Source organism: Fringilla coelebs (genome assembly GCF_963513975.1).
Source record: "Fringilla coelebs genome assembly, chromosome: 8".
NCBI lineage: Eukaryota > Metazoa > Chordata > Aves > Passeriformes > Fringillidae > Fringilla > Fringilla coelebs.
In genome coordinates, this window is record NC_140066.1 from 4,450,660 (window position 1) to 4,673,010 (window position 222,351).

A 222,351-nucleotide genomic window follows, 5' to 3' on the forward strand; every position below is an offset into this window, starting at 1 on the left:
ACTAAAATCATATTCGAATAAAACATAACCGAACTAACAATCAATATCCTTAAAAGTTCTGGGTACTACAAAATGTAACTTATTCTGCTGCTATTAATACCAAAAGGCACTGAAAATGTGAACAAAGCGTGGTTGAAAAACGGCATGATGGATTTACTGGAGGGATTAGAAAAGTGTGACAAATACATTGACCCTATGTAATTTAACATTGAGACAAACTCATGGTAGACGCAAATTTTATGGAACCATAAATTTACTCAGACCTTTTAAAGAACAATTGTAACAAAAGAAACAACAATGTAGAATATGGCAAAGTGTCCAACGAACCGGGAGCTTTTCGAGATTGTATTTAGTGTAATACCATATGGGAAATGTTATCAGCATTTCTCTTAAAGAAATTAGATTGTGTTATGCTAATAATAATAATAATAGCGAGGCACTGGATTTACCGCTTTGAATCTCTCCAGTAACAATTGCCAGAGAAATCAGAGTTCAAGAAAAACACAAGATGAACTTTAAAGAACCATTTCAACACATTTCTAAGGCATTCTAGCGCACGGTGCGTGAGGCTTCAGTAATCAGGGGCACTCAGAGCCCTTCCGGCAAATGCCGGGGGTTCGCCCCGCCGGACGCGGGGAGCCACGGGGGCGGGTGGGGCCCGGGGCCAACCGGAGCCGCCGTGCCCACCGGGCGGCAGGAAGAGGCTCGGCGGGGAAAGCCGAGCTGCGACCCCGCCCGGGGCTCGGGGTGAGGCGGGGCAGCCCCGCGCCTGCCGACACCGCCGGGGTTTGCATTGCGCTCGGCCGAGCCGAAGGCACTCGGGTTCTGATCCCCAGTACGGGCCGGCAGCGCCGGGAGGCGGCAGAACGGCGAAGGAACCGATCCGGCAGAAGGCAGCGGGGAGCGCCGGGGAGAGGGGACGGAGCGGAGGCGGCAGAACGAAACGACGGCACTACGATTGCCTGCGCTCCCGCCCGCTGACAGATCGATTCGGCAGGAAGCCGCGATGTATCCCAAGGATGAAAAACTCCAGCAGTAGCAGCAGCAACAGCAGTAGCAGTCCGTATGTGACTGGCCGGGACCGGACGGCGGTTGCGAGCGGCGCGTTTGTCCCATTCTGCAGCGGCGGCGGCATCCGGGGCCCGGCGAGGTGGCGGCGGAGCTCGGAGGCGGCTCCAGCCCAGGTGCGACCCGCGGTCGGTGCTGCCCCACCTCGGGGCTCGCTGCGGGCGGAGGGGGCCGCGGTGAGGGGCGGGGGGCTCTGGCGAGTTCCTTGTGCCGGTTTCCCCCGTGTCCCCCCTGCGCTGAGATCGCGGAGGGAGCGGCTGCCCGCGGTCTCCTCCTTGCCCGGATGGCCGGGGACGAGCCGGTGCCGCGGCAGCGATGGCTCATCCCGGCGGCTCTCGGTAGGACGGAGGCGGCTGCTCCGTGCCCGGGACAGTTCCCGGCAGTGCGGCACCGGGCTCGGGGCCGCTGCCCGGGCGGGAGGTGTCCGTGCCCGGCTAGGGGCTGGTACGGGATGAACTTGAAGGTGTCTCAGTGCCCGAAGTGCTGCAGACGCCGCGTGCGGGCAGAAAGCGCCGCATCCTGCCTGCTCCGGGGCCGAGGCTTCTCGGCGCTGCCCTGTGTGCCAGGAGCCGCTCCGTGTTCACGGGCAGGGAGCCACAGCGGCCGTGCCGGCGCTCGGTGTCCCCGGGCTCCGAGGCGCCGGGGCAGGGAATGCGGGGCACAGTGGTGAGCAGCCCGGCGCTGCTGGTTCTTGTCCCTCGGCAGGCGGACTCCGAGCCGCAGCTGCCCCGGGCCGGCAGCATCCGGCAGCTCGCAGGCGCTGTCAGCGCCCGTCCCGGCACGGAGCTGGGCTGCAGCGGCTGCAGAGCCACAGGGGCCGGGGCTGCGGGCACCGCAGAGCTCCCGGAGGCTGCGCTTGTCTCCGCAGCTGCCGCCGCACCTCTGGGCAGCGGGGACAGCGCAGCCAAAGCTGGCACCGCCCGCCTGAGCCGCGGGGTCCCGCAGGGCCGGCACCAGCAGTGACCTCTCATCGTGTCCCTTTCAGGGTGCCATCAGCGCCGGTGTAAAGCTGCTCCCGAGACCGAACTCCCAAAGGCTTTGCCGGCACTCCTGATGTCTCCGGGGCAAGGAGCTGTTTGTTTCAGGCAGAGAGATGCCGGGTGTGAACTGGAGGAGAGTGAATCCTGCTCCATTCATGGTCTTCAGGAGGATGCCCTGGAGAACAGATCAGCAACAGGGAATAGACACAGAAGATTCCTGGGTGAGTGCAGGGTCACCACACCCATGTCCTCTAGGGTGGGGACAGTGTCACCTCCTGTTTCGGTTTGACAAGGAATTGAGGTTTTTGGGAATTTTTGGTTCAATTAATTAGTGCTCAGATTTGAACATTGGTACCTGGTGTAGCTACTGAAGACATGGATGTGCTTTTGAGAATACAGGGGGTTAAAAGGAGAGAATTGTCAGGGGAACTTTGTTTTTATTTTAATCTGTAAAAGCTCAGCTGCGGGCTGGGCGGGGAGAGGAAGCCATGTCGCTTGGGTGGAGGTGGGCTGGAGCTTTTTTGAACAGAGAAGGGAGGGTGAAGGCTCCTGTAGGATGGAAGGGTCGAGGAGCACCGAGAAGTATCAGGCATCCCCTCCCTTCTTTCTTGGCAGAGAGAGAGATAGAAAGAGGGAGCCTGTGCCATCTTGAAATTTACTATCTTCTGCTAGCAACCAAGCTGAGAAGGGGAAGCGGGGTTGGGTGTGGCAAGAAGGTGCCCCGCTGCTGTGGGAGTTCTGGGCAGGCAGAGCCCAAGATTTTAACCCTTTTCTTAAACAATAAAAACTTTGTAGAACAGTAATCCTCCTTGATTTGAATGAGAAGAGGGACAAACATAAAATAGAAGGAAATGAGCAAGTGTGATGAAAGCCTGACCAAGGGAAAGGTGTCAGAAGAAGGTGAGAAAGAATCCTAAGTGGAAGAAGATGATGGAGTAACCTTTGGCTAGACTTTTCTTTCATGGACATAAATTGAACCAATTTTTCCTATAACACAGAGACTGTGTTTAGGGGGAGGCAATGGCTTGAGCCAAGAGAGTGACCTGCTGCAGTAACGCTGAGTGCAAGAGTAAAAAGAACAGGAAAAAATGAAGAGTGTAGTGGTACCCTCTGTCTTCAGGGAAGAAGAATATCTCGGTTCTTGAGATCTTTAGCCCCAGGAGGAGTGGAAATGGGAGAGACCTTTGTCCCAAAAGTGAGGAACAGTTGCTTTTTGAGTACTTAGCAAAGCATCCTTAAAAGAGAACCCTATAAGCAGCTTTAGTCCATAAACAGTGGTGGAAGCACTGTATATAAAAGGGAAAAAAATGTCCCAATAGCAAATGTTCTCCAGGAGGTGCCACGTGTGACATGGAAACACAAGTTTCAACTGTGTTTCCTGAAAAAGCCTATAGTACAAGACGGACTCCTCTCTCCTCGATGAACTAAGAGCTGATTATCTAAAAAGTAGTGATGAACTGAGAGTTGATTATCTGAGAAGTAGTAACTCGATTGAGACTCGAAGATTCTATTTCACATAGTGGTAGAAATCAGGGAGAAGAAGAGGAATGTTTTAAAAAACTCTTCCTTCTAAGTTCTGTGTGTTCCTTTTTCACATTGTAAGTTAATAAAATTCTTTCCTTTATTCCTAAGCTGGAGCCTGTTTTGCCCTATTTCTAGTCACTTCTCACAAAAGCCACCAGAGAAAATATACTTTCATAAAACCACTAGCATTGCGCCAGGGTCAAACCATAACACCTCCCAAGGTGGAGCCAGGACAGGGCTGGCAGGTGTGTGGCTGTTTCCCGATGTCTGGAAGAGGCCTCGTGCTCTGCTGGGTCCCATCAGGGGCTGGAAGCAAGAGCCCCAGCTGCCCCCAAGGCTGTGCAGTTCTCCTGCTGCAGCCTGTCCCCACAGCTGTGTCCCTGGCTGTGTCCAGGCTCTTGGCTCTCTGGCTGCCAGCTGAGTGAGGGCCACACTGGCTCAGGGCTCCCTGCTCTGCTCCCTGGCCATGGGCTGAGCAGATTGCAGGGCCGGCTCTGCTCCTGGCAGCCAGCAGCTCTTTCCTGCTCCAGGTGAATGGTTCAGGTCCCATCCCGTGGGCACGGCGGTGCTGATTCTGCTGCTCCTGGTGCTGGTGCTGGCTTTGGGGGTGGCCTTGGCTGTGCAGTCAGGTAAGGGAGGGGCAGCAGCCTGGGCCCAGCCCCTCGGGGCAGAGCGGGCTCCCTGCTCCCTGCACAGGGGAATCCTCACACCTTCTCCTCTTCCCCCTCCAGCAGCACCACAGGTTCCAGTGACACCTGCGACTCCACTGTTGGTTCTGGGCTGTCCCCATGGCTGGGTGGGCTACAATGGGGTCTGCTACTACTTCTCACGGGCTTACGGCACCTGGGAGCAGGGTCAGGAATGGTGCTCCGAGCTCGGGGCCTCCCTGGCCATTGCCAAGGATGAGGAGGCCATGGTGAGTGAGGGGCTGCGGGCGGTGTGGGGTGGCTGAGGGCAGCCTGGGGGTGCTCCTGGGCCGGGCTCGGTGCTCGTAGGGCCGGGGCTGCAGCCCTGGGCCGGGGCCTTGCAGGGAAGGAGCCCCGGCGTGCGGGGGCAGCCCCGGGCACGTGTCCCCCCGAGGGGCTGGGGCAGCTCCCACTCCTCTCTCCTGGGCAGGATTTGCTCTCCCGACTGTGTGGGAGCGGCGATTTCTGGCTCGGGCTGCGCAGACGGGGCGAGCGCCTGCAGTGGGAGGACGGCAGCAACTACAGCTCCCGGTGAGTGCCGGGGAGCCGGGCAGGGCCTGGGGGGACAGGGACACAAGGTGTTCCCCTGGCAACCGGCGCTGGCTCTGCTCCTCCCTGCAGGGTTCCTGTCCTCGGCAATTCCCAGTGTGTGTTCCTGGCTGACAGGAATAGATTGAGGAGTGACAACTGCTCAAATCGGCGGCCGTATGTCTGCAGCAAGGCCCAAGCTCCCCTGTAGCAGGGGCTGCAGAAAGGACCTTCTCCAAGCTGGGCAGTGCCAGCTTCACCTCTGAGCCCAGCACAGGGCTGTCCTTGCTCAGCTGCACCCTGTGCCTTGCACTTCCTCCCAGGGTCACCTCAGTGCCTCTTCATCCCAAGTGCCAACGCTGGGCTGGGGCTGCAAAGGAAAAGTCTCTGCAATCCATCCTGCCAGCGATGCTGCCTGGAGTGAGTGCATTGCCCTCATTATATGTGAGAAACATGGCTCACTATTTAAAATATTCATAGAAATTAGTCAAGGGATAAATTTCCACCCTGGGATGCTTGTCTGTTTGCATGTGGCGCACTTAAACTATGTTCTCTATATACTGTTACATTATAGGCCTATATGCATATTCATAATTTTATGCATATTCAAATATTCCTTTGAGTAGCATGTTCTTTGGTTTTAGCCTTTGACTTGTTTTCTCTGGGAACTCAGCACATTGCTCCTGATGTCCAGAGCCACCGAGAGAATCCTTGGGGCGCTCGGGAGTCTTGGAATGTTGCCAAAAGTGCCTGGTGGCTTGATTTTGACCCTTTGAGAAATGTTCCACCTGTATATGGGGATATGAGAATCACTGGGGTTTAAAGGGTACAGAAATAGTATAATTACAGGGCAAAACACAGATTTTAAGATTTTGGTACAGGGAGGTTGTGGAGACAAGATGGAGGGAATTGGGGCCTGCCTCGTGGCTCTTCTTCCTTCTTCATGTCTTCCATTTTTTTGTGTGACACAGATATTTTTGATAGGTTCTTAGTGAAGGTACACTTGGTAATAAAAATGATAAGATAAATAATACATAAATACGATAAATAAGATAAATGATAAGATAAATGTGGTTTACATAGTCCTTGTTATAAAAAGATGCGACCACCCTGTGGGCAGTCAGAGTGCCTTTGGCTGCCTTGCTGGTCAGACCCCGGCTGGGCAAAAGAAAACTTTGTAGATAAGAAATAATAAACAACCTTGAAGACCAAAAACCTGAGAGTCCAGCCTCGTCCTTTGAAGCTCGATAGGAGCGAACCCATCTCATCTGTGTCTGGGCAGAGACAGACAACAGCTGGCCCGGACAGTTTTGCTGTGCCATCTTCATGATTAAACTGTATAATTTGTTTTTTCTTGTGGCTCTATCATGTTGTATTTTCACTCCCTGATGAAGGCAAAGAAATTCCTTTTTTTTTCTTCAGTGCTCTGGTTTCTGTTTCCATTATCTTGTCTTTCAGAAAAGATAATCCCTGACACTGGGAAATCACTTAATTATTTTACACCATTTTTTGAGTTAATTACATGAAATTGTCACTTCAACATTTCACAGTCTCTATTATGCTACAGTCTAAGGTAGTATCTATTACACCACTATTTATAAGAGCTATAGGTTGCATAAATAAACTGACAGGTTATACTATATCAAAAGCAGTAATTGCACTATATCAGGACTTTTGTGATTAATAGTAATTTTCAAAAGAGAAGAGTAGTACATAAAAATGAAAGCCCATAACTATATTTTTTATTTATAACATTCTACAACAACTTTGATTGGGAAATTCAAATCACCCTGGGCTCTTGGAAATCATCACAAACTGGCCTGAAGGTGAGAATTTTGGACTGTCCTTGGAAGATGTGAGAAACAACCCTCACTTTTAAAATTGTACAGGTTAATTAAACCTTAACAAAAAATTACAACAATGGACTGAACAAGGAAAAATTACAGCACTGGGGGTCTCTGGGACTGTCAGCCCTGTGCTCATTTACAAAATGGATGCTCTGCCTTTTATAACCTCAGCCCCTCCCAAAGTTTTGTCACTCAGCTCCTTCTCTGCCCTCCACTGCTGGAGATCACTTCCTCACACCGTGACTGGAGCTCAGGTGTTGTCCTGTGGCCCCTCCTGGTAACGAGCCAGCCCTCCCCAAATGCCCTGGCTGCTACAGGGAGAGGGAAAGGGGACTGTGGGGGGACATATTACAGTAACAGCACTCTCCATCTACAAACCTTCTCCTAACATAGACGTAATATCTATCCCATCACATCATTCATCTATAACAAACCACATTTTTTCTTATGAGTCATTTGGTTTGAACAATTAACTCTCATTTTCAATTTGGATAATCAACTCTTACCTCTAAAAAGAAAGAGTCATAAAGGCATTTGTTGATGTGGGCAAGGACAGTGGGAAGAGAAGGAAAAATCTCAGGTTTTCTTTAGCCACACTTATTTGGAGTGGACAAAATGAGATCACTGAGGTCTGGTGTGGCTTTTTGACCCCCCCTCTAACCGTGCCCATGGGGTAGCTGCTCATAGCAGGTGGATCTTAGTGGTGAGTACAGGCTGAGGCCAACTCAGTCTTGCCTTCTAGTCCTTGTTGCATTAACAGACAGCTGAGCAATGACAGAGGTCTGGGGTGCCTTTCTTGCCCCCACCTTACCATGCCTACGGGCTTGCTGCCTGCAGCAGGGCTGTGGAATCTCCTCAGTGGTGAACACAGGGGCCAACCTGGTCTCGTCCTCAATTTTCTGTTTCAGTCTGCTTGTTGGTCCTTAAGGAAATTGCCCCAATACCTCTGATGGTTCCCTGTGTACTTCCCCTCAAGAGATGCTTGTGATTCTCATCTATTAAAACAGGGCAATTACATCAATAAACGATACAGTTCAAACTCCCTGCCCAAAGTGTTAGTTGAACAATCTTCAAGCTGGCTGGAAGTCCGACTCCGCTTTCTGGACATCTTTAATCTTTGGTTCTCTCTCACCTGGTCTGAATGTCACAGTCTATATTTTGGCTTCTCTCACCAACTTTCAATACTGTTGCCATGAGTCTGCTCTGGCTCTGCAGTGGCCACAGCCCATTCAGGGGTGAGCAGCACCTGAAAGGGACCTCCCCACTGAGGGGTTAACACTGAAGGCAATGTGCATAGCACAGCCTCATCTGTTTCATTATTTGAAAGGGTAATTGAGTGTTGAAGTAGTTACCCACCACTGCTGGCACAAGGGAACTGCATGGCCCAGGAAGCCCTACAGTCCCAGAGAGGTTTGTCACTTGGCCCAGCACCCCGTTCTGATGGCAGCAGTTTCCAGGGAATGTGGGTTAGAACTGCAGTGGGTCACAGCCATGGCAGATACCCCTGTTTATGGGGATTTAATGGAAACATAAACACAATAAATTGGATGGAAATCACTGTACACGACTTTATATCAACCTTTTGGCAAACTTACATGTAGAGGCAAATTCTTCTCCTTAGAAAAGCAGAGTGTAAACCAAGAGCCAGGGGCCACTCCAGCCAGCAGAGCTAGGTAGTGACATATACACAAACACACATGTATATGTATATATATATATATGTATGTATATCTGTTTCTCTAGGTGTGACAGCAGCTGGATGCACGGAGCCGTGTATCCAGAGCCATGTCCCTGGCTGTGCCCAGCCTGTGACTGCACACAGGGACATGTGCAGAGCCAGTGCTCACACACACAGGTACCTGCTCACCTGCACAGAGCTCCAGTGCACCACGGCACCTGCCAGCAGCACACACCTGTGTGAACCCAGCCTGCCACAGCAGCACACCTGTGCTGCACAGACACTCACCTGTGCACAGTCCCCACCAATGCACACGTGCCCCAAGCACGAGAGCTGCTGGCACATAGAGCCTGAGCACAGAAACGTGTGCAGTGTCACACACACCAACACACACCTGTCCCACACAGAGCCGTGCTCACGCCTGCAGAACCTGTGCACACTCCCAAGCACAGAGCTGTGCACAGCCCCACTCAGGGCAGAGAGTGCAGTGCAGCCCCCGTGCCCACAGCAGGCACATAGCACGTGCCCACGGCAGCACATTCCTGGGCACACACCTGGGCACGGCAGCACACTCGTGCCCTGTGCAGAGCAGGACGTGTGCCCCACACCTGGGCACAGCAGCACACACGGGCACACAGGGCTGGGCATACAGGGCTGGGCACACTTGGGCACAGCTGTCTGGCACAGCTGTCTGGCACAGCTGTCTGGCACAGCTCTCCTGGCCCCGACGCCCCCGGCCTCTCTCCTGGTGGCATCGTGACACGGTGGGCACGGGGACATTGTGGCACCGTTTAAAGAGCCCCCTCTGTGCCTTTGGGGAGGGGCCACACAGGCCTGTCCTAAAGGAAAGCTCAGAGAGAGACCACGCTGGATTCTTGCCTCTCACCCTCCAAGGGCCACACTGAGCCTGTTTTGCTGTCCTGTGTTCCCCAGAGCCTGACCAGCTCGAGGGAGAGGATTGCAAAGGTTGACTGAGGGTCACTGCTGGTGCACAGCACACGGGGCATTTTTCACCCCTGACATTCCCATGGGGTGTTGGAAAGGAACTCACAACAGCCTGAGCCCACTGCCTGAGGAGCTTGTGCTCTGTCAGGGGGCACCTTTCACTTCTTACCTGAGCAGGGGAACGTGTGGCTCTGCTGCTGTGGAGGACAGCTCACAGTTGGGGATAGGGTGAGGAAAGCTCCAGGCCTCTCTGCAGAGGGGACAGTGGCTGTCAAGCAAAGGTTTTCATCAAGATTTCATCTTGGACTGAAAGGGGGAAAGGTGTCTGTGCTATGCATGGAAATTTGAGTGGAAAACAACTGCAATTTCTAATAAAGAATTGCAATTTCTAATAAAGAATTCTCATCAGTGGAAGGTCTCCTGGTTTCTAAAGAAGTTTTGCTTCAGTCAGACAGAAAATCACTTTCTGATGTACAGCTGTCAGTGCTGACTTAAGGTACACTTTGACAAGGTATATATTCAGTTTTCTGCAGCAGTGCTAAAGATTCTGTGAGCATCTGAATCCCTGCAGTGTGACAAAGCCCTGGAGGCCCCAAGTCAGAGGGCAGCCACAGGCAGAAAGGCAGCTGCACCTGGTTGGCAGGAGACTAAATTGGAACCACAAAAGCAAGTTCATCTTTCAGGAAGATAATCTCAAATCCTGTGGTCAATTGGTTTTCTGCTGGGTAAACATCCTGACAGGAGCCATTGCCAGTAACACAGGAAGAGCTGGGAACTCCTGCCCAAGAACTGGATTTGCTGTTTCTGACACTGCTAAACTATTCCATGCCTCTCCAGGAGTCCAGAAACTTCCACTAGAAACTTTGTTATAAAAACAACTGCAGTCTTTTCTAGGGATCTTTTTCTTTGGGATCCTACCAACAGTTCTGAGTTTGCTCCCTGGCCTCACTGCACCTGTCTGTTTCTAAATTCAGCTCTTAGCTAGAAGGGACACTTCCAAGCCAAAAGGATTTCTGAAGCAGGACTAACCTGCAGCACCTGGGTGCCTTCAGGCCATCCATCAAAAAGGAAAAGGGACCTCTGGACCCTGGGAGAGCTAAGTGATCTGTTGGCAGGAGAAATCAGGAATGGAGAAGGTAATTCCAGCTCTGCTGCTTGCTGCTCCTCCCCATCAGACAGGAGAGGATCAAGCACATTCCATCAGCCTTTGCTTCCTTAGGGCAGGAAATCCCTGAGGAGACAAGGCCACCTCAGGCCATCAGATCCCACCTGAGAGAAGGAAATGCTAAAAACCTCACCATGCTCTCAGCCACTCAAATGAGCAACTTTTCTTATGGGTCCCCAATACCATTTCCAACAAAGCCCAGCTGGTGCTGAAAATTGCATTCACATTCAGGGGGCAAAACCAATAGGGAGTCACAGACACCCGAGGTAAAATGAGGGTTCCATGAAAGGAAAATTTCTCTTTGTTTTCAACAGAGGCAGATTTTCATCTTTTAAGCCCAAATCTTCTCTGACACACAAAAGAACATTAAATACAGAAACACTTTAGTTCCGACTTGAAACATTTGGTTTTTGGCAACTCTATTTTTACATGAAGTGTGGCTGGATGAACACTCCTGAAGCACACAAATACTGAGAATACTACTGCAAACTGCAGAAATTACTAAAAATTCTCTTCTACTGGCAGTAAGAGTAAACATGTCCAATGGTTTCTTTGTGTGGAGAGCAGCTACAATGAATGGTTTCAACACCAAAATCAACTGGAAAAACAATTTCAGGTAAAGTGTTAAAAAAATTAACACTGTATTTCAGATATTTTTTCAGATGTATTTTCAAGATGAGGCACACAAACCAAACTGCCCGAGGCAGAGAGCATTGCAGCGCACTGTGAGATGCTTTTTCAGGGAGAGGAGGGAGGAACAGAAGCTTCACAAAGCTTTTCCAACTTTGTGTCTTCTCAAAGAGAATAAAACAAAAGTGACAACAGTAAAGACTTCCTAGTGCTACTGATAGTATGCTACAAGAGTAGATTGAAAATTAGTGTGAGAAACGACCCTCTCTTTTAAAAATTCAAAAAGGTTTATTAAACCTTCACAAAAATTACAAGAAAGGACCAAATAAGGAAAAAGCACAGCGCTGGAAGGAAGGAAGGAAATAGCCCAGCCCTGCCATGCTCTCCTGTGGTTTTTCAGCCTGGCAGCTGGGTGACAAAAGTGCTGCTCTCCATTTCCTGCCCTCGGTGTGGCACAGGTAACCCTGGCTCTCCCAAAGTCTGTCAGCAGCTGACAGAGGTGCTCGCTGTCCATCGGTGAAGATGCTTTCGTGTCCCTTGGCGGGAGGGCAGGCGGTGCCAGCCGAGCCTCTCAGTGCCCAGCCTGCCCTTCCCCAGGGCCCCGACTGCTGGGGCTGCTGCAAGGGCAAGGGAAGGGGCAGCGTGGGGTCATATTGGAATAACATCCCTATCTTAGTGATGTTATTCAGCTTAACATCCACATAACAGCTACCTCTTAATTCTGAGAGCCAACATGGTTCCTGCATAACACTGGCATTCACAGAGAAAGGGACAGGAAGGCAGGTAATGGTAAAAGGGATGAGAAAAACAAACATAAACACATTTTATAGGTGGGGGACTTCCTATTCTCTCTCAGCCTTAAACACCCTAAGCAAAGACTTTGTAAACAGAGCAGCCTTCAGAGCTCGCCCATGAAAGGCAACTTGCAATTCCTTGAAAGGACAAAGAAAGAAAGAAAAGAGAGAAAAGAAAAAGAAAAAGAAAAAGAAAAAGAAAAAGAAAAAGAAAAAGAAAAAGAAAAAGAAAAAGAAAAAGAAAAAAGGAGAAAGAAAGGAGCTTTGCCGCCTTCTCGGAGAACAGAAGCAGATGAACAGCTTGCACCCTTGGCACTTCAGCCCAGCAGCTCCCGAGCTCCCTGCGGGCTCCCCGCGACCATGCGGCTCCAGCCCGGCACTGCAGAGAGATCCAGTTGAAGGAAAACACAACTTTAGCATCATTTTGGGTGCCTCCCTTGGTGGCACCTCCGTTTTCCATGATTTTCATGTTTAAATGAAAGGAGAAACCCTTTATTGTAGTGTTTGAATTGAGGGAAAGAGCCCCATTCTCATCATCTTCAGGTTCAAACTGAGAGCAAACACCGCTGTCCCTGCTCTGAAAGGGCTTCCCTTGAGAGGAACCTCTCGATGTGCCACTGTAAGAGTTCCATCGAGGGGGACCCTCCATTTGAAGGGACCTTCACAGATGAAAAAGATGTGCAAAAGCACCCAGAATGGTCTTTCATGGGGAAAATTGAAGAGGAAAACTGCATTTCCCCTCATCTTAGGAGGCTAAATTGAGGGGGGAAACCCTGGGTTTTGTTTATTTACTTATTTGTTTGTTTGTTTGTTTGTTTGTTTAAAATAATTCACTGTAAATTATATAATGTGTTCTGTTGCCTGCCCAGGGGCAGCAGGAGAGGCACAGAGCGCTTTTGCCGGCACCGGGCACCTGGCCCCGCCCAGCCCAACCCAAGAATCCCTGCATTCATTCTCTGCTAACACCCCCAGAAACAGCTTCCCCGGGCTGGGGTTCTTCAGCAGCTTCTCCGGCGTGCGGACTGTTGCTTTTCTTTTCTTTTTTCTTTCCTCTTAGCACAGGTTTTACAGAAGGGGAGCGTCGCCGTCCTCGCGGCGCCTCCCCGCTCCCGAATGCACCTTCTCGCCGCGACGTGCTTTCCTCCAGGCATAGAATCGAAAACGATAAAAATCCCTCCCACACCCACATCGGCTCTAAAAGCGGTGCCAGCGGCTGGGCCCGCTGTGTATGGCCGGGACCGGGGCGGCGGCGGCACCCGGGGCTCGGCGAGGCGGCGGCGGAGCTCGGAGGCGGCTCCAGCCCAGCCGCGACCCGCGGTCGGTGCTGCCACAGCTCGGGGCTCGCTGCGGGCGGAGGGGCCGCGGTGAGGGGCGGGGGGCTCTGGCGAGCAAGGACCTTCTCCACGCTGGGCACTGCCAGCCTCACCTCTGAGCCCAGCACAGGGCTGTCCTTCCTCAGCTGCACCCTGTGTCTTGCACTCCCTCCCAGGGTCACCTCAGTGCCTCTTCATCCCCAGTGCCAACGCTGGGCTGGGGCTGCAAAGGAAAAGTCTCTGCAATCCATCCTGCCACCGATGCTGCCTGGAGTGAGTGCATTTTCCTCATGATATAACAAGCTCTGATGGGAAGTCCAAATCTCACTGGCGTCTTGGAAATCATCACGAATTGCCTGAACATGTCACTTTTGGACTGTCTTTGGAAAAGGAAGAATAGCTGACAAGTGCTGGGAAGGATTCCCGCTTTTGGCAACAGGCACCTGACTGTGAAGCTGCTGGCGTTCTCTCTCTCTCTCTCTCTCTCTCTCTCTCTCTCTCTCTGTCTCTCTCTCGGCTTCGGAGGAGGATGGTCAGACCTGTTGCTTTGGGGAGGGAATTCGCTGGCACTGCCATAACTCAGCCCAGAGCTGTTTCTCCTGCTGTGGGCTGAGCCTGTGCTTGTGAGACCAGCCCCTGCACGGGGACCTCACTGTCACCCCTCAGTGCCAGAGGGCCCTGTCCCCCTGCTCGGTGCCCAGGACCCTGAGCTGGGCTCCCCCTGCCCTGCTCACACCCGGCTGCCGCTGCCGCCCCTTGGGCGCTGCTCTGAGCTTTTGCTTCTCTGCAGCTGCCAGAAATGGATTTGTAATGAGTTTCTAAAATTTGATAGAAAGTTCACACAGTCTTGTGTATCTGTATGCAAATACTGAGATCAGGTGTGCTGACTTAGGAAAGCTATGGAATAGAGATGATATCGTTGAGAATATGTTTAATAAGATTTAAAATATGGCTTCATAAAAAGTAGATATTTTAGAGAATTAGAACTATGAAAGACGCATTGCAGTAGGACTACAGAAGGTACAAGTAGAGGGGATTGGTGTTAGAAGTAAAAATAGTATTGTGTAGTAACAGCTAATAGTTTGAAAAATATTTACATGGTATTGTAATTAGGAAGGAAGACAGCTCTTAATAGAGTAACGTTGAGTTTTATATTTCTTATGCTTCATTTTTTATTGAGACTGAAAACAAAATAAAATCTCTGAAAATGCTTCTCAGTTATCCGATCTTTATAGAAATGAAAAAAACAACAAAACAATACTTCCATTATAAAAAAAACAATAATTCAGCTATCTATCAAGCACTTTAAAAACACCAAAATACTTTTTGTTCAGTGCAACTACAAAAAAAACGAGACTTGAAAGAATTAGTTTACAAAACAAAACCACTCAAGACTTCTACTTACGTCGCTAGCTCAACTCAATCAGCAACCAATATTATCTCCTATTACACAACATCAAGCAAGCTTTAAAAAACATAATCCAGCACAAAATATCCAAGCAACCCAAAGATGTTTATAAAAGCCTTAAAGCTCTAATCAAATCGTATTCCTATAATATTTCAAAATAAAACTTAAGATAGTAAATTTTTTAAGTCCAAAAGCAGTTTCCAACTATAAATAATACTTCTGTGTTCACCTTCCGAGACCCAGTTAAACGGTACAATTCCTTTACCATAAACCAAAACCATACAACCATAAAATTATTACCTCCGTATCAGACACTTCAATGAACTTATTTATTTGAACAACCTGAAAAGCTTTCCACTTCCCCATTCTTGTCTGCACACCCTCCGCGTCGCCAGCCGTGTCTCCGAGCCCTCCCTGCCCTTCGGTCCTGCCCGGAGGCACCGAGAGCCCGAGCGGAGCCGCGGTGCCCCCGGCGCTGCCCCGCAGCCCCCGCCGCTCTCCCGGCTGCAGCCCCCGCTGCCATCCCCATCCCTGCCCGGCGATCTTCCATCCCTGCCCGGCCAGGAGCGAGGCTGCCCTGCTAACGCTGCAAAAACCCGAGCTCCGACTGCCGGGAAAGAGAGGAATGAGAGAAAAACCCGGGATTTGCAAACGCGCCGTGCCCGGCCCGCGGCCGCGCTGAGCCGGGAGCCCCCTCTTCCGCCGGCGGGGCCGGGGCTCGGGCCCCGGGACAGCGAACGCTTTTCCAGCCGGGTTTTCTCTCCTCACAGCTCAAGTCTTGCCTCTTCAAGAGCGCACCACGCAGTGCCCCCCGTGTTTTGCTGCTGGGAGCACTGGGAGAGATCCTGGAACACTGGGAGGGAACTGGGAGCACAGGGAATGCCAGGAGGGAGCTGGGAGGGAGAGTGGGAGCAGCGGGAGTGACCAAGAAGGAGCACTGGGAGGGATATCAGGAGCCCTGGGAAGGAATAGTGCTCCCAGCTCCTGCCCAGTGCTCTCCCCATCCCTGCTGGGGCTTGCCAGGAACAGGGATACTGGCAGGGAACTCCTCAGCACTCTGCAGGGTGCAGCAGACCCAGGGGTGACCAGTCAGGAGGGGGAAGTGCCCCCAAAAATGAGGGGTTGAGAGGAGAAAAGGGATTGAAATGGAGGGGGGAAAGCTTTTCTGTAATTGTGTTTGAACTGGGGAGGATCCCCATTCACCTGTGATTTGAAGGGTCTCAGTTGAAGGAAAACACAACTTTGGCATCATTTTGGGTGCCTCACTAGGCAGGCAATCACTGCTTGCCATGATTTTCATGTTTAAATGGAAGGAGAATACATTAATGGTGCTGTTTGAATCGAGGGAAAGAGCCCCATTCTCATCATCTTCAGGTTCAAACTGAGAGCAAACACCGCTGTCCCTGCTCTGAAAGGGCTTCCCTTGAGAGGAACCTCTCGATGTGCCACTGTAAGAGTTCCATCGAGGGGGACCCTCCATTTGAAGGGACCTTCACAGATGAAAAAGATGTGCAAAAGCACCCAGAATGGTCTTTCATGGGGAAAATTGAAGAGGAAAACTGCATTTCCCCTCATCTTAGGAGGCTAAATTGAGGGGGGAAACCCTGGGTTTTGTTTATTTACTTATTTGTTTGTTTGTTTGTTTGTTTGTTTAAAATAATTCACTGTAAATTATATAATGTGTTCTGTTGCCTGCCCAGGGGCAGCAGGAGAGGCACAGAGCGCTTTTGCCGGCACCGGGCACCTGGCCCCGCCCAGCCCAACCCAAGAATCCCTGCATTCATTCTCTGCTAACACCCCCAGAAACAGCTTCCCCGGGCTGGGGTTCTTCAGCAGCTTCTCCGGCGTGCGGACTGTTGCTTTTCTTTTCTTTTTTCTTTCCTCTTAGCACAGGTTTTACAGAAGGGGAGCGTCGCCGTCCTCGCGGCGCCTCCCCGCTCCCGAATGCACCTTCTCGCCGCGACGTGCTTTCCTCCAGGCATAGAATCGAAAACGATAAAAATCCCTCCCACACCCACATCGGCTCTAAAAGCGGTGCCAGCGGCTGGGCCCGCTGTGTATGGCCGGGACCGGGGCGGCGGCGGCACCCGGGGCTCGGCGAGGCGGCGGCGGAGCTCGGAGGCGGCTCCAGCCCAGCCGCGACCCGCGGTCGGTGCTGCCACAGCTCGGGGCTCGCTGCGGGCGGAGGGGCCGCGGTGAGGGGCGGGGGGCTCTGGCGAGCAAGGACCTTCTCCACGCTGGGCACTGCCAGCCTCACCTCTGAGCCCAGCACAGGGCTGTCCTTCCTCAGCTGCACCCTGTGTCTTGCACTCCCTCCCAGGGTCACCTCAGTGCCTCTTCATCCCCAGTGCCAACGCTGGGCTGGGGCTGCAAAGGAAAAGTCTCTGCAATCCATCCTGCCACCGATGCTGCCTGGAGTGAGTGCATTTTCCTCATGATATAACAAGCTCTGATGGGAAGTCCAAATCTCACTGGCGTCTTGGAAATCATCACGAATTGCCTGAACATGTCACTTTTGGACTGTCTTTGGAAAAGGAAGAATAGCTGACAAGTGCTGGGAAGGATTCCCGCTTTTGGCAACAGGCACCTGACTGTGAAGCTGCTGGCGTTCTCTCTCTCTCTCTCTCTCTCTCTCTCTCTCTCTCTCTGTCTCTCTCTCGGCTTCGGAGGAGGATGGTCAGACCTGTTGCTTTGGGGAGGGAATTCGCTGGCACTGCCATAACTCAGCCCAGAGCTGTTTCTCCTGCTGTGGGCTGAGCCTGTGCTTGTGAGAGCAGCCCCTGCACGGGGACCTCACTGTCACCCCTCAGTGCCAGAGGGCCCTGTCCCCCTGCTCGGTGCCCAGGACCCTGAGCTGGGCTCCCCCTGCCCTGCTCACACCCGGCTGCCGCTGCCGCCCCTTGGGCGCTGCTCTGAGCTTTTGCTTCTCTGCAGCTGCCAGAAATGGATTTGTAATGAGTTTCTAAAATTTGATAGAAAGTTCACACAGTCTTGTGTATCTGTATGCAAATACTGAGATCAGGTGTGCTGACTTAGGAAAGCTATGGAATAGAGATGATATCGTTGAGAATATGTTTAATAAGATTTAAAATATGGCTTCATAAAAAGTAGATATTTTAGAGAATTAGAACTATGAAAGACGCATTGCAGTAGGACTACAGAAGGTACAAGTAGAGGGGATTGGTGTTAGAAGTAAAAATAGTATTGTGTAGTAACAGCTAATAGTTTGAAAAATATTTACATGGTATTGTAATTAGGAAGGAAGACAGCTCTTAATAGAGTAACGTTGAGTTTTATATTTCTTATGCTTCATTTTTTATTGAGACTGAAAACAAAATAAAATCTCTGAAAATGCTTCTCAGTTATCCGATCTTTATAGAAATGAAAAAAACAACAAAACAATACTTCCATTATAAAAAAAACAATAATTCAGCTATCTATCAAGCACTTTAAAAACACCAAAATACTTTTTGTTCAGTGCAACTACAAAAAAAACGAGACTTGAAAGAATTAGTTTACAAAACAAAACCACTCAAGACTTCTACTTACGTCGCTAGCTCAACTCAATCAGCAACCAATATTATCTCCTATTACACAACATCAAGCAAGCTTTAAAAAACATAATCCAGCACAAAATATCCAAGCAACCCAAAGATGTTTATAAAAGCCTTAAAGCTCTAATCAAATCGTATTCCTATAATATTTCAAAATAAAACTTAAGATAGTAAATTTTTTAAGTCCAAAAGCAGTTTCCAACTATAAATAATACTTCTGTGTTCACCTTCCGAGACCCAGTTAAACGGTACAATTCCTTTACCATAAACCAAAACCATACAACCATAAAATTATTACCTCCGTATCAGACACTTCAATGAACTTATTTATTTGAACAACCTGAAAAGCTTTCCACTTCCCCATTCTTGTCTGCACACCCTCCGCGTCGCCAGCCGTGTCTCCGAGCCCTCCCTGCCCTTCGGTCCTGCCCGGAGGCACCGAGAGCCCGAGCGGAGCCGCGGTGCCCCCGGCGCTGCCCCGCAGCCCCCGCCGCTCTCCCGGCTGCAGCCCCCGCTGCCATCCCCATCCCTGCCCGGCGATCTTCCATCCCTGCCCGGCCAGGAGCGAGGCTGCCCTGCTAACGCTGCAAAAACCCGAGCTCCGACTGCCGGGAAAGAGAGGAATGAGAGAAAAACCCGGGATTTGCAAACGCGCCGTGCCCGGCCCGCGGCCGCGCTGAGCCGGGAGCCCCCTCTTCCGCCGGCGGGGCCGGGGCTCGGGCCCCGGGACAGCGAACGCTTTTCCAGCCGGGTTTTCTCTCCTCACAGCTCAAGTCTTGCCTCTTCAAGAGCGCACCACGCAGTGCCCCCCGTGTTTTGCTGCTGGGAGCACTGGGAGAGATCCTGGAACACTGGGAGGGAACTGGGAGCACAGGGAATGCCAGGAGGGAGCTGGGAGGGAGAGTGGGAGCAGCGGGAGTGACCAAGAAGGAGCACTGGGAGGGATATCAGGAGCCCTGGGAAGGAATAGTGCTCCCAGCTCCTGCCCAGTGCTCTCCCCATCCCTGCTGGGGCTTGCCAGGAACAGGGATACTGGCAGGGAACTCCTCAGCACTCTGCAGGGTGCAGCAGACCCAGGGGTGACCAGTCAGGAGGGGGAAGTGCCCCCAAAAATGAGGGGTTGAGAGGAGAAAAGGGATTGAAATGGAGGGGGGAAAGCTTTTCTGTAATTGTGTTTGAACTGGGGAGGATCCCCATTCACCTGTGATTTGAAGGGTCTCAGTTGAAGGAAAACACAACTTTGGCATCATTTTGGGTGCCTCACTAGGCAGGCAATCACTGCTTGCCATGATTTTCATGTTTAAATGGAAGGAGAATACATTAATGGTGCTGTTTGAATCGAGGGAAAGAGCCCCATTCTCATCATCTTCAGGTTCAAACTGAGAGCAAACACCGCTGTCCCTGCTCTGAAAGGGCTTCCCTTGAGAGGAACCTCTCGATGTGCCACTGTAAGAGTTCCATCGAGGGGGACCCTCCATTTGAAGGGACCTTCACAGATGAAAAAGATGTGCAAAAGCCCCCAGAATGGTCATTGTTGAGGGAAATTGAAAAGAGAAACTGTATTTCCCCTCATTTTAGGGGGCTAAATTGAGGAAAAGTCCCCCTTGATTTGTCACGGTACAAAGAGCCGAGACTCTGTTTCTTCATTCAGAAAAGGCTCTTCTTTACTGCACAGCTCATACTTTATAGGATTATCAGCTGGCACCGTGTTGGATCTTTTTGGCTCACAACACTCTGACACTCAGTTCATTGGTCAGTAAATGGCATTTTGCATCTCTATTAAACCTCTCTGGTTTTGGCTAGTTTACATAGATTCTTCACTGATTCACATGGGACAGATTTCTTGTTTTCGAGAGTGTGAACCTGTTTCTCTTTACAACAATGGATTGTTCTGCAGACTGATTCTCATTCCTCTGATTCTCTCTCATGGGAATGAACAATCGAGCGGTGAGCTGCACCCAGCCCAATCAGCAGGTCTAAACCATGGTATTGTAAGGCATTTCTAACTATATGCAAGGATAGGATTTCTACCTCTATGCAATTATTCCCCTTTCTTTTTGTTCAAAGAAAAAAAAAGCTTATGTATTCTGATCTTAAAAAACAGTTTGTTCCTGTGAGATTACAATCTTTATAAGGTTATTACTGTTTATCTACTGTATATAGGATAAGACACATGAAAGACAGGTTACAATCAACAAAATACCCCAATTTTGTATTCTCAAGCACAATCATGTGGCTGACAAAGAGTCCTGCAGCATGGGAGAACACAAAGAAAATGTCCAATGTCTCTTAGGGAATGGAAGCAAATGACCATAGTTCTAAAGTCCCTATGGCTGGAACTCAGGGCTCCTGCTGCCCAGGTAGGAGGAAGCCCAGCAGCTGGGAATGTTGACCTTGGCACCACTGAATGCCTTTCTGGAAGCCTGGAGCAGGGAATAGCCAAAGAGGGTTGGCAGAACACAATATCAGGGTGGGAAATACTGTAGGACAGAAGGCCTTTGTTGACAATTTCCTCTCCCAGTCTCCAGGCACAGCCATGTGCTGGCAGTCCTGCCTCTGTCCCTGTCCTGGCCACCAAGGCTGAATGGTGACAAGGTCACCTCTCCTCTCCCTGGGCCTCCCTTTCTCGGAGGCCATCGATGTCTGATCAGGTGAGCAGGTGACCCCTTTACCCTGCTGATGATAAAACACATGCACTCCTTCTCCCTCAGTCCATCATCCAGCCAGGCCTTGCCCTTGCACACTCAGCTGGAGATCCTCATATGAGGGACTTGGCCCAGCTGTGACTCAGACTCAGCAGGATTTTACCCAAAAAGAGCCAGGCACTGGTTTCAAGCCCTGGGAATCATTTGTTTAATTCAGGGCCAGCCTGAGAGCTCCCCCATCACCTTTGGTGCTTTTATGTTAAGCTGCCCAAGTTCTGCTCCCCTAGTGCTCACTTGTTTCCCCTCTCTGGTTACACTTCTAGAATGTTCCACCCCTGAGTGTATATATTGTTCCTTCCCCTTTGTTTGGGGTCTCTGGATCCTGCCCCTCGTACTGTGCACGGCTTCTCCCCGTTTGCTGTTTCTCACCCTTTATTAAAGTTCTTTCTGGGCAGCTCCATCGAACCCGCTCCTTTTCATTTTCACCACCCTCGCCTGAAGTCAGGGAACCTGAGAGGTTTGTCACAGCCACCCTCACTGTGACACTGACAGAAAAGCATTTAAAAATACTTCTAGTAAAAATATTGCTTTGTTTGCATATTCTTTAGGAGCCAATTCCCCTTTCTTTTTGTTTTAAAAATAAAATGCATTAATCTTGCTATGAGCATGAAGGGAACATCAAAACAAAACAATACATGGAGTGAAAATGACAGTAACCAAGAATCAGTCAGGTAATACATGTAATTAATAACACATGTGAGATTGGATGATTATCAATGTCCGAAATACTGCACCATCACCCAGAGGCTGCAGCAGCTGACAAACCTCATTTCAGTGAGGACCTGGAGAGCCATTCCCAGGAAAGGTGTCCAAGCTCACTTTAAAAATAGATCCAGCTGTCCTATTGTTGGAGGGTCAAATTGCCAAGTCCAAGAGACTTGGATACAGTTCTGAGGCAGAAAACATCTGGGTTTGTTGGCAATTTTCCAACCAGGTAGAGCCAGGGCCTGGCCAGAGCCCAGACCCTCACTGGGAGGGTCTCCCTCACATTCCTTAAAAACAAATCCCTCAATAACAGCAGCTGTGAGATGCCCCAAACACAGCAAACTGCTGGAGTGCTCCTGTGAGAATAACTGGGGCTGTGTCTGATTGCCACAGGGCAGAAGCTGCCTTGCCCTCAGCAGGGCACAGCCCTGGCCCATCAGGATGGGTCACAAAAGGGTCAGCAAAGACCACAGGAGCTCAGCTCAGATGGGGCTTTTGACAGAGCCCAGACATCTTATCCTGGAGCTCTGAAAACACAGGAAAATGATGAGACAGCCCTGGGTCAAGGCACAGCAACCCTGCTGGAACAAGAGGAGGGACCAAAGGCTGAGAAGGCAGTGCAGGGAAGGGCTGCAGGCAGCCTGGGCACAGAGATGCACCTGCAGCTGGGGAACAAACCAGAGAGATCCCAAAGTGACACCAGTCTGTAGACAGTCACACAAAGAGATGGCACAGCTCATGAAAAGCCAGCTATCAATAAGGTAATGATCCCTTATGAATAATGCCTGTTCTAAAAATGAGTGAATTGACATGATGGAACCAATAGATCAGCAGTGACTGTCTCAGGAATTGCAGACAATATTCTTCCAGCATTCCTGTATCCATACCAGTGAAACACTGAACAGCTGACAATGGATAACAGCCATAATGTAGAACAGCCCCCCACTCTGCTGTGTTATCTATGGAAGATAAACCAGAAGAGATCACAGTCAATGATCCTGTCAGGCAGTGCAGCACTGACACCTGTGCAACCTGTGAGAGGATCAAGGGCCCAACAAACTGTATCTGCTTCTACCCAAAAGCAGGTGTTTATCAGTGCTTCACCACAGCTGTTTCAGTTGGATCTGTCTTATCTCTAGAAGAAAATAACTCCATCTTGCAATTTTGTTTAAACAAACATATTTACACAAAAATAACTTAGGACTTAAAATCAATTGCAGTGTAATTCAATGTCACCTCAGTGGAATTAGAGGTACATTTAAGAGAACTTAAAGTTAACATCTTTAATACTGAATAAAAACTGTTCTTAATGAAACTGGAATTGAAGATGTAAAGGCCTAAGGTGAAGAAGACTGAAACTTGACCTCCTTCAAACTCAGCAATGCTCAAACTTGACAGAAGCACATCTCGACATAAATTACTCTTTACAAAATTAACTCAATAGAGTAATAAAACATAACTTAACATTACTCAGATCTAACTTTGCTTAATCTTACCAACACTAAAATCATATTCAAACAAAACATAGCCAAACAACAATCAGTATCCCTAAAAGTTCTGGGTACTACAAAATGTAACTTATTCTGATGCTATTAATACCAAAAGGCACTGAAAATGTGAACCAAGCGTGGCTGAAATAACGGCATGATGGATTTCGTGGAGGGATTAGAAAAGTGTGACAAATACTTTGACCCTATGTAATTTAACACGGAGAGAAAGTCATGGTAGCTGCAAATTATCAGGAACCATAAATTTACTCAGACCTTTTAAAGTGGAATTGTACCGAAAGAACAACAATGTAGAATTTAGCAAACTGTCCAACAAAGCTGGAGCTTCTCGAGATTGTATTTAGTGTAATTCCATATGACAAATGTTATCAGCATTTCTGTTGAAGAAATTCAATTGTGTTCTGCTGCACATAAGAATGATAATACAATGCATTTACCGCTTTAAATCTCTCCAGTAACAATTCTCAGAGAAATCAGAGTTCAAGAAAAACACAAGATGAACTTTAAAGAACCATTCCAACACATTTCTAAGGCATTCTAACACACGAAGCGTGAGGCTTCGGTAATCAGGGGCAATCAGAGCCCTTCCGGCAAATGCCGGGGGTTCGCCCCGCCGGACGGGGGGAGCCACGGGGGGCAGTGAGGTCGCCCGGGGCCAAGCGGAGCCGCCGTGCCTGCCGGGCAAAGCCGAGCACCGGCAGTGGGGAAGCCCCGGCGGCAGCGAGGGGCTCGGCGGGGAAAGCCGAGCTGCGACCCCGCCCGGGGCTCGGGGTGAGGCGGGGCAGCCCCGCGCCTGCCGACACCGCCGGGGTTTGCATTGCGCTCGGCCGAGCCGAAGGCACTCGGGTTCTGATCCCCAGTGCGGGCCGGCAGCGCCGCGAGGCGGCAGAACGGTGAAGGAACCGATCCGGGAGAAGGCAGCGGGGAGCCCTGCGGAGACCGGCCCGCGGCCGCGCCGCCAGGTGGCCGCACCTCCGAACAGCGCTCCCGGGTCGCGCCCCCGAGCCGCGCTTGGCTGCGTTCCCGCACGCTGAATAATCAAAAGGGCAAAATCCTTCCCACACTGCCGTCAGCTTTAAAATAGCGGCGGCAGCGACCGGGCCCGCTGTGTCTGGCCGGGACCAGCGGGGCGGCGGCCGAGCTCGGCGGCGGCTCCAGCCCAGGTGCTACCCGCGGTCGGTGCTGCCCCAGCTCGGGGCTCGCTGCGGGTGGAGGGGGCTCTGGCGAGTTCCCCCCGTGCCCCCCCTGCGCCCCCCCTGCGCTGAGATCGCCGATGGAGCGGCTGCCCGCGGTCACAGAATCACAGAATCTCTGGGTTGGCTTGCAGGAGACCTCCAAGAGATCATCGAATCCAACCCAGCCCCAACACCTCAACTAAACCCTGGCACCCAGTGCCACATCCAGTCTCTTTTAAACACATCCAGGGATGGGGACTCCACCAGCTCCCTGAGCAGACCATTCCAGTTCTTTATCACCCTTTCTGTAAAAAAAACTTATTCCTAATATCCAACCTATATTTCCCTTGGTGCAGGTTAAGGCTGTGTCCTCTGGTTCTGTCAGTGCAGCCTGGAGAAAGAGCCCAGCCCCAGCTGAGCACAACCACCTTTCAGGAGCTGTACAGAGTGATAAGGGCACCCCTGAGTCTCCTTTTCTCCAGGCTGAGCACCCCCAGCTCCCTCAGTGCTTCCTCACAGGGTTTGTGTTCCCAGCCCCTCTCCAGCCCCGTTGCCTCCTCTGGATGCGCTCCAGCCTCTCAAGGTCCTTCCCACCCTGAGGGGCCAGAGCTGGACACAGCACTCCAGGTGTGGCCTCACCAGGGCCAGGTACAGGGGCAGAGTGACCTCCCTGCTCCTGCTGGCCCCACCATCCCTGATCCAGGCCAGGAGCCATTGCCCTTCTTGCCCACCTGGGCACTCTGCTGGCTCATGTTCAGCCGGCTGTGCACCAGCACCCCCAGGTCCCTTTCTGCCTGGGCACTGCCCGGCCATACCGTCCCCAGCCCAGAGCATTGCAGGGGTTATTGTGGCCAAAATGCAGGACTGGGCACTTGGAATTATTGAACTTCATCTCCTTGGACTCTGCCCATCCATCCAACAGTTCCAGGTCTCTCTGCAGAGCCCTCCCACCTTCCCACAGACGGACACAGCTCCCAGCTCAGAGTCCTCTGCAGATTCACTCATGAAAGCCTCAATCCCCTCATCCATGTGGTCAATGCAAACACTGGGCAGAGCTGGCCCCAGCACAGAGCCCTGAGGGACACCCCTGGTGCCTGGCACCAGCTGCATGCAGCACCCTCACCAGCCCTCTCTGGGCCATCCAGCCAGGTCTGAGCCCAGCACAGAGTGCTCCTGTCCCAGCCCTGGGCTGCAGCTTTGCCAGGAGGGAGCTGTGGGAGACACTGCCAAAGGCCTTGCTGGAGCCCAGACAGACACATCCACAGCCTCTCCTGTGCCCAGCAGGAGGGTCACCTGGTCATGGAAGGAGACCAGGTTGGGCAAACATGGCCTAGCCCTCCTAAACCCCTGCTGGCTGGCTCTGACACCCTGGCCATCCTGGAAGTGCTGCCTGATGAAATCAATATCAACTGCTCCACGGCCTCACTGGGCACTGAGGTCAGGCCAACTGGCCTGTAATTGCCAGGATCCTCCTTCCCAGCCTTGTTGTGAGTGGGTGTCACACTGCCCACCTTCCAGCCATCTGGAACCTCCCCAGTGAGCCAGGGCTGTTGGTAAATGATGGAGAGCAGCTTCCCAAGCTCATCTGCCAGCTCCCTCATCCCCCTGGGGTGGATCCCCTCTGGGTCCAAGGATTTATGAACATCCAAGCAGCTCAGCAGTTCTCTGAATGCCTCCTCCTGGATAACAGGGGGCCCATTCTGCTCCCTGACACCATCCACCAGCCCAGGAGGACACTTGTCCTGAGGACAAGCTGTGCTCCCACTAAAGGCTGAGGCAAAGAAGGCGTTAAGCACCTCTGCCTTCTCCTCATCTGCAGTTACTGAGCTCCCTCCTGCATCCAAAAGAGAACAAAAGCTGGTCTTACCTTTCCTTTTACCATTTATATATTTCTAAAAACAATTTTTAGTATCATCTACAAAATTGCCAAATTAAGTTCAAACTGAGCTTTGGCCTCCCTAATTTTTTCCCTACATACCCTGACAACCCCCTTAAATACTTCCTGAGAAACCTGACCCTCCTTCCAAAGAGGATACATGCTCCTTTTATTCCTAAGTTCCTTCAAAACCTTGTTGCCCTTTCAGGCTGGACGTTTGCCTTGCTGACTCATCTTTGGGCACACAGGGACAGTCTGTTCCTGTGCCTTCAAGGTCTCTGTTTTGAAGCATGCCCACCCTTCCTGAACTCCTTAGCTTTCAAGGGCTGCTTCCCAGGGAACTCTGTAAAAGTCTCCTCAATAGGCCAAAGTCTGCCCTCAGGAAGTCCAGTATAAAAGTCTTATTGATGTTCCTCCTGATATCACCAAATATCGAGAGCACTGTAATTTCATGTTCAACATTCCCCAGGAGGCTTGCAACAAGCAGTGCTCTCGCCAGCCCATCTCTACTCACAAACAACAATCACAATCAATCTATTCACAAACAATCTACTCACAAACCAAGTCCCTCTACTGGAAAGCTCACTCACCAGCTGCAGCTCATGAGACACGGCAACATGCCCTGAGGGCCCTGGCTCTCGATCTGGCTTTTTTCCAATTCACAGTTCGCTCGGGCAACAGTCATCGACATTGATGACACTGTTCTCCTTCGCTTTCGACTCTGCAGTGTTCAGGCAACCCGCCTCACACCGCCCCGCCCCCCCCCCCCCCCCCCCCGCCCGCATCCGCCCTTCGCCACCGCGCTGCCACTGGCTGCATGCCCGTCCGCTGGTTGATCAAAACGGCCAAAAGCCACAACCCTCCTCAAATGGACAGGTGATAAATTGGGTGGTGGGGAGGGGGTGCCGCTCCCGGAGAGTCAGCGCGGAGCGGCGGCGGCATCCGGGGCCCGGCGAGGCGGTGGCGGAGCTCGGAGGCGGCTCCAGCCCAGCCGCGACCCGCGGTCGGCTTCCCCCTGCGCTTAGATCGCCGAGGGATCGGCTGCCCGCGGTCTCCTCGGTGCCCGGATCGCTGGGGACGAGCCGGTGCCGCGGCAGCGATGGCTCATCCCGGCTGCTCTCGGTAGGACGGAGGCGGCTGCTCCGTGCCCGGGACAGTTCCCGGCCGTGCGGCACCGGGCTCGGGGCCGCTGCTCGGGCGGGAGGTGTCCGTGCCACCCGTGTCTGGGCTGGCACGGGATGAACTTGAACGTGCCTCAGAGCCCAAAGCGCTGCAGGCGCCGAGTGCGGGCAGAAAGCGCCGCATCCTGCCTGCTCCGGGGCCGAGGCTTCTCGGTGCTGCCCTGTGTGCCAGGAGCCGCTCCGTGTTCACGGGCAGGGAGCCACAGCGGCCGTGCCGGCTGAGTTAGAATTTAGTGCCCAGTCTTTCCTTGCCTACTCTCTTCTCCTCTCTTCTCCTTTCGAATCTGAATAGGCCTCAGCTGCCTCCCGTTTTCCTTCCTCTCTCGCCTTCCAGGTCCTGTTTCCCAGACCTTGTTCTTCCCTTATAAAACCCTCGATAACCCGTTCCCCACTTAAGGCTTTGTTGGATCCTTGTTTTTCTACCTTCTGGCTGCTGTGGGTGCAGGTCTGGCTTTGAGGAGCACACCCTGCTCCCTCTGCTCCAGAAACCAGCCTTGCAGTTATCCCAATCTCCTACTGAAGGCTTCCTTAGGCTCTTGCGGAAATGAAAAATACCCAGGAAGCTTTTCCCTTCTTGAGATTAGAATGTTTTCTGCAAGTCCTTGAGGTGTGACCATGATGGTTAAAACCCCACTGTGCAAATGAAGGCTTTCCCCTTCTTCCCTCTGTCCATGCTCTCCCTTATGCTGTCATCTCAACAACTGCTAAGGAAACCTTTCTCATCTTGTCAATTGGCAATGCAACTGCTCTTTAATTCAGGTTTAAAATAGGTTTTAAAGTCAGGCTCTGCCCAGGCTATTGATTTGCATTTTGGATGAAGTTGTTGGTGCTTCCCAAGCTCTGTGCTGCTTTAAAGCCTTTCTGCAAGGCTCAAAGAATGACCCTGGCAGGGAGTGCAGGAGCCTTGTGCACTCCTTGTTTAGAAATGGAGTGCATTACACCAGGTTCCTTTGAATGCCATCTGGAGTCAGTGAAATTAAGGCCCTGGAATTCCTTTGGGAAATGCTCCATTTAGGACAGACCCACCCTGCCAGAAGCTGTTTGTCTGATGGTCAGTTCATGCTCTGGTCAGTGCAGGGCCAGCCCCTCAAGGAATGCATGAGCCAAAGCCAGCAAGGAGAGGAAAAGACTCGAGCTGAGCTCAGAGAGCTGGACAGAGGAAATGCCACAGATGTGCCTGGAGCATGGCCCTCCCCAGCAGCTTTTCTTACAGTTCAGTGGTCAAAAAGCCAAAGCTGATGCTCAGGACTTTGGGATCTGCTTGTAACTGCAGAGGGGACGAGATCCCTTACTGGAACTCAGGCACTGGAGTGCCACAAACCTGCAGCCAGATTGCTTCTCCTTCAGCTTGGAAGCTTGGATTCAATGGGGTTGTGGTTGTTGATTTTATTTTTGTTTCGTTGGTTGGTTTTGGTTGTTTTTTGTTTTTTTTTTTTTTTAAGTATCCTTAGAGATGGTACAAGTGCAAGAATAGAACAGAAATAGGCTGGAGCACTGTTATGAACTGGTTCACAAGTTAATACAATTGGACTTGTCAGTGTTAATCTGAAACTGTAACAAGTTAGTTGTGTTATTTAAATTGTTTTTAAACGTTAAACCTTGAAGTTACCCCCACTGTTAATTCCTTTTCCCTACCAGTAAGTTCGCATTGGTCAGTTACTGCCTCAGCTGCTCCCCAATATGGTGTCGGGTGACATCCTCAGGAAAATTTGCCAACTAAGAGACAATAAAGAAAAATCCAATTAAAAACCCTAAAAACAACGAGCTGGCTGAAGATTTAAGGAACTAAGTGATGGGTCCTACTAGCAAAAAGTTCTCCTACTCCACCACCAATGCTTTAGATGTCACCATGACCTGACTAGAACTGGGTCAGAATGAGTACGGAATAATATTCCAATATTACCTGATGGAACGTGTGTGGGCTCGTCTGGCCCTCGCTGCTTGACCAGAGGCAGCAGCTGTGGTGTTTCACCACAGAGATCCCTCTGGCTAGCTAGGAGTTGCAGCTAGACACTGAGAACAAGTCCAGGCTGGTAGGAACTCAGGTTTACCTCTGGTGAAAGTCCTTAGGCTAGGTAAAGAAGAAAGGAGAGGATTCTACCGCAGGGTTTAATCCAGAGCTTTATTCCAGGGTCACAGATCTCTGAATCTTGGTAACAGCTACAATAGAATCCCAGCCACATCGTCTCTAGGTCCTTTTAAGCCCAGGGGGAGGGGGAAGGCAGAGGATAGGTGAGCTACCAACCAGGTGGGAGGTGGGAGAGGGCGAGTCTCAGGGGACAATGACACTTAGACAGGCCAATGGCCCAGGGCTGAGAAGCATCTTTTGAACTTCTGCCAATCACATGACACCCTTACTGGAAAGTTAAGCTTGATGGACATCACTTAGGAAGAGAAAGGGGGAGGGGAACAAAGAAGGTATTTCTACCTGGGAAGGGACTAGGAAGTCTAAAACAGGAAATTGCAACCCACTACAACAAATGAGGACCCTAGACGATGAGCCAGAAACTGTCTTCCTAAGCACACCTATGAGGACGGAAGCCCCAGGACTGCTGTGGAGCAAAACTGTCTACCTCCTCCTCTGCATCACAGAAGAGAGCAGCAGCAGTGTGCACAACCTCTCAGGCCTCCACCCAGAGCTGATAACTTAATAAAGGCATCCAAAAGGAGCTGGTCTCCTTGCCCTATTTATTACAAGTAACAGATTGTAATTGGTTGTATGAGAAACTGTTTTGTGTTTATTGAGGGGGAGTGGAACTGGGGAAAATATAAAGTGGCAATCATTGTAAAATGACAGGGAACATTCTAGAAATATTACCTCATGGAGCACAACCACAGCTTGAGCCAAGATTGGAGGAGAGATCAACCAATGAAAAGGGAAAATACCAAAATGATTGTTTCAGAACAATCCAAGCTATAAACCAATCAAAGACAGAAAGAACACACCTATCACAGCACAAATCCTGAGCGCCCCCAACTCAGATGAGATGAGAGACTTTAAAAAGCCTGAGGTGCTGGACACCCGGGTCTTTCCTTGGAGCCACTTTCCCTGGAAACTGTATTACAATACAGTTACTAAATTGTTGATACAAGTCTCTGGCTTATCCAGGGGCTTTGCTTCCAGTTGTTCTGTTTTACAATAAACAAGCCTACCTTTTTATTATGCAACAAGACTCTTCTTTGTTCTTTAAGAAATTAAATTTTTTAAAGGCTATTCACAACAAGACGGCAGCCACAGGCAGAAAGGCATCTGTCTGTGGGTAGCCGCAGTTTCTGCAGATAATGTCACATCTTGTGATCTTACTTACACATTTTGCTTTTCTGCTGGGTAGACAACCTGACCGGAGCCACAGCAAGAGTTTTAGAGTTAGCAGCTAACCCTAACCCTAACTCCTGCCCAAGTGTATTTGTTGTTTCTGACACTGTTAAACTATTCCATGCCTCCCTGGGAGTCCAGAAACTCCTGCTAGAAACTTTGTTATAAAAACAACTGCAGTCTTTTCTAGGGATCTTTTTCTTTGGGATCCTACCAACAGTTCTGAGTTTGCTCCCTGGCCTCACTGCACCTGTCTGTTTCTAAATTCAGCTCTTAGCTAGAAGGGACACTTCCAAGCCAAAAGGATTTCTGAAGCAGGACTAACCTGCAGCACCTGGGTGCCTTCAGGCCATCCATCAAAAAGGAAAAGTGACCTCTGGACCCTGGGAGAGCCAAGTGATCTGTTGGCAGGAGAAATCAGGAATGGAGAAGGTAATTCCAGCTCTGCTGCTTGCTGCTCCTCCCCATCAGACAGGAGAGGATCAAGCACATTCCATCAGCCTTTGCTTCCTTAGGGCAGGAAATCCCTGAGGAGACAAGGCCACCTCAGGCCATCAGATCCCACCTGAGAGAAGGAAATGCTAAAAACCTCACCATGCTCTCAGCCACTCAAATGAGCATCTTTTCTTATGGGTCCCCAATACCATTTCCAACAAAGCCCAGCTGGTGCTGAAAATTGCATTCACATTCAGGGGGCAAAACCAATAGGGAGTCACAGACACCCGAGGTAAAATGAGGGTTCCATGAAAGGAAAATTTCTCTTTGTTTTCAACAGAGGCAGATTTTCATCTTTTAAGCCCAAATCTTCTCTGACACACAAAAGAACATTAAATACAGAAACACTTTAGTTCCGACTTGAAACATTTGGTTTTTGGCAACTCTATTTTTACATGAAGTGTGGCTGGATGAACACTCCTGAAGCACACAAATACTGAGAATACTACTGCAAACTGCAGAAATTACTGAAAATTCTCTTCTACTGGCAGTAAGAGTAAACATGTCCAATGGTTTCTTTGTGTGGAGAGCAGCTACAATGAATGGTTTCAACACCAAAATCAACTGGAAAACAACAATTTCAGGTAAAGTGTTAAAAAAATTAACACTGTATTTCAGATCTTTTCTCAGTCACATTTTCAAGATGAGTCAAACAAACCAAACTGCCTAAGTGAAGCAGAGCATTACAGCGCACTGTGGGACTCAGCTTTTTCTGGGGGAGGGAGGAGGAGCAGAAGCTTCACAAAGCTTTGCAATTTTTTTAGCAAAGCTTTGCAACTTTCTTAGCAAAGCTTTGCCAACTCTGTCCTCTCACAGTAATGCCCTTCTAGTACTAGTGACAGTATGCTGCTACAAGAGTAGATTGAAAATCAGTGTGAGAAACGACCCTCTCTTTTAAAAATTCAAAAAGGTTTATTAAACCTTGACAAAAATTACCACAAAAGACAGAATAAGGGAAAACCACAGCGCTGGGACCCCAGCCCTGCTCTCCTGTGGTTTGCAGCCTGTCAGCTCGGTGACAAAAGTGCTGCTCTCCATTTCCTGCCCTCGGTGTGACACAGGTAACCCTGGCTCTCCCAAAGTCTGTCAGCAGCTGACAGAGGTGCTCGCTGTCCATCGGTGAAGATGCTTTCGTGTCCCTTGGCGGGAGGGCAGGCGGTGCCAGCCGAGCCTCTCAGTGCCCAGCCTGCCCTTCCCCAGGGCCCCGACTGCTGGGGCTGCTGCAAGGGCAGGGGAAGGGGCAGCGTGGGGTCATATTGGAATAACATCGCTATACAGCTGAACATCCACATGACAGCTACCTCCAAATTCTGAGAGAGAACTGTTACATGGCTCCTCCATAACATTGGCATTCACAGAGAAAGGGACAGGAAGGCAGGTAATGGTAAAAGGGATGAGAAAAACAAAACACACACTAAGCAAGTGTTTGATATTTTTGTAGATCCATCCTTTAGCTCTGAGGACATCCTACATGCTCTCAGCCTTAATAACTCTAACCACAGACTCTGTAGCCACCTTGACTGGCTAACGTCAAGCTTTCCTGACAGAACCCACCTCCTCGATTCTTTCTGCTAGAAGCAGAAAGAAAAAAAGGGGTGGGGGGGAGAAAGAAAGAAGAAGCTTTGCCATCTTCTTGGAAAACAAAGGTAAATAAAAAACTTGCACACTTGGCTCACCACACCAGCCCAGCAGCTGCCAAGCTCCCTGCGGGCTCCCCCCGCTGTGATAGTCTGTCCGAAATTTCTCTCATTTGTCTCATGATTTTCCTCATGGAAAAGGACAGAAACGGAGACCACCGAAAGATCCTGTTTGGTATCCGGGTTAGATGAAAGTCTGCTAAGCTTACAAGGCCGATACGTAACTCCCAGCCTGCCAAGTGATTGTGCAAAGGAGCACCTTGACCCGTTTTGCAACAACAAGCCTTGGAATTTCCCTGCCTCTCAGCTTGGATGGGCTCTTTTCTGGAATAACCTTTAGGTGGTCCCCACAGAAGACCCTTCAATTGTTCTGCAACCACTGTGACTGACTGACTGAGATGGGAGAAGCCTCTTCTCCAAGGACTGAGGCGTGAAACCATCACATAAAGAGACTGAAACCTGGGGGGAACTGGCAGGGGGAACAGAACCGACCGTGATGCTTGCTTGTGGGTACAGACTGTGATGTTTGCTTGTGGGTAGTGATTATTGGGACTATTAGACCAAGAAGGAAACTACTGCATTATTTTCCCCCCCTCTTTCACAATCCTGCATAGGATAAAAACCCCCAGGTTAGCTAGTCCAATTTGAAGATCTTCCCCGCACTTGGAACGACTCCTCGACTGGCGGAACCTCAGCTGGACCCCGAAGGACCCCGTTGCTTCCACAGGCGGTAGCTACAGCCTCCTCTTTTCTCTTTACTCCCCTACTTTTCCATATGCTTTCCCTGCTTTCCCTCTTTTCCCTCACACGCATTCTGCTGTAATCATTCAATAAAGTACACTGTTTTGATTGTTACTGCAAACCCCCTTTGCCGTGTTGGTATTTTGTACTGAGAAATCCCTTGGAAACGAATCATCACGAAATCCGTCAATAAGGACGGTTCGTGACATTAAATTGGCGTCACGGACAAGATCCTGGTTGGCAGACTCCATCTGGGACTCTGCCTCTGGGATTTCACAAAAGACCTCTCAGTGCAAAAGGGGGGAAACTGTTTTTGTTGTATTTGTATGTATTTGGGACTGTTTGGGAGAGAAGGGGCTCCTGAAGAAACTAAGCAGTGCCTCCCAAACAGATCAGCTCCTTCGACTACCCAGGGAAAGTGAGGGGAAACACGACAAGAGGCCATGCGCTTGATTTCCCTGCAGTAGTTTTGATCCCCTCACAAGAAACTGTTTTGTTGTTGTTGTTGTTGTTGTTGTTGTGTTTGTGTGTATCTGTACTGTCTGGGAAGGAAGGGGCAACTTGATGTAACCAAACAGGGCTGCCCAGGCAGAACTGTCCCTTTACCTACCCAGGGAAGTGAGGGAAGCACAGCAAGGGCTGTGTGGTTGTTTCCCTGTCCTAGTTCTGGTTTCCCTCACAAAGAAATCGTTCTCTGTGTGTGAGCGTACACTGTCTAGGAAGGAAGAGACACTCCTGAAGTAACCAAATAGGGCCTCCTAGACAGATTTTGTCTCTTCAACTACCCAGGAAAGTGAAGGGAAACACAGGAAAGGCTGTGTGTTTGTATAACTTGAGTTTGCAATTAATTCCCTGTCGTAGACTTGGTCCCTTCACAAAATGACTGAAAATCTCAGTGCAAAAGGTAAAGCTGAATTTTATGCTCTGCTTGCTAAATACAATGCCATACCTTCTCCAGAAGGAGAAGAATGGGAAAACTGCAATTGGTTTAATTTAGAAAATGTTACTGATAGAATATGTTCTCTGCAACATGAATCAAAACTCAAACTGGGCAAAAATAAGACAATCCTCTGCTCAGTTTTGGGAGCTTGCCTCACAGCAGCCATAGAAACTCTCTTTAAGTGAAGAAGTGAAGAAAATGCTATCAAAGACTCCCTCCAAAACCTAGTTGAAATCTTGCAAAAACAATTAGATGAAGAAAGAAATGAAAATAAGTTATTACAGGCTGCCTTGAGAGAGGAGCATGTTAAAAATTCACATAATGCTGATTCCTCAAAAGAGGCAGAGGAAAAGGAAACTCCTCACGTTAATCAAGATTGCCCTCAAACAGAATTAGCTCTGATGAAAAATTGCGGGAAACACTATTGTTACAATAGCATAAAACCTGTAATTGAAACAGAATGCAACTATATCAATAATGAAGATCTTGACCCACACATAACCACTAAAGAAATCCTGTACACTGCTACTGAATTAAAACTTGCAAAGCAGTACGGGCTTCTCCCCCACAAACCCGAAACAGAATACGTATGTCAAGTGTCTCTCAGTGGGGGAGATCAGATTCTTTTGTCAGAACAAGAAGCCGGTAGGTGCTGGGGACATGGGGTGTTCTTAGCAACAGGAGACAGACTATCCCATGGTCCCTAACTCAGCACACAGCTTACTGGGCAGAGGGGCTCAACCCCTGGGAAAGGGGAGACCCTTTGGTTGGTACCCCCGACCAACTCTGGGAAAACATTCACAAAGCCGGCTGCCTGCAAATGATCCATGAAAAGAAATTAATTCCTAGTTTTGAGTCACCAATACAGTCACCTGTAAAGCCTGAAATTATGACCTCTTTAATTCAAGGGCTTCCAGGAAGACTTAAACCTGCAGAAATTCTCCCTCAAAAGACCATAGTAGCTATGTCTCCTATAGAAAGACCAGATAAACTTCTTGGTAACCAGAATGACCCATTTGTTCCCTTTTATGAATTGCTAAGAAAAGAGATAAAATGGGATTGGACTCCTTTTCAGAAGGAAGTATTGCAATTGTTGATTTTTGAAGTAACAGCTCACCAAGCACTGCACCCTATACATGCTACAGATCCCTTTCAGGTGGAGTGGAAGTTTGCCTTCTCACAGCTATCTGTTCATATATGGCAGCGGGGTCCTGAGGGTCTGACAAAGCCTGTTGGTTTTTATTGCCGTGGTTTCAAAGATACTGAGAAAAGGTGCACTACCTGGGAAGGGGGGTTGTTTGTGGTTGGCTTGGCTCTCAGGGAGGTGGAGGAGAACCTGGTGATCCAAGAAACTGAGAGCTTGGGTAGCAGCCAAAATAAGCCTGCCTCTGCGATTAAAGCAACCCCTCCTCTCTCCCCCACTTCTGCTAACAGAGAGGGAGAAAGCAGTGCTCAGGTTGAGGAACTGTTAACTGTCTGGAGTATTTTCCAACATGAGGGACAGAATTATTTTCTTGTTTGTATTAACACTGAGTCCTGTGCTATCTTTATATTTGGGTTGGTCCAGGCTGATGCATTTAAAAGAGCTACCAGAGATAATACTGTTAAAGCAATGAAGGGATGGTTTGGAATTTTCCTAAAACCACAGGAAATTCAATCTGATAATGTTTCTGACTTTACTGTCAAAGGTGCGCAGGATTGGGCAAAAAGTGAAAAGATTAAATGGACTTCTCACACCTCTTACTATAGATGGGAGGTAAATGGCTGTTCCAAAATCACTGTTTTTTGTCTGACAGCTACAAGCACAATTCCTTCACTACAGGGACCAGATGATTTCAAGAACCCAGCACATTACCCTGGACAACCTGGTTTTGGTGGACCCCCCCGACTGGAGGGGAAGTACCACTGGTGTTCAAAACCTCTCTGACAATTCCATCATTCTAACATTTTGTGACTCTTCGTGGCAGAGTCTGTTGTGTTTACTTTTACAGAAGAACTAGGAGGGACATGAAGACCTGATAAACCATGATAACACTAGCTCTGGACAACAAAAATAAAGTTTTCCATTCCCTTTATGGTAACACCAAGTGATGATACTACACATAACATGTAAATTAATTGAACTTAAATAAATTTGCTGTCACAACTAGAGATTTGAACAAATTATAGCAACCACTGAAGTAGTTTTTATTTGCTTTAGGAATCAGTGGTTGCAATCAAACATTTTGCCAAATTAAGAGAAAGTAAATGTAAATTATTACAAAGTAATTGATGCACTTGGTGCTACACAAAACAACATTTCATTGGCTCTCAGTTGTATCCAAGCACAATTGTAGATGCAGTCAGTTGCTGCCTCAATTATAAGAGAAGGTGAAGAAGGCACTTTTCCCGCTGAAATTCAAAAAATAATCTGGGACAGTGCCACTGACTTTGAAAGACAATTCCAATCCTGGTGGAATTTGGTGAATTTTACCTATGACCCCATTTCAAACACAGCCCTTGCTTTTGTGTTAACCATACACAATGCCTCAGTGCATTTCATTTTTCCTGTCATTTCATTAGGGCTGAACACTGTTTTGACTGTTACTGCAAACCCTGTTTGCCGTGTTGGTATTTTGTACTGAGAAGACCTTTGGAAACGAATCATCATGAAATTCGTCAATAAGGACGGTTTGTGACACCCGCCCGTGCGGCTCCAGGCCAGCACTGCAGAGAGATCTCCGCAGCCCCCGGGTGCTCCCGGGCACCGCTCCGTGCACCTGCCAGCCGGGTTTTCTCTCCTCACAGCTCAAGTCTTGCCTCTTCAAGAGCACACCACGCAGTGCCCCCCGTGCTTTGCCACTGGGAGAGATCCTGGAACACTGGGAGGGAACTGGGAGGGAGAGTGGGAGCAGCGGGAGTGACCAAGAAGGAGCACTGGGAGGGATATCAGGAGCCCTGGGAAGGAATAGTGCTCCCAGCTCCTGCCCAGTGCTCTCCCCATCCCTGCTGGGGCTTGCCAGGAACAGGGATACTGGCAGGGAACTGGCAGGGAACTCCTCAGCACTCTGCAGGGTGCAGCAGACCCAGGGGTGACCAGTCAGGAGGGGGAAGTGCCCCCAAAAATGAGGGGTTGAGAGGAGAAAAGGGATTGAAATGGAGGGGGGAAAGCTTTTCTGTAATTGTGTTTGAACTGGGGAGGATCCCCATTGACCTGTGATTTGAAGGGTCTTAGTTGAAGGAAAACACAACTTTGGCATCATTTTGGGTGCCTCACTAGGCAGGCAATCACTGCTTGCCATGATTTTCATGTTTAAATGGAAGGAGAATACATTAATGGTGCTGTTTGAATAGAGGGAAAAAGCCCCATTCTCATCATCTTCAGGTTCAAACTGAGAGCAAACACCGCTGTCCCTGCTCTGAAAGGGCTTCCCTTGAGAGGAACCTCTCGATGTGCCACTGTAAGAGTTCCATCGAGGGGGACCCTCCATTTGAAGGGACCTTCACAGATGAAAAAGATGTGCAAAAGCCCCCAGAATGGTCATTGTTGAGGGAAATTGAAAAGAGAAACTGTATTTCCCCTCATTTTAGGGGGCTAAATTGAGGAAAAGTCCCCCTTGATTTGTCACGGTACAAAGAGCCGAGACTCTGTTTCTTCATTCAGAAAAGGCTCTTCTTTACTGCACAGCTCATACTTTATAGGATTATCAGCTGGCACCGTGTTGGATCTTTTTGGCTCACAACACTCTGACACTCAGTTATTGGTCAGTAAATGGCATTTTGCATCTCTATTAAACCTCTCTGGTTTTGGCTAGTTTACATAGATTCTTCACTGATTCACATGGGACAGATTTCTTGTTTTCGAGAGTGTGAACCTGTTTTTCTTTACAACATTTTGTTGTTGTTCTGCAGACTGATTCTCATTCCTCTGATTCTCTCTCATGGGAATGAACAATCGAGCGGTGAGCTGCACCCAGCCCAATCAGCAGGTCTAAACCATGGTATTGTAAGGCATTTCTTTTATAGCTATTCTACTTATAAGCAACAATTCCCCTTTCTTTTTGTTTTTTTAAAAGAGCTTATGTATTCTGATCTTAAAAAACAGTTCGCTCCTGTGAGATTACTATCTTTTCAAGGTTATTACTGTTTATCTATTAGGTATAGGATAAAACACATGAAAGACAGGTTACATTCAATCAATGCCCCAATTTTGTATTCTCAAGCACAATCATGTCGCTGACAAAGAGTCCTGCAGCATGGGAGAACACAAAGATAATGTCCAATGTCTCTTAGGGAATGGAAACAAATGACCATAGTTCTAAAGTCCCTGTGGCTGGAACTCAGGGCTCCTGCTGCCCAGGTAAGAGGAAGCCCAGCAGCTGGGAATGTTGACCTTGGCACCACTGAATGCCTTTCTGGAAGCCTGGAGCAGGGAATAGCCAAAGAGGGTTGGCAGAACACAATATCAGGGTGGGAAATACTGTAGGACAGAAGGCCTTTGTTGACAATTTCCTCTCCCAGTCTCCAGGCACAGCCATGTGCTGGCAGTCCTGCCTCTGTCCCTGTCCGGGCCACCAAGGCTGAATGGTGACAAGGTCACCTCTCCTCTCCCTGGGCCTCCCTTTCTCAGAGGCCATCGATGTCTGATCAGGTGAGCAGGTGACCCCTTTAACCCTGCTGGTGATAAAACACATGCACTCCTTCTCCCTCAGTCCATCATCCAGCCAGGCCTTGCCCTTGCACACTCAGCTGGAGATCCTCATATGAGGGACTTGGCCCAGCTGTGACTCAGACTCAGCTGGATTTTACCCAAAAAGAGCCAGGCACTGGTTTCAAGCCCTGGGAATCATTTGTTTAATTCAGGGCCAGCCTGAGAGCTCCCCCATCACCTTTGGTGCTTTTATGTTAAGCTGCCCAAGTTCTGCTCCCCTAGTGCTCACTTGTTTCCCCTCTCTGGTTACACTTCTAGAATGTTCCACCCCTGAGTGTATATATTGTTGCTTCCCCTTTGTTTGGGGTCTCTGGATCCTGCCCCTCGTACTGTGCACGGCTCCTCCCCGTTTGCTGTTTCTCACCCTTTATTAAAGTTCTTCTGGGCAGCTCCATCGAACCCGCTCCTTTTCATTTTCACCACCCTCGCCTGAAGTCAGGGAACCTGAGAGGTTTGTCACAGCCACCCTCACTGTGACACTGACAGAAAAGCATTTAAGAATACTTTTAGTACAAATATTTCTACATTCAGACATTCTTTAGGAGCCAATTCCCCTTTCTTTTTGTTTTAGAAATAACATGCATGTGTTTTGCTATGAGCATGAAGGGAACATCAAAACAAAACAATATATGCAATGAAACAAGAAATTGACAGTAATCAAGAATAAGTCAGGTAATACAAGTAATTAATAACAAATGTTAAATTGGATGATTATCAATATCTGCACCATCACCCAGAGGCTGCAGCAGCTGACAAACCTCATTTCAGTGAGGACCTGGAGAGCCATTCCCAGGAAAGGTGTCCAAGCTCACTTTAAAAATAGATCCAGCTGTCCTATTGTTGGAGGGTCAAATTGCCAAGTCCAAGAGACTTGGATACAGTTCTGAGGCAGAAAACATCTGGGTTTGTTGGCAATTTTCCAACCAGGTAGAGCCAGGGCCTGGCCAGAGCCCAGACCCTCATTAGGAGGGTCTCCCTCACATTCCTTAAAAACAAATCCCTCAATAACAGCAGCTGTGAGATGCCCCAAACACAGCAAACTGCTGGAGTGCTCCTGTGAGAATAGCTGGGGCTGTGTCTGATTGCCACAGGGCAGAAGCTGCCTTGCCCTCAGCAGGGCACAGCCCTGGCCCATCAGGATGGGTCACAAAAGGGTCGGGAAAGACCACAGGAGCTCAGCTCAGATGGGGCTTTTGACAGAGCCCAGACATCTTATCCTGGAGCTCTGAAAACACAGGAAAATGATGAGACAGCCCTGGCTCAAGGCACAGCAACCCTGCTGGAACAAGAGGAGGGCCCAAAGGCTGAGAAGGCAGTGCAGGGAAGGGCTGCAGGCAGCCTGGGCACAGAGATGCACCTGCAGCTGGGGAACAAACCAGAGAGATCCCAAAGTGACACCAGTCTGTAGACAGTCACACAAAGAGATGGCACAGCTCATGAAAAGCCAGGTATCAATAAGGTAATGATCCCTTATGAATAATGCCTGTTCTAAAAATGAGTGAATTGACATGATGGAACCAATAGATCAGCAGTGCCTGTCTCAGGAATTGCAGACAATATTCTTCCAGCATTCCTGTATCCATACCAGTGAAACACTGAACAGCTGACAATGGATAACAGCCATAATGTAGAACAACCCCCCACTCTGCTGTGTTATCTATGGAAGATAAACCAGAAGAGATCACAATGAATGATCCTGTCAGGCAGTGCAGCACTGACACCTGTGCAACCTGTGAGAGGATCAAGGGCCCAACAAACTGTATCTGCTTCTATCCAAAAGCAGGGGTTTATCAGTGCTTCATCACAGCTGTTTCAGTCAGATGTGTCTTATCTCTAGAAGAAAATAACTCCATCTTGCAATTTTGTTTAAACAAACATATTTACACAAAAATAACTTAGGACTTAAAATCAATTGCAGTGTAATTCAATGCCACCTCAGTAGAATTAGAGGTACATTTAAGAGAACTTAAAGTTAACATCTTTAATACTGAATAAAAACTGATCTTAATGAAACTGGAATAGAAAATGTAATGGCCTAAAGTGAAGACTGAAACTTGACCTTGTCCAAACTCAGCAGCACTCAAACCTGACAGAAATCCACCTCAACATAAATGCCTCTTTACAAAATTAACTCAATAGAGTAATAAAACATAACTTAACATTACTCAGATCTAACTTTGCTTAATCTTACCAACAGTAAATCATATTCAAACAAAACATAGCCAAACAACAATCAGTATCCTTAAAAGTTCTGGGTACTACAAAATGTAACTTATTCTGCTGCTATTAATAGCAAAATGCACTGAAAATGTGAACCAAGCATGGCTGAAATAACGGCATGATGGATTTACTGGAGGGATTAGAGAAGTGTGACAAAAACGTTGACCTATGGAATTTAACATTGAGAAAAACTCATGGCCCCGCAAATTTTATGGAACCATAACTTTACTCAGACCTTTTAAAGTGCAATTGCACCGAAAGAAACAATGCAGAATCTGGCAAACTGTCCAACAAACCGGGAGCTTCTCGAGATTGTATTTAGTGTAATAGCATATGGAAAATGTTGAGGAAAAATCATGTTATCAGCATTTCTGTTGAAGAAATGAGAATGTGTTATGCTGCACATAAAAATAAAAATAATAGACTGGATTTACCGCTTTGAACCTGTCCAGTAACAATTCTCAGAGAAATCAGAATTCAAGAAAAACACAAAATGAACTTTAGAAAAGCATTCCAACACATTTTTACCGCATCCTAGCACACGGTGCGTGAGGCTTCAGTAATCAGGGGCACTCAGAGCCCTTCCGACAGATGCCGGGGTTCGCCCCGCCGGACGCGGGGAGCCACGGGGGGCAGTGAGGTCGCCCGGGGCCAAGCGGAGCCGCCGTGCCCGCCGGGCAAAGCCGAGCCCCGGCAGCGGGGAAGCCCCGGCGGCAGCGAGGGGCTCGGCGGGGAAAGCCGAGCTGCGACTCCGCCCGGGGCTCGGGGTGAGGCGGGGCAGCCCCGCGCCTGCCGACACCGCCGGGGTTTGCATTGCGCTCGGCCGAGCCGAAGGCACTCGGGTTCTGATCCCCGGTGCGGGCCGGCAGCGCCGGGAGGCGGCAAAACGGTGAAGGAACCGACCCGGGAGAAGGCAGCGGGGAGCGCCGGGGAGAGGGGACCGGACGGAGGCGGGAGCAAAACAACCGCAGCACGGGGCCGAGCCGCGATTGGCTGCGTCCCCGGATCCTGATTGACCGAAACGTCCAAAATCCCTCCCACAGCCGCCGCTCAAATTTTGGCGCCAGCGGCCATTCCGTGTTTACCTGGCCAGCGCTGCAGCAGTGGCTGCGGGCGGCGCGATCGCGGCACCCGCAGCCCGGTGAGGGGATGGCGGAGCTTGGAGGCGGCTCCAGCCCAGGTGCGACACGCGGTCGGTGCTGACCCCGCTCGGGGCTCGCTGCGGGGAGGGGGCCGTGTTGAGGGGGTTGGGGGATTCTGGCGACTTCCTTGTGCTAGGCTCCCCCGTTCACAAGTGTGAAAAACAGAATTCAATGCTTAGAGTTTTTAAAGGTTTCGTATAATAATAATTGTAATAGTAACCGGATAAAAAACCGACAATATTTCCAGTGCTGGGTACGCCCGACAAAAGCCAAAGAAGAGCCGTAAGTGATACAGAGCTGTTATGTTCTTATACTACTGTTTCTGTGAGCAATGCAATCCATGCTAAAGCCGATAAATTATGTTATACTAACTTACAACTAAAACGAGTTATAATTGAGACAATTTCGAAATAGTTATAATCACAAACAACATGCATACGCTAATACATAAATGCGAAAGCCAAAATTACCTGGTCATTTTTCACACAGGCAAGGAGCCACAGCGGCCGTGCCGGCGCTCGGTGTCCCCCGGCTCCGAGGCGCCGGGGCAGGGAATGCGGGGCACGGTGGTGAGCAGCCCGGCGCTGCTGGCTCTTGCCCCTCGGCAGGCGGACTCCGAGCCGCAGCTGCCCCGGGTCAGCAGCACCCGGCAGCTCGCAGGCGCTGTCAGCGCCCGTCCCGGCACGGAGCTGGGCTGCAGCGGCTGCAGAGCCACAGGGGCCGGGGCTGCGGGCACCGCAGAGCTCCCGGAGGCTGCGCTTGTCTCCGCAGCTGCCGCCGCACCTCTGGGCAGCGGGGACAGCGCAGCCGGAGCTGGCACCGCCCGCCTGAGCCGCGGGGTCCCGCAGGGCCGGCACCAGCAGTGACCTCTCATCGTGTCCCTTTCAGGGTGCCATCAGCGCCGGTGTAAAGCTGCTCCCGAGGCCGAACTCCCAAAGGCTTTGCCAGCACTCCTGATGTCTCAGGAGCAAAGTGCTGTTTGTTCCAGGCAGAGAGATGGCGCCTGTGAGCAGGAGGAGAGTCAATTGTGCTCAATTCCTGGAGCTGGAAATAAGCCCCTGCAGGCCCGATCAGCAGCATAGAATGGACACAGAAGATTCCTGAGTAAGTGCAGGGCCACCCTTGTGGCCTCTAGGGAGGAGACAGTGTCCCCTCCCACGGACAGGGCTGGCAGGTGTGTGGCTGTTTCCCGATGTCTGGAAGAGGCCCCATGCTCTGCTGGGCCCCATCAGGGGCTGGAAGCAAAAGCCCCAGCTGCCCCCAAGGCTGTGCAGTTCTCCTGCTGCAGCCTGTCCCCACAGCTGTGTCCCTGGCTGTGTCCAGGCTCTTGGCTCTCTGGCTGCCAGCTGAGTGAGGGCCACACTGGCTCAGGGCTCCCTGCTCTGCTCCCTGGCCATGGGCTGAGCAGATTGCAGGGCCAGCTCTGCTCCTGGCAGCCAGCAGCTCTTTCCTGCTCCAGGTGAATGGTTCAGGTTCCATCCCGTGGGCACGGCGGTGCTGATTCTGCTGCTCCTGGTGCTGGTGCTGGCTTTGGGGGTGGCCTTGGCTGTGCTGGCAGGTAAGGGAGGGGCAGCAGCCTGGGCCCAGCCCCTCGGAGCAGAGCGGGCTCCCTGCTCCCTGCACAGGGCAATCCTCAGACCTTATCCTTTTCCCCTTCCACCAGCACCACAGGTTCCAGTTCCACCTGCGACTCTGCAGTGCTGTCCCCGTGGCTGGCTTGGCTACAATGGTGTCTGCTACAACTTCTCACGGGATTACAGCACCTGGGAGCAGGGTCAGGAACGGTGCTCCAAGCTCGGGGCCTCCCTGGCCATTGCCAAGGATGAGGAGGCCATGGTGAGTGAGGGGCTGCGGGCGGTGTGGGGTGGCTGAGGGCAGCCTGGGGGTGCTCCTGGGCCGGGCTCGGTGCTCGTAGGGCCGGGGCTGCAGCCCTGGGCCGGGGCCTTGCAGGGAAGGAGCCCCGGCGTGCGGGGGCAGCCCCGGGCACGTGTCCCCCCGAGGGGCCGGGGCAGCTCCCACTCCTCTCTCCTGGGCAGGATTTGCTCTCCCGACTCCGCGGGAACGTTCCTTACTGGCTCGGGCTGCGCAGACGGGGCGAGCGCCTGCAGTGGGAGGACGGCAGCAGCTACAGCTCCCAGTGAGTGCCGGGGAGCCAGGCAGGGCCTGGGGGGACAGGGGCACAAGGTGTTCCCCTGGCAACCGGCACTGGCTCTGCTCCTCCCTGCAGGGTTCCTGTCCTCGGCAATTCCCAGTGTGTGTTCCTTGCTGAGGATGGATTGAGGAGTGACAACTGCTCAAATCGGCGGCCGTATGTCTGCAGCAAGGCCCAAGCTCCCCTGTAGCAGGGGCTGCAGAAAGGACCTTCTCCACGCTGGGCAGCACAGGGCTGTCCTTCTTTAGCTGCACCCTGTGCCTTGCACTTCCTCCCAGGGTCACCTCAGTGCCTCTTCCTCTCAAGTGCCAACGCTGGGCTGGGGCTGCAAATGAAGAGTATCTGCAATCCATCCTGCCACCGATGCTGCCTGGAGTTGTAGCAGACATTGAGTTAGCTTTAGCTCCGTGGAGAATAGAAGCCTAGAGATAAGAAAATGCCAAGTCATAGTAACTAAGCCAGGAGTCTTCACTTAGGTCCTCCAGGCTTAGCTTATCTCTGTGACCCCATAGGCCATTCTCCCAAACCCTTACAACTGGTCAGTTCCTGAGCCCCCCTAACCCTACATAAGGGGCTACCTGAGCCCGTTCTGGCAGAAGCGCTGTCGTCAGAACCCTTCACGGACCCCTCATTATAACCACCGTGGAACCACCAGGCTGCCTTCTCATCTCCCTCGCCATCTGCTTTCCCAAAAGCCACTGCTGGCCAGAGCACCTTAGCAAGCTAAAGAGCTGAAAGTATAAAAGAGCTGAAAATCACTAAGAGCTGATAATCACTAAGGTTGCTAAAGGCAGCCTCAGCTATAGAGCAGTTTGGGTTTGGACACCCGGCCTCTGGAAGGCTGCGCTATCCGGCCCAAGACTGCTCGCCTGGGGCACCCTGATCCTGCATGGATCCCGCTATCCGGCTAGAAGCAGCCCTGTGGCTTTCACATGGAGTGAGTGCATTGCCCTCATTGTATGTGAGAAACACGGCTCACTGTTTATAATTTTTAGACAAGTTTATTATGGGATAAAATCCCGCCTTTGGTTTCTTGTATATTTGCACAGGGGTGGTCTAAGCTATGTTCTCAATGTACTGTTACACTGTAGGCCTCTGCATATTCAGTAATGCTGTATTGCACTCAGTAGTTGCTGTTTTGCACTGGGTTATTAGAGATTTGCACAGAGTAGCCTTTATATTGCACCGAATAGTTCCTGTTATATCACATGGTTTGTTCTTCCCTCTCTCCCATCACATGGTCCCTCCTCATGCACCCCTGACCTCAATAGCCCCTGGTGGTTTCTTCCCTGGTCAGTGTCTCCCCCCTCCCTCCCCACTTATATCCTCTTGGTTATGCTCCTCCTCCTCCATTCCCCTGGGTATCAAAGTCTCCCACCATCAGGCCATGCCCTCTTTCTCACCGGGGAAGTCACCAGAGTCCCAGGTGTCTCGCAAGTCAATAACCAGAGGACATTTGTCCCCACATGGATAATGGCACTTCCAGTCTCTTGCTGTCGTCCCTGTAAGATCATGTGCAGTAGGGTCAATAGCTAGCTGGAGTGGACCCAAACAGCCTGCCCAGACACGGTCTTACACATTAGAGTTTATACTTATTCAAACATTCATTTAAGTAACATATTCTTTTGTTTGGTTTCAACCTTTGACTTGTCTTTATGCCATATTCTTGATTAAATGAATACATTTCATTTTTATTGTGGTTCTATCTTGTATTTTCACTCCCTGATAATAAGTGTTGATAATTTTTTTTTCAGTTCTCTGGTTTCTCCTTCCGTTATCTTGTCTTCCAGATAAATAGTCCCTGAATGTGGAAAATCACTTAATTTTTATACACCATTTTCTGAGTTAGTTACATGAAATGGTCATTTCAACACTTCACAGTCTCTGTTATGCTATGGTCTAAGATAGTATCTATTACACCACTATTTATAAAAGCTTTAGGGTGCATCCATAAACTGACAGATTATACTATATCAAAAGCAGTAATTACAAATTGCACTGCACATTGCAATACAAAAATTACTACCTAAATGTGAAAGGCAATAACTATATTTGTTATTTGTAACATCATACAACAAACTCGACTGGGAAATCCAAATCACCCTGGGCTCCTGGAAATCATCACAAACTGGCCTGAAGGTGAGAATTTTGGACTGTCCTTGGAAGATGTGAGAAAGGACCCTCACTTTTAAAATTTTAAAGGTTAATTAAACCTTCACAAAAAATTACAACAGTGGACTGAACAAGGAAAAATTACAGCGCTGGGGGTCTCTGTGACTGTCAGCCCTGTGCTCATTTACAAAATGGATGCCTTTTATAACCTCAGCCCCTCCCAAAGTTTTGTCACTCAACTCCTTCTGGAGGAAGGAATCAGAGACAAAGTGAAGCCCAGGAAGCAGAGAACAGTGTGGAGAAGATACACTTTTAGGATTTGTTGTACATCTCATTCCCTTGCTCTGATTTGTTGGATAATAAATTAAATTCATTTTAATTTCCCTGTCCATGCCTGTTCTGCCCATGATGGGTGAGAGATCTCTGGCTGCCTTTACTGAGAGCCCCGAGCCTTTCCTGCTGTGTTCTGTTGCCTGCCCAGGAGCAGCAGGAGAGGCCCAGAGCGCTTTTGCTGGCCCCGGGCAGCTGGCCCGGCCCAGCCCAGCCCAGGAATCCCTGCCATCATTCCCTGCACCATCACCCGGCCCCACGGCGGCTCCGGCTCCGCGGGCAGGCGGCTCCAGGAGCTCAGAGTGGGCAAAATGGGAGCGAGGGAGATGAGGCAGCCGGTGCCAGTGGGTGAAATGGCTTTGCCGGAGCTGGCAGGGAGAGGAGGAGGAGGGAGAGAGTGGTGCCAAGTAAAGGGGAGAGAAAGAGGGACAAAGTGGTGGGGATGGCCATGGGGCAGGCGGGCATTTTGCTTTCCAGCTCTGTGGGAGGAAACCAGGACCTGTCAAATCCATGCACGAAAAGAGGGGAGAAATAGCAGGTGGTGGAAATCTATGAATATTGAGATTCATTTGATCTCCCTGAACTGCCAAAGCCAACAGTCTCCAAGCACCACCAGTGTTGTGGTGCGCCTTGCCCTGCCCCTGCCCTGGCTGCAGCAGCCGCCTGTTGAGACGAGCCCTGTTCTCTAAAAGAGCTGCACCGAGGGACCACTGGGGCAGGGCTGGTTAAGAAGAGAGGAATGGGAAAGGGTGGAAAGTGTGAAGGGAATAAAATAGAATGGTGTAAGGAAAAATGATAACAGAACTGCACCAGGAATGGCCACTGACTGCTGTCACTAAAATAGCTGCACTGAGGGACGGCCACACAATTCCATTTCCACACAGAAAGGGTGGGACTTGCCTTTCCCTTAATAACCACCACTGGCATGTCCAAGGCCAGCAGGTACACTCAGAGGTGTCCAGAATCATCATTACACTGGGAAAACTGGGGTTGGCATCAGCTGTGACAAACATCAGGAAGAGCACAGGAGCAGAAATACAGATTTCCCAGCTCCCTCCCAGGGAGAACAGTATCAGCACAGGCACAGAAAATGCTGATATAACATCCTTTCCCACAGGACCCTGTGCTCAGCTGGAGGCAGCATCCTTTAGGTAGTGCTCCTCAGTGCTTTTACCCATGGAAATGGTGCAGAGGGACGCAGAAGATTTACTAGCATGTTAAAAAGAAGCTGAAAGACCAGGAAGGATGACATTTGGGATAGGGACAGAAGCAAATTCACACATCATATGACACTTAAATATGGCTGCTGTGAGTGTGCAGCATGGAGGACAGCTAGATTAAATTAGAATATATTCCAAAACTATTTGGCCTTATAACTGCAAGTAAGGTTAATAACCCCCACCAATTTTTAAAAAGGGAAATCTGATCTGAACTAATTTGGATCACCATCCCTGCACCATTGGGTATCATGACTCCTTTTCCCCACCAAACTACAAAGGCTTTCCTGGAAATCTCTCATTTCCTGTGTCCTACCTGTAACAGTGCTCCAGTGACCTGTGTGATCTCTCTGAAGGAACTGAGCTTGACCTTCCCAACAGCTCTGCTCTTCACTTCCCAGCCTGGTGCCCTTGGGAATTTCCATCTGGGAGCGCTGGCCTGCTGAAGGAGAGGCTCTGTTCCAAACACCCACCCTTTGCAGGAGTCCCCCACGATGGCATGTTCACCTGCCTGCACTGATCCCTTTGCCTCTCAGCTCCAGCTGCAGCCCAGAAAGCTGGCAGCTGTTAAGGGCCCTTTGCCATGGCACGGCCCCACCCAGCTGATTCCCAGCCTGGCAGCACAGTGGGCGCACATTCCCAGCCCTGGCGCTTGTTCCCATCCCGCTGCACGGAGCCCACTTGTTCCCCAGTGTTCCTGCAGGAATCCAGGCCCAGGTGTCTCTGGGGTCTGCAGGGGCTCTCCTGGGGCTACGTGGGGGTGCCTGTGGCATTTGGGAGGGGGCCTGAGGTGTGGGGGTGTCTCTGGGAGTCCTGCTCTTTCCCCTCATATTTCCCATCCTTTTTCCACTCATGTTCCACACCCTTTTCTCCTCACCTTTCTAGAGCTTTCCTGCTTCCTAAACACCAACTTTTCACCATTATGCCATCTCCATTTTTAACTCTTCCCCCCCCTTTTCTGCTGCCCTTATTTTTGCCAATTTTTGTCCCATTTTTTTCCTGCTTTTTTCTGCCCTTTTTTCCTCCCTTTTTTGCCCCTTTTTTCCCTCCATTTTTTCTTCTGCCCTTTTTAGCCACTGGTTTTTGCTACCTTATTTTCCCACCCTTTTCTACCAACTTGTTTTTCAGGTTTTTTTTTTTGCTGCCCTTTTGTTCCGCTTTTTCTCCCAGCCTTTTTTTGTGCCTCAATATAAATCCCTCAAATGATGGAATCAGTGGGGGTTTCTACCAGTTTAAACCCTCAAAGTAAGGCACAACAGACATACCTTGTTAATTTAAACTGAAGGATGATGAAAATTGAAGGTTTGCTCTCATTTCAAACCTATCAAATCCCATCATAAAGGGTGTTCCCTGCTCTATTTCAGCAGGAAAATAGGGATTCCCCATCCATCCATACCCCTGCAATAATGGCCAAGGCAGGGTTCCTTTCAATTGATGCCCTCAACACTGCAGGTGGATGGGGATTCCCCCAGCTGAAACACAGACAAGAAGGGAACATTACCCAGTTAAACAACTGCAGAATACACTTGGACAGAAATCCACTGAAAGGGAACCACACACCACCTCTCTTCCCTAATTAGCTCCATCAGGCTTCCTTCACTCTCAGAATTCAAAGTGGAGATGCCTCGTGTGTTACCTCAAAGCAGAGGAAGAGGCAGCATGGAAATGCTTCTTCTTCCAGGGCAAACTCTGCTGGGAGCACTCCCAGAGCCTTGCAGGGCTCCACTGTGAAGCTGCTGAACAGATGGAAATAGTTGGGATGAGCACAGCCCCAGGGAAATCCCAGCCCCACTGGTGGAAAAGTCAGATTATCCAGGCAGCAACATCAGCTGGAGTGTTTGCAAGAGAGCAGCTTTGTTCTGAACCTCAGCCCAGGAGTTCTCCTCATGCCCTAAGGGAGCCCTTCCATCTATTTGCACCTTTTGTACAGCACAGGCCACACAGCAGTTAAATGGGATCATGTTCTTCAACTCAGTTATGTTTTAAAGTATCGAAACTGGATCTAACTACTCATCAGTGAGGAGTTTTATGTATTTTCAGTGTAAATTACCTTCCCTGATAAACGCCAACCCTTCCCAAGGTTCAAGTACCTCTGTTTTCCACCAATAACTGGTCATTATCCTTGTCTCAATTGAAAAACCTCTGTCAACCCCATTTTTCCACCACACATTTGTCTGTCTCTCACCTCTCAGCAGTCCAAATTCCTTGAAATTCAGCAGAACCTTCTTCACACTTCCCAGCTCCTGCTGTCCATCTCTAATCCCTGTCCAACCTGCCAGTGCTCTCCCTGAACTGCTGACAAAGTCAATTACACAACATCAGTGGAGGACAACTGATTACTTGCTGAATGAAAAAGAAATAAAGAGGAATTAAGAAGCTGATTTCAAACTGGCATTGGACTGCATTGCTGGTGTCTATGTAACAAGAATTTCTATGTATTTCATTTAGATAATGAACTATTACAAAAATACTTTCCCTCCAAGAACTGATACTGCACTGAGGAAGTTATGCAGACCTTCAAAGAATTCAGTAAGCAAGTTTTATTTCAGTTTTTATTGAAATAATTTAAAAAATACTTCTGGCCAATATTTACACATTTGATCCAATTACTCTTCCTGCAATGTGCTATTTCCCCAGCTGCCCCTGAAGGCAGCAGCATTCTCAGAACAAGAACTGCTCCCCAGATATTGAACCCACTCAGCAATGGGTCAAAGGACATTTTAGAAACATGACAAATTGGATCACTGATTGGAAAAATGGAAGAGAGGTTTTGTAATAAAAGAAAACCTCATTTCAGTCATTCATTCTACATCATTTTCCAGTTTTCTGAAAATGCGTCACCACTAAGAAAATCTCATTTCCACCCAAGCCAGTGTCCAAACAGGAGCTTTTGCAGGTAAATTCACTCTGCTGAAGTGACACATAAGGAACAGAATGCTCAAATTAAAACCTTTGGCCTCTCCTTCCACATGCTGCTCATCTGTCTGTGCTCCATCTCCCCACCAGCCATGTCTTGTCCAAAGGCTCTCCCTGCCTTGCTCAGCTGCCAGTGAGCTCGCTGCTCTCAGGTAAATTCAGCCCCAGGCTCTGTAAAATGTTCGAGGTGGGTCCTGCCAGGCCAGCCTGGGCACTGTAGGACTCCAGCAGGTTTGCCACCAGGTTCATGTCCACATCCAGGGCTGCCAGCTCAGCAGCCTCAGCTCCAGAATCAGGGCCAGCACTCTCACACGGGGCTGCTCCAGCAGAACTTGCCTGCAGTGAGTACAAAGAGAAAGGGTCATGACATTGCATGAGCAGATTTAAAGGGGAAAAAAAAGGCAAACCACAGGAGAAAAGAAACAACAATTCTGCAGCCAACAAAGTCCAGTACACGCCTGAGTCCTGACAGACAGGAATTCAGACACCAAATGCTCATGCCAGCTGAAAATCACTACTGCCCATTACCCAGGTTAAGTTCCAAGAGAAGGACACAAAGTGTTGCTGAGTCCTGGCTCCAATTCCTGTGGGAGAAAACTACTACAGGAATTGGAGCAAGTCCTGCAGCTGCTTGCCCCACTACTCAAAGCAGGGAAATGCAACTAAGCCTTGGAAAAGATGGGCAAATTCCAAGCTTAGGTAAGCTCTAGTTTGACAAAAACGTATGGTGGTGCAGGTCCTGCACACTTTGCTTGCACGTGGGAAGGTTCTGATCCCATGACTCAGAATGGCCACTGGCAGCACATTTCCTGCTTGGAAATTACTGCTGCAAATCAGAGCTCAGGGCACACTCACCCCTCTCTTGTGGCTGCTGAAACTTTTCCCAACGTTGGTCTGTGCCAGCTCATGGTCCATCTCCTTCATGTACGCCTTGAGACTGCCCACAAGCTCCTCAGGAGGCACCTTCTGCTCCTGCCTTTCATTCCCAGCATCCAGGTCTTCATCATCCTCATCTGAGAAACCAAACTCCTCCTCTTCATCCAGGTCATCAGAATCCAGCTCCTCCGAGTCTGCCCCTGGACATGATTTTGTGTCATTACAACAGCAAAGAAATCAGTGCTGGGATTGGTTTCAAATAAAGAAGCAATCTCACCTAAAATTCTGTCCAGGGCTTTTGTAAAAGAATCCACATCAAAGGTAACATGGGATTCATCAGATGACCTGAAATATAAAAAGATTTTTAAAGAAATAAAGCTTTTATACTTGCATAAGCCTGACACAGGCACAAGCCATATTGATTTTTCTCTGAAGTTGGGACATTTGAATTTAAAATACCTCAGAAGTTTGAAGCCTGTATGCATTAGACACAAAACAGTCAGTGGAAGAATTCTTGGCATAAAAGAGAATAATTGTGAAGACACAAAATCCAACTGAGTGACAGAGAGCAGCTCAGCTTGCAGCACTCGAACCTGCACCAGTGCCAGAGTGGTACCAAGCTGATTTAAAGCAAGTACATGTTCACTGCTCTGGCTTTGCTTCAGGCCCCTGCTCAGCACAGCACGTTCCAACTCGGATCCTCTGCATCACAGTCAAGCACAGGGTTCAGCAGAGTGCAACATTCCACACCAGACCCAAACTCCAAGTGCTACTACCATGGCATTTCTGCTCCTTCGTGCGTGGACACTTTGGACACAAAAGCCTTCATGCTCTCAGCAACTGTTTCCAAGTCATAGTTTTGCTCTTCCTCATTGGTGGAAGGAAGGGACTCATTTCTTGTTTCCTTCAGCATCTGATCCAGAGCACCTGGTGTAATATCCAGCCAGCTGTCATCTGAAAGAACACAGGACAGATCTGTTACTCTGCACAAGCCTGCTGGCCCACAGGGCAAACCAGCTGAGTGACAGGACTGCAACCATCCTGCAGCTCAGTTCTGCAGTTCAGTTTTTGGGCTGATCCTGGGTCACACACAGCACAAGGCAGAGAGAGGCTGAGAAGAACCCAGTGGAGATTTCTTTTCACTGCTTAAAAACCTTGCTTTGCAGAGTTCAGTCTAAGAGAGACCATTCTAGCCACTGAGAAGCCTTTGGCCACTAAGTGGAGGAAGAAAGGCTTACTCTGAATTGGGAGAGCCAATCCAGTGTTTAGTCTTAAGGAAGGCTGGACTGGCTCTCCCCTCACAGCTGTCAGCATTCCCCCTCTCCCCCCACAAATAATCATCTGTAATAGGAATAACTCCCCGCATCCAGCTCACCATCCTCTGGAGGAAGACAAGCTGCTTCTCTCTCAAATTCCTTCAGATCAATGGGTGTTGTCTGTAGTAGTGTCAGGATTTCATCACCTGGGTTCACTTCATCAGAGCTAGAAGAAAAAAAATCAATTTACTGACATGGATTCAATGGGATCACATGCTCTGCATTCAGGTTTTCACTTGAATTCTTCTTTCTTCCTTCTGTGCAAACACATCAAAAAGGGAAATGAATCTGGGGGAAGTACCAGAGTACTACACAGAGTATTGGCCGAAACAGGACACAGTCAGTCCCTGCAATTTTTGCTGATGGCTCCAAAGCCCACTGGTCATGGCTCTTTTCCTTTACATTTAATTTGCCTTAATAAATATTAAGATTACCTGAGCACAAACTGGAAATTCAAAAAACTAGCAGTCAAGATATTATGAGCTGGCAAAGCCTCAGATATTTCTGCAGTGATTTATTTTTTGGATTTGATCATCCAGAGAAATCCACAGCCAGCTCCTTGAGCAAAGTAGACAGATTACCTTGTATTCATTATTCACTGGGACTGCTTTTCAATGAAACTTTTATCCACTTTCTACAGTCAACCAAACAAAAATTGCTTTGCAGTCACCACTTGGAATCCACTTGGAAGAGCTCAGCATTTCACAAAACCAAGATAAAAGAGTTACTCAAGCCAGAACTTCTCCCAGTGGAGTATTCCAGAGGAATTAGTACTTCTATGTCCTGGCCACAGCTCCCATGTTAAATGTGCAGTGGAGAAAAGGGTTCAGGTGTTTGGAACAAGGATTTCAAAGGTCACTTAGAGGATTTGTAGGGCATAGAACACTCATCAATCTCAAGTAGCTCTCACCTTTCTGGCACAGCAACAGATCGCTGGAAGTGATCTTCTGCCATGTGCAACAGTTCCAGGTACTTGGCTGATCCCTCCATTTCTCCCTATTTAATGCAAGGCACAGGCATGAACCCAAACAATTCTCCCTCCCCTTCCTCTTCACAGTCAGGCTTCCTAAGGATGACTGTTGGTCACACACAAATGCTGAGAGAACCAAAACAACTAAAACCTCTTTGCCATCTACACTTGGAACTCAATACAGCAAAAGGGCATTCCTATATTTGAATTCTATTAAAGGATATTAACCTAAGAATCTCAATAAAGTTGTCCAATTTTATAACCTTCAAATAAGTACTCAATTTATGTCCCATTTATTAATTTCAAAGAAGTAGTCAAAGGCATCTTTTAAAAAAACCTCACAAAACCTCACCAAAACCCCCAGAACTCACAAAAACCACACACACATAAAAATTACACTTGCATGGGCCCAGACAGGTCTATGCTGTTATGTATGGATCTTGAAGAATATTTAATTCTAGAGGGGTAGAAATGAAATCTAAACCACTGAAATCAGTTACACCTCACACAATCACATATGGTGGTTTTCTTCACTCAAGTGTATTTCTCCCCTTGCTTTAGATGAATGAATCAATCCCTACATCTTGCTTTTTCCTTTTTAATTTCCAAAACAAATTCCTTTCAAAGGGGAACAACCTGCACATGTCCCCTCTAAACACATTAATTCATTTGACACAGAGACAAGGATTCAAGCTCTTGCCCTGCTGCAACTCCTCACACAAGTTCAAGGGTTAAAATGTATTTTCCCTGGAATGTTCAAAAGCCACAGACACACTGCTTCACCTTGAAATAATCCTTCTCCTTCAAGCTCCTGAGGAATCTCTCCCACAGAGGACCGCTTAACACGTTTCTCTTGGCATCAGGAGCTACTTTACTGCTCTTGGAGCACAGAATTTCAAAGCCATGAGCCTGCAGACAAAAGATGCAACAACAAGAAGTTCCCAAGGCGTGACAGACTTTGCTCACATTCTTCTGGACAAGCAGGCCACTTCCAGACAAGCACCCATTCCCTGGACATGCATGAACCAAGTCCAAAATGCACCAGAAATCATTACCAGCTTCATGCCCAGCTCGTAGGCTCTGTACTGAGGATGAGACAGGGCGGGCAGGGTGTATCCACTGCGTCTGTCTGGAACAAACTGCTGCTGCACCAGCTGGGCATATAAACACCGAGTGAAAGTCACCTGAAACAGCCAGAGCACAAACAAACACTCCCTGCAGCGGGACTGGGCTGGGGACAAGCATCAAACTCCCTCCAGGCTCACCAGAGGGGTTTGAAGGCATCCATATTACAGGGAGTACCTGAGACTGCATTCAAAATACGTCTTAGAAAGATTTCTCTAATAAATTGCTTTTCAGGCTTTACAAAGTTTGTTCCAAGTTGAAATACCCAAGTAAATACAAACTTTTGTCAGTCTAAATACATTAGGGAAAATCCTCATTATTTTGTATTCTCATTAACAAGGTGTATTTTCAATAAAAATGAAATTTGCTTAAAAGATTTTGGCAACTGTTTAGAAGTCCAAAATTTGACTCTAAAGCTTCTTGTCAGGACTCTAGTGGTACAACTCTGTAACAAAACGCATCAGGTACACGAGAGCTTGGACAGAGTGTTACTAACAAAACACTTCATAAAGCTTTCACAGGGCTGTGAGAGCACAGCTGAGAAGGTGAAAAGGGAGCGAACCACTGGTTAGGAGCAACTGCTCCCGTTGGCTGGCAGGGCTGTCAAACTGCTCTGATCACACAAGGAGATCAATTTACTCAGCAGGCACTTCAGCAGAGGAACTGTTGGCACAATCTGTGGTTTCAGAAACAATTCTCTCACGTTCACTCCCCTGAAAGTCCAGCCACACGTTCCAGAGCAGCTGTTAATGTAATGTCCTGGAAATTCATCCCTATAACTCGTAATTTTAAGTTAAATCTCCATGTTTATACCATTGGTCACAGAACCCTTGTCAGTGACAGAAGGGAATTAAGTGACCAGGCTTTAGGAGAGCACTAACCACGGCCACCAGAGGCGGTAGAGGAGCACACACCAGGGCCATCAGAGGCTCTGAGAGCACTTACCAGGGCCATCACTCGCTGCTCGGCAGGGAAGGTTCTGAAAGGGCGCCGGCAGGCCCCCAGATCGCTCGGATCCCGCAGGTAGAAGGCCTGCACTGCCGCAGCCACCAGGGACGGGCGCAGCCTCAGCACGGCCGCGATCCCGGCCGGCAGGAAGCAGCGGGCGCGGTGCAGCGAGGCCTGGATTTTCTCGGGATACCTGAGCGGCAACAGAGCGTAGGGAGGGCACTGCAAGTTAACCACTCCTTCTTTGTCAGGAGGCCCCTTTCCCTTTAATATTGACCAGGATCATGGGTCAGAAGATTACTCTGGAGTTAACACTTGGCCAAGCCAATGCCTAGAATGGCAGTTTCTATAATACATACTTCAATAAATGTACACAGCTCATAAAATTGAATTCCCCCACACAGGTAAGATGAGTCCCTGCGGACTTAACCAACATATCCAGCTATGCAGTATTCTTCGCCATACTTGCTGTGAAATCCTCACAAAAAATAAAGCACAGGGCTGAGCACAGCTGTGACAAGCTGAAGCCCTGACAATTCTGCTGGTTCTACATTTTTGGTCAAATCCTCTTTTTTCTTGTGCACAGGGCTCCTAAAATATCACAGAACTTTCAGATTTTTCAGCCTAAGGAAGATGTGAAGGAAGAGTAACTCTTGTCATTGTCAGGGGTGGAATTGCAGCAGTGAACCAGTTTCAGATCCCCAGACCACAGCCTACAGGACACTGATCCCCCTCTTTCCACAGAAAAGTGCCACAGAAAATCCTCCAGCTGCTGGTTTCTGAAAAGGAACCAACTTTATCCCATCTGTCGGGGAAAATATTTAAAGCCCAGGGAGCACAGAACCAAACCCCACCGCTGCAGAGGCCCGAAACGCAGCCCCACGTACCCTTGGATGCGTTTATTCAGCGCAGCTCTGATGGGCTCTGCAGCCAGGCACTCCTCGGGGCGGGTGGATAACAGAGCCAGCGCCTGTGGCACCGTGGGACAGGGAGCAGAGAGGGCCCCGCCCTGCTCCGGAGGTTCACAGGGCGGAATGATGTGCAGCTCTCCTTTGTAAAAGAACACCTGGCAGGCAGGAATGCTCTCATCACACAGGGGAAGAGCAGTCACACACAGAACCATGGAACATCTCATTACATATACAAATGCATTTCTTTGAACACTGAGAATATAAAGGACAAATAGAGAACCAAAGGAGGAAGCAGCACAGCTTTTCTAAAAAAGTTATTTGAGATGCCAGAGACCAGGAGCCAACCAGCAAAAATCCCTATTTTAATTGCAACAAGTTTTGTCAAATTTATCTTGTTTCCGTAACAACAATAATTGTTACACGTTTCTCTTCACTAGAGAAGTGCTTCAGGAGAACCAGCATTTCCTAACTGCTTCAGAGCATCACAGGCATTAAAAAGCATTATTTCAGGTGCCACATGCGACCTCTGCTGGTTGCTGATCCTAAGAAAAGCCCTGAATGCAATGTTCCCAACTCCCTCACTCTGGTTGCTCCCTCACACAGAAGGAAAATATGAGCCTGACACTCTAGGTACACACTTGCAATCAATTTTGGTGTTGTGTTCCAGCCCTTCTAAGAAGGGCTGGAGTAGGGGAAAATAATTGGAGTAGGGGAAAAAAAATTCAACAATTTTTTGCTAGTGACCAAATTAATTATCTCCATTTTAATCCATTGCCATTAGCAACCGTCCATATCCAGGTGAAGGTGTCTGCTCATCATTTCACCTGTACCAAACAAAGCCTGTGGCCTTACAGAGACAGCAACACTCCAGCCCTGAGCATTCCCTACTCTGAGGCCTAAACGCTCCACAATATGGTAAAATAAAAATTCATCCAAGTGGTTCTAGCAGAGCTTGAAAGTTCAGATTGATATGGGAGTGCTCCTGTAGGGAGCAACAGTAAGGGACAGAAAGCACTCTGGATTTGCAGAGGCAGTCAGACCACTTGGCTAGAAGTGCAAGAGAAAACTCCAGCTGCTACATGAAAGGCCACTGAGTCCCCCTTGCCAACAGTACACAAGTTTTACTCACCCTGTTCTCACTGTTCTCAGGATTCAGCCACTTTGGCAGAAAATCAGCTGCTTCTATCAAGAGAAACTCTCCATCGTTGTCATCAACACTGGCCAAGGAGAAATTGGAAATTTAGCAGCAAAAGCCTTGCAGAGCACAACAACACACTTCTGCATCCATGTCTGCTGGGCTTTTTTTAATATTCATAAATCCATAGAAAAGCTTAGGTTAGAAGGGACCTTAAAGATCAACACCTGGTTCTAACACCCCTGCCACAGGCAGGCACACCTTCCACTAGCCCAGGCTGCTCCAAGCCCCATCCAACCTGCCCTTGCACACTTCCAACGTGTATGGGATGGGGAAACACCTCCAAGGATGGGCAATGTTAAGACAGGACCCTCAGAGCACAGGCACTACCCCTTGGCAGCCCTCCCACAAGAGCAGCTCAGCAGCACCCGCCTTACCTGGCTGCCAGCCCCGGAAACTCCCTGCTCATCTCCCGGAGCAGGTACACAATGAACCACTCATCCTCCACGTTCTCCCCGAACACCGTGCTGCCGCCCAAGTGTGCTGGAGTTTCACCTGCGCAGAGAGGAGAGGCGGCTCAGCAACGCCATGCCCACATTGTCCACACAGGCTGCGGAGTCTCCCTCACTGGGCATATCCCAGACCCTGCTGACACAATCTTGTGTCCTGTGCTCGGGGATGGCCCTGCTGCAGCAGGGAGGTGGCACCAGATGCCTCACTGGGTTTGCCCGTGCTGTGACACCGACAGTCGGGGAAGCCGCCGCGTCCTCCCTCATACACTCCCGGTTCGAGCCCTCCGGATCCCCCTCACACCCCCTCTGTTCCCGGCCGCCGGTTCCCCCCCACCAGGCCCCAGTTTCCCCTCACACGCTCCTGATTCCCGGCTGCCGGGTCCTCCATACACTCTCCCGCTTCCCGGCCGCCGGATCCCCCTCAAACGATCCCGGTTCCCCCTCACACGCTCCCGGTTTTCGGCCGCCGGGTTCCCCTCACACACCTCCGGTTCCCCTCACATGCTCCCGGTTTTCGGCCGCCGGGTTCCCCTCACACCCCTCCGGTTCCCCCTCACACTCTCCCGGTTCCCGGCCGCTTGGGCCTCCCCACCGCGCTTCCGGATCCCCCTCACAAGCTCCCGGTGCGAGCGCGCCGGGTCCCCCTCACGCGCCGTCGGTTCCCGGCCGCCGGATCCCCCTCACACGATCCCCGTTCGAGAGCGCCGGGCCCCCCTCACACGCCACAGTTCCCCCTCACGCGCACTTCGACTCCGGCCGCCGGGTCCCCCTCACACGCTCCCGTATCTCCCTCACACGCTCCCGGTTCCCGGCCGCCGGGTCCCCCTCACATTCCCCCCGCTCCTGCCGCTCCTCCCGCCGTGTCTCCCGGCCCGCTCCCGGCTCACCGCGGCGCGGCACGTAGCGCAGGCGGAACGGCTGCCGCTGCCACACGTAGGAGGCCAGGAGCGGGGCGAAGCGCACCAGGGCCAGCTCAGCGCAGCGCCGCAGCAGCGCCTCGCCGCCCGGGCCCGCCGCCGCCGCCGCGAACAGGCGATAGCGCACCGTGTCCTCGGGCAGCGCCGGCCGCCGCAGCGCCTCCATCGCGCCGGGGCCCAAAGCGCTCCGCCCCGGGGAGGAGCGGCGCGATGGCGGCGGCGGCGGGGCGGCGGCGCTGAGGATGATATCGCGATACGCGCGCAAACCGGTGCAGCCGTGAGTGGCCGCCGCTCCCCCGGTACCCGGCGCGGCCCCGAGCCCCATCCCGGTTCTGGGCGCGATCCCCCGGCCCCGCTCCCGGGCCTGACGCCCGCGCTGTCCCCAGCACCGAGCAGGGCCCCGTGACGGCCCGGTCACCCCCTGTCCCCGACGGGAGATGGATCCCGGCATTCCCGGGATTCCCGAGCACTGGTCCCGGCCGGACACCGGTGTGACAGAACGCGATTAAATCCCTGTAACTGGCTTTTATCCCCTGGCCCAAGAGTTGGGTCGGTTCTGACTTACTCGGCTCGTTTACCCTTGTTCTATTTAATTTAATTCAGTGTAATTAATCTACAGGGATAATGGCGTCATCTCTGCTTTTAGGGAGCTGTACCTCAATTCACAGCATCTTAGGTTTAATTTTAACTGATTTTGAAGTCAAGACCTTTAAGTCCACGTTTATCCTAGAGTTATTTTTGACACCTTAAACCTAGAGCTTTGGCCACAAGAATTAGCTTTGTAATAATAATAAATGTGCGCACAGTTCTTGAGAAGCAGGAAAGAAAAACCTATAAAACTCTGTAAATGTATATTCTTGTAAGTTATGCCAAGTTCCACTTCTGTTTTTCCAGACAAGGACTCCCCAAACATGCCCTGAGGCATCACCCACCGCCAGAGCCGGGGGCTCAGGTGCGCTCATCCTCACCCACGGCTGAAAACCTCGCCCAGACCTCCAGGTACTTGTCCTGACACATCTGATCCAGCTGTTCTGGTACAGCTAGACTGACAATGAAATACTGACAAAAATAAATACTGATACACTCAGTATTTATTTTTGTGGGCTGATTTGCTTTATTTTTTTGTTTTTGGTTTTGGCTCGACGTGCGCGTTTCAGGGAGTCGGGGATCCGTAAGGGATCGGATGATCATGGGGATGCACGGACTGCGAGTCAGGGCTGTGCTGACACCTCCACAGAGGACAGCTCAGTCTTCTCCTGGGGCTATGACGTGAGTAGAACATAATCACCCAAGCCAAATCGAGCACAGAAAGACACTTGAAATACCAATACCAGAACAAAAATTATTGGATCTGTCAAAAAATCATGGCATTGATTAAAGAAAGAATGCCTTTTTTACTGCGTTCCATCTTCAGTTCAAAACACATTAGGTTCATACTATTCTGTTAATATTCTGCATTTCCACTAAAAATTTTGAAAATGCAAATCATTTAGTGCCTGAGTGTGTCTATAAATGCTGTTATTGTGGAACCCCGGCCATGGCTGGATGACTGTCAGATACTTGGTGTGAGTTGATCAAACTTCTTCATCCTTGCATGTTTCTCAAAATATGGGAAGCTCCTAAAACATTTTTTATCATTTTTAAATGTTTGGTTTATTCTCCTTCCACCAAAGCCTAGGGTGTTGTTGCCTTCTGGGAGGTGAGATGGAGCTGTTTAGATTTAAATCACCCCAGAACTGACCTTATTTTCTATCACATATAACAAAGGGCTTGACTATCCCTCAGGTTCAGTGTTTCCCACCAGCCTGCATTGCTTTTTGTGTTGTTGCTGTTTGTTTGTGGACCCTGGAAGCAACAAATCCTCCATTGCATTAAAATATCACTGAATTTTATCCTTCCTGTTCTGATTCCTTTAAGTCTTGTAGCTTAATATAATAATATGGATATTTCTAAATGTTTTAATATTTTTTTCTGCTGTGTCAATATAATCTTTTTATGTGGCTGCCATCCATCTTAAGAGCAGGCTGCATCATCTCTGGGAGAAAATAATTTAAAGTTAAAAATCTTTTTCTGCAGTCCTGCTAAGCTCTAAACAAATAGTTGTGTGTTCCAATTATAAAAGATCAATTTAAAAACCCCTGCAAATGCTATTCACAAAGTATTTTCTTTCCTCTCCAGGAATTTGACAAAACTGCCACACAGCAAGTTCAGCAGATGTTCAGACAAATTGATGAGTTTCTGTACGAGCAGAAAGAGACCGTTCATGTTGAGGGACTGAGGGAAGAATGCCAGCAGTGGTCCTCCAGCTTTCCTCATCTCAGGTATTTTATTAATGGGCTGATGCTGCTGCCTTCCCCACAAGGACACAGTTGCTTTTAAAACAGGGGGCAGGGTGGGTTTATGCAGTTATACAGTAGCTAGAGATAAAAAGATCACTCTGGTGATGTGCCTGCTTGTCATTAATAAACATCCTCTTACTTCATATGTGGTTCCTTGACAAAGGTTTGTTGCCATCTGTGACTGACTTGGCCTTAACAGAGCAGAATTCTCTTAGAAAACTGAAAGTGTCACCAGGAAAACTGCACAGCCTGCCAGGAGAACTTTTAGGATTTGCTGCTGTTCTTACACCCTTCAGTAACTGCACTGCCAAGGTTTTCTGCTGTGTTTCTCCTTTGCTTTTGCCGTGGCAGGGTGGTGGGGAAGCAGCTGGTGGCCCCCACAGATGAAGGGTATGGATGGTACTCCAGTTCCCCCTCGGGCAGCTGGGCTCCCTCGGATGTAAGTTCACCACAGGAAAAGGATTCTGATGAGTAAGTACCAGCAGTGAGCCTGGATCATGCCAGGGTGGGAAGGAAGGTTTGTTCTCTGCTTCTTAGAGTGTGCAGCCTTCCTGTTAGGCTGAGTTTTGAACACAGCACACTCTTTTTTTTCCTTTTTATCTGAATTTAGTACTCTTAGAATAGCAAGAACACGTAGCTGTGCTTTTGCTGACTACAGTGAACTGGCCAGTTCACTTTACTGCTGCTGATTTCTTAAGAATATGTGTGTACTGTAGCTGGTTTTATTATTAATCATCTGTTGAATTTGCCTAGGCTTTAAAAAATACAAAGCACTGTTAGTGCTGCTTTTATTATTTAATATTTCAGAATGCTTTCTAATCTGCTTTGTATATTTTACCCTTGAAGTTTCAGGTTCCCTAGCAAGACTTAAGAGGTATCCAACCAGAAGCTGTTACTGTAGTGAATAATTTTTTGCTACTGCTTGCCTTTAACAACCATGCTTGTCTCTCAGTTATTTGAGGTGGAATAACAACTGATCTTTCTTTCTGCTTTCTGAAAACTGTCACCTGTCCAGATTTTGTGTTTTGGGCAAGAAGGTGCCTCTTTTTGCTGCTCCTGCTCACAAAAAGGCCAACCCTTCCAAGCCTTCCACCTTGTGTTCCTCAGAGAGGGGCGAAGGAGAAGAGGAATTCATTCTCTCCGAAGGCATAGTGGAGGAATACCTGGCTTTTGATCACAGAGATGTGTAGGTGTTGAAGATTAAAATACTGTCCTGGGGTTCCTGCAGTTAAGATGCACATACTTGATGAATTGATTTATCTTTTCTCTACAGAGCTTTCAAAGGCCTGAGGTTGCCTGGGCGCTGGAAATTTTCCCAACCTATTTCCTAGAACAATTTCCTTCACTAAATTATGTTTAGGAATTTTTTGGTAATTTTTCACACTGTCCATTTTTGTGCTTGGTTTGAATAATTCATTCAATCCTAAGAGCTTGAGTATTTAATAATATGTGTTTAAACACCATTTATTTTTTTATACTGTGTCAAATTCACTGCTGTTAGTTATGCAACAGCAGTGTGCTGCTTCTGTTTTGGGTGGAATTGTACTTTTTGGATTTTTTTCAGTGGTAGTTTTAAGAACTAGAGTGGATTTTATGCTTGTCAAGAAACTATTACCACTATTTTTATCTTTTTATCCCTTTACATTATTCAGCCCTACAGTATGAACATATGGCCTGGGTAAGGACTCTGGAAGGTGCTGTCAGTTCCTGACTACTTAATTGGTTTTAGTAATCAAAGCCACTTATCTGCATGGACCATTAAATTAAAATTGTTATGTTTCTTGGTTTTATCAGACTAGAGAGACATTGCTACAGCAAAAAATATCACTCTCTTGTCTTCAGGATTCTGTCCTGTCATTAGATATGGAGCCTAACAATGTGATGAAGAAATATCACTGTAACAAACAATTGTGATTTTTTTGCTGTGAATTGGATCTCATGGGTAAATTATTGTTCATGGACTATGATTTATAATCATTCTGTATATGGAGACCAGGGTGGGTCAGTCATTTCTCACTGAGGTCAGTGGGAAAACTGAAAATAAATATGGGCACAATGTGTTTCTGGTGCAGGTAATACTTACATTTTTACAGGGAGGAGGAGTTGCACGAGAGGAAAATGGGACTGTCCTCTGGCAGACGGAAATTGGGGTTTCCTCCTGTCTCTCCCTACTCCTGCATGAAGGATTCTGTGCTCACCTTTGTGTTTGATGATGTGTGGAGTGAAGTCCTGGTCTGCATGGAGGAATTGATCTGCAGGCACTGGGAAGGGTCAGCCTCTGGTAAGGATTCACAGTTAAGGTGAGGGCTCAAAAGGGGATTTCAGCTACTTTTGCAAAGTGATATATTTGGGAATGATCTCTTCAGTGGGAATAAAAAGGTTATTCTGCCAACAGTGTGAAACATGTCCTCAAAAAACTTAGCAGAGCTTATCATCGAAGGGGAGTCTCTCTAAAAAAAAAAAAATTGATTCATAACACTGTCCATGACTGGCAAGGCCAATATTGACAGGAATTCTGTTGCTTTGCACAGATGATGAGAAAAATATCATAACAGTGGAAAGGCTCCGAGCAGATGCCAGAAGCCCTTTGCAGTTGGATCCTCTGCCAGCACTGTTACCTCAGGTGTCACACACTAAGATGCCCTTGGTGGCATCAAATCTGGTAAGGATTTTTAACCAGCTGTTGTTTTGTGTGGGGATGAATCACAGTGTTACCTCAGCAGACAGAGTGGTTGTGTTTAGGTCAGTAACTGGTTTGGACTTTGTGTGAGTGCTGGCTGCCCTTTCTGACATTTTAGTCCTGTTGTTACTCAGATGGAAGTTTTAATTCCTACTTTCCTCCTTGAGACAGTATTTTATGTCTGTGTGTGACAACCATGTGGTGGCTGTTGGTTCAGGATGTAGTTCTTTCCACAATTTAATGTTTCAATTAAATGGTGAGATTGAGGAGTGTGTGTGTGTGATCCCATTCTCACATTAATAGTTAATTCATCCAGCAAGAAGGGAGAAATCTCTGCAGTTCTAAACCATTTTTTTTCTGAGACACTGATTTAACTGTGTAATCTACTTTAGAGGATGTGCATCTAGAGTGATGAGCACCAAAGTGTTAACTGTTTATTCCATTTTAATTCAGCTCTTTCCTTCTTATTTCTTTTTATTTTTCTCCTTTATTTCTTCCCCCTGCCTCTCCCTTGTGTCCCCTTATTGTGTGTATAGTGCCCAAAACCCAGAGGTGGCCGCAAAAGCAAAAAGAGGAGAAAAACACCTCAAGTATGTATGGGATTAAAGCTCTGCTATTTTCTATTTGCTCTTCTTATGGTGGGTGGAATAGGATGGCTTTTTTCCCAGATCAGTCTGTATCTCAGAAAAGGACTTTGCAGATCTGTTCTTGGCATAAAATGTCAATATATGCTGAAAATTATTTCTGTAAAGCTTCTGATTATAGTCATTGTTGGAAGATCAGCAAATGAGCTGCTCAGTTGGAAAATACTAAGTATTAGGACATTTTCTATCATTCAAAAAAAAAAAAATTAAATGCTAAGATCTCCTAGCTGGGGAAATAATATAACTGAGTATATATCTGGATATCATGGAAGAAATTAATGATTTTTCTCCAAAGTGACATACAAAGTCTATAAAAATTTGTGTGTGTCTCTGCCAAACAGTAACTTACTTATTTTGTTTTAATTTCAGGTAAGTCTCTCTCAAGGGTCAAGTAGTAGTTTTCAGCGTAACCTGAATGGCTTGATGGTGATCCATGGGATCCAGTTACACCAAAGGAACCCGCCTGTAGTGGAGAAAACACTGTAAGGGCTACAGATCACTTGTAGTAAATAAAGTAGAGCACTCTCACAGTGAGAGGGATTCAACCCAAAGCCTTGTAAGATAAATTCCTCTGCTGGAGAAAGCAAGTAGTTATTTTCCTGCTTGGTTATTTGTTTATTTGTACTCTGTGAAAATTGATATAGTTACTGTTGTAGCAGTGAGCCCCTGATTGGGGAATAATGAGTATTGGCTCCATGATTGTAGAAGGCTGATTAATTGCTTTATTATACTATACTATACCATTTTATACTAATTACTAAGAAACTGATCATCCTTTTCAGACAGTCCAATACAAACAGATCTAATTGGTCAATGAATCCAAACACCATCAGTGGTGTTCAATTAAGAAACCACCCTTTGGTAAACAAATCTTGCATAACACGTTCCACACATGCACAACAACAGGTGCAGCAAGTGAAGAAGTGTTTCTCATGCTTTTCTCTGAGCTTTCTCACAGCTGCTCAGGAAAATCCTGGGAGAGCTGTCTCTGTTCAGAGGATATGTGATTACCCCAAGTTACATTAAAAATCAACACACATAATTTCTACCCACATATTCTGTGATTAAAGTCACCTGTAGGCGAGCACTTTGCTAACAGCAGTCGTCATACTGACCATCTCTCTTTTGGTCTTGTAATGTTGTTGTTGTTGTTGTTGTTAGGGACCTGGATGACAAACGGCCAGGTTCGAGCTCCCTCCTCTCTACCCGGGCGTGGCCAAACCGTCCCCTGGAGCTCGGCACCTCCTCCCTGTCCCGCTGCACCCGGAGGAGGAACCCTCCCCCACGGACCCTGCATCCCATCGGGACCCCATGCTCTGGGGACGACGTCTGCCGGCGCCTGTAAGTCCCAAAACAGCACCAGGGTTAGAGAGCAGCCCTGGGTAGGGAGAGGAGCTGCCCCTCAAAGCACAACTGCCCTGAGAGGGCTGAGTTCTTAAAGCTGATGTTCATTGTGCTGCCAGCTGTGATTCAGAATCACACAACACATTCCCATATTCAGGTAGTTTTGCACGTGAGCAGTAGAGCTCAGTCTGTCCTCTGCAAGCAAAGTGAAGGCCACCATCTCTTCCTTGACGTGGCTGTCTCTTTCTGCAGCCTATTTTCAGGATAAATTTAAAAGTCTGCAGTTTTTGGAGGTCAGACTGCATGGCATTATCCTAGCCCAGACTGCACGGCATTATCCTAGCCCAGACTGCACTATAAAGATATTCAGATAGGTTATCTCACTGACCAAAGGGCTCTTAGTGAGCCCTCAAATCACATCTAGAACATCTTTTATTTTGCACAATAACCTGACTGAATGAAGTCATTTACAGGGACCACAGGGTATCAGGAAACAATGCAGGATTTGATACACCTGTCTATTTCACATGTTGTAAATTGAGGTAGCTTACTTCTAGTTTTGTTGTTTATCTATAAATTCATCCAGTCTGTTGCCTTCTTGTCATATACTGTTGAGAAACTTATTCCTTGTCCCTTCATAACTGGTGTTTCTCCTTCCAGTACTTTGTGTTTCTGTTCCTTTCCTCAGGCTTCAGTCAATCTAAGAAACACTGACATCTTTCCTTTTTTAAAATGTGTCCAGGTTTGGAAAGACAGGTGTCTGCTAAGGAAGGCAGGAGCCTCCCATGAAATGGAAAATGTAAACCCCCCCTCTCTGAATTGCTATAAATTTTAAATTAAGGGGCTCTCAGGTAAAAAATATGGGGGCAGGAAATAACAGAAAATAAAAAGATAAACAATGCAGTAAATCAAAATAACACTGACAGAGTCAGGACACAGCCTGACACCCAGTGGGTCAGGGTATTGGTAGCAGTCCAATTGGAATTTCCTTGACAATCCAGGACAAAACATACTTTAAAATGCAAGTAGAGAGCACTTAGGAAAGTCTTTTTTAGATAGTTTGAAGCTTTTCCAAGGTATTGTTACAGAACAGTCAACTCCAGAAGGCCAAAGAAACGAACAACATTACAACTTTCCACCTGGCAAACACATTAACTGTGTGTTTTTTCTGTTCTTACTGGTGCCTTCCAGCCTGCCTGCACAGGAGCAGCTGACCTCACCCTCCCCACTGCTGCTGAACAGAAATCACCCCCTGCCACCCATTGCCACCACCACTGTGGCAGAGCGTGGGAGCACCGCAGGACCCCACAGGCAAACGGTAACAGGCACAAGAATCTCATTTTATTACTGGGTAATCTAAAGTTGCTATCACTGCTGGTCAAATTACCCAGCCCAAGAGTTCCAATTTATTTGTTGTTTTGTGACAGAATGTCAAATAGATGATCAGATAGGAAAATGTTGTATCAGTTTTGAGTAACAGCATCACCCACGCTTACCTGCTTAGTTCTAATGCAAATTGAGTGTTTCCCTCCTCCTATAAAATAATTAAATTTGAAAATTAGCTTTAATTCCTGGGTTAATTATTTTCAATGAACTGCTGCACTAAGAAAAAGCCATAACCCTATTACTCTCCTTGCAGAAACCTCGAGGGAGCTCGAGCCGTGCTCACAGTGTCACGACACAACAACAACACGACACTCACCAGCAGCTCCAGGAGCAGCTGTCCTTACCTGATCCCTTCTCCAGGCCTAGCACAACCAGCACATCCTCGGTAAAGCATGGCTAATCACACCAGATCATCCTTAATTACTGAAAAGGGTGCTTTGAGAATTAACATCAATCTGTGTCCAGTCTGTTTCAGTACCAAATACTCTCAGTTTAATTTATTGGAAATCCTACTCTACTGGTACCTTCTTGTATCTAACGTGTTTGTATCTAAGCTTTGACAGCTGTAATTTCACACAGCTTTGATTGGTTTCTGTGTATAATTTCAACATCCTGGACTCAGCAGTTATAAAATCTGCTTTGTAACAGTGCAATATCCTGAAATTGAAAGACTGCCTTTAAGTGGCCCAGTGATAATTTTAAACAAGTGTTAGAAAAGTGTGTTTTCTACTTTCAAAAGTTGATTTGACCCTTCTTTAAAACTTTCTTTAGACCTTCAAAACATCTAACTCATTACCAAATACACGTGTTTAAGTAGTTTTTAGTTGTATTATAATCTTGCTGATTTTTTTTCATGCAAACAGAAATAACTTAAGCTCTTTTTCCAGCCCCATTCCCAGCGCCGCCGTTCTTGCACTGTTACTGATTACAGTAATCAATCCTGGACAAGGAGAGGATCCACGAGTTCAGGTATGCCCATCACTCACAGGGTTTAGTAAGATCAAACAAAGGAGGCTTTTGGGATAGGGATGCATTTCCTACAGGGGTACATTCCTACAGGTAATTTGCACTTTTTCAAAGTTCCATCCATGTCTTCATTTGCCATTATACAAATGTTATCCTTGCCATGTCCTGCTCTACTCCAGAGTATAGCTGAATGCATTTTGTTGTTTTTTTTTTTGTTTTTATTACCACCAAATATTTAAATCAAGTAAGGAAGCTTAATGTCATCAGCCCAGTGCCTCTCAGTGTCCAAGTTTTCAAAGCAGTTGTCAGTTTAAACAGAAATAGTAACTTGAGGTTAACAAAGGCACTAAGACGGAAGTATCTTGTTTTTAAACAAGCAAGGAGTGGTTCCTATTGAAATTAAATAAATATCTGCCCTCCCCCCCCCAAAAAAATGCAAGATGCGTTTTATGACTGCTGTATTGACAAAAACGAATTAAATTAGCAGAAAAGCTTTGTAGACATGAATACTCAGTGAAATAGCAAGGAATGCAGTCACTCCCTGCAATGCAGCAACTCAACAAGCACAAGCTTTGCCCTTTTTGGAAGTTATAAATAATGCAGTTGATAGCCATGTGTTAGACTAAAAAGAGATTTTAGTTTTAGGCTAGAGGAGATGTATTTGATACTTAGCTGTAATTCCTTCCCAAAGTCTTGAGGCTGTCCATGATCTCTTGTTTGTCAGGTCTTCCATCACGTGGTTCTGTGAAAGCCCACGGCCGAAGTGGATCAGGCACAAAGAGCAAACAGAGGCACTGATGTGCCATGGAGAAGCATCCACCCATCCATCCCTCTCCAGAGAGTCATGAACCACCTCTCTTTCCCAGCAAGGTCAACGTTGTTTACACAGTTTTCAAACACCCTTCCTTACAGATAGTTATTTTTATATAAATCTAAGCAGCAGCTGCCAAAGATTAGAAGGGGTGCACTTAAACATTCCATTTCCTAGCAGTAGAGAAAGTGATGCTCCAGAGGAAGGGTGAATACATTCCAGTGAAGCCCAACTCCTAGGAATCCCAGCAAACACTCTCAGTCTCTGCTTGTATTTATATATTTCAATATGTTTAAAGCAATATTGTACTAGCAAAAGCAAGCACTCAGCTTAGGCAAGTGATGAATGCTGTGGCAGCTGTAAGGGCAGCACACCACTGCCTCTTCCTGACTTACAAAAAAAACCTTTTACCTGTTCCTCAGTGACTGAAGGAGGTTGAACAGGCAAAAAGAAACTTCCAACTACAAGTAGTTTCAGACAGTACTCAAAAAAATATCTTCCTGGTGAGACACTTTATGGTAATTTCACAGAACAGCTCAGTGTCCTTTTGTAAAAGTACCTATAATTACACAAGATTTCTTCACTCCAAGGTAGAGCTCCAGAAGCCACTGATGCAGTGGAGCTTTTAGGAGCTGTGTCTGCCCTGTGTGACAGACCTAGCAGAGGCATTTGCTGGAGCTGGCCTTGTGGTTCTAGATAAGACATGTAAAAACATGAAGTACAGGCTTCTCAAAATAAGTGATTAGCTTAAGGTCTTACTCCCAAACAGCAAGTGCCAGACTGAAATGTAAAAACAAGCTGAGGTAAACACTGGCTGTATTTAAACAAAGTTAGGACTCTCCACAAAAAGTTGTTCCTTTCTAGTCCAATTAAAGAGCACTGTTTTCCTGTATTTTCTTATTCTTCTTCAAATTACAGTTCATATTAGAAAAAAAACTTGTTAGTGTTCTTTATGCTGTGGCTCCCCTATTTCCCCACTCCACACCAGCTAATAATTTTTCATCCATACTGAAGCTCACAAGTCCAGTTGATCCAAACATGCTTTAATCAAAAACAGAGAAATATAACTGGGTTAACCTGCCTTTGCATTTCCAGAAGTTTAAATTAAAAAAAAAAAAGAAAAAAAAGCAGGTCTGAGCTCAATTTTAAGTTTTTAGAGAGAGAAGCTGATGCACACCAGAGACCTCTACTCACTAAACCACTTCAAAATACAATTTCTCTTCTGGAACACTGCAGTGTGTCAGTTATGTCAGGCAAAGTGCAGATAAGCATCCCATTTGTATCTGTGCCATTCCTCAGGGACCAAGTGAGTTTTCAGTAGCACAAGAGTTACAAAATCAGACAAATAAACTTGAATAGACTTCTGTAAACATGATGTAGTGTTTGACAGCCTAGAGGAGTCTGTGGGTTTAAAAAATGCAGTCACCTCCAAAGGCCATTTTTGTACTTTTGTACAGATGGCTGACACCAGCGACTGCTCCTGGACTGTTACTTATTTTGTGTAATAAAAGTAACTTTCAAGCCCTGTGTTGTAAACCACAATGATATGCTCTACTTTCTCAGAATCAGGGTTATTTTTCAGAGCAGACAAGTAAAAGGGAGCAGAGAGACCATCTTCCTCTGGCTTCCCCCCAGGAGCTGCTGTTGAAGCTCTGAGAGCCTTCAACTCCCAAAGTGTTCACCTTGAGACTCCTACACCTTTGAAAAATGATCCTCCCTGGAAGTGTGTAGGATTTGACTGAAATCAGAAGAATCAACACAATTGGCTTGTTTCAAATAACTTATTTAGAAAACATACAGAGAACTGAGAAAGCAAAACTCTGAAAAAACCCCCACCTTCTTGTTTATTAAATCAGCAATTTTCCAAACTTTATAAAAACTACTGGAATATCTGAAAAAGACCTGTTGAGCTGATGTGCAAAGACCTTTAAAAATAGCAGGAGGTTTGTTACAGAAGAAATGTGTGAATAGCACACATGGATCTCAACTGTAGAGCACCCAAAGGGCTGGAGACAGTAGCACAGGAATGCCTTGTTGTCCTTGTTCAGCATGGATTCCATGTCATGCCTCCCACTTACAGCCAGTCAATGCACACAGTCTGAAACAGGGGCCCAGAAAACACACAAAATTCTCCCAAATCCACTTCTCCATACAAAGTGAAACCTGGTATTTCAGTCTATGCTGTTCCTTCTGCCTTTCTTTTCTTGCCTGAGGTCTTCTTTCCTCCTTTCTTAGCAGTGTTGCCATACTTTGCTTCCAGATGGGCGAAGAAGTTGTCCATTTCCTTTTCTCGTTCTTTGCTTCGGCGCTGGGCAGGGGGAAAACAACACCAACCAAACTCAGACCTTTTGGAACTGCCCAAATTGCTTATCCCATTGAGGTTTGATAGATACACCAAATCTTGGACTACATCAAACACGTTAAAGACAAGCTACAGGAAGTTTAGTATCATCATTAAAACTCTCCTGTGAAACCAGCTAAAACTAGAAGTTATTCCATAAGTACTCCAAATATTTAACTCTTGTAAATTTTTAAATAGACACAGGTAATAAAATCCATACTGTACTCTGAATCTAATTAAATTAAAGCACATAGTTAACATTAAGGCCAGGCTTTAACCTCAGGAATTCAGAAGATATGCAAGGATCCAAAATCAAAGATGCTCAGGGAAAACACAATTATAAGCCAGTAACAAAATTATGTGCAAGAAACAGAAGAAGCCTTACTTTAATCAGCGCTTGCAAGTCATTTTCTCCACTAAGGCCCAGCTCATCTATGGCCTTTTTTGCCTCTTTAGCTTCTTTTTCTGCCTAAAAAAAACAAATAAGGTTCTTTAAAGAAGAATTTTGCATGTTATCTGAACAAGTCTTACAGGACTTACCAAATGCTTTTTGGGCACCTGTGTACAAATAGCTTCAGGGGAGTGCAAAGGGTTTCCACGTTTGGCCACAGATGAGGAATCAGGCAAGGGAAGCCCATTCTGATTCCACCATTTAGCAGAGCAGGAAGTTTTTCTGCTCTTTCACAGTGTTGCATGTGATGTTTGTCCCCACCCCTGTTCCCACACCCATTTTTTTGGTTTTGATAGATACTACAATAATTTCAAAGTTACTGTGATTTGCATATAGCATTCTACAAAGTGTCTGAAAGCATACACGAGTCCATTTAGGCTAGAGCAGTTTCACACCTGCCAGAACCCAACCAAAATGTGTTTTCACTACTTGCTTGTTTTTGTTAACTCCAGCAACTCCCAGCTTTGTAGATAAATGCAGGGACATTCTAAACTGTAATAAGCCATTGTGTATAATAAGGAAATAAAGAAGTAGAAAAGCCTTTCACAATGATTTGGATTGGGGGGGTGATGACCATGGGTGACCAGATGTGAACAGTAAGGTGTGTAACCCAGCAATCCTGTGACAAAAACCTTGGGAACAGCATTACTTATTTTCTCCCAAGGGAAAAAGTTCTGGTAAGTAATTGCTGCAACCTACCCGCTTTCTTCTGGACATCATCTTCTGCTTTGACTCCTTTACAAAAGCCTTGTAGGATGGCACCTCCCCGGAGTCGATGGCTCGCTCGATCATCTCCCGTATCCTGGGCTCATCCGTGTAGTCCACGCACAGCACAGACTCCATGATCCGATCCATGTCGCCCTTGAAGTTCATGTATGCTGCCTTCACATCAGCCAGCTCTTCCTCCGAGTTTCTGTAGCTACTCTTGAACTCTTCGATGTCTTTCACGGTGACCTGGCGCAAAGAGGTGATGCTTTTTGACTTACAGGACTTACTCACCAGCAGGATTTAAGAGAAAAACACATAAAAACAAAAAGGGGAGGCGTCTCCCAGCCCCATCCCGCTCTCACCTTAAACAGCAGCTGCCAATACTCCAGCCAGTCCCGCCCGTCCTGCAGCGCCTCGGCCTCCTCATCCACCATGCCAGTCTCATCGTACACTGCGCGCTGCTTCTCATCGCTCAGCACGGCGTACACCTTGCCCAGGATCTGCGGGACGCAGGAGGTCACTCGGGGGGGGTCCGTGGGTCGGTCACCCAGGGAGCGGTCACTTGGGGGTCAGTCACCCAGGGAGCGCTGGGGTGGGCACTCAGGGTCGGGGCTGCTCGGTGCGGCGGGCACTCAGGGTCGGGGCTGCTCGGTGTAGTGGGCACTCAGGGTCGGGGCTGCTCGGTGCGGCGGGCACTCAGGGTCGCTTGCCCGGGGTTCAGCCCAGCAGATCAAGGGGCCAGTCCCTTTTGGAGTGGTGGGTCGGTCTCACCCGTAGCCATCACCCTCCCTCCCTCCCTCTCTCCCTCGGTCTCTCCTCACCTGGAAGCGGCGGGTGGCCTCCTCCTTCTGCTCGGCCGGGACGCGGTCGGGGTGCAGGCGCAGCGAGGCGCGGTGGTAGCCGCGGCGGATGTCCTTTTCGGACGCGCCGCGCCGCACGCCCAGCACACCGTACAGGTCCGCGGTACCGAACGCGGCCTCGCACTGCTGCGACAGCGCCATCCCGCCCCGCCGGCACCGCGACCAACGCCCCACCGTCCTTCCCGCCCGCTCCGCGCCCGGGCTGCTGCTCCGCGGCTGCGCCGGGCGGGAACAGCCGGCGGGACAAACTGAGGGGCGGTGCCGAAGATGAGTGAAGGCGGGGGAGCGGCCATGTTGAGGGGAGGCGGGAGACCGGTGGCGCTGCTGAGGGGAGGCGGTGTCGGCGCGGCGGCGGCGCCGCTGAGGGGAGGCGGGGGGCCGGCCATGTTGGAGGGAGCCCGAGCGGCGGCCCCGCTGAGGGGCGATGGCGGCTGAGCGGCGGCCCCGCCGAGCCGGGCGGCCACCGCCTTTCCGCCCCTTAGAGAGCTTGGGATGGTGGGGAGCTCTCTGTGGGGTGGCGTCCATGACCTGCTGGGGCCGGTGGGATCGGGCCGGGGGTGAGGCAGGCGCGGGGCGCACCCCGGCCCCTCAGGGCGCGGTGGGGTGGCCTCGCTGCCTCCGTGAGGCGCTGGAGCCGCCGCTGAGCGCGGCCTCCTGCCCGCGACCGCCGCGAGCGCTTTGGCCCAGCTACCGTCGGTAAAAAATCAATTTTATGGTCTTATCCTCCTCGGCTTCCCACATCCCGCCGGTAAACAACCGGCTCTGCTGGCTTTTGGGAGTGGGCAGGCCCTGGTACGGCGTGCCCAGAGAAGCTGTGGCTGCCCGTGGATCCCTGAAGTGCCCAAGGCCAGGCTGGACTTCGGGGCTTGGAGCGGCCTGGGACAGTGGAAGGGGGTGGAACTGGATGGGCTTGAAGGTCTCTTCCCACCCAAACCATTCCGTGAATCTTTTGTGGTTCATTCAGATCAGGTGAGATGCAGAAAATAAAAGTTATTACTTTCCATTTCTCGTGCTTGTTGAAATGTGGAGCAGTTCAGTCCCAATACTACAGAAGGAACAAACTCCAACAACACCAACTTTGATGTACAGAATTCAGATGGTAATATTATAAAATCTTAATAAAAATAAATGAACACTTAATTTAGAAATCCTCTATAAAAGCTATTTGTAAGGTATCGTTTATTTATAAGGCATTATTATAATAAAACATTATAGAAGATGTAAATATTGGAGAGCTTGGCTGGTGTTTACAGCCTGATTAAGTGCTTGTTTTGGTACAGCTCAGCGTAATAATTACATATCGAAATGCAGTATTTTATATAAATGTATTTATTATAAATACATACAGAAATATAATATTAACACATATAATGAACATTATAATAATTTATCAGTGTAAAAAATCACCTGCAGGGATTATTTCAGTCACTCCTGAGACAACATCCCTCTCTTACCCGATCACCTCTTCTTCGCGGGTTTTCCACGTTTAGTGCCAGCACTGATGGAGCACTAACACGCCGGGATGATGACACCACGCATCGGGAATATCCGCGATTCCCTGCGGACACAGGGATTTAAACTTCCCGGCCATTCCAACTCGTTTTGTCAGGCTTCGGGCGCCGCCCACCCGGCAACCGGCGGAGCGCTTTGGGCGGCGCACCCGGAAGTGGCGGAGCGCTTTGAGCGTCGCACCCGGAAGTGGCGGGAGGTTCGGGTCGAGCACCTTCGTGATGGCGGCGGCACCGCTGCGCGTGTGAGTGGAGCGGGACGGGACGGGGTGGGACACGGGATGAGGTTGCGGTGGGGCTGCACCGGACCGTGCTCTTACCTCGCGGTGTCCCGTAGGCTGGCGTGCGGCGACGTGGAGGGGCGGCTGGAGGCGATCTTCGGGCGGGTCCGTGCCATCCAGGCCAAGAGCGGCCGCTTCGACGTAAGGCTCGTGGGGCTTGTGGGGAGAGGTGGACGTGGTGCCGTTCTCCCGGGGTTCCCGTTCCCGTCCTGACACGGCCCGGGGTGGGTTTCCCGTGCCGGTGGAGCTCGGGTGGGTGTTGCTGTCCCAGCCCTCCCTGTCCAGCACCAAACGATTGGGAGGAGCCGTGATCTGCGCACAGAAGGCGGGAGAGCAGCTGCCTGTCCTTTTAAACCCGTCGATGTTGTGTTTAACGCAGATAAACAGAGGAATCTCTTTAGCAAACCAAATGCTGCTGAAGTGCTGCAGGCAAAGCCTTTGTGTGTATGTTCTGTCTGTGGTGAAATGGCAACTCCTGCTTTATCCGGTGTTTTTAGATGCTTTTGTGTGTCGGGAATTTCTTCGGCTCTACTTCCGAGGCAGAATGGGCTGAGTACCGCACGGGGGCCAAGAAAGGTAAGGGAGGAGGGCGGTGTCACCCGGGGGCTGGGCACTGGGGTGTTACAGCAGCTGTACTCCAGCAGGGAGACCCCACACAGGGGGGAAAGATGGGTCTGGGTGGAGCAGCCCTGGCTCTAGGGCTGTGCATCACCTCGGAGTTAATCTTACACCAGTAGGGGAGGGCGATGTGGGTGGAGCAGAGCTCATTCCCTTCCTGCAGCTGTGGGAGCTCCAGCTTCACTCTGCAGGGAAGCTTCTTGTGCTGCTGCTGCCTGAGGGTGGTGGAGGGCCTGACTGGATGGGTTCTCTGCTGTGATTCCTGGGCAGTGTGGGCTGGGTGCTGGGATTAAAGCTCACTGAGTGCACGAGGTTTTCTCCCCAGCTCCAATCCCAACCTATGTGCTCGGTGCCAACAACCCGGACACCCTGAGCTACTTCCCAGACGTCAGTGGCTGTGAGTTAGCTGAGAACATCACTTACCTGGGTAAGGCTGCAGGGGATTTGGGGTCAGCCTGTGCCTGCTGGGGCTCTCATGAGCATTCTCTCATCTTCCCACTTTAACACCTTCCTTTTTCTGGGAGTTGTCAGTGGCATTTTTTATCCTGTGGTTCAGACTGGTACAATCTCTGTAAATCCTGCTTTTAAATAAGGATTTTTTTTTTCAGAATTGTTCATTTACTAAATTCACAGCTCAGCAAATCAGCTGTAACTCCAAACCATTTCTGTAATAATACATTTGTATTTATTATCTTTGGTTTAGGAGAAGTTTTTCTAAACTTTTTGCATTTACCTATGTGTAAGAAATCACATGGTGTAATATTGTCCTTCCACTCCTGCTTTTCCTTCAGCTGAGCCTTCTTCTCTTTAACTCAAATATTCATTTAATTTTATCTCAGGCTCTTCTACTCCAAAAATCTTTACCTTTCTATATTTTCTCAATTTTCTTTATTTCAGAAATTATTTGTTCAGTCAATTCCCTTCTTTGTTCTTCTTATAGCATGCCTGTCTTATTCCCAGAGCATGCCTGTTTCTGTAGGAGAAGGTTTGAATATGACTTTGCTGTGTGGCTGTACTGCGGTAGCAGAGGTAACAAGCAAAGTGCCGCAAAGCTAAAAGTAAAAAATAATTTCTTTCCAGAATTGCCCCCAGGCCAAAACTATAACAGAGTAGAGGCACTTGGCTTGGATGTGTGATTGCTGTGGATGAGTTTTTGGGAAGCAAGGTGGCAGGGAGGAGGGGGAGGACTGGGGTTTGTCCAAAGAGCTCCGCTGTGGGCAGGCTCGGGTTTGCGCTGTGGCACCGAGTGATGCCATCGCTCTGGGCACAGCAGATGAGCTGTCTGTGGGGGTGACTGCAGTGACAGCGAGTCAGCACTGCTGCTGCTGCCCCATGCCAGGGGATTGTGGCATTCCCAGGGCTCTGTGTGTGTCGCTGCAGGCCGCAGGGGCGTGTACAGCGGCTGCTCGGGGCTGCAGATCGCCTACCTGAGCGGCACCGAGGCGCAGCAGGAGCCGGCACCCGCGCACTGCTTCAGCGCCAAGGACGTGGCCGAGCTGAAAACCTCTCTGCTGGCAGCCCCCAACTTCAGGGGTGTGGACATACTGCTGACCTCCCCCTGGCCCAGAGACGTGGGCACTTTTGCCAACAGCGCGGTGAGTGTTCTGTTCCCGGGGTTTCACAGAGCCTCTCTGCTTCCTCCCCGAGTGCAAGTTCTGTTCACCCTCTCCGAGTGCTGGAGAAAGCTGGGAGTAAAAACAAGGAGAGCAGGTCTTCTGGTTCTTCAGAGAAAACTGAAAGGAGGGGAATTCGTGAGACTTCAGGGCATTTTATTTGTCCCTGCCACTTTTTAAGTGTTTTAGTGTGCTTGAGAAAGCTGGGAGTAAAAACAGGGAGAGGAGATCTCCTGGTTCTTCAGAGAAGAAAGACTGAAAGGAGGGGGGTCTGTTAGACTTCACGGTATTTTATCTGTCCCTGCCACTTTTTAAGTGTTTTGGTGTTTATTTCCTTCAGTATCGATCAGGTGGTCTGGTTCTTCCTCAGTCTGGATTTTGAGGGTTTGTTTCATTTGTGTCCAATTTTGTTGTGTTAATGTTCCTCAGTAGAAGTGATTTTCAGATGATTTGAAGCCTGTCTGGACAGCAAGGCCATACATGTGGCAGAAGAACATTTTTTTACTTCCTCTCAATTTCTTCCAACATCCAAAAAAGATACAATTCTCAGTTTAAATGCATGAGGAACCTTCCCTCACAGCATAATAACCAACCCTGCTCTCCTTGGGTGTTGTAGAGAACGATTTGTTGGGATGTTCTGGCTCAGAGAGAAAACTCAGATCTCAGAAGTTCCCATGGCATTCTCTGTAGCTGTTCTATGTCATTCTATGTTTGACTTCCCTTGGCATGAATTTTCTGGGAATGTACTCACTCGAGTGTACAGAGAAGTGTATTAAACCTTTCTTTTCCCTGCTCTTTGAGAGGTTTAAATAAAGCTTAGTTTGTGTTTTGTAGGGAGAAATAGACACCAAGAAGTGTGGCTCGAAGTTGGTATCAGATCTAGCTGCAAGTCTCAAACCAAGGTACCATTTTGCTGCTCTGGAGAAGGCCTATTATGAAAGACTTCCTTACAGGTTTGTAAAATCGTGTGAAATCTCATTTATTTTCAGGTAATAGTTCAGTTTTTAAGGAACACAGGAGGATTGGTGTGCTGTCTGAGTATCTTCATGGCAGGCAGGGGTTTTCCCACTGTCCTTTCAATACTCTATGTATTTTATGTGCCAGTACAGCCAGGTTTTGCTTCCTTACAGGAATCACATGGTGCTACAGGAGACCCCACAGCATGTCACCAGGTTTATTGCCCTTGCTGACGTTGGCAATACAAGCAAGAAAAAGGTACTGACACCCTTGAATCTTTCCTCTTTTCTCAAGTACAATAATGGGGCAGTGAGAGCAGTTAGAGGACAACATCAGGCACTTAAAAGCTTGGCTGAAGTGGAGGTATCTGTCTCCCTTGAGGAATAGGTTCCACTTGCCTGTTATGTCAGAAGGGTAGTAAGGGCTGCACATGGTGTTCTGAGGCACAAACCACTGAAAATAACAAACTTCTGGCATGAAGTTTTTAACCTGTCTCTCTTCTCCCCCTTAGGAAAGTTAAGGAATATTGGTTGGCAGTTAAGGATGCACTGGTAACAAAAAAGGCCAGAAAGAAGGCCTGGAAATGGGCAGGGAATCAAGGATGCACTGCATAAACTCCTGGGTGGGACACTGGCACAGGGGGTGTGTTTTTCCAAACACTGATGTGCTGAGGGGTGTGGAGCTGTTCTGGGGTGCCTTAGTTTGTAAGTGATCTGCTCAGAGGTGCAGCTGTGGCAGGAGCTGCCTGTCCCTGATTGCCTGTGTTTGTTGCAGTACCTCTATGCCTTCAGCATCGTGCCCATGAGCTCCATGGACCCTGCAGAGCTGGTGAAGCAGCCTCAGGACGTCACCGAAAATCCCTACCGGAAACTCAGGAAGGAGGCTCCCAAGAGCAAAGCCCCTCTCTCTGCAGAGGTACTGCCCTGTGCTCCTCCCCATGGGCCTTCCTGCTTCACTCTCTGTGCTCACAGCACTGCTTGGCTTTCCCTTTGGGATGTCTCTGTCCAAAACTCTGCCTGTGGGGACAGGCTGGGGGAGCTGGGGATGTTAAGCCTGGAGAAGAGGCCTTTCCCTTCTTAAAGGAGGACTCTGAGAAATAGGGGGACAAGATTTTTTTCCTCTTCAGCATTAAAGCCTTCTAATGGCATTGGGCTCTATGAGATAACTCAGTGAAATGTTTTCAACTCCTGGCAAGTTTTTGACACATTCACATCTCTAAGAAATAAAGTCATTCATTTGGCACTGGCTGGCAAATGAAAAGATTTGAATAATCCATAAAATCTGGCAATTCTGAATGTTCAGCATAAGGCTGAATAGGAGAGCATAATGATTTGGGGCAGCTCTCCCTGAAGTTTTTTCCTGACTGAAGCAGGTAAAGCCTGCTGCATTACTAGGAGGAGATGTTATTTTCCAGGATATTCAGAAGGCATTTCTGCATGGAAAGGGTGCTCAGGCCTTGGCAGGGGCTGCCCAGGGAGCTTTGCAGTGCCCATCCCTGCAGGTGTCCCAGGAGGGGCTGGAGGTGGCACTCAGTGCTCTGGGCTGGGGACAAGGTGGGCACTGGGCACAGCTGGGACTCCCTGGGCTGGCAGGGATTCTCCAGCCTCAGGGATTCTGTGATATTGATGCTTTTCAAAAGTGGTTCACAGCTCTTCAGGAAAAATCAAATTCTTCTATATCCTGTTACTTTCTGTGGTGCAGTTCTAACTGAACATCCTGTTCACTTTTCATTTCCTAAACAGGAAGAACCAGCCTGTCAGTTTTTCTTTGACTTGAACAAGCATCAGGGAAGGAAACGTCCCTCAGATGGGAAAGAGAGAGGGGACTCCCAACCTAAGCAAGCCAAGAAACCCCGTAAGTGTGAGGATGCTTTTTTCCTGAGCTCTTCCCACGAGGCTTTGGGTGGACCACAGCACTCCAAGTTGTTCCTCCAGCTGTTGAGCTGTAGGTGTCAGCCAGAGACCTGTGTCACTGCCAGCTGCTGGGGGGATGCAGGAGGATGAAGGGTCCCTTGTTTCCAAGGGAAGATAGGCTTCAGCAGATGAAAGAAGAGCATAGTTTCAGAGCTCTTTGGGTCTGTGGTGGTTGTGGTTGGGCTGATGGCATTTACCCTCTGAACCAGACACTTCCAAAAGGCTCAGCTCAGGTATCACAGTTTGGGTGTGAATCCAGGTGTCTTGGATGTGAGGGATGGGCCAGAACTGACAAGTGTGTTTGACAGCATCTGCCCTTGTCTTTAATTTTACCTCGTTTTGATTTGTTTGCTTACATTTGCTGGTGTTTTCTTATTAGTGAGCTGCAGCTACTATCTCTTGGAACTACCAAACTCCTCCTTCATTCCAGGAGAATGGCAGACAGCAGGGTCTGACTGTCACCACCTCCTTGCTTGCTGGAATGTCCCTGGCCAGAGCTGTGTCCTTCTGGCACTTTATAAACTGGGAAGGGTGGCTGGGAAATACCAGGTTGTCTGTGTTCTGACAAATATTCCTTCTGCTAATCCTTGTTTTCTTTCCCAACAAAGCTCAGCCCACAGGGCCCTGCTGGTTCTGCTTGGCCAGCCCAGAGGTGGAGAAGCACTTGGTTGTCAGTATTGGCACACATGTAAGTACCTGCAGCATGGGCTTTGCTGGGTCAGAATCATGCTAAGACATGGCAAAACGAAATACCAATCTCCAATTTTAAATTTAAAACAAGCTTCTTTTGCAGCTGGCGCTTGGGTTTGCTTTCAGTTTCTTTGCATCTCTTCTACAAACACATAAACTCTTAAAAAAGTGAAGTGTGGCCCAGTGTTGTTCCAGCAGCAGAGCTGGATTCCAGTGCCAGAACACTTTTTGCTCTCTTACCAGTCCTCTCTTACCATCTGGCAAAACTTTTCCAGCTGGAACCTGCTTAGGCAGCAGGATGCACCAATGCCAGATCTCTCTGGGAGGACTGGTTACAGTTTTGTTCTGTAGAGATGAAAAAGAAGGTGTCTCCAGGATGTACTTCAGGATTTTGACTTTGAAGCTCAGTCCATCATTGTTTTATGCACTTTGCTCAAAGTTACTACTCCTGTATAGCATAATCCACTTACAGGGACAGGTTTCTCCACAGTTTTAGTTTAATTTTTTAAGTGGATTTTTGTGTCAGAATGAGAAATTCCTGCCTCAGTGGTGAAATTCACTCAGCAGCTTCCCTGCACACAAGGCATTCCTCTGGCATTCAAAAAATACTTTTTTTTTGTCCTTTGGCAGTCTCTTTGTCTCTTTCTCATTCCTCTAGTGGTTAATAAATTCAGTATAAAAAATAAATTCAAATAAAATTGCTAATAAACAATCCCTAAATAAGCAACATAGAAGATTCTCCTGTTCCTGAGGCTACTCAGAGTGAGTAGTCAGAGAGTAAATTCCTACAGCACAGTGAGTAACTGGTGTGTGTTGTTTCACTCTAGTGCTACCTTGCCCTGGCCAAAGGGGGTTTGTCACCTGACCACGTCCTGATCTTGCCAATTGGGCACTATCAGTCAGTGGTGGACTTGTCTTCAGAGGTGCTGGAAGAAGTCACCAAGTACAAGGCTGCCCTAAAGGAATTTTTCAGGAGCAAGGGGAAGAGATATGTCCTATTTGAAAGAAACTATAGGAGTCAGCATCTGCAGCTGCAGGTATGGTTTGGGTGTCACCCTGGGGAAGCATAAACTTGCACTGAATATAAACTCCAGATGAACTGAAAGAGCCATTTTGGGCTTTATCCTGGTGGTTGCTGTGTGTGGCAGCTCTGTAAGTGTATCAGAGCTGTATCAGAACTACCACAGAGATGAGAAGGAGAGGGCTGTGCTGAGAACTTTCAAGCTTGGAGTTTTCAGCTCTGTCCAGCTCCTACAGGGCAAAAACCCTCATAAGTTTAAGCCTGTAGAGATGGGTGCTCACCTGTCTTGTGTGATGAGGCTGAGCTGTACTGAGGAGCCACGAGCTCCAGTGATGGACTGATGGCTTTCTGCAAACAGATTGTCTTGTCTTCTTTTATGGAAATGTCCTCTCTCTCCAGGTCATCCCTGTCCCTCTGGACCTCTGCACTTCTGAAGACATCAAGGAGGCCTTTATCACACAAGCACAGGAGCAGCAGATTGAGCTGTTGGAGATCCCAGAGCACTCGGATATCGCACAAGTACGGGCCCAGATTTCACCACTTCCCCACTGTCCTGCCTAAGCTGCTATTCCCCTCTGAGGTCACTCTGTGGGGTGGGGTCGAGCTGTTGGAGGCAGAATCTCATGGACTTGATCTGGGGATGTGCCAGGATTCTGCTCTGGGAGGAGTTCCCATGAACAACAGATGATTTCTCAGCTGAGAAATGTGAGCGTGGCCTCATCCTCCAAGAAGGTGTTGTACTAGGCTGGGGTGACCTCGATGAGGTTGGGAATGACCAGTCCTGCCTGCTTCTCATTTAGTCACTTACAGCAGAATTAAACCACAAAATACCACAGGTGATCCCAGCAGGAAGTGCCCACTGCTCCTTCCTCCCATGGAAGGTATTGTTTGAGCTCAGGCACTGACCTCAGGCGGGTTGTGGGGTTATTTTCCCAGGTTTCCTCCCATGAGAGAGGACCATGGCATGGGGACAGCTGTGTCCCCAGCCCCTGGACTGGCTGGGAAGAGGCTCTCCCTGTCCCCTGGTAGCTCTTCTCAGAAGGGTGATTAGGAAGGGGCTGCCCAGGAGGTGTTTGTGGTACAGACTGGGTGTGGCAGTTAGTGCCATGGTCCAGTGAGCGAGCTGGTGATGGGTCCTAGGTTGAACTTGGTGTCGGAGGTGTTTCCCAGCCGATCTGATTGTGTGGTTCCCGTGGTGCAGGTGGCTCAGCCGGGGATGCCGTACTTCTACGTGGAGCTGGACACGGGGGAGAAGCTGTTCCACCGCATCCGCGGCCGCTTCCCGCTGCAGTTCGGCAGGTGCGTGCCGGCCCCGCCCCCGCGGTGACGTCACTGTGACGCGGCGGTGACGTCACCGTGACGTCGCGGCGCTGTTGTTGCAGGGAGGTGCTGGCGAGCGAGGCGCTGCTGGCGCAGCCGCAGCGCGCGGACTGGCGGCAGTGCGCCGCCCAGCGGCCCGAGGAGGCGGCGCAGGCCCGCGCCTTCCGCCGCGACTTCGAGCCCTTCGACTTCTCCCTCCGCGACTGAGGCGGCGCTGCCGGCGGCGGCCCCGGGCGGGCGCGGGCGGCGCCGGGCGGTGACGCGGCAATAAAGGCGGAGTGCCGGAGCGAGCGGCCGAGCCATGGAGCGGGGCGGCCCCCCCGCGCCCGCCGCCGGCGAGCGGGCCCCCGCCGGGGCGGCGCTGCGCGGGCACCCGGCCGGCGGCTGCGGGCCCTGGGAGATGCGCGACCGCCTGGGCACCGGCGGCTTCGGCAACGTGTGCCTGTACCAGCACCAGGTGGGGCCGGGCCGGGCGGCGGGGAGGGCACGGCCGGGCCGGGGCGGCTGACGGCGCTGTGTCCCGCAGGACTCGGGGGACCGCGTGGCCATCAAGTCGTGCCGGCTGGAGCTCAGCGTCAAGAACAAGGACCGCTGGTGTCACGAGATCGACATCATGAAGAAGTGAGTGCGGGCCGGCCGGCACGGCTCGGCACGGCACGGCACGGCGGCACCGGACAGACAGGGAGAGGGGACGGCCGGGGTCAGTCCGTGGACCGGCCGGGAGAAGGGAGCGCGGGGAGTCAGCCCCGGACCGGCTGGGGAGATGGGACCGTGCTGTGGGGACAGCTGGTGCCTCGGCTGCTGCACCAGCTTGGGAGTGGGGACAGCCGGGGCTCAGCCCCTTTGTCACCCCGCTTGCCTGTGCTGGTTTATCTCTCATCCCATGCCCCAGCTCCTGCCTTGGCCTGGGAGCTGGCGGCCCCCAAAGCCCCTGCCCTGTTGTGCTGCCTGGGCTGTTCACTCATCCGAAATTCCTCCAATCTCACCACCTGTGGGTTGAGTTTTGATGTTGTGATTTGGGAACACCCACGTGTTCCCATACCCTGCGGTACTTTTGTTTTTGATTTAGCAACCAGGCGATCCTGGAATTGCTTTTTTTCTGTTACGCTGCCGAATGTAAAGAATAAATTCTCCTTACACTTCCTCATGAGAAAGTCCATGCTCTGTGCTGCCCACCCTCCCTCTCCAGCAGGGGAAACAGGGCTGGACAGCTTTGGTCTCATGGATGTGGGGGCTGCCTCTGGGTGTTTGGGTCTCACAGAACTGATCCTGAGAGAGAAAGAGAGAGATCTTGGAGCAGGAAATACTCTGTCCCACTGGTGGGAGCGGGGAGGCTCCGAGTTGCCCTCCCCGAGGACTGCAGTGACTCTGCTGTTCAGGGCTTTTCTGAGCTCCTCCTGTTGTTTTGTTATCCTCAACTGCTCACTGTGTGCCATGACATGGGGGGAAACCACTTGCAGGCAACATGAATTTGTAAGTCAAGGCTTGGTGCTGTCTGATTTGGTTGCTGAAAACAACCACTGATTCACAAGGTGCTCTTGCATTGGTGTCCAGAAGCTCTGTTAAATGTAGAGAGAAATAATTTGCTTTCATTTCCTTCTGGATATGTCACTTATTGGCAAGAGTGGCATGTATTAGAGGCAGTCAGAAAGCAACTGAATTCAGCTGCAGAAGTTATTTTTTTCCCTGTGGATGTGGCTTTCACCTGCCTGGTGCGGTTACACAGGTGTTGGGGGTTGTTGTGAAAAACTTGGGCTGGGGGGAGTCTGTTCCTCCATACACATGCACACACACAGACATGTAATAACACTGCTAGGACCGTGCCAGAGTTCACAACTTGAGTCTGGATCCCCAGCATCAAAGACCTGTACCTTGGCTTTGAGACATCATTTCTGCTCTTCACTGGTTTGTGTGTTCCCAAGGTGTGGATTTGATGCATTTGGGTACTGGTAGGTGTCAGCTGATGAGTGAGCAAGGATTCCTGTGGGGAACTGAAGCTGTCCCTGGAACATCAAACGTGCTTGCTGTTGTCTCATTCTCCCAAGAGAGTTTTCATGCAGCTCTCTGTGTGCTTAGGCTGAACCATCCCAACGTGGTCAGAGCCTGTGAAGTTCCTGAGGAGATGAACTTCCTGGTGAACGACGTTCCTCTGCTGGCCATGGAGTACTGCTCTGGGGGCGACCTCCGCAAGGTAACGCCTGCTTTGCTTCCAGTGAAAACCAAATAACCCAGACTGGGCCTGTCAGTGCTGCTCCTGTCACCAGGGCTGCTCTGGGGAGCTTCTCGTTTTGGGTATGATGCCTTGAGAAGGCTGAGCTAGAAGAGAGTCCAGACAGAGCTAAAGAATAAAGCAGGGATTTATTGAAAGGATCTCGTCCATGGATCCACCTTGGGCAGCACAAGAGCCAGGGCTGCACCCAGGATGAACCAAAATGGTCCCAAAATGGATGCTTGGTCACAGGGTCTCTCACTTTGATAAGTTCTAGAGTTCATTATCCCATTCCAGCTTTAGCCCCTGCAGTCCCATCCTTGTTTTTCTCTCTCCAGCCCACGTTGTTTGTGCTCTTGGGCTGAGATTTGGATCATTTGTCCTTGGTGCCCAGCTAGAGCAGGAATTGTTTTGTCTCCCTGCTCTGTGCAGAGAGCTCACCATCCCTTCATGTGAAGCTCAGACCCACACACTAAAGCAGTGCAGAACGTGAAAAATATAAAAGCTAAAACCTGAGGCATCAGGTACAGGTGTGAGGAAGTTAATGTAGAGTGGGAAAAAAACACATGTGGGAAACAAGGCTTGTGTTTTTGAAACCAGAGGGCAAGCCAAGGGCAGATACTCTTTTATCCTGGTGTGTCCTTTCATGGAGCTGCTTTAGCACTAGTGCAGCTGCTGACACCCAGCAGGTTTGGCTTTGCTGCTGTGTCTCCATCTGTTCAGAGTCTGGTTTGGATTCCTGTGTATCTGGTGTTACCTTGCTCTCAGCACAGGGAATGAGCCTATTTCTGCTGGACTGGGGCCTCCAGGGATTCTGAAGCTTTGCTATTCCTGCTGAACTGGGAACTGCCAATCTGCACACTGGCAGCACCTGAAAATAAAGGAGCCTTTCAGTAGTTCCCCAGGCAGTGGCTTGGTGACCTGGTAGAGTTTGTGCTCCCTTTCCATTACAGCTGGATTCAGGAAGCAACAATTTCTAGAGGGGTGAAGCAGGATTTGCTTAGAAATCACCTCATGTGTGTGATCAGGAAACTCATTTTTCTGTAGTTTTTGTTACTGGTGTTAAATAGCCTTGGGGAGCGTGAGCAGCTGGTGAATGCAGTAATCCCATCTCATTATATGGTTTTGAGTTGTTAGAAACAGTCCAAGAGACACTTTCAAGGTTTAAGCCACATTAAAAGAAGGGGCACATAAGAAAAAGCATTTAGGGGTTGCAGACACAAGCACCTGGCCACAGACAGAGACATCTGGCTGTTGTGTTATTGCAGTAAAAGTTTGGAGACTCCCTGAAGGTAGATTAGACACCCTGGCTGAGAAGTTAGCTCTACTTGCAAGGCAGTGTTTACTCACTTCATTTCTGATTAATCCTTAGGTGTGGCATAGATGCTGAAACAATTTAGGAAGCAGCATGCTTCATTAACCATCTCATGTTCTGTTACTACTTTAAAAAACAATTTTTTTAAATTTCTGATTGTGTTCTTTAAATCTTTCTCTTGTTTGGCATCATTTGTGTTTCATGTGTTGTTTTGTGTTTTATTGCACAAAATCAACTGCCCCACTCAGCTGGTGTGTTCTTGAGCTGTGCTGTTAGCTGGGTAGTTTCAACAGGGGATGGAAAATGTTGGTTTTGGCTGCTAACTGTTGCAAGTGTGGGTCTGAACATCTTTTACTTTTTTATAGTTGCTAAACAAACCAGAAAACTGCTGTGGGCTGAAGGAAAGTCAAATCCTTTCTCTGCTTAGTGACATTGGTATGTAGTTAATGCTTTCTTTTTGTTTGGTTTTTGGGTTTTTTGGGGTTTTTTTTAAGTGTAGTGGCATTTTCCTTTTTCAGCTGACCATGAAAAGGGAACTAAAATGAACAGAGTGTTAAAAAAATCAGGCCCATTGGGAAGTACCTGTTTTTTTGGACATCATGGGAAGGAAGAGTTGTCTGATAAAGGGCAATGTCTGGGTTTCTCTAGTAAAAAGGTTTTCCAGGAAAGCTCCTCATTTTCTTAATTCTCTTACAGATAACCTGTCACTGCTTTTAGGAAGAGCTAGTTTTGGCATGAGAAAGTATTTCAGGGTATTGGCCTGGACTTCTTTCAGTGCTCAACAGGGCTTCCAGCTGAATTGCTAAAATAAAAAGCAACTCTGCTTGCTTTATCCTTGTTCCCCTTACTGAAGAATATTTGTTGTTGGTTTTTTTTTTTTTTTCATAATAAGTTGAGTGTCTTTGGCATGTCTTTGCAAAGATGTGAAAGTGCAGTGGAGAAGAAACACAAGTTTGGAAGCTGTTAAATGTAGAAATGAGTGGTGGTAAATCATGGAAGGCTGGGAATTTGCCCCCCAGTGTTCGGTTTTTATCAGATTTACATTTAATCAGTGTGGATTTTAGTTTGAGTTAAATCAAACACATTTCTTCCAGGCTCTGGTATCCAGTATTTGCATGAGAACAGAATTATACACAGAGATTTAAAGCCTGAAAATATTGTTCTTCAGGATGAAGGTGGGAAGGTAAGTCAGGTGATCAGTGTGTTTCCATTGTCATTTCTGGAAGTTGTCACATTGAACTGGACTGAAAACTGAATTGTGCATTTACTAAAAGCTTTAACACTGTTACTGAAGCTTTGCCATGGACTTTTTCCAGAATTTCCACTCTGGCTTTCCTCTTGAGAGTATTTTGTGGCTGTTACTGAGCAGATTTTGTGTTGTTTGGTGGTTTTTTTCCCCTCAGCATTTGCTCTTCTGATGAACTGTTTAAACTGTTTGCAGATTGTTCACAAAATAATAGACCTGGGATATGCAAAGGATCTGGATCAAGGAAGTTTATGCACTTCATTTGTTGGAACATTGCAATATCTGGTAAGGCTTATTTAGTGTCACCAGCACTGAGGCAGGGCAGCTGCCCTTGGCTTGGCACTGCCAAGGGCTGAAACCTCCAAAAATGGAGATCCTGGGGACCTGTCCCAAGGGTGTCCCCTCTCAGGGAGCCACACCTGGATACAGCTTTGTCTCTGCAGAAATACAAGGAAACACCACAGTCAAAGTGTCTTCTTATGATCGTTTTTAGGCTCCAGAACTCTTTGAGAACAAATCCTACTCAGTTACTGTTGATTACTGGAGCTTTGGGACAATGGTGTTTGAATGCATTGCAGGATTTAGACCTTTCTTACATAATCTGCAGCCATTTGCCTGGTAAGACACTTATTCTGGAAGAGGTGCTTGGAAGTGCTCATACTTAAACCTGTGCTGAAAGACTTTGACCTGCATATGGAAGTTTCTGCTTGTCTTGCTGTGCCTGGAGTGTTTGTTTGCTTGGTTTTTAGAAGAGTGGTTCTGAAACAGAAAAAGTAGGAAATTTGGGGTTCTGTTAGAACAAGAGAAGAGGTAAATCTTTCCAGAGACAGAGTTTTTTGGAAGGGCTCCTCTCTTTCACATGGGGATGTTCTGGGTTGTTTGAAAATGGCATCTTTGTCCTGAAAGATGAGTTTGTTTTCTAAACCTGCTGGACACTGACTCCTTTTTGCTGTCTTCAGTTGCTCCCTTACAAAACTAACACTCCTCAGCATGTACACAAAGGATTTTATTTCCCAGGCATGAAAAGATCAAGAAGAAGGATCCAAAACACATCTTTGCCTCTGAGGAGATGAACGGGGAGGTTCGCTTCAGCACCCACCTGCCGCAGCCTCACAGCCTCTGCAGGTACCTGTGTCCTCATCACACCTGGGGGGACACTTCTGGCCTTCCAAACTAAAGGCTCTTCCTCCTTTCTCCAAGCTTGAGAGCTTCTCCTCTTTTCTCCAGGGTGTTTCAAGCTGGCAAGCAGCTGATTGCTGTTCAGGGATAGCCTGTAGGTCTTTTTTGGGTACTTTGGGCTCTCTGGTGCCCGTTGCCCACAGAGATGGTCAGAGCCTGTTGAATAGAGCCCACAAGGAGAGCTGGGCTGCTTCAGGACTCCCCTTTCTTACAGCTCTTCTGCTTTAGTTTGATTGTAGAACCCATGGAAAGCTGGTTGCAGCTGATGCTGAACTGGGATCCACAGCAGAGGGGTGGAGGTTCAGATCCTGAGAGCGGTCGTCCGAGGTGTTTCCTGATCATGGATCACATACTGAATCTGAAGGTGAGTGGGGGCCCTTCCTGGGTGTAAAGGCCTTCTGAAAGCATCCCAGAGCACAGAGAGTGTTCAGTAGAGCAAAGCTGTAATCCTGGCATCATGCAGCTTCCAGGCTCAGTAGGAATTGCTCTTCCTGGTATTTGGAAGTGAGTGCATGCTCAGTATGCCCAGTACACACTGGAAGACAAAACATCTCCTGCAATATTAATCTCTAGCTTTACATATGGAGTAGAGGGATGACCCTGTGTTACTGTTTGTTATCTTGGAAAGGGCTCACCAGGATCAAATAAGGTTTAATATTTGCTAATAACTGTTTTCCCAGACTTCACTGTTGGTGCTGTGACCTCTGGGTGTATTCATGTGCTATAGTAGTAATGCCTGTAGTAGGACAGAGATGCTGTATAGTAAAACAGATTTTTCCTCTTCAAATAATTACTTGAGCTTTAGTGGAGTCAGACTAGCCAAGGCCAGCCTGTGTAGAAACAGGAGGATAGTTTTGTCTCAGTTCTTTTGATGTAATTAAGCTGCAGCAGGGTTTGTGAAGGGTCTTAATGTGTTAGATTGTCAATTTCTCTGACATTAAAAGTTACAGGCCCAGGCTTTGAGTTTTTTATGTGGGGCTTTACTCCTGAACTGGTTATTGTGGTTATTCAAACCAAATTATGCTCTCACTCTGCTTTGTTCCATCCCAGGCTTGTGTGCCTTTATCTTTGACATCCAAGGATTTGTAATCTACTTGTCCTCTTTTTGCAGATAGTGCACATCCTAAACATGACCTCTGCCAAGATTGTGTCCTTCCTTTTGCATCCTGAGGAAAGCCTTCATTCCCTTCAGAACCGTATTGAGTTTGAGACTGGAATAAGCACAGGAAATCAGGAGCTGCTGTTGGAAACAGGGATTTGCCTGGACCCTCGGAAACCTGCCTCCCAGTGTGTTATTGATGGCGTGGTAAGGAGGAGTTTGCTCATGTCTTTCACATTCACAGAGAATTTAAAATTTTAGGGAAGATAAATGGCCTAAATCTTCTCCCACAGGAGACAGTTTGCTCTGTATATGTAGTAACTCTAAATGTCTTTTATTGACTAATGTAAGCAGGTTTCTGTTGTTGTACTCTGCCTAAATATTTAATTTATTGCTAGCAAAGAGTTTGTCTTCCTGTAGAATCTATCAAAGTAAGTTTTTAAATGCACTTGGTAAGAGAGAGTGCCCACAACAATTAGTTCATGATATACTGGGTTAGTAGAAACTGTTTGGGATTTCTCTTGCTTATATTTTCTTTTCTTTTCTTCCCCAGAGAGGCTGGGACAGCTACATGGTCTACTTGTTTGATAAAAGCAAAACTGTCTATGATGGCCCCTTTGCTTCTCGGAGTCTGTCTGACTGTGTCAACTACATTGGTGAGTGTGCTGGAGAAGTACTGTTCTCATGCAAAAAGAAATGAAATTTGCTTTATAAACCCCTCTGTGTTGTCTGGAAGGGCTCTGTCTGATTCCAAGAGAACCATGTCAGAACCTGAAGCAGACTAACACCTTGTCCTGATGACAGTGCCCTGGTATCACCAGTTTGGGCTTTTAGGCTGTGTATGGAAGCTGCTTCTCTGCTTGCTGCTTCCCCTGCTTGTCTCCTGACATTGCAACAGTCACTGCACAACCTAACAGATCTCTCTGAAAGTTTGTTTATTATAAATCTGTATCTGTATAAATGACCCTGTGTACCTCTATGAAAGAAACCTAGTGTCAGGGGACAGGAGATGTCTGCTGGGATACTGCATGGGAAGAAAATGCCTTGTGACAGTTTAGTAACTTAATTTAAGTTACTGTTCAGTAACTTAATTTTCTTTGGCCAGTCTCTGCTGGTTTTCCTCATCTTCTAGTGTCACTCAGGTTTTTCTGTGTTCTGGGCTGTTTTGTTCTGGTGAATCTCATTGCATGACACCATTGTACTGAGTCTCTTGGAGCAAATGCTTTTTACCCCATGTTTATTGATACCCCAGTGTCCTGACAGCTCCCATCTCTGTTGGGGAACACACCTGCATCTTTTCCCCTTAAGCATCTACATCAGGAAATCTTAAGGGAAACCTACAGAAGGTTTGAAGGCATTTTCAAATGAAACACATTAGGACAGTGACCAGTATCAATGGATTAAATGGAGCAACTAAATTTGCTACCTTGGGCTTTAGAGTTTTTGAAATTGAACAGAATTTCCCTGGCTTTCTAGGCATGTGGAGCAGGAATTAGGAATGTTGTCACTGCACTGTGTTTCTCCTGTGTTCAGTGCAGGACAGCAAAATCCAGCTGCCGATCCCGCAGCTGCGCAAGGTGTGGGCAGAAGCGGTTCACTACGTCATTGGGCTGAAGGAGGATTACAGCAGGCTCTTCCAGGGACAGAGAGCTGCCATGTGAGTTGTCACCCTTCCAGAGGGAGCAGTGCTGTGCCAGCATGGGATCTGTTTGCCTGAAATCATCCATCTCGGGGAGTTTTGTTCCCTGAAGTTTTACAGCTCTCTGCGGTTCTGTGCCTTTGCATTATGAAACATATTTGGGTTGGGAGCTTATTCCACTCCAGGAATTGTGACATTGATCATAACTAAAAAGCACTTGAATATGCTCAGAGTGTCACAGCGTGGCTGAGGTTGATGAGTGTGGGAAAGGGATTTGGAGAACATTTTCAAAGCTTAACAGAAGGCTCACATAGTGTGTGCATCTGTATGCAAACTTTGAGATAAGAAATGCTGGCTTAGAAATGCCATGGAACAGGACAGACATTGTTGAGGGAGAAAGGGAAACAGAAACAAGTTTCAAAGAATGGCCTTGCAAAAAAGACTGGATACTTTGGAGAAATAGAGCCATGAAAGATGCATTGTAGTGGGAGCCATGAGGGGCAGTTTTAGATGATTGGCTTTAAGGTATTTACAGCAAAAGCTGATAGGCCAAGAAACACTTATAATGTTATTAGAAAATAGCTTCTGACTATGATGGTGTGAATTATAACATCTGTATTGTCTCACCCTTCACATTAAACTGAAAATGGAGTAAAAGTGTTTTAAAAACTTTCAGTTGCCCCATCTCTGGGTCAGAAAACAGCATAATCTGACAGATGGGGACCTCTGGAAGTCTTCCAGCCCAATCCATGCTCAAAAAGGACCACATGCAGACAGCTCTTAAATATTTCTGAGGGTGGAGACTCCCCAACCTCTCTGGGCAGCTGGTGCCAGTGCTCAGTCTCCCTGAGAGTAACAGAATTTCCTCTTTTTGAAGTGCAGGTGGGCTTTCCAGCTAATGTGTGCTGTCCTTGTTCCATCTGTTAGGCTCAGCCTCCTTCGGTACAACGCCAACCTGATCAAAATGAAGAACAACATGGTGTCAGCATCCCAGCAGCTGAAAGCAAAGCTGGAATTCTTCCACCAGAGCATTCGCCTCGACCTGGAGAGATACAGTGACCAGATGGCTTATGGCATATGTAGGTAGTGGGGAATATTGTCTGGGTGTCTCCTGGGATCCTGTAAAGGAGCTCAGCATCTTTCTGGGTGCATTTTAGCTAGGGGAGGTGCAGGAGAAGGGTTTGGCAGGGGGATAAAAACCAGAATGCTTTTGGAGACCTTCAGTGGTAATGAGGCAGGTGATCAGCTGTTCTCCACTGAGAATAGAAAACAGGAGCATTAATAGAACTGGTGATGTAAATATTTGCTATTTATTAATTCAGAGCCTGATTCATTAGGAGTTTTGACTGGGCAAGAGCTGCTGCACTTGCTGACAGTGCTATCAAGCTGCTGTGCTTGCTATCAGGAGAAGCCATTTGTCAGGATGAGTGATGGGTTTAAAGAGCACCAGCTACAGTTTCATGTCCCAGAAACAAATAGTGTTGAGGAGAGAATAGCAAGATTTACATGTAGTTTGAATATATATGGCTAAAAAATGCAACCTGAGTCAAAAATGATGACTGGGCTGAAGGAGGAGGATGGAAAATGGAAAGATAATGTGAGCTGGGTTTGGCCAGTCTGTGTTCAATCAAAAGTGGCAGTTGTTGAGCTTAATGGTGGAGTTTGAAGACTGAGAATTGTTTTAGGCCAGTGATTGCAAGCAGTGAAATGCTACCCAAGGGTTTGTGTGTGAGTTAAGGTTGAGCACAGAATTGCAGCTTTGCTGTCTCTGTGATCTCTGTGTCATGGCTCCTGCTGGGACATTCAGCATCATGTTCCTTCTGTTCAGATTACACCAATAGAGGTAAAGTCCAGGTCTTGCTTTATTTTTGTGTCTTAATGTCTTTTTATAAATTAACACATCTTTTTTCTTAAGCTTCAGAGAAGATGCTCAAAGCCTGGAAGGAAATGGAAGAGAAAGCCTCTCAGTGTGCACAGGTAGGGGATGTTAAAGAAGCTGCATTATTATCTCTGTGTGAAGGAGATTGTGACAGAATTTAATGTGTCATATGTGCCCCTGCTGTCTCCCTTCAGTGGCTCATGTCCTGCCTGCTGTGGGAATGGGAATACCATTGCAGGTGCCTTAAAAAAGACACAGTGTCCTGTCACCAAGTTGGATTTGGACAAAGAAAAACAAAAGTCACCAGACTCAGCTCTCTAAAAAGGAAAGTGGAATGCAGAGACATGTTACTTGTTGCCCAAAAGAAATGGTGTTGCTATGGATCAGGAGTCTCTCTGGCTGGATTTGCTGCACACAGAAATTCCCATTGCTGAAGCTGAAAACCAATCACTTGCTATGCAGCAATTTCAAAACTGCAGGATTTTACTGAGGAGTACAGGCATGAATCTCTGGCATGCTGCAAGTCAATATGCAAATCAGTTTTAAATGAGAGTGATCTCTTTTTTATTATCTAAAGAATGGATAAAAAGGTGGCTGCTCTAGCAGAGTAATTGAATTGAATTGTCTCTGGCTTTTTCCAGACAAGCAGGAACCTCACCCAATACCTACTTGGCAGACCATCAGAATTATGTTCTGTTATTCCACCTGCCCTGCCCCTTTATCAGGAATGGAAAAAGTTTATACACAGGGATATATTAGTCTGTCTAGGAGGCAATCCAGAGACACAGAGAGATGATTTATGAAGAAACTGATTTTTCTCAGCCATTGTTGGTGGTCAGAGGTTTGGTTGTAGGTGTTACCATGCACTGAGAGCAGAAACCTCATTTATTGTAGCAGCTTTTTTGTCTCCTAAGCTCTGCAGGCAGTCAGCCCATTATAAACAAGTGTTCTGGGGGTCTTTATCTCCTTGATTTCTCTCCTTGAGTCTGATGAGTGCCCACATTTCCCCTCAGGCTGAAGATATTGGCTACCTGGATGAGCAGATCATGGCTCTGCACACGGAGATCGTGGAGCTGCAGAAGAGCCCGTACGCGAGGCGCCAGGGAGAGGTCATGGAGAGCCTGTAAGCCCTGGGCTCCTCATTTGCACTGCATAAACTTGGGTCTGGTGTATTTCTCTGTCTCAGGGGGTTTTTCCTCCCTGTAGCTGGTTCCCTCAACGATTTTGAAATGCTGAGCACAAGTACAGAGTAGTGTATGGTTGATTTGATATAATTTTGCTCGTGAAAGGAAAGATCCCACCACTTCCCTGTCACTGAACTGTGAAACCTCATCTTACCAGAGCCAGGACTAAGATAAATCTTGGTCTCAGCTGGGGATTTCCTTATGTGTTGGAGAGGAGTGACTTTCTTACTGTTGAGTGAGGAAAACGATGTGATCATTGTAAAACCCAGTATTTTCAAATTAATGGTAAATATCTCATGGGTACTTGGATAATGGGAAAGTTTTTGGGGTTTTTTTTTGAAAGTAGAAAAATATGAAAGAGCTAAATAGTATTTCTGATCTTGAGAGGACATAGGAAGCAGTTACTGGGCTGCTGCTGAGAGCACAAGTGGCAATTCTAAAAGAAAGGGGTTGAACAGCCATTAAATCTGTTAATAAGAGCTCTTCAGAACAGCTCTGACTGTTCAGGGAAGAAATGTGCCTGCTCCTGGCATGTTCTCCCCCCACCCTCTTTGCTAAGTTGCTTTTCATCCTGTGTAGTTGCAGCAGAACTGGTGCACAGGGGAGGAAGTGGTGCAGAGGAGAAGCCACCTCCTGCAGCAGCAGCCCAAACTATTCAGGATTGTGCCTCCTTAAACATTATTCTTAAGCAATTCCACCACTGCAGACCAGGATCAGGGCTGGGAAACTGCTCCTTGTTTCTGACAGACTGGGATTTAGAACAGGAAGGATTTTGTTCAAGGCTGGAAGTTTTCAGTGTGACTGGTTTTGAAATACTTGAAAGAAGAAATGTTTATTTAATGGGAAGAAGAGAAGCACAGTAGTCTTGCTTGTGATGCAGCTGTCTCTTTCCATTTACGGAATATCACTAAAATTCAGGCAAAAAATGCAGAGCAGGAACAGAACAAGAATTTCTCAGGCAGTTGTGCAGTCAGTTTCAAAAAGGAAATCAGATTATGAAGGATGCAGGAGAAATAAAACACAGCTGAACCACGGGAAGATTTGAAACAGAAAATAAGCTCCCTTTGGTGTGGTTTTCTGAGAAGAAATTGGATAATTGGTGAAAAAGAGAGACATCTTTGGGGGAAATGTTGGATTCCATCTCAGAAGGAGCATCCTTGTGTTCCAAAGGCCATGGCTGAGTCCCAGCTGTAGGAGAAGGTCCAGGGTCTGAGTTCAGAAGGCATCCCTTCACTGCAGTGGGTTTTTTTTTTTTTTGAGTCACCTTGTTGCTGACACCTGCCTGAATCATATCCTTCTTTTTAAAGGGAACAGAGAGCCATAGACCTGTACAAGCAATTGAAAGCACGACCTCCAGGTATGGAAGAAGATGATTTCAAGGCTGTTTCACACTTTTACCCCATTATGAATTGTTCTGAACTGAAACCCAGGGAATGCTCTTAGGGTTTACTAACGTGGTGGTTGCTGGCCCTTCCAGATCATGCCTACAGTGACAGCACAGACATGGTGAAGATCATTGTGCAGACAGTGCAGAGCCAGGACCGAGTCCTCAAGGAGCTCTTTGGCCACCTCAGGTACTTCATGCAGACAAAAAACCCAAACAAATCCAACTTGGAGCTTTGTAGTAGGAAAGGATAGGGAAAACCGTGAAGGTCAGAGCCCAAAAAGCTCCATTCACATTTCCCATAGCATTAATTCTGCTCCTCTGTGTTGAGTTTCCACTTAATTTTTAAAAACATGACTGTTAGCATCCTAGAGTTCACTTTAAAATGAGGCAAATTCTGCCAGTTGGAAGTTGGAATTCAAATCTTCAAAGGAAAAAAATTACTTCAAATTCAAAGAAAAAAAAGTAGCAGTGTTACAAAGTTGAGAAGATACCATGGTGATTTGTACATTAATTTTTCAAATATCCCAATTTTCCATTTTTCTTGAATCCCTTGAAGGTGGGGCTTTTGGTTTTGCCAGAAGGTGCTGGGAAGTGACTTTGTGTTTGGTTTTTATTCTAGCAAGCTCTTGGGCTGCAAGCAGAAGATCATTGACCTGCTCCCTGAGATTGAAGTGGCTCTAAATAACATCAAGGAAGCTGACAACTCAGTGATGCAGATGCAGGGAAAGAGACAAAGGGAGATCTGGCATTTGCTGAAAATTGCTTGTGTGAGTAGCTGTTGGGTTATTTGTTTGCACTTCTTCCAGTGCCTGAGCCAGGAAGTAAACTCAGCAAAAAGGGGTAACTGCCACACCATGGTTGTATTTTTCTTTCCTACAGAGAAGATCAGTCTGAGATGGTAAAAGGAGAAGCTAAATAGGTGCTTTCCTAGTTAGTTTAAAGTGTTTTAAGGAGTACTTTGCTTTTTTTGCATTAACTGCAGCGCCTGAAGCCATCTCCTGGTCCCCACATCTGTGTCTGCATTACCAACAGCGCTCATGTGCAATCCCAAATCTTCCCTAGGTGTCATTGGAGCCTAAATTCTCCTGAATTTCTTCTTGCAGACTCAGAGCTCCTCTCGATCCCTGGTCAGCTCTAGCCTGGAAGGGACAGCCTCAACTCCAGCAGCCACGTGGCACCCCCAGAGCTGCTCAGGGAACTCAGCTCCTCACCCTCTGTCCTCACTGGCAGCTCCTGAAGATGGGTATGTGTTGGATTTGTGGGGTGCCCTGTGGCAGGGAGGAATGAGGAATCTGACTCCATGTTCTCAGAAGGCTGATTTATTATTTTATGATACTTATTATATTAAAGAATGTTATACTAAACTATACTAAAGAATACAGAAGGATACAGACAGAAGGCTAAAAAGATAATAATGAAAACTCCTGACTCTGGTTTCCAGAGTCCTGACACAGCTTGGCACTGGTTGACCAGAGAGCCAAAACAATTCACACCTGAATCCAATGGAACAATCACCTGTTGGATAAACAATCTCCAAACACATTCCACATGTGAGCACAACACAGGAGGAGCAAATGAGATAAGAATTGTTTTCCTTTTTCTCTGAGGCTTCTCAGCTTCCCAGGAGAAAAATCCAGGGTGAAGGGATTTTTCAGAAAATGTTAATGTGACAGGTGTGAGCTGCAAGGAGCTCAGTATCTCAGGGGTTTATCCTTCCCAGAGCAGTTCCAGGAGTCTGTGTGCCACTAATGCTCCAAAGAATCAGGGATTTGGTTGAACTCTGTATTCAGAGATCTCTGCTCTGTTGTTCTTCCTTGAAGCTGGATCTGGTTCTTAAGGCCCCCCTCCCTCAGTCTGTGCTGAGCTGTCTGGAGCTGAGGGCGTTTTGCTCTTTGCTTCATTAACAATTCTAATTATGATATATCAGTGTGAAGCCATTCCCCTTTGTCCTGCCACCTCCAGGCAGGTTTTTGTGTCACCTACCACTGCACAAACTGCCATAAAATTAAACTACAAATCACTTTTTTAGGCTGTTTTTGTTTTTCTTTTGTTTTGTTTTGTTTTTCCTCCCCTCAGTGCAGCACCTTTTGAAATCCATCACCTTGGGGCTTTTTTTTCCTTCCTGCAGGGAAAATTTTGCTGACATGATCCGGGAGAATGTGAATTACCTGGAGCTCTTCAGCAGCATTCTGCAGGAGGTGAGGCAGGAGCAGAACAGCATGATGGTAAGTGCTGGTGCATCTGCCAGGACCTGCCTTCCAGGGGACTCCCAGGGGTGCCCTGGGCACGTGGAGAACTCCTTGAATAGGAGAAAGGTGCTCCAAGCCCCATCCAGCCTGGCTTGGATGATTCAGGGGCAGCCACAGCTGCTCTGGGCAGCCTGTGCCAGTCTGCATGGATTCATGTTCCTTCCCAAAATCCCACCTAGCCCTGCCCTCTGGCAGTGGGAAGCCATTCCCCCTTGTCCTGGCACTCCAGGCCCATGGGAATAGTCTCTCTCATCTTCCCTGTAGCTCCTTCAGGCCACAGTGAGGTCACCCCAAAGCTTCTCCTCTCCAGGTGAACAATCCCAGCTGCCCCAGCCTTTGCTCAGAGGAAAGAGGAGGCACTCATCCCTTGGGAAATCCCAAACTGGAGTGGATCCACAGGGCTCCTGTGCTGTGCTGCACTGTGTTAACTCCTGGGAGCATCCTTGCTAAGGGCAATTTCTGATTTTTCATCAAACCAGACACACATCCAGCAGCCAGACCCTGCCCTCAGTTGTTTGTTTTTTTTTTTTTTTTTTTTGCAGAGTTTCGACTGGAGCTGGCTGAAGTAGCCCCAGGAGCCGAAGTGCTGCATCACCCAAGTGCCTTCTGTGTGCTGAGGGCCGCCTTCCCTTTGGGACACTGCGGTGTTTATTGACATCACCGGCTTGTCCCCCAGGGAGCGGCCTGGGCCCGGCCCGTGGAGCCTCCTCAGGGCGGGGGGCGCGGGCAGGGCCTGCCGCTGCCGTGCGCCCCCTGAATGTATAGCGCGTGTATATATAATAAACTCTGTGGTGACACCCACACTCGCTCTGAGGCCTGCTCGCTGCCGCGCCGCCATCGCCATCACGCCGTTGCCTGGCAACACCGGGGGCGATGTGACGTCATCGCCCTGCGCCGACGTGGCGCGCCCATGGTGCCGCGCGCCGGCGCGCGTGCGCGGCGGGGGTGGGAGCGCGGCCTCGGCAGCACGTGGGGAACGGGACAGGTACGGGACAGGGAACGGGATAAAGGTATGGGATTGGGATAAAGGAACGGGACAGGGAACGGGGTAAAGGTATGGGATTGGGGTAAAGGAACGGGACAGGGAACGGGGTAAAGGTATGGGATTGGGATAAAGGAACGGGACAGGGAACGGGGTAAAGGTATGGGATTGGGATAAAGGAACGGGACGGGGAACGGGGTAAAGGTATGGGATTGGGATAAAGGAACGGGACGGGGAACGGGGTAAAGGTATGGGATTGGGATAAAGGAACGGGACGGGGAACGGGGTAAAGGTATGGGATTGGGATAAAGGAACGGGACAGGGAACGGGGTAAAGGTATGGGATTGGGATAAAGGAACGGGACGGGGAACGGGATAAAGGTATGGGATTGGGATAAAGGAACGGGACAGGGAACGGGGTAAAGGTATGGGATTGGGATAAAGGTATGGGATTGGGATAAAGGAACGGGACAGGGAACGGGGTAAAGGATCGGGGTGAAGGAACGGGATAGGAACGGGACAGGGAATGGGGTAAAGGTATGGGATTGGATAAAGGAACGGGACAGGGAACGGGGTAAAGGATCGGGATGAAGGAACGGGATTGGGGTAAAGGAAAGGGGTCGGGATAAAGGAACGGGACAGGGAACGGGGTAAAGGATCGGGATGAAGGAACGGGATTGGGGTAAAGGATCGGGATGAAGGAACGGGATAAAGGAACGGGATGGGGATAAAAGTATGGGATTGGGGTAAAGGAACGGGACAGGGATGGGGATAAAGGAACGGGACTGGGATCGGGAAAAAGGAAGGGGACTGGGATTGGGGTAAAGGAAAGGAATCGGGATAAAGGAACGGGACAAGGATCGAGGTGAAGGATCAGGGTAAAGGAATTGGGATAAAGGACAGGGATTTGGATTGGGATAAAGGAACGGGACAGGTATGGGACAAGAATTAGGATAAAGGATAGGGTCTGAGATAGGGATTGGGATAGGTGTGGAGTAGGGATAGGGGCAGGGCAGGGCAGGGATATGGGCGGGACAGAGGAGCACGGGGACAGGGCCGGGCCGGGCGGTCCCTCCGGAGCGGGCCGGGTCCTGTCCCCGTCCCTGTCCCTCCCCGTCCCGTCCCGCCTGTGGCGGGTGTGTCCCGCTGACGGTGCTGCCCTGTGGGGCCGTGTCCCTGTCGCTGTGCGGGGTGTGGGGCCGTGTCCCTGTCGCTGTGCGGGGTGTGGGGCTGGCCCTGTCCCGCTGACGGTGCTGCCGTGCAGGGCCGGGCCCGCGGAGCCCCCGGGCCGGAGGGGATGCGAGCATGGCCATGGCCCAGGCCGGGGCCGCGGCCGCCGCCGCCACCGGGCTCCTGGTCTTCCTGCTCTACTCCGCCATCCACAGGGTCGAGGAGGGACACCTGGCCGTGTACTACAGGTAGGGCATCCATCCCTGCCCCGGCATTGCCCCGTCCTGGGCTTCCCTCTGGTTTTCCCCCCGTGTGGGCAGCCCTGGCTGTTCAGCTCCCTTCACCCCGGCCCCTTCTGTGCTTGCGTCTCTGAGCTGCTTCTCCTGCCTCTCCTTCCTCCCTGCCCTTGCCACAAACTGATTCCAGAGCTCTGGCTCTGTCCTGCCTGCTGGCATCTGTTGTTCTCTCCCCCTGTGCCAGCAAGAGCTGTCACCTTTGTCCCAAAGTGTCCCCCAGCCAGAGCTCCCGCTGTGGCCGTGCTCTGGAAGGCTTTCCCTGCCCTTCCCACTTGGCACACAAGAAAATGGAAAGTAAAAATGTTCTTTGTGGAGTAAAGCACAATAAATTCTGTAAAGACCTAGAGGCTGTGCCACCTGAGGGAAAAAAATGAGTACGGAGGTTGCAGTTTTATTGTTAGTTTGCATAGAACTGTATTTTACTTAAGACAAAATTCAACTTTGTGCAGTGAGGGGGGAACTAAATGAAATCAGCCCATTTAATGTGCACACTCACAGCATCCATAGAAGAGCAGAGGAGAGACTGAGGACTAAAGGAAAGAGCACTCTGGAAAAAGTGTAGCACTTGGGGAGGCTGCACTGTTCCTGGGGAGGGGGGGACACCTCTGCCAGCTTTTGTTCGAAGAGTTGATTGGGACTGGCCTCTGCTAAGAGCCCCCAGATATCCCCCAGTTCCCTTGAACCACAATTGTGCTGAGCATTAACACCCCCAGGGGGTTTTCTCTGTGCCAAAACCCAAACTGGCAGCATCACATCCACGGCTGGATTTTTCCATGGTTACCAGCAAACTATTTAGAGGAGAAATCAGCCTTCTTGCAGCTCTGTGCAGCGTTGCAGTGCTGGGAGGGTTTAGCAGTAGCTGCCTGCTCCAAGAGTTAAAGGCTTCATGCAGAGTTGCAGCAGGGCAAAGATCGAGTGCACTCAGCCCTTTTGCTGGGGAATTGCTGGCGAATTCAGGGCGCTGATGCAATTCTCTGTGACCCCTGGCAGTTTGAGCTGGCCCTGGAAGCCAGTCCTTGCTGTTTGCCACCTTCCTGAGCCTGTTTTCCTCCCTCTCCTCAGGGGTGGTGCGTTGCTGACCAGCCCCAGCGGCCCTGGCTACCACATCATGCTCCCCTTCATCACCACCTTCAAATCTGTGCAGGTCAGTGCCCCCTCCCTCCCCTGGGCAGCCAGGACTTGTCCTCCTGGAAAGCTCTCCCCACCATGTGTGTGTGTGTGACGCTGCTGGGACTGGCAGTGTCCTGCTCAGGGAGGACAGTCTGTGTTTGTGTTGCAGACCACGCTGCAGACTGATGAAGTGAAGAATGTGCCTTGTGGGACAAGGTATGGCTTCCACTGGTATTTCTTCTGGATGCACTCCCTGGGGTCATTTGCAGGGCTGGGGCATAGGGATTGGGAAGTGAAGGCACCTGCCATAAAGTTAATCCCAAATGTACACAGTGTAACAGAACAGGAGGGAACACTGGGGCTGCTGTTCAGAGGATGTTTGCATTTATTGTTATGTTATCTTGAATTTTTCTGGGCTTCTCCCCTCAGTTACTCTGTCACCCCATTGCTTGTGCAATGAGGGAATGTTTGCATTTATTGTGATGTTATCTTGAATTTTTCTGGGCTTCTCCCCTCAGTTACTCTGTCACCCTGTTGCTTGTGCTTTGCTGTGCTCTCAGACTGGTTATTTCCGCTCTGGGTCTCGTGGCTGATACAAGTGCTGGCCCCAGCAGTGGGCAGAAGGAAGCAGGGAGTGGGGATTCTCCTGGTGGGAGGGAGTTGTTTTCCAAATGAAATTCCTGCTGTATAATCAGGCTGATTCTTCTGTCAGCACAGCCCTGCTTGAGCTGTAACAAGCAGGAGGAGAGGGCTGGTTGAGTTGGGTCACAGATCCTGTTGTGTTGGTTCAGTCACAAGTTAAAGTGGTGACTCTTCAGGGTAAAAAAAAAAAAACAAACCTGGTGATTATCCTTGTCTTCTACATTCAGGGTCCTCAGCAAAATTTCTGTTTAAAAAAGTAAATCAGTGGTGGCTGGAGTGGTGACACACAGTGACCACATTGAAATTAAAAGGTGAATGTTAGTGACAATGTTAATAAAACAGAGTTAATTTTGATCAGGTTTAACCCAGATTAACTTTCTTGGAGTCACTCAGCATCAGACATCATTTGGGCTTAAATATTACCATAAAGATCTCATGGTTTTGATTTCAGATCTCAAAGGTTTTTTCAGGAGTATCTGTAAATAATGTTAGTGTTCAGTGCTGCAGCTTTCACAGAATCCCAGAGTGGTTTGGGTGGGAATGGACCTTAAATCCCATCCAGTGCCACCCCTGCCATGGCAGTGACACCTTCCATCATCCCAGGCTGCTCCAGCCTGGCCTTGGGCACTGCCAGGGATCCAGGGGCAGTCCCAGCTGCTCTGGGCACCCTGTGCCAGGGCCTGCCCACCCTCACAGGGAACAATTCCTTCCTTATATTGCACCTAAATTTCCCCTCTGTCAGTCTGAAGCCATTCCCCCTTGTCCTGTCACTTCAGGGCTTTGTCCAGAGTCCTTTTGTGGTGAGGTAAACAAGGCCAAAAGGTCAAATGTTGAGGCCACAGCCAGCCTCAACCATTCTGTGCTTCTGTGATTTAGGAGCTAAAAATGAAATTCCTGTTGAATTTCAGCGTTGCAGGGTTCAGTTGTGCAATGCAGGTGGTTGGGAAGGTGCAGGCAGTAAAAATGGGCTTTAAACAGCAGGCAGCTGGTGAAAGCAGTTCTCAGTTAATAATTGAAAGCACTCCTGACCAAAGGTCCCAGCAGTTTGTCCCACCACCTGCCCATTGCCCAGGTGTTGCTGCAGGAGCCTTTCAGCTGGCTGTATTTGGGATCCAGTCTGTGGCTGCTGAGTGCCAAAGCTTTGCATCCACATTTCCATAGTAAAACACGAGCTTATAAATAACAACTGGAGCACACCTGCACTGTCACTGTCCCAGTTCAAAGTCTGCTGCCAGAATAGATCCCAAACAGCTTCAGGTTTTGTGTTTACATGTGAAACCACCACATTTTAAAGGCTGGGTTTCTCTTTTTATTCCTGTTCCTTGTGTCCTTATCTATATTGGGAAACTTCTGAGTGTCTGTGTGGGTGTCCCATCCCCAATTTTTGCCTTACCTGTCTTGTTTGTACCTGGCAGCATTCAGTGAATCCATTAAGTAGAGATTTAAAACCCTGAGTTAGATCCTGAATTGTAGGAGGCTTTCCAGGGTCTTCCTGCTACCTGTGTCCATCTCCTGTGGTATTCCCTGGATGCTGTCTCTTTGCCCACTGCTGCCTAATTATGCTTAAACTTCTTTGTGTTGTTCCTCCTTTTATGGATTTTTCCTTGTTCCTCTCTCCCTGCAGACTTTGGGATTTCCTCAAAGCCACTGCATGACCAGCAGGACTAATAAAATGTACTTATCCCCCAGCACACCACATAAACACTTAGGAATTATTTATAATAGTGCAGTAACAGTGGATAATATCCCAGTTACTGTCCCTGAGGGGCCATTTCAGACCCTTCCCTGCCAGGAAGGTGATGTGGGGCTGTGAAGGAATCCTGATAGGATCCAGGGTGCTGCAGACACTCTCCTTTTCTTTCTGACATCCCTTTAAAATTGAAATGCCAGATTTGCAGCAGATCAGGTCCATCCATCACCAGTGTTTTTAGCTCATAGTTGTCATGAAGCAGGTTTGGAGCAAGCACAGGCTGGGCTTGGGAGGCCTCTTCCAAAAGAGCACAGACACAGGCAAGTTCAGGTTGTTTTTTTTGGTTTTTTTCTGCAGACCTGGCTTTGAGATGCCAGAGATCATGATCTGCAAAATAAGAAAAGGAGTTTGTCGTGGGGGATATGTTTGAGTTAAAACATCCCACAGACTGAGTTTGGGAATGTGGGAGTTGCACTGCCAGGAATGAGCTGTCTCTAAACAGTTCCTGCTGAAGCTTCTGGTCTGTGATAAGCCTTTGTCCCAAGGACATCAGGGCAGGAGCATTCTGCTTTAAAATTAGGCTCTCTAGGGACTTAGAGCTGTTGAAAGTACAGGGGTTTTTCCTTCCCTGTAGAGCTTGTGCTTTTCTCTGGTGTTACAGCTACCCAGGGGTGGGCATGGCTTTCTGAAAGCCACACCAGCAGGAGCAGAGGCTGGGGACAAGCCTGCCCTCTGATTCCCCCTTTCCCCTGCCATCCTTTCTTGGGGAGAGGATTGCCTGCAGGCTGCCTCTGCTGAGGTGTTGTGGTGTTCCTGGAGAGCTCCAGGAGACACTGGAGCTGGGAGCATGGATTGAAGTCTGCCATGTGCTTTGTTCTTTCCTTTCTCCTGGGCCTTGCCCAGCTCTTGCTGGAGTTAGTGATTGTGAATTAAACTATGGGCTTTTTCTGTGTGACATGTGTTGCTGCCCAGAAGAGCTGAGGTGTGTCTGCATTTGGTGGCAGGTGTCACCTGCTGCCCTGCTGCATTCCCCTATGCTTTCCTGAGAGCTGCAGCTGCATTCCTCTTCAGAAAAGCTTTCCTTTGGCTGGTTGAGTAGGAAATCAGAAATGGGAAGGAAAGTGCTTTGCAGGTTTGCTGGATTTATGCAGAGAGAAGGATTCGCTGCCATCTCATTGCACAATGTTCAGAATATTGTAAAAGAGGGATAAAGATGCCTTTGCTTTAAATCTGTTTAAAGAGGGATAAAGATGCCTTTGCTTTAAATCTGTTACCTGTTAGCAGTTTCAGTGGTGGCTGATGGAGTCTCTTTTCCCTTGCAGTGGTGGTGTTATGATCTACATTGACCGAATAGAAGTTGTGAATAAGCTGGCCCCATATGCAGGTATTTCCCATCCTGGTTCCACAGGCAGAGCTGGGACTGTCTTCACTCATCCTGGGGCAGCTCTGTCTTGGTTTGCAGGACTTCCCTTTTCCATGCCCTTTTCCTGTCTGTTTCCATTTGCTGTTACCCTTACAGCTCCTGGTCCTGTAGTGTTGGTCCCAGGTGCTTCCAGCTCAGCTCCTGAGAAAATTGCAGAGACAGAACCCATGGAGGAGCCTCTTGCCTTCTTATTTCACCACCCCAAAGACACAGACAGCTTGTTTTGTTCAGCAGCAGAGCTTAATGCAAAACTCCAGCATTGCTGAGGCACTGGAGGGGGAATTCCTGGTGTTGTTCATAGAGTCATGGAGGGGTTTGGGCTGGAAGGGACCTTAAAGCTCAGCCCATCCCACCCCCTGCCATGGGCAAGGACACCTTCCACTGTTCCAGGCTGCTCCAAGCCCTGCTCAAAGTGCCTTGGGCACTGCCAGGGATCTAGAGGCAGCCACAGCTGCTCTGGGCACCCTGTGCCAGGGCCTGCCCACTCTCACAACCAAGAATTCCTTCCATATAGCTCATCTAAATTTCCCCCTGTCAGTTTAACCCATTCCCCTTGTCCTGTCCCTCTAGTTCCCAATGCAGGGTCCCTCTCCAGCTTCCCCTTCATGCCCTGGAAGGAGCTGTGAGGTCTCCACACACCCTTCCCTTCTCCAGGCTGAGCATTCCCAGCTCTCCCAGCCTGGCTCCACAGGGAAGATGCTCCAGACCCCCTCAGTAACTCCATGACCTCCTCTGGGTCTGTTCCAACAGTTCCAATGTCCTTCTCATGTGTGGGGGGAAAGTGGGCCAGAACTGTGCACAGGGTTCCAGGTGGGGTCTCAGCAGGAGCAGAGGGAGAGAATCCCCTCCCCTGACCTGCTGGCCACGCTCCTTTTGGTGGAGGATCTGGTTGGCTTAAATAATGGGAGTGATCCTTGTTTTCACTTCTCAGCAGTGCCTGCTCCTGTGCATGCAGATCCTTTGCTCTTTCATTTGTTTATGCAGATGATAAAACAGGACCAGGCAGTACATCCTGCCATGGCTGCTCCTTGGAGTTGTGTAATCCCAGCAGCACCTGACAGCTGGGCAGGGCAGCTGTGGCTTTGGCTACCCAAGTCCTGGAAAAGCCCTGTCCCAGTGCTGCAGTCCTTCCCTGACATCCTGACAGGTGCCAGTGGTGAGCTGTGGTGGTTCTCTCCCTTCCCCAGTGTACGACATCGTGAGGAACTACACAGCAGACTACGACAAGACCTTGATCTTCAACAAAATCCACCATGAGCTGAACCAGTTCTGCAGTGCCCACACCCTGCAGGAGGTGTACATCGAGCTGTTTGGTGAGTGCCTGGCAGCTGGGTGATCCCACTGCAATCTTCCTGGGAATATCTTACAGCCAAGCCCCTTGGACCACACTGCCCCTGTGCTGGAGCTGCAGTGTAGATCCAGCTCCTTTTACATCCATCTGCCACTTCTCCTGTAGCTTCACTGACTCAGGTGTCTCTGTCTTTGCCCATCTGCATGTGGGAGTTTGATTTCAGTCTTTTTCCACCTATTTTTCTGGATGCACAAAGCAGCCACTCTGCTCTTATGTGTGCAGTGATGCCTGTGGCCTTCACTGTGACAATGGATTTGTCTTGTTCTGCTTGTGCTTTTAATCCCCTGCTCTGTTGCTGAATTCACTTTTTTGCTTTCACAGCTTTCTGGCTGTCTCTAACAAGTGAGAGCTGGAAGGTTTTTCACAGGGAGGTAGCAGTGCTTCAGGAATTAGCACAGGTCATCCTCCCCTTGGTGGACCTGTGCCCCAAAGACAGAACAGGTTCTGTTCCTTCTTGAGTGGCTGAGCAGGGCAAGAATGGCTTATGGCAGGGGAAAAATGGCTTATGACAACCTTAAAAGGTTGTCAGAATTTTGATATTAATGTACTCCAAGTCCAAGTGCTGAGAAGGGATAGACTTCTGCCACAGGCTCTGAGCATTCTTTCTTGCTGAGATGCTGAAAGCCACTTGCACTTAGTTCAGATAACACAAATCCATCAGCAGCTGAACTTTTCTAGTCACCAGCACATGAATCTCCTTTTGGGATGTTTTTCAGGGGGCATAGGAAGGGAAACAATGTCTCAGGAAGCATCCTTATCTTAGACTCTAGAGTTACCTGCTCTTCAAGGCCTGCTGGCTCTTTGCCACACAAGCTGTGGGGGAGAACATGATAAACCAACTGGTCTCTCTTTTGTCCTCCAAACACAGATCAGATAGATGAGAACTTGAAGTTGGCCCTGCAGAAAGACCTCAATGTCATGGCACCAGGTCTCACTATCCAGGTGGGTCGTGGCCTCTCAATAATGAGAGATTTTAAAAGGTGGAGAAAGACTTTTTGCCAAAGCCTGCAGTGGCAGGACAAGGGACAGCAGTTTTAAACTGAAAGATGAATGTTTTATGCTAAGGGGGGTGAGGCCCTGGCACAGGGTGCCCAGAGAAGCTGCCCCTGGATCCCTGGAAGTGTCCAAAGCCAGGTTGGACAAGGCTTGGAGCCTCTGTCCCTGGTGGGAGTGTGGGTTGGGATGGATGGCAGGAAATGCAAATGTGGGACACCTCTGGGAGAGAGGCCATGCTCAGCTGTGTTGCACAGGAGGATTAGGCACCACTGTCCACAGCACTGCAGCTGGTTTTGCAAAGAGATGTCTTGGTTATTCAGATTGCAGCAAAGTGTTTCATTCAGAATGTGCTCCCTTTTTCTGCTCTCACAGGCTGTGCGTGTCACAAAACCCAAAATTCCAGAGGCCATCCGAAGGAACTTCGAGCTCATGTGAGTAGCTGGGCATAAAATTACATTCATTACTTTTGAGGGTCCTGCACAGGCACAGTGCTGTTGGGAAGCTCTGCCCTGGTGCTCAGGGAGTGAGAGGTGAGCTCCAGGCAGTGTGTGCTTGGCCAGCTGCACTTGTGCCTTCTGTTTTCCATTTCCATACTGAAATCAGGGCTCAGGGGTCTTGATGTCTTGCCCATAAGGTCCCCTCCAGGATCTCTGGGATGCCTTTGGGCAGAAGGAGATGCTGTTAGGTCTCCCTTCACCTTTGGTTGAGCAAGCCCAGCTCCCAGCTCACATTGCCCTGGTCCTCATCCTGAAAGCTTCAGACTGGACTTGAATCCAGATGTGGCCAGATGGAGAGGGGGATGATCCCTTCCTCTGGCCTGTGTGTGGGCTCATACAGCTGCAGACGGAGCCAGTCCCCACAGCTGTGAGCAGGGAGCTGGCTGGCCCCTTGTCCCCATGGCCTCTCCTGGGATGCAGACCTGCCCTATCAGCAGTTGGAGAGATGGAGACTTTGAGGTGGTCAAAGAATCCAAATTTATTGTGAAGTGCAACTGCTTATGTATTTATTCTAGGAAGACTAGTAATGTTTTACTGCAGGGATTGGGTCACATAAACAAACTTACACATTTTAAACATCTCTTGCTTGCAGTAGTCAATGTAATTTTCTTTTTCCAGTAAAACAGTGTGATTAAATCTTTTTGCAATCTTGATTTAATTCTCAAAGTTCTGTTTGCTCTTGCCAAGGCATTTTATTAATCACATCTCTTTTGCTAATAAGGTCCAAAGTACTCCCTGTTTTGTGTACCCCAATACTGCCCCTCATTCCCTTTCCCCAGGATAACACTTTTCCTCTTGCAGGGAGGCTGAGAAGACCAAGCTGCTGATTGCAGCCCAGAGGCAGAAGGTGGTGGAGAAGGAGGCAGAGACAGACAGGAAGAAAGCACTCATTGGTAATGTCACCAGCCCAGGCTCAGCCTCCATTCCTGCCTTCCCTGCTAAGCTGGGGCAGGACATTGTCTTCATCACTGGCAGCTCCCTGAGGGAGGCTCAGCCAGGCTGCACAAGCAGTTTTTTGAACATCTGGGTGAAAATCCCACAGCAGCAGAGCAGGGATGGAGGAAATCACTCTGCTGGAAAAGCTGCTTGGGCTTGGAGCTCCATGTCCCTGTGTCTGTAAACAGGATGTCAGCTCTGCAGATACCAGCACTGTGTTTTCTTCCTGTAACTCTGCTGCTTGGAGCGCAGACTGGCACTGAGTGGGAAGGGAGGGAGCAGGGAGACCCTGAAGCCAGGTGCTGGGCTCAGGGTGCTGGTGCTCTAGGCCTGAGAAGCAGATTTCCCAGCTGAGCCCTTTGTGATTGCAGAGGCAGAGAAGGCTGCGCAGGTGGCCAGGATCCACTACCAGCAGAAGATCATGGAGAAGGAAACGGAGAAGCGGATTTCTGAGATTGAGGGTGAGCACACTGCTGGGGCTGGTGGCAGCTGGAGGAACCTCAGACCTGCAGAAGTCATCGAGGGTGCTGCAGGCTGTGCACTGGCATGGTTCCTGCCCCGTGCATGGAACTCTCCAGGAATCTGTAGGGCGGGTGCAGGGCCAGCCAAGCTGTCACAGGCACCCCTGGGTCAGCTGGTCCCCATGGCATGAGGGCTCACTGTGACATGGGCCCTTCACTTCCTAATGCTTTCTGTCCTGTCCCTCCTCTGCTGCTCTGTTAGATGCTGCATTCCTGGCAAGGGAGAAGGCCAAAGCTGATGCAGAGTACTACACTGCTCGGAAGCTGGCTGACTCCAACAAGGTGAGCTCTGGGAAGCTGGTCACTCGCTCTGGGCAGCACTGGGAAAACACTTGATCTGACAGCCCACACCCCGTGAGGGGCTGCCTGACATGAAACCCAGCACCACAGGGCACAGAAAGTTGTCTCTTAGGGTCTCTGCTTTCTGTTTCTTGCAGCTGAAGCTGACCCCTGAGTACCTGGAGCTGATGAAGTACCAGGCCATAGCTGCCAACAGCAAGCTGTACTTCGGCGACCGCATCCCCGGCGTGTTCCTGGATTCCTGTGCCTTCCAGCAGGCCAGCCTGAGGACTGCCCACCAAACCAGCCTTCCTGCACAGGAAACCCCAGAGAGCCCTGCAGAAAGCCCCCTCAGAGGCGAGGAGAGCAGTGGCTGAGGGAGGCGGAAGGGAGCCCGGTGTAGCTCAGCAGCGAGCCCGGCTGTGCCCGGGGACGAGGCCCTGTGCCGCTGGGGCGGATGCAGCACCTGCCTGCCTGGACATCTTGTGTATAGGTGGCAGTTGGGTTGATTTTCTTCTAGCAACAGATCACAAGGGCTTTGCCTCTTCTGTTTCTCCCCCTGTGAAATTGGTGCTTCCAAAGGAGGGATAATCCTGTACTAACATACCTATACTGGAATATTAAACGACAGACAGCAGGAAAGCCTCCCGGGGTAGGTGCAGTTATTTAGCAGGAAGGAGAGTGGCTTTGAGTGCTGTGTTGCTGCACACTGGTCGTTGCTCAGCACTCCTGGCTGAGGCTGAGTGAAGAGGAGGTTCCCCTTGTCCTGCTGCTGAAGCTTTGCTTGGTGAAGGTTTCTGCTGATGCTGTCTCGCTCTCCTCAAGGACTCCAGTGGAGTGGACTCTCCTTGGCCAGCGTGTTCCTGCTGGGGGCAAGGAGTGGTTTGCTGTGGAATAGGTTATGGGAGTAGGATCTACACAGACATGATATTCCTGCAGACAGCAGTGCTAAATGACGACTTGGAGGAAGGAAGCAACCTCTGAAGGGATTCTGTGACCCCCCTCTCCAAGCAAGAGCCTTGCACTGGGACTGACTGTGGTGTTTCCACTGGGTGGCTGAGTCTCATTGCCTCCTAAACCAGATTTTCAGGAGCACCTCGGAGCAGCTGGTTGGGAACAGAGCTGGCAAGTCTTTGCTCAGATTCCAGCCTCCCCGTAAGTCATTCACCAGGGAAAGGGGGCTGAATTTCCATTGCTCTGCCATGCTGGCAAAGTGAAGGGCAAGAGAAGAGTGAAAGGACTCTGCTGTGCAGCAGATCAGATGTTTGACACTTCATCTGCAAAGTAGGTGAGGCATCGCTGCTCCTCCATGCAAAATCCACTGCTCCAGGAAGTGGGACCTGCTTTGTATGTCCTTGCACAGCCATGGCAAGGAGTGTGTCCCTGGTCCTCTCATCCCAAGCTTGCTGGCAGGTGGATCTTCTGTCCTCATTTGTGCTGTGATATATCCAACCCTGCTCCTGGTATGCCATGGCAGGGTGAGGGAGAGCTGCTCGGGGAGGGGGGAATCTGCTGGGACAAACCTGCTTTCTGCTTTCCCTCCTTCCTCCCCCTGCTTGTGAGGATGTGCTTGCTTTTAGGACCTGCTCCTTCTCATGTTCTGTGAGGATCTGGGGTGCAACACCTGGGGAAGCAGCTGACAAGAGCTGGAATGCCATCCTCCAGCTGGGAGTACCCCAGCACTGCCTGCTGCATGTTCAGAGACCTCTCCCTTTGCATCTTTCCTGCTGTCCTGTCCCCTCAGAGCAGCCATGCCACCCTTGGAGGGTCTGGGGGATGGTGACACTCTGGGCACTTGACCTGTTGGGATCTTCTGTCCCTGGCTCCATTTGCAGCCTCGTGGCAAGGGGAGGGATGGGTTCAGCCTGTGCCATTGAGAAACATTCAACCCAAAGCAGCTTTGCCTGTGCTGCTGGTGTCCCCAGAGGAGCTGTGTGGGCTCGGGCTCTGCAGTGCTGTGTCCCCACCCTGTGTGGCTGGGCTTCAGGGGTGGCAGAGTGTCCAGCAGCATACCGTGCCTCCTCCTGGTGTCTCTGCTCCTGCCCTGGCTGCTCTGCTCCATCTCTGGGCACAGCGGGGTTGTGTTGGCCCTGCCCCTTCAGACATAACTGTGGGACCTGGCAGCAGTTTTGGGTGGTCTTTCTTGTCCTCTCTCTGCCTGCAAACTCCCAAGGCTCAGCTGATGCTCTGCTCCAGGATCCCAGCTCCTCTTCCAACCCAGCCAGGGCACCAGGGCAGAGAGGGAGTGGCAGTGTGTTGTGTAGTGTTTGAAATGTCTCCTGGAAATGCTGCTTGGCTTGCAGGGTCCCTTTTTTTCCTGTGGCATGGCTTTGAGGAAGCAGTGTAGTCTCATCTCTGCCCTGCCACCTCCTCAGTGTTGCAGCAGGCCCTTGGCACAGACCTCCCCTCACCCCAGCAGCACCACTTTGGTTGGATTTTGGGATGAGGGCAGGCTTTATAGGCTAGAAGCACTGCTGGAGGGAATGCTGGCAGGAATGTGGTCTCCACGATTTCCTTCATGTGTTACTGGGGTTGGGCACACTGGACATCAGGAATGGCTGGACAGAGTAGGTTCTGCCAGCCTGGAAGGGACAAAGGGCTGAGGGGAACTGCTGGGAGCAATAACCAGGCAGTTCACACCTCTCCTGCAGCGATCAGAGCAAGATGCAGGGAGCAGGAAAGCCTGCCAGGCCAGTGCAGGGGGAGCTGCTTCCCTTTGGATCCGAGCCTTGCTGTGCCTCCCTGCGCCATGGCTCTGCCTTGAGTGGCTGTCACTGGCTCAGTGTCCCTCTGTATGCATCAGCCACCTCCCCACGTGGCTCTGAGGGACCCCAGGGGATGCTCTCGTGGTCCCAGGTCCTGCAGCAGCATGTGTGATGCCCAGTGCCTTCTGCAGCAGCCTCCTCCACCCTTCCCTGCTTCCCCAGCCCCTGCTGCAGCAGCCCCAGCCTGTGCAGGAGGGGGTGTCCACAGCTTTGGCCCCCTGGTGTGGTCTGTGCTACCCTCTGAGCCCCAGCTGTGAGCAGGGACGTGGCTGCAGCCAGGATTTTGGGATGGAACTGGCTTTTCTCTCCGCTCCCGTGGCCCGTGTGGGCCTGTGACTAAAGGGGTCTGCCCCTGGATGCGCATCTCCTTAAGGAAACACGATACATCCGGTCAGGTTTACATTCACAGTTCAGTTCTTTTGATAAAGCAGAATAAAATTATTTTGTTACCATTTTTTGGGATGGTTTCATGTGTCCTAGGTCTAGTGGCACTTGAAGTGGGGGATCCCTCTGCCTTTCCCCCTGCAGCAGCACTGCATGGTGTGGATGTCCTCAGCTGCAGCGAGCACCACCCTGGGAGCCTGTGCTCAAGGCCAGCCACAGCCAGGATGGTGCTGAGCATGAGGGGACTCCCTGCAGCATCCTGGGGCAGCCTGGCTCTGCCTGCCTGGCAAAATGTGCTGCAGTTTGGCCCCCGTGGCTCTGGCGCTGGACTGGGGAGTTCAGCTCCATCCTTTTCCCCCTTCCGTGATCCCTGCACAGCTCCCTGCCTGCTGCCACCCCGCTGTGCCCTCCTGCCCAGACACAGCCCGTGACACCTCTTCCTTCAGTCTTTATTGGTATAAAAGCCTTGAACCTAAATTATATCAAAAATGGGAGGACTGGTTTTACAGCAAGTGGCTCAAAATGGTCACATAAGGGTCATAAATTAAATGGCTGCAGTAAAAAGGCTCCCGGGGAATTCCCTTTTGAACACTCAAGGAATAAGTCCAGAGATAAAAGCCCCGTGGGGAGGCCAAGCCCAGCTTGGACCTGCCACAGCCCCTGGTGACATCCCCGGTGTGATGTTCCTGGGGCAGGTCCCCCCACGGAGCAGTGCTCTTCCTGCCCCGTGCTGCCGGGAGCTCCTCACCGCAGCCCCGGCAGGGAAGGGCAGGACACATTCAGGACGTCGGGAGAGAAGGCAGCAGCTCCCAGGGCGCCGGAGAGCGGGTTGGTCCCCCAAACCGGAGCTGGCATTGTCCCCGCTCCTGGTTTCCTTGGGCAGCCCCGGCTGGCGGCTGCCCCTGGGACAACCATGAGGCTGCCGAGTCCATTAAGGCACAACTGGAGGATCTGTAAACACTGGTGCCCACCCCGGGCAGGGCCCGAGGGTCCGGCCGGCAATTCAAGTAAGGGTGGCAGCGAGACGCTGGCTCCCCAGCGGTGCCACCCGGCCAGCGGTGCCACCCGCCCGGCTGCGCCGCTCCTGGGCCGGCCGCGGTGGCGGATGGAGCATCCTTGGTCACCTCCTGCCTGGGGGCGGCTTCAGGGCCACCTTCGGCGGGGGACACCGCTGAAAGGGGGTCGGCGGGAGGGACGGTGCCGGCGGCGCCTCGCCGTGGCTCGGCACTTTGCTCTTCAGCGCTGGCAGAGGTTTGCTCGGCGGCTTCGGCTTCGTCTGGAGGGAGGAGAGACCCGACTGCCTACCCGGGCACCCAGCGGGGACCCGGAGGGGGCAGGGGGCGGAGGAAGGGCCCCCCCAAGCCCCCCCAAGCCACCGGCCTGGGCCACCGCGCGTTTGTGCCCCGCACAGGTGGGGCTGGGGCCGTGGGGAGGGGAGGTTACCTGCGGCGGCCATCCCGGAGGGGACCGAGGTGTCCCCGGCGGGCCGGGTGCGGGTGGCTGCGGGGCCCGCACGGGGCTGTGTGCCCGGGCCGCCCGCGGGGCCGCCGTGCTGCTGAGCAGGCTGGGCTGGCCGATGTCCCTGCGGGACAGCTGGCGGCGGCCCGGCCGCGCCCGGCCGCCCTCCTGGAACAGCGGGTTGGCGAGGCCGGAGGGAGTCCCGCTGGAGCTCCTGTGGGACACGGGCACCATGTGGGGCTGCTCGGGGCGCCCCTGGAGCTCAGCCCCCAGCAGCCGAGACGGGAATTACCCTTTGTGGGAGCGCCGCGCCGCCCTGGCTCTCAGGAGCACCACGCCGCCGGTCAGCCCCACGCCGGCCAGGGCCAGCACGGCCAGCCCGGCCGCCAGCACCGCGCCGCCGCTCCCTGCGGGGACCAAGCCGGGCGCTCGGGGACGGAGCGGCACCTGGCAGCCGGTGCAGCCCCCTCCCCAGGCTCCCTCCTCGGCACCGTACCTGCGGCTATCCCCGAAATCTCCTGCTCGCAGTAGGGCGCTGCCCAGCCCGGGTCGCAGTGACATTCGCGCCGGTGGTTGCACACCTGGAGAGGGGGCAGAGCGCAGTCAGGGCGGGGGCCGTGCCGTGCCGCGGGGCCCGCAGCAGCCCCGGGAGGGGCGATCCCACCGCCTACCCCGTGGTTGTTGCACTTGGCCGAGCAGTTCTTGTCGCCGTAGACCAGGAGGTTCTGGCAGCGCCCGGCGTAGCAGACCTGGGGGCAGGCAGGGGGGGCTCTGAGGCTGCCCCGGGGCCGGCGCTCACCCTGCCCCGGCCCGGCACGGCCCCGGCACGGCTCTCACCATCTCCTCGCCGCACTTGGCGCCGGTGGGCACCAGCCGCAGCTCGGCCGCCTCGCCGGCGTCGCTGCCCGCGATCACCGCCTTGCACTTGAAGCGGCCGAAGTAGTAGCCGAAGGAGTAGTAGCCGCTGCCCAGGATGGGCTGGGTGTTGTCGCTCAGGCACAGCAGCGTGCCGCACTTGACATCCCTGCGGGACACAGCCGTGAGCGCCGGCTCGGCCGGGCTGGGGCACCCCCCGCACCCCCGTCCTTACTTGGGGCTGCAGGGCTGCTTGCCGTACTCGGTGAGGCAGTGCAGGTGAACGTGCTGCTCGCTGTTGTGCTTGAAGCAGACGTCAGGAGCCACCTGAGCCTCTGCGGGACACACGGAAAGGGTCACACGGAGCCCGCGGCTCGGGGTGCAGGAAGGGAGCGCAGCCGGGCGATGCGCTGGCCCCGGGATGCTGCAGGCACATCCCGCAGCTGGTGGGGCCGGAGGATGGGCAGGGAGGGGGCCCTACCTGCGCCCCAGAGCGCCCGGCACTGCTCGCCGTGCGAAGGACAGGCCCCGTTGTAGCAGTAGCCGCTGCCGTGCTGGCAGGAGATGCCGTTCTCCTGGAACACATCCTCGGGGCACTCGGCGCTGAGGCCGCTGCAGTGCTCGGCGAGGTCGCAGTCGTTCTTGCTGGCCCGGCAGAGCGTACCCGCAGGCTTCACCTGCACGGAGAACAGGGGCGTCAGCGCTGCCTGGATGCTCTCACTTCTCCAGGCACCGCAGCACAGCAGCGCTCCCGTCTGGGAAACGCCGCCCAGCATCCTCTGGATCCAGACGCTGACACTGCCACCGACTGAGCCGCTGCACGGCGCAGAGAATCCTCCAGCGCTCGGACCGGCTCTTCCCCTGCTTTGGAACCGGCCGAGCTGCTCTCCTGCGGGCGGCAGTACCTTGCAGTCCTGGCAGCATTCCCCTCGGGCACACTCGGCTCCCTCTCTCAGCTGGCACGTGGTGGCATTGCAGCAGCGGTCCGAGCACTCCTGCGAGACGGGGATGGAATGAAACCCTCCTGGAAGCCCCTGGAGCACCCTTTCCTTCCTTTCTCAGGGGACCAGGCTGCCAAGTCACCAGGTGCCCGCAGCAGTGTAGCTGCCATGGGCTGAACCACGGGCTAAAACCACAACAACATCCCACTGGGGACCACTCCTGCTGCCTCTTTATCCCCATTACCAGCACCAAACCAAAGGATTTTTTCAGAGGATGGAGCCTGAGCTGGTTCTCTTTGCAGGAAGGAGAAAAAGTGAGGATATCTGTGATCCCTGGATCAGGGGAACATTCCTCAGGTGCCAGCACAGGGCGGTGACCAGGGATTTATTCCAGAGGCAGCGTCTGGCTGTCTTAATTCCACCCCCCAGTGGTGTGCTGGTAGGGATGAGGAGCAGCTGAGCACCACTCCTGAAAGCATGACCCGATGTCCCCTCCTGGAGGGGGACATCTTTGGAGGACGTGGGGGGATGTCCATCTTTCCTAGGCTAAATTCACAGCCAGCCACACGAAGCGGGGCACCCACGAACATCCTCTGCCAGCTGTTTTTTGGCAGAAGCATCAGGAGCTGGGCAGCTCTCCGGCCCCTGCTGGCCAGCCCGGCTGCCAGCCCTTCGCAGAGCGTCCCCACCTGGGGCGTGCCGCAGTCGCACTGCTCTCCCCGCTCCACGAACTGGTTCCCGCACACCGGCCCGCCGTAGAGCTCGTCCGCCCGCGGCGCGTTCAGCAGGCAGCTGGTGCGGGGGTCCCCCAGGAACTGCCACATGTCCTGCTCGCTGCACCGGCTGAAGAGCTTCGGGTACACCAGCCTGGAGGGGCACAGGACCGGGACATCATCAGCAGAGAGCCCCGGGGGAAGGCGGAGGGACGCCCGCCCACTCAGAGGCACCCGCGGTTGTGGGAATTGGAAAAACAGAAACTTCCACAGGCACTGAAGGGTTTGATCTGCACCCTTAGGAGAAGCTTGGATTGATGTAAAAATAAAACACACAAAGCAGAAAAACCATAAACTTGTGTTTCTATAGTTGTAAGAAAGAATTTGCCTTGAGAAACTGCATTGATAGGATGGTGAAGGGTTTATGATGTAGAAGACTGCATTGATAAGATGGTGGAGGGTTTATGATGTAGAAAACTGCATTGATAGGATGGTGAAGGGTTTATAATGTAGGGGTGGGGTTGTATAGAATGAGCCAAGAGTTTAGAAGTTATAATAGGAGCATATGTGTATAAATGTGGCAGAAGCCCATTAGATAAAAGTGTCCACAGTGAAGTAAAGGTGGTAGGTTAGAAGAGCAGAATAAACCTAGTGGCATCTATCCATTGCTTTAGAAAGTTCTGTATTGCCTTGTAAAGAAGAACTTGTGACTACTCTGAGCTATGGCTGAGTGCTTGCTCCTCTAAAACCTCACAGCCTCTGGGACTGATGTTTATCTGAGCAATAAATGGGTCTTAGCCCCAAAATACTCCCATCCCTTCATTACAAAGCGGTGGCAATAATAAACAGTGAGGTGGGATGGGGATGGGATGGGGATGGGATGCCCACCCAGACCCGCCCATCTCACTGGTCCCACCCCATCAGGACACCCTGTCAGAGGCCACCTCCGTGCATTTGCTGCCCAGGGCCGTGCCCCTGCCTCCTTCACTCACCCCACGCTGCCTGCCATGACGCAGCCCCCGTCAGCCTTGGGGACAGGGCAGCGGCAGCCGGCCACATCCTCGTCGTGGGACATGCCCAGGTTGTGCCCCATCTCGTGGGCCATGGTGGATGCAGCTCCGATGGGGTTCGTGCTGTGGTCCTGTGGGACGAGGAGCTCAGCCTGGGTTAAATGCCCTTCTGGTTCCTCCACTGTCTCCTCACACTGCCATACGCAGGGAAGTCAGAGAGCTTAGACAAAGTGGCTGCTCCGAAAAGGATGGTTTGTGGTGGGTCTGGGAGGTGACAGGTCCCACAGCCAACCTGTCCTGCTCCTTGACAGGGGTGAGGAGCACAGCCAGTCCTGATTGCCTCCTGGAATCCCAACTCCTGCATCCATGGAGCTGCCCTGGGAGGCTTCCCAAGGGTACCACAGGTACCCAGCTGGGTGTGCACAGCCCCAGCCCCTCTCTGGGATCAGTCACTTAGGGGATGGAGATGCCAGGGACCAAATCCAGCCGTGAGGCTGCAGAGGGGACAGCTGGGGACCAGGGGAGGAGGGGGTGGCCCTGGTGGCCGTGCGGGGAGGGCAGGGCACGGCACCCACCTGGTTGACGCCGCCCGAGTCCCTGGTGCACATCACCAGCTTCTTGGCCAGCCCCACGGTGTTGCCGTGGAAGTCGACGCCCCTGCGGATGGAGATGCCACCGTGGGCAGCTGCCCCGGGCGGTGGCTGGGCTGGCAGGGTGGCAAGGTGGTGGCCCCGCCCTGTCCTTACGTGATCAGCTGGGCGTTGTCGTGGGGCTTCTTCCGCAGCAGCTCCGACTCCCGCCAGTGCAGGAAGTTGTCCAGGGTCACCTCGGGGTTGGGGCTGACCGTGATTTTGTCCCTGTGGTTCCACACCTCCAGGCCAATCAGGGCCACCCGCAGGCGGAGGGGCTGGTACAGCTGGAGTGGGACACAGCCCAAAGGAGCCTGGATTTGGGCTGCAGCAGCAGCAGCAGGGAGGTCCCACCTGCCCCAGGGAGCTGCAGCCCAGCCCAGGATGCTCCTCACTGGGCAATGTCAGCTCTGTCACCTCAATAAATGACACAAGCTGGGGTGACCATGGACGCAGGATTTCCCCCCAAACTCTCTCTTGGCTGGTGAAGGCTGGGATGTGGCTCCCACGCCGCTAACCAACAACTGAGGCTGAAGCAAAGCCACCAGGACACCCAGCATGGCCCAACGCATCCCTGCCTTGGTGGGCATGAGATTGGCTCCAGCTCCAGCAGCCCACCCTGTGTGCCAGCGCCTTGTGCCCGCTCCGGAGCTGGGAGGGGGATCCAGAGCCCCGGGCTCACCTTGTCCACGTGGTTCACGATTTCCTTCATGCGGTTCTGCACCGTGCGGAGGTCCTTGTGCTTCCTGAACTGTGGGAAGGGCACAGAGAGGTTCCCAGGGTGAGCTCCTGGCTGCAGGGTGGGACAGCAAACCCCCAGGCACCGCTCTCCCCTCTTTACCTCCTGGTTGTCTGCCACCAGCACCAGCTCCACGTACCGGGGGCCTTTTTGTACAGGACCTGATTTCTGAAAGGGAGGAGCAAAGTGGGGCTCAGCTTGCCAAGCCACCGGCTGACCCACATCCCATGGGGTGTGCCTGATCCTGGAGCACCTTCCAAGGTCTCCTAGCTCTGCTCTGGGATGTTGTTTTGCTGGGTTTCAGGCTTCTTCCAGCTGGCATGCTGGGAAACCCAAGCCTGCTGCTGGGATACTGTAGCCCCACATTTCCCTTCACAGAGAAAAGCAAGGCACATCTGCCCAAGAATATTTCTGGGATTCACATTGTCTGAACCTCAGAGAAAGGAAAAACAATTCTTATAACTTGCTGTGCCTGTGTTTGTGCCAAAGTAGAATGCAATATGGAGATTGTTTACCCAAATTGATGGTGTTTTGTCTCCTTGGCCTGCCAGGTGTGTGTGTTGGGACTGTTGGATGACAGTCACGGGTTCTGTGCAGTTGTTGTGGTTCAGTTTTTAGATATATAGAATAATATAGTATAATAAAGTAATTAATTAGCCTTAATTAGATGGAGTCAGATGCATCATTCTCTCTCCCCTCATCCCTGCAAATGCCATAGGACACCACTCCAGGCTCTGCAGGATCGCTGAGCCCCTGGGGTGGGGAGGATGCTCAGGACCCGAGGGCCCGTTCCCACCACAAACCCTGTGCTGGGCCACCTCGTGGGAGAGGGGCATGGCCGAGAGGCACGGAACCCCCTCCTGCCTCCCAGGGCCCGGCTCAGGAAGGAGCAGCGGCGCCATCCCGTCCCTACCCAGCGGTAGAGCTTCATGGCCGCAGGGATTTTGGGTTCGCGGTCGTACTGCAGGCTGGCCCCGGGCTCCCGGCAGGTGCCGCGTTTGCCCCGCAGGTGAGCGGCTCGGTACACGGCGTGCCGGCCGGCCACGGCCCCCTCCAGCGGCTCCAGCAGGAAGGTGGTCTCGTTCACCCGGAAAAACCCACTGCGGAGAGACAAAGAGAGGGCAGGCGTCAGGCTGGGGGACAGCAGGACACGGACAGACCCTACAGCCACCCTGGAGGTGCCTGTGGTAGGCTCCCCATCCCTGGAATTGTTCAAGGTCAGGCTGGAGCGAGCCGGTCTAGTGGAAGGTGTCCCTGCCCATGGCTTTAGGGTCCCTTCCATCCCAAACCATTCTGGGATTCCATAAATGCAGCTGCCAAGCTGGCTGCTGGGCTGGGAGGGACAAGCAACACAGCACGGGGAGCATCCAGCGCTCCAGGCGGCAGGAATGCCCTGCAGTTCAGCAGCTGATCCTTGAAGGATGGACCCAGCCAGGGCACTGTCAGGGCTGCACTCTCACCTCCCTGCCGTGAGTCAGCCCCCAAAGCGCCGGGAGCCTTTCCTGCCGGCACGCAGCCAGGCCAGCACCTCCAGCAGGAAGAGGGATGTCACCTTCCCTTCCGCAGGGAAAGATGAGCCCTCGCTCCATCAGCACGGCCGGGGCTCGGTCCCACCGGCTCACCGGGGCTCGGTCACACCGGCTCACCGGGGCTCGGTCGCTCCGGCTCACCGGGGCTCGGTCACACCGGCTCACCGGGGCTCGGTCGCTCCGGCTCACCGGGGCTCGGTCACTCCGGCTCACCGGGGCCCGGTCACTCCGGCTCACCGGGGCCCTACCTGAGCCCTCCGCAGGTGCTGATGCTCGCTGCCGAGTCGGGCTGTCCCCGCACGTGGCCCTGGTAGAAGCAGTGATCCTGCAGGGACAGGGCACAGCTCTGGGGGCTGTCCCGGCGCGGCGGGGCCCCCGAGGGGTGGGGAAGCTGCTCCCCCCGGCCAGCCCGTACCTGGGTGTCCGGATGCTCCGTGATCTCCGAGCCGTCGGCAGCGTAGTGAGTCTCGGTGTAGCGCTGCCCCAGCAGGGCCCTGCGGGGTGGGGAGGGGGCGTCAGCAGCCACCCCGCTTTGGGCTGTGAGCCCTCCTCAGGTGGGTTTAGGTGGGTTTAGGCCAGTGGTGCAGTGGCACCGGGCCTTGGGGAAGGGATGCTCAGGACACTCACCGTGCCCACCTGCACTCACCTGTTCTTCTCCAACCACAGGAGGTGCTCCCTGCCTTCAGCACGGACGCTGTAGAGGACATGGCTCGGGTAAGTGCTCTGCGTGAAAGAGAGGTGCCATCAGAGACCCAGCAGGAGCCCGAGCTGCAGCAGAGGGGCTCCTGTCCTGCCCAGAGAGGGGACAGGGTCTGTGTGTGCCCAGCTGAGGGAGCCTGGCCGCTCAGCCCGGAGGCATGCAGGAAATCAGAAGAGAAGGAAGAGAGCCTGTGGGCAATAAGGCAAATCCCCAGCACATCCTGAGATGAGGAACAGGTCACCCGCAAGGAGACCGAGTCAGCAGAATCTGGTTTCCGTGTCTGACACATGGATGCAGATGGCCCTGACAGGGATTGAGGTTTCCTACTCATCGGTCACAGAGCTCCTTTTTTGGGGTCTGAGTTCAGCCCTTACTCACCAGCTGAACCACAAAGATCCCCATGGCTCCTATCAGCAGAGACTTCTTCCTCCCTGCCTGATCTGACACGCCACATCACGTTTAGGGAGCTGCCTTCCCTTGGCCTCTCAGAGCACACTTGAGTAGCACTGTGTCCCAGATCCTGGTGGGAGGGAGCCAGGGTGGCTGTGGCTGAACCCCCAGGATGGAGATGTTCCTACAGGAAAAATATGTCCCTCTGGGCTATCCTGAGATCTCCATCTCCAGAGGTCCCATCCCACTGGGGTCACTGGGAAAGAGTCGTGGTCCTGTGTCAGGCTGTGCCCTGGCCATGAGGGGCACATCCCCCTCTCCTGAGGGCACATCCTCAGCCCTTGCCAAATCCAGGTGTGGAGAGAGCCCAGCCAAAGGCAAAGCAAACCTTTCCCCATGGGGCCAGCATTCCTCAGGGATGAGGTGTGCTGCCTCTCCCTGGGGAGGGGGACAGTGCCAGCTGTCATGCCGTGGCTCAGCATTCCCAAGGGGATGATCTGCACCCTGGAAGGAGGCAGGCTGAGTGGAAAGCCCTGCTGACTCAGTCCCAGCAGCAGGGCCAGGTGAGAGGCTTTGCCTGTCACTCAGCTGCCCCCGTTCTCCCTGGTCTGCAGCTCCAGGCCAGTGTGCCAGCACGTTTGTGGGTCCCTGGAAAATTCCTCTCTTATGAACAGCGCCTGTCCCGACCCCTGTCCGCCAACAAAGCCATCCTTTGTTATTGTTGGCAACCCCAAGGGCAGAGGAGCTCTCAAGGAATGGCAGGAAAGCACTTGGAAGGGGCTGCTGGGTCAGGGAGCGTCTCTGGGAGACGACCGCAGGGCAAGTTGAGAATAAAAAAAGCCCTGCTGGAGCTGCTCTGAATCAGCCCCTGCCTCATCAGCATGGGCTGTGCAAGGGCTCCAGATGGGAAGGCTTTGGGAGCAGCCCTGAGAGCCCCTGGCTGTGCAGGGCCAGCTCAGCAGAGCCACAGCCAGAGCACAGGGACGGGAGGGATTTCTTCCAGCTGCTCTCGGTAAGAGACCCAGAGGGATGGGATGTCCCAGGTGGGAACAGCCAAGAGGCCTTGGACACTTTTCCAGAGCCCTTTCCACGAGGAACCCGGGAATGCCCCTCTCCCTGCTGGGCTGGAGGGAAGGCTGGCACCTAGGAGATCCTGTGCTGCAGGACCCAGGGCTCCACCCTGCCCGCAGGGATCAACTTTTTGCTTTTTAAGCAAAGCCAGGGGGTAGCTGGTCTGCTTCAGCCTCTACCACGTGTCCCAGCCACCCTGACCTCAGAACCAGCTCCTGGTGGCCTCTGCCTGTCCTGGCTACAGGAGGAGCCAGTGTGGAGCACACCCACAGGGACTTGGTGGTGCTCAAACCTGCTGAGAGCTTCTCCCCCATCCAGACAACCAGGAGAGCCAACCTAACCTTTCTCCAAGAGGCACCAAAAAAAAAATGTCTTGGAAAGCAGGAGACTCCCTACCCTGAACGAGGCAGGTTTGGGATGCCCAAGGGCTGCCCAAACTGAGCCCAAATGCAGGTGCCACCCCTCAGACAGCCCCTGTGGCAGTCCCAGGGCACTCAGCTCATGGCAGATGTCTTCTCCAGAGGGATCCCGAGGTGGGTGAGCTCCCCTTCCCGGGGGGATCGGGGCCGGCGCGCGCCCGGCACAGATGGTGTCTCTAAATAGCCCGGGGAATGTTTATCTCGTGGACAAGTTTAGGTTTCTGGAGCAGGGAAAACAGATGCTTTGGGGAGTGTTTTTGAAGCTAGCTTATCAGGAAGGGTTTGAATCACAGAGGAACGTGCTCTGTGGCACTGGGGAAGACGTGCCCCCGGTCCCTCCATGCCTCCAGGCTCTAAAATCGGTGCTTTTTGGGGCTAGAAAAGGAATTAAAAAAAAAAAAATTGGCTGAATTTCACTGTAAGGCAACGAGGAAAGTGACTTTGAGGTCAAAGCGACATCAAGCGCTCCAAACTCCTGACTCAACCCCCATTCCTTCCCCCAAATTGCCAGGTTTCCCAAGAAAAACAGCGCTGGTTTGCTTTCATGTGGATTTCTGCAACTTTCTGATTCTTATTTCTCCGTCCCAAAGGACGAAAAAAGCCCCAACTTCAGCAAACACAGCAAGAAAAGTGCTTACAGCTCCACGAGGCTCTGCAAAACCCCTCCTTAAGGAAAGACCAGATGTCACAAGATCACGGCAGGGCTGCAAGAGGTGGCACCGCTGGGTCACGTCTCCAAAAAAAGCACTGGAGAAAGCAGCCCCTCTCTCCAGGAGCGCTCCCCGCTGTCTGCAGCTCCTAATTAGACCCAAAGCAGCCCAGAAAAGCCGATCTGATCAGCTGCTCCAGCCCCTCCATCCTCCGCGGTGGGAGCAAGGCAAGGAAACGCGCGGCACGTCGTTCTTTTGGTGCAGGGCAAAAGAGGAGGGCTGGCAAAAAGGTTGGTCCCGCTCTGAGCCCGGTGGTGGGACAAGATCCCTGCTGATTGCATCCCCCCGGGCAGATCCCCTGGGAGCAGCGAGGGCTGCCGTGACTCACCGGAGGCGCAGAGAGGTCCCTCTTCCCCCGGGGCAGCGGCAGCTCCCGCGGCAGCACCGTCTCGTACCTCTCCACGTGGGGCAGCTCCTCCAGCCCGGCCCTGGAGCCTGCAAAAGCCGAAGGGCTTTGAGACAGATGCCCGGGAACAACCGAGTCACGGAATATCCAGAGCTGGAAGGGGCCACAAGGATCACCGACCCAGCTCCTAGCCCTGCTCAGACCCCCAACAATCCCACCCTGGGCATCCCTGGATGTCCAAGCTCTCCTGGAGCTCTGGCAGCCTCGGGGCCGCGCCCTTCCCTGGGGGAAAACCTTTCCCAATTTAAACCCTCCCTCCCCATGGAACACGCCGCTCCCTCGGGTCTCAAGCCAGGGGACCAACGCGAAGGTGCAGGGATGAGCCCGAAGAGCAAATCCTGAAATATCAGCTGGGAACGCAACTCCCCGGCGCCCCCAGAGCTCAGCAGCACCTGAGAGCCAGCAAGTCCCTGTGGGGCTGAGAGCCCCGCCGCGCCCCTGCTGCGGCGGTACCGAGAGCTTTTCCAGCTCCCCATGGTGATGGCACCGCGTGTGACTCGGCGTCTGGCGGCTGTGGGGGCTGCCGGGGAGAGCGGCTGGTGCCTGGGTGGCTCAGCCCCCTCCCAGCCTTCCTTGGATGTCGGAGCGGAGAATTTCTGCCATAAACGCTTTTGCTTTTCCCGGGAGCCCCGCACGCCGCGTTCGGACGGGGCTGGCTGCTCGCTCCGGGGGTGCCCGGGGCCCGGAGCCAGACAAGTCCCGGGCGACCACACCGGCTGAGCGACGGGGGACCCTCGGCTCGCCGCGGGCCGCCGGTTGTCACCCTCCTGTCGCCTTCCCGGGGTGGCGCCGGGAGCATCCCCGTGGGAGCGAGCCCGGCCCCGGGCGTCCCTTCTCCATCCTCCTCTCCCTCGGGCGGCGAGAACAGAGGAGCACCCCGAGAGCCGCGGGGGGAAAGCATCCCGGTGCCAGCATCCCGGTGCCTCCATCGCCGCCCCACGGCGGGGTCCGGCCGCACGCCCCCCGAACTCCCCGCCCGCCCGCCCGGGACCCCAGGCTCACCGAGGGCCGGCAGCGGCAGCAGCAGCAGCGGCAGCAGCGGCAGGAGGAGCGGCGGGGCCATGGCTCGGAGGTCCCGCCGTGCCCCCGCTCGCCGCGCCGCCGGCAGCCCCCGCCCGCCGTGACTCACCCACGGCCGGGACGGGACGGGGCGGGGCGCGGCGGGACGGGCCGCCCACGGCGGGGAACGGCGGCGCGATGGGGGCACCGGGAGCTGCGGGGGCACCGCCAACCGGGGCGGGCACCGGGGACTGCCCGCTGGCAATGGGGACGGGGGACCGGGTGGAGGGGACCGGCCGGGGGACATCGCGGGCGTTCCCGGGGAACGTCGCGGCACCGGGGCAGCCGGGGATGGATGGAGGGGGGTGTCCGTAGGGAAACGGGGAATTCCCACGGGGAATTTGAGGGAGGGTGCTCTGTGGGGCTCTGTGAGGCCTCGGGGACTGTCCCCGCGCAATGGCGGGGGTCCGTGGGGAATCGAGAAGGAGGGGCCGTGGGACACTAGGGAGGGAGCACTGGAGGGGGTCCACGGGCCATTGGGGCTGGGTCAGTGGGGTGGTGGAGGATGCCCACAGGACATTGGGGTGGGGGGATGGCCCAGGTGGCATTAAGGACTGTGTGTATGGCCTTGGGGGCACGAAGGTGTCCCCCAGCCTGGTGGGACATGTCCCGTGGCTCTGCAGGGGCACACGGGGCACTGGGGTGGCGGGACTGTCACAGGAAGCGCCGGAGCTGTGATATCAGGGAAGATAAGCCTGGGCACGTTTGCATTTCTGGGTGTTTCTGGCCAGGGCCAACCAGGAAATGGAAATGGACACGGGCACGTGGGTGTGAGCGGATTTGGGATTAGTCATAAATTCGCTGTTGATTCAATGAACTCTCCGTGACTTCTAGTGGGACTCAGTGCTTGCTGCTGGTCCCCACCCTCTCCTGGGGTCTCTCTGCCTCTGGCAAGCTGGAGGAGCAGCTGCAGGCCATGGAGCACACAGAACCTGGCTCTTCCCTCCAGCGAGCTCCAGGAGGTCCCTGCAAAGGAGCAGTGAGGGAGAGGAAGGACAGGAGCACTCGGTCCTGTGCCCACAGCCCTCACACACATCCCCAGGTCCCCACTCCTCCCCCAAGGCCTCTGTGTTCCTGGCCTTGGTTACCCCATGCTCCTGGGAGACATTTCCTCCCTCTATGCTCCTGCTCTCAAACTGCCTCAGGCAATGTTTAGATTCCCTGGAACTCCTCTGCTGCGGGCTTGGGGTTGGAAAGAAACTTAAAGATCATCCCATCCCATGGGCAGGAACACCTTCCACTATCCCAGCTTGCTCCAAGCCCTGTCCAACCCAGCCTTGAACACTTCCAGGGATGCAGAACCCACAATAATTTGCACCCTCACTTCTGTTAACAGAAAAAACAACCCTGATTTTTTTTGTTGTTGTTGTCGTTACTTAATTTATTTTACAACACACAAACACATCATTGTACAACATAGTAAAAAAAAAAAAAAAAAAAAAAAAAAGCCAACAGAAGCCTAAAACATTCCAAACACGTCAGGAGGGTGAAGCTGCCCTGAGCTGTTGGCTGGGGCTCACTGGGCAGGCACAGCCAGGCGGGGCAGCAGCGGCGGCGCCTTCCGGCTGCGCTCGGCCGACATGTGCTCCAGGCGCTCCGTGTAGAACCCGTTGAAGTCCAACCTGAGGGACAGAGCACACCTGAGGCAGGGCAGGGGCCAGCAGGAACCTCCCCCAGGACACCCACAGGGTGCTGGTGATCACCAATTGTTGTCACCAATTGTTGTGGTGTTGTGGGTCCCCAGGATGAGGTGAGAGATGAGAATCTGACTCCGAGTTCCCAGAACGCTGATCTATTATTTATGGTATTCTATTATATTAAAATAAAATGATATACTAAAACTATACTAAAGAAAGAGAAAGGATCCAGACAGAAGGCTAGAAAAAAATGAATAATAAAAACTCATGACTGACCAGAGTCTGACACAGCTGGCTGTGATTGGTCATTAAGTTAAAACAATTCACATGGAACCAATGAAAGATGCTGTTGATAAGCAACCCCCAAACCACATCCCAAGCAATCAGATAATTATTGCTTAAATCTCTTTTCTGAAGCTTCTCAGCTTCTCAGGAGAAAAATCCTGGCAAAGGGATTTTCCATAAAATATCATGGTGACAACAGGGAGCCCTGGCCCTGCATGGGATGTGTGTGCTGTGCCACAGGTGTGGTGAGACCTGCTCCGTGCCATGCCTTGACAGGGAAATGCATCAGGAACCTGTCCCAAACACATTGGGAAGGACCAAATGCTCACAGCTCTTCTGCAGCCCACACAGAGGTGTCTCGTGTGGACAAGGGTTGCTCAGTGTCTGCACCCTCCCAGCTCTCCCCAGCACTGCTGCAAACCCAGAGTTCACCACTAACTCCCACACAGAATCCACCCAGCACCACGAAATGCTGAGGTTTCCATCCCCACCATCCCCTGGCTAACACCAGGATGCTTCCCACAGATCCACCAACACCAGAAGATGCTCAGCCACAAGTGACACTTGGAAAAGCCTCTCCAAAGCACTCAACACCAGGGATACCACCACAACCCCACCTCCCTGATATTCCAGAGCGATGCCATCCAGCCCCAAGCCTGCTGTGACCTTCCCCTGGCAGATCCCACAGCACCCACAGCCAGTGCAGCTCGTGCCCTCGTGTGCCCTGGATCTCTGAGCAGGCAGGCAGTGCAAGCCCATGAATCACACAAAAGTTACTCTCTCCCTTTCTCAAATTAGGCTGCTCCAGTACCAACTGAATGGGCACAATATTTGAGTTTCATGTTGCTTAACAACCTCACACAAATGGCAACAAATTGTTCCTTGACATTTTTTGGTGCCTGCAGAAAACAGAGCCTCGACAGATGGAATTTATCTGTTGCTCTCTCCTGGCTGAAAAGCTTTACATTGCTTTCGTCCTCGAAGGGTTGAACCAGGGAAACCTGACACTGAGGTGAGAGCACTGGGCAAGTTTTGCTTCAAACACAAGGCCAGACTTGCTGCTTTGAGGACCTGCTCCATTTCTAAAGCTGCTTCATTCTCAGCTCAGTGATCTGCAGATTTTGCTTGGCTTCTCTTTCAGCTGTTTTTAGATTCAAGCGATCCCTGATAACCATTTCTTCAGAATCTGTGTGGTACTTCCTCAGCATGTGCTTACGTGGCAGTTCCTTGCTCTGTGGTGGGGTTTGCACCACTTCACATCCTGGTGACCTACTCTGAGCTTCCTCCACACTGGTAGAGGAAGTGTGATAACCACACTGTGATAACCACACTGATGTACAAAGATTTCTAAGAATGAGGATTTAACCAATCCTGATGACAAAGCCCTCTCCACTGTAGTTCTCCTCCTTTTCACTCCTGGGAGGTGTTGGAGTGACTGGAGAGTTCCTGCAGCTGCCAGCCCTCTGCCAGCCCTCCCAAGGGAGCTGTGCCAGGGGGGTTCAGGTTGGATTTCAGGGAAAGGGCACAGCCCCGAGGCTGCCAGAGCTCCAGGAGGGTTTGGGCACGGCTCCCAGGGTGGGATTGTTGGGGCGTCTGTGCAGGGATCCTTGTTGGGTCCCTTCACCTCAGGAGATGTTCTGATTCTGGTCTATGACACACTGAGCAGGACTTGGGCACAGCAGAGATCTGTCACCTGTGAGCTCTGAAGGAAACCCTTTGCATCTCCATCTCCTGTTGTTGGATGCCACAAATAAAACGTCTCAGTTACTCAGTACCACAAAATGAATAAGTGTTAACCAGGAGCACATAAATGATGAGCAAGTACCAGAACTGTGAATTTTGTTATTTATCTGACATGTTGATGATCCCTGTTGGAAAGCAGTCCCATTAAAAGGTTATGAATTCGAAGAAAAGTGTGGTATGTCTTACAAACTCTTCCTTATAACTCTCTCAAATATGTTATTTCAGATGGCAACTGTCTCCACTCTCAGGTTCCTGTTGCCATAGAGCCCAGGCCTGGAGCCAACAATCCCTCCAACCTGAATGGGAGCTAAATGTCACCTCTGGGCATTCAGTGTGGGGCTCCCCCCCTTTAAACCAGACCTGAGCAGCCTATGGGATTGGAAAGGTCCCATGGGCTGCTCACAGCCAGGATTTCTGCTGAGGAACTGGGGACATCTGGGTTGACAGGAAAGGTCCAGCAGCTCCAATGCCTTGGTGAAGACTCAAGTGGTCCCAGAGAGTCCAGACTAGGGGGGGCTTGATAGTGATGACAGCCCTGGTGGCATAAGGACAGGGACATGGAAATAACAGGAGGGCAAAGCAGCCAGGCCCTGCTCTGAGTGCAGCTGGGTCACTGTCCAGAGCACAAGCCACGGACAGCAGCACTGCATCATCTGCACCATCACACTTCCCCTTTCCCCTGAAGCAGGAAGTGCTGGTTGCAAAACCCAAGCTCTCTGTGTTTGGGAGAAGCAGCTGCAGAGGTTTCACAGCTCAGGAGTCACCTGCTGGCCCCAGCTGCCCCCCCAGTGGGGGCTGTGACACTGATGGAGCAGCTCCTGGGCAGGACACACAGTCAGGCTGTGGGGTGCAGCACCAGCCTGTCCCACTGTCCTGGCACGTGTGTGACATTCCCACCATGACAGAGGAGGTAATTTGGTGTTCAGCACTGTGTTGGCCATGTCCCCTGCGCCCTGGGATCATGGAGTGAGCTGCCATCAAGATCTCCTGGATGGAGAGGTCATGAACTTGCACTGGAGATGGGGAAAATGTTAAAAAAAGGATAAAGGAGGAGAGCTGGAGCACTGAGGAGCAGTGAGTGCTCCTGCCTGGGTGACTCAGCTGCCTGTGGTCCCAATCCCTGAATCTAACCCGAGTCTGGATGCTCCTGTGACACCCAGCAGTGATGGCAGCCAGGCAACAGGGAGAGCTTAATCCTGCCAGCCTTTCCTACAGATGGATCCTGCCTGGAAGCTGCAACAGCCTGATGATGATGAACTGGGCTCTCCAGGAAAATGAAGGGTGACAGGAAATGTTGGGAAGCCACACCAGCCTCTCCCAAAAGGTCCTGAAAGGAACAACCACCACAGCCACACAGTTTTTTTGAGAAATTCCAAGATGAGGAGAAGACCTCTGACTCTGGTCACTTCAGAGATGGAACCAACCAGAGTTCCTAGGGCTGTGGAGAAGGGCTCCTCACCTACATTCCCATTTCATGGACTCAGCACCACCCACAGGGGCAGCTCTGGTGGCTGGGAGCTGCTCCCCTGACAGGGGATGGAAGCAGGAGAGCTCAGAACACCAAGCAGCCCTGGGGCACTGCCAGGGGCTGGGAAAACCTGGACAAGTGGCTGGACAAGAAGTTCCCAGAACAAAAGGACCACTGGAAGCACAGTCTCCTGTGGGAATACTTCACCTAACAAGTGTTTGCAAAGTACCAGGAATCCTGACAGCCCTGACAGATGCTGTCAGAAACAGCACCAGGAGGGGACAACAACCTCCTTAAAAAACATTAGTGAAACATTTCCTCTCTCTCTCCTTCAGCTGTAGCACATCTCAACAGAGCTGTGAGGGCTATCAGCCAGCCATAAAAGATACCCAGTGCAGATGGACAGGGAACAGAACTTCCAGGGGGGGTTTTTCTTGAAAAAGCAAAACCCAGCAGCAAAACTTCCATCTGCTTTCTCTCCCCTCCCATCCTGTGTACCTGACTTTTACGTATTTCTGAAGGAATTTTAATTTCCAAGAAGCTGCTTATTTAAATAAATGCAATATGGGAACTTAAAATAGACACTTTATGATCAAACCTTTAACGTGATTTTCTCATCTTGGAATGCTTACCCTGTATTTGGAAATTGGTTTATTCACTGTCTCCACAATCCTCAGGAAAACTAACACCACATGTACAATATTCATGGACAAATTTCACACAATTCAAAGGAATCTTTTGGGTTTTTTTCTACAGCCTTGGCTTGAAATGCAAAGCAGAATGGTCTGGATTGGAAGGGACCTCAAAGCCCATCTCATTCCAACCCCTTGCCATGAGCAGGGACACAATCCTCTAGCCCAGGTTGCTCAGAGCTCCTAAATAAACACACTTATCAGTTAAAATGAGCACTTCCTGAGCTGAACCTGGCAGCCAGGGGAGGAGAAGTCCCAGACAGAGAAGGCCTGGCTCACCTGTAGATGATGTTGAGCATGCTGTGCTCGCAGTCATTGGTGCTGTACACGCTCAGCTTGTCCAGCAGGTCCAGCAGATGTGTGGAGAAATTGCTGTCAAACTTGTTGATGGTGGCTTCAAAGCCAGATGTGAGGTGCAGGCTGTCAGCATGCTCTGCCAAAAGCTGCCAAGACAGAGGCAGAGAGGTTCCATGTTGTGTGTGCTGATCTGCACTTGCCAAGGGGCTGCAGTTATTCCCTCCATTCCCTAACCCACCCAAAAACCACTGCCACCAAACTTCACCCTGAAATAAACCTTTCCAAGTCCTTGGTAGCTAAAAGCCCTGCTGTGCCCAGCCTGGGAGAAGCCCAGAGCAGATCCCAGCTGAGTTCTCCACAGATACATGCTGCCATTGCTCATTTTCAAGCAGGAGGAAAAGCCAGGAGGCAGAAAATGTGTGTTGCCTAAGACAGGCTGTGATCTCTGGAGCTCTGTGACTGCAGTGGTGATGCAGTGTGTGCCAGAGGGGCTTCCAGAGGGACAGGAGGATCTGCTAGCCACAGAGCAAATCCCCTGTGCATCCAGAGAAATATGGACAAGAGAGATGCCCCAGGTATGAAAGCCAAGGACTGCAAAGAGCCCCACTCCCACTCTGGGAATGGTGAAGTACTGGCATTTCAGAAAGCCTGGATGTGGCTCTGCACAGCTGAAAACACAAGTGAAAAACTCAAAAACCAGTGCAGGGACTGCTGTGAGAGACAGGGTCTTCAAAGTAGACTTTGAGAACTCCAGCAGAGCTCCACACTGCCCACAGTTCCACAAAGGTTGTGTTTTTGGGGACAGAGGTGGTCAAGAAAGCAGGAAGGGCTACCTGCAAGTGGCCAGAGTGTCCCACCTTGTTGGTCAGCTTCTTCTTGGCAGCCTCCTCAGCACGCTCCTCCTCGGTGGGAGGGCCCAGCATGGTGCCATGCTCCAGGGTGAGCCTCTCCATCTCACTGTCCAGCTTCATGCTCTGGGTGAACCTCTGGCAAGGGGACAGCGTTGGGGACACAGTTACAGCCCCTTTCTTCCATTGTGGCACAGCACGAGGCTCAGCTGTGCCCACCACAACTCCCAGAGAGCTGACTCTGAGTCTGAACTCAGCAGGCTGGTCTGAGGTTGGAAATGGGGGTGTGGACTCTGTCACCATCTGTCAGAGGTGGGGCAGTTATCTTCTGTTCACTGGGCAGTTTTCTTTATCTCTCCCACAACCAATCCTCCCTCCAGGAGATCTCTGCTGTTCATGGCCATTAATTATTAATTATCTTCTGTCCATGGCCAGTGAGTGTCCCTGCAGGGCTGATCAAATTCCATCATCCCATGGGAAGATGCTGTGCCCAGGGGAGGAGCCAAGCATTCCTACCTGGATACAATCTGAGGGTTGGGACACCCCAGCAGCCTTTGCCCCCTGCATTCCCAGAGGAGCAGCTTTCTCCTGCCCTGCATTCCCAGAGGGAGAGCAGGCCCATCCCCAGCAGCCCTGGAGCTGCAGAGGAAAACTCCCCCTTGTGCAGGATCCTGCTGCAGCAGAGCCACAGCTGGCACTGCAGGAGGGCTGAGCCCCCGTGGGATGGGACTGGGACACCCCTGGGATGGGACTGTGCCACCACCCTGGGATGGGACTGTGCCACCCCTGGGATGGGACTGTGCCACCACCATGGGATGGGACTGTGCCACCCCCATGGGATGGGACTGGGACACCCCCTGGGATGGGACTGTGCCACCACCATGGGATGGGACTGTGCCACCACCATGGGATGGGACTGTGCCACCACCATGGGATGGGGCTGTGACACCACCTGGGATGGGACTGTGCCACCCCCTAGGATGGGACTGTGCCACCACCCTGGGATGGGACTGTGCCACCCTGGGATGGGACTGTGCCACCACCTGGGATGGGACTGTGCCACCAACCACCCTGGGATGGGACTGTGCCACCACCCTGGGATGGGGCTGTGCCACCCCCATGGGATGGGACTGTGCCACCACCCTGGGATGGGGCTGTGCCACCCCCATGGGATGGGACTGTGCCACCACCCTGGGATGGGACTGTGCCACCACCCTGGGATGGGACTGTGCCACCACCATGGGATGGGACTGTGCCACCCCCTGGGATGGGACTGTGCCACCCCCTGGGACTGTGCCACCACCATGGGATGGGACTGTGCCACCACCCTGGGATGGGACTGTGCCACCACCCTGGGATGGGACTGTGCCACCCCCTGGGATGGGACTGTGCCACCACCCTGGGATGGGACTGTGACACCACCATGGAATGGGACTGTGCCACCACCATGGGACTGTGCCACCACCATGGGATGGGACTGTGCCACCACCCTGGGATGGGACTGTGCCACCACCCTGACACACAGGGGGACAGGGCCTGCTCTGATTCTGGCAGTGTTGGGTTTTTTTTTTTTGTACGATTGCATTTGTATTTTTAATTTTCCTAGTAAAGAACTGTTATTCCTGTTCCCATATCTTTGCCTGGGAGCCCATTAATTTCAAAATTATAATAATTGGGAGGGAGGGGGTTTGCAGTTTCCATTTCAGGGGAGGCTCCTGCTTTCCTTAGCACACACCTGTCTTTCAGACCAAGACAATGCTGGTACAAAGATCTCCCTAAACCCACTGGAAATGGGTTTTAGAAAAGCTGTGGGCTCCCTGATGCTGGAATGCACCCCTCAGCTCACCCTCAAGAGAGATCTCTACAGAGCACTACAACTTACACCTCAAGAGAGGGAATTTGGTCCGTATGAACCTGATCTCAACATGGAAAAAGGAGGATTTTGTGGAGTTAGAAGCCACAGAAACCACTTGGGAGAGGTGTGAGCTGTCAGGCCCTAAAGACAGAGGGAACAGAGACAAGTCCACGTGGGGCTGGCAGAGGGACTGTGGCACGGGGAGGCTGTACACACCTGCATGCAGTTGGTGAACATGACACACACAGACATCAGCTTGGAGAAGATCTTGAGCAGCTCTGGGTTGGTGAGCATGCAGTCCTTCAGGCAGTTGTCCAGGAAGCTGGTGTGGTGGCTCAGGACATCATCAATGTTGGATGCCTGTGACAGGACAGCCCAACAGTGACAAACCAAACCAGGGCTGCTGTGCTGCTCTGCCCCAAAGCTGCAGCCCAGCACCCTGCCTCTGACAGGGATGTCTCAGAGTGAGGAACTCCTTGTGGAGCTCACAGAAACACCCAGAGATAGAGACTGCATCTGCATTGCTGCCTTCAACAGCCCCTCACAGGCTTCAAACCTTTGATGTGTCACATCACTGCCCACAAATCATGCTTGCTTTCATCACCCAAGCCCTCCCCTGGAAAGGATGGAGTTATCTGCTTTATGAACTTGCATTTTGATTGTTTTTAAATCTGCTTGTCATGGCCACTCCCACCTTCACAACCTCAGTAAAGTCAGTGAAAACAACAGGAAACAGAGAAAAAGAAATTGAAGAATCTTAAATGTCAATAAACTTATCATTAAAATATACAGGCTATTCAGAAATATGCTTTAAGAACCAGTAAGGAACTGAGACAAGCAGTGTTGGGAGGATTCTGTAATATTTTGTTCATCTCTGCTACTCCAACAGGCTGTTTCAGTCTTGAGTTTCAAATGATAGATTAAAACTCCCTCTCACTCTGCACAGTGCTGAAGCTCAGAACACAAATCAAGCTTAGGAAAGAACCACAGGACTAAAATTGCCTCCAGAAGGACCAGTGAGGAAACCCCTCCCACATTATGGGGATTTTGGAAGGAATTTTGAATGAGTTAGAGATGGGATTTCTGAGTTTTTAGATGCTGTGGTTTACTTCTCTTATTTTCTACATAGGTAGGAAGGGTGAATTTGGCTCACATCTTTATTGTATTGTTCAGAAGGTTACAAAATCCCTAGTTACAAGACCTTTAAGGATTTACTGACCAATAAAACACTGCTAACAAGGATATTTATGTTTTTGACCCAATCCTTAAATATTTAGTCTTATGGATTAATGCTACAGTGTAAGCTTTCTTAGCCAATCTTGATGCACAAACCTACAGGACTGCATTCTAAACTTCTTGTTTAGCCTTGTAACTACTTTTATTTTTTCTTTTTTTTTAAACTCAAAAACTCTAAACTTTCCTCTTCTTAGTTTAACGTGTCTCTGCTTTACACTATAAATCCACATTCTCACTTCCAGCACCTAAGTCTGGAAGTTTTTTCCAAGATTTCAGATCAAATCCTGTGTTTAATTCTAAGCTTTGGCTTCCAGGCCCAAAGTTTTGAGATTTCCCTGCATTTTGGATTCCAACACCACATCTCTTTAATCCCCACTGCAGAACAGGCATAAATGCAGCTTTCTAATGCAATGAAGATGATGATGAAGTTGTGTTGATGAAGACAGTGATGTTGTGAAGATAAAGATCCCAGCTACAATTTTAGGAAGAGAGCACCTTATCTTCAAGTGAAAATGCACAAGAGAGAAGTGTGACAAATAAAATGCACCATGAGGCACTACATGAGACCAGTGAGGATCATCCTTTTCCCCCCTAAAGTACAAATTAAAAGGAGAAAACAGGGACAGGATAACTTCAACAACAGCTTCCATGCAAGTAAAGTAAACTGAGTGATATATTTTGCAAACCTAAACTTGCAACAAAATCAAGAAATAAGTACAATTCCCAGATTATCCAGGAGCTTGACATATGAACCCTTCTCATTCAGAAGTTCTTGCCAAGAATGTGCAGAGACACACACAATCCTAGATCTGCCCCCTCCTGTGAATTCTCCAGGAAAAAAAAACATGACAGGGCATCAAAATGTTGGCTAGCTGACCCCAAAAAACTCCTCAGGGCACAGAAAGAGCTAAGGCAGCATCAGATGATGCTGAAGATCCACCAGGGCTGTCAGAGAGCTGCCAAGAGAGCTGACTGCAGGGGTGTTGGGTGGTTTGGTACCTCAGAGGAGTGTTTTGTGTTTTTCAGGGTGTAAGAGGAAAAAGATGCACAACCCAGAGGAGTCGGATCACAGGGTGACTACCAATAATAATAATAAAAATAGTAGTAATAATAATAATAATAATAATAATAATAATAATAATGGCCTTTTTTAAACCAAACATTCCCTGCATGCCAGTCCTTGGCAGTTTAATGGAAAGGAAAGCACAGGCTCTACTAGGAGCACTGTAACTCAGTCAAGGAATGGAGATGCCTGGACCAGTTTATGATCTTTGCTCTCTGCATCCACCTTCCTTTTGCACAGCTCTCTTTCTCCTGTGTGTGGGAAGGTTGAGCAGAACCTGCCTTTACATAACAGGGAGCAGAGTGAGACAGGGGGATGCAGCACAGGAAAGGGATGTATGACTAATCAAGCAGAAAGGTGGTGCAGAACAGCAGCACTCTGCAACGTGGCAGGAACAGCAGCTCCCAGATATTTTAATGCCTCCAATGAAATCAACAGACAGCTGCAGCTACTGAAATTAGGCCTTCCATTTGTTAAGACTTCCATTCCAACTTCACTCACCAGCTTCAGGTTCTTCTCCAGAATGTGCCATGTTGGCTCCATCACTTCAAACATCATGTAATACTGGATATTCTGCACAAAATTCAGCATCCGCTGCCGCAGTGTGAAAGCACCAGCAAACCTAGGGGAGAAATCACACCCACACAGCTCAGAGCTAGCAAATGCCACGCACAACTAGCACCAGGCTCGCACAGCCAAGCACTGAGCTAAATATTTCTGTCCTAGCAAATGCCTTGCTGCAGTGGGAGAGGGATTATAAAGCCACTGCAAATCATCTCTGATTATTTTCCACGGCTTTCCATCAATTGGTAGAGTTAGAGTTTTGAACCTGTCCTAGGTTTTAAATATTTGCTGATAAAAAACTAAAATTTTGATATGAAATATTAAAGCAACTTTACAAACAACTATTGAGTGAAACCTAAAATGTTACAAATTGATGTCTCTGAGCCTGCAAGACATTTGTAAGGATCTTTTTCACCTCAGTATTGTCTGAGCTATATCATGAGGTATCTAATTAGCAAGAAGTAGACCCAAAACTGAAAAAAAAACAACAACAAAAAAAGCAGTACCACTTAGCTGAATGCAGGGAGAATTGCTTGGCTGTCTTATTGCTGATCCAAACATTGCACAGCTGCCTTTCCACGTGCTTGCAGTAGAACATGTGTCTGAAAAGCATCTGGTACCTTGTCAGTGCTTTCCTGGAAAGAAAGGAGAAGCCCATGCAGATGAAGGCCTGCTCTGATTGACAGACCAAGCTGTGAAGGCTGAGGCTGCTCAGAGGTAAAGAGACTTTACACAATATGTTCCCCACGCCTTCAGACACGCACAGATCTGCACTGAACCAAAGCAAGAGAGCCACATTTGCAACCACCCCAAAGAATTCCTCTCCAAGGAGACCCTCCTCCATATTTCCTGCCAGTGGGTACATCATCACCCTCCTTAATTCCCTCGAGCTCCAGGCAGGGGTCACTCACAGGGGCTGGGAGGGAAGGTTCAGACACTGTGTTCTTATACCCACCATACTAAGGCTGAGATGGTCACCCAAGAATTCGCCAGGATTCTAGAATTCACCCAAGATTTTCCAAAAAAAAGGGGAGGAAAAGCTGTAACCAAGCTCCAGGCAGCATTACCCCACCAGCAATGCACTGTCACAAGCAGATGGGGCTGCTTATTTATAGCTCTGGGACTGGATTCAGGTCTGTGCTCAGACACTTGGGCGTAGGTGTCTGCAGAGCTCCAGTCGATACAGTTCAGGAAACCTTACCAAATCCTATTTTCACTTCCATAGCTACCACCAGAGCTAACACACTCTGTTGGGAAGGAAGAGACAAGATTCCAAAAGCGTCGCGTCGTTGGGAAAGTCTCACCGGTTCAATGGGATTTTTAGAGGGGAAATGAAGGGAGGAGTTAATTGCTGGCATTCAGCAATTTGAAATCTGCCACTCTGCTCACTCAGTGCAGCTTGTCCCATTTGCTTGTGCTCACAGGAGTGTTTCTCCAGGGAAACAAGAAGCAAATTCCTGCAGAAAAATGCCCTTAAAACTCACTTAAATGTAAAATAGCCTGTTAGAGTAGCAACAGCCTGAATTCTTGGAGTCTGCAACCAGAGATACCAGAAAATGTGTTTTCTTCTGCTCTCCAGCTTTGAGGAATGTTTGATTCTTGCATGGAAAGCCTCTTGTGAGAGTACAGCCTCTTTTTCCCTCGTTGGATTGATGCCTTACCTGTTGATGATGAGGGACAGAGGCCACTTCACAATGTAGTCAAAGGAAAAGGCCTCCAGGCCACTGAGGGTGAGCTCTGTGGGCTCTGCACTGATGATGGCCTTCTCCTGCTTCGTTTCTATGGCCAACACCCTCAGGAGCTGTGTGATGAGGTCATGGGGCATCAAGTCAATCTGCAAGGGAGGAGCAGGGAAAAAATGAAGCCACAGGACACCCACAGCTGCTGTGGAACAGCAACAAGGTGCCCATGGTCAGGGTCAGCAGGTTCTCACAGGCACACAGACTTCCCAGGCCTCCTGCTCAAAGTCAATTTATCTTCTGCTTCCACCCATTCTCACCTTTAAATCATCCTTGAAGGGGTCAGTGTTGGCTGTGCTCATTCTCAGGGCTAATTCCAGCAGAGCCTCCAGCCTCGTCGTTATGATGTCATCAACAGGCTTCTTCAGCTCCTCCTCTGTCAGATCCATGAAGTGAACAAAAAAGTCCCCTTGATCCATCAGGAAATAGTGTTTGATAGATCTGCTCAAGAAAATGAAGGGACAATTGATGGCTTTTCTTAAAGCCCAGGTTAATCCAGATCAAACCTAAAGGAACAAATGCAATCAACTCAACGAGCCTGTGGGGTTTGATCACAAAATGTTTCTCTTTCTGGTGAGCACACAGCCATAAATAACCAGTTTGGAGACTAGTCTTTTATGGATGTCTCCTCCTCCCTACCTCCTCAGTCAGGACACTTCTGTGCAGTCAGATCAGGGCTGCTGCTGTTCTTTTTTTGTCTAGAAAAATTTAAAAAACCCCAAAACTCCTAGGTGTGCTGGGTGCAGGCTCCTATGCTGTCCTGAACAACTCTCAGATCTGCTCTGCCAGTTCTGAGCAGAATCCTGCACTCCTCTCAACAAATATCTGTGTTAATTTTTAAAAAATCCAGCAGCCAAGGGCTTGGCCAGAGATCATGATAACTGCACTCATGATAACTGCAGGCTTTGGAGCAAAAATAGGAGCACAGCCATAACACAGTGTGGCTCCAGACTCCTGATCTGGGCTAGACAAAGCCCTGACCTAGTTTTGGCAACAGCCCTCTAAGGAAGTTGGACCAGAGACCCCCCCAACATCCTTCCCAAACAACATTTCTGTCATTTTAGACTTTTTTTTTTTTCTCTTCAGGGAAAAAACCCAACTCTTATTTTTTAGGTCAACCTTTCTAAATGGAAATAGAGAGAACACCTTAGTAATATCCCAAGAGAACAGAGCTAACTTCAAAAATTTATGTCCCTTAGCAGAACCAATCTATTTATCATGCATTTAATAAAATAAATCCAACCTTAGGTGAGCCACCAGCTCTTTCTCCTCCATCAGGAAGTCCAGAAGAACTTTGCTGGCATAGTTATATGCTTTTTCTATTTGTTCCACATAGGCTCTCTCCTTTAAAGTGTAGATGACCTCTTTGGCCACAGGGCAGGTGACATCTCGCCCACACTCCCTCACAACATTTAAATATTTCCCTGAAATGAAAAGTAAAGAATATCCCATATTCATACCTGCTGTACAGCCAACAGGGAAACTTCCACATCATCCCCTTCAAGAGGAAGATGTGCAGAGAAATGTTTATACTGTGTTGTGCTCAAAGTTGGAAAGGGTTTAGCCACCTTTCAAAAGATGATACAGAATTTTAAAACACGCACTTGGTATCACATTTAAGGAGATTTAGAAATGGTTTGGTTTCCCAGTGGTGACAAAACATCTCTGCAGATGGCCTGAAACTCTTTTTTTGAAGTCACTTTTGGAGGGCTTTGTACAAGGATAAGAGGCTGAATGCTTAAATTAACACTCAGATAGTCAAACCTCAGCTGCCCAGCTCCATCCAGCTAGAAATCCTGCTCAGAAAGCAGCAGTGAGACAGACAGCTCCCCTTGCTGCTGGGCTCCTGTGTTGTTTCACTTACAGGATTTGGGGTTCTTTTTAAATCTGACTCTTCTACTGCTCTCAATTCAGCTGGACAACCCGATAAAGTGGCAAGGTATGGTGATATTTCCCTTCTCCTCACACAAGACCAGCTTGTCTCAAGGTTCCTGTCACAGCAGAAGCACCTACCTGTGCTTAGGATTTTGTCAGCCATTTTCTGCAAGAAGGAGGGGATCTGCTGCTGAACAACAGTGTATCTCTGATCCCAGTACTTGTCATTATAGTCCTCCTGAATCTTCTCCTTCTGCAGCTCGTGCTCCTCCACCATGAACTCACTGAACAGTTAAAGCAGATGTTTAGGGGCAGGAAGTGGCACAAGGAGGATTACTGTTTTTGACCTGCAAACTGGTAATGTGATCTATCAGAAATAAGGTCTCGTGAGGACACATTCAATCAAGAACTGAAATTTGTTTGTGAAGCAAGAGGAAAAGCACTATGCAGTGTCTCTGATGATCTGCAATGAGAAACAGAATTTTACAGGGTTCATAAACCAAGGCTAAACATTATCTGTTTGTCAGTGCACGGGTGAGGAAACTGGCCTTTGTCACAAGTAGAAAGGCATTAATTTCAGATATTTTACCTTCAGCTTTGCCCCCACCTTAGGATTCTAAAAATGTGGGAAATAGAAACGCTGCATAAACTATCAAATACAGCAAAATGCTTCAAGTGACTCTACAAAAGCAAAAGAAGTTCCAAGAGGGTTGTTTCAGGCCCCCAGGTGACACAGACTTGACAAAGCAGATCAGTATTTCTGAAGTTTTGCATTTCATTTCATTTTTTACTGCTCTTTACCTGTATGGATCATTAATGATGCCTCTATATATCCACTTTTCCAGGATTTCAAAGTAAGGCACGCTGGCTGCCTTGGTTAAATACAGGCACAGCTCCTGGGCCTGGCTGTCCCCTGTGTAATTGAAAGTCTTGTCATGGAGCAAGCTCAGGGTTGATCCTCCCATACACTCACCCTTATCCACAGAAGTAGCTGGAATTAAAGTAAAAAAACAAACAAAACAACAATGTAAGACACTTACATCCTGAAACAAAACCCAAAATGGTCCCTAGATTGGACATGGTCCCCTGAGCTGCCTGTGTAGCTGTAAGCAAGGGGCTGGACTGGGAACTTCCAGGGATTGTAACCACACAGAGCTGGAGAGGAGTCTGGAAAGGAGCCGAGGAGAGGCAGCACTGGTGGACACAGCTGATGGCAAGAGCAAGAGCTGTGTAGGCAAAAGGCACTGAGGTGCCTCCTGACAGCTCCAAAGGCACATTCAGCCCTAGACCCTGAGTGCTCTTCTCCAGAAGAAGTGCAGTGCCCTCACATGTACAATTCCCCTGGGCTTTCTTCTTTAATAAAGCAGGAAATAAATATGGGACATGCCCTGCCTGCTTGGCTACCCTGCAGCTCTCACAACCTGTAAGGATTGTATTTGGAAATTTACCCAGTGAAGCCAGAATCTCCAGGGTCCTCATTGTGGGCTGGATGTAAAACCACAGCTTCTGCAGTGACAGAAGGCCCTGCCTCTGAAGATGCTCCAGCTGGGTAATTAATATCATGTATTCCTTGATTAGAGTCCTCATGGCTGCAGCCAGAGCGTGATTTACCTGTCCATACTCAAAGGAGGACTTCTCCTCTATAAACCTATAAAAAGCAAAATGAAACTCTGTCAGCAATGCAATTTGTGTGATTTTCAGGAAGTTCTGCCTTCAGGACACTGTGCAGGCACACCAGTAGATCCCATGCTGGGAAGCACACCAGACCCTGTCCCTTATTTCCCATCCCACACTTCCTAGAAGGGAAAGCTGTGGGAAGATGTTTCCTCTCCAGCCACAAGGGAACTAGAACCATTTGTAAAAACACTGAGTAGAAAGTGGAACCAGCACACAAAGGTTCTCTCAGTCCTGGATGCCCAGAGGGGAGCAAAAAGCAGGAAATATGGAGAATGTCATAGCAGAGTGTGAGGAGAAGATAGATATATCCTAATTACATTTTACCTGAAGTTACCAAAGCCAAGACTGGAAAGAACAAAGCTGTGTGAATGAAAAAGTGAACTGGCAACACAGAGGAAAAAACCATCAAAGCTAAAACTGATCCAAATAGATTGTCACTCAATTTATACCCCATAGTTTAAACTAGGCATGGAAGTTAACACCTGCACAATGGGAGACTCTCTGCTCTCACAGGAGAGCCTCCCCCCTGACAAAAACCAGCTCAGTACCTGGTGACAGCAGAGTAACTGGCTGCCACAGGAAGAATCCTGGTCACCAACTCCTTGATGGACAAGTCCAGGTTTGGATCAAGTGAGAAGGCTCTGTTCTGCCTGCCCACCAGGGCCTGTGCTGTGATGTACCTTCCATCCACACCAATCAGCACGTACAGCAAGTCCTCCACAATCATGGATTCCTGGGAGGCCAGTGGCAAAGTGCCTGTTCCCAAAGAGGAGACAGAAAAAGGACAAAAAAAGGACACAATGTGCCATCACCACTTGTTTCAGCCTTGTACTTTGCTTTCCTGGAGAACAGAATCCTTTGCTCATTCCTACCCAAATCCAGCAGGCAGAAGAGAACATCAGCCACAGCTCCTGCTGCTGATCCTCCCACACAAAAAGGCCCAGTTACTTCCAACACCAACAACTTCCCCAACCTCCTTCCCACCAAAATATTCAAATACCCAGAAAACAGCCCAAAGAAAAAAGAAATGCCAAGCTTTTTTTGAGTGTGATCATCTGAACAGCATTTCTGAATGAGAACAAAACACTACAAATTCCTGCAATTTTCCCTGTGTTTCACATACCTATTGGTACTGTTGTGTCAGTGCTTAGACTGGTGCCAATTAAGAAATCCCCAATAAGTGCAGGTCTCTCATACACCCAGGATGGAAATACTGGAATGGGCTGACCAGAATTCTTCTTGTTCTGCTTATCCCTGAGGATTTTTCGGGTAAGCTCAAGAGGCTGTTGGAGAAAGAGAGAGAGGGAAAGAAAGGAAAAAAGTAAGAGACTTTCAGAAGTCCAAGAAATGTTTAATTTCAAGGAGAAATTGACTGCAAACCAATCGATGGGCTTGAGAACAGAAAGCAGAGTAGCTGGTATTTCAGCAGCATGGTGTAGGGTTTAATTTCCTAGTGCCACCCAGTCTATTTGCCCCACTGCTGCAAAAAAAGCATATTTTTTTATAGATTTGATCTTTTTTATGTGGGGGTACATCAAATAATGCCTTTCTGCATCTGTCTCCACTGGCTGGGGTGCTGGGGCACATTCAGGGAAGCAGAATGGGGACATGCACAACCAGCAGGCAGTGGTTGCTGGTTTGGAGAGAGCACCACATGAAAGCAACAAACTCCTTCCATAAGCACCAGCATCCTATTCCAGGGGCACTGAACACCTCTGAACTCAGTGCCAAATGCAACCCAGACAAATCCACCCACAGAGAGCTGGAAAATGATGGAGTTTTTTGCTCTGAGTGGGAGTTGGTGAAGGAAATGAGCTCTTGAAGACTGAAAGACTCTCCACCCCCAGCTCTGACACTAAAATAAATGGAGTGCAAGATCAATCATCAGCTGGGGAAGCTTGTGAGATGCACAACCTACGTGAACATTTGGAGCCCCAAGTGCACAAACCCAGGGCCGGTGAAGGCCATTTCTGAAACTCCACAGATGTGTGTGTGTGTGTGGAAAGGGATATGCACAGGATCATTTTACTTTCTTATTTACATCATGTGTGGGTGATCTGCTGAAAGAAAGGACCTTGATTTCCTCTGCTCCCCTACCAGAACTGGGACTTTCATGTGGAGAAATAGGAAGCATCAAGCAAGCTGCCAGCAATGCAAAGGATGGCTAAACCCCACATGAAACTGCAAACCTCAGTTGGTTGTATGAACATGTTCTACTTGGGAGAAGGGCAGCCACCAGTAAAAATTTCTTCACTCACAGAGTGGTTAATCATTGGAACAAGCTCCCCAGGGAAATGGTGGTGTCACCACCTCTGGAAGTGTTCAAAACATGAGCAGAAATGGCAGTTGGGAACATGGTTTAGTGGGCATGGTGATATTCAATCCAGGGTTGGACTTGATGACTCTGATTTTATGCTGTAACAAAAGGCACTATATTTATTCTAAATGTTTATTCTATAACAAGGGCACTTCTCTGCAGTTCAACCAGCTCTAGTGCGACTTTGTTAACTGGCAGAGGTCAAAAAAAGCAACATTTTGGCTATAAAGGACACATCCACCTAAAAGGGAACACTTAGCTTTGCCCACCCCCATGAATCCTGGACCAAAACTGGTCCAAGCAGTAACTCCAATCCCTGCTTGATCCCTCTGTCAGTGCCAAGCAATCCCAGGGCAGATGGCACAGCACTTGTGGCACTGGTGACAAAGCACATGCCTCAGGGGCGTGAATCACCTTCTCTCTGCAACTTGAAATTTAGGTCACTGTCACTACAGGCTTCAACAACAGCCTGGAGAAAACTCCCAGGGCTGAGAACACAGCCCTCAGGTGGCACCCCAACACCCCTGGCACAGGGTGCCAGCTTGCCACTGTCATGCTTAGGAACCTGCAGCTGACATCTTGAGCAATATCCACGGAGAGGGACGAAGGGCTCATCTCTGAGCTCCAAAAACACCTCCAGCTCCATCTGTGACCCTCACAGACAGAACATCTGTGTCACAGGCTGAGCAGACCCAACACTTCCAAGGAATGTCCTCCTGTCCCAGCCCTTACTGACTCAACAGCCCGAGCACCAGCCCATCAGGGCCTTTTAACACAGTTGCAGCTCTTTAAGTCTGAAGAGACTGCAAATGGAGCAGCAGGGAAGCACAGATCTTGGCTTGTGATGGCATTTCAATCCCTCTGGCTGTGAACTGCACATCCCAGGGAACGGCACTTCCAGGTCTTTCCTCTTTTAGCAAGTTCACACATAAATCTTGGTAAGAAGATCAGTTATCTCACTGGAAATTCATCTTCCCTTCATGATCTAAATCACCCACTTGACTCAGATTGTCTGTGAAGGATCTGGATGAGTCAGGCCAGTGCTGTGCAGTACTTCAGTGGCTGTGGGACAGGGCTGGTTCCACCACTGCACCACCCTTTGTTTAGGATTTGAGTTCTCCTCCACCATCACATTCATGTAGAGTCCTTCAAGCCCAGACACCCAAAGCATGGGACATGGGAGGTCCATCCCTCTTGTGAGTGATCTGAGGCTTGTCCCCAGTTAGATTTTGCTGACCAAACATGAGAAGGCACTGTGGACCTCTGAGCATCTTTTCCTCTTTCCCCTCTGTCCAAAGAACTCTCCATACACTTCTGCCCCTCTGCCTTCTGCAGCTAAAATATCCTTATCTTGACCCATCAGTTTTTCACCATATTTTTTCTCTCTCTGTCCTGTTTGGCAGGTCACAGTGCAGTTTTTTGAACAAATAATGACAGGAAACAGAATTTGGGTTTTAAGTAATAAACAGCCCTTTTGTACTCTGACTTCACAACCTACTGCTGCTAATGAAATGTTTAACTGCTTGCTAAGCCTGGTTTTCCTCTTCCTTTCTGTCTTTTCCATGATGCCAGGTTGCTCCAAGCCCTGGCCTTGGACGCTTCCAGGGATGGAACACCCACAGCTGCTCTGGGCAGGCCGTGCCAGGTTCCTCACAGGGAAGAATTTAACTGTGAATTTTATCTTAGATAACCTCAAAGAATGTAACCTTAACTGTCTGAAACAGGAAAAGGCCACATTTACAAGGGACAGCACCAAGATTGAATACTGTCTGCCTAACAGAAGGGAAGATTTTGTGCCCAGAGCTTGGGAAGGAAGGGCTTTGTACCTGCTGTGCACTGGAGTTGGCTGTAACACTGCCCAGCTGCTTGCGCAGCTCCTCCAGCTCCTGCAGAGACATCTTGGAAGTGGAGGAGGGGATGGAAAAATTCGTGCTGCTGCTGCTGGTGGCTGCATTTGCTGCGAGTTCTGCCCTTTCTTTTGCATTTTGTTGCAGGTAGTGAAGTGTCTGTACATAGACAAAAAAAGAAAAGGTTTTGTGAATGCTGGGCAGCACAATCTAAAGCAAGAAACACATGACCATGTACTGAATCTAACTACAGATTTCTCTGTCCCAGTTTTCCATGTCTTGGTGAATTATATCAAGAGGAGCATAACCCTCAGTAGTGCTTTAATAACTCAGTGAAAGCTAGAACTGCTCATTTGTTGATTTCTACCATCAGCTGTGCCTGAAATCAAGCATTGCATTGTGGCTATTCCTCAACATCCAGTTCTAAAGGAGGAACCAACCTCTTTGTCTTCGGTAAGTTTGGACAGCAGATAAACTAAAGAATCCAGATGTCTTGTGTTCTTAGACTTCAGCTCATCATACTTCTTTAAAAAATCTTCAGGAGTTCGAGAAAACTCTGCTATTTTCACCTGTAAAACACCACATTATATTAAATGGAGTTACAATTAAAATGAAACTCAATTAGAGCAATCATGCAGCTCAGGCTACAAAGATGCCAAGTTTCAGACACAGCTGGAGACTTCCTAGCACTTAGACCTTGACTGGTGGATTGCTTTTAAAAAATGAAAACAGTCTTATAGCCACAAAAGCTATATGAGTTATACAGCTATAAAAGTATATGAGTCTGGCCATGAGTGCCATACTCTAATATTATGTTCCACATTCAGAAGAAAAAGTCAGGTGTTAGTCATATAACTGCATTTCATACAAGTTTCATTTCATCATGTGTAGTAGAAGAGCAACCCCAATGTAGGGAATAACGTGCTCTGACTCCCATGATTTCAGAATGCTGAACAATTGCTTTATTAAGCTGTACTATATTACATTAATACCATACTAAATGACATACTTAAGAGATACTATACTAAAAGAGATACTAAAGAAAAACCTGTGACTGTCTGAGACAGTCAGGACACAGCTTTGACCCAACTGGCCAAGGAATCAAAACAACCTTCACTGTGTCTAATTAACAAACCACTCTGAGTAAACAATCTCCATAACACCTTCCACATGTGCAACAACAGGAGCAGTGACTAGAAATAAGAATTGTTTTCTCTTCTTCTCTGAACTTCTCACTGCCTTCCCCGGGAGAAATTCTGGGAGAGAGAATTATGTCTCTCTCTCTGTTCAGAGAATGTGAATACCACAATCATGGAATCAAGGAAAGGTTGGGGTGGGAAGGGAACTTCAAGGTGATCTTGTTCCAGGGGCAGGGACACCATCCCAGGTGGCTCCAAGCCCCGTCCAACCTGACCATGGACACTTCCAAGGATCCAGGGGCAGCCACAGCTTCTCAGGGAACAACTCCCTCACAACATCCCACAAAACAACCTCCTCCTTTGAACTTGTCCACACCCCAGTCCTAACACTCTTCCTCTCCCTCAAACATTCCACCTTTTCAAGCCCAGAACCGCCACCCCGGCTCCGACCAGCCTCTCTTTTTCCCGTTTTCCCTGGATGGACAGCAAGAGGAGGAGCTGTTATTCCCAGCAGAAGCTCGGCAGGACCTTGGCACTGTGGGCAGAGACGTTGGTGGTGACGTAGGGCGTGCGGTTCTTCTGCAGCAGCTCGATGTAGACCTCGGCGCCCTCGCCGCCGTGCACCCGCAGCAGGCTCAGCAGCTCGTTCACGTCGTGGTGGATGCGGAACTCGCTCATGCTCCCGGCTCCTGACACCAGCCCTGGGGACACGGGATCCAGGGGTCATCCCACTGCCTCCAGGGAAAACAGCTCCGCCACGGAGATGCCTCTGGAATGTGGAGATGTTTGGCTGGGGCAAAGGAGGAGGAAGCAAACCAGGCAGGGATGCTCCTTGTGTGGTCTGGGTTGGAAGGGACTCAAAGCCCGTCTCGTTCTGGTGCCTCGGGTTTGAGATTTTGTATTTTTCAGATGCTGTGCTGCTTTAGTGTGCAGTTCTGAGCTTCATCCAAGGGGATGGTGAGCTCTCTGCACAGAGTAGCTAAATAAAACAATTCCTCCTCTAGCTGGGGATCAAGGACAACCACCCAAATCTCAGCCCAAGAGCACAAACTTGGACTGAAAAGAGAAAAACAAGCAGGATGGGACTTCATAACCTAAAGCTGTAATTGGACAATGAACTGCAAGATGCAAATGGAGCAGAACTAATCAAAGTGACAGACCCCTTGACTGGGTGTGCATTTTGTGCCCATTTTGGTTCATCCTGGGTGCAGCTGGGCTCTTGTGCTGCCCAAGGTGGATCCATGGAGGAGATCCTTTGAATAAATCCCTGCTTTATTCTTTAGCTCTGTCTGGCCTCTGCTCTAGGGCAGCCTTCTCAAGGCATCTGTTCCACCCCCTGCCATGGGCAGGGACACTTTCCACTGTCCCAGGCTGCTCCAAGCCCCATCCAACCCAGCCTTGGACACTGCCAGGGATCCAGGGGCAGCCACAGCTGCTCTGGGCCAGGAAGTCTAAGCCTGGGGGAGAATTTTAACTTGGGGATGGCCAGCAGAGGGTTTTTTTCACTCAGAAGGAATGCTGGAAGCACTGCTTGGTGTCCTGACAGGCTGACCCTGCTGCTGCTTCTGAAATCACCACAAAGCAGCTTTGCCCAACTTTAGGCATCTTCCTATTCCACTGCCCACTTTACTAACTTCACTCAAACGCTGCAGAGTACTTGAATAATAACTTTAATACTGACACAGAACCCTGAGATGAGCTCAGCAGGTCAGAGCCTGGTGCTAAAAACAGCCAGGTTGTGGGGTCAGTCCTGGGCCACTCACTTAAGAGCTGGACTTGATGATCCTTGTGGGTCCCTTCCGACTCAGAACATCCTGAGATTCTGTAAATCAGAAGTAAGACCTTGAGTCAGGAATGATGGAAATAAATAAGGAGCTTCATGTGACACCCTGCTCAGACGGCATCAAGCAGATACAATCCAGATCCACGTATCAAGCACAAGAACACGCTTCTGTCTTGCCAAGATCATAGAATCACTTAGACTGGAAGGGATCCCTGCAAGCCTTGGTCCAACTCTCCGCTCAAAACTGACTCAAATTAGAACAGTCTGGCGCAGCTTAAGCTTAAATCTCTTTAAAGGCCCAGCTTCCCCACCACCTGGGGCCGTGACCCTGCAGGGATTTCCGGATGAAGTGCCGGTGGGATGGGGCTGCAGGGAACGAGGAGGAGTTGCGGGAGCTGGGCCGGCCCGGCTGGACACGAGCAGGGCCTGAGGAGGCACCGCACCCGGAACAGCCAGAGGGGGGATCGCCATCGCCGCGATGACCCGACGGGCCCGGGCAGCACCTCATCCGCGTCCCGTCCCACCCTCCATACCCTATCCTACTCTATCTATTAATTTAATTTAATTTCATTTAATTGAATTTCATAGCATCCCTACCTGCCCGCCCGGAAGTGCCGCCGCTGGCGCCGGGAAGCGCGTCCCGCGCATGCGCAGTGGGCGGCGCGGTAACCTTGGCAGCGCGCCCCCGCGCATGCGCACTGCGCCCCCTTCCCGCCCCGCCATGCTGCCGCTCCCGCCGCGCCTCCGCCTCCTCCTCCGTGAGGGGCTCCCGCCGCTCCCTCAGGAGCCCCCGTCCCCGCCTGCCCCTCGCCCCACGCCGCCCTTCACCTTCGCCCCCCGCCGCCTCCGCCTCGGCCCGCAACACCCGCTGTTCGAGGTGAGGCGCCCCCGCGGGGCCGTGTGGGGGCCGCCGGCAGCGCGGAGCAGAAGGGTTCGCGCTGTGCCCTGCCCGCCCGCACAGCGCCGCTCTCTGCTCCTCTCTAGGATGGGGACGTGCACAGGCACCTCTACCTGCAGGGCGTCCTCACCAGCCTCGAGGAGGTGGCCGAGAGGCCCAAGTAAGTGGAATCAAGGAATGAAATGTGAGTGTGTGAGTTGGAAGGGCCCTTAAAGATCATCTCGTTCCTCCCCCTGCTGTGGGCAGAGACACCTTCTGCTGGGCCAGGGTGCTCCAAGCCCTGTCCAGGCTGGCCTTGGGCACTGCCAGGGATCCAGGGGCAGCCACAGCTTCCCTGGGCTGCTGCAGCTGGCACAGCTCCAAGCGAGAAGGCCAAGCCTGGGGGAGAATCTTGGTCTTGCTCTTGTGTTTAAAAGCCAGGGAGTACTTTGAATGCTGTGTGAGGTTCACCTTTGGATGCCTCTTAAAAAAGCACTGACCTAGCAGGAGTGTACTGGATGACTGAGCTGACATCCACAACTGCAACTTTTAGCCCAGACAGCTAATTTATTAATTAATGGCTTGTTTGTTCTTCAATGGGAATATTATCTAGATGATCCCCAAGCCATAATGGTTAATAAGTTTCCATCTGCCAGCTCCATCATGATCTTTGTTCATTGCACCTAGGATTTAATACTAAGTATTAGTCACAAAAAAAATGCCACAAATGTTGTGGCTGCAGGTGTGGGCCTAGGGGTTGGAATCAGATGAGCTTTGTGGTCCAATCCAGCCCAAGCCATCCTGGGATTCTCTGATAAAGTCATCTAGAGGAGATGTTTGCAGCTGAAAACAAGGCTCTAATTTAACTTAAAAAGTCCTGATTTCCCTGCAGGGTGTCCGAGTTCAGCTGCCACATCTCCGGGTGCAGCCAGGTGTTTGACACGCTGGAGAGCTACGAGCACCACTACAACACCCTGCACAGGAACGTCTGCTCCTTCTGCAAGCGCTCCTTTCCCTCTGGGAATCTCCTGGATATCCACATCTTGGAGTGGCACGATTCCCTCTTCCAGATAATGGCTGAGAAGCAAAATATGGTGAGCTGCCATGCCCAGCCCTTGCCTCGTGGTTGGTGTGTGCTTGTTTGTTTTTTTTTTTTCCCAGTGATGTCTTTTTTCCTTTCTCCTCCCTGCCTTTCAGTACCAGTGTCTGGTGGAAGGCTGCATGGAGAAGTTCAAGAGCAGCAAGGACAGGAAGGATCACTTGGTGACCGTGCACCTCTATCCTGCTGACTTTCGGTTTGACAGGCCCAAGAAGGTGAAAAGGTAACTGCAGAACTTTCCTCCTGTCCTGCAAGGAAAGTGTGAGGGAATTGGGTCTGAGGTGACCTCGCTGTGGCCTTCCAGTGCCTGAGGGAGCTACAGGAAACATGGAGAGAGGCTCTTCACAAGGGATGGGTTGCCAGGAAAACAGGGAATGGCTTCCCATTCCCAGAGGGCAGGGAGAGGTGGGATATTGGGGAGGAATCCATCCCAGATGGACTCAGTTCCTCATGAAGTACCTTTGATTTCCTTGGCTCTGGGCTCACGTGGCAGCTCCTGAGCCAGGATGTAAAACTTTGTCCCTGCAGTGGCTCTAAGCACACGAGCTCTCCCGTGGAGCAGGGCACCAGTGTGCCCATGGATGTGAGCGTGGAGACGGCAGAGCAATTCCAAGTGAATGCCATGGAAACATGGCATGAGGAGAGCATGGAGATCTCTCAGCCTGCAGCCAGCCCCAGCCCCTCGCTGCCAGAGAAACGGCTCTACAAATCCAGGTCAGTGCTTTGGCCTCAGGGCAAAAGGGGCTGGGACCACTCCATCTTATCAGCCCTTTGCAGCATGGCTTGGGCTGTTCTGTGCTGCAGATGAACCAGGCAGGAGTCCCACGTGTGCTTCCAAAGGCATTTTTGAAAGAAGGAGGTGTAAGGAAGAGCAGGTGTGCTCTGGGAGCTGTGTTTGTCTGCCCAGCTGAGCTCTTCCCAAGGTATTGCAGGATGCTGCTTCTGCTCTCCTGCTCCTCGTTCTCAACCACTGCAGCTGCCCAGGTGTTACATTTGGTAACACACCTTGTTGTGAAGGGGCCTCCAGGACAGGAATGTGCAGAGTACACAGGAAATCCAACCAGTTTTTCACCCATTCTTTAAATTATCGGGCGATTTACATGTCCTGCTTCTCCCATACCTTCCCATTCTGGGAGCTTAAATCCCCCTGAGAGCATTAAGCATCCCAGTGAGCCTGTGAGGGCTGGATCCTCACATGGATTAAAGTTTGTCTCCCTTTCCAGGATCCCATCCACAATTTGTTTTGGACAAGGTGCCACCCGAGGATTTAAAGGACCACGGAAAAAAGTCTGAAGGTCAGTGCAGCAGATTTGTGCAGCAAGACGAGCAGGCATGGAGCCAGTGCCACCAGGGATAGTTCCAGTTCCCACTCTGGAATAAACCACCCAAACCAATTAAAGCTCTGCCAGCATTTGGGCACATGTTCCTGATGTCAGACAGAACTGGCACCACCCAACTGAGTTAAGAATCCTCAACATTTGAGGAAGAGGAACCCAGAACGTGTGGTGAGGTGTTAAGGAAACTGTCTTGCAGCTGAGGCTGCACAGGTTTGGGTGTTTTTTTTTTTTCCTCTTGTGGGGAAAAAAACGGATTCAAGAAGTTACAAGATGACAATGTGACTGTACGGAAGCTGGAACCACTGAGAAGAGAAAATGGGGGAAAAAAACCCCATTGATCCTCAGTTCTGACTTCCTTCATCTCGCTGAAGTCTCCTCTGCACCCTGGCACCTGCTCTGAAAGGTCTGTCTGGGCCAGGAGAAGCATTTTCACAGGGAGTTAAAATAAAGTGACTTCCAACCAGGTGAATAAATAAAAGGAATTTTTACAAAATTGTTTCATAGTGAGTACAAGTGCTGTTTTGAAGCCCAGGCAGAGTCAGATTTGTGGAATGAACCTCCCTCCCTTTGCTGCCAAAGTCAGGTTGGGAAGGAGGTTGTTTTCCCTGTTGCCTTTCCCTTCCTTTGTAATCTCATCCTCCTGGAAAAAAACTGGAAACACAGCCACTGGTCTTGGGCTCCTGGTGAATCCTGACACTCAAAAATTGTGCATAAGGGGAAAAAAAAGAGGTTTCTGGAACAATGTTTATCCAAGAAGCTTAGGATCTATAATTGCAATTTTTTTCCCTTCCCCCTCTGTGAGGAATAGAAGATCAAAGGGGCTTTGAAAAATCCTTGCAAATGGGAGCAGGGAATGATGTTTACCGAGATGTAGGAGATTTCCCAGTGAGTTTTAAAAAGCTTTGCTCTGTTTAAAACTCATCCAGCTTGTCCAGCCCTAATCCCTGCTCCGTGGGCTCTGCAGAGTGCTGTCTCCAGCAGGCAAACCCTGCAGCCACACAGCCCAGGGACATCTCTCAGCAGGGAGCAAAGATCACTTCCAACACTGAAGCCCTGAATGAGGCTCTTTCCCCACACTGGCATATCTGGGAATGGGAAGCGGGCCGTGGCATGTGGTGGTCCAAAGGTCAGGCAGCAGCCCAGCCTGCTCTTCCTCACTGTGTTCAGGTTCAGCAGTTCTCACCTGGGAATTCCTTTTTCCCAGGGTCCCCAGGAGCCTGCCCTTGCTGCTGGGAAACAAATTGAAGTCACTGTTTGTCTCCTTTCTAGGCCACCAGCTTTTCCCAGAGTCCATGGCCAACAAAGTATTTCCCAGCTGGCCAGTGGCTGTCAAAAATCCTTATTTCAAGCCAAAACTTGAATTTCCCATCTCTCCAGAGATCGTGCACTGCCAGGAGGACACAGACCTGCCTGGAGAGCCCAGGAGTGCCCAGGGGAAGTGCACGGGGTGCCATCTCCCTGAGCAGCAGCACCTGGATAGACCCGGGGCCGGGAGGGACACGGGATGGGCGGCAGCGGGACCTGGATCCACCCGGGGCCGGGAGGGACACGGGATGGGCGGCAGTGGGACCTGGATAGACCCGGGGCCGGGAGGGACACGGGATGGGCGGCAGCGGGACCTGGATCCACTCAGGGCCGGGAGGGACACGGGATGGGCAGCAGCGGGACCTGGATAGACCCGGGGCCGGGAGGAATGCAGAATGGGCGGCAGCAGAACCTGGATAGACCCGGGGCCGGGAGGGACACGGGATGGGCGGCAGCGGGACCTGGATAGACCCGGGGCCGGGAGGGACACGGGATGGGCGGCACCAGCACCTGGATCCACCCGGGGCCGGGAGGGACACGGGATGGGCGGCAGCGGGACCTGGATCCACCCGGGGCCGGGAGGGACACGGGATGGGCGGCAGCGGGACCTGGATCCACCCGGGGCCGGGAGGGACACGGGATGGGCGGCACCAGCACCTGGATCCACCCAGTGCCAGCAGGCTGCCACGGGGCGGGCAAAGTGCGAGGCAGGTGTGACAAAAGGCAGCCACGGACAGGTAGGTCTGTGTCAGCCCCGGTGGGCACAGAGGGTGCTGTGGTCAGGGAGGAGCTGTGGCCACGGGAACGGGGTGTGGGCCAGCACCAACCACACAGCTTGTGCCACCACCTCCCTGCCATCTCTCTCTTCTCCACTCGAGGACCATGGGGCTCCGCAGTGCGATCATCCTGCTGGGCACGGCTCTCCTCCTGCTGGCACCCGACAGCACCCAGGTGAGCCCTGCCTCCACCTGTCCTCCTCCTGCCCCCTCTGATGAGGGGACCCACATGTGACCCATGCCCCCCCTTGGAACCCCCTTGTCTCCCCACAGGCTCTGAGCAGCTCCCGGTGGAAGGACCTGGCCATGGAGCAGGATTTGGCTGATGAAAGGTAAGAGGTGCTCCCATCTGGCTTGCAAAAACCAATAAAGCTTAACACCCCAACGTGGAAAGTGTTTCAGGGGGGAGTAAATTGTTGCTTTGTGCCCCCCAAAATGAAGGGAGTCCCAGCTCCATCTCCCTTTCTCCCCAAATTATGCAAACTCTCTGAACATCCAGTGGGTTTCTCTATTCCTTTGGTGAAACAAATATTTTAAGTTTGCACCCTGAGATCCTAACTGGTGCTTCCTGGGGTGTGGGCAGTCTCACCAGGGTCCCTGCACTCCACTGGGATGGGATTCTCCTGGGACAGGGGGGTATTTGGCAACCTCTCCTCGATGATTTTGTTCCCCTCTTCCAGCATCCTGGGTGTAGGAGCACCAGAGGAGGGTGAACCAGGTATAAAGGTCTTCTCCAGCAGTGCCTGGGCTCAGAGGGGCCCACCCCAAATCCAGGCAAGGCCAGAAGAGGATCGTGACAACCTGTACCATGCCCAAGATGATGCCAGCGAGGCCAGTGCCCAGGTGCAATTCTGGATGCCGGCCCCAAAGGTGCAGAATGGCCCGGAGGAGGACCGTGACCACCTGTACCACCCCCAGGATAATGCCAGGGAGGTCATTGCCCGTGCGCGTGTGCCATTCTGGATGCCAGCCCCAAAGGTGCAGAATGGCCCGGAGGAGGATCTTGACTACATCCACCATGACTGAGTGGAGATGTGCCAGGGCTGTGAAACGAGGGGTGGGAGCTGCCCCTGGGTTTCCCTGGAGAAAATTGTCCCTTCCTACTGAGCCTTGAGCCTCACCAATAAACCCATCCCCTCTCCACGTTCTGGTGGGCTCCTCATTACTGCCAGAAACCTGCAGGAACTCCCTCAGCGTTACCCCAAGGCGCAGGCAGGGCGAGGATGACGCCCTGGGACAGGAGACTCAGCGCATCATCCCAGCCTCTGTTCAGCCCAGGTGAGGCTGAGACAAACCCAGCACATTGGCCTTGTGCCCCAGAAGGTGCCACAGGCTGTCCCCTTCCTGGTGAACACCCAGACCTATGCTCCGTGAGGCTGCTCTTGCCCAGCCCATCACTGAAGAGCAGTAAGGGAGTGTGGGGGGGCTCAGTGAACCCCAGCATTTCCCAGCTAAGGCAGGACCTCGCAGCAAGGATGCCCATCTCCCAGCAGCACCTAGAAAACCCTTTAATAGCGAAGGCAGAGGTGGTCCCCACTGCTGGTTGTCACCCCAAACACGGCTCGCCGACGGGTCCCGGTCCCCTCTGCGGGGTAAGGCGGGGGTGGACGGGCTGCAGGAGGCCGTGGGGACCTGCACCACCCCAGGGACCTGCAGCTGCTGGGCTCAGCTGTCGGTGAACTTGGCCTTGCGCTTCTCCACGAATGCCTTCATCCCCTCCTTGCGGTCACTCTGGCACAAGCAGAGAGGTGAGGTGACAGTGAGGCTCGGGGGGGCTGCAGTGACCCTGTTACCCCTCATGCCACGAGGGGTGCCTGCTATCCCTCGTCCCCCTACTCACCGTGGCAAAGGTGGCGTAAAAGAGGCGCTTCTCTGTCCTGTTCCCCTCTGTCAGCGTCGTTTCGAAGGCTGAAAGCAAGGGAGAAGTTGGGGAGACCCCTCTGCCTGGCCTTGCAGCACCCCCAGGGGGTTCCCAGTCTGCCCCCAGCCCCTACCAGCATTGACTGATTGCTTTGCCATGGCAGTCACCAGCTTGGAGTTGCTGGCAATCTTCTCAGCGCAGGCAATGGCTGCATCCAGCAGCTTCTCCACAGGGTAGACCTTGCTGACCAGACCTAGGACGGGCAGTGGGAAGTAGGGGGATGGCTCTCTGCCAGACCCCTGCAGTGCCAGGGCTGTCTCCCACAGCCCTACCTGCCTCCTTTGCCTCCTTTGCTGAAATCTGGTCCCCGGTGAGCACCATCTCCATTGCCAGCGACTTCCCCACTGCCCTGGTCAGCCTCTGCGTCCCGCCGGCGCCTGGGGCATTTAGGGAAGGGAGAGGTTCAGAGAGGGACACCTGGGTGTCCCCACCCCAGCTGGGATGGGAGCCCCTGGCAGGTGCCTGCTGCTCACCCGGGATGGTTCCCAGCAGGATTTCGGGCTGCCCGAACTGCGCCCTCTCCCCGGCGTAGATGATGTCGCACATCATGGCCAGCTCGCACCCGCCTCCCAGCTGGCACGGGGGAGCAGAGACGGGTCAGGGGGTGCCACGGTGGGGACAGGGGGTGCAGGGAGGCGTGGGGGGCACTCACGGCGTAGCCATTGACGGCGGCGATGATGGGCTTGCGCACCAGGGAGACCTTGTCCCAGCTGGCGAGGAAGCCACCGCTGTAGCACTCCTGGAAGGTTTTATTCTGCATCTCCTTGATGTCTGCGCCAGCTGCAAAGGGAAGTGCAGTGGGACGCCAATCCCCTCCAAAACTTTGGGGTGAGCAGAGGCCATGGTCCTACCTGCAAAGGCTTTCTGGCTGCCGGTGAGGACGATGGCTCCCACCTTCGGGTCGTTCTCCATGGCCTCCAGGGCCCGCCCCAGCTCTGTCATCAGTCCCTCGCAGAGCGCATTGAGCGCCTGGGGCCGGTTCAGCTGGATCAGCCCCACGTTCTTCAGCGCCCCCGTCTTCTGTACCAGCAGGTACTGGAATGCAGCTCCTGCCCGCCACACCAGCACTGCCCCGTTAGCCCACCGGCTGCCGTGCACCGGGCGGACCCCCGGCCGCACCCCGGCCACCGTCACTCCATGCTATTTAAAGGCGACCTTGATACCAGCGGTCACCGGCAGCCGGCGGGACGGGCTCGGAGGAGCTCCCAGTGCCACCCTAGCCCGCGAAGATGAAGCCCTGTGACAACCCTATGCTGGGACAGTGTGTGTGGTCCACGCACCCAGTGCTGGGAGCGGGTGCACGGCCCAGCGGCCCCGGTGCCCGGTGCTGGGCCGCAGTGCCGGTGCCCTGGTACGCAGTGCCGCTGCCCATACATGGCGCAGGGCCCCGGCGCTCGGTGATGGGCCCTGGAGCGCAGCTCCGGAACCACGTGCAACCCGCTGGGCACAGGCCCGGTGCCGGGACCGTACCTTGCTCTAGGTCCCGGTGCCCGGTGCTGTGGCCCTGGTGCACAGCCCAGGGCCTCCGTGCCCGGCTCTGGGACTGCACCTGGAGTAGGGATGCGGTGTCCGGTGCCGTGGCCCGGTGCGCAGCTCAGGGACCACGAACAGGTTGTTGGGCCCGGGGCTACGACCGTGCCCGGTGCAAGGACCCGGTGCCCGGCGCTGAGCTGAGCACTGGGCTGGGCCAAGCCAACCCCCCCGCAGTGCCCCCCGGTGCCCCGGTGCTCACCGGCGCTGCAGCCCCGTGCGCCGCGGGGGGCGCAGAGCGGCGGCGGGAGGCGCGCTCGGGGGAGCGCAGTGGCGGCGGCGGCGGCAGCAGGCCGCAGGAGCGCTCGCAGCGGGGCGGCCATGGCGGAGCGCGCAGCGAGCCCCGCCCCTCCCGCCACCGCCCATTGGCGCAGCCGGCCCCGCCCCGCGAGGCGCCGTCCTCATTGGCCGAGGCGGGGCGGCGGGGCGGGGCCGGGACCCCCGGGCCGTGGGAGGGGGCGCGGAGGCCGCCCCGAGCGGGGGTCCCGCCGTGCTGCCCCGCGGGGCGCGGGCAGGGCCGGGGCGGCGGCGTGTGCGGGGTTTAGAGGCGCCGCGGGGAACGGGAAGGGAAGGGGAAAGGGTGAGGAGAGGGGATTCCCCCGCCGCCCCCCGCGAGGGGAGTGGGGGGAGTGCGGGGGGCGCGGCGGGAACGCGGCAGCGGGAGCGCGGCCAGGGAGGAGTGGAGAGGAGCGGAACGAGTCGGCGGCATCCCCGGGTCCGGTGAGCCCCGCGGGTGGGGAGGGAGGGAGGGCGTGTGAGTGTGCCCTGCGGCGGGGTGTGTGCGAAGCCGGTGGAACGCGTGGGTGCGAGCGTGTGCGGGCGCGTCATCCCCACGGCTGTGCGGAGCGTCACCCACAGGGTTCTGCGGAGCGCGTGTGTGCGGGAGCATCATCCACAGGGGCGCGCGTGTGCGGGAGCATCATCCACAGGGGCGCGCGTGTGCGAGCGTGTGCGGGAGCATCATCCACAGGGGCGTGCGGGAGCGTGCGTGTGCGGGAGCATCATCCGCAGCGGTGGGGGGAGCGCGTTTATGCAACACGCGGGTAGCTGCGTGTGCCGTGACACACGCGTGCGCGGCCGCAGCACACGCGCAAGCGGGACACGGCGGTGCGCGGTCCCCCGCCCGCGGCCGGGCGCGGCTGAGCGGCGGGGCTCTCCCTCCCTCCCTCCCTGCGGCAGGTGCGGGATGCGGCGGAGCGCGGCGGCGTGCTGGGCGCTGGTGCTGCTGGCCGCCACCTTCTGCGACACGGTGGCCGGCAAGGGTGGGCGCGGCGGCGCCCGCGGGGCGGCCCGCGGCATGGCGCGGGGGGCGGCCCGCAGCCGGCCGAGGGCGGCCGTGCCCCGGTACGGCTCTGCCGGGGCGGCCCTTCGCGTGGCGGGGGCGGCGGCGGCGGGAGCGGCGGCCGGCGTGGCGGCGGGGGCGGCCCTGCGCCGGGCCCGGCTGTCCGGAGAGCTGCAAGCGGGAGACGGCGTCGAGTACCGCGACGGCAACTGGACGGCGGCCGCCAGCACCTGGACCTCCGCCGCGCCGGCCGGGACCCCGCCGAGCCGGGCGCTGCCCTGGCTCTGCCCGCTGGCCGCCCTCCTCCGCCGCTGATGGATTTCGGGGGACCTGACTGTGCCCGGTGCACCCACGACACCGCGAGGACCGGCCGCCCCCGACGGGGCTGAGCCCCACGCCCCGGGCGAGCAGCGGCTCCCGGGGATACGGCCACCCACCACCGGCGGGGCAGGACCCCCGCGGAAGACCCTCCACCACCACCTCTCCACACCGAGCCAAACCCCGGCGGCTCGGGCACCCCTCTGCAGCGCGCCCCTGTCCGTGGCCTCGCCGTGTCCGGAGGCCGAGGAGGCGGCAATAAAATTGGGCGAAAGCAGGTGTGGCTGGATGCGGGGCGAGGGGCGGGACCCTGGGATGGCCAGAGCTCGGCCCCTGCCCACACTTCCTTTATTTCGGGATGGAAGCTCCTGAGCAGGCCAAACCCAGCGAGGAAAGAGCTCCCTGGCGAGGAAAGAGCTCCCTGGCGGCTTCCAGGTGCCAGCCGGAGGCACCAGCCCTGCCCCCGGCTCTCCGCGGCCGGCACAGCTCTCCATGGGAGCATCACAACAGCGACACCACAGGGCATCCTGCCCCAGCGGCCTCTCGCCAAAACGGGGGACAGCCCTGGCAGAGCCACTTCAATCACACCCCATAGCTCCCTGCTGAGGTGTATCCAGCTCCAAGGGGCACCAGGGTGTCCCCAGTCCAGGGCTGCCAGCAGTGCCTGCCCAGTGACAGGTCTCAGTCCAGTGTCACCCTGCCCAGGCGTCCTGCTCGGAAGTCCCGCAGGAACTCGTAGGCAGCAGCTGGGTAGTTGAGCATCATCATGTTGACATTCCCTGGAGGTGGCAGTGGATACAGGAGTGTCAGTCCAGCCTGGAGCTGACCTGGGATCCCCAAAACTCCCAGCCCTGCAGCCGGGATCACCCACCTGTGCCTGTGAGCACCTTCACCTTCTGCGTGCGGCCCTGGCTGAGGGCCACGTGCTTGAGCAGGGCCTCGATGTTGTCGCAGGGCTGGCCCAGCCTGTAGCGCTGCACGTACCTGCCAGAGGACACAGCTCACACCCCCCAAAACTCCCTGGCCATGGCATCTCCATCACCCTCTTGGCACCCTTCCCTGGCTCACCTGAACTGCTGCTGCTTGTTCAGAGTGTACAGGAGGTAGTCGGCCATGACGTCCTCCCCCACCAGGTGATCATGGATGGCTCCTGGAAAAGAGGGTCAAGCCCCGGCTTCCCTCAGCCCTGCCTAGCCCTGGCCAACCCTCCTTCCACCCCCTCACACACAGGGGGTGTGAGCAGCAGCGTGACCCCAGCCTTGGCCACAGCCTCTGGCTCACCACACAGTGCCAGCTTCATGCCCGTCTCCACATCCCCCAGCCGTGGGGGCAGCACGCCAGGGGTGTCCACCAGGTACATCAGGGGCTGCTCACACACCTGGCATAGGGCGGCAGGGCTGGTAATTAGCACCACATGGCTAACGAGCGAGGCACTGAGCTTGAGTTAAGCTCTTGCTGCAAAGGGGACCTGAGCAACCCTCCAAGAGCAGCTCGGAGAGCCTGGAGGTGTCCCGGATGCAGGGACGGTACCTGGATCCTGGACAGCACTGCCTTAGTGATCCCTGGCTCGCCCCCCACCGCAGTGGCTTTGCCTGGGGGCACAGACACAGTCAGGGACACAGGTGGCACTGTGCCCAGCTGCCCCCCGAGCCCTGGCACCGTGCAGAAATACCCTTCTTGAGGTGCAGCCTCCGCAGGGAGTTGATGAGCGAGGACTTGCCCACGTTGGGCACACCGATCACCAGGATGTTGTGTTCAGAGCTCTGCGAGCCAGGGAGACACGGGCAAGGAGCAGCTGGTTACAAACCACCCCCTGCAGCAACAGGGAAATATCCCAGTGTTTGCCCTGCCTGGCACTTGGGGCACATGTGGGAGCAGCCTTGTCCCTTGGCTGGAGAGGGGTGACCCTCTGCTCTGCACTGGGGCAGCCTCACCTCCTGCACTGGGGGCAGTGTGGGGGCACCACAATATAAAAGAGATGTAAAGCTGCGAGGGAGTGTCCTAAGGAGGGACACAAGGATGGGGAAGGGCCTGGAGGGTCACACAGGGGCTGGCTGAGGTCATTTGGTTTGCTCAGCTGAAGCAGAGCACACTGAGGTCAGACCTCCCTGGGAGCTGCAGCTCCTGCCCAGGGCAGCCCTGAGCTCTGCTCTCTGGGACAGGGACAGGGAATGGCTGGAGCTGTGCCAGGCTGGAGATCAGGGAAGGTTCTTCCCCTAGAGGGTGCTGAGTCCAGGCTCTCCAGGGAATGGGCACAGCCCCGAGGCTGCCAGAGCTCCAGGAGGGTTTGGGCACTGCTCCAGGGATGCCCACGGTGGGATTGTGGGGTGTTTGTGTGCAGCCAGGAGCTGGACTGGATGGTCTTTGTGGGTCCCTTGCAACCCAGGACATTCTGTGCCCCCCATGCATGTGCCTCACCTCAGCCCTGTGGTAGCGTGGGCCACTGGCCACCAGCCTGGCAACCATGGGGACAACCTGCAGAGGGACACGGCTGTCACTCTGTGCCCTGGCTGGCAGCAGCCACTGGCTTGTTGACACTGTGCCAGCAGGATGTGCACAACAAGGACTGAGCAGAGGACTTGGGACAGTCCCAAGGAAAGGGAAGGGGGAAAGGGAGCAGCCAGCTAGAGCACCGAGGGCTCTCCCTGGGGCTGGGAGCTCACCAGGGAGCAGGGCTGGGCTGCTGCCCCACTACCTTCTTGACATTGACATCACGCTGGCAGTCAGTGAAGACTACGTGCGAGCATCCCCGCTGCTTCAGCTGCTCCAAAACCTCCTGCAGGGATGGGAGGAGGCACTGCTGTCACCCGCCTGTGACACCGCCGCTGCCGCCCGCCTGGCCCTGCCCTGGCGCTCACCGGCTGCCGGCGGGGATCAGCCAGATCCGTCTTGTTCAGCACCAGGACGTGAGGGCGGATGCCCAGCGCCTCCTGCAGCGCGGGGTTACGGCCCGACAGCGGAATGTGGCCGCGCTAAGGACAGTGACTGCAAGAGCGTAGCGGGAGGGGGATGGAGAGGACGGGGAGAGGGGCAAGGGTGGTCTGGAGGGACAAGGGACAGGGTTCTCCGGCAGCTGTGCAGGATATTCGGGCGTCGTGCACCTCCACGAGGCAGTCGGCGCGGCGCAGCGCCAGGCGCATCTGCCGCAGGCCTGCAGCACACAGCACAGCGCGGGGTGAGCGCTCGGTGGGCGCGGTGGGCAACCCGGTCCGCCGCGCTGCCGCCCCTCACCTTTCGCCATGTGCCGCGGGAACCACGAGGCCACATCGCGGCCGCCGAACTCGAAGCGCTCCCGGAACCCTCCCGGCACCGTCCCCGCCGCCCTCAGCGCGGCCCACACCCGCATGGCTCCGGCGCGTCACTTCCGGCGCGACAGGAAGCCGCCTCAGTGACAGCCATGGCGGAGCCGCCGCCGCCGCCTCAGCGGGGTTTGGCCGCACCTCCCGGCGGCACGGCGAGTGCCGGGGCCAGCGGAGGGCACGGCGTATCCCCCGCGGGCCCCGGCGTGCCCCTCGCGGGCCCCGGCACTCCCCGTGCCGCCGTGTCTGAGCCTCAACCCCCTCGCCCACCCGCCCCGGAGGCTCCCCCGCGGCCAGGCCCGACGCAGGACCCGCTGGACGATCCCCGCTACACCATCTCCAGCACCAACTGGTATTGAACCAACAGCGCAGCCCCCGCTCCGTGGAGCCAGCCCCGCCGCACCCACCCCGCCACGGAGAGGAAGAAGCCGCCGGCGCGGAGGTTTCTCAATAAAGGAGACCGAAGGGCAAAGCACCGCGGTTTATTTTGCCGCCTCAGGACTGAGGCGCGGGGACGGGCGCCTGGAAGAGCTGGTTGAGCCGCTCGGCCTCTCGCCACCCCGACAGCAGCGCCCCGTGGGTGGTGGAGTAGAAGGTGCGGTGCGTGGCCTCGCCGGCGAAGAGGAGCTGCAGGGGCTGCGGAGAGGCGGGGGGTGAGCAGAGAGGCCGCGGGGCTGGGCGACAACAGCCTCACCCCCCGCGCTCCGGCACCCCGCGGGCACGGCCGCTTTACAAACCCAGCACGGGCACTTTCCCTTCCTTAGGAGGTTGGGAGGAGCCGCCTGCCCACGACTTTTGTGGGAATGCCCCCTCTGGAGCTCAGCGGGTGACCCGAGCACTGGTGACCCCCGCAGAGGGTCAGCAGTGCCACCTCCCCGTGCTCCTGCAGCGGCCTGTCCCCACCGCTGTCTGTCTGTCCCCGCCGCACCCCCTGGAGCTGAGTCCTCACCCGGGGGTCCCGGGGGTCCTCGGGCAGGGGCTGTGCGAGCACATCGATGTCGTCCCCCGAGCTGCCGACGGCCACGTAGCTGTAGGAGCCGCGCGTGTAGGGAGCGCTGTGCCAGCGGGAGCGGAGCACGCTCCTGGGCGCGGGCAGGTTCGGATTCCCTGCGGATGGGGCTCAGGGCTAGGATCGGGAGATCCCCCCGGGGCGGCGGGCGGGCGGGGCGGGGCGGGCACCTGTCATCGTGCGCAGGACGTGGGTCATGGCGCTGAGCACCTCGGCGTCGCTCAGCGTCTCCATGTGCTCCGACTCCTTCCCCGCGATGAAGCCGCACAGGACGTGCCCGTGCCTGGGGCGGGAAGGCGGGGCTGAAAGCTGCTGCACCTCCCCGTGCCCACCAGCGGCCCGGATGCCCCAAATCCCCGGCCACCTACTGCTCTGGCGGCTGCAGCACCACGAATCCGATGAGCTTCTTGAACCAGTTGGCCTCCAGGTCAGCGTCGGGCTCCTCCAGGGGCGACTCGTCCTCCCACACCACTTCCAGGAGCTGCTGCTCGGGCTCCCAGAAAGGCTGCTCGAACTCCAGGAAGATCTTGTTGTTGGTGCCAAAGCCCAGGTTGCGAATGGCCCGTGCTTTCCGCTCGGGAAGGGGGGGCTGGAAGAATTCCTGCTGGCGTTCCTTGAGGAAACCTGCAGCCACAAGTTCGGGCGGGCAACGGGGCAACTCTCAGCTGGGCTCCTAAATGGTGTCTGAGGTGCTCTGACCCCCCCAAACCCCTTTCCAACCTCTTCCCAGCGGGAGAGGGGAGGCTGGGAAGGGGTTTAGGCAATCCCTGCCCTCCACTTGCCCATCTCCAACCGTGCCAGCTGGTCGGAGGGCAAGGGCGGGGCAAGGGAAGGTGTTGGTGTCCTCACCCAGCGGGACAGTGATGATGACGTGGTCAGCAAGGAAGACATCTCCATCCTCGCACTCCACCCGGACAGGGAAAACCCTGCTGCCATCGTCGCCTTCCTCACGGAAGGACCCTTGCCAGTGGATGGTCCTCACCGCCTTGTTGAACAGGACGGTGCCCTCGGGCAGCTCCGAGAGCAGGCGCTCGGCCAAGCCGCTGTAGCCACTGTGGGAGGAGTCACCGCTGGGGACGGGGCGGCCCCCGGATCGCTCCTTCGCGTCCCGCTCCGGAGCCCCGCGCTTACCCTGGGAAGGTGCAGTCCAGGCCGGGCAGCGACACGTACTCGCCGAAGGGCTCCAGCCCCACCAGGTCCATGCTGTGGGTCCCGCTGATGCAGCACTCCAGCTTGAGGCAGGCGGCGAGCACGGCCAGCTGCAGCCGCCGCGCATCCCCCTGGCCCCCCGCCATGGTGGGAACCGTCCGGGCGATCTCTGCCCGCACGTACTGACCCACGCTGGGCCACGGCGGCTCCTTGGAGCCCTGGAAAGCGCGGGTGGAGGCCAGGAGGGCGTAGAAGAGGTCGCGGGCTTCGCGCACTGCCTCGGGATTCAGCACCTTGCCCGAGCTGCCGTAGGTGACGGACGGCAGCGGGGGGTGGCCGCCCCCCTCCACCTGCTGGTTCTCCTCCCGGGCGGTCTCCGGGCCCAGCAGGCCGTAGCGGGAGGCCAGGCAGAACACGGGATTTCCCGGCGAGGGGCCGTGGATCCAGTGTGCCCCCATCTCCGCCAGCCCCGACGCTGCCGGGAAGGAGGGAAGGAGGAAGGGACAAGGGTCACGCCGTGTCGTGCCCGTGGAGGAGCGCTCGGGGCGCAGCGGGACCCCCCGCGCCCCGTGCCCCCGAAACGGCCGGAGCCGGCGGGCCCCGCCGCGCCCCCGCTGCCCCCCGTGACCGGCTTCCGTTCGGTCCCCGCGTGCTCACGGGACCGGCCACCCCCGCCACGTGTCCGGCCCACTCCGGACCGGCCCCAGGGGCGGGGTGTCAGGTGCAGCGGCCCCCGCATCCCGGTACCGCCGCCCCCCGCCCCAGCCCGGGCCCGCCCCCCGGTGCCGCCCACCCCCGGTTCCCGGAGCCTGCCCCGGCCTCCCCGCCCGTACCGAAGGGGCGGGTGCAGACGCGGCCGCCGGCGCGGGCCGCCGCCTCCAGCAGGCGGAGGGAGCCGTGTCCGCGGAGCCGCTGAGCCGCCCCCAGCCCCGCCAGCCCCGCGCCCACCGCCACCACCCGGGGCCCGCTGCCCTCCATGGCCGCCCGCGCCGGCCGGTACCGCCCTCCGCCGCCGCCGGCACCGCCCGCCGCCAACGGCACCGCCCCTGGAGCGGCCCGAGCCCCGGCAGGGAGGGAAGGAGGAAGGAAGGGATGGAGGGAGGCATGGATGGATGCCCGTGGGTCCCGGGGCGGGGATGAACCAGCTGCCCGCACCCCTGGAGGGCAGGGGGAGGCCGCGGTGGGAGAGGGGCCCCCCCTGGAGTAGGGGCAGCCCTGGGACCACCTCCCCACCCTCTTCCTCTCCCCGTTTTGCTCCCGCTCATCCACCTTACACGGTGGCGGCTAGCCTCCAAGGTGGAGGAGCAGCGGATGCCATCGCTCCGTCGTCCCGCTGCGCACATCCCAGCGGAGCTGCCCCAAGGGCCGGTCCCAGCGCTCCCGCCCACCCGTGATTCCCAAACCTTCATGGATACAATAAAGCTCCACTCCCAAGGCTGTCTGGTGGGGTTTTTTTGGCCAGCAAGAGTTCCAGCCCCCTGCCCAGGGGTGGGGTAGGGTACTGGATATACTGGGATACTCCCAGCTGGGAGCCTCGGAGAACCCACGGTGCCACCCAGCTCTACCAGCTGGCCCCGTGTCCCTGCTGGCCCTGCCAGCTCCCCAGAAAATATTCACATGCAAGGAAGAGCTGGGAGTGTCAAAGCACAGGCTCCTGAAATCCCCTTGGAGTATTTATTTAGGAGGGATTTTCCCCACCTCCGGGTTTGCAGCCAGCAGCAGGGTGGGACGGGCTGGGGACATCAGCTTGGCAGCAGCTTCCCAGGGGAACGGTGGCCCTGCAACCCAGCCCAGGGCATTTGGGTCACCAGCTCTCAGGGATGAGGGATGATCATTCCCAGTGTCTTGGTGCTGAGCCAAGCAGCCATTCCTAGGGACCTTTGGCCACTGAGTCCCAGCCCAAATAATGCAGGCAGCTGCCTGGCTTGGCCCAGATGGAGACCTTCCACTTCCTGGGGACTTACCTTGGGGAAAAATGATTCTCCAAATCCAACCTGAACCCCCTGAGCGACAATCTGGGGCCAGAACCCCTCACTGCATCACCTGTTGCTGCTGCCAAGAAGGGTTTGGCCTCATGCATCCCCTGCATTCCTTTGTGTGCCATGGCTGGGGGGCTGCGCTCAGCCTGTCCCCCCACAGCCAGACCCAACAGGCCCAGCTCCCTCACAGACTGGCTGCTCTAACCCACGACCCACCGTGGGGTCATGGCAGGGTCCCCATGTGCCCCTGGCTCAGCACCATCCTGTTGGGGCCCTTCCAGCAGGGCTGGTGGCTCCTCTCCGCTCCGGCGCCTCGGCCAACCCCGCTGCTGCCCTCCCAGCACGGTGCCACCAGTGCCTGAGGAGCTCCCAAGCAAAGAGGAGAGACCCAACAACCAAGGGACGTGTAGAAAGCACCATCACCACAAGCGTGTCAGGCCAGCAGGGAGGAGGGGACAGCAGTGTCCCAGCCCCTCCTCGGGGGATGGACAGCTGACACCTCCCCCGGGAGCCGCCGCTCTACCGGGACCCCTCCATCAGCCTCAGGATGCTGCTGTAGAGGCGCCCAGGGGCGTCCAGGCCCCAGACAAAGTCCCAGTGGTTCCAGTCGGGGATGTGGGTGTAGGTGACGAGGTGGCTGATGCGGGGCAGCAGCTGGAGCACATCCCTCCAGTCAGCTGCCCAGTCCTGCCCTCCCGACCACACCGCCGTGGGCACTGGCATCTCCTCCACGCGGTACAAGGGCGGGGTGTCCTGGGGGGACACGGGGGGCTCTCAGGTGCTCAGGGAACACATTCTGTCCCTGCACCACCCTGGAGAGACCCCCAGCACCTCCAGCTGTCAGCACTGCCACAGCAGCTCCTACCTGGTGGTACCTAGAGGGGTTCTCACTGCCGTAGTCAAAGGCTTTGAATTCTCCGGATTTTATCACCTGGGAAGAGAGGATGGATCTGCTGGGGGAGGATGGATCTACTCTCAGTGAGAGGATGGATCTGCTGTGGGAGGATGGACCTGCTGTAGGAGGATGGATCTGCTACTGCATGGGTCTTGCATCTCACAGCCCCCTCAAGGCACCCATCATGAGAGGATGCTCAGAAAGTGTTTGTGGAAGTCCCTGCTCTCCATGTGCCCATCTCCAACCATGCCAGCTGGCTGGGGACAGACAGGACAAGGAGAGGTGTTGGTGTTGGGACATTGCAGGAGGAGGTGGCATTCCACCTTTTCTAACAGGGTGGCTTTTTGACCTCTGGCTCCATGCCTGTCCCTAGCCATGGGTGACAAACCAAGGTGCTCCACGTGACTCCTTGGCTGCCCTGGTGCCACACTCTTCCCTCTGAAATCCTGCTCACCACCAGCTGTGTGTGCAGGGTCCTGCTGCAGCTCCTTCAACAACCTGATTGTCCTTTTCCAGCTTCCATTACCAATAATTTGGCTCTGCAAGGAGGCACATGGGTGGGGCTCTCCAGCCTGACCCCACTTCCAGCAGGACCAGTGCTGAAGCTGCAGAGTCCATCTCCAGGGTGTCCAGGCCCCCTTTGGTCAGGGGGACACGTTGTTGGCTCCCCATTTTCCTCCTCATCCAGTTCCCCCAGCTTCTCCTTGGGCTTCATGGTGTCCCCAAGTTCTGCTTTGGGGACTGCTGGGGATCTCAGCATCCATCTGTGGCCTCCCCATCCTGTCCCTTGTCCTGCCTGGCCCAGCACAGGACACACACTGCAGTGTCCCCTGGTCCCCAGAGGCACTAGGGCAGCTCATCCTGCACCCAGCACCTCTTCTAATTTCTTGCCTTTACTTTCCCAATGTCTGGGACCCCTGAGCTCTCGTGTCTGCCCTGGGCACAGCAGGCTCTCAGCGAAGGGACAGTGGTGAAGCATCTGTGTCTCAGGGATCCTACCTGGGCCCAGTGGATGATGTTTTTGACAGAGGTGCCATCTGGATAGTGGGATGTGTACACATCCAGCCGTGTCTGCAAGGAAACAAATCCCAGCTGTGGGTGCTTTCCGGCGGATGGGAGTGGAGCGGCAGCTGCCAGGTGTTTCCCAGAGCAGCCACTGCTGAGTCACGCTGGCTGAAGAGCAGGACCAGGCTCAGGAACATAATTTTCATCAAAAACCAAGTGCTGTGAGGCAGCATGGGGAGGAGAGCGATGGGGATGAGGGATGAGCTCTGTGACACACTTTACACGGGGCAGAGGGACACGTGCTGCCCACGCAGGGTCCGCTTGCTGCGAGCACGGGGGGCGAGTGGCTGTGGCAGGCTGGGCAGGGTGGGTGACACAGCAGCATCCCCACTGGAGTGGCACACCCACCATGTTGAGGTTCTTCTCGTTGTAGCCACCCAGCAGGAAGAAGAGGTTGGCACAGGGCCTGTGCAGCAGCGTGTGCCTGCAGAGCTCGGGGAGAAAGCGCCACAGCTTCCTGATGCGCAGGGACGCGTCCGTTCTGCCCAGCAGCAGCTGCGGGAGCAAAGGGACACACAAAGGGCATTCCCTGCCTTCCCTCCCTGCAGCCCAGCCCCTGGGCTGCCCCACCAGGCAGTAAACATCAGGAGTCAGGCAGGAATGTCAGGGCAGGAATAGCCAGGAGTCAAGCCTGCTGCGCCCCTGCCCCACGGAGATGTGGGCAGCTTGTGGCAGGAGTTGGTGCTGACTGATCACACTCCAGGGAAATCAGGATTCACAACTCTTTCCTCCCACCTCCCCCAAGCACAGGGTCTGTTTTTCATGGAATCAACACAGCAAAGCTGCTCTTCTCCAGGTGTTTGGTCTAGGGCCCCTACAAGTGCCCTTGTTGCAGTAAGGTAGAAAAATTATAAAGAAAAGCCTTATAAAATCAAGCCTGCTCTGGCTGGCCTGTCATTTCTTCTAAGGGAAGCTAGCCCTTTGCAAGTTCCCATGTGAAAGCAGTCCTGGGGTGAGCAGTTCCTTAACCTAACACCCAGCACCTGTATAAACTGGTTTTTCACCATTAGGCAGAAAAAAAATCAAAATAACCTCTCACAACCAACTTTTCCTGCCTGTGCACACCGGGGGTTTGAGTGACCAATCAATGCAGAATAGCAACTTGTTAATTACCAATAAAATAATTGGCAAGAAAGCTCCTGACCAATTAGAGTCACACATGAGGTCTGTAAAACTGTATAAAAAGGAGTTAAAGTGTAAAAAGGACTAAAGAAGGGGCTTTTCCCACCATGAAGAAAATGGATTTATTCCCATATGTCCCCAAATAAAGACCACGTGTATCCTACAGATGGAAAGAAAAAATGCACTCAACAAGGCCCTCCAGGACAGCATGTGTGCCTGAATTGTGTCTGTGCTAAAAAACCAGCAGGAATTAACTGTTTTCTGCTGCATCAGAGAGCCCCAGGGGCTGTGTCTGGGCACGATCCCTTCTCTAGAAGCAGTAATTTTGGGGCAGGAGGGTGTGGAGTGATCCCTTACCGGAATCATCTGGAGCTTGTTGTCCATGAGGAACTGCATCTTCATGAAGGGACTTCTGGTGTGCTTGAGTGACACTACTGGAGCCAGGGCAAAAAACATTTTGACTTTCTGAGCCAGTTCGGGCAGCGATGAAAAGGCAATAAAAGCTGAGAAAACAGAATAAACAACCTCAGGCTTGCTCCATCTTTCCTCAGGTGCTTAATCTGAGGGCTCACTTGGACCCAGCTCTGCTGAATTGATTATCTCCACTTGGAAATCTGAGTGCTGTTGCCACCTTCCTGCTAAATGCTGGTGCAAGAGATGCCCAAAGGGAGGCAACACCTTTATTCCCTTGGCTGACCGGGCACTTCAGTGGGGAGCCCTCTGCTTTCTGCTGCCAAAAGCACCAAAATGGAATTTTTCAGGCCAAGGTGGTGGGTGACCCTTTGGAACTCACCAATTGAGCAGCCCTGGGAGTGTCCAACGTAGTGGAGCTGCTTCTGCCCCGTTTTCTGCAGCACAAAGTCGATGGCGGCCGGCAGGTCGAACATTGCCATCTCATGGAAGCTGCAGCACAGGAGGGGGATGTTGGCTGGGAGGCAGCAACTTCCTCTGAGCTGCCTTGCACTGCCCAGCTCTACATCTGGGGCTGATTTTCCAGGGGAAAATCCCTGGCATGGATCCCTCCTGCCATGGCATCACCCTGCCCTGGGTGGCTTAGTCCTCCCACGGCCGTGGGGAGCAGTAAACAGACTGTGCAGGGCCTGGCCAGCATTCCAGTGCCATACCCAGCCAGAGCTGGCTCCCACCGGGATTACAGCACCAGCTCTGCTCCCTGGGATGCTCCTTCCCCCAGGGGAATGGAGCACTGCTTCCTGCCCGTGTGCCTGTTGGTGGGAGGTGGTGAAAGGCAGGTTTTACTAAAAGCCTCTTTGTGAGCTTGGGGATTCTGCTCTGGAGAGGCAGCGGCAGCTTAAAAAGAGGGGACAAGAGGCAACAAGGTCTAGGAGCAGGGGAGGTGGCAATGACACTGGTGGCTGCCTCAGTGGAGGTCCCTGAAGCAGGGCTGCTGTCTCTGTGTGTCCCCACGCAGGTGGCAGTGCCCCGTGCTCTCGGCAGCTGCAGGGAGGTGCTGGCACCGTGTCAGCAGGCAGGTCTGCTCAGGTCCCTCCATCCTCCCCAGGGCAGCCTGTGCCAGGGATGAGGTGCTCTGACTTGCCTGCTCAGAGGCACCCACCTCTGCCTAGAGCTTGGTGCCAGGTAGAGAGCCCCTGCCAGGCTTTTGTAAGGCGCTCCAGCCCACCTGAAATCCCAGAATTCCACCTGGTCCGCTGAAAGGTGCTGGTGTCTCCGGGACCAGCTGGTCCCCCGGCTGTTTGCCAGCCACACATCGTAGCCAGAGTCTGCTAGTATGAAGCCAAGGCTGTTGTTGGCCAGGTTTTCCACCCAGTGGCTGCCTTCTCCAAGGATCCCGTGCTGGAGAAACACCACTGGCTTGGCCCCTGGGTGCAAAAGAAACAGCACATTTCATTGAACCACATTCTCTATTCACTCACCCCAAATAAAGGCCAGTAAAGCCTCTTCCTTGCACTGCCAGAGGAAATGCAAAATATGCATTTAGGCCACAGCTTTGAGTGTAAATTGGAGAAATCCCACGGATTCAGTGTTTTTTGCTTGAACAATGACTATTCCCCCAGCCTGTCCAGGTTCATCCATTTCCCTGCTGACACTCAGGGCTTTTATTTTTGGCTGGCTCTGAGAGAAATAGACCTGTACCTCTGTTCTTAGGCTTTTCTCTTCCATGAGGAATCCTGTTCAGGTGGATGTAGTAGCCATCCCGAGTCAGCACTTCATACTCCTCGCTGGGGTACCCTCTGTGGCAGATGATCTGGCTCTGGGGGAAGAAAAACCCAGGTGGGAAACTTTCCACAGTAAAGGCATGAAGAGCACATCACTTGGTAAAACCGAACTTGTGGGACATGGCTTTGCCCGGGCTGTCCGTGGACCAGCTGAGGACTTTTTGCGGCGGAGGATGCTCCGTGCAAACCCCGCCCCAGCACCTGCCCGGGGGAAGGGGAGATGCTCAGCCGCGGGCGGGGAGGGGAGCTGGCGGCTGCAGGGCTTGAAACCATTGGAACCAAAAAGGTTTACTGACGCCCTTGAAACCGAAAGGATTCACTGACGCCTGACCCCGCTTTGCTGGCGGCTGGCACCGATTTCCTGCCGCAGCGCATGTCACATCAGGCTCCGGGTGATAAGGCGGGCAGATAAGGTGGTGGCGCAGAGGGACAAACCAGCCGAGCTGGGCTGACTGGAAGGGCGGTGGGATAAACCCCGCAGGAGCTGTTCGTTGCAGGGCTCCCGAGGCTCTGCCTGAGCTTTATTTATGCTGAAAACTCCGCAGACTGGGAAAATCCAGCTGCGGTCCTGCCCACGGGTTGCTTTGCTATGAGGAAAGGTTAAATGCAGCAATTCAATTTTATCTTATAACCCAGCTTCAGAGCCTCTCAGGGCTCACCTGGACATGGCCCTGAGCGATTTGCTGCTGCTGAAGGGGAGGAGCCACGCACAAATTTCTACCCTCTGGGGAGACATCTGATCAAATCCAGTCTGGGATTATCCCCGTCTCTAAGTGCCCTGCTGGTAATTGCGCTTAATTCTGCCGGGAGAATTAATGATGGTGTGGAGGCAGCGTCACATCCCAGCAGCTCAACAACACCAGCCCTCTCCAAGCCTCTCTCTCCTCCAGCTGAACGTGCCCAAGCCTTCAGACAGGAAATTCAGACAGGAAATTCAGAGTTCTCCTGGCTTACAACGTTCATGAGAGCCTCGGGGTTCAGAGCCTTCTTCTGCTTGGTGGCACCTTCGGAGCTGGTGGCTGCTTGTGCCAGGAGCAGGACTGCGATGGACAGCCACATCTCGTGCCTGTGTGAATAATGACACTGACAACAGCAACAAAAATAATGATAATGATAGTAATAATAGCAACAGGAGCAGCAGCAAGAGCGACAACAGCAACACCTGTTGCTGTTGTTGTTGTTATTGTTGATCGTTGTTGCTGCTGGGGTTGATATGAATGTTTGTTTCTGCTTGGTTGGGATGTGTTAAGTTCCTCACATATCTGAAGATGACATGTCATTTTCTGGGCTGGGAAAGTGGGGGGAACTCCCAATTTCAGTTTTCTTTGCAGTCCACATGAGAATTTTTTATACTGTACAGACAGGATCTGATACTAGGCTGGAGCCTTTTTTATGTTTTTAATGGCAAGAAGAAGAGAACCAGCTATGCAAAACAAGAACTAAACCAGTACTGGGATAATCCCAGACTGGGCCAGTTGTCTCACAGAGGAAATTAACCTAAAGGGGGAGTTTATGCTATGGAAGGGACATGTTTAGTGTGGCTGGGCTATGACTCTGTCTATACTTTTCGTGTTTCTCTATTGCTTAGCTTTCCTACCCAAAACCCACTGTAAACAGATCCTATTTTTCAGATCCTATGAGCTGAAACTGGTAGAGCCTCATAGGAAGGCTCCTGGTTAAATAAGTGTAGCCTGAAAAAAACACCTTTTTGATCACCTTAGATGCTCCTGAGCTGAGCAGAGGCCTATTTTTAGTGCACACAGTTAACATTACATATGATTTCTGATGGTTCTGCCAGGCTCTCAAAAGTTAGAGCCCAACTTCAGCCCAGCAGCATGAACTGTGAATTACTCTCTGCCTCCCTCCTTCTGCTCCCACACCACGAGACTTTCCTACCCTCTGAAATACTCCCAGCAAACCTACCTGTGGTGTCACCAGGCTGCGAGTTAAGACCAAAAAGAAAATAAAAAAAAAAAGATCAACCAACCGATGCTTTTCCCCCTGGGGGCGGCTCCGAGAGGACACAAATCTGGAGGACAAGGAGGGAAATAAGTTACCAGGCAGCTCCAAAAGGACACAGATCTGGAGGGAAATTGGTTACCAGGCAGAGCCCTGGCACGTCTGGCCAGGCTGCTGGTGGCAGTGCCAGTGGCTCTGTCATCCCCAGAGTTAAAAGGACCGGGCTGTGTCAGAGCCCAGCCACGCTGGCATTGCTGCTCACGTGTCCTCCAATTAACAGAGGGGTGCTGATCACTCCTGTGGCACCTCCCTTCATGGGAGGCTTCCCGTGGCTTTCGTGCTTGCAGAGGATTGCAGTGCTGCAGAGGCAGCCGGGTTGGTGTGCTGAGGAATTCCAGCTATGGAGTTGCACCTTAAGCTCTTGATAGCCAGGGTGGGAAAGAAAAAAGCCAACGAGCCAGGGGAAAAATACAAACAAACAAAAAGACAGCAGCTTTTCTCTGTAAAGGGTCATTTCCTAACTCCCAGGGTGATTTCCTGTGTCCCAGGGTTATTTGGAAGAGTTCCTGGGGCAACAAAAACGCTTGGTCTGAACTCATGTGTTCAGAAGGCTGACCTAGAACAGAGCTAAAGAATAGAGCAGGGATTTATTCAAAGGATCTCCTCCATGGATCCACCTTGGGCAGCACAAGAGCCCAGCCAGGGCTGCACTCAGGATGGACCAAAATGGTCCCAAAATGCACACCCAGTCACTGTGGGGTCTGTCACTGGGATCAGTTCTGCTCCATTTGCATCTTGCAGTTCACTGTCCCATCCCAGCTCCAGCCCCTGCAGTCCCATCCTTGTTTTTTGCTCTTCATTCTACTGTTGTTTGTGCTCTTGGACTGAGATTTGGGTCATTTGTCCTTGGTCCCCAGCTAGAGCAGGAATTGTGTTGTCTCCCTGCTCTGTGCAGAGAGCTCACCATCCCTTCATGTGAAGCTCACAACTGCACACTACAGCAGCACAGAATGTGAAAAACACAAAAGCTAAAACTTCAGGCATCACTCTTAAGGCATCACTCCCACCTTTCCAAAGCCTCAGCAGCATGCCAGGCTCCCCAAGGACACCCAAGGACAGGTCAGACCTCCCTGCCTGCCTGGATGGGAGACACCTGGGCATCCCAGCCCTTGTGAGAAGTGACAGTAAGGTCCAAAAGCATCGTGTTAGCAAAGGGCAATTCACAAAATCCCTGCAGGGCTCTCTGGAAAAGCCCCAAGCTGGAGGTCTCACCAGCAGCAAGAGGTACAAGGCAGAGCTGGTGCTCAGCCACAGCCACAGGAGCTGCCTGTGCCAAGGTGTTTGTGCCCCACCTGCAGCCTGTGCCCAGCCAGCCACACCCGCTGTGGGAACCCAGGGCATCCCTCTGTCTGTCCCTGATGGCTCCAGCCCCTGCCAGGGGGCTCAGAGACCCTGGCACAGAGCCCAGGACACCTGTGACTTTGATTGTGACCCATGGAGCAAATGACCAGCTTTGTATGAAGAATTACAAGTCAGGAGAGTTTAAGTAGAATAATAGTTAGTTTGCCATCGGGTGAAAAATAGATTTTTGGGGTTTTTAGAATGGAGCTTTGGGGTCCCAAGATGGAGGAATTTGAGTGTGCCCTATCCTTCTTCTTTCTTCCTCCTAGCCTCCATCTTCTGGGTGATGGTGGCACTTTTGGATTGGTTTAGAGTAGAGACAGACTGTCTAACATGCAGGCTGGTCACTCAGCCTCTTATTCCATCTTCTCCCAGGTGTGCTCGTGCAGAGGGTGTCACAGGGCTCAAGGCTGTGTCACATCCCTCTCAGGGCACAGCAGTGTCACCCTGCTGCCTGATCCATCATTTCCCCCCGTCACACAGGGCAGCAGCACACCCAGGAGTCGTGGAGTGGGGCACAGGGCCAGCCCCAGGCTGGAGAGGAGCCTGCTCTGCCTGCTCTGGGCTTTTGGAAATGTCTTCCCTCACCTGTGAGCATGAAAATCCCACTGCCAAGAGTCAGAGAGTCGTGGGTGGAACCCATCTAGGTTGGAAGGACCTTAAAGCTCAGCTCATCCCACCCCTACCATGTGCAGGGACACCTTCCACCATCCCAGGCTGCTCCGAGCCCCAAAGTCCAGCCTGGCCTTGGGCACTGCCAGGGATCCAGGGGCAGCCCCAGCTGCTCTGGGCACCCTGTGCCAGGGCCTGCCCACCCTGCCAGGGAACAATTCCTCATTCCCAGTATCCCATCCAGCCCTGCCCTCTGTCATTTTGAAGCCATTCCCTGTATCCCATCCCTCCATTCACTTATCCCAACTCCCTGCAAAACACCTTTTGTCAAACAACATTCCAACACCATGCAGATGTTCTTTCAGCTCTGATTTTCCTTTCCTTATCTCCCTGTGCTTCCCTTTTCCAGGGGCAGCCACAGCTGCTCTGGGAAATCCATTCCAGGGCCTGCCCACCCTTCCAGGGAACAATTCCTCCCCAATATCCCACCTAAACCCAACCTCCTTCAAGTCCTCAAAGGTTTGAGGACTTTCACTGCTCCCCTTGACTAAGCTCCACAAGAGTTCCTCAGTAAAAACCCAGCTGCTTTGTGGTTTTGGCACCTTCTGTCCTTCCACCACAGGTGGAACAACCCCAGGTGCTGAATCACAGGCTCACCTCAGCACTGACACACTGCTCCAATGGCCTCATTCCACAGCCTGAGGATGCCAGAGAAGTCTCTGCTGCCTTTCCAGCCTCTGTTATTATGAATTTATCACTGCTGTTACTGCTAGCTAGGACCTCCACTGGAGAATGAGTGGTGGGGTGAGAAGGCAGCAGTGTGTGAAGCAGGGCAGGGGGGATCCTGCCCCTCTGCCCCACTCAGGTGAGACCCCACCTGTGCACAGTCCTGGTGCTCCCAGCATAAGGAGGGCATGGAAATGTTGGAGCAGGTCCATGGAGGTGCTGAGGGGTCTGGAGCACCTTCCCTCTGGAGCCAGGCTGGGAGAGCTGGGAATGCTCAGCCTGGAGAGGGGAAGGGTGTGTGGAGACCTCACAGCTCCTTCCAGGGCACGAAGGGGAAGCTGGAGAGGGACCCTGCAGCAGGAACTGCAGTGACAGGACAAGGGGAATGGGTTCAGATTGACAGAGGGCAGGGCTGAATGGGATATTGGGAATGAGGAATTGTTCCCTGGCAGGGTGGGCAGGCCCTGGCACAGGGTGCCTAGAGCAGCTGGGGCTGCCCCTGGATCCCTGGCAGTGCCCAGGGCCAGGCTGGACTTTGGGGCTGGGAGCAGCCTGGGACAGTGGAAGGTGTCCCAGCCCATGGCAGGGGGTGGAATGAGATGATCTTTAAGGTTCCTCCCACCCAAACCACTCTGGGATTCCACATTCCCAGAGGGATGTGTGTCCAGGTGTGCTGGCCAAGGTGTGACATGGAAGGCCAAAGTTTCCAGCCAACAAGTCCTGGAACCTGCCCGAGTCCCAAACCCCATGTTTCAAAAGTTACACCTGGTGGTGAGGTGTGCTGCTGGTTAGCTCCACACTTCCCAGCCATCAGGCAGCATTGCTGCTGGATGCCTTTCCTGCTCTCATCTCAGGCACCACAGGACTGCAACCCCACCTGCTGCTGGCACAACAGGAAGGGAACCAGCTGTGTCCCCACTGCTGTCCCTCAGGTGCAGGTCTGCTGCTGCTGAGTCACCTCCTGCGAGGCAGATGGTGCAAGCAGCACGTTCCTCAGCTCTGGGGCTGGGGCTGATCCTCTCCTGGGCTCTCCATGCCCACCTTCCCTCCAGCAGCTCTGTGCCAAGGGTGAAGCAGCCACGGATCACCTGGCATCCTGAGCTGGGGCAGGGAGCAGCACCCTGATGTTGGCAGTGGGACAGTGCCAGCTCTTGTGCAATCCCTGCCAGATAAACACCAGAGCCTTGCAGAAACCTCAGAGAACACAGCTCAGGTTGAAGAGCCCGATGAGTCCTTATCTCCTTGTACTTTTCCTGGTTTAAAGTCCCCTTGGCTGGGCTGGGATGTCTCTGGTTTGCACTTTTGGTGGGGGTTTTGGCCGTGCTGGGGTTGCACAGTGGAGCTTGAGGAAGCAGCTGATCTTTTCACAACACCTTGTTGGGGTTGTTCATGCAATCATTCCATTCTCTCTAATGAAATGGAATAAACAAAAGCATAAATGTGGGTTGGGAAATAATGGAGATGTGCTCACCGGTGTTTCTTCAGTAATTCCTCCCCTGTTCAGAAGAGCCCAGAACAACCCTGGACTTTTTGTCCTTCTTCCTTGATCTCTCTTCATTGGCTTTAAAGTGTATTTTACAGCTGAAAAAGTTTGGTTTGTGGCTGAACAGACCTGGGGCAACATGAGTAAAATTTCTCAGTAAAGAAACACTGGCAGTTTCCAAATTTGGTGCCGTGGTGCTCTTGAGGTTGTTTCCCAGCACACTGGAGACGAGCTGATCCGGCTCAGCTTTGCCAAAGCCCTGCTCAGGGCTGGCAGGGAGCAGGAACGTGTCCCACAGGACACAGCCCAGGGCCAGGGGGATCACAGAACCACAGAATGAACTCAGTGGGAAAAGCTGAGACCATCAAACCCAGCCTGGGATCTGACACCTCCTCATCAACCAAACCATGGCACTGGGTGCCACGTCCAGTCTTCTTTAAACATGTCCAGGGGTGGTGGCTCCCTCCACCACCTCTCTGGGCAGGCAATCCTAGACCCCAATCACTCTCCCAGTGAAGGATTTTCTGCTGATGTCCAACCTAAACTTCCCCTGGCACAGCTTAGGGCTGTGTCCTCTCCTTCTGTCAGTGGTTGCCTGGGGGAAGAGCCATCAAGGATCAACACTGGTTTGTGAGGTTTTGGAGAAAATTACATCTGATCTTGGTTTCAGCTAACTGTGGCTTGAAGTGCCACCACATGAAAATGCAAGTCTCAAAACTAGTCTCTTTCTCTCTCTCTCAGAGGTTCATCTAACAAACTCAAGAGAAAATTGGAAAATGACACTGGAAATAGCATGGAAATTGCTGTGAGCTCCTGAAATAAGAAAGCACAGCATTTTCAACCAAATGAAAAGCCCGAATCCACTTAGCAATGCCTCTGGAAATCGTTGTCAAGCTGCAAAGGATCAAAAAGATGTGAAAAGGCAGCGCACCATCGGTCATAACTCCATGAAGCCCTGTCCTAGATTAACTCTGGGACAAATCAGTTTCCAAATAACCCCACAGGCCAGCAGGTTGCTTAGAGCAGACACCAGAACAATCCTTGGATTGCTTGCAAAAGCACCACCACTTCTCTTCAAGCCTGTGCCTGTGGGAGGGAGGCTGTGCTGGGGTTGTTCAGCCCCTGTGCCCCACTCCTGGGTGTGCTGCTGCCCTGTGTGATGGGGGAAATGATGGATCAGGCAGTAGGGTGACACTGCTGTGCCCTGAGAGGGATGTGACACAGCTTTGAGCCCTGTGACACCCTCTGCACGAGCACACCTGGGAGAAGATGGAATAAGAGTGACCAACATCCTCCCCACGTGTGGCTGAGGCTGGTTTGCCTCCTGCCACGGCCATGCCAGGAGGTGGAATTTCACAATGTTTGTTCTGCAAGCAGAAATGGGTTTGCTTCCAAAACACACATCTTGGTTCATTATTGATCCTTTGACAGCTCAAAGTACCTGTCTGAGCCAGAACTTCACCAAAGTGCTCTGTTGGGACAGAATGAAGATAATGCATTGCTAACACTGATAACTGCAGGAGTTATCAGAAACTTCATAACCTGAACAGAAAGAGACTAAACCCTGTGCTTTTAATGAGTTTTCAGAGGTGAAAAGTTCTTCTAAACCAAATTTGAATAAATGGCAGGTGGGGGGGATGAGCGTGGTTGGCTTTGATGATCTTGGGGGAGTCTCTTAAGGATTCTGTGATTCTGATTTCCTGCCAGCTTTTCAGAAGTTTGCAGGGGGAGCAGCACCTTGGCAGCCTCTGTGTGTGTTTATTTCCCAAGGTGGAGGAGTCACCCTGCATTTGCATGGATATCCACGGCATGAGCACAGTGCTCACTGTCAGGTGCTGCTCCAGGGCATCAGCAGCTGATCACAGAGAGAAAAGATGTCATTACAAATATCCTAAGTGAGGCAGCTAATCACTGGCCATCCAGGCAGATCCCATCTGACCTATAGCCTCATTCCTGCACCCTGGCATTGCCTCACCCTGCCCTGCTTTCTGCTGTGGTCGGCGCCAGCTGTAAGGGTAGAAAGTGAAACGCTTTGAGCGCTGGTGTGCCACCACCTCCAGACTCCTGGGTGGAACTCTGCTGCTCAAACCCCACAGCTTGGCCCTGGAGAGCAGCTGTGCTGGGCTCCAAACCCTCCTCATCACCCACCTCTTCCCTCTTCCCTGCTGGTGGCATCTGCCAGCACGACCAGCCACTGGAAATGATCCCTGAGCACGAGGAGCATTGGGCAAGCAGCTCTCCCTCACCTGCCCCTGGTGAGAGCCCTGTGCTGAAAACCCCCACACCCACAGAATCCTGGAATGGTTTGGGTTGGGAGGGACCTCAAAGCCTGCCTCATTCCACCCCTTCCACCATCCCAGGTGGCTCCAAGCCCTGTCCAGCCTGGCCTCGGGCACTTCCAGAGATCCAGGGGCAGCCACGGCTGCTCAGCATCCTCCCAGGGGACAATTTCTCCAGGGTTTTAACCTCTAGTGAACAGTACAACCACACAGAGCCCAGTAGACCCTATCCAATTTATTATTATTATTATTATTATTATTACTATTATTAGTGCACATTTGTGAAAAGAGAACCTTATCCTTTGCCCTGCTTGCTCCCAGGCATATTTTAAGAAGACAGGCAATTTCACAAACTGGCAAATTCACAATTCCTCCTCTGGTCAAGGGGTTATTAACAATTCAATCCAGAAACAGATTTATTAACAATTCAATCCAGAAACAGATTTAGGCTCCTTACTGCTTTCCACCACACTCTTCTTCCCTCTCCCTGAGGGGCAGCAAAAGGTGGCCTTTGCAGCTGGGTTTGTGCCTTGGAACAGCTTGAAGTGGTGCAAAATGGTGCATCCTGCTAGAACTCACTGGAACTCCTTTTTGCACGGGTAAGATCATCCAAATCAGCACGAATCTGAGAAAGATGTCCCCTTTCTTGGCAGACTGGGGGGTTCTCATGGATACAAACCCATGGCCAGTCTTCATTGCCAGCAGGCAGGACGTTTGTAGCTCCTGAAGGGAGGCAGTGAGTGCCAGGGCGTTGGATTCTTGGCGTGGAAGTGTGGCCAGAAGGTGAATAAAGCAGGACACATCCACCACATGGCTTCATCCCAGCAGAGCTGCTCCTGTGGGACACCAGCATCCAGGAGGGCAAACAGCTGTTTGCAGCTGGGAACCCCAGCTGAAGGAGCCCAGAGTCCACACAGGCCACCAGGAGCCAAGTGCCACTAAACTGGTGGCCAGGGAGGCACGTGGAGACTCGGGGTGTGAGGGCTGTGCTCAGCTTCAGCCAGCTGAACCTCAATCCAGAGTGCTCCCCCAGCCATTGGATTACCTGCTTTTCCTCAATATCAATTCAGACCAAGTGCAGCAGTTTATTGAGCTTTTCCCCCCCAATTTTTCTTCTTTTTTTTTTAAAAAAATTATTTCCCCCCTTTCCCCCGTGGATGAAAGAAGTCATGGAGAAGGCAGCAATCACTGCTCCAGCTCTAGGCACCCTTCTCCATCAGGTCAAGCATTTCTTTGTAGACCTGCTCGTAGACCTGCTTGCCCCAGAGGAAGTCAAAGTGGACAAATTCGGGGATGTACTTTTTGTAGGCCACGTTGGAGATGCGGGGCAGGGTGATGTTCACATCCTCAGGGGCTGAAATCCAGTCCTTGCCCCCATACCAGGCAGCCAGGGGGGTTTTCATGTTCTCCAGCTCGTAGAAGGGAGGGGTGGTCTGGAAGACAGGAGGGAGGCAAAGGGCAAGACAAAAATTCAAAGTGTGCCCTGGTGGCTGCTTGGAATTCCTCCCTTCTCCCAAGGGACAGGAGAGGAGCTATCACCAGGCAGCCTCACCGTGCCTTGGGCTCCTGTTCTTCTCACCAGAGAGTCAAAAAGCCATCTGAGTGACTGAGTCACTTGTTTTTGTTAGGAAGTTACCAACCTGCTTCCCCACACGAAGCAAACTCCATAGATACCATGTAATTCATGGAATCACAGCCTGGTTTGGGTTGGGATGGACCTCAAACATCCCATCTTGTCCCAGCTCCCCTGCTTCTTCCACCAGCCCAGGCTGCTCAATTCCCCAAATGCAGTCTCAGCCACTGCAGTATTTTCACCAGAATATTTATTTATTTGTTTTCCCCTCTGAGCATTCCTCTCTCTTACCTGGTTGTAATGGAGCACGTTGTCACTGCCATAATCATAGTGCTTGAATTCCCCAGTCTGATAGAGCTGGAAAAGGAGAGTTATGTTCATTATCCACCTCTGAGAAAGGTAAAAGAGGTGACAGGGGATTGCAGTGCTCCCTCCTGCCACCAAGGCTCGGGGAACCCATTTTTACACTTGGATTTTGGGAGGAGAGCCCAGCCCCAGGAAGACCACAGTGAAGAACCTGGAGTGCAACCAAGAGACTCAAAGGAGGCACGAATCAGGCCACTTTGGGCAAGTTTTTTGTGTGCTGTGGTCAGTGCCAGCAGCAGAAGGAGGTGAGTAGAACATTTTCAGTGATTAGTTGTACCATTAGTGGCCTTACTGACCCTCACTCTGCCATCTCCTGTCCTGGTTTATCACCAGCCTTTGTCCCACCTCCACCTCCTACAAGCACCAAGGATTCCTTCTTGTTGGGATAAACAACCTCCTCTGCAGCAGGGTTTCAGGGCAGCTTTCTCTCCCTGCCTCACCCAGCTCTGCAGGGGGAGCAGGGGGGATTATCCCCAGTTTTATTCCCAGATTATTCCCTGAGCAGAGGGAGGAGAGCACGAGGTGTTACCTGGCGCCAGTGCAACATGTTTTTTAGGGATGTGGAGTCAGGGTAGCGGGCCAGGTAGACATCCATGCGGCTCTGCAAGACCATCAGAGAGGTTTATTCTCTGTCCCCACCCAAAAAAACCCCACATCAGAAATAAACCAAACCTGCTCAGAGCTGTAGGGGACCCTGCAGCACCGTGGTAGGAGCCTGCCTGGCTCTCAAGGCAAAGCAAGGCTCCATACCCCGTGCTCAGGATCCTTCTGCAAAGCTCACCTCTGTGTGCTGTCCCTAATAAATTTCCTGCTTGGAATATGAAGGAATTACACCAACTTTGCTTGAGAACCCACCCACCCTGGTGCCTCCAGCCTGAATTTTTCTGCCAGCCAAAGGTGTGGAGGCAGCAGGTGGACAGGTTGGGGCAGGGAGGAAGGGGATGTGTGGAGAGGGAAAAGCTGCAGTGCACATACCACGTTCAGGCTGTTGGTGAAGCCCCCAGGCAGGTAAAACACCAAAGAGCACATGGTTTTCAGCATGGGGTAGGTGCACATGGTGGAAATCACTTGCTTCCAGACCACACCCTCATCAAAGACCACTGTCTGGCCTAAAATGATCTGTGGAAGTCAGAGGGGGGGATCAGTGGGGTGTATCTTTTGCCTCCAGGCGCTCCCCACCTCTTTGCTCACCCCTGAAAGCTGCTGACAGCTTTGCTGTGCTTCCTCATTTTGGCTTTTCAGAAAAGGCCACGGCCCTGCAAGAGCCCTGACCTCCCTAGGAGAGGTTTCCCCAGGGAGAAGGGACCCAGAACCAACTCCTGTTAGCAGTTCCCTGATGAAGGCTGGACAGGAGGATGATTTGCCTGCCCTCCAGGCTCACAGCACAAACAGAGGTGCAGGTGATAGCCAGCCCTGCCTGCCCCAGGTGACCCTCCCGGTCCTTCCTCCCCTCACACCTCACCTGTGCTGGGGACACACCTTAATCAGAGCCTCAGGCAGGTCAAACACCCTCACCAAGGGGGACTTCATGTTGGAGTTGACGGTGATGGGAGCCAAGGCGAAGAACATCTTGATTTTGCGGTCCAGCTCGGGAATGGATGAGAAGGCAATGAAACCTGGAAGCAAGCAGACCCTGCCCTGTTGTTTCACCAACTTCCAGGTGTGTGTGCCCACCAGAAGGCCCCTCAGAGGTGGCTCTGGCAGCAGTGAGATGAACCCAGTTTGGGGCTACCAGTGTTCAGAACACTTCTGTTAAAGCAATTAAAGCAATCACCTGCGTTTTCCCCTTCTGTGGTTTGGAAATGCCTGGACATTTCCCTCCCTGACCAAGCTTTTAGGAGCACTCCCTGGCCAAGGTTTTAGGAGCTCTCTCAGGCTGGGGATGCACACCTGGTGTGACTCTGCTCCCCTCCTCAGTACCTGTGGTGGTGCCTTGGGAATAAGCCACGTAGTAGAGCTGCTCCTGCCCCGTTTTCTGCAGGATGTAGTTGATGGATGCAGGAAGGTCATACATGGCCATCTCATGGAAGCTGCAGGGGAGACAGGCACTCAGCACCCCTCCTCCAGCCTGCAGACGCTGCTGGGGGAACCAGGGACCTGCCATGCCTCCAGTTCCAGGTAAAATACCTGTAAGCTGAGTATTCCTGCTGGTAGAACCCAAACTCCTGGTGCTTCCGTGACCAGCTGTTCCCCCGGCTGTTCCCGATCCAGACGTCGTAGCCGGCGTCGGCCAGGATGAAGCCCAGGCTGCTGTTGGGCAAGTTGGTGACCCAGTTGCTTCCCTCCAACACCAGGCCATGCTGCAGGAGGACCACGGCCTTTGGAGCTGGAGGAAGGAGAGGAGGAATCCTTTTCTCTGAGCAAAATCCATCATTCACACCCAGGTGGTGTTTTGGCAGCATCCCCTGGGATGGGACACCGGGGCAGGGACACTGTCCTCTGTCCTCTGTCCTCTGTCCTCTGTCCTCTGTCCTCTGTCCTCAGCCTCTCTGGGGAGGTGTTTTGGAAGAAGGCTGGGGCAGAAATCTGGGTTTTTTTTGCACTTATTTGCCATATCTGTGACAAGAGCTGGGCATCACCCCACCCCTGTTTTGACAGGAAGATCCCCAGATGGTGAGGTGGCCCTGGGTGGGACAAGGAAGGATGCAAAATAGTGGGATGGCATTGGATTGGCTGCCTGGCTTGGTTTCCTTTCCTCACTAATGGCTTTTTGCTGCTCCACTCGCTGGTTTTGAGCTGAGGGAAAACCTGGGGCAAGATTTCTCTGCCCCGTTCATCCTCCTTCCTCTTTGGAGCAAATCCTCTCAGAGCAAGGTGGGCACCTGCATTTCTTCTGCTCCCAAAGCTATTTGCCTGGTTTTCCTACAGGGACAGCTTCCTCCTGGAGCACTATCCTAGGTTAACTGTATGATGCTTTTATCCCCAATCACCTTGTTTATGCTGAATAACAAGTTTTGTACCTTTAGGACTTATTCTAAAGAATAAAGGGAAAAAAAAAAAAACAAACTGCTGAGTTTATTTTCAAACACTCACTCACTCCTCCACATTCCTTCTCCTAAACTGTGTTGTCTGCAAATAGACAAACAACAAGAGAAAGCTCTCCTTTATTTTAATTAGCTAGACTGTAATTTTTTCCCTTTTCTTTAAACCTGTTCAAACCTCCTCTAAACTGAACACCCAAAAAACCACCAACAGCTCACACCTGTAACCCACCAGAAGCCACAGCATTTCCAGCAGCAAAAAGACCAATAAGAGACTAAGTAAACTAAGCTGCAATAAAGAAAAGGGACTTTCTGAGTCTGTCATCTCTTTTAAAACAGCAAAAAATTGTATTGTTCAATACTGTTTTAAGTTTTATTGTTCTAAAAAAGCCCCTTTAAAAGTTCTCTCCCAAATTTTCCCTAAACCAAAGCAAACACAAGCACCCACCCCAGGGTGAGGCAGCCTTGGCTGTGGGTTATTCCAGCCCAGCAAAGCTCTCAGGGTGCCAGGGCCAGGCAGAGCTTCCTGTGGCACTTACGGGGACAGAACATGTTGGAGGGCTGTGCCCCTGCCTTGTGGGGCAGGCTGAAGCTCCCTGGGCTGTCTCTGCCGTGGGGGATCCTCTGCAGGGTGAGGAAATACCCATCCTCCGTCAGCACCTCGTGCTCCTCGTAGGGGTACCCGTGGTGCCGCACTATTTCGCCCTGTGGGGAGGGAAGGACAGCAAGGGACAGTCCCCAGGGAGGGACAGGGGGTCCTCAGGGGTGGCAGGGCTTGGCTGGGCAGAGACATCATGCTGGTGGTGACTCCAGGGGGAAGCTGGGCTCGGGACCTCCCAATGTCCCCGTGGTGATGCCGTGACTCCAGCCAGAATTTTTGGTGAAGAACTGTCACTTTTGGTGCTGCAATCAAGAGCAGGGCAGCACAGACAGCCCAGCTCTGAGCCTGAGAGGGCTGTCCTGACCAAACCTGCTGACTTGGATCAAAGTCCTCCCCCCATAAACGCCTGCCATAAATCTCCGCGTACGTAAGGGCAGGGAGACAAATATCTCACAAAATCCTGGTGTCAATCCTGGGTGAGGACACACAGAGCCCGTGGGTCTTGCACAGATCATGTGGGTAACTTGCTCAACCAAGCAGGAAAAGAAGGCACTTACAACATCCATGGACACCTCGGGGTTCTCTTCTGACTTTGCAGCCACCAGCATGAAACAAGAAATAGTGAGGAGCAGCCACGCCATGGTGCTCTGCAAAACATTGCCAAAACCTTGAGAGACTTTGCTGGCACTGGCACAGAAACAAGAAATGGTGAGGGACAGCCACGTCAGGATGTTCTGCAAAATGTTGTCAAAACCCTGAGAGACTTTGCTGGGGCAGTTCTCTTGATGTGCACTGCACTTCCACCAGGATGTCAACCTGGCCCCTCCTCGGGCAAAATGATCCTAAACCAGAAGTCCTCCAATTCTGAAAATGGTTCTAAACCAGAAGTCTTCCAGTTCTGAAAATGATTCTAAACCAGAAGTCCTCCAATTCTGAAAATGATTCTAAACCAGAAGTCCTCCAATTCTGAAAATGTTCTAAACCAGAAGTCCTCCAATTCTGAAAATTAGCAAAAAAGATTTTTCTGATCTCTAACAAAGCCAGAGCCCAAATTTCATCACATTTTAATCCTATTTTCTCCATTAGGCCCTCTTATATCCAGAAACATGCAGATGTACAGGCACCTTGGCAAACCTGCTTTTCGAGGAGGTGATTAAGAATCATTAATTTTAGATAATTTCTTGGATAGTTGGAAGAATGGGTTGTTTTGCTCCTCTGACCTAATGAGGAGCAAACCACCCAAATTTAAGTTGCAGGGCCGTGTTCTCAAGAAGAAATCAAACAATGTGGTTTGCTTGGCTTCTCCTTATGGCTGAGAGAGACCCTGGGGTACCCATGGCTTGTTTTTGCAGACCTGAGTGAAATGCCATCTCAGGACACCCCTGTCCTTCCTGGGAAGGATTTTGGTGTCTGCTTCAGCTTGTTCCAACCACAAAACATCTCCCTGTGCTATTTTACCTGGCAGAATCACAGAATGCTCTGGGTGGAAAGGCACCTTAAAGATCATCTTGTTCCAACCCCTCTGCCATGGGCAGAACCCTGCCATATAGGAACGGGTAAATTTATTGGAAGTGATAAATTTACAGCAGAAATACTCCCTCAGCTGCTTAGAGGAGTTCAGTGCTGTGGAGAATTTAGCAGGCACCTGCCAAATTCCCTCTGAATGCCAATGCCAGGTGCCTTGCAGGTGAAACAGAGGAGATTCGGGAGCAGGTGTCTGTCCCTTCCCGGCTGTCCCCGACCCTGCCGCGGGCTGCCCGTGCTGCGGGAGGTGACAAAAGCCACCCGCTGTGTCCGCAGCGGGTCGCAGGGGAGGATGAGCGCACCTGCAGCGCTCACCTGGGCACAGCCCTCGGGCACCTCCCGCTCTCAGCGCCGACCCGGGGGGACCAAGGGACCCCCACCATCACCCCCGGGTGCGATCTGGGGACACCGTGTGTCACCTGTCGCTGGCTCCACGAGGCTCTGGGGTTGTTATTTTAAAGGCGAGGCTTTAGCAAAGCAAGGAGAGAGAGGCTGAGCGCGTTTTTGGTGACGCAGCGTCAGGAGAAGGGCATGCAAATTCCAGGGCAGAGCCTCGCCTGGGATGGATGGCCCTTTCCTCCCGACAGCCAGCTTGGGAAAACATTCCCTTTGTGAAACGTCCCTCATCCCCGGAGGATATCCCAGAGGTGCAGCAGGGTAAAAGACACCTCTTTTAGCAGCAGCAGCACGGTCCTGACCCCTCCGCAGACACTGCCACCCCTCCCCGGGCAGGACATTCCTTCGGAGCCGGGGCCGTCCCATCCCCGGGGCTCTCCAGGTGCCCTGTCCCGCTGTCCCCAGGGCTGGCACCGAGCAGGAGGGATTACCCGTGGCGGCCAGAAGAGCTGTGGCAGCCCTTGTCCCCGCTGTGCCCCGAGCAGAAGGTCCCCGCTGCCGCTCTCACCGGGCCGGCGCTGCCTCTGCTCCCGATTCGGGAGCGCCGGGAGCCGCCACTCCCTCCGGTCCCTCCTCCTGCCGGGCTGGAATTCTCCTCGGGGCTGCTGCGCTGCCTTGGGAATGACTCCGTGGCGCTGGGAAGAGCTGAGAGCTGTGACAAATGCCTTGGTTCCAGCTGGCGGAGTCATTTGGCGTGGCCGTGACCTCTGTGAACCGCGGGGTGGGCTCTGAACCGCACCGGGGATGCTGCTGGTGCTGAGTGGGACCAGCCCGGCTCATCCCACCCAACTCCGCTGGGAAAGCTCCTTTTGGCTCTTCCTGCTGCCTCCTGGCACGGAGTGAGCCTGAAAATGCATCCTGAGATGTGTTGGAAAGTCTCTTCTCCCAGCCTGGCTGTCAAAGAAGGAGTCAGAGCTCTTCAGTTCTCGTTCTCAAAGTTGTTCATTGTTTCTTATCTATCAAATTCTTTCTCTGGCCTGCTGAGGTCTGTCCAGCAGGTCAGACAGAGGCACTCTGTTATCTTTTTATACTAAAAACCATTTGTGCATTATTTACCATAACTCCCCACTACCTATCACCTGTGTTAGACAGTGAGTTCCTACCTTAAACCAACCCAAAAGTGCCACCATCACCCAGAAGATGGTGATGAAGAAGAAGAAGGAGAAAGGCTGGACATGCCCAAATTTCTCCATCTTGCCCCCTGAACCCCTCTTCACAAAACCCCAAAAAATCCATTTTTCCACCCTGTGTTAAATTCACTATCATTCTACTTAAACTTTTGTGGCTTGTGATTCTTCATATAAAGGTTGGTAATTGTTTTTTCCAAGGGCTAAATCAAAGGCACAGGGATCCTGGGCTCTGTGCCAAGGTCTCTGAGCCCCCTGGCAGGGGCTGGAGCCATCAGGGACAGCCAGAGGGATGTCCTGGGTTCTGACAAACAGTGACTTCAGGGGGTGGTCTATCAAAAAAAAAAAAGAAAAATAAATGGAGACTTCACATCTTGCCAGGCTTCCCCTCCTGCCAGCTGGTGATGCCTTTGGCCAGGAGCTGCCTGCTGCCTGAGGAGGTCCCTGCAGGGATGGTGACATGTCACACGAGCTCTGGGTGTCATTTTTGGCCCCTCTTCCTCGGTGGCCACCTCTCCACTCCTTGCTGCAGGGTCCTGGTGCTGAGTGTGCATCCCTCCTGCCAGCTCTGGCCCAGCCAGGCTGGCTGAAATGCAGCCAGGCTTTGGGAAGCCTCAACAGCTCCACCTCTACCCGGAGCTCTGGTGGCTGCTCCTTACCAGGGACTAGCTGCAGGCAGTGCCAGAAGCCCTCCCAGCTGCCTCACCCTCAAATAAGCAGTGGCTCAGAGAAGAATCTGATTTTTCCCCTGCAGAGACAGGAGAAAAAGTGGAAGAACAGGACCAGGCAAATTCCCAGATGAGGGAAAAAGGCCACTCCCTCTTCATCCCAGCACCCACAGAATTTGCCTTCCTTTTGGGGACAGGGCATCAGAAAGGCTCCTGATCCTGGCATCAAGTTCAGGGCCACGTCAGCCCCCCAGGGTGAATCACTGCACAGCCTATTAAGGCATGAGCAAATCAGAAAAAATAAAAATGGGGATAAAAATTAAGAGTTCTGAGCCAAGCTCATTCCGTAAGTTGAGCACTGAGGTCTTGTGTTGGAGAGAGAATTGTGTTGGTTGCTGAGAATATTGGACTTTCTGTGCTGCCAGGCACTGACCCCCAGGAGAACACTGTATTTGACCTGAGGCTGTGGAGAAGACTTCCAAAATTGAATAATAGAATTCAATTCCATCTGAATGAATGATAGAATTCAATTCTTGCCATAATCTGGGATTGAGGGTGTGGAGTTTGAATAGAAGGGTGTGATATCAATAGTGGGAAACTTAGAGTTTAAGGGTTTAGAATGCAGTAATAGATATAAACCAGATGGAGGTTTTAGGGCAGAGGCTGGTCCTCCTTCTTCACCTTCTTCTCCATGGGTTTGGGTGGTTTTGTGTAATTGGATAAAAAAGCCCACACTGCAGGCCATGGGTGGTTGGTTATTGGGTTAAAAGTAAAAATAATTCAGGTTTCATTCCCTAATTGGACAGTTTATACTTAAAAGATAAACTGTCTTGCAGAGAGAGAGATGGAGCTCCATTTTTAGTTTGTTAGAGTGAGGTGCTGCAGAATTCACAGTTTGTGAGAATGTGACATAGATAAGAACTAATAAACATCTGAGTCCCACCAAGAAACACCATCTCACACATTTAAACCTGACCCTGGCAGAAAAGAAATCAAGACTCTGGCAGTCTTGGAGCGCTCCCTGCCCATGGGATGATGCTCTCCAAGGGAAACAGGACAGCCTGGGCAGCAGAGGGTGCTGTGAAAGTGCTGGTGAGGGAAAGCAGCTCCTGCCCAACCCCTCATGGAAAATGTGGTGGTTTTGTGTGTGGAGAAACCCCAAACCCAACAAACCCCCCATCTCCCAGAGCATGGGGTGGTTGTGTGGCCTGGCCATGGCCACCCGGGGCTCTGTGGGGATGGAGCTCACTCCTGGGAGAGGATGGGAATCGCTTTCAGCTGATTATAAAGGTTTTTGGTGTTCCTTCTGTCACAGAGCAGGTGGGATGATCCTTTCTGTGTGTGCCATCAGTGCTGCTGAGTTTAATTTAGAGAGAAACTCTAAGGGCACAGGTTTCCCTGCTTTGTCAGTGACAGAATGTAAAATCTGCTGGTGGAAAAATCCCCCCCAACCCCAAAACCCCAGGGCACCCCTGTCTCTGGTTTGCTGTTGATGCCTTGGGAAGGCTGAGCTAGAAGAGAGGCTAGATGGAGTTACAGAATAAAGCAGGGATTTATCCAAAGGATCTCCTCCATGGATCCACCTTGGGCAGCACAAGAGCCCAGCCAGGGCTGCACCCAGGATGGACCAAAATGGTCCCAAAATGCACACCCAGTCACTGTGGGGTCTGTCACTGGGATCAGTTCTGCTCCATTTGCACCTTGCAGTTCACTGTCCCATCCCAGCTCCAGCCCCTGCAGTCCCATCCTTGTTTTTCTCTCTTCAGCCCACGGGGTTTGTGCTCTTGGGCTGAGATTTGGATCATTTGTCCTTGGTGCCCAGCTGGAGCAGGAATTGTTTTGTCTCCCTGCTCTGTGCAGAGAGCTCACCATCCCTTGGTGTGAAGCCCAGAACTGCACACTACAGCAGCACAGAATCTGAAAAATACAAAAGCTCAAACCTGAGCCATCACTTTCCTCCTTTGTCACCAGAGGGCTGAGCAAGGCTCTGTGCTCAGCTCCCTCCCTGCCTGATCTTTTCACTGCTCCTGTCCCTAAACCCCTCCCCACCCTCCCTCTGGAGCTGTTTTGCAACCCAGCACAGCTCAGGGGGTGGAAAGACCTGGTGGGCTTCGAGGAGAGGCTGGGCTGGGAGGGGTGGCCGTGCCATTGCTGCTCCCAGCCCTGGACATGGACATGGATCATCCCAGGCTCCCTTTGTGTGGCTCACCCTGCTGTGGGGGTGTCCCAGTAGTCCCTGGGAACCCAAATCTGGGCTCTGCAAGGGGGTGCAGCCTCCCCATGCCAGGCAGAGGGGATTATCCCCTCCCAGGATGTGCAACACATCTGCTCTGTCCTGGCTGCAGCCCGAGGGCCAGGCGTGGAGTCATCCTGCCCAAAGTGACCCAGCCTGCCCAGGAGGAGAGGAGAGGCTCAGGAGGTGGGGCAGGGGCTGGAGAAATAAGGGGGGAAGGCCTGGGCAGAGCTGAGAGCTGTGGGCTTGTCCAGACAGGCTCGGAGGGGAGCGGGGATTTTGGGAGAGGAAGGACCAAGAAAGGTTCCTCAGGCTTCCTGCCAGCCCAGGAGGGAGATGAAGGTGAGCCTGGAGGCCAGAAGCGGTCCTGAGCTGGGCTGGGGAGGGGTTTTGGGGAGCATCCCCTCATCCATCCCCCTTCAGGGTGGTGGGAAGGACCCTGGAATAATGGGAAATGCCCAGGCTGCAGGGAAGCTGAGGGAGAAGACTTCATCACTTCTGCTCATCCTTCTCATCACTTCTGCTCATCCTTCTCATCATTTCTTCTCATCCTTCTCACCATTTCTGCTCATCCTTCTCATCATTTCTGCTCATCCTTCTCATCATTTCTGCTCATCCTTCTCACCATTTCTGCTCATCCTTCTCACCATTTCTGCTCATCCCTCCCATCATTTCTGCTCATCCTTCTCATCATTTCTGCTCATCCCTCCCATCATTTCTGCCGGGTCCTCGTTTTCTTCCCAGGTCAGCTGGGAGATTAAGCCTACTTTGTTCTCTGGCACTCCTCAGCAGGGTTTTTGCTCTCTTTTCTCCAAGGAATGCCCAGCTTTGCCTGGTCAGGTCCATGCCTGGTGCCTGGAACTCCTCACCCAGCATTTTTCCCCCTCTCTAGCTCTTACCAGACCACCTCCTTCCTCCAGGACCTCGGCTGGCAGTGGGGAACAGCACCCAAAGGCTCCATGATTAAATAGAGCTCTTGCAAAGTGCCTCCTGCCAACATTTAAACCCAGGAAAAAGCCCAAGCAATGATTCTGCTGGTAAAAGCCACGGCAAATGCGTGTCTGTCCAAACCAGAATATTTTGTCTATCTGAACCAGAGGTATTTTCAACTGAGAGAGGGAATATTTTGCTCAGACTGCCCCAAACCAGGGTGAGCAGGAGATGGATACCCCCAAAGGTCCCTCCCTGGCAGGAGGAGAGGTGGTGGGGCTGGAAAATGTGCTTAAAGAGGCCCATGGACTCAGAGCCATCGTGGGGGGCTGATTGTCACCCCTGCCATGGGAGATTTCCTGTGCACCCTTTGGATTTCCCCTCCTGGGATGTCCATGCTGACCAAATTCAGTCAGTGTCGCATGTACCTGGTATTTCTTCCTTCTCTCCTGAGATTTGTCCCTTTCTGTTGCTTCTGTCTCTGCTGTCACTGTGTTTCCATTTTAAGATATTGATGAAATCAGCACCTTACCTTAGGAAGCTGCTTCTAGCTCTGAGCAGAATAAAGCTGCTAAAGAATAAAGAGGGTATAACGTTTATATTGCAGTTATCAGACAGAATGCTTGAGGGTTTTTTGCCTAGATGGATTTTTCATCCTTCCCAACTCTCTTAGAAAATACTTTCTTTTTCCTGTAGAGTTGACTGGATGTGTACCTATCTCATTTTCCAGATCTAAGGGAGAGGGACCATTGTGGGGGTCCCAGTTGTGGGTTTCTCTGGGTCTGGATTGAAGGCACTTGGGAGAGTAGTTCATGTTCAGACTCAGGTGTTTGTTATTTCCTATCAGTAAAACAGTCTCACTGCTGTGAGTTCTGCAGCTTTTCATTAGAAGGCACAAAAATGGCCAACAACCTCTTGGTACAAAGACTTTTAAGGCTAAACTGTCCAATTAAGAGCTGACACCTGGATTATTTTCCCTTTTAACCAAATAATGATCCCACAGAGCTGCAATGGGGACTTTTCTGCCCAATTACAAAATGCCACCCAAACCCATGAAGAAGGAGGAAGAAGCAGCATGAGGAAGAAGCCCAGGAAGACACCCTGTGCCCTCCATCCTGCTTCCATCTACAACATACTAAAAATCCCAAACCCTAAATTTCTCACCAAGGGATACACCCACACTGCTCTCTAGAATCTATTGCACACTTTTGTGGGTTCCAGTCTATTCTGGAGTTTAGGAAACTTTCTCCATGGATGAGGGTCAGAGTCAGTGCTCTCCTGGGGCTCAGGGCACCCCAGAGCAGACAGGGAAATATTCCCAGTGCCCTGGGTTTGCACAGACCATGGGGACAGAATCTGGCAGGGATGTGACACCTCTCTGGACAGCCCCCAGGGAAAGAAGCTCTTTCCTAAGTGTCAAGCTCAACCAGAGGATGCAATTGGTGTGAAACTCCTGTGGGTTTAGCAACAAGCAAACAGCACTGAGGATCACATTGTTCTACCTGGCATCTCCTGATTCCTGAGCAGCCCTGGCTCCTCCATCCCCTGTAAGCCCCAGAGCTCACTGAAATGGTTATTTCAGCAACTGGCCAGGCTCTGATGTCCCCAGGCAATGCCTGTGGGCAACTCAGCTGGGTGAGGAGCTGGCCACTGCAGCTCCTGCCTTCCTGCTGCCCTTCCCATCTTCATTCCACACGCAGGATGAGGGGCTGCAGGACCAAAAGCCCCTGGAAGAGGTGATTTGCACCGAGTCCAGCCTGCAGTTGTGGTGCTGGGCAGCTGGGCAGGACAGAGGGAGATGGGGTTTAGTGATGTGGTTTGCCTGGGGGCTCCAAGAGCAATCCAGCCTCTCCTTCCCTCAGCCATGACAGCAGTTTAATCCCAGGACTTCCCTTCTCACCTGCATGGGGAGGTGGAGATGGAGGTGGAGATGGAGATGATGGAGATGGAGGTGATGGAGATGGAGATGGAGATGGAGATGGAGATGGAGGTGGAGGTGGGGATGGAGGTGGAGATGGAGGTGATGGAGATGGAGGTGATGGAGATGGAGATGGAGATGGAGATGGAGATGGAGATGGAGATGGAGATGGAGATGGAGATGGAGATGGAGATGGAGATGGAGGTGGAGGTGGAGGTGGAGGTGGAGATGATGGAGATGGAGGTGGAGATGGAGATGGAGATGGAGATGGAGGTGGAGATGGAGGTGGAGGTGGAGATGGAGATGGAGGTGGAGGTGGAGATGATGGAGATGGAGGTGGTGATGGAGATGGAGATGGAGATGGAGATGATGGAGATGGAGGTGATGGAGGTGGAGGTGGAGATGGAGGTGGAGATGATGGAGATGGAGGTGATGGAGATGGAGGTGGAGATGGAGGTGGAGATGATGGAGATGGAGGTGGTGGAGATGGAGGTGGAGGTGTAGATGGAGGTGGAGATGGAGATGGAGGTGGAGGTGGAGATGGAGGTGGAGGTGGAGATGGAGGAGATGGAGATGGAGATGGAGATGGAGATGGAGATGGAGATGGAGATGATGGAGATGGAGGTGATGGAGATGGAGGTGGAGATGGACATGGAGATGGAGATGGAGGTGGAGATGGAGGCACTGAGGTGCTGGTGGTGGGCTTGAGTTGGCACTTTGTTTTTGAGTGAGAGGCAGTTTTTGCTGTGCCCACACCGTGCTCTGAAGCAGGTGGGTGTTGCAGTTTTCCTGAGCAGCCCAGGAAAGTTTTCCATGCAATAAAGCTACTGGGAAAGCACACTCTGGGAGGCAGAGAGCCATCTTCAGCTCCTGCAATGGGATCCTCAGGGAATTGGACTTTGCTGGCTGTGCCCTTGAGTCTGGAATGCCTTGGGCTGGGTGCTGTGGGTGGCAGGGCAGTCCAGGAGCACCTGGCAAGGAGCTGCAAAGCATCCAAGGCAGGGATGGAGCAGGGAAGCTCCTGCAGGATGCAGCTCTGGCATGACCCCTCCTCTTTGGGGGAGCATTCTTCCCCTGACATGCTTTTCCTGGAAGCTTAGGGATTTCCCTGATGCTTTTCCCTGGCAGGGGGTGGTGGCAGGCTGCTTGTCTCACACTGCACTTACAGCTGGACTGGGTGAGGAGGGCCACCAAGAGAGGCTTGGGGTGGGCTCCAAACCGCACAAGGTGTTGCAGACACCTGCTCCCTGTGCAGCATCAGGCTTTGGCTGTGCTGCCAAGCTGCTGGGGCTGCACAGGGCTCCTCGTGGCCCTGGAGCACCCCCAGCCCTGCTCAGGCAGCCCTGTCCTCCCCCAGGTGCTGCGGGCAGGGGAGATGTGGCTGCTGCTGGTGGCCCTGTGCCTGGCCCAGGGGCTGGAAGAGGCCATCCCAGATGCTGAAGAGTTCCACAACCCTGAGAGGTTCATGAACATTGTAAGTGCTGGGGGGGCACCTCGCTCCCCCATGGGCATGCCCAAAGTCCTTCCTGAGGCACCAGCTGGGCTCACCCCTTCCCTGCACCTGCACCTGGCCTCTCTGGGGGGCTCAGGGCATCCAGAATCTCCCATATTTGCATTGCTGGCACTCACTCCATGCCCTCAGCTCGAGCTTGGCCTCTCCCTGTGGTTCCTTAGGGTGCACCACGTGGGTGGCAGCAGTGGGTGAAGGTGAGGAGGGCACAGGGCTCTGGGTCACCCTCTGCCCTCACCCCCCTGTCCCTGCAGAGCCAGAAGATCATTTTCCACGGCTATCCCAGCGAGGAGTACGAGGTGATGACAGAGGATGGCTACTTCCTGAGCCTCAACAGGATTCCCCACGGCAAGGGGGGCGTCGGGCTCTCAGGTGGGCTCAGCCTCACCCAGGGGGACACCAGCTGTGACCCTGGCCCTCTGGACCACAAGGGGAATAGCTGTGCCTTCAGGCATGGTTTGGGCAGCTGGGAGAGGGATGGGGAGTTCCTTGCTGGATGCCTCAGGAGCTCAGCATTGTGCTGTGCTGCCCCTGAGGTGGGGCAGCCTGACCCAGCAGAGCCCCCAGGGTGGCTCTTTCCCTGCAGCAAACCCCTGCTCCAAGGTCCAGGCTCAGGGTCTGGGCTGGCAAAAGCTCCCCAAGCTCAAAAAAGCACCAGCATGACCAGGGAAATAAGGGTAGAAGGGAACTTTTAGTGTGCAGCTTGCATGAAGCAGGACCAAGGTGTTGCGGTGGTGTTTTATTTCCATATGGGAAAGGTGTCTTTGAAATAGGAGTCTCCTCGAGCCAGGTCTCACAAGCTCTTGGAGATCTATTTCACACCCAAGACAGCTCAGCTATCTTAGGAGGGGTGATAAAATCAGCGGGGTGGCTTCTGTGGTAGTGTTGGAAACAAAAAAGTTTTAACAGAAGGCAAAATAACAAAACTCTTTGCAGAGAAAAACCGAGCAAGAGGTTCTTGCTCCTGGTAAAAGTGATTAGTTTCTTTGTTCTCTTCATTTTTTAGTAAATTGCTCAGGTGGGAATTTTTAGCTCCTGTCCAATTAGCTATCCTTAAGTTTCAGGTGAAGCCCCCCAGATCCTTTGAGGTGTTTTTTTACCTAATTGAGGAGAGAAACTCCGGGGCTTATTTCCTTTTGGAGGGGACAAAGGACAGTTCTGTCACTCCATCAACAAGGGGCACATTCCCATACATCTCCTCCCATCAACCACCTGCCATCTGCTCTTTCAGAGCCCAGGACCCCGGTGCTGATAGTGCATGGGTTTTGCCTGGATGGGGGTGACTGGGTGGACAATTTCCCCGAGAGCAGCCTGGCCTTCATCCTGGCGGACGCGGGACACGACGTCTGGATCGGGAACAACCGCGGCAGCAGCTGGTCCCGCCGGCACCGCAGCCTCTCCACGGCCTCCGAGGAGTTCTGGGACTTCAGGTCAGGACTTCAGCGCTGTGGTGGTGCTCACAGGGGTCCCAGGATGGGGGAAGGGAGGAGAATCTGGGCTCCGTGTCTCAGAAGGCTGAGTTGTTATTTTGTGATATGTGTTATATTAAAATGATACTGAAATAATGGAAAGGATTTCATCAGAAGGCTAGCAAGGGATGGAAAGATAATAAAATCTTGTGACTGACCAGAGGGTCTGAGACAGCTGGACTGTGATTGGCCATTAATTAGAAACAACCACATGAGACCAATCCCAGATCCACCTGTTGCATTCCACAGCAGCAGATAACCATTGTTCACATTTCATTCCTGAGGCCTCTCAGCTTCTCAGGAGGAAAAACCCTAAGGAAAGGCTTTTTCATAAAACATGTCTGTGACAGGCCACCAAGGACAGGTGGGCTGCCAGCACTGAGCCCCTGCTGTCCCTGGGAGGTTGGGAGGTGGGAGTCTCCTCCAGGCTCTCCTTTTGCCACGCAGCTTCCACGAGATGGCCATCTACGACCTGCCGGCCATGGTGGGCTTCATCCTGATGCAAACGGAGCAGGAGCAGCTGTTCTACGTTGGCCACGCTCAGGGCAGCTCCCTGGGTGAGTGACACCAGTGTCCATCCCAAACTGGACGCTGCTGGGAGCTGCTGTCCCCTCCTGCCTTCCCAGCCTCCTGCACGGGAGGGGTTTGCCACGTCCTGCCCATCCATCCCGGGCTGTGCTGGCATCCAGGAGTGTTTTTTGTTAAAAACAACCCCTCAAACACAGGGTCTAGGGTGAGCTGGGCTTTGTGTTGTGCTCTCATGCTGCTTTTCAGGTTTCATAGCGTTTTCCAGCTTGCCACATCTGGCCAAGAAAATCAAACTCTTCTTTGCCCTGGCGCCTGTGTACACCTTCCGCCACGCCCGGGGCCCTGTGTTGAAGCTGGCCTTCCTGCCAGAGGTGCTGCTCAAGGTACAGGGGGGCTTTGTGGGTGGTTGCTGCCAAAATCCAGGGATTTCTGGCAATTCCTGTCCCTTGCATCACCACTGTGTGCTGATCCTGCACCTGCAGCAGGCGTTGGAGCACCTAGCGCCATTCCTGACATCCCCTCGTGCTCCTGCAGGAGATGTTTGGAACCAGAGAGCTGGTTCTGGTGCCGAGGAGGGAGAAGCTGCACCTGGTTGAGACGTGCAGCAGGCCACTGGAAGCTGAAGTGTGTGCCAACAGCATCTTCCTGATTGGAGGGTTCGACAGGAGCAACTTGAACACGGTGGGTGCACCAGGCTCTCCGGGTCACAGCCCTCCCTGGTTTTCCTAGACACCTGGAGATAGTTAATGAGGAACAACAGTGAGTATAAACCCCCAAAATAAGGTGTGAGAGGCAGTGGTTATTTGGAGATTCCCTGCAGTGCTGTGGGGGTGTTAAACCTAATGGTAACAGAGAGAAGCACTCATGGTCCCGTCTCTTAGGGAAACTCCTGCCTCATTTTTGGCTGACACCCAACAAGTTTACGGAAGAAAATAGCCAAAGAATGACTGGACCAGTTGTATTTCCATTTCAAGTGTATTTCCATTGATTGAGTGACTTACCTTAGGCAGCTGCTTCTAGCTCTGAGCAGAATAAAGCTGCTAAAGAATAAAGAGGGTATAATGTTTATATTGCAGTTAGTTATCAGACAGAATGCTTGAGGTTTTTTGCCTAGATGGATTTTCATCCTTCCCAACTCACTTAGAAAATACTTTCTTTTTCCTGTAGAGCCGACTGGATGTGTACCTATCTCATTTTCCGGACTACACATCAGTAAAAAACCTTCTGCACTGGGGACAGGTAGAGATTCTGATTTTACAACTATTTTAACTTTCTTTTAATCTGTGAACGCAGTGTTTTCAAATGCTGCTGGAAACAGGTGAAGGAGGAAGAATCAAAGCCAAGAGATGAGAGGGATTTTTAAGCTGCTGCACCAAGGTGTCTCAAAAGGTGCCTCTGTCTGGGGGGGCTGATCCAGGATATCACCTGGATTAACCCTTTGCCTCTGCCTTCCAGACTGCAAAATCCGCCGAGTTCAAGCAGTTCGACTACGGGCTGAGAAACATGGAGAAGTACAACCAGGTGAAGGGGCTGGCTGGGATTGGGATGGGGCTGGGGGAACACCCACCAGAGCCCCCAGCTAACAGGAGTGCTTTCCCCCTTGCCAGCTGAGACCTCCCTTCTACCACATCGAGGCCATGAGGGTGCCGGTGGCCGTGTGGAGCGGGGGGCACGACTGGGTCACCCCCTGGGAGGAGACCCAGCACTTGCTGGCCCAGCTCAGCAACGTCGTGCACCACGAGCACTTCCCTGACTGGAACCACTTCGACCACCACTGGGGCCTGAACGCCCCCCGGCGCATGTACCAGAGGATGGTGGCCATGATGGAGGAGAATCCATGAGCCCATCCCTGGATCCGTCCATGGATCTATCCATGAACCCATCCGTGAATCCATCCATTAATGCATTGATGAACACATCCATGGATCCATCCATTAATCCATCCATCCATCAATCCATCCACAGATCCATCTTTCAATCCATCCACAGATCCATCCATCAATCCATCGATGAACCCATCCATGAATCCATCCAGCAATCCCTCCACCAGTCCCTCCATGAATTCATCCATGAATCCATCCATGAGTCCATCAATGAACCCACCCAGCCATGAATCCATCAATGAACGCACGCAGCCATGAATCCATCCATGAATCCATCCATGAATCCATCAATGAACCCACCCAGCCATAAAACCATCCATGAATCCATCCATGAATCCATCTATGAACCCACCCAGCCATGAATCCATCAATGAACCCACCCATAAATCCCTCCATGAATCCATCCATCAATCCATCCATGAATCCATCCATGAATCCACCCATGAATCCATCCATGAATCCACCCATAAATCCCTCCATCAATCCATCCATCCATCCATGAATCCATCCATGAATCCATCTATGAACCCATCCAGCCGTGAATCCATCCATCCTTGAATTCCTCCATGAATCCATTCATGAATCCATCCATCAGTCCCTCCATGAATCCATCCATGAATCCATGAATCCATCCATGAATCCATCCATCAGTCCCTCCATGAATCCATCCATGAATCCATGAATCCATTCATGAATCCATCCATCAGTCCCTTCATGAATCCATCCATGAATCCATGAATCCATCCATGAATCCATCCATTCACGAATCCATGAATGCACACATGCATCCATCTGTCCATGAATCCATCCATGAATCCATGAATCCATCCATCCATGAATCCATCCATGAATGCATGAATGTATGAATGCATGAATGCATCCATCCATCCATCCATCCATCCATCCATCCATCCATCCATCCATCCATCCATCATCCATCCATCCATCCATCCATCCATCCATCCATCCATCCATCCATCCATCCATCCTCATCCATCCATCCATCCATCATCCATCCATCCATCCATCCATCCATCCATCCATCCATCATCCATCCATCCATCCATCCATCCATCCATCCATCCATCCATCCATCCATCATCCATCCATCCATCCATCCATCCATCCATCCATCCATCCATCCATCCATCCATCCATCCCTGTGCTGCCCCAGGATGGAGGAGCCCCCTGTTCCCATGTGCCTTGGGTTTGTGTGTGGGATTCTCTGCTTAGAAATGTCCCCTGTCCCCCTGTTCCACACTGATTTCAGGCTTTCCAATGCAGTGCTGTGATTTTTGCCCGCCCCGTGTCTGTAGAGAGTGCAATAAAGTCTTGCATCACAGCCAAGCCCCAGCCCTTGGCTTGCAGGAGATCTGCTGTCTTGGGGTTTTCTTTCCAGCTTTTGCAGGCTCAGAGCGATCCAAGAGGGAATTTTTACTCCAGGAATCGAGCTGTGGTTTGTGGGTTCAGGCACAGGAGGGGAGGGAAGTGACCTTGTGACAGCCACTGGTGGAGAGAGGCCACATCTGGCCCAGAGGGCTCTGAGCTGGGCACAGCTGGCAAAGGGCAGAGGAGCAGGAGATTCTCCTCCCCAGATCCTCCTCTCTGCGCAGAGTGAAGTTCAAACCTGGTGATGAAATGTGCAAGGAGAGGCTGAGCCCTTTCTCACCTCACAAATCCACCCAGCTATCCCTCTCCAATCATTGCCAAGCTTTTCTTGCTCGTCCTGTTTGGCTCCTTACTGTTGAGATGAAAAAGAAAGTCATGACTAGAGGAGTAAATTTCAGCCACTCTGTTTACCCTGGAGAGGTTAACTCATTGCTGGCTCTCTGGAATCAAAGCTAAATTTATTTTTTCCCTAGACTTGTGTTGCATTAAACGGGGCAGGAATTGGTAGTGCCATGACTGAAAGAAGCCCAGAAATTTCTCTTTTTGATTGGGTGAAAAAGCTGCATCACAGGCTCAGGGGACTTCACCTCAAACTTAAGGATAGCTAATTGGACAGAAGTGAAAAAGTCTTGTTTGGGCAATTAACCAGAAAAAGAAGCGAACAAAGAAACTAATTGTTTTTGTGGGGTGTTTTATTAGGAGCAAGAACATCTAGCACCTGGCTGGGTTTTTCTCTGTTTGTTATTTTGCCTTTTATTAAACCTTTTTGTTTCCAGCACTGCAGCAGAAGCCATCCTGCTGATTTTTATGCCTCCAAGGATAGCTGAGCTATCTTAGGTGTATTATAGACCTCCAAGAGCTTGTGAGACCTGGCTCAGAGAGTCATGCTTGTTACAGCAGCCCCATCTATTTATTGCACAGAATAATTCACTTATTCTGTTTATTCCATATGATTTATGACAGACCCACGGATTACAACCCACCTCTGTGTTGCATGTGCTGGCCAGCAGCTGTGTGTGGAGCTGTGCAGGATTCTGCCTGCAAGTCCCTGCACGTGGCAGGAGACACCCACAGCAGGAGGTTTTAGGACCTCCAATCCAAAGAAAATAAAAATGCTGACGGTCTGGGCGGATTAAACCTCGGTGGGATTAATTTGCAACCTCTGCATCCCCCGCCTTTTAATAGAGAGATAAATATGTTTAAAGGATAAAGAGCCGCTCTCTAACCCAAACTGACGTCAGCTGAGCAGCTTGTGGGGCTGCAAAGCTGGGCTCAGGGCATCCATCCTCCTAAGGAGGCATCTGGGGGTGCCACCAGCACCAGCACCAGCCACACCGGGCTCCCTGCACGGCACCGAGGGCTCTGCACAGACATTCCAACCCCTGACCTGCACCTGGAGGGGGAAAGGAGAGGGATTGGAGCCAATCTGCCAATCGATTGCCTAATGATGGGGTTGGCTCACGGGGCTGGAGGCTGCTGCCAGCGATTTGCAACACAATGCTGAGGGTGGGTCACACCTGCCTTTGGGGCTGCGCCTTCCAGCGACGCCTCCCAGCGCCTTTTCCAGGGGAGGGAAAGCCAGGCTCCTGTTATTCCACCCACAAAACGGCGAGACTTGGAGTCCTGGCCAGTGTTTTGTATTTTTTCCCGACCCTTTCACAAAAGAATCAGCCTGCTGACGGAATCAGAGGAGCTCAGCAGCCAAGGGCCAGCAGGTCTGGCTGTCACTGGTGCCACATCAAAGCTGGCTCGCTGCCCGGGAGCCCACGAGCCTGGTGGCAAAAGGCTGTTTGTTTGTTTGTTTGTTTGTTTATTTAGATTTTAATTTGGGGACGTGTCTGCCTGACAGCCAAGGGACAAACTCAGCAGGCAGGGCACAGCCCCAGTCACCCTTTCCCACCAGGACAGCGGGGAATGGCAGGGGATGTGGGATGGCAGGGGGACAATGGAATGTCCTCATGGAATGGCAGGGGACATGGGATGACAGGGGACATGGAATGACTGACAGGGGACAATGGGATGGCAGGGGACATGGAATGTTCTCATGGAATGGCAGGGGACATGGTATGACTGACAGGGGACATGGAATGACAGGGGACATGGGATGGCAGGGGACAATGGGATGACAGGGGACATGGAACGTCCTCATGGAATGGCAGGGGACATGGGATGACTGACAGGGGACAATGGGATGGCAGGGGACATGGGACGACTGACAGGGGACATGGAATGACAGGGGACAATGGGATGGCAGGGGACATGGGATGACAAGGGACATGGAACGTCCTCATGGAATGACAGGGGACAATGGAATGACAGGGGACAATGGGATGGCAGGGGACATGGAATGACTGACAGGGGACAATGGAATGACAGGGGACAATGGGATGGCAGGGGACATGGAATGACTGACAGGGGACAATGGCATGACAGGGGACATGGGATGACAGGGGACAATGGAATGACAGGGGACATGGAATGACAGGGGACGTGGGATGTCAGGGGACAATGGGATGGCAGGGGACATGGAATGACTGACAGGGGACAATGGCATGACAGGGGACATGGGATGACAGGGGACAATGGAATGACAGGGGACATGGAATGACAGGGGACGTGGGATGTCAGGGGACAATGGGATGGCAGGGGACATGGAATGACTGACAGGGGACAATGGGATGGCAGGGGACAACGGTATGACAGAGGACATGGGATGGCAGGGGACATGGGATGACTGACAGGGGACATGGGATGACAGGGGACATGGGATGGCAGGGGACAATGGGATGGCAGGGGACATGGGATGGCAGGGGACACGGGATGTCCTCTCCCCGTGCAGGGTGGCCTCAAGGCCGTGCCAGTGTCCCCCGAGGTCCCTGGTGCCTTCCCAGTGCTCCCAGCAAGGGACAGCCGGCCAGACTGGGCAGCAGGGCAGGAGCAGGGTGGCAGCCCACGGTGGCAGTGGCACGGGACCTGTCCCAGGAGAGGTGCTGGTCCCCTCCAGCTGGGATGGGACCATGGGGGTGCCAGGCACTGCTGGAAAACACCGCACAGCAAAACCCTGACAGGGAATTTGGGATTTTTGGGGTGTCCCAGCTGCTTGGGTGCCCAGTGGGAGCAGGGTCAGGGAATGCTGTGTCACCCCTCTGTGCCCTCCTGGCCCCAGGGGACAATCTGGGGGTGCTTCACTCATTTATTTCTGCACCTTCTGGGCCCTGCCATGTGCCACGAGTCTCATTTGCAAATGTCTCCCGCTGCTGGCAGCTGATTTATTTCCATTTCAGCCAGGATTTGGGTCACAGCTTTGTTTCAGGGTTTTGAAAGGGAAAGAAAATATTTAGGAACAGGGAGAAAAAGGACAAAGCAATCAAGGAAAAGCCCTTTTGTCCCCATGGCAAAACACCAAGTGAAGATGCACTTTAAAGTGGTTTTTTTTTTTTTTGGGGTTTTGGGCAAATTGTTTCTGCAGAACTGGCAAGAGACTTAAAAGAAAAAAAAAGATGTGTTTAAACAGGATTAACTTAAGCAAGAATTTGTGCTACAGAAAGATGCTTAGAGAATCTGTTAAAGGCAGAAAAGCAAACAATATCCAAATCCAATAATCTGATCACCCGATAAATTTTACGAGCAATTTTCTTAGCAGAGAGAAGAGTATTTACTGGAAATGGAGGGACTTGAGCAAACTGAATAAACAGATTAGGTGAAGAGCATTACCTAAAAAGACAATTTTACAGAAAGCTTCTTGGGATGAGGCAGAAGTCACAGACTTAGGAAAAAAAGGGGTGAAAAAAGAACTAAATTGTGAATTATTTACTGCAACCAACGTGGCTCAGGGATACTCCAGGAAACTGTAACAAATGCAAGCTTCTTTTCAGAAATAAATGCCATTAAATTTACATTTTGTGTGCCCTTCAGAGGAGAAAGGCTTAGGAGAGGAAGATGAGGGAAGGAGCAGGGACACAAAGACATCATGGCTCAGAGTCAGGCCGGGAAGGTTCCCCCAAAGGCCCTGCAGGGACCAGCAAGGCCAGCACAGGACACCCAGCAGCAGGGAGGAGGCTCTGTCCTTCCCTTCTGCCAAGCAAATTATAGCCAGGAATGCTGTTATAAAGTAATACACCTACAATAGAAATAATAGAATATAATTATATATATAAGTTCTGTTCTATTCTATTCTATTCTATTCTATTCTATTCGGTATAATATAATATAATATAATATAATATAATATAATATAATATAATATAATATAATATAATATAATATAAATGATATATTACAATATAATGTATTATATAATATATAAAATATATTAGAATATAATATGTATTAATATAATGTACATAACAGACTATATATATGATATAAATAGTAATAGTATTACTATATTTTACTATATATTAATAATTACACAATATACTACATAATATGATAATACATTATTATTATATATTAATATATTACTATATATTACGATATTATTACTATATATAATAATATTCTATATTATTATACATAGTAATAATATTACTATATTATACTATATATAATAATAATGTAATATACTATATATAATATGATAATATAGAGTAATAATACTATGATATTATGAAGGGAAAAAAGACTATTTGTGTATATTAAGAAGGAAAAAAAGAAGGGAAAAAAGAAGTAGGAAAAAGAAGGAAAAAGAATATTATATTGATATATATTATATATATTAATAGGTATTAATTATATACATTATACATAATATACATAATTACAATTATATGTAATACATATATAATAATATAATAGATATTAATATATGTACTATATATTATGTAGTATTATATATTATTGCAATACATATTGTTATAGTATATTATTATATAATAATATATATGATCTAGAATACAATGTGTTATATATATTATAATATAGAACCTATTATATTATAATGATTGATATGATATGATATGATATGATATGATATGATATGATATGATATGATATGATATAATATAATATAATATAATATAATTAATATAATATAATATAATATAATATAATATAATATAATATAATATAATACAATATAATATAATACAATACAATATAATATAATACAATACAATATAATATAATACAATACAATATAATATCCCACAGCAACAGTTGGAATGGCTGCTCTCCCCCAAATTTATTTCTTGCCTTCCTCAAGCTGATCCACTCTGCTTTTCAGGACAATGCAGATCTTCCAGGGAATTTTAAAGGAAGCCTGACAGGCTGAAAATCTGCTCATACTCCAGAGCATGATTTTGAGCAGTTTCTCCATGAAATATTGCTTTGCCTCACAGCTGGATTCTCCCTCCCTGAAAGAAGCTGATCCTTCTGGTGCTTTCACCATGGACACATTTATTGAGATTTTCTGACGGGCCTCGGGATTTTGGCTGACAGAAACAGCCAAACTTTTTATTGCTGTAAAATAACTGCCCTTCCTTCAGGCTGAAGAAAATAACCCTCAACACATCACAGCAGCTCTGAGATCACTGCTCAGTCTCATTGGCCAAACCTCTCAGATAAACCCCAAGATAAGCACTTTGTGAATGCCCTAAGCCCCTTTTTGTTTGGATTTTACACATTCTCCGCCAGAATCACACGCTGGGCTGTCTGACTGGTAATTTCTCTTCAGGGTTTGCTCATTTCTCACTTCTCAGTCACTGAAAGGAAAAAAACAATGCCCAAAGGAAAAAAATAATGCCCAAACCCAGCCAAAAATGGGATTAATTACAATTTTTATTGAATTCAAAACCACTAGGGCTGTCTTTTCTCTAGGGAGATGTCCTTCCAGTAGCTGAAGGGAGAAAGATGGAAAGAAACTATTTACAAGGGATGGAGGGACAGGACAAGGGGAATGGCTTCAAAATGACAGAGGGCAGGGCTGGATGGGATATTGGGAACGAGGAATTGTTCCCTGGCAGGGTGGGCAGGCCCTGGCACAGGGTGCCCAGAGCAGCTGTGGCTGCCCCTGGATCCCTGGCAGTGCCCAAGGCCAGGCTGGACTTTGGGGCTGGGAGCAGCCTGGGATGGTGGGAGGTGGAAGGGCTTTAAGGTCCTTCCCACTCAAACCATTCAGGGATCCTAATTCTGGTGTTTTTCAGCACAGATCTGTTGGATCTCTTCCTGATCCACCTCGATGGTTTTAGGTGTAACAGTGGCAGACCTGAGATGGCAACAATGAGCTTTGTGTCATTGAAGGCACAATAAAAAACCCCTGCAAAACCAAAAAACCCCAAAACAAAACCAACCCAAAAACCAAACCAAAAGGGAGGAAAAATAAGGAAAAAAAATAAGGAAAAAGAAGGAAAAAAAAATAAGGAAAAAGAGGGAAAAAAATAAGGAAAAAGAGGGAAAAAATAAGGAAAAATAAGGAGAAAGAAGGAAAAAGAAGGAAAGAGAAAGAAGGGAAAAGAAGGAAAAAGAAAGAAGAAAAAAGAAGAAGGAAAAAAGAAGGGAAAAAAGAATGAAAAAAAAGAATTTAAAAAAAAGGAAGGAGGAAAAAGAAGGAAAAAGAAGGGAAAAAAAGGGAAAAAAGAAGGAAAAACAAGGAAAAAATAAGGAAAAATAAGGAGAAAGAAGGAAAAAGAAGGAAAAAGAAGGAGAAAGAAAGAAGAAAAAAGAAGAAGGAAAAAAGAAGGAAAAAAAAGAATGAAAAAAGAATTTTAAAAAAAGGAAGGAGGAAAAAGAAGGAAAAAAAAGGGGAAAAAAGAGGGGAAAAAGAAGGAAAAAAGAAGGAGGAAAAAGAAGGAAAAAAGAAAGACAAGAAGGAAAAAAAGAAGAAAAAAGTGGAAGAAAAAAAAGGAAAAAAAGAAGGAAAAAAAGAAGGAAAAAAAGAAGGAAAAAAGAAGGAAAAAAGGGAAAAAAAGGAGGAGGAAAAAGAAGGAGGAAAAAGAAAGACAAGAAGGAAAAAAAGGAGAAAAAAAGAAGGAAAATAAAAAGAAGGAAAAAAAAAGAAAGGAAAAAAGGGGGGGAAAAAAAGAAGGAAAAAGAAGGAAAAAGAAGGAAAAAGAAGGAAAAAGAAGGAAAAAGAAGGAAAAAGAAGGAAAAAGAAGGAAAGGCAATGCAGTGCCAGCCAGGAATGGCACGAAGGCTCCTCTCCCCACCCTGTCACTGCTCCAGTTAAAAGCAGAACATTTTAATCAACTACATTCAGGTGCTCCAAACAGAGAGAAATCTCCAAACCCTCCAGAGACAGCACAGAAACAAACAAACTCCTATCCAGCAGAACAAGCATCTCTAGGGATGCTTCTTCAGGATGTCCAGGATTTCCCGGTAGAGCAGCTCGGTGGCATCGAGGCCCAGCAGGAAATCCATGTGGTTCCAGTGGGGGATGAGCTTGTGGTGCACCAGGTTCCGGAGCTGGGGCAGGAGCAGGGCGGTGTCCCGGGGGTCGGCCAGGCAGTCCCGGCCGCCGTTCCAGACGGCCGTGGGCACCTCCATGTGCTGCACGTCGTAGAACGGGGCTCCAGACTGAGCAGGGGGAAAGGGGGTCACGGGGAGCAGAGGGAAAAGGGGGTTCACAGGGAGCAGAGGGAAAAGGGGGTTCACAAAGAGCAGGGGGAAAAGGGGGTTCACAGGGAGCAGGGGGAAAAGGGGATTCACAGGGAGCAGGGGGAAAAGGGAATTCACATGGAGCAGAGGGAAAAGTGGTTTGACGAGGAGGAAATGGAAAAGCAGATTCACAATGAGCAGAGGGAAAAGGGGATTCATAAAGGGCAGAGGGAAAAGGGGATTCACAAGGAGAGGATGGAAAAGTGATTTGACGAGGAGAAGAGGGAAAAGGGGCTTCACAAGGAGGAGAGGGAAAAGGGGATTCACAAAGAGCAGAGGGATTCACAAAGAACAGAGGGAAAAGGGGATTCATAAAGGGCAGAGGGAAAAGGGGGTTCACAAGGAGCAGAGGGAAAAGGGGGTTCACAAGGAGCAGGGGGAAAAGGGGATTCACAAGGAGAGGATGGAAAAGTGGTTTGACAAGGAGGAGATGGAAAAGCAGATTCACAATGAGGAGAGGGAAAAGGGGATTCATAAAGGGCAGAGGGAAAAGGGGATTCATAAAGGGCAGAGGGAAAAGGGGATTCACATGGAGCAGAGGGAAAAGGGGGCTCACAAAGAGCAGGGGGAAAAGGGGGTTCACAAGGAGGAGATGGAAAAGGGAATTCACAAGGAGGAGAGGAAAAAGCAGCTTCACAAAGTGGAGATGGAAAAGCCACTTCATAAAGGGCAGAGGGAAAAGGGGCTCACATGGAGCAGAGGGAAAAGGGGGTTCATAAGGCGGAGAGGGAAAAGGGGATCCACAAGGAGGAGAGGGAAAAGTGGTTTGACAAGGAGGAGATGGAAAAGCAGATTCACAATGAGGAGAGGGAAAAGGGGATTCATAAAGGGCAGAGGGAAAAGGGGATTCACAAGGAGGAGAGGAAAAAGGGGATTCACAAAGAGCAGAGGGAAAAGGGGGTTCATAAGGAGCAGAGGGAAAAGGGGGTTCACAAAGAGCAGGGGGAAAAGGGGGTTCACAGGGAGCAGGGGGAAAAGGGGATTCACGAGGAGCAGAGGGAAAAGGGGGTTCATAAAGGGCAGAAGGAAAAGGGGATCCACATGGAGCAGAGGAAAAACGGGGTTCACAGGGAGCAGGGGGAAAAGGGGGGTCACAGGGAGCAGGGGGAAAAGGGGATTCAGAGGGAGCAGGGGGAAAAGGGGATTCACAGGGAGCAGGGGGAAAAGGGGATTCACATGGAGCAGGGGGAAAAGGGGGTTCACAAAGAGCAGGGGGAAAAGGGGGTTCACAAGGAGAAGATGGAAAAGGGGATTCACAAGGAGCAGAGGGAAAAGGGGATTCACAAGGAGGAGAGGAAAAAGCAGCTTCACAAAGTGGAGATGGAAAAGCCACTTCATAAAGGGCAGAGGAAAAAGGGGGTTCACAAAGAGCAGAGGGAAAATGGGACTCACGAGGAGGAGAGGGAAAAGGGGATTCACAAGGAGAGGATGGAAAAGTGGTTATACAAGGAGGAGATGGAAAAGGGGGTTCACAAGTAGGAGATGGAAAAGGGGATTCACAAGGAATAGGGGAAAAAGGGGGTTCACAGGGAGCAGGGGGAAAAGGGGATTCACAAGGAGCAGAGGGAATAGGGGGTTCACAAGGAGCAGAGGGAAAAGTGGTTTGACGAGGAGGAAATGGAAAAGCAGATTCACAATGAGCAGAGGGAAAAGGGGATTCACAGGGAGAAGAGGGAAAATGGGATTCCCATGGAGAGGATGGAAAAGTGGTTTGACAAGAAGGAGATGGAAAAGGGGCTTCACAAGGAGGAGATGGAAAAGGGGATTCACAAAGAGCAGAGGGAAAAGGGGATTCATAAAGGGCAGAGGGAAAAGGGGGTTCACAAAGAGCAGAGGGAAAAAGGGATCCCCAAGGAGCAGAGGGAAAAGGGGATTCACAAAGTGGAGATGGAAAAGGGGATTCATAAAATGGAGATGGATGGAAAAGGGGCTTCACAAGGAGGAGATGGAAAAGGGGCTTTGCAAAGAGGAGATGCAGCTGGAGTGCAACAAACTGTGCACCATTGCTACTCTTTGGGAAATGGGGGGAAATGAAAACTGGAACTCCTTTCTTCTAGAAAGGGGAGGAACCCCTGCAGAGATGCAGCATAGTCTTACGTGAGTTAATTTAATTAATCAACTAATTTAGTTAATTTAATTAAAATTAATTACAGAATTCCTTCTGCCGGGCTAGAAATTCCAGCCTGGTGTAACTTCACATCATTTTTCCCCTTATCCTATGGAAAGTGTTTGAAGTGTTTTATTCCATCTAAAAGGTATTTGCAAAATAGGGTTGAGGATGGAAAATGCTGTTGTTCCAAGCAGAGATCCTGACTTCCAGTTTGTGAAAGGGAGGAATACATTAAGGGGAGACACAGCAGGCATGAATGGGAAGAGAAGAGGCACAGGGATCACCTCACCTGTCTGTAGTGAAGGCTGTTGTACATGTGCCCCCCATCAAAAGCTCTCAGTGCCCCACCGTGGACTCCCTGCAGCAAATTCAGATGTGCTGAATGAAATCACAGCTCCCTGGGGGTGCCCTCCACCCTCCAAAGTTAGTTTTCATCCCTGAACCAGCAGGATTTCTCAAGTGTGTCTCACAGGTCTGGCCCTAGACCCAGCACAATTAATTATTGTCGTGAATTTGGACAAATGGGCCAATGGATTATGTTCCTGATGTTTGTGGGTAACACCAGGATGGGAATAAATTAAAATGGTCTGGAAAAGGAGTTTAGAATGATAAATATTCCTTTTGGGCTGGAGGGTTGGCACAATCAAAGCTGGAAGGAGCCTCTGAGCATCTCTTGTCTGACTGGAGCAGGACTGTCAGCAACACAAGGTCAAGGGGGATTCATCCCTCCTCTGGGCAGCAGCACTTCAGGAAATGGGGTGTGGGCTCTTGCTACAAACCCCACAAAGTCCTTTTGGGGTCCCTGAGCAGGAATTTCACACAGGGAAGAAGCTGCACCCTGAGTACAGCCTGTGGCACACACCTCAGAGGAGGCAAACAGGCAACCTACCCAAAAATGTGCGAATTTTTAGCTCGGGGAAGAGAAAAGGAGTGCAGCAGAGCACAACTGCAGTGTCAGAGTGCTCTGGTGGTGACTGTTTTCATGCCCACCAGGGGAAGAAGGAGAAATAATCAGCTTTATCAGTCACAAGCTTAACTGATGCTCCTCTGCCACATCCACTCCTCTGGCTACAAAACCTGCTGAGTGTTTTACAGCACAAAACCCAGCAGAGAGCTGGCCAAGGTGTGTGCTGCAGGCAGCAGCTCAGCAGGCTGCCCACGAGGGAGCAGGGACACCCAGTGGGGCAGGGGAGGGAGGCTGGGGAGGTTCACCTGCAGCCAGTGGATGATGTTCTGCACGGAGGAGCCCGCCGGGGTGTGCCCCATGTACACGTCGAAGCGGCTCTGCAAGGACAGCGCAGCTCAGGTTTCACAGCAGAATTCACCTTGGCAGAACAGGGCATGGCCAAGGCTTGGGCCTCCAGCAGGACCCTCTGCAGATCCATCCCCACCTACCATGTTGGTGTTCTTCCAGTTAAACCCGAACACCGAGGCCAGGATGTGCTTGCAGACCTTGGAGCAGACGCAGAACCTGGAGAGGACCACCTCGCCCAGGGCAGTGTGGGGTAGGAACTCCCTGGTGCCAAACAGCTCCTGCAAAATCCCAAATCTGCCCATCAAATAGGAAATCTGGTCATGCTCTTCCCCAAAACACTACTTTACCACTTCTGTTTTATCCCCCATTAAGGCTGCCCATGGTGAAGCCTCCCTTGCACCCCGTTAAATGCTTCTGCTCCTTGTTTCTCATGGGCATGATCTCTCCCATTCATTCATGCTCTTGTGTTAAATGCTAGGGCTCAGTTCACAGCCTCTGCATCAGTCTTATTCACCAGAATAAATCTGCCAGAACATTTTAGGGAATAAATTCAGGACAGGACTGAAAGTTTCTGCAGCGAGATGTGTTTTTCTTCATACCAAAACAGAGCGCAGAGCTCCCCTCTCTGTAAATGACTTTAAATAGCCCATAGATAATTTCACAATCCCTATGAAAGCACGTTTTGGCTGTGCAGAACATGGTGCAGACCAACCTTAATCCCAGAGTCAGAAAAGACTGAGAGTTTTCTAAATGGGCTCTGAGAAAATATCACCGTGGTCACGGGTGAAAGAGCAAAGAACACCTTGATTTTCTGAGCCAGCTCAGGCATAGTGGAAAAGGCTATAAAACCTGGAGGGGAGGGAGGAAAAAAAGTAGAAAAAAAAAAAGGTTTAGTCTTTCAAGGCACTCATGCACATAGTTTAATTTCAGTGAGTAGTTTTACAAATCTGAGAGGGGATGTAGACTCCTCGTGCTGCCCTCAGCAGGACCCACTCACCTATCGTGGTGCCTTGGGAATGGCCGATGTAGTAGAGCTGTTTCTGCCCTGTTTTCTGCTCAATAAAGCTGATCATGGCTGGCAGGTCGTATTTTGCCATCTCATCGAAGCTGCAGAAGGAAGAGGAGACATCCTGCTGTGTACCCTGACAGAACTCAGCTGTTCCTGAGACCCTCAGAGCCACCCATTTACCTGAAAGCCCAGAACTCATCCTGAGTGGTGGTCAGGACCTGGTGTCTCCTGGACCAGGTGTTCCCCCTGCTGTTTCCTATCCAGACATCGTAGCCAGCATCTGCCAGGATGAAGCCCAGGCTGCTGTTGGCCAAGTTGGTGAGCCAGCTGCTGCCTTCTGCCAGGAGACCGTGCTGCAGAAGTGCCACGGGTCTCACCCCTGCAAGACAGGCAGCGTGGTGACTCTCCTCATTTCTGATGCTCTTTGTCACCTTTTGAAGCTGTTCATGAAGGGTTATCCCCATGGCAGCCAGAATTTGTGGAGGTTTGTGTCGGTGCTACTCTAAATTTAATTTTAAAAAGCAGTTTTGCTAGGCTGCACCATTATCTTGGACTTTATCCCCAGAATCTCAGGGAGTGTTGGCAGAACTTGGGCTGCCCAGGGAGCTCTGTAGGCAAACATGGAGGAGCCTGGGGATGTGGCAGGAAAAATGCAATTTTCATCGATCTAACCCCTCCTCACAGGACAAGAGGATCCCCAGGGAGAGCCAAACCAGTCTGGTGATCCATCAGATGGCAGCAGGAGCGCATTTTGGGAGCTCTGGAGAGAGCCCAAGGTGTGCCCCCAGGGATTGCAGCCTGCCACTCAGCGCTCAGGGGTCCACGAGGGGTGGGGAAACATCCCTGGCAAGGGACCAGCCTTCCTGACAAATCCTGATCCATCAAAAGTGATGCTACAGGTGCCAAGGCACAGGGAACACCCTCTGGCACGAGCCCTGGCAGCCCAGTGAACGCTCCTCAAGGTGTGTGTGGCATCAGCTTTACCTTGGCACCCAGAGTTTCCTCTGCCATGAGGAATTCTGTTCAGCTGGAGGATGTAGCCATCTTCTGTCACCACATCATACTCCTCGCTGGGGTACCCCCAGAAGGAGATCATTTCACTCTGCAACAAGGAGAAAGGCAGGAATTGTTGCAGTGAGGTAGAAATCCATGAAATCAAGCCTGGAATCAGTGTCTAGCCTGATCAAAGCCAGTTCCCATATAAAAGGAATCCTGGTGTGAGAAGTTCATTAACATAACAATCCATTCCATGGTAAAAAACAAACTGCACCTGTAAAAGCTGTTTTTACACCCTTAGATAGAAAAATGAAAACTTATCTCTCACAAACAACTTTTCCTGCAGGCACACAATGAGAATTTGAGTGACCAATCAATACAGAATAACAGCTTGTTAATTACCAATAAAGTAATTGGCAAGAAAGCTCCTGTATAAAATATAAAACTGTATAATGTGAATAAAGAAGGGCCCTTTTTTTCCACCATGAAGAAAATGGATTTATTCCCATAAATAGTAACGTTTTCAAGGCTCCAACAAGGAAATCCCTGAATATGATATTTCACTGTCATTATTTAATGCTGGCTGTTTCCTGGACGCTTCCCACCTCCTCTCCAACGCCATCATACTTACAATGTTCATCCTTGCCTCTGGATTCTTGGGAAATGGGGAATTCAGGAAGCATTCCCCAGATGCCATCCCCTGGAGCACGGAGAGCAGAGCTAGAGCCAGCCACATCCTCGCTGTGCCTGGAACAACACACCCAGGGAGGGCAGGGCAAGGAGAGATGAGGGCAGGGAGACAGCCCAGGTGGGATTCAGCCTCTGTCTGGGGGCCTGGCTGACCTCTTAAAAGCATTAATGCCCCTGGGGTGGCTGAGGGAGCACATCTCAGCAGGGATATTTCCAGGGAGGTGGGGCAGACTTTCAGGAATTCCTGTAAGAGGTGCTGGACAAACCGCTGGGAGCTGCCAGAGGTTAAAATCACGGGGTGGTTTGGGCTGGTTCCAGCCCCCTGAGGTTGCTCAGAACCATTCCAATGCACAGAGGATGTAGGGTGCTGTCTGTCCTGTCAGTGACCAGTGCTCCAGTCTCCCTTCCAGGACAGGGACAGCTCTGTCCCACCACCCTGCTGTTTGCATCACCTGCTGGCACCACTGCCCAGACCCCCCCAGGAGGGAGAGGGAGGATGAATCAGATCCAGCACTGCCTTCCCTCCTTAAATAGAAATAATATCACAAGAAGAAAATCTATCTGCTTGCCCTTCTCCTTGGCATGGTGTAAAACACAAGGACTGATTACATTTAATTCAGAGAAGGATTTAATTTTGAAGTGCAAATCGATATGCAAAATGGGCAGAGATGTATCTCCCAGCAGATCTGGACATCCCTTGGTGACAGTGGGTTTAACACAGCTTTAAAAACCCCTCACTCAGCGTGCTGGAGCTGGGCAACAGCAGGTTTTGCACACAGCTGTGGGCAGGAGGCATCACTGACAGGTCCTGGAAGGTCTGGCCAGCATTGCTCCCTCCAACAACCATAACGTTGGGCACCACAAGAAAAATTGGGCTGGAGCAGCTTCTAGAACCCACCCAGCAAATGAGATTTTGGTGCCCTGTCCTGGAGAAGTGCTTGCCATGGGTGGTAAGTGCCATTCACAGGCAGGTTTAGAATGCTTTTCCCTGTCCACTGTCCTTTTCCCTGCCCACTCACCTGTCCAGGCTCTAGCCATGCTTCTCCCACGCTCACCTGTCCAGAAGTGAAGGCAGCCAGCCCAGCTGAGAGGTGGCACAGCCCCTGCAGGAGGTGACAGGGACATGTCAGCCCCTGGAGAGGATGGGCAGTGCAAGAAGAGGTTCCCTGGAGGAGATGGAGCCAGGCAGTGCCAGAGGATGGGCTCTGTGCCCTGGCTGGTGCACGGAGCAGTGCTCTGCACCCCTCTGCAGACAGCCCTATTTGAACTGGCTGCAGGGTGGGGTGGCAAGTGTAAACACCCTGGGATGCAGGACATGTACATCATTAGGTAACAGCACAGTTTAGAAAGTGCAGCTGCCCAGAATTTGTTTGTGGAGGCCGGTGAAATATTGTTTGGGCAGAGTCAAATGACTGTGGACATCTGGAGGTGATTTCCATTGATAAAGTGGCTTAATTGGTGTTGCTGAAGAAAGTTTCCAGCTTCCCATTTCGATGGTGGGTTTATTTATTTATTACCAGAGACGTAATTAAGTTATTGCAAGTCTGAAAGTTATCAAGTTATCAAAGTTATTAAGTTATCAAAGTCTGAAATAGATTTCCCGTAGTTGTGGTGTAGAAACGATGATGCTTCTCGTGATACAAACGTGCCACATGTGAGATGGAGATTAAATCCCAGGCAACAGACTGCAAACATCTGTACTGGGTCAGGCTGGGATGGAGTTCCCTTTCCTCATAGCTCAGGGATGGGACCCAGCCAAGCTGCCATAGCAACACTCCCAACCTTGTCTATCCCTCCACCCAGTTTTTGCTCCTCTAGTTCCCTGCACCTGCCCCACTTTGGGCTGGGGGATGGAGCTGTGCCAGCCCACCACAACACCCCTGCTCCTCACACCCTTGCAGGGAGGTATGAGGAGCACCTGAGTGCCTCATCCTGCCAACAGGGAGAGTTATCCCTCTCCATCCCCCGTGCCAGGGCTGCCTCCTGCCCTCCTTTCCTGTGGGAATCGTGGTGAAAGGTCAGTAGGGAAAGGTGTCTTCTGTCTGTCAGCCTGGAACGGGCCTGAGAGGTGTCCAACTAGGTTTGTCAGTTTGTCCCACTGCTATAAACACACACTAGAGCAGGGGTTTGTAATGGAGAGGTTTGGAGGGGAAGGGTCACTTTGTTTTTGGGGTGCTGGAGCCGAGTAAGACGCCTCTGGCTTTCACCTCCTGAGGAAACAGAACATGGAAATGGCAATGGAAATGGAAACTCCAGGGAAAGGGCAGAGCAGCTCCAGCCACGCTCATCTGGAGGCACTGGAAGGGGCAAGACAAAGGCTGCAGCCAAAAGAGTCCTGCAGCACTTGGAGAGCAGGACATTGCTACGGGTCTCACAAGATGCTCCAGCCTCCCGAGGGTCATGTGCAGCTCCTGCTGAAGAGACTGGATGGGATTGATGCCTCAGGTCTGAGCTTTTCTATTTTTCACATTCTGTGATGCTTTAGTGTGCAGTTCTGAGCTTCACATCAAGGGATGGTGAGCTCTCATCATAGAGACAAAACAATTCCTGCTCTAGCTGGGCACCAAGGACAAATGATCCAGATCTCAGCCCAAAAGCACAAACAACAGTGGAATAAAGAGAGAAAAACAAGCAGGATGGGGCTTCATAACCAAAAGCTGGAATGGCACAATTAACTCCAAGATGCAAATGGAGCAGAACTGATCACAGTGACAGACCCCATGACTGTGTGTGCATTTTTTGTGGCCATTTGGGTTGTGCTGCCCACCCAAGGTGGATCCATGGAGGCCTTTTAATAAAAATCCCTACTCTATTCTTTAACTCAGGCTCGTGCCTGCCACCCTTCCCAGCTCCTTTCCAGCAAGGCTGTTGTGCCACAGCTCCCAATCTGTGTCCCCAAGCCCTGCCCTCACCCAGGGCCACCTGCCACCAGCACATGCTTGAGGTGGGCGTTTAGCCCGAGAGCAGGAACATGTCACACATCCAAGGGTTGTCAGCCAGCTCCTGCAGCCCTCTCTTGCACCACTCCTGCTTTCCTTGCTGGCAGTCCCCACGTGCTCATCAGGTGATTTTTCCATTGCAGTGGAAACTCCAGCACTGCCCATCATGCTCCAGTTTAATCATGGAGTTTTCTGCCAGATTGCTGCCAGGGATTCTGTCTTAATTCTTGGCGTTCCCCTTTTTGGTGTAATGATGTCTCAGTGCTGTTCTGCATCTAGTGGGTGTTAGAAAGCATTCAAAGGAGGTGATGGTGAAGGGCCAGGCAGAAGGGCAACCCCACAGGTCCTCAGCAGAATCTGGAGGGAGGGATGCACAGCAGGCAGGGAACAGGACAAGGTGCCAACTGTGCAGGAGGTGTCACCCTCCAATCCACTGTCACTTTTAGAAATCTAAAAATGTTAGAGTCAGAAATTAAAAAGTCTCTTTTACTTTTGTGAAAAATGTGTATTTCATGATTGGCTTTTTGAAAACATTAAAATGAATACTATATGTGCTGGGTTAGAAAGTCATGCTGTATTAATTCTCTTAAGTAGTGTGGTAAATATAGTTTTAGGTTATAACAAAATGTTAAAATAGCAACTATGCTATGTAGGATATTTTAAAGAAAGGGCTCGCACCAAGACAGCAGCCACAGGACACCCAAATCTTTCAGAGAAAGAGAATTTATTGCTCCATTATCAGAAGAACCGAACTTCTTCCTGCCTCGAAGGTGCCCTCAGGACTCAGAGGAAGAAGCTGGCACTGCCCAGCCAGAATCCTGTGTGTGAATGGAATTGATGCATCATGGATGAGCTGTATGAATGTGCAACAGGCTGCTGGGTTAATCCTCTGTTAAGGGTTAATCCTCTGTTAACGTGGGGCCTTTTTTGGGCTTATTTTGCCCAGAAAGAGGAACCCGGACTGTCTGTAACTCTTTGTTTTTATTGTCTAATTCAAATTGTCCAAATCATTATTACTCTAATTGCATTACTATTTTTATAACCATTTTATTACTATTAATTTTTTAAAATTTTAAAAACAACTGTTTGGCGTTGTTCACACCTTGAAAAGAGCAGCGTGTGGCTGTGTCGTGTTATTCCGTGTCCTATAGCGACACAACGCCTGCCCTGCGGTCAGCTCGGAGCTCCCTTTGAGCAGGAGCATCGCCAACCCCCGCCCGTGCCTCGGGCACAAGCAGCTCCCTGTTGATAAACACCTCTGCCGGAGTGTCGCCTTCTGGTGTCCCCCATTCCACAACGATCCTATCACGAGTTTTCGGGAACATCTCCTCCCACCCACGCAGCCGGGGAAGGGGAGCAACCCGGATCCTCCCCGCGGCTGCCCACTCTCAGGGCTCTGGGGACGGGAGGATGTTTTCCTGGGGCAGGCATCGCACGCAGTGCCACCACGCAGTGCCACCACGCAGTGCCACCACGCAGTGCCACCACCACCCCCCGGCTCTGTTTGCTCCGGGCGCAGCATCCCGCTTTCCTCAGAGCCAGCCGTGGCTCCTTGCGAAACAGCGGGCAGGTGTTGGGGGCGATC

General features: G+C 51.5%; 19 protein-coding genes across 24 annotated transcripts; 9 read left to right on the top strand and 10 right to left on the bottom strand.

Annotated features, from left to right (window-relative positions):
- Positions 1-2,121: 2,121 nt before the first annotated feature.
- On the top strand, positions 2,122-5,014 carry LOC311156625 (C-type lectin domain family 2 member B-like; the record flags this gene model as incomplete). Of its 2 annotated transcripts, none has more annotated exons than XM_084210684.1 (5): positions 2,122-2,269; positions 4,103-4,201; positions 4,304-4,488; positions 4,689-4,789; positions 4,880-5,014. In XM_084210684.1, the coding sequence occupies 5 exons, from the start codon at positions 2,122-2,124 to the stop codon at positions 4,995-4,997; spliced, it is 651 nt and encodes a 216-aa protein (XP_084066810.1). In that variant the 3' UTR covers positions 4,998-5,014. The 2 variants fall into 2 exon arrangements, with proteins under 2 accessions (XP_084066810.1, XP_084066811.1); XM_084210685.1 differs by having other exon boundaries at positions 4,307-4,488.
- A 38,219-nt stretch (positions 5,015-43,233) lies between these two features.
- Positions 43,234-44,793, top strand: LOC311156700 (C-type lectin domain family 2 member B-like; the record flags this gene model as incomplete). Its single annotated transcript, XM_084210885.1, is given in 6 exon segments — positions 43,234-43,530; positions 43,534-43,555; positions 43,911-44,009; positions 44,115-44,287; positions 44,488-44,588; positions 44,679-44,793. Coding segments are annotated over 6 exon segments (633 nt in total). The 5' UTR covers positions 43,234-43,407.
- Positions 44,794-50,464: 5,671 nt separating this feature from the next.
- Positions 50,465-60,055, bottom strand: LOC311156621 (protein ecdysoneless homolog). 2 transcript variants are annotated; one of them, XR_014616363.1, is made up of 14 exons: positions 59,859-60,055; positions 58,897-59,014; positions 58,454-58,541; positions 57,301-57,479; positions 56,411-56,606; positions 55,396-55,524; positions 55,124-55,249; positions 54,281-54,366; positions 53,430-53,536; positions 52,831-53,008; positions 52,332-52,399; positions 52,034-52,254; positions 51,213-51,514; positions 50,465-50,557 (listed from the first exon to the last, which is right to left on the bottom strand). XR_014616363.1 is itself a non-coding variant. In XM_084210681.1 (13 exons), exons 1-13 carry the CDS (start codon positions 60,052-60,054, stop codon positions 51,302-51,304), a joined length of 1,905 nt encoding a protein of 634 aa, XP_084066807.1. In that variant the 5' UTR covers position 60,055; the 3' UTR covers positions 50,802-51,301. The 2 variants fall into 2 exon arrangements, 1 of the variants encoding a protein (XP_084066807.1); XM_084210681.1 differs by lacking the exon at positions 50,465-50,557 and having other exon boundaries at positions 50,802-51,514.
- Positions 60,056-60,152: 97 nt separating this feature from the next.
- Positions 60,153-70,927, top strand: FAM149B1 (family with sequence similarity 149 member B1; the record flags this gene model as incomplete). Its single annotated transcript, XM_084210886.1, has 15 exons — positions 60,153-60,187; positions 60,783-60,887; positions 61,046-61,157; positions 62,067-62,209; positions 62,579-62,698; positions 63,243-63,413; positions 64,321-64,508; positions 64,759-64,889; positions 65,444-65,497; positions 65,921-66,033; positions 66,713-66,892; positions 68,087-68,213; positions 68,535-68,666; positions 69,169-69,250; positions 69,972-70,927. Coding segments are annotated over 15 exons (1,767 nt in total), but the record flags the coding sequence as incomplete, so codon positions are not given.
- Positions 70,928-71,506: 579 nt separating this feature from the next.
- DNAJC9 (DnaJ heat shock protein family (Hsp40) member C9) lies at positions 71,507-74,631 on the bottom strand. Its single transcript, XM_084210515.1, has 5 exons — positions 74,380-74,631; positions 73,921-74,058; positions 73,550-73,804; positions 72,785-72,868; positions 71,507-72,366 (listed from the first exon to the last, which is right to left on the bottom strand). The coding sequence occupies exons 1-5, from the start codon at positions 74,557-74,559 to the stop codon at positions 72,235-72,237; spliced, it is 789 nt and encodes a 262-aa protein (XP_084066641.1). The 5' UTR covers positions 74,560-74,631; the 3' UTR covers positions 71,507-72,234.
- A 1,485-nt stretch (positions 74,632-76,116) lies between these two features.
- Positions 76,117-84,546, top strand: CWF19L1 (CWF19 like cell cycle control factor 1; the record flags this gene model as incomplete). 2 transcript variants are annotated; one of them, XM_084209984.1, is made up of 14 exons in its annotated part: positions 76,117-76,171; positions 76,264-76,348; positions 76,705-76,783; positions 77,151-77,252; positions 78,206-78,420; positions 79,273-79,391; positions 79,569-79,653; positions 80,170-80,310; positions 81,138-81,249; positions 81,917-81,996; positions 82,826-83,035; positions 83,419-83,538; positions 84,221-84,318; positions 84,402-84,546. In XM_084209984.1, exons 1-14 carry the CDS (start codon positions 76,149-76,151, stop codon positions 84,544-84,546), a joined length of 1,614 nt encoding a protein of 537 aa, XP_084066110.1. In that variant the 5' UTR covers positions 76,117-76,148. The 2 variants fall into 2 exon arrangements, with proteins under 2 accessions (XP_084066110.1, XP_084066111.1); XM_084209985.1 differs by having other exon boundaries at positions 77,151-77,222.
- Positions 84,547-84,640: 94 nt separating this feature from the next.
- On the top strand, positions 84,641-100,524 carry CHUK (component of inhibitor of nuclear factor kappa B kinase complex; the record flags this gene model as incomplete). Of its 2 annotated transcripts, none has more annotated exons than XM_084209983.1 (21): positions 84,641-84,796; positions 84,866-84,960; positions 86,416-86,530; positions 88,229-88,298; positions 88,958-89,046; positions 89,305-89,394; positions 89,603-89,727; positions 90,127-90,234; positions 90,517-90,652; positions 91,400-91,594; positions 91,941-92,043; positions 92,921-93,044; positions 93,954-94,105; positions 94,942-95,003; positions 95,919-96,028; positions 97,397-97,446; positions 97,567-97,663; positions 98,096-98,243; positions 98,580-98,719; positions 99,605-99,701; positions 100,268-100,524. In XM_084209983.1, 21 exons carry the CDS (start codon positions 84,641-84,643, stop codon positions 100,292-100,294), a joined length of 2,289 nt encoding a protein of 762 aa, XP_084066109.1. In that variant the 3' UTR covers positions 100,295-100,524. The 2 variants fall into 2 exon arrangements, with proteins under 2 accessions (XP_084066109.1, XP_084066108.1); XM_084209982.1 differs by lacking the exon at positions 100,268-100,524 and adding an exon at positions 100,036-100,250.
- A 121-nt stretch (positions 100,525-100,645) lies between these two features.
- On the top strand, positions 100,646-114,807 carry ERLIN1 (ER lipid raft associated 1). The gene is made up of 12 exons (XM_084210512.1): positions 100,646-100,710; positions 101,971-102,124; positions 103,235-103,316; positions 103,452-103,498; positions 106,937-106,998; positions 108,225-108,350; positions 109,257-109,330; positions 109,757-109,815; positions 110,683-110,774; positions 111,189-111,278; positions 111,541-111,620; positions 111,776-114,807. The coding sequence occupies exons 2-12, from the start codon at positions 102,012-102,014 to the stop codon at positions 111,992-111,994; spliced, it is 1,044 nt and encodes a 347-aa protein (XP_084066638.1). The 5' UTR covers positions 100,646-100,710; positions 101,971-102,011; the 3' UTR covers positions 111,995-114,807.
- On the bottom strand, positions 114,134-127,439 carry ADAM8 (ADAM metallopeptidase domain 8; the record flags this gene model as incomplete). The annotated part of the gene is made up of 23 exons (XM_084210887.1): positions 127,339-127,439; positions 126,259-126,365; positions 123,287-123,363; positions 123,056-123,134; positions 122,889-122,965; positions 122,025-122,211; positions 121,214-121,279; positions 121,055-121,123; positions 120,490-120,659; positions 120,319-120,400; positions 119,726-119,874; positions 118,710-118,887; positions 117,985-118,074; positions 117,561-117,756; positions 117,315-117,414; positions 117,062-117,248; positions 116,896-116,973; positions 116,721-116,805; positions 116,517-116,631; positions 116,210-116,438; positions 115,891-116,042; positions 115,515-115,668; positions 114,134-114,199 (listed from the first exon to the last, which is right to left on the bottom strand). The coding sequence occupies exons 1-23, from the start codon at positions 127,397-127,399 to the stop codon at positions 114,134-114,136; spliced, it is 2,754 nt and encodes a 917-aa protein (XP_084067013.1). The 5' UTR covers positions 127,400-127,439.
- A 1,345-nt stretch (positions 127,440-128,784) lies between these two features.
- On the bottom strand, positions 128,785-152,090 carry TUBGCP2 (tubulin gamma complex component 2). 2 transcript variants are annotated; one of them, XM_084210370.1, is made up of 19 exons: positions 152,058-152,090; positions 151,441-151,499; positions 150,206-150,378; positions 148,979-149,107; positions 148,518-148,697; positions 145,498-145,657; positions 144,923-145,130; positions 144,146-144,345; positions 143,499-143,688; positions 142,836-142,981; positions 142,066-142,246; positions 141,083-141,263; positions 140,745-140,917; positions 139,590-139,718; positions 139,021-139,141; positions 136,437-136,580; positions 134,375-134,503; positions 133,500-133,663; positions 128,785-129,017 (listed from the first exon to the last, which is right to left on the bottom strand). In XM_084210370.1, exons 3-19 carry the CDS (start codon positions 150,353-150,355, stop codon positions 128,912-128,914), a joined length of 2,691 nt encoding a protein of 896 aa, XP_084066496.1. In that variant the 5' UTR covers positions 150,356-150,378; positions 151,441-151,499; positions 152,058-152,090; the 3' UTR covers positions 128,785-128,911. The 2 variants fall into 2 exon arrangements, with proteins under 2 accessions (XP_084066496.1, XP_084066497.1); XM_084210371.1 differs by lacking the exon at positions 136,437-136,580.
- Positions 152,091-152,181: 91 nt separating this feature from the next.
- Positions 152,182-155,206, top strand: ZNF511 (zinc finger protein 511; the record flags this gene model as incomplete). The annotated part of the gene is made up of 6 exons (XM_084210142.1): positions 152,182-152,337; positions 152,445-152,518; positions 153,230-153,431; positions 153,535-153,659; positions 153,965-154,150; positions 154,660-155,206. The coding sequence occupies 6 exons, from the start codon at positions 152,182-152,184 to the stop codon at positions 154,727-154,729; spliced, it is 813 nt and encodes a 270-aa protein (XP_084066268.1). The 3' UTR covers positions 154,730-155,206.
- Positions 155,207-158,346: 3,140 nt separating this feature from the next.
- On the bottom strand, positions 158,347-160,664 carry ECHS1 (enoyl-CoA hydratase, short chain 1). The gene is made up of 8 exons (XM_084210575.1): positions 160,508-160,664; positions 159,627-159,824; positions 159,428-159,555; positions 159,249-159,348; positions 159,048-159,152; positions 158,849-158,968; positions 158,695-158,762; positions 158,347-158,585 (listed from the first exon to the last, which is right to left on the bottom strand). Exons 1-8 carry the CDS (start codon positions 160,626-160,628, stop codon positions 158,520-158,522), a joined length of 906 nt encoding a protein of 301 aa, XP_084066701.1. The 5' UTR covers positions 160,629-160,664; the 3' UTR covers positions 158,347-158,519.
- A 231-nt stretch (positions 160,665-160,895) lies between these two features.
- On the top strand, positions 160,896-162,034 carry SPRN (shadow of prion protein). The gene is made up of 2 exons (XM_084209913.1): positions 160,896-161,025; positions 161,485-162,034. Exon 2 carries the CDS (start codon positions 161,492-161,494, stop codon positions 161,900-161,902), a length of 411 nt encoding a protein of 136 aa, XP_084066039.1. The 5' UTR covers positions 160,896-161,025; positions 161,485-161,491; the 3' UTR covers positions 161,903-162,034.
- A 365-nt stretch (positions 162,035-162,399) lies between these two features.
- Positions 162,400-165,307, bottom strand: MTG1 (mitochondrial ribosome associated GTPase 1). Its single transcript, XM_084209912.1, has 11 exons — positions 165,137-165,307; positions 164,990-165,056; positions 164,764-164,866; positions 164,601-164,681; positions 164,324-164,380; positions 163,578-163,668; positions 163,436-163,497; positions 163,187-163,283; positions 162,974-163,055; positions 162,777-162,889; positions 162,400-162,684 (listed from the first exon to the last, which is right to left on the bottom strand). Exons 1-11 carry the CDS (start codon positions 165,249-165,251, stop codon positions 162,587-162,589), a joined length of 966 nt encoding a protein of 321 aa, XP_084066038.1. The 5' UTR covers positions 165,252-165,307; the 3' UTR covers positions 162,400-162,586.
- A 30-nt stretch (positions 165,308-165,337) lies between these two features.
- Positions 165,338-168,372, bottom strand: PAOX (polyamine oxidase). Its single transcript, XM_084209911.1, has 7 exons — positions 168,196-168,372; positions 167,345-167,837; positions 167,063-167,265; positions 166,582-166,837; positions 166,384-166,496; positions 166,154-166,311; positions 165,338-165,840 (listed from the first exon to the last, which is right to left on the bottom strand). The coding sequence occupies exons 1-7, from the start codon at positions 168,338-168,340 to the stop codon at positions 165,700-165,702; spliced, it is 1,509 nt and encodes a 502-aa protein (XP_084066037.1). The 5' UTR covers positions 168,341-168,372; the 3' UTR covers positions 165,338-165,699.
- A 656-nt stretch (positions 168,373-169,028) lies between these two features.
- Positions 169,029-176,775, bottom strand: LOC311156370 (lipase member M-like). The gene is made up of 11 exons (XM_084210239.1): positions 176,676-176,775; positions 176,542-176,557; positions 175,573-175,684; positions 174,536-174,653; positions 174,063-174,261; positions 173,217-173,326; positions 172,781-172,926; positions 171,650-171,796; positions 171,236-171,307; positions 170,207-170,272; positions 169,029-170,094 (listed from the first exon to the last, which is right to left on the bottom strand). The coding sequence occupies exons 3-11, from the start codon at positions 175,675-175,677 to the stop codon at positions 169,861-169,863; spliced, it is 1,197 nt and encodes a 398-aa protein (XP_084066365.1). The 5' UTR covers positions 175,678-175,684; positions 176,542-176,557; positions 176,676-176,775; the 3' UTR covers positions 169,029-169,860.
- A 7,502-nt stretch (positions 176,776-184,277) lies between these two features.
- On the bottom strand, positions 184,278-191,008 carry LOC311156371 (lysosomal acid lipase/cholesteryl ester hydrolase-like; the record flags this gene model as incomplete). Its single annotated transcript, XM_084210240.1, has 10 exons — positions 190,951-191,008; positions 189,157-189,246; positions 188,538-188,703; positions 187,145-187,343; positions 186,938-187,047; positions 186,497-186,633; positions 185,993-186,136; positions 185,547-185,618; positions 184,943-185,008; positions 184,278-184,511 (listed from the first exon to the last, which is right to left on the bottom strand). Exons 2-10 carry the CDS (start codon positions 189,238-189,240, stop codon positions 184,278-184,280), a joined length of 1,212 nt encoding a protein of 403 aa, XP_084066366.1. The 5' UTR covers positions 189,241-189,246; positions 190,951-191,008.
- Positions 191,009-198,770: 7,762 nt separating this feature from the next.
- LOC311156703 (putative lysosomal acid lipase/cholesteryl ester hydrolase) lies at positions 198,771-202,743 on the top strand (the record flags this gene model as incomplete). Its single annotated transcript, XM_084210888.1, has 9 exons — positions 198,771-198,869; positions 199,160-199,277; positions 200,137-200,335; positions 200,822-200,931; positions 201,149-201,285; positions 201,437-201,583; positions 202,070-202,141; positions 202,358-202,423; positions 202,510-202,743. 9 exons carry the CDS (start codon positions 198,771-198,773, stop codon positions 202,741-202,743), a joined length of 1,182 nt encoding a protein of 393 aa, XP_084067014.1.
- Positions 202,744-211,452: 8,709 nt separating this feature from the next.
- LOC311156372 (lipase member K-like) lies at positions 211,453-217,873 on the bottom strand (the record flags this gene model as incomplete). The annotated part of the gene is made up of 9 exons (XM_084210241.1): positions 211,453-211,686; positions 214,167-214,235; positions 215,090-215,161; positions 215,273-215,410; positions 215,845-215,981; positions 216,130-216,239; positions 216,322-216,520; positions 217,126-217,243; positions 217,769-217,873. The coding sequence occupies 9 exons, from the start codon at positions 217,871-217,873 to the stop codon at positions 211,453-211,455; spliced, it is 1,182 nt and encodes a 393-aa protein (XP_084066367.1).
- Between the last annotated feature and the right edge of the window lie 4,478 nt (positions 217,874-222,351).

Coding starts and splice junctions, on each gene's coding strand:
- LOC311156621 (XM_084210681.1), bottom strand. CDS start 60,054: ATGGAGGCGCTGCGGCGGCCGGCGCTGCCCGAGGACACGGTGCGCTAT. Junction 54,367..55,123: donor AGGAGAAGGATTATTTCAAG/GTGAAGCAGTGT, acceptor TGCATTAAATAG/GGAGAAATGGAGGGATCAGC. Junction 53,537..54,280: donor TCTGTTGCTGTGCCAGAAAG/GTGAGAGCTACT, acceptor TTTTTCTTCTAG/CTCTGATGAAGTGAACCCAG.
- DNAJC9 (XM_084210515.1), bottom strand. CDS start 74,559: ATGGCGCTGTCGCAGCAGTGCGAGGCCGCGTTCGGTACCGCGGACCTG. Junction 73,805..73,920: donor ATTGGCAGCTGCTGTTTAAG/GTGAGAGCGGGA, acceptor TCTTTGCGCCAG/GTCACCGTGAAAGACATCGA. Junction 72,869..73,549: donor TGATGTCCAGAAGAAAGCGG/GTAGGTTGCAGC, acceptor TGTTTTTTTTAG/GCAGAAAAAGAAGCTAAAGA.
- ERLIN1 (XM_084210512.1), top strand. CDS start 102,012: ATGGCCATGGCCCAGGCCGGGGCCGCGGCCGCCGCCGCCACCGGGCTC. Junction 109,816..110,682: donor CGAAGGAACTTCGAGCTCAT/GTGAGTAGCTGG, acceptor TTCCTCTTGCAG/GGAGGCTGAGAAGACCAAGC. Junction 110,775..111,188: donor CAGGAAGAAAGCACTCATTG/GTAATGTCACCA, acceptor TTGTGATTGCAG/AGGCAGAGAAGGCTGCGCAG.
- TUBGCP2 (XM_084210370.1), bottom strand. CDS start 150,355: ATGAGCGAGTTCCGCATCCACCACGACGTGAACGAGCTGCTGAGCCTG. Junction 144,346..144,922: donor AGTTACTCTGCTGTCACCAG/GTACTGAGCTGG, acceptor TGCTTTTTATAG/GTTTATAGAGGAGAAGTCCT. Junction 142,982..143,498: donor ATCATTAATGATCCATACAG/GTAAAGAGCAGT, acceptor TTAACTGTTCAG/TGAGTTCATGGTGGAGGAGC.
- ECHS1 (XM_084210575.1), bottom strand. CDS start 160,628: ATGGCCGCCCCGCTGCGAGCGCTCCTGCGGCCTGCTGCCGCCGCCGCC. Junction 159,153..159,248: donor CCTGCTGGGAACCATCCCGG/GTGAGCAGCAGG, acceptor TAAATGCCCCAG/GCGCCGGCGGGACGCAGAGG. Junction 158,763..158,848: donor AAAGCAATCAGTCAATGCTG/GTAGGGGCTGGG, acceptor CCTTGCTTTCAG/CCTTCGAAACGACGCTGACA.
- SPRN (XM_084209913.1), top strand. CDS start 161,492: ATGCGGCGGAGCGCGGCGGCGTGCTGGGCGCTGGTGCTGCTGGCCGCC.
- MTG1 (XM_084209912.1), bottom strand. CDS start 165,251: ATGCGGGTGTGGGCCGCGCTGAGGGCGGCGGGGACGGTGCCGGGAGGG. Junction 163,284..163,435: donor CAGTGCTGTCCAGGATCCAG/GTACCGTCCCTG, acceptor GCCCTATGCCAG/GTGTGTGAGCAGCCCCTGAT. Junction 162,890..162,973: donor AACAAGCAGCAGCAGTTCAG/GTGAGCCAGGGA, acceptor GTCCTCTGGCAG/GTACGTGCAGCGCTACAGGC.
- PAOX (XM_084209911.1), bottom strand. CDS start 168,340: ATGGAGGGCAGCGGGCCCCGGGTGGTGGCGGTGGGCGCGGGGCTGGCG. Junction 167,838..168,195: donor CGTCTGCACCCGCCCCTTCG/GTACGGGCGGGG, acceptor CCTTCCCGGCAG/CGTCGGGGCTGGCGGAGATG. Junction 166,838..167,062: donor CATCATCACTGTCCCGCTGG/GTGAGGACACCA, acceptor TTGTGGCTGCAG/GTTTCCTCAAGGAACGCCAG.
- LOC311156370 (XM_084210239.1), bottom strand. CDS start 175,677: ATGTGGCTGTCCATCGCAGTCCTGCTCCTGGCACAAGCAGCCACCAGC. Junction 174,654..175,572: donor CCGAGGCTCTCATGAACGTT/GTAAGCCAGGAG, acceptor TTCTTCCCCCAG/AGCCAGATCATCTGCCACAG. Junction 174,262..174,535: donor AGAAAAGCCTAAGAACAGAG/GTACAGGTCTAT, acceptor TTTTGCACCCAG/GGGCCAAGCCAGTGGTGTTT.